At 52.7% G+C, this 225,585-nt stretch overlaps 17 protein-coding genes and 1 long non-coding RNA gene across 61 annotated transcripts; 9 read left to right on the top strand and 9 right to left on the bottom strand.

Moving 5' to 3' along the window:
• Positions 1-1,564: 1,564 nt before the first annotated feature.
• On the bottom strand, positions 1,565-8,253 carry HERPUD1 (homocysteine inducible ER protein with ubiquitin like domain 1). Of its 2 annotated transcripts, XM_072872359.1 has the most exons (9): positions 8,080-8,219; positions 7,158-7,300; positions 6,762-6,839; positions 6,608-6,682; positions 5,383-5,504; positions 4,900-5,022; positions 3,932-4,279; positions 2,512-2,617; positions 1,565-1,878 (listed from the first exon to the last, which is right to left on the bottom strand). In XM_072872359.1, exons 2-9 carry the CDS (start codon positions 7,158-7,160, stop codon positions 1,711-1,713), a joined length of 1,023 nt encoding a protein of 340 aa, XP_072728460.1. In that variant the 5' UTR covers positions 7,161-7,300; positions 8,080-8,219; the 3' UTR covers positions 1,565-1,710. The 2 variants fall into 2 exon arrangements, with proteins under 2 accessions (XP_072728460.1, XP_072728459.1); XM_072872358.1 differs by lacking the exon at positions 7,158-7,300 and having other exon boundaries at positions 8,080-8,253.
• Positions 8,254-12,545: 4,292 nt separating this feature from the next.
• On the top strand, positions 12,546-17,920 carry PARD6A (par-6 family cell polarity regulator alpha). 2 transcript variants are annotated; one of them, XM_072872362.1, is made up of 3 exons: positions 12,546-12,667; positions 13,799-14,021; positions 16,845-17,920. In XM_072872362.1, the coding sequence occupies exons 1-3, from the start codon at positions 12,605-12,607 to the stop codon at positions 17,627-17,629; spliced, it is 1,071 nt and encodes a 356-aa protein (XP_072728463.1). In that variant the 5' UTR covers positions 12,546-12,604; the 3' UTR covers positions 17,630-17,920. The 2 variants fall into 2 exon arrangements, with proteins under 2 accessions (XP_072728463.1, XP_072728461.1); XM_072872360.1 differs by having other exon boundaries at positions 16,842-17,920.
• Positions 17,867-35,589, bottom strand: ENKD1 (enkurin domain containing 1). Of its 17 annotated transcripts, XM_072872342.1 has the most exons (14): positions 35,325-35,585; positions 34,696-34,826; positions 33,453-33,638; positions 32,875-32,968; positions 32,688-32,726; positions 32,309-32,420; positions 31,311-31,417; positions 30,534-30,658; positions 30,012-30,236; positions 28,545-28,717; positions 24,300-24,461; positions 22,899-23,068; positions 21,832-21,968; positions 17,867-21,299 (listed from the first exon to the last, which is right to left on the bottom strand). In XM_072872342.1, the coding sequence occupies exons 6-14, from the start codon at positions 32,309-32,311 to the stop codon at positions 21,139-21,141; spliced, it is 1,263 nt and encodes a 420-aa protein (XP_072728443.1). In that variant the 5' UTR covers positions 32,312-32,420; positions 32,688-32,726; positions 32,875-32,968; positions 33,453-33,638; positions 34,696-34,826; positions 35,325-35,585; the 3' UTR covers positions 17,867-21,138. The 17 variants fall into 17 exon arrangements, with proteins under 17 accessions (XP_072728443.1, XP_072728444.1, XP_072728440.1 ...); XM_072872343.1 differs by lacking the exon at positions 34,696-34,826 and having other exon boundaries at positions 28,563-28,717; positions 35,325-35,589; XM_072872339.1 differs by lacking the exon at positions 34,696-34,826.
• An 8,120-nt stretch (positions 35,590-43,709) lies between these two features.
• GFOD2 (Gfo/Idh/MocA-like oxidoreductase domain containing 2) lies at positions 43,710-57,739 on the bottom strand. Of its 4 annotated transcripts, none has more exons than XM_072873151.1 (3): positions 57,619-57,739; positions 53,919-54,262; positions 43,710-45,968 (listed from the first exon to the last, which is right to left on the bottom strand). In XM_072873151.1, exons 2-3 carry the CDS (start codon positions 54,175-54,177, stop codon positions 45,070-45,072), a joined length of 1,158 nt encoding a protein of 385 aa, XP_072729252.1. In that variant the 5' UTR covers positions 54,178-54,262; positions 57,619-57,739; the 3' UTR covers positions 43,710-45,069. The 4 variants fall into 4 exon arrangements, with proteins under 4 accessions (XP_072729252.1, XP_072729253.1, XP_072729255.1 ...); XM_072873152.1 differs by lacking the exon at positions 57,619-57,739 and adding an exon at positions 57,113-57,572; XM_072873154.1 differs by lacking the exon at positions 57,619-57,739 and adding an exon at positions 55,881-55,937.
• Positions 57,740-57,903: 164 nt separating this feature from the next.
• LOC140656661 (uncharacterized) lies at positions 57,904-66,239 on the top strand. Of its 5 annotated transcripts, none has more exons than XM_072872648.1 (7): positions 57,912-58,274; positions 58,868-59,014; positions 59,154-62,742; positions 63,368-63,637; positions 64,473-64,577; positions 65,044-65,090; positions 65,385-66,239. In XM_072872648.1, the coding sequence occupies exons 3-7, from the start codon at positions 62,610-62,612 to the stop codon at positions 65,571-65,573; spliced, it is 744 nt and encodes a 247-aa protein (XP_072728749.1). In that variant the 5' UTR covers positions 57,912-58,274; positions 58,868-59,014; positions 59,154-62,609; the 3' UTR covers positions 65,574-66,239. The 5 variants fall into 5 exon arrangements, with proteins under 5 accessions (XP_072728751.1, XP_072728749.1, XP_072728747.1 ...); XM_072872646.1 differs by having other exon boundaries at positions 58,868-62,049; positions 62,523-62,742; XM_072872647.1 differs by adding an exon at positions 58,461-58,679 and having other exon boundaries at positions 58,868-62,742.
• An 8,338-nt stretch (positions 66,240-74,577) lies between these two features.
• On the bottom strand, positions 74,578-82,970 carry CIAPIN1 (cytokine induced apoptosis inhibitor 1). Of its 6 annotated transcripts, none has more exons than XM_072871912.1 (9): positions 82,822-82,970; positions 80,194-80,369; positions 79,729-79,881; positions 78,276-78,352; positions 77,832-78,000; positions 77,550-77,623; positions 77,104-77,219; positions 76,467-76,533; positions 74,578-75,877 (listed from the first exon to the last, which is right to left on the bottom strand). In XM_072871912.1, the coding sequence occupies exons 2-9, from the start codon at positions 80,348-80,350 to the stop codon at positions 75,767-75,769; spliced, it is 924 nt and encodes a 307-aa protein (XP_072728013.1). In that variant the 5' UTR covers positions 80,351-80,369; positions 82,822-82,970; the 3' UTR covers positions 74,578-75,766. The 6 variants fall into 6 exon arrangements, with proteins under 6 accessions (XP_072728013.1, XP_072728014.1, XP_072728012.1 ...); XM_072871913.1 differs by having other exon boundaries at positions 82,806-82,874; XM_072871911.1 differs by having other exon boundaries at positions 82,726-82,837.
• On the top strand, positions 82,860-91,320 carry COQ9 (coenzyme Q9). The gene is made up of 9 exons (XM_072871910.1): positions 82,860-82,972; positions 84,042-84,213; positions 84,828-84,963; positions 85,322-85,464; positions 85,729-85,813; positions 87,005-87,109; positions 89,042-89,197; positions 89,615-89,668; positions 91,193-91,320. Exons 1-9 carry the CDS (start codon positions 82,909-82,911, stop codon positions 91,226-91,228), a joined length of 951 nt encoding a protein of 316 aa, XP_072728011.1. The 5' UTR covers positions 82,860-82,908; the 3' UTR covers positions 91,229-91,320.
• A 63-nt stretch (positions 91,321-91,383) lies between these two features.
• POLR2C (RNA polymerase II subunit C) lies at positions 91,384-99,276 on the top strand. The gene is made up of 9 exons (XM_072871917.1): positions 91,384-91,542; positions 91,882-91,931; positions 92,187-92,255; positions 92,440-92,492; positions 92,618-92,746; positions 93,775-93,826; positions 94,338-94,506; positions 98,034-98,108; positions 98,766-99,276. Exons 1-9 carry the CDS (start codon positions 91,457-91,459, stop codon positions 98,908-98,910), a joined length of 828 nt encoding a protein of 275 aa, XP_072728018.1. The 5' UTR covers positions 91,384-91,456; the 3' UTR covers positions 98,911-99,276.
• Positions 99,277-100,628: 1,352 nt separating this feature from the next.
• DOK4 (docking protein 4) lies at positions 100,629-106,419 on the bottom strand. 2 transcript variants are annotated; one of them, XM_072872270.1, is made up of 9 exons: positions 106,360-106,419; positions 104,810-105,017; positions 103,828-103,935; positions 103,374-103,488; positions 103,158-103,277; positions 102,880-103,069; positions 102,431-102,569; positions 102,222-102,345; positions 100,629-102,071 (listed from the first exon to the last, which is right to left on the bottom strand). In XM_072872270.1, exons 2-9 carry the CDS (start codon positions 104,873-104,875, stop codon positions 102,058-102,060), a joined length of 876 nt encoding a protein of 291 aa, XP_072728371.1. In that variant the 5' UTR covers positions 104,876-105,017; positions 106,360-106,419; the 3' UTR covers positions 100,629-102,057. The 2 variants fall into 2 exon arrangements, with proteins under 2 accessions (XP_072728371.1, XP_072728370.1); XM_072872269.1 differs by having other exon boundaries at positions 100,630-102,123.
• Positions 106,420-107,419: 1,000 nt separating this feature from the next.
• On the bottom strand, positions 107,420-115,232 carry CCDC102A (coiled-coil domain containing 102A). 3 transcript variants are annotated; one of them, XM_072873034.1, is made up of 9 exons: positions 115,152-115,232; positions 112,733-113,318; positions 110,474-110,676; positions 110,250-110,358; positions 109,893-110,009; positions 109,598-109,807; positions 109,159-109,329; positions 108,966-109,069; positions 107,420-107,933 (listed from the first exon to the last, which is right to left on the bottom strand). In XM_072873034.1, the coding sequence occupies exons 2-9, from the start codon at positions 113,258-113,260 to the stop codon at positions 107,807-107,809; spliced, it is 1,569 nt and encodes a 522-aa protein (XP_072729135.1). In that variant the 5' UTR covers positions 113,261-113,318; positions 115,152-115,232; the 3' UTR covers positions 107,420-107,806. The 3 variants fall into 3 exon arrangements, with proteins under 3 accessions (XP_072729135.1, XP_072729136.1, XP_072729137.1); XM_072873035.1 differs by having other exon boundaries at positions 110,474-110,640; XM_072873036.1 differs by lacking the exon at positions 107,420-107,933 and adding an exon at positions 108,395-108,609.
• Positions 115,233-120,921: 5,689 nt separating this feature from the next.
• On the top strand, positions 120,922-125,907 carry ADGRG5 (adhesion G protein-coupled receptor G5). Its single transcript, XM_072873037.1, is given in 14 exon segments — positions 120,922-121,093; positions 121,206-121,264; positions 121,266-121,318; positions 121,425-121,551; positions 122,478-122,612; positions 122,760-122,876; positions 123,050-123,092; positions 123,242-123,348; positions 123,906-124,024; positions 124,331-124,538; positions 124,540-124,600; positions 124,685-124,784; positions 125,443-125,693; positions 125,831-125,907. Coding segments are annotated over 14 exon segments (1,521 nt in total). The 5' UTR covers positions 120,922-121,029.
• Positions 125,908-131,683: 5,776 nt separating this feature from the next.
• ADGRG1 (adhesion G protein-coupled receptor G1) lies at positions 131,684-144,245 on the top strand. 2 transcript variants are annotated; one of them, XM_072872376.1, is made up of 14 exons: positions 131,684-131,803; positions 137,279-137,366; positions 137,895-138,320; positions 138,849-138,972; positions 139,055-139,202; positions 139,287-139,415; positions 139,658-139,774; positions 140,303-140,348; positions 140,713-140,813; positions 140,897-141,012; positions 141,723-141,889; positions 142,532-142,643; positions 142,910-143,178; positions 143,639-144,245. In XM_072872376.1, exons 2-14 carry the CDS (start codon positions 137,327-137,329, stop codon positions 143,758-143,760), a joined length of 1,917 nt encoding a protein of 638 aa, XP_072728477.1. In that variant the 5' UTR covers positions 131,684-131,803; positions 137,279-137,326; the 3' UTR covers positions 143,761-144,245. The 2 variants fall into 2 exon arrangements, with proteins under 2 accessions (XP_072728477.1, XP_072728476.1); XM_072872375.1 differs by having other exon boundaries at positions 141,615-141,889.
• A 909-nt stretch (positions 144,246-145,154) lies between these two features.
• ADGRG3 (adhesion G protein-coupled receptor G3) lies at positions 145,155-150,184 on the top strand. Its single transcript, XM_072873804.1, is given in 14 exon segments — positions 145,155-145,200; positions 145,686-145,715; positions 145,804-145,960; positions 146,043-146,160; positions 146,712-146,852; positions 146,941-146,970; positions 146,972-147,061; positions 147,145-147,184; positions 147,270-147,370; positions 147,875-147,987; positions 148,137-148,420; positions 148,980-149,077; positions 149,365-149,644; positions 150,069-150,184. Coding segments are annotated over 14 exon segments (1,644 nt in total).
• Positions 150,185-151,414: 1,230 nt separating this feature from the next.
• Positions 151,415-157,675, bottom strand: LOC140656884 (pancreatic secretory granule membrane major glycoprotein GP2-like). The gene is made up of 9 exons (XM_072873117.1): positions 157,658-157,675; positions 156,850-156,916; positions 156,132-156,299; positions 155,140-155,345; positions 154,408-154,568; positions 153,594-153,839; positions 152,764-152,923; positions 152,180-152,324; positions 151,415-151,515 (listed from the first exon to the last, which is right to left on the bottom strand). Exons 1-9 carry the CDS (start codon positions 157,673-157,675, stop codon positions 151,415-151,417), a joined length of 1,272 nt encoding a protein of 423 aa, XP_072729218.1.
• Positions 157,676-160,065: 2,390 nt separating this feature from the next.
• DRC7 (dynein regulatory complex subunit 7) lies at positions 160,066-174,903 on the top strand. Of its 4 annotated transcripts, none has more exons than XM_072873612.1 (17): positions 160,066-160,274; positions 160,705-160,879; positions 161,762-161,887; positions 163,079-163,273; positions 163,609-163,761; positions 164,087-164,305; positions 165,035-165,163; positions 166,085-166,160; positions 166,675-166,803; positions 167,648-167,776; positions 168,439-168,665; positions 169,568-169,783; positions 170,848-170,958; positions 172,069-172,179; positions 173,242-173,436; positions 173,918-174,057; positions 174,203-174,903. In XM_072873612.1, exons 1-17 carry the CDS (start codon positions 160,141-160,143, stop codon positions 174,291-174,293), a joined length of 2,556 nt encoding a protein of 851 aa, XP_072729713.1. In that variant the 5' UTR covers positions 160,066-160,140; the 3' UTR covers positions 174,294-174,903. The 4 variants fall into 4 exon arrangements, with proteins under 4 accessions (XP_072729713.1, XP_072729712.1, XP_072729711.1 ...); XM_072873611.1 differs by having other exon boundaries at positions 163,603-163,761; positions 166,088-166,160; XM_072873610.1 differs by having other exon boundaries at positions 163,603-163,761.
• LOC140657092 (uncharacterized) lies at positions 172,100-177,011 on the bottom strand. The gene is made up of 3 exons (XR_012044213.1): positions 174,888-177,011; positions 174,231-174,353; positions 172,100-172,647 (listed from the first exon to the last, which is right to left on the bottom strand). It is a non-coding gene; the product is annotated as an uncharacterized lncRNA (long non-coding RNA).
• On the top strand, positions 176,967-196,601 carry KATNB1 (katanin regulatory subunit B1). Of its 6 annotated transcripts, none has more exons than XM_072873616.1 (21): positions 176,967-177,079; positions 177,341-177,556; positions 180,227-180,357; positions 182,492-182,609; positions 184,209-184,309; positions 184,845-184,886; positions 185,579-185,662; positions 186,641-186,756; positions 187,281-187,352; positions 187,621-187,771; positions 188,205-188,392; positions 188,517-188,650; positions 189,220-189,237; positions 189,452-189,502; positions 189,672-189,748; positions 190,413-190,532; positions 191,515-191,664; positions 192,017-192,093; positions 192,509-192,583; positions 193,309-193,425; positions 194,007-196,601. In XM_072873616.1, exons 2-21 carry the CDS (start codon positions 177,517-177,519, stop codon positions 194,137-194,139), a joined length of 1,995 nt encoding a protein of 664 aa, XP_072729717.1. In that variant the 5' UTR covers positions 176,967-177,079; positions 177,341-177,516; the 3' UTR covers positions 194,140-196,601. The 6 variants fall into 6 exon arrangements, with proteins under 6 accessions (XP_072729717.1, XP_072729718.1, XP_072729716.1 ...); XM_072873617.1 differs by having other exon boundaries at positions 177,030-177,232; positions 188,520-188,650; XM_072873615.1 differs by having other exon boundaries at positions 177,033-177,232.
• Positions 196,569-213,116, bottom strand: KIFC3 (kinesin family member C3). 2 transcript variants are annotated; one of them, XM_072873609.1, is made up of 22 exons: positions 213,022-213,116; positions 211,991-212,111; positions 210,187-210,332; positions 208,738-208,867; positions 206,374-206,570; positions 203,935-204,000; positions 203,424-203,567; positions 203,098-203,337; positions 202,691-202,864; positions 202,403-202,550; positions 202,185-202,315; positions 201,981-202,092; positions 201,538-201,719; positions 201,339-201,443; positions 200,958-201,088; positions 200,156-200,279; positions 199,576-199,705; positions 199,235-199,464; positions 198,409-198,543; positions 197,947-198,055; positions 197,607-197,635; positions 196,569-197,394 (listed from the first exon to the last, which is right to left on the bottom strand). In XM_072873609.1, exons 2-21 carry the CDS (start codon positions 212,073-212,075, stop codon positions 197,631-197,633), a joined length of 2,724 nt encoding a protein of 907 aa, XP_072729710.1. In that variant the 5' UTR covers positions 212,076-212,111; positions 213,022-213,116; the 3' UTR covers positions 196,569-197,394; positions 197,607-197,630. The 2 variants fall into 2 exon arrangements, with proteins under 2 accessions (XP_072729710.1, XP_072729709.1); XM_072873608.1 differs by lacking the exon at positions 197,607-197,635.
• Positions 213,117-225,585: the final 12,469 nt, after the last annotated feature.

The following is a 225,585-nucleotide window of genomic DNA, read 5'->3' as shown; positions in this document are numbered from 1 at the left end:
TACTAGTGGGACAAGAAAGAGGGGACACTACCTCCAAGAACATCCTCAAAGGCTTATGCAGAATATACCTGAAGTAACAAGACTCACTTGGGAGGAGTCTCAAATTACTTCACTTTAAGTATTTAAAGACTTTATTGCTAAATTTTACCACCTTGTCCTACCCACCCTCCCCAAGTCTCCAGCGAATTGAAGATGTGGCAGAAAAACTACTTGGAAAGATGCTTGGAAAAGAAATAATTGTTCAAAGCCAAAAAACCACACATCAGCAAGATTAAACTTGCTACCACAGATAACACCAACAAACCACATTTAACAGTCTGATGTGAAGTGGCAAGATCAAGCATTACTAGTTAGGCTGTTACAACTGCTTGTACCAACTCATGCATGTTAGCCCTGACAAGACACTCCTAAACAAACAGTTCTGCCAACTGCAGGTAGCACTGAGGAAAAGCATTACAAGTTTCATGAGTGGTAGTTCTCCCTAGACACAGGGCATCTCAAGCCAAGTTAAATCCCTGAGCCAGGATAATGCATTGCAGAGCCACTACGAGTCACACACTGGGCTCAAGGGGTCAACACCAAACTTCCCAAATACCTGCAGAACTACCTGCTTCAAGATGCCCACAGCCTTTGTGCCAGCAGCTTTCAGTGAGCAAACACAAGCTACAAGCTCTGCAAGGCACTTTAAATGCTAAAGATTGCTGAAGAATATAGTTAGGCAAGGAGCTGAGTCTAAGGCTCTGCAAGCATCTTTTCTCCTCATATCTCAACTCATTTGTCATGATTTTTCAATAAAAACAAGTTGACAGCACATCCTGTGGTTTGCACATGTAGTCTTCTGATTGCTGTACAGTGTATACAAGTATGGATATAAATGCCTGCAAATTTTATTAGAACCAAAGCCCTTAACCATATCAGAAATTAAAGGGGACACAATTAAGTAATACAAGAGAGTTGATGCATTCTCACTCCAGAGCAAAGTTGAATACAGGCATTAGACTGCTTTAACTTTGCAATCCAAAAGCAGTGAAGAAGCTTACATCTTGCATAAATTCTTGCTAGACAGAGCTGAACACACTCTTCTCCCATGATTTGGCAGGGGGGAAATTAAGCCTTGAGTTTAAAGTATCTGAATTTGGCAACATGAAATTTAGCCTGCAATTTCACTGAGATAATTGCTTATCAAGAGGTCATTGTCTTAGTCCTTCACTTTGTCCAACAAGGAAATTGCACCATACATCCTTCATAAGAGAATATTTACACAGAAAATTTATACTGTTGAAGCAATTTAGCAATAGATCTTTCCTAAAAGCTTGCTAATGCATATCTAGCAATTTGAGATCCTACACTCAGTGTAATTTAAATAGCATTTGAAACATTCCAACAGGAATCACATTGTTAGAGAAGCAAATTGCTGCTTCTGTGCATTTTTGCACACCTGCTTAGAGCCTGTGCATTTAGTGCACAAGTTTACAATGCCAAGCCTCTACATAGGTACCTAATAAATGCTACGGAAGAGTTCTTTGGAATGAGGGCAAGCATCTTAGTCTCTAGGCTGTAATGACTTAAGGCTTCTTGCAGCTTTGTTTGTTTGGTCAGTGAAAGCCAGATAAATGCAATCCACTTTCACTCCTGGTTTGGAGTTGGTATCCAATTTGTTCAGGTAGACTAAATCCCATTGCAGTTTCAGACAAGTAGACTGGTGACAAGTCAGTTGCGGGTCACTCCAGGCCCTTCTGGAAGGAGGGATGCAAAGAAAGTCTTGAAAAAAACCCATGCTGTGCTCATAAGTGAAGGACTGGCCTGCTGCAGTTCTTGTAAAACTTGTTCCTCATCAGGAGATGCCTCAGATTCATCTGCTCTGCCTGCATTTCCCCCCTGCCAAAATAAAGGATATTTGGTAAATGAGATCATTGCAGAAATGAAAAGAATCAGGTATCAAACAGCATTTTTGTTACCCAGATGTCACTGTCAGAATATATAAAGCTTGCAAGTATCCCCAGACAACCACAAAGTCAAAAAAACAAGCTGCACACTAGCATTATGGTTAAATCATGCTGTGTGTCCAAGAACACTGTCTAGGACAGACATGAAGCACCAGATCAGGTGAACTATGTATGCATTTACAACTAATTAATTTTCACTGACATCAACCAGAAGAGTCAGCTTGAAATGCAACACTAAGATTGCTTATATACTCAAATCTGATCACTGAGGTATAGTCTAAACCCTGTCTTCAGTTAAGATGCTGTTCAGCCTGTGACAGGCTGCTCTCTCCATTACAACATCCTAAAGGACAGAAACAACTAAAAGAAGTCAGCTTGAAATATTTTGTAGAACAGAGGAATTGGCTGCACCAAAGGAGGACTTAAGCTGGCAATTATTCCACCATGGAAGATAGTTTCTGACAAAAGTTGAGAGAAAAGTTTTTCTACTACATGTAATTAGTAAACTGAAAGTAAGACTTCACAGGGTTTCATGCTCATGGTTTAAAAAATACCAAGACAATACCTGTAAGTTATTGTTCTGGTCCTGGTTTATAGCAGCTTGAGGAAGAACATTGCCTGGGAAGGGCTGAAGTGGTCTTTGTCTAAATGGAAGCCATCCAACATGGTGCCTGGCAAAGTCAATAGATTTTTTTATTCATAGTGGTAATTGAAACATTACTCCTTCCTGTTACACCAACACAGTTCAAGTAACACCTGACTGCTCAGAGCTGCAGACAGCAACTTCAGCACATTAAGGTCTCTTTCTGCCCTGACCCATTAAGTACTTTCAAAGCCTCCTGTTAGCAGCAAACCATGAGGTAGGAGGGGAAGTCCGAGCATCTGCTCACATTCAAAATAAGCAGCACTATATCCAGGTTTCCATCTACTTGATCAGGGCTGAGCCTGCTGGAACATGCTGCTAGAGGTACAAAGAGCCTGCTTGTTTACCATGTTATGTACACCCCTGGGTAACTCTGTATTCATCCTAAAAAAAGGGGCACAAAGAACATGCAAAACAGCACTATCTTACCAAAACATAAGAGGCCATATAGACCTTCTTAGGTCTGTATCTCTACAGCACCTGCACCTTGTAACCCACAATAAGCTGTTCAAAGTTACACTTGAGAATTATCAATAGTAAAATTTAAGGACTTTTAATGAAGCAATTAACCTTCACTCTCCAAATCTGCATAGAGGTTAGAGATGATCATTTGAGATGCTCCAGTTTCAACTCCTAGACCCACCAACAGGAATGCAGAGGCCTACATCACTTGTTTCACTGGTGATCAAAGAATTTGAGGGGACAGATTATCTTTCTCAGCCAAAACATCCCAAGCATGTCAACTGAGGGCCCATTATCTTTATTGTGGTTCTAAGAGATTTATCCCAAGTCTCCCCCCCCCCCCCCCCCCGCTAAAGAGACTCAAAGGCAACTCAGGACACCACATTGTTTAGCTTTGTCTGCTAAACTGCTGAACTTTGTCAGAGAGACAACACACAGCAGAAACCCACATGGGTATATGAGTTAGATAGCAGGTGTGATACCCTCTTCCCAAGACAGAGTTCAAACACTTGTTTTTCCTACAAGGGCCTGTCATTTACTACATTGAACCTACACATCCACTCTACACTGCTGAGCTGCTGGGGCTTTACACTGAAAGCTACCTATTAGGTTTCAAGTAGTTTTCAAAAAAGAAAGCCAGCCATACCAGAAGTGTTAGTACAGAAACCACTATCACCCATTCTTCATTTAATCCAGGCATAGGCTATACTTATATTTTTACTATATACCAAGTTATAGCAGGATAGAGGAGTGGTCCACCCTTTCCAGGTACAAGAGTCATATGAAGCTCAAATGCCACAAAGCTGACCACAGTACAGAGCTCAGTACTTCAGTGAAACATCTCTGAATACAGTAGTAAATATTAATACTATACACTTACAGATACATCAGCACAGTGCCACCCATAACCAGAAGGAACCTGCTGACACTGGAGTAGAAATAGATAATGTTGACAAAAACATAGAACAGTGTTGCTGAGTAGAGCCAATCCAACCAATCTCGATTGCCACCCTCCTCCTCTTCCTCCATGAGGGGACCCCCTTGGGCATTCATCCGCAAGTTCTGGTTGGCTGCTGCATTAACCTGGGCAGCAGCATTCTGGTTTCCAGGCTGATTTTGTGCAGGAAATGGGTCTGGGAGAGGAGCTGGGGGTGTCACTGGTGCCACTGGTATCTCCTGAGAATGTTGTGTATGGGATGGGTCAGCAGATGCAGCAGTAGAAGCCAAGCTGAAACCAGAGAACACAATACAGAGTAAGGCTTAGTCAAATCCTTTTGCATTTAACACAGACACTAAAAATTTGTCCACCTTTAAGTATAGAGTCAGATCACATGCAAGTAGAAAGCATCAAGTTTAGAGGCTACAGAAGGGTTAGACACAAGTTTTAGTTCTACCCATGACAGTTGCATAGTGACTTCAGCAAGTCAAATCAGGCACCTTCTACTTTATGAACAATAATTTCAATACTTTGCAAAAAATCTTTAGAGCAATCTAAAGGTAGTATAGAAGGCTGCTGCAAATCTCAGCTTTACCTTTGTCAGTGCTGTGTGTGCTATTTTAAGCAGTCAAAAAATGACCTGAGGCTCATCAGCAGGATTACATTTACTCTACAGACACCTGCCCTCCCAAAAGAGTCTGAGATCCACAATTTGGAAAATTTAAAAGCACTGGCCTAAGCAGTAAACCAAGCACCACATGACAGTTAAGAGGTACATTCCCACACCATTCAGCACAAGTTACAACAAAGGGTCTTCCAATCACACTATATCAGAAGAACTGCCAGAAGCTTTCTATTTCTTTGTATTACAGTTTCTACTTTCTACTGGTAGCTTTGAACAGAAAACTTACTATTGCATGTAGTATTGTCTTACATAAATCTGCCGAAACCAGGACATCTGAAGCATGCTGTAGGTTGTATAGGCAGAGAAGCCAGGAGCCACGCTTTGGAAGGGATGCAGAGTTGTTTCAAGCCTTGGTCAAAATTTGAACACATTCATTAGCAAATACTGGACAAACTGTAAGAGTCATTTATTACAAGACAATGTAAATAACTTCTGCCATTTTGTACATCCAAATGCAAAATTAATTCTCCCTTCTACAGTATTAAAGACATCTCTTTACCCACACGAATAAAGGGAAGATTTTCAACTAACAGAGCAGTGCATTTTCCTTCAGCTTCTTTCATGTCCACTAAAGCTTTTATATAAATCCTCATCATCTTTGGTCCACATTCTATGGACTTAAGACAGCATGTGTGACATAAGGGGCTGACATCCAACACAAAGCCAACATTTTAAAAGTCTTAGTGATGTATGTAAAAATTGTATTTACCTGTTACTGGCTTCTGCTGAAGATTGGCCACCAGAAGAGCATCTCAGTCTTTCACCAGTTGAGGAAGATACAGATGGTGCTTGACTAGCTTCCAACAAAAGCTTTGGCTGATCAGCTTTAACCTAGGGACAGCAATGCAGTTAGTAAGGTTATCCAGGACACTACACAAGCCTTACGCAAAAAGGTTACACCACGCTGAATATGCTTTTATTTTATAACTGCTACACAGTTCACGCACTGTCCCACATGGTACCTCTAGGCACTGCCACAGTACTGACACTGCTCTTGGGCACCATGCCACAAGCACCTCCATCAGTATTTTAAAGCTCCTTTAAAAGTGACTGGCATGTAAAACTGACTTGATGTTAGTCTTCACTTTCACTAGATCTACACCTGTATTTATTAATTTTTATGCATGCAGACAGGTCCCATCCTGTTATAAAAATGTAACTGGAAGAAACAGAGGGAACTGCACTCAAGACAGTTTGACTTTTTAGCTACAATAAGTTTGTGTATGCAAGTGCAAACTGCTGTACACAGAATTCAAGAGTAGTTTTGTGGTGATACATCTGTATAATATCCAGACCAAAGCTGGCTCACAGCTAGGATAAGCTCAAATTGCCTATAAAGGGCAATATAAACACACCTCTTGACACATTAGCACATCCACTTGAAAGTAAAAATTGGTTTTGGCCATTTGCACTGAAGACCAGCAAGGACTCAGTTCAAGCACTAAGGCTCATCTTTGGCTTCCTCTCTACAGGCTGAGTCACTAATGAGAGCAGTTAAAACATCTTCAGCTAACAGCCTTCTTCCTTCCTCACACCCCAATTACAGATGAGAACAGCTTCCACTAACTACTGTATCTGCTGTCCACAAGCACAGCCTCTATCCAAAAGAGCCTGGGACATGACAGGTCATATTCTATTTAATAAAACTGAATTCACCAGAAAGCATTTCTCCAAGCAGTGTGTTAGAACTAGATTACAGTTTTGATATTTCTTAACAGATGCCATAAGAATCTTTACTGATGAACCATAGAGTCATTTTACTCATCTTAATCCAAATACCGTCACATTCCTAACCAAGTAATCACAAAGTAATATTGCCATTGCACTAGTAGGAAAAAGCTGCAGTATCACTGCACTTTAAAATAGCCATTCAATACTTCCCATCTTTAGTCACAACCCCAAGACTGAATAGTATGTTAACTTAGTATGAGTACCTCTGCATTGGTTTCTTGCACATTTGCAGGAGTCTTGAAGTCGTATACCAAATGAAGAGCATGCAACTCCCTGTGCTAAAATGTAATGGAAGACATGTTAAAAATATAACTTTTATTGATATATTTCAGCACAGCATAAAAGATTTTTTTATACCTTTGGCAACAACTCTCTCAGATAATGATGATCAAGCAGCAGCTTCCCAGAATAAATCAGCTTTTGGTCCTCTTCAGGCTTTGAAGAAAGAAAAAGAATAGGATGACTTGCTCTGCCAAGAACATGCAAGCATTAACTGACACAACGTGCAGCCAGATGGACAGAGGCATGCAGCAAAAGCACCCCACACATTAAGGTGCATAGGGAATTGTGCATATCTAAATTCAGCTAATGACATGAGAATAACTGAATACTTAAGTGCAAGATTACTAACACTGAAGTCTAAATCACCAGGAGGATATAAAGCACTCCTTTGGCAAAGAACTTTGTTACATACTGTCTCTTTTGGTCTGGATAAAAAGATTTGTGTTTCTTAGAAACAAAGGTTTGGAGTACCATCTAATCTGCTCAGCACTGGAGGTGGTGTCAAATAAATCTGTTGTACCCCATCAGATGAATCCCAGCAGCTGTTCACCTAGAGCCTTCCTACTGCAATACAGCAGCCAGTGGAAGCATACTGATCTTGTTTCTCTTCACTCCTAGGGAAAGCAAGGCAAAAAGCATATTCTCTTGCTGAAACACTGTCTGTCAGGTGCCACAGAGCACAGCAGTGCAACACCCACTGAGCTAAGCTTTCATGATGTCAGCTCACAAGACCCATGGCTTGAAAGGAAGTCAAACTTCTGCATTTTCACCATCAGACATCTCTACAAACCCAGTTACCTTGCTATGCACAGACTGGGCTACCTCTCATTCAACATGGAAAGAGCTTTCAAAAAAACCCAGGTGCCTCAGCCCACTCGCTACCCCCGCAGTAGGTGTGATGTCCCAGGTGTGATGTCCCAGATGTGCCCACCTGCACATCCCACACACAACCTGCCCCTCTGGGCTCAGCTGCCAGACCTCACCCGCAGCTGGTGCGAGCAGGCTCCCCGACAGCGGCTGACATTTCCAAACACCCCGCAGGACACACAGTCCCGGGGAGTTAATATTTAACAGCGGCCGAATCCGAAACCAAGTCCCAAAATAGCCCCCAGCGCGGCCCGAGCAGGCCCCACGCCCGTACCGACCAGCCAGCAGCGGGCAGCTGATGCAATCAGGCACGGGACGGGGGGGCAGGTGCCGGCAGGCCTCGACCAAGCGAGCCGCCGGCGGCCCCCGGAGCCCCGCCGAGGCCCCGCGGCAGCTCCCGACGCTGCCCCGCGGGGATGCGTCGTTCCTCCTCTCTTCCCCGCCCCAACGGCCGCGACCGGAAGGGGCTCGTGCAGCGGGCGGAGGACACTGAGGGGGAATGGGGAGGAGGGGAGCGCGCACTCACCGGTGCCTCGGGTACGAGGCGGCGCAGCTCGGCCTTGAGCCGGCGCACGGTCCAGGCAGGCGCGGCGCGGAGACGCAGGTCGGGGTGTCGCTGCGTAGGGCTCCGGACGAGCAGCGCCAGCGGCTCCCCCATGTCGAGCGCAGGACCGGTACCAGGGACAGCCCCCCGCCGCTGCCCGACATTTTATAGGCGCCCGCCGCGCCCCGCCCTGCTGCAGGGCCGTGGTGGCTGCAGCTGATTGGCCGCGGCGGGAGCGCGGGAGGGGGCTGCTACGTAGGCCAATGGGACGGAACCCCGCGTGCGGCGCCGCGAGAGGGCGGTGGCGGGAGGCGGAGGGGCTGATTGGGCGGTGCCGGGTGAGGGGGGCTCCAGCGCCCGGCGCAACGTCACCATGGCGACGGTGACCCCCCCCCCCCCCCCCCGGCCGGGAGGGGCTGGCGGCCATTGCGGGGGCGGCGCGGCCCGGTCTCGTTGTGCGCGCCGGCGCCAGGCCCCTGCCCTCCCTTCCTCCCTCTCTCTCTTCCCTCCCGCCCGGTGGCGGTCCGGCGTGCTCAGCCCGCGGGTCCCGCAGGCAGCGGGGCGGCCTCACCGGGCCGCCACGGCCGCCCGACCCCTCCGGGACGCGCTGGGTCTGAGGGAGCCGAGCCCGCCCCGCCTGCCAGGCCGCAGCCTCACCGGGCCCGGCCCAGCCACCCCTTCGGCACCGAGCAGAGAGCGGGGACGCATAACGGGTGCTCTGCCGCGTCGGTCCTTCAGACACCCATCCCACGTCCCGCCTGCCCGTTCCTGCCTGCTTCGGCCTCGCTGCCGCACCGCGGCGGGGCTGTTCACTGAGGTCTCTTGGTCACCTGCTCAGGCCAAAGCTCCACCGCACATCAGCGTCGGCAGCAACGCCGGTTTTAGGGGTTCCTGGCTTCACTCTTCCCTTTCCCCTTTGCTCACAGAAGCAGCACAGCTCTCCGTGGGGCCCTGCACATGCTGGATCCACAGCCTGATCCAGGTGGAACATCGCCTTTTTTTCCTATGATTATTTTACCAGATGTGCATAGCTACCTCATCAGGTTTGTTGCTGACTTCATGGGGACAGGACACAACATGTGTGGGGCCAAAAGGAGTGTGCAGGGGTGTTGGGGAAAGGTGATAACCAAAAAATAAAAAAAAAAAAAGTAGAACAGCAGCTTCTGAGTCCTCTTCCCCATACCCATCTTCCTTTGAGATGTGATCTGGCACTGGGAAAACCAGTGGTAATGATCCTGATGCATCAGGAGGGGGTTTTAGCGTACTTTAAAACAGTATCATAGGAATGTGAGAAGTCAGTTTTATCTGTCAGCACCACATATTTACTCTGCATGTTTCATTAGCTGCTCAGTATTCCTTGGCAGTCAGACCTGTTGCCCAAAGGTATGGATGAGTTTGCAGCCAGATTTTGCAACCAGAAGAGACACTCTGCCACGGGGATGCATCACCTCACAGCTTCCTGGGGAAGAGCTGTATCACGGGGCAGCGCTGCCTTGGGAGCCGACAAAATAAAATCACAAAGAAATGAACTGAGCCTACATCTGGTCTGATGAACCCTCCGTGGCTGCCAGGATACATCCTTGGTGAGGATGGAGAACGCTGGCAGAGCCCATTCCTTTGTTGCGTCCCTCCCCACAATGAGCACTGTGGCAGCAGGAGTCACTTCAGAGCTGAGGCTGCGCTCCCCGCCTGCTCTGCCCTCGGCTGTCCCTGGACAGGCTCAGTGTTCAGGTGGGCTTTACCTCCCCAACCTCAGCTCCGTGTCCCCACCAAGCCAAGGAGACATCAGAGCTATCTGCCGCTCTTGCTCTGCTGGCAGGGACCGTGATCTGTGTTCCCCAGCACCTGACAGTGGTAGAAAAGGGAAAGACTAATGCAGTGTCCAAGGCCTCCCTTGCCAATGTCCCTGGTTAAGGTCAAGGTGACTTTGCTGCTCTCGTTTGCAGCGTTTGCTCAGAGTGCCCAGAGGGCTCCCGTGGGTGGCAGGGACAGGGTAAAGCTGTGGAGGTATCGGTATCAAGCCGGGTTCTCAGGCTCTACCTGTGTGTTTTGCTGGGAGTCCCTGTGCCGTTGCTGGCCTGTGGACCAGGTGAGCAGCTGTAGTTGCAGCGCCAATCCTGCCTCGAGCTTTAACTTCTGTGTTTCTCCCCCCTGCCATGGACAAGGAGGGCAGAGCTCACCTGAGCCACCCGCTGCCCATCTCGTGTCCCAGCCATTGCTGGGAAAACCTCCCGCTCACAGGAACGTGCTGGACAACCTTATCTGAACCCAGTGCTGACCTGGTTTTGAGCAGGGGGTGGAGGAGCAACCTCCCAAGATGCCCACCAACCTGAATGTTGCTTTGATGCTAAACCTCAGCAGCCCTCCTCCAAGTCAGGGGGTGCTGAGACCCCCGGAGAGCCAGGCCCTCGCTGCCCTCACCTGAAGCAGCCAAGAACTGTTGGATCTGAAGGCAGTGGACACGTCCGGACAGTTGGTAGCACGTGCTCCAGTCCCAGAGGCTGATTCAGAGCTCCTGATACTAAAGCAAAACAAATACCTGCCTCGATACTGTCTGCTTAGCTTAGGTCTCACTCTGTAGCCACAGATTCGGGGACATGGCGCAAAACAGAAGGTGTGACCAGCATGTTACCCCCACCGTCCTGCTGAACAGTTAACTCCGATTTACCAAATTTGAGATGAAGGGCTGCAAGCTTCTTTTGTCACTGATGCCTGCGTAAACATTAACCCTGGTGTAAATCAGGATTATCTCTCTGACCTCAACACAATTACTCTGTTTAAAAAAAAAACTGAGGGGGGGGGGAAATTGCTGACGAGTTTACAGCTCTGTGTGTGGTCAGGCTTGTTTTTACCACGTAGCAATCTTTCGGTGCAGCAGGAGCAGCCGGGGGAGAACTTGCCAGTACGCAAGGAGGTGTCCCGCAGACTCGCAGCCTGGCGCACTCCCTTTGCTCGCCTAGGTGCGGTGACGCAGGGGAAGAGCCTGCCAGGAGCCGCAGTCCGGCTTACGTGGGCCCGGTGCTGTGGTGATGCTGGGGTCTGATGCAATTTTGTGCTGTCCAAAGGTTGCTCTGTGGGCCAGGATAGGGCAAGGACCAGAGGATGGCATGATCCAGACAAGCTGGGCTGATTCTCAGGATTTGGTTCAATGTGTTTATTCAGTAGGAAGCACGTTTCATGGCACTGTTGTCACAGCCCCTTTGGCCGGTGTGGCAGCTTCTTTCCAGCCCATAAACAAGATTTCAATCTTGTTTAGGCACTGGGGTTGGTGACCCTGGGGTAGGCAGCCCGCGAGCAGGCAGGGAGCATGCAGTGTGCTCCAGCATCATGCAGGCAGAGCTGCACTGTGGCAGGGTCTGTGGGGAAGGGGCTGCCTGTGTGTCTCTGAGCATTTCTGTGCCCGAACAGAGCCAGTTCTGCTGGAGATGCATCCTGAGGGCATCACCCGCGGACACAACCCAGCAGCACCCGAGGAGATGTGCTCTGGCAGAACATCCTGGCAGCCTAGCGTGGGACAGGCACAGCGACGTGAGCACTTTACCGTACACCCAGCAAACTCGAGCAGCTCCCCTCCTTTCACTCGGGTGTTCCACCGCTTGGTAAAGCAATTCATCGCAGGACTGAATAACCTTCCCTGGCCCACGCTGCTCCGGAGCAATAACAAACTTTCGTGCCGGACGGGGAAAAAAAACAGGGGGAACATATAACCAGGAGGCTGGAAACAAGCGGCACGGCAGCGTGTCACACGGCGAGGCTGAAAATCGTCCCCTGCTGCCAGGGATGTGCCGGCGGCCGGCCAGCCCAGAGGCCACCAAACCCGTGGCAGCGGGGAGCAGGCAGTCCCAGGTCAGCGGGAGAGGCAGGAGCTTCTGCCGGCACGGGGTCGAGACACGCTGAAATATCCCCGGGGGGACCCAGGGCTCCCACCAGTGACACTCGTGGGGATGAAGTGGGGATGCCAGCCACGTGTCAGAGCCCAGTGTCCCCGAAGAGGGGCAGGCCCCCCCCAATTGATTTTAATTGTGCCACTAATGAGGTTCCTGATAGCGATGGGATGGCCGGGATTACCGGCGCGGTGCGGGGCGGTGCTCCCGGGTCAGGCTGCGCCCGGTGCCATCCCCTTCAGCCCGCCCGCAGACGGCGCGGCCGGCGGCGGGGGCAGGCGGTCAGCGCGGCGGCGTCCCGCCGGGGGAGAGAAGCCGTGCCCGGGCGGGGCGGGGCGGGGCGGCAGCAGCCGGCCGCAGGCGGAGCGGAGCCGACCCCGGCCCGGGCAGAGGGAGCGGCGGCGCCGGGGCGGAGGGGGCGGGTCCTGCTGCTCGCCCGGCCCCGCCCCCGTTGCCACAGCGACGTTGTCAGCAACCCTCCGGCCACGCCCCCCGCCCCGCCTGGGCCAATGGCGCGGCGGCGCCCGGCCTGGTCGCCGGTGACGTCATGGCCGGTGAAAATCCCCCGTGGCCGCGGGAGCGGCGGTGGCGGTGGCGTGGCCCCGTGCGGCCCGGCCCGCAGCATGGCCAAGCACCACCGCACGCCGGCGCGCTCCGCCGAGCCCGTCATCGAGGTCAAGAGCAAGGTAAGCGCCCGCCGGTGCCTGTTCCGCCGGGTTACGGCCGGGCGCGCCGCCGCCGCGCCGGGCAGCACACGTGGGGCGGCACCGCGCACCGGGGAGCTGCGCGGGAGCCAGGCCGTGCGGGCGCTCCGCTCCGCTCCCCTGCGCTGCGGCGGCGCTGCCCGGGGCCTCCCCGAGCCCGGCACGGCGGCCTCGGCGTCCCGGCCACCTTGGGCTCTGCCGAAGGTGCGTCCTCGCCGGTGCGCAGTGCTGGCAGGCCCGGTGTGCGGCATGGCCCCACCGGCGTGGGTGTGCTGGGTGCGTGGTCACCGCGGGTGCACACCTTGCCCAGATGTGCTCTTGCCCAGATGTGTGTGCTGACCAGGGCACGCACATCCCTGGCTATGCCATCACCCAGTTGTGCACCCCCAGCAAGGGATGAACTCCCTGCTGTGTGCCCAGATGTGCACACTTGCATGGCTGTGTGCTCACACAGATGCGTGTGCTCATCCAGATGTGTGCTCACCTGGTGCACTCTTGCCCAGATGTGTGCCCTCACCCAGCCTTGTGCTCACCCACCCAGCCCTGTGCTCACCCATATGCGTGCACTCCCCTGCTGCACCCTTGTCCAGCTGTGTGCTCGTCCAGCTGTGCCCTTGCCTGCCCAGCGGGGCACACGGTGCCCCCTTCCCGGGGTGCACTGGCCTCCACTTGCCCCGGGATCAGTGCAATCCCCCTTGGGCAGCGCAACCCTTTCAGCGTTCCTCAGCCTGTTCTTAATTGGCTTCCCCTTCGTCGTGACTGAAAGAGGCAATAATTAACACTGTTGCTCATCAGGTGCTATGGCAGCAGGGAAGGGCCTCCTAGTGCCACGGTGCCTGCTGTGGCTGGCGGTATGGCCAGAGGGTACTTCCTCCGCCATGTGGGCACTTTTCTGCCTCATCACTTCAGTGTTTGGGCAGGAAAATGGCTCCACTCCCTTTATTTTGCTTTTGGGATGGGCTCTGGCCAATGGGTGCTGCCGGGGCTCTGGAGCTGGCAGTGCCCGGCTCTGCCTGCCCCGGGGCAGCTCTGTGCAGTGCCCTGTCGGTCCTGCTGGCTGGAGACAGTCCTGCCCAGCCTCACCCTCTTCCTCCTCCTCTTCCTCCTCCGTAGTTTGATGCCGAATTTCGCCGCTTCGCCATGAAGCGCTCCGGCGCAGGCAGCTTCCAGGACTTCTACCGCCTGCTGCAGACGGTGCACCAGATCCCACGGGTGGATGTGCTCCTGGGCTACACGGACATCCATGGTGACCTCCTGCCCATCAACAACGATGACAACTACCACAAAGCCCTGTCCTCTGCCAACCCCCTCCTCAGGGTCATCATCCAGAAGAAGGGTAAGCAGGAGCCGGAGAAAGGCACTGGATCTGGAGAAGGACGCCCGATCCATCCTTCTCAAGGGAGATGAGCCACATCCCGTGGTACCACTGGTTCCACATTTGGGCTGTGCTGGTGGTGGCAGCCAGTCACGTACCTGCCAGCCACCACTATGGTGGACAGATCTGGAGGTGGCAGCACCAGGAGGCTCTCAGAGCCCTGCCGGGGCCGTGGCACCCATGCAGGCTCTCCCCGGAAGCCCTTCCCCGTGGCAAAGGCACCCACACCAGTCCAGCCCCATGTGCCCTGGTGAGCAAAGGCAAATCCTTGTGATTCACCCCTTTGAAGTCATGTTTTCCAGCAGGGCTTGTGTGGGCTCCTGGAAAATACCATGTTACTCTGGTGAGCACTGCACCAGGACCCCCATCTGGTTCCCTGCCCTAAGGTGGAGGCAGCTGTCATTTTGGCAGAGCTCTCAGGGTGCTGGGTGCCACTGAGTTTTTGGTGGTGGGAGGAGGCTCATCTCCTCCCTGGCAGCCCAGGGGCTCCCCCTGACCTTAGTGGCGTGTTCCCGAAGAGCAGCTTCCTAGCACAGAAGCATGAAATCGCCATGATAGCAGCATCCCAGAGAGGGTGAAAGCCTCCCAGTGACAAACAACCCTGGTACGTCTCCCCTTTGCCAGGGATACCAGCCTGTCCCCTTCCACTCAGTTTAGTAGCACTGAGGCTTTCTCTATAGTAGCACCATCAAGCAACAGTGTGCAAAGCCAGAGCCTGATCTAAAAGCCCCAGTTTCCCCAGCACGGTGCCCAGAGCGACTCCATGTTTCCAGCTCATGTTAGTGGTACAGAGTCCTGGGTGAGGAGTGATGCCGGTGGCCGGTCCTGACTGCTGTGCCAGTTTTCCTGGGCTCTTGCATCAGGGTGGTGCAGGATGCCCTGGACACACGTTTCCTCTGGGACCATGTGGTGTGGGGGCCAGCAGCAGCGATCCAGGCTGCTGGCAGGAGGGAGTTGGAGCCCACAGTGTGCTCCGGGGCTGCTGCTGCCAGCACTGAATCATCCCCCTGTTCCTGGACCAACAGCTGGACCTAGGCTTTGGCGTGGGGAGCCAGTGTGGGGCTGGGTGTGCCAGGGCTGCCACAGGAGCATTGCTCCTGCTCCCGGAGGCACCTCGTCTGCTGCTGGGAAAAGCCTGTGGGTTACCACGTCGAGCCGGCATGGTGCAGAGAGCGAGCAGCTGTGCCCTGGCACTGTGGTCAGCGCAATAAAGAGGGTGAGGAGGCAGCGCTAGCAAGCCCCGGCACCCAGCTGTGCCTGTGGGAGAGGGGCCATGGGGCTGGCAGCACCACAGGAGGCATGTGGAGAGGCCAGGAGTGAGCCCTGGGTGAGTCACAGCTGATTTAAAATGGATCCAGGTCATCCCGGGGCTGGGCTGTTGTCGAACCAGTCCAGGTCAGCAAGGGATGCGGCTGCAGAGCCTCTCACACATCAGGCACAGGGAGCCATGCACATGGATGTGTATGTAGGTGTGCACCCGTCAGTGGGCTCTGCGGCAGCCAGTCCTGCTGCAGGGGGTCAAAAAGCACAGGCTGCAGCTTGGTTCCTCTCTGTGCTGTCACCCCATCAGGTGAAGCCATCCCTGCGGGGCAGCCCTGCCAGGAATGGCGGTGCTAGCCCTGCTTAGCTGGGCTTGGCTCACAGGAAGGGCAGGGGAAAGCCTGGCACACTGCCGGAGCCGCCAGCAGGCTTGTTCATGGGGTGCTGGACCTGCCTGGCCCAGCCGCTCTGCACCCCTTGGAGAAGAGCAGTGCGCTGAAATAGCTGTGGGAAAGCCTCCACCGCCCTTCTCTGAGCTAAAAATATGCCAGGCTGTGTATGCAGGGAGATATTTATAACCCAGGATCCTGGCAGGCTGGCTTGGCTAGGGAGAAACCCTGCCTCCCCTGGGCTTGGGGGCATCCCCAGTGCCCCGTGGCTGGAGCAGGGTCCAGATGGGGAGGGGAGCTGGTGGGGAGCACTGTGGGGAGTGCACTGGCAATGCAGCGTCCAGATCTGGGCTCCCCCATGGAAAGGGATGGAGAGAAACCAGAGAGGGCCCAGGGGATGCTCCCCAGCAGCTGGTGGATGCGACCAAGGAGGGGACATGGCGGAGCTGGGCCCCATGGAGCAGCCCCCGGGCAGGGTCAAGGAGGATGGAGTCAAACCCTGTGTGGTGGTGCCAGATGGTGGAATAAGAGACAGTGGCACAAATCACAGTTTGGGATGTTCAGGGTCCCAGGGCTGCTGCAGCCCTGGGATGGGTCTCCAGGAGGTGGGGAGTCTCTGTCCTTGGGGATGGCAGGGCTCTGCAGGACACAGCTGCAGCCATCCCCATCCCATGCCAGTGACAGCCCTGCTCCAGCAGGGACAAGGGACTCTGGTGCTGTCTCATGGATCTGGACTTGCCCTTGGGGAGCTGGCTGCTGCTACATCTCCCCCTCGTGCGGGGGGGGTCCCTCTCCCCAAACCCAAACTGGCGCACAGCCGTGGCTCCTGGGCCGTCAGGGCTGGCAGCTCTAGTGTTAAGCTGCAGAGTTTGGCTTAAAGTGTGATTAAGGCTGAATCACCGCCTCGATCCCACTAATCCTGGCCTTGTATGCTGGGTAATCCCAGGAGATGGGCCCAGCGGAGACACGCTGCAGGAAAAGCTGGGGTGATGCTCCAGGGAGGAAAAGCCAGTGAGACCCATGAGCAGGGCACTTCTCCCACCAGCTCCCCTAACACCTGGGGCCAAGGGCACGCAGTTGCATCCCTGGGTGGCTGTGGTGCCTGACCTGTGTCCTCCCTTGCTCCCTACAGCAGAGTCCGACACTGGTGTCTTTGCCTCAAACTCCTTGCAGCGGAAGAAGAAGGGGCTGCTGCGCCCCACGCACTACCGGGCCAAGTCTCACCTCCTCATTGGCATGCCCCAGGACTTCCGCCAGATCTCCTCCATCATCGACGTGGACATCCTGCCTGAGACCCACCGCCGCGTGCGGCTCCACAAGCACGGCTCTGACAAGCCTCTGGGCTTCTACATCCGCGACGGCGTCAGCATGCGCGTGGCCCCGCAGGGCGTTGAGAAGGTGCCTGGCATCTTCATCTCCCGCCTGGTGAAGGGCGGTTTGGCTGAGAGCACAGGGCTGCTGGCGGTGAGTGACGAGATCCTGGAAGTCAACGGCATCGATGTGGCCGGCAAGTCCCTGGACCAGGTGACGGACATGATGGTGGCCAATAGCCACAACCTCATCATCACCGTCAAGCCAGCCAACCAGCGCAACAACATCATCCGCAGCAGCAAGGCCTCAGGCAGCTCAGGCATGTCGACAGACAGCACCCCCAGCCAGCAGACCCCCAGCCCAGCCTCGCAGTACCTGAGCAACTACAGCACAGCTGACAGCGACGAGGAGGGCGACCTGGTCATTGAGAGCGACAGCGCGCCCCACTACATCCCTGGGGGCTGCCCCAATGGGGGCCCCATGGATGGACCCCTCCAGCGGAGCCTGTCCCCACACAGCTCGCGGGGCTCCCTGCAGTCCCTCGGCAGCCATGATGGCAGCCCCGGCCGGGGCAGTGGGCAGGAGGATGGCACCCTCCTCACCCTATAGCTGCGGGGTCCTGTGCCACCCTTGGTGGCCAGCTGGGTTTCCATACAGCCAGGCTGGTCATGAGCACCGGGGCAGTGACGGGGCCGGCAGGCAGGGGCGGAGCAGGGCTGCCTGCTGCCCTGTCCCACCACCCACGTCCCCAGGAGCCCTGCTGTGGCACCCGCTCTCACCACGCACTGCCCCTCCAAGCACCCTCGCCTCCCACCCCCCTCCTTCCAAGCAAGTGGGTTTTTTAAATTGTTTTATTGAAATATACATCATCAATTAATATATTGCAAGGGACAGTAAAACCTTTTCTAGAAACCACCCACTTGTCCCTGGTTCGCATCACCACAGGGGCCAGACCCCAATAGCCACAGGGCACAGCCCCCTCCAGGACAGCAAACAGCCCCGGTGCCATGGGACAGGGCAGGCATGTCCCCCACCAGCCCCATCACCCCATCCCATGTGCCGTCGTGGGCCAGCATGAACCCCATGACCAGCTCTGCAGGTCCCCTGGGAGGAGGGGGACAGCGGGTGGGGACCCCAGCTCTGCATGTGCAAGGCAGTGCCTGGGAGCAGCACCCTTGACCATGGTGCACGTTGTGGTTTTGCTGCTGCGCTGGGCGACCCCAGCAAGGCCCATTGTGGGGAGGAGGTGGGGGTTTGGAGGAACGCTGGGGCACATCCCTCTCCCTGCACATCCCTGTCCCACAACACATGTCCAGGCTGTTTTGGGCAGTGAGCCTGGCATGGTAGCCTGATACAAAGAGCCTTTCCTGGGCCCCCAGATCCCACCTTGTCCTTGCTGTGGTGCCCTTACTATGCAGGGGACACCCGGGTGACATCTACAGGGAGCTGGGTGGCACCTGGGCTGGCAGCAGCACCCTGGCTGTCAGTCAGCCCCAGTAAACGCTGCTGGGGGTGGTGCAGCTCCATCTTCCTCCTCCAGCCCTGAGCTCAGGGGGGGCCATACCCACCCCTCCTGCTCACCTGGGGCTCCTAGCACCCTTGGCCCCTCTCCCAGCACTGAAATGCTGGGCTGATGGTGCCTTTGGCCTTTGCTTTGCTGTTGGCCTGGCCCAGCCCCGGACCAGCACCTTCCTGCCCGCAGGGAGGACAGAGCAACACCCTAGCAGGAAGGTGCTGCTGGGCCCCACTGGACCCACAGTGGTGACAGCTTCTCCTCTTCCTGTCCTGGCTGGGAACGGGCCTGGCCAGATAGTGGCTGGCTGTCCCCATGGGCCTTCATCCCCTCTCGCTACACCTCCTGCAGGATCAACCTTCGGCACCAGCGCCAACACCTCTGCCTCAACCCACCGCAGCCACCGGCAATGTTTGCTGGGAAAGCAGCCCAGGCACAAGGTTTAGCAGGTAGGGTGCACCTGAGGGTGGTGCTTTTCCAGCCCGTTTGCCCAAGCTGGACATGGGTGCTCAGGGGGAGCAAGGGCACTGGCATGGTGCCAGACCCTTCATGGGGGACCATGAAGGGCCCGGGGGGACCCTTCAAGGGCTCTCCCCGGGCCCTCGGATTAAACCCCATGGGAAGCGAGAGCAGATGGTGCTGCGTGCCCTGGCCTGGCTCCCGTGGGGTGATGCTGGGTGCCCTGGGCTGGGTGCAGGCACAAAGGCGCATCTCAGCCGGCAGCAGAGCAGGTCACCTCCCCAACACCTCCCCAAGGAAGGGGGTGGGGGGAGGGGCTGCATTCCAGCCCCGCTGGGGGCAGGCAGGGAGAGCAGCAAGGGCTGAGGCCCTGGGGCTCCTGAGTGGGGTGGCACTCATGGCACACAGCCGGGGCCCAGACAGGCAAGAGAGCAAAGTAGACAGCAGGGCTGGTTATTCCAGACTTGTTTAGGGCAGGGAGGTGCACAGGGGCTGGTGCCCACAGCCCCCAGCTGCTCTGAGCACCCTTCTCATTCAGCCGGCTCAGCCTGGCTGTGGCGTTTGCCCCGAGAGTGGCCTCAGGGGAGCATAGGGTGATTTTCTGGTTGACATCTCACCTCCTCCAGCCCTCAAGTGCTAAAAGCTTCCCTGGCCCTTGGCAGCAGTGTTGGCCCCTGACATCCCAGGGCACTGCAGAGTGCCAAGTGCTGTGGGCAGGGCTGGACCACTCTGCAATACCCCTACCCCACAAAATCCTGCCTGGGATGGAGTAACCCTGTGCAACAAGGCACCTGCCTGGGGCAACCATGTGCAGCATCACCACCCTGTGTGGTGAAAGGAGACAGGGCAACAGGCACAAGCTGCAACAAGGGAAATTTTGATGGGACTTCAGGGGAAAAAGTGTTCCCCCTGAGGGTGGCACAGCTCGGGGACAGAGCCCCAGTGAGGTGGTGGTGGCAAGTCCATCCTTGAAGATTTTCCTAACTCAGCTGGACAAGGCCCTAAGCTGTGGAGCTGGTCCTGCACTGAGCAGGAGATAGACCAAGCCCTCCAGCGATCCCTTCCAGCTTAAATCTTTCTATGCTTCACACAGCAGGATCCCTGCAAAGGTCTGCACAGGTCCCTATGTGGCATCTGAAGGTAAGGAGGCAGCGAGCTCACCTCCATGATGGCATCTGCCCAGCCTTGTCCTGCCGGCCTGCGGACTGAGATCTGGCAGGACTTCGCACATTCTCCACTCCGAGTCCACCACCACATCCCAGCACCCGAGCACTGTCAAACCTAACCTCCGTGGCCACTTTGGGCTTCTGCAGAAAGTGGGACCAGGACCCACGGCTCTCCCCCTGCCTGCATTACGTCAATGCTGCTGGTTTCTGCTGCCCACTACCACTCCTTGGGCCCTGCTGAGCCCACCGGGAGCTGCACACACACTGGAAGAGGGAAACAATGCTTTACTGGAGCATGTCCTGCCCCACAGACAACAAAGGCTTCTCCAGACATCCTGCTAGATCCCCCTGAAGCCAGCCCAGCTCTTCCCTGGGCAGGAAGGACTGAAGCTCTGTGCCTCTTCATTGTCCCCAAGCTGTCCCCAGGCCACTGAGCCCAGCCAGCAGGTTGGAGGGCGCACAGGCACCGGCTGCGCGAGCAGGATGGGTCAGTGCTCAGGACTGGGCACGCATGGCAGACGTACAGCACGAGGTTTTTGTGCAGACAAGTACCCAAAATGAGCCATGACCATGGCCCAGCTCAGGAGAAAGAGGGGGACAAGGAACACCACAGGCAGCAGCACGGGAGACCTCCTACCAGTTTCTAGAAGTGGGAAAAAATGGGAAAATAAGAGGTGATGCCATGGATCCAGAGCAGAGAGCTCATCGCTGAGAAGTCAAGCAGCACAGAGACAACTGTTCTCCAGACCACAGAGTGGAGAGTATATTAGGGCATCTCCCTCCCTTTTCCATGGACAAGACACAGCACTGGAGGGTAAGCAAGAGATGCCGGCTGCACGTTGGATACTGTATTGGCATCTTGCATGGGCCCAGGGTCCTGAACTTGCCTTCCTCTCCTTCCCTCCCAAAGTGCTGATCGTCCCTTCCCAGTGATGAAGGATATTCACACAGAGCAGCATGACACACCCAGCCCCACTGGCTCAGGAGTCCAGCTTGATGAAGACCTTGGGCCTCGAGAAAATTTTGATGGCCTCTTCTATCTGGGAGAGCTTCCTCTCCAGCTCTACCTGCCTCTTCTGCATGCTGAGGGTGTCTGCACACACTGGCAACATCACCAGGTCCTTTATCAGCTGCTCCTGGCCTGTAAAAAGAAAAAAAAAAACAAACCAAAAAACCCCAAACAACAAGTTGTGTAAATGGAAGAGCAAAGAAATCCATCCTTTTCCTAATGCTATGACCTCATCCTCAGTCATGAAAATGGTGGCAGCACTTAGAACTGCAGCATAATGACTTAGAATATCCATCCTTCTATTCAAAACTCAGCTGGATGAGGACCTGAGTGACCTGCTCCAGCTTTGAAGAACCAAGGGTTGGACTAGAGACCTCTGAAGGTCCCTTCCAACTAAAATCGTCCTATCATTTTAAGAGCAACAGTAACCCTAACATCAGGTCCACTGGACAAGCCTGCTCCAGAGAGCTAGTCCTGTAACCTGCAGGTCCCACCAAACTGAAGGCAATTGCTCTTTCCACACGCACAGCTCACATCCCAGCTACATGCCTCATTCCAGGCAACTCTCCAAGTGGCAGGAATCTGTGCCCCAGAACTCTCTTCTTAATCCTGGCTAGGATCACCTGTTTTTCTGAGCTGGAATCCCCGTTTCTTTTCCTCTTACTCTGCTTCAGATTGCCAAGGATCTCCAGCCGCTGGCCCTCCGGCATCATGGTATGACCAGGTGGCATGTCAGGATCTGGCAGGTTTCGCAGCCGTTCCTCCATCTGTCTGCGCCATAGCTCCTTCCTCGCCAGCAGGCTGGCAAGGCAAACGAAGGCACGTGTCAGCACGTCTGGCAGGAGGGGTTTCCCCGGGATGCACACAGAGGCCAGGAATCGAGCCCTTCAAACCCCCCTAGTCTCCATGTCACTGCCTAATGACCAGAGACACCCACCCTGCCGGCACACACCCTTGCCATGGAGGGATACACCCAGGTTTAGCCTGCATGCATGGACTAGCAAACATGTTCCACATGCACTGAAGGGCTGCTGGAAGAGACACACTGAGGCCAACATGAGCTCCTCGGAGACAAGGGCTTCTGCTCCTTGCTTCTGGCCCAGGTCACTGAGTCCTCTCAAAACCATTTCTGGGTCAGTGACAGAATGAAGTTGGAAAAAGCAGCTCACAGCCAGGCATGCTGGCAGAGAACAGCAGGCACAGCAGAGAGCCAAAGGACTGACACAATGGTCAGTCCTAGGACAGGATCACCCAGGAACTGTTTTCCACTCAGAACCCCAAAGTGCAAGTCGCTAGTTGGATGTTCCTCAGACACCGGGTCCAAGGCAGGATGAATGCTTGCGAGGCAGATCAAGTTATCTGCTTCTCCAAAACCAGACTTTTTAATACTGAAGCTATGTCATGTGGAGCATGGCTTACAAAGGGGCAGGAGCACGTTTCTCAGAGCACACAGAACGTCCCCATGTCAGCATCGTTGTACGACAGCAAGCAAGGGAGGAGGAGATAAAATTCTTTCCAAACCCAGTTACACTGGCCATGGGATGCTTGTTAAGTCAAGAAACCAGGAGGGATTGCATTTATTCCCCAGGCCACAGTAAATCGCACTGTTTGCATATGGCAAGAGAGCCTCTGTCCCCAGCCCCCGTCTTTCTACACAGAAGCTGGGGGATGTGGTGAAGGGAAGTGGGCTTGTTACACAAAGTCTCATGGACCAGACAGGGGCATACATACTACTGGGGGACGTGGCCCTTTTGATTGGCGTTGTACTTCTCCTGCTCCTGGTGTTTCTGTTCCAGCAGCTCAGCCAGCGCCTGCAGGGACTGGGAGCGCCGCAGTGGGGCCCACTTGGCATTGCGGGCGTTGTGCTTAATGAAGTCAATGCTCTTGCCCTCCACCTGGATCTGGAAGAAGAGAGAGGGAGGCAGCAGAGGCTGTCTGGGCACATGCACACAGGCAGCTGCCCTTGTCCCCACAAGGGACAAAGCAAAGAGGCACCCACACAAGATACAGAATTGCAGGGGTACTAAAATAGGATGGGCATACCCTCAGTCCATCCCATCCCAGGAGTCAGAGACACAGGCAGGAGCTATGGCCAATATTTTGAGAAGAAACCAGTGACAGAATAAGTGCTAGAAACCCCTGGGGTGCCATGGTTTGCCTGATACCAAAAGCCAGGCAAAACCTAAACCCCATCTTGTTGAGGTCCCCCAAGCTGACCGCATGCCCTCAAAGCCAGAAGGACAGGAAGAACCAGGCTTGGCATAGTCCATGTAGCTTCTACTGCTGTGTTTTGAGCCCATCAGAGCAGGTAGAAGGTTGGGGGAAAAACCGTTCGGGCCCTCACCAGACCAGTAAATGCAAAAGAACCCCTGGCAGAGCAGGAACTTAGCTAGTCCTTGGGGGCATTTCCCCAGAGACAGCACCCTCTTATCACAGCTCCTCTGATGGTCAAGACAGGGGAGAATGTTGCTGGGTTTGAGTTTAAATTTTTCTTTTCTTGGTTTTCCTTCTTAGGGATTTATGTCCTGTTTAAATTAAGTCGCTCCATGGCATTTGGGAACCAACAAACTGACAACCCCATGCTAGCCAAGGAAAGAAGACATGAGTCACGGAACAGTTTAGGACCTCCCAGACAAGACTACCTGAAAGGTTTAATTGTTAATACTGATTTAACTCTCCTTACTAAAAAGCACACCCATTTCCCAAATTTTCATCTAATGTCCAGAAGCAACAGTTCCTTTGATTAAGGTGGGAGCAGTCTCCAAATCCCAAAGACCACCTGCAAAGCCCTAGGAAGAGCAGATTTAAGATCACTGGCACTTCTACAGCAAGGAGGTGGGATTTTCAAAGGGAACTTCACAATCTCTTTAACTATGAGCAAGGATGAAGCCAGAGGGTAGTACTAGCAATCCTTGAATGCCCATCTCACCACCCCAGTGACCAAGGCCCTGTTCCTTCCCTTCAGCCAGGAACAGTATTTATAGATCTCCCTGTTCACATAGCACATCTGACCCAACGCCTTAGAAGAACACATGAAGAGTTCAAAGCCGGAGCAATGGATAAGTGCCAGAAACCCCTGGGATGGATGAGTGCCAGAAACCCCTGGGAGCATGCAGTTAGCGTGCAACTCACCTTGGTTTCAGCACCCAGTGCCTCTGGAGCCTCTGTGTCTGCCCCTGCTTTTGTTCTGGCAGGCCTTGGGGAGAGTGGTCTGCACATCTTGATCCCATGGCCACAGCGAGAATATGCCCTCAGGAATTTCAGAGCCTCTGGATTTGGAGGTGGGGAGCTCTCCTGGGAAAGGCAAGAAAACACACACTAGTAGAGGGAAGCTGGAGCAAAGAGAAACCCACCCAACAAAGTTTGGGTGGTCAACCACAAGCTCAACCACGAGTTTCCAGCAGGCAGATGACACCACGCTCTTTCTGCCATGTCTTAGCAGAAGTTCTTGGAGGAAGGCAATCTGTACACAGCCAGCAAAGGCCAAACAGACTGCCTACAGCAACAAATCCAGACCTGGCAACTGAACTTTGTAAAGAAACACATTTAAAAAAAGGGAAAAAATCTACAGAAACACGCATTTGGATCAAATGCATGCGTAGCATTGACTGGAGAGTCCCTCTTTACTGACTAATCTGGCAGGCATTAAAGGAGAGAAACACTAGATAACCCAACAGAGATACCTACCAGACCTAGGGACAATTTAAATGGATGGACAGTCCAAACTGACAATGATCATGACTCCTTAAAAAGCAGAAATCTTCCTGTGAAAAGGGCAAATGGCAGCATGGAGTAAGTGTGCTGAAAGTTGAGACACACATGCCAGTCTCCCTTGTTGGCACACTAGAGAACTTGAACTCCCAGAAGAAGCCACCCCACCTCCATAAATCCAGAGCATGCTGCAGAGCCCTGCTACAGCAAGCTTTAATGAAATGGCACGGGTAGGTATGAAGCTGACACAAATTAGATGCTGTTCTCAAGTGCTGTTCTGTTCAGCACTCCAAATCTGTGGTTATCCTATTCTAGACAGAAAGAGGAGCGGAGAGTGAGGGAGTCTGGTAGTTTTGGGAGGGTGGAATTGCATCTGGGAGGCATCTTCAAAGGCCATGGTTAGCACTGGCCCAAGGCGACACTGCTTGATGCCTAACAGGCGGTCTGCAACAGGCTGTCTCAGGCAGTCCCCAAACAAACCCCGAAAATTGGAAGGACACTGTGGCAAGCGGGTGACCTTACAATAAATACAACCAGTGCACTGCTCTGCTCTTGGGAGTAACAGGGACCGTACAGGGCAGCCTCCAGATCTTTACAGGTACCCAAGCTCTTGGCTGCTCTCTCAGCTGAACTGCAGTCCCCTTGAGGTAGATTCCTTGTTGCCTGGCCCATTTAGTTTGGCAGACCTGAAGGCGGGATAGGACAGTAACGTCAGTAATTTTGGTGTAAGGACCAGGGTATGCGATGCCCTCAGCACTGCCTAGATTGATCATGCTCCAAAGATGATCAGTCTTTTTTCAACAGGAGCCAGGAGACCTAAATCTCTCCAGTAAGTTAATGAGAAGTACCTTCACCTAGTGCATTTGTGGTTAGAAGTCAAGTAAGTCTGTGATCTTAGGAGCATGCTAGCAGAGTGCAGCGTGCCCCATCTTCCTCCACAACAGCACTGAGACTGTCAGAGCCCTTTTCAAGGCAGCTGCTACAATTAACAACCTTGGGGACAGATGAGAGAAAAGAAACTCTGCGTTAGACATCAAGACCTAACAGAATCAACTTAAAACTCTGAGCAGCAGCTCCACACAAGACGGAGATCCTTCATAGGGAACACCCCAGCTCTAGGAGAGCCATAGCAACTGTTAAAGCAACTGAGTCAGCACCAGGGCCTCCTGCCACCTCTCTCTGGAAGAATCCACAGAGCACAAGTAACACACCGTGCAGAAACTGCCTACACAGAGACCACCCCTTTTCCCCAAAACAAAAGAAGAAATGATCTAAATCTTCCTCTAACCCAGAGGATGTGTCAAACAAGAGCGTAAGCTTGTGTTCCTAAAGCACACGTGGGTTTGCTCCTGTGTGTGAAAGGGTCACGGACGTCAGAGAGGTTGGTGGCACACCAGGAAGAAGGGACATAGCATTTGGAACCACTGGCTTGGAAATCATCTTGCTAATTTTTGCAGTTGTTATCTACACACATAATTTTAGTGTCAAAAGTTGGCCCGAGGGCCACAGACCAGAAGGAAGCAATGCAGAGATCAGGAGGAACTTGAAGGCTCCAACTCAGGAAAGGAGCACCAAGGGAAGGCTTGTGTAAGTGGCAGTGCTCAAGGCATCACCCAGCTTTCACCCACCGTCTGCACAAGCAGCAGTTCGCTGTGTCGCTCCTGTCCACACAGCCTGATTGGCTGTGAAGACAGAACAGAGATGGAGACCATGAAGACTACCAGGGACTCGCAGAAGGACAAAGCCCTCTCCTGGCAGCCGACAATCTTGAGGCCGATGGGAATGCAGGATCCAACAGTTCAAGGCTACTCCGGAGAGCCAGCGGCTTACTGGCCAAGGCAGCAGCCCTGCAATTCTGCTTCCTCAGGGAGCTTCTCCCACACGAGGCTGAGCTGGAATGGAGCACCAGGGCCTCTCCTCCAGGAGGTCACTATGATGAGACTGGGTACAACTCGCCACGTCGTGGGAACCTACCCCATCCATAGGAGTTGCAGTGCCTACTTCTGGATGAAGGAAGAGGCCAACTGAACACAGAGGTGACCTGGATGACAGGGGTCTCCCAGATCCAGACTGATGACAGTGGATCCACTCAAAGATAGTGACGGAGCTCTCTTTCCCTCTCCCAGTGAGCGTTAACTTTACTTTCTGCACAAATAGGTACATTTACACCAAGGCAACAGCTTTGGTGCATTTTGCAAAGCCCTCCAACAGAGGCACCATTTAAACATGAGGAACCCACTGGACAAGAAAAAATTATCCAGAGAAAGAAAAAGAAAGAAGCCAAAAGTGAACCAAAACCTTCACAAAGCCAGACACCCGCTCGTTTCAGTAGTGAGAAAACAGTAAGGAAACAAGGCATGGCCCTGCATTCCTTCTCCTACAAGCAGGTGTACAGAAGACAGGAGGTACATACACCCTTGCAGGTTGTGCTGGAGCTACAAGGCCTCCACCCTGATTGCCTGGAGATGTCTGTATGCCTCTACTGTGCAGTGGTTATTCACCAGGACAATCACTCAGAGAAGAGGCTGGAGATATATTCTGCCACTCTGCTCTGGTGAGACCTCACCTGGAGTACCGTGTCCAGCTCTGGAGCCCTCAGCACAAGAAGGACATGGAGCTGTTGGAGCGGGTCCAGAGGAGGACCATGAAAATGATCCAAGGGCTGGAGCACCTCTCCTACGAGGACAGGCTGAGAGAGCTGGGGTTGTTCAGCCTGGAGAAGAGAAGGCTGCGGGGAGACCTTATAGCAGCCTTCCAGTACTTAAAGGGGGCCTATAGGGAACACGGGGACAGACTTTAGCAAGGCCTGTTGTGACAGGACAAGGAGGAATGGTTTTAAACTAAGGGAGGGCAGATTTAGACTGGATTTAAGAAAGAAGTTTTTTACAATGAGAGCGGTGAGGCACAGGAACAGGTTGCCCAGAGAGGCAGTGGAGGCCCCATCCCTGGAAACATTCAAGGTCAGGTTGGATGGGGCTCTGAACAACCTGATCTAGTTAAAGATGTCCCTGCTCTTGCAGGGGGGTTGGACTAGATGACCTGTAAAGGTCCCTTCCAATCCAAAGCATTCTATGATTCTATGATATATGGCCCACTGTGGGTCCACAGGGTGGTAAGAGTTGGACCAACGTTTGACACAGCCTGAAGATCTACCTCTGAGGACCATGATCCATGGGGCAGAATACCCCAGACTATTATATTATACTAATACCCAGAATACATTTTGGCACAAACCCCAGACTAGCATTGCCCCAAACACTGGGGAACTGCAAAGCCAGCTGGATGCACCTCTAGACAGGTAATATGGCTGAAAGGGCTGCTCTGCACCCCCAAGGAACTGCCTTTAGATCCCTAACAACTGAAGGGCCAAGCAGGAGCCTCCAGGCAGAAGGTGTGATGAGATTTTCCTCTTCTCAGCTTCCCCTGCATGTGGGGTCTACATGGCCAGACAGGATGGGGATTATTACAGCAATCACTCTCCAGACCCAAGCCAAACATTCTCGCTCGGCACACAGTGCCATTGTCATATCTGCCCACTGTGCTTCAGCACCAAGTTTCCCCCACACTTGTAGGTTCTGGGACTCCCCCATCTCCACTGTCCCACAGAGCCTCATGGCTGAACTGCATCCCAGGCCAGGAGAGTTCAAGAGCTCAGTGGGTACCAACCTGCAGTTTGGCCTTCACCTTTGACTCCACGTTTTCATATTTCTGGGATTTCCACAGAGCTTTCACAGGCTTGGGCTGGCTGTGCTCTTGGGCTCGCTCCTTCTCTTTGCACTTCTTCTGAATCTCCTTTATTCGCCTCACATTTTCCTTCTCGTGGTCCTTGGACTCTTTCCCTGCACAGCAAGGGGAGACACAGCCTTCACCCCTCAGACACTGCCAGGGGTGGGGATGCAGGCTCTTGGAGCACTGGCACCAGAGCCCACAGCTCTGTCTCCAAAGCTGGCCCAACCATCCATAGAAATAGCAAGCTCTCCCCTCTCCTGCAGACTAGGCAATCTGTGGATTTCTCCCATGTTAGATGCACACTCCCGGACTGACCCTTTTCTGCCAGAGGATCCCACGGTACCCAGATGACCATCAGCACAGGTCTGTGCACATTACCAGTGTTCACAGGCTCCCTTGCTCTGAGGGAGTGTGGCTTATTTGTCCCATTATGGGCTATGCTAGACAAGCCATGCCAGCATCTTCTTGAGAGCAAGGTCAATTCCCAGTTCAGCATCCCATGGTGTTTCTGAAGTGAAGAGTGGGATGGTTAATGGCAGCTGCAGAGCTTTCAACCTGCACTGTTCCTGGTTTCAGGCTCAGGGTCAGCCATTGTCCCACATTCAAGCGGACATAATCAAGACTGTGGAGTGTATTTCTTGTTTTCAAATAAAAAATGATCCTTCCTTGGGCTCCCCAAGACAGGGAAGATCTCAGCTGACGCAGCCAGACCCCCTTCCATTCCCCTCCTGCTTTGGCACAGCAGTTGTGGCAGCCACCAGCTGGCATCCACCACGGTGGCACCAGGCAGGGCTAAGGGCAATGCCAGCACATGAAGCCAATCAAGTGACACCCAGTGCTCAGCCTTATCTCCTTCCTGGATCTCTGAATGTACTCTGGGTGACCTCCCTGGAGGAGGGAACATCTTTCACAAATATGTTCTCAGTATCTACAGACAGTCTTCCCAAATCCTGCCTGGCTTCTGTAACAAGGATTTCCCCAGCTTAAATGACCTTTATACATTAAGATTTCACTTGATCCATCTTTAAGTTCAACTATAAAGATACTGGTTATATTCACAGGTAGCAAACTAGAAGGGCTTGATTTATTTCCAGCATCTCTCAATAGTCTCTCATCCATGACTAGTTCCTCAAGTCCAAATTAAACAGCATCTTTTTTACAGTCCTTCTTCCCACTGCAGACCTGGGCCAGAGTGGAGTCAGGGAGGCTGCAGCAGCACCTGCTCCAGCACGGGTGACGGCCCAGGAACACCACTGCCAAGCCAAACAGAGGAGATGGGGCAACCGGCCCTGCAAAACTCAAGCTCTTCTCAGGCAGCAGAGCCAAGGAATCCACCCAAATCCCTGATGCTTCATCCCTGGCCCCAAACGCAACTCAGGCCAGTGGTGACTCAGCTGTACTTACTCTTGACTGGCAGTCCCCCATCAAGGGAGATCCCTTCAAGCTGCAGTAGGAGACTGAGCGTCCCCTTCTGCCCATTCTCCAGAAAGTCCTTTCCACTGGGGCGAATGCGAGGGGCTGGCTGGATCTGGCAGGTGCTGCCCAAAGTGGGGTATGGGTTGGGAACAGGGTCCAGGGGGGCAGAAGTAAAATCCAGCTTCTGAGCATTCCCTTCCAGCCTCCCTCGAGCTACAGAGAAAGAAAGATAAGGAGATTATCAGGACACAATCTTACCTCGTGGTTTTCTTCACCCACAGCCTACAAGCAACGCTGAAGACCTCCTCTCCACCTCTACCTTATGCTTTCCCATCTTTCAACCAGCTGTACAGACCACGTTTAGGATCACCATCTCTGAGGCAGCAGAAGCACCTGCACCAGTGTGAGTGGAGACTGTTGAGGATGCCAAAGAATAAGGACATCAAATGGGCAAGCTGCATCATGCCAAAGTACAAAACTGCACATCTGTAACAAGCATCAAGGACTCACCTGAGAATGGGCATTTGTAATAGTTTGGAAAGAGCATAGGGTCTGGAGGAATGGGTCCAGAAATCCTGGATGGCCCTTCACACATCGTGCCGTCGCTTTGCCTATGCCACAGAAACAAGCCACCACTGAGAACAGAAAAGAACAGGGCTCACTGAGCCACTGAAAAGCTACATTTCATATATATATATATATATATATATATATATATATATATATAATGAAGGTCAGCAGTTCATAGAGTGCTCGCACCCAGCTACAGAGATGACCTGCAGGTAGGAAACCACTCCAAATTGGACTCCATGCAGGTGAGGCAAGGGATCAAGCAGCACTATCCCTATTTTGGGGCTAATCAGTGTTTTTAACAGCATTGAACCTGAAATGTCCGCAGTTGCTCTAATACCAGTATCTTCAGTACAGAAAATCCTTCCTGGCTTTGCTCTCCCATATGGCAACATTTAATACAGACATGCAAGCAAGAGCTGAGCTGCTATAACCATGCTGTGTGCCTTTAGCAAGTAGGAAACGCAAGGTAGCTGGACATCATCTGACACATTTTAGCCTTAGATCTGTATTATCTTGCATCTTGGGCTCTTTCTAAATAGCTCCTGTGGTTGAAACACCACCTACCCAAAGCAAGCTGAAGCCCCACACAGGTTTACCTGCCTGACACAGGTAAACCCCTCTGCTCTATCCTCTGCAAGAGACACACGAGTGGAGTCCCCACCCTTGAGCAGGCTGGGGCTGAACCTCAAAAGGACCCAAGACAAAAGGACCCACTTCACTCCAGGACAACGTAGGGGCAGACGCTTCATTTCTGGGGAAGAGTTCTGAGATGAAAAGAGCCCAGCTGGTCTTCTTGGGTCTCGGGGAGAACAGAGAGTTACCTGTTTAGAAAAACATGTTTTTCATTTCTAAAGAACTTTTCAACGCGGACTGACAGGGATCAGCACAGATCTGCAAATCCCTGCCCTGGCCCACACCGGTCCCTGCTGCCTCTCTCCTCCCCACAACAGGATGAGCACAGATCCTTCCAGGAGCAGCCAGCATCTATCTCCCTGCTATGCTCACCAAGATCTTGTGGACAGCATTTTCTTGTAGGACATGCCTACAAGAAACTTGAGGGACTTGCTCCCCACTCAGAAAATGAGGATGCAGGATGCTGCACCAACAGTCACAGACTGAGGGTGAGCTTTTGGCAGATGCCGTAAGAGCCTTGAGCATGACACCAGAGTCACGCCATGATTTTGACAGGTGCCAGGGCAGCTTGGCTGGCATCATTGCTGTAAGAGCTGGGGCTACAACCTGCATGCCCTGACTTCCAAGGCAATAATTTAAAGATTTCTGAGACAACTCTATGGGAAGAACCCCTTTCAGGATCCTCGGCGTGCCAGCACTGACGGGACGCAGCATCTGCAGTTTAATTTATAAACCAATAAATGATCAGTTTAGGCTGAGTGAGTCTGAGTCATAGCAACTAATGCACTGCAGCCTTCCGGGCTAAATCAACCCTGTTGACATGAGACCCATTAGCAAAAAGCTGTTATTCATCTCCCAGACAAAACTACAGAGGCAATGTAAGCAATGCTGACTATTGCACACCAGCATGCATGTACAGTCTGTACCCAGCTACTCTGGAAAAGCTGTTTCTGAAGAGCAGACACAGACTCCCAGCCTGAGATAAAAGGATGGTGTCTTGGTATTATTTAATCTCCTTGATAATGAATCCAACTAAGCCAGAACAGGCTGTCTTATTCTAGAAAAAAAAGAAGTTTCACCATGAGATCACTCCAGAACAGCTACTGGCCTTGAAATTCACATCTGATCTTGATCTGAACTTGCCTTCAAACCCAGTAATTTACATGCAAAATGACAGGCTGAAATCAAGACCTGTAACAGAGCAGATAATTAGCGTGGTGGATTGAAGGAGGAAAGGTAAGTTGATGGGAGGCGGGGGATGGAAGGCTCATTTTCTACCTTCACACAAGTCACATTTTGCCTCCCAACAGCACCCTGCCCTGCTGCAGGGAATTTGCAAATGACACCCACTCCCTGATTTGCAAGTCACATTGCCTCTGGATTGGGATCTTGCAAGATCAGACAACCTTATTACAGTAGTAAGCATCTTGCCTATGTAGGTACCTCCAGCAAACTCACCTACGTGAGACACAAGCCCCTAGCATCAGTGTCCCAGCCCTGAAAAGAAGCAGCCAAGCCTCAGTTACCAATGATCAGTACAGACTTCCTTAAGCTGCTGCTCTGCTCCTGCTGACCATGAGGGTATTCGGGGGACAGAAGTGAGGGAACCTCATGGCTCACTTCTGCCAAAAGGGGATGTGCAGACCTTCTCTGCTGCCATTCCCATCCTTGTGCTTCATCTCTTGTGACAGCTCTGTAGTGCAAACAGTCCTGTGCTCAGCCGATTCAACTCACTATCCCTGCATGAAACAAGTCATTTATTTTGCTGGGTTAGTTTTCTGCCTGTTTAACCTCCACAGGGGAGTCAGAGAAGCACTGGAGCAAGCACAAGGGAAACACAGCAGGAGCACATGCTTATGAATGCAGAGGAGGGAGGAAGAGGGAACAGGGCCAGCCCTTTTCAGCAGTGACCCGATCGCTGGCTCAGCCACACTGCCTAATTTGCATGCAGGAAAGTATCTTCTCTATCACAGTGTTAGAAACCTAAATGTCGAGAACACAGTATCCAACCTGTTGCCACCACAAAGACACTATTTAGAGCATTCACAGGCTATGAGATGCAGGCAGACTCTGCAAACGCAGACCGGTTAAGTCCAGGTAAACAGATATATATGCGTGCAACTTCTCTCTCTTCTTAACCCCCTGCCAGACTGCAGAACCCACTAGGGAGGCAGCGACGCTGCTCCTAGCTACAGGGCTGCACCAACCCTGTTCTCTGCTCACCTGAAATCAGCACAGCTACAAAGAGGAGCAAGGCAGTTGCCAGAGTAACGCAATGACTTTAGCATTGCTTACTTATCCTGTCTGAGCCTGGCTGGCTGCTCACTTCCCCACCGGGACCACAGCTTAATCCTGACCTGGCACTCCAGCAATGCAGGCTCCAACCATACCTCTCCCAGAAGAGCGTCCCTGCAATTTTAAGAACCATTAATTCAACTCATTGTGCCCTTTGCTCCAGCTTACCAATTGGTAAAAATGCTACTTATCCCCCTGGTAAGCTGAGATCTTTCAGAGCCCGCATGAACCATGGCTTCCTTTCGTGGCTTGTTTTCGGCATCACAGTTAAGGAAACTACAAAACATGGGAACAGACAAGGCTTTGGCAGGTGTTTTTCACAGCCCTGAACCTGCTGTGTCTGACTCTGAAGCACTCCCTCTTCTTCACATTTTCACTGTGCCTGAGTCCCTAGCCAAGAAGCCACTACCACACACAGAGCTAAAGCAAGACCAGCTTCATGCCTTTATGAGCCAACCTCTGCAAAAAGCATGGGAAAAAAAAAATCCCACAGCTGTGATAAGCTGTGATAAACAGAGCAAGTCATCTGCAGCAAATCAAAGGGCTAATCTCTGTTCACCTGGTCTTGGCTGTTTGCTTCCTCACTCAGTAGTTTTAGCTGAAATGGAAAGTAGCACCAGGATAACCTCCATGCCCCAGGGCTGCACATGGATCTGGGGCCATACCTCCTGAAGAATCAGGGGTCAGGAAATGAGGTCAATGTGCTGTGAACCTACCCAGTGATGTTAGTCCATGCCTATGCTTTCCCCTTGCTACCCTCTGCAGACTGCAATGGGAGAGATTAATATCCTCCTTTTAATACTATTCCCCATGCAGGTTCCCTCAGGTACCACCAGCTCTTCCCTACCTGCCAGTCTCCATGACCCATTTTCTCTTTTGTCTCTCTGAAAACAAAGGGGGCCAGGTATGGTAGTACTGTTGTTTGCATGTGGGACATCTGTTCTCTAGGAGCTGGGCACATGTCCACCAACAGCCCTTTAGGAACAAAGTCAGCTGGTACAGTCTGCCCAAGGAGTCAAACACATGTCCTGCAGCAGCAGCCTCGAGCAGGAGGTGAATAAGGGCCGTGCTCGGCACTGGAAAGTGGGCAGAGACTGATGTGGGTAATGCAGAGCTACAGCCAAGTCCTCTCTCAGGAGAGCAAGGAAGGACGACACAAGAGAGGCCCCACCTTAACACGTGGATTCCTTTCTGATGCAAGGACGAGCCATGTCCTGAGTTTACAGGACCTGACGTGCAACACTGGGTCCCACGATGGAGACTGGAGCTGTACGTCACAGTCTACAGTCTCCCCTGGCTGTGCTGTCATGGAAAATCAATACAAAGCCTGTTCTGGGACACATGCTGAGATCCAAGACCCCACTGAACAACACCGGATACCTGTGAAAAACCCTTCTTGGCTCCTTTCATCCCCACGTCTCTGGGGAGGGGGTGAGCGGGAAAGGTGCAGCCAGAAACGCAGACCTGGGGGTGTCAGAGCCGGACTGCCTGCAAAGCCTGAAGCAGCCGGCAGCAGATGGGCAGGAGCCCCCGAGCGCTTCACCCAGGCGGGTGCAATGACCCTTTCCCAGGGGCTGCAGGCTGTCGCCAAGGCTGTGCTTTGCCCGTGCTGCCCTGCTCGGAGGGGGCATGGCGGCCCTCCAGCCCCCTGTTCTGGCATTTCCCAGCCCGGCCCCCCCACAGTCCCCAGCCTCTGCCGTCCCGGTGCCCTGCTGCCCGGCGGACACCCCAGGGACAACCCCCGGGCGGGGGCACTGGGGCCCGCGAGGGATCTCTCCGGCTCCCCCCGAGAGGACTCACCGAGGGAGGCCGCAGGGAAGCTCTCCCGGCTGCGGCGAGGGGCAGGGGCAGGGGCCTGGGCCGGGGCCGGGCCGCGGAGGCCGCGGCCTGGGCCTGTACTGGGTCCGCCCGCCGTGAGCCGAAGGCGAGCCTCAACCCGGCCCCGCCGCGCTCCCCAGCAACCGCCGCTTCCGCCGGGAGGGGCGCGAGGTCAGGGCGGGCCCCGCCCGGGGCGCCGGCCGGGCCGGGGAGCGGGGCCGGGGAGCGGGGCCGGGGCGCTCCCGCAACTCAGCCGCAGCGTTCGCTGGTTCTCTCCGCTGGCAGCTGTGGCCTGGGCGGCGGCAGGACAACAGGGCGATCCCCAGCAGATGGGCAGAGCACCGAACCCGCCCGTGAGCCGTCCCCAGGACAGGACAGCCCTGTCTCGGGCTCGCTCTACAGCGACGGTTCATCTCCCGCCCGTGCCCTCAGCCTCCTCTTTCCCGGAGGTTTTTGGGGAGGATCCCGCCGGACATCACTGCCTGGCTTACACCCGCCGCCCGCAGAACGGCACGAGCCTTCAGGGCCTGGGGAAGGAGGGAGCTGGGGGCCAGAGGACTCCCAAATGTACCCCAGCCTTCATAGGACCGAGAAAGTCTGCCTCTAGAGCCTGTCTCTATGTGCTTACCCTACAGCTTAGAACAAGGCTGGTAAAGTGGATCAAACCACCTATACCAAGCCAAAAATGTGGGAATGGGCTCCCCAGTATCCAGACTTCAATGCATGTCTCGGAAGAAAACCCTGAAAGGCAGTTACAGAACGAGTCTTGAGGTATATTTTGCTGAAATTCTTACTTCTCCTTTCTGTGATTTTCTTTCCAAGTCAAGCAGCTGAACTCTTTATTTTCCAGGATAAATCTGACTTAGAGCATGCTCAGCATCAAGCTGAAAGGCCATCATTTGCTGGGCGAGCCCAGAAGACTCCCTTGGCTTGGTCGAACCAAAAGCAGCAGAATGACCACACTAGCCAGGTTTGCTGCACCAGGAAACCACGATGTGTGTGGATGTGTTTGCCCATAACCACACTTTTCCCTTATAATGATACATCTCAGTGCCATTGCTCTGGACTTGGGTGGTTAAACAAATTTCAGAGCATTTATTGCTGAGCCGAGGAGGCATGGGTGCTGGGGTCAGCCTTCTCCTGCTGAAGCACCCCTTTGATTGCCACATCACTCTCTCCAGGCTATAAAATGCCATTGTGTTTATAAAGGAGCTGTGTAAGAGCCTGTTTCTCCTGCCATGGTATGATGAAGACAGAGACCACTTCTCTGCTCACAGTTAGCCTTTCCTGAACACTCCAGGGTGCAAAAGTTTAACAAAATCCCAGCATTTTCCAGGCTGAGGGATGGGACTTGGTGCTGGTCTTCATAGACCCTGCAGCAGTGTTCATGGGAGGGGGCCACCCGGGTCCCTTATCCACATCGGAGCAGGGCTGTCACCAGTGCCAGATCAGGATGGCCACAGCCATGTCCTGTGAAGCCCTGCCGTCCCTGAGGATGGAGACTCCCCACCTCCTGGTGACCTTTCCCAGGGCTGCAGTGTCCCCAGGACCCCATAACCTCTGTCACCACTGTGGCCAGCCCCATCGGCCCAGCTCCACTGCATCCCCCAGGTGCCAGGGAGCATCCCCTGGGCCCTCTCCGGTTTCTCCACCTCCCTTCTCACACAGGAGCCCAGACCTGCGCGACCTATTGCTGGCACATCCCCCGCAACCCCCCGCAGGGGTTAACAGTTTTCTGAAATCTCCTGCCCAAATGGCGCCTTCAAAACGTCCCCAGAGCCAAGCCTGGGGCATGGGGGAGGCTCAAAGGGGAGAGGTGGAGAGGTCAGGCTTGAAGTGACACCGTTCATCCCATTACCGTGGCTTAGAACACTTGCAGTTGGCTTTTGTGACTCTCAGTGGCCTGTGTCAGTCCTCCTCGTGCTGCCTTCTGGGCATGGGGCCATTTTGCCAGAGGTTTTGTGGCTGGACAGGGAAGCCAGCGTGTGCGGAGCCTGGCGGTGAGATGCTCGGGGCAGGTAATTGGTGCCTGCAGCCTCTCAGGGTTGCAGTTGGTCAGTGGAAATGCTGAAATGGTGTTCGGGTGTCCGTTTAACTGGCAAAGAGGGAATGAATTCAGGAAGGACGTTGGATCAGAAAGGGATAGTCCCTAATAGATCAGAATATATTGTTCCTTATTAGATGCTAAACCTGCGTAGGGGCTGCCCCACCTCATTCCCCCCACCTTCCTCCCGGAAGGGGAGGCAATGCCAAGGCTTTGGCCAGGGACTGGGTGCTGATGATCGACCTGAAGGAGGTACAAGGCAGAGGTGCAAGGTGTGCTGGGGCTGTTGGGGTCTTCTGGCAGCTCAGGACGGGGTGGGGAGGGGGTTGGTTACAGGTTTACTGAACAAGCGGGGTGAGAGGCTAACGGCTGAGCTCAGCACTGGGAGGTTTTCACCTCCTTGCATCCCCCGGTGTATCGGGAGAGCTCCTAGGGATGGTTGCTTTGGAGCAGCTCATGGGGGCCTTGTGCTGGGCGGAGCTGAGCCCCCTCAAAGCCACCACCCAGACCCAAGGCTGGGAGGGGGAATCGCTGCCCCAGCAGCTCAGTAGGGAGAGGTGGCCAGTGCCCACGTCCCTGCGGTGGGGACTCACCACAGCCTGGCAGAGCACTGTGCATTGGGGTGAGCCCCCATGCCAAACCAAACACTCATGGAGATGTTGGTCTGCATGCAGACCCCGCCGGTGGCCTAGAGCATCTGCCATGTCAGCCCCAATGCCGGAGCCTCCTGCCCTGGTGAGGAGCCCTGAGGAGGGGCAGCGTGGCAGCCGTGAGCCTGGGCATGTTCTCGCTCAGCTGTCTGCAGCCCTGGAGAACCCAAATGTCAAAGCTTTGGAGGTGAAGGGTGATGCTGCATTGGATGTGGGAGTTGCAATGAGCACAGGTTTTGTTCCCGGGTGCCATGAGCATGGCACTTGCCCCTGTACGAGCCTTGTGTGCGAACATGGGATGCCAATGTGTGCCAAAATTTGGGGAGGGGGAAGGAATGGGAAAAGCTCCTTTCTGCAGAGGGTAGATGTCCCTGGGGCTGGATCCGTTCCCCAGAAAACAAAAGGCATGATGTTACTCCCAAGATTTTCTCAAACTGAGAGTAAATGACCCCAGATAGTTATCTGTGAGCTTCTACAGAATCACAGAATCGTATAGGTTGGAAAAGACCTTTAAGATCATCGAGTCCAACTGTAAACCTAATGCTACCAAGACCACCACTATACCGTGTCCCTAAGCACCTCATCCAAACGTCTTTTAAATACCTCCAGGGATGGCGACTCAACCACTTCCCTGGGCAGCCTGTTCCAATGCTTGATAACCCTTTCAGTGAAGTAAAATTTCCTAATATCCAGTCTAAACCTCCCCTGGCACAACTGGAGGCCATTTCCTCTTGTCCTATCACTTGTTACCTGGGAGAAGAGACCGACCCCCACCTCTCTACAGCCTCCTTTCAGGTAGTTGTAGAGAGCAATAAGGTCTCCGCTCAGCCTCCTTTTCTCCAGGCTGAACAACCCCAGTTCCCTCAGCCGCTCCTCATAAGACTTCTGCTCTAGACCCTTCATCAGCTTTGTTGCCCTTCTCTGGACACGCTCCAGCACCTCAATGTCTCTCTTGTAGTGGGGGGCCCAACACTGAACACAGTATTCGAGGTGCAGCCTCACCAGTGCTGAGTACAGGGGCACAATCACTTCCCTACTCCTGCTGGCCACGCTATTTTTGATACAAGCCAGGATGCCATTGGCCTTCTTGGCTACCTGGGCACACTGCTGGCTCATATTCAGGCGGCTGTCAACCAACACCCCCAGGTCCTTTTCTGCCTGGCAGCTTTCCAGCCACTCTTCCCCAAGCCTGTAGCGTTGCATGGGGTTGTTGTGGCCCAAGTGCAGGACCTTGCACTTGGCCTTGTTGAACCCGATACAATTGACCTCAGCCCATCGATCCAGCCTGTCCAGGTCCCTCTGTAGAACCTTCCTCCCCTCAAGCAGATCAACACTCCCGCACAACTTGGTGTTGTTAAGTTCTTGGTGGTGTTAAGTTCTAGTTAAGCTGCATGAGATGGCAGCTGAATAATTTCCAGCCAACTCCTTGTAAAGCACTTTTCTGCTCTGGTGGCATGCTTGAAGGTGTCCCCAGCTGCTGCTTGGGGCCTGGCAGTGCTACTGTGGGTGATGGGGGAGGCAAGGTGGCAGCCAGAGCCCTGGGAGGGCCAGCAGGGCTCACGGGGCCACCTAGCCCCATGGTCCCACCCACCATAGACAGCTGCTGCAGCAACATGGGTTGCTCCCACTTACCAGCCAGCCAGGCTCGCCTCCAAGACCTTGGGGCCACATTGGGTGTAAACCCCTAAATCCAGGTGGTTATTAATGGCCAGCAAAAGGTCCAAACCACAGTGGCAGGGTCATCCATGCCAGGGCCTGAGGAAAGCAGGTGCACGGACTGGCAGGATGGGAGCATTGCTCATCAGTGCTGTCCCCCGTGTCCGCCACAGTGGTCCAAGAACAGGCGAGGTGTCCTTGTCCACACCGAGCTGTACAAGGAGGAGATGGGGAAGAACAAAGAGCTCTTCCTGGAGCTGGCAGATCTTGGCTGTGCTGTGATGCTGCAGGCCTGGCTGCTAGCCTACGGTTTCAAACTCAAGGGGGCAAAGTAAGTCACCACGTCTCCTTCACAAGCCAACTTTTTGCTGCAACACAGCCGGGATCAGCAAGGCCTGGGTCTGCCCCAGGTGGGCTGCGTTGTGCAAGGGTGAAACAAGGTTGGGACGAAGGGATGAGCATGGGATGGAAGATATTAGTATCCAGGATTCATGGCTGGACATTGTTCTGTTTTTATTTTGTTGAGAATCGAGGAGCTCAGTTTATAGTAGTTTTGAGAATTGCTTAGAGTTTAAAAGAGTGGATAAATCAGAGAAGTGTGGACAGAGAGAAGCCCAAAGAGTCACAGGGCTCATGGTGGAAAGGGAAATGGCACCTATGGCAATGCAGTAGCCCAGAGCCATCCATCAGCCACAGTCAGCGACCACCAGCCATGTCCAGGTCCAGCCAGGGAGCTGAGCCAGCACAGCTAGGGAAGGAGCAGCAAGGTGCCGGCCAGCCCCAGGCATGGCTGCACCATAGCATGGGCACAAACCAAGGGGGAGGGCTGCACTTGGACACAGCTCCTGTGCCATGGCATGGAGCCCCCCCGAGGTGCCACAGGGCTCCATCTGCCATCTGGCTGTGCCCCACAGCTGGTTTCTGTCCCGCAGGGTCAACTTGCAAGTGCTGCTGTTGCAGCACCCTGATTTCCAGAGGGTGCATCCCACCGCTGAGGAGCCGGCTGCCCTTGGAGGTGATGCTGATCTGTCTGCCAAGCAGCAGAAGAAAAGGAAGAAAGAGACGTGTGAGCAGCCTGCACCCCCTCAGAGGGTCCACATCCCAGGACATGCTGGGTGAGCAAAGCTGCTGGCTGCAGCCACACAAGCTGGGCTGGGGTGGCACAGCATGTGCTGTAACTGACTTGTCACAGGAATGATGCTGGTCTACGGCTGGATCCACAGTACAACAGGGAGGTCTCCAGCCTTTCTGCTTCTCCCCAAAGTGGCAGCATCCCTGTGGGTCGGGTGATGACAGGGGTTCTGCCACTGGTGAGATTTCAGCTGGGCACCGTGATGCCCAGGAAGGCTCGCCATGGCTCTTCCCTCCAGCTGCTGTTTTGCCTCTGGGATGCGGCCATGTATACCTGGCTTTTATCCCATCAGGCAGGCTCAGCTCAAGGGCATCTGCCTCCCCCTTCCTGGTTCCTCTCCTGGCAGGAATAATATTCTTCCTCTCCTCCCAGGGCTGCTGCAGCCTGTGAGCTACAGCACAGCCCTGGCAGGGAAGGGGTTGTCAGTGTTGGTCTCTTCTTGAACCTCTCCAGGACAACTGCCGCACCTGCGACCCTTGTACCAGTACATCAACTTCGACATGCCAGAGCTGATGCACCCATCAGCAGATGAAAATGAAGTCCCAGGGCTGGCACAGCCAAACCAGGTCCCTGCAGCCCCTGGGAGGGCAGCTGCTCTACAGCTGGAGGGTAAGCTCCAACAAGGTTTACCCAGCTCCTGTATTCCCCAGGGAGCTGGCCTTGTCCTGCCAGCGACCAAAGAGAGACCTGCTGGTCCCCATATCTCATCCCCCCACAAATGGAGGCTTTGTCCTTGCCTGTGCAGGTTTTGTCACCTTATCCTGTTTCTTCTACCCTTGCTGCTAGCTTTTAGAGAAGCAGCTTGGGTGTATCTGGGTCACCACTTGCAGCAGCTCTGCCCTTAGGTTTTCTCTTGAAGCTCTGAGGTGGCCCAGCCAAACAGAGCAGGACCCTTTCCCCTAGGAACAGCACTCTTCAGTTGACTCCACAGTCTCCACGTTCCAGAGTTGTTTTCCAAGACTTGGTGGGACAAAGCCATGGCCAGCCTGAGCTGGAGCTAGTAACAGGCTGGCTCCAAGCAGGACATCAGGCTGGAGACCCAGAGTGGCTGTCCCACCCACGCTGCTGGGACCTGGCATCCTGCTGGTGCAAATACCTCAGCCTGTCCCCAAGGAAGTTGCTGGGCTGTTGATGCACTCACTCCTCTTGCAGATACCTGGGCCAGAAGCGCTCCAGAGATCCCAGCCCCAGGAGCGGGTGACAAATCCATGCAGCTTGATATTGATAGGATGCTCAGATATGCAGCTCACCTGGTGCCACAGCTCTTTCCTCAGTATAAATAGCCACATGCAGCCTTCTGCCTCCTGTTTGGCTACTACAGCCTGACCTGCAGGGTAGTGATCATCACCTGGCCCATACAAACAGCTGTGGGTTTATTGGGGTTTCTTTCCTGGTTGCAGAGAACCTGATTTGCCTGGAAAAAAAGCAATTTTTCATTATAAAATATACCTGCACGTCACATGGCCTTAGGATGCATGTGCTGTGATTCCTTCCTCATGTAAAAAGCAGGAGTCTGGGGACCAGCCTTGAGCCTTGCTGCTGGAGATCACCCCACGCAGGGGACACAGAAGGGGATGGTGTGGTGCTGCCTTTCTGTGGCACACAGCAGAGCATGGCCTTGTCCGTCTCTGTGAGCAGCGCTAACCAGCAGGTGCTTCCACTACATCTGCATTAGATGAACAGGGATTGCACAGGGGAATCTAGACTTCATGACAAGGATCCACCTCATCCAAAGGAGTGCTCCTTTGGCCACCATCCCACTCTGCCTGTGCAGGGCAGCTGGAGGCTGCAGCCAGCCTACAAGAAGCCCATTTCACCTCTCTGTATGCTTCTGTGGTAAGGTCTCCTGCTCACCCAGGAGTCTTGGCACCCTCCTTCCTCCGCTGGGATCACCTGGGTCTATCTGGAAGATGTTTTGTGCTTCCTTCTACTCCTGGTAGAAGGAGTTGTACTTTAGGATTTTCTGCCCAGTACAAACATACTGACAAAGGCACAAAGGAAGGTTCTCAGTTCAAGGAGGACAGCTTCAAAACAGATTGAAAACTGGCATGAAATAAGCCAGAGCTGTTCTGTCTGAATGAAGGCGGTGACTTCTGGGTGAGCTCAGGAGACATTATCTCACCTGCTTTACATAGCACATAGACATCACAGACATTAGATGCTCAGAGCTATGGCAGGCTCTACCTTTTACCTGTCCTCTACCTGTAAAGGAAGGTTTTCAGAGATGCAGCTTTCACTGCTCCACCTGCTATAGCTGAGAACAGTGAGTAAATTTCAACCATTTGCTTTCTTCATCCATGTCATAGTAGAGATGAGATTGCGCAGAGCACAGGAGCAGCTACGCTCCTACCCTTTAAAGCAGCATGTCAGTAGACTTGTTTCTGTAAGTAAATAAATACCCAAAAGGTAAAGTAAATACCCGATTTACACACTGAGCAAAGAAAGTGGTCCCATCAATGCTATGGGGATTTTGCTTCTTAGTTGGTGTCTTCCAGCAATTTCTATGATGAGTCAGGCAGAAAAATAAAGATCCTGTTAATTACAAAAGTTGACATGGTAAGTCCAAGATAGGCAAGAGGATCTCCCAAACCAGCTACTCAACAGCTGTAGACTGAAGGAAACAGCAAAGAGGTGGGAAATAGATCTTCTGGTGGGACTTACTTTCCCTCGGTGATAAATGGACAACACTTGCTAGGATAGCACAGAGCTGTCTCCTACTTTTTCCACACCCAAGCTGCCTAGCTGGTAGCAAAAGAGCACAGAAGTAGGGAAGGACTCAACAGGTACTGAGTCCCAGCTGTAAGTCTCCTGTTCACATTTATAGGGATGGTTTCAGCTTGACCAAATCAAACACAAGCACTCAGCTGCATAAAGAATGCCCTCAACAAACACAATTTTTTATTTCTGTAGAAAAGAAGATACTTTTCAGGAAGGACCAGCTTATGAAACAGCAGTTTGCATGTTAATATACATAAATACACAGGGTTAGAATTTAGTGGGAAGTACATTAAAAAAAAGCTTTCAAGTACATAAAATAAATGTAGTAAAATTGGACTATCCCTTCCACATACCTGCCTCAGAGAGAAACATTTCTCAAATGGAATGAACTTTCACCCATGATCTGCCAACAGATCCTCCACTGCACACAAGCTGCAGGAGGGCGTGAGGATGTGCAGGGCCAGAGGATTAATATCCAGTGTTGGAGATTAAGAGCAGACTTACCCATGACAGGACAGTCCCCATTCTCTCAACTATCAGGATGTGTGTAGTGTGACAATTACCCAGCCAGCACGTTAAGAGAGCTGCAAGAGGTAGGAAATACCTCCTTACTTCCATCTTCAGGCCCCGGGAAGGTTAATGCTGTACAACTTCACTACCCATTACACCAGGGAAATCCTGTGACCCCGGGAGGCACTTAGTCACAAAAATTAGAATGTGGCCCCGCAGTCACGGCACCAGTGCTGCCAGGCAGTAAACACAACTGATGGACACAGAGCTTATGGAAAAAAGCTGCTGGATGCAGGCAGCCTCTTGAGTAGAAGGAATAATGTCTACAGATATGGAAGAATAGCACAAATCATCACAGACTTCCTGAAGATTTTCCTGCCAAGACACCATCAACAGAGAATTTATAGCATCATTTAAATAAAATACCAGTTCAAATGAATTTTAAAGACATTTGCCACATGCAGGAACCCAAAAGGCTGATCCTTATATTACAAACTTTAATCTGTTCCTTCTACTTTTTGCCCTATAGGAGTTTAGAGACCTGTTACATCACTAAATTATTTTATAAAATATTACAGAGGAGTAAAACTTAATCAGTCTCCATGAGAGAAGGAAAAGGCATCTGAACAACAGATATTCCCTGATGTTGCTCTACATGCTCTCATGTTAAAATTGTTAAAATAAGCAACCTGTGCAACAGGGGTTGTGTCCCATTTCCAAGCCATGCAATGGCAGAGATCCCATGTTTCGCTTCAGCTACTGCAAGTGCAAAGGGCAATTCAAGTTTTCCTACCAGTCTCCAAGACAAAAATTAAAAGTTTGCAAAAACAGAAACATTTAAAACTCTTTAAACACTTTAAATCAGAACAGTTTCTATCAGAATATGACATATTTTATGTGTTTAAAAAAACAAGGAACTCAGGTTATTAAATAAGAATCTACATATCTTAAAAATTGAGAGCTTTTTTACATTACAGCCAGAAGTGTTAATTGTCCTATCTTCCAAAGCAGGAACGTTCATAAGTTATTTCTTTGAAGCACCTCACAGAGGTTTTGATTGGCATCTGATTCCTCGGTCATCACCTCCACAGCCTCCCATTCCCCTGACCTGCTGGATTTCTTGATGGCCTCTACTACACTCTGCATGTACAAACCATCTTCAAAAGAGGCTGCCATAGAGACAGGTTTATGATCCCATGTCCGACGGTCTTCCTGGTCCTGGAAAGACTGCCGCAGCGCTTGCACCATGTACACCATTCCTTTTAGGTAAAGCAGCGGGATATCTTTAAACCCCTTATCCAAAAGGCCCTTGTTGACAGTCAGAGAGTCTGTAAACAGTAGTTCTTCCTGGAGTGCGGTGTTTTTCTGCCCATACAAGTCCATCCCGCGAGCTATGAGGCGACCCATAGACCCAACAATCATAACTTCATGGATGAATGATCCAGGCATGTTGAAGTTGAGAGTCACAGTGCAACAGACACCCTCGCTCATTACCATCTGGAAAAAGCAGAAGTCATCACTAGTGACATGGCGGATCCCGCTTATAGCTGTGTTCTGCTTCACAAAAGTCTTGAGCAAACCGTGAACCTTCTCTGCTCTCCTGCTGATGAGGTGAGTTAAGAGGTCAATAATGTAGGTTCCCATTGTATGCAGACCACCTCCTCCCATCAGCTCATCACAGATCCAGTTGTACTTGTGGCTGAGCAGGCTTCCCCCATAAACTCGTACGTCACAGATCATCACGTTGCCCACATAGTGTTCTTCTATCAACTGCTTCATCTTCACAAAGGCGGGCAAGAAACGGAGAACATTGCCAACGATGCTCATCAGCTTGGGGTAATACCTGGCAGCTGTGACCATCCTGAAGGCATCCACAGAGGTAGTAGCTTTCTCACAGATCACATTCTTCCCTATTCCTGCAGCACAAATGGGGAAAAAAAAAAAAAATAGCACACACAAGCAAAACATGCTCAGATTGCCCCAAAGGTTGTCAAGAAATGGTGTTTTTAAGAGCCAGGCTTTCTTGCTGCAATTTCAAAGGCAAAGGTCTGGGAACTAAAATAGGAATGCCAAGTACAGCAAGACTCAAAGCTGCTTCCAAGATGCTCCGGCTGCAGAGCTGACAAACTCCCACAGAGAGAGGCTCCAAATAAAGAGAGGATTTTTACATCGTAAAAGATAAATGGCCAAATGTTATCACACAGCATCAAAACAAGACACAATTTGTGTGTTGTAGCTATAAAATTATTTGAATGCCTGTACAGCCAGAGGAAAAAAACCATCACGTACCCTGCAGGGAAGAGGTGAGCAAAGGGGAGATTTGATTTTCACTTTGTATTTCACCATCACTATTAATTTATTATTTTAAATAGATTAATAGAAATGGGACATACAAGATACTTAGTGGCCTGCATACAGAATACAAGAATTAGAAATAATGTTTTGGTAGGTGGATTGTTTTAAAAGCATTGCTAATTGGAAAGCAAAACAGTTTGGTCTGCACATACAGCCTACTCGTACAATTAGACTGCAAGGGTGACTGTGTGAGTTACACAGATGAGAGCTGCACTCGCAAGCTGACCCACTGCATTTTTATTCCTACTCATGCACTTTATCTTGTGGTCAGCCTGAATCAATGTGGGCAGTCAATAATTCATTTTTTTAACTTTAAAGCAGAAATAAAGCAATACAAAAGACCATCCCAGCACAAGCTTAAACCAAATTCCTACATTCGGTGCTCTGCTGGTATTCCCTCTTCCTCCCCCATCTTCACCCTTTTCTCATGGCATGGCTTTACTTTTCCATATACTTCTGTTCTGATAAAATACTTATCTAATAATTTTTCAATGTAACAACCAGGGGTATACCTAGAAGTCTCCAGACATTAACTGGTGAGGTCAGCCCTGAAGGTCAGTCATGTCATACCACAGTTTCTGCTTAAGAATTGCAGGAATCACCGCACAAGGTGGTAGGCACCTCTCAAAGAGCTTCTCCTTACCCAGGAGCAGACTGCACTCCCTGCTCAGAACAGCTTTTAATCAACTCCCCGATGACAAGATACCAGCACAAGTGCTTCAGTCGGTCTCTTGCACACGAGGGGAAGCCAGATCCCACATTGCAGCTCCCGCTCTCAGCACTCCACCTCCTGGCTACACTGAGCAAGCCTTTCGGGAACCATCTGAGTGGTCCAGGGCCCAGTGAGCTTCCGTGACACATCACTGTGCCCAACTCAGCCAGGGGACAACTACAGCTAGAGAAAACTCAGAATCTATATTTCTAATAGATACCAGAAAAATCCAGTCAGAAAATGACAAGACTACAATTTTTAGTGGTCTCATCCAAAGAAATCCCCTAAATAGATGTGAGTCAACAGAAGCTTTAATGAACAAAGAGTAAGGTCAAACTCCCTGGGGACACCCTGGCTGCCCACTGGTAACCCTCTATGTCAGAGACCATTTCCAACTCTCCTGCCCCCAATCCTGCTGCCAAGACGAGGCACAACACTCTGTTCAATATTCTGCAGGGCTAGCTGAAGCATCTTGAGATGCTTCAGTGCCTCGTTTACCTGCCTTCTTGTTTAAATGGCACTTATCTCAAGCCAGGTTACAGTAAAATACAAGCAAAAAGAAAAAGTAAAAGGATCTTCACAGCATCCTAAGCAGACCACAGTTCTCAAAGTTCACAGAAAATAAAAGCAACTCTCAATCCGCATACACACGGGGTACAGTTCTGCAGTCAGTGCTCTGCTGGTGTGGCTCTCCCCGTTGCACAACCCCACTGCCCTCCACCATGTATCTGGCGGTACAGAAGCCAGCTCAGGGTACAAACCCAGCATGGAAATATTCACTCATCTTGGCTCTTTTTCTGGCAGGTTATTGGCCCGAGTTGACTCTTCAAGGACCCTGACAGTGTCCACACAAAAGGGGGTGGGTCCCTGCAGTGGGGGACCGGGAGCAGAAAGGACCAGGCCAAAGGAGACCACCCCAACTGCCTGGGGACAGCTGTTTCACACCAGCTGGTTTATCACACTAGGCTCCCCTTGTCCTGCCACCCACCCACCCACTCTCATCCTTGCGTCAGCACTGTGCTCTTTTTGCCATCATAGGCCGAGCCACTTGAGGAGCTGAAACTGACCGATGCCTTGTTTTGGGATGGCAGTCAGCACAGCTCACTGACAGCTCAGCGCAGCCCATCGAGCGCTGCCAGAATGCCAGGACAGAGACCTGGGTACACCATAGCATCTCTGGGATAATCCTGCAGTTCACCTCAGTGGGACATCCACCCGGCTGTCCCCAGGCTCACAAAGATGGCCATGCAGCAAGGAGAAGGGCCAAGTCAGAGATGGCTATGAGGTCCCTTACCAAGGTAATGTCCATGCCTTCTGTTTTCCGAGGCAGAGCAACTTATAACCCTTCTCTTGTTACTATTATTTTGATAATTAATAATCTGAACTTTGTACCATATTGTTTTCTTAAATCACCACTGCAAAATTTTCTGTTGAAGTCCCCACCAGCTAGGAGACATGAGAGCCACCACAGGGTCCTCTGTGAGCCAGTTGAGCTCACCAACTGAGCCCAGTTTAGAAAAGGAAGCTTCCTCTTTCCAAGCAGGCAGGTTAAATCAGCTCACAGGTGGGTCTAAGCCCACAGAAGGGGTTGCATGCCTGGAAGGAAGGAGGTGGAGCTGTGGAGTTGGGTTTCCCCACCTCAGAGGCAGCAAGCAAGGACAGCAACAGCTCCACTGCCTTTGATGAAGCTCATGGCAGGCTGTCCTAACAACATGCCTCAGGGTCTTCTCTTGTGCATATCTCTGAGCGAACCCTGTCTGCAGGGAGCACATCAGCTTCTGCAGACCATTGCTGCACTGAAGTCCTTCTAAGATGCTAGAGAGAGAAAGAGTCAATCTTCCTCCCTAGAAATTATTTCATTTTGTCCTTATCCAGGAAATAGGCTGTCCACCCTGCCTCATGACAGCCAGTGCTGCTTCACGTCCTGGAAGATGGACATTTCTCTGCCAGCCCACCCCGCAGTTACCAGCTCTGAGCCCCCACGTGCTCTGTAACCTGCCATGACGGTTCCTTGGGAAGTGCTTCTTGCTCTCAGTGCTGTGTTCGTTATTGCCGAATGTGAAACAATTTACCTAATGCAACCAGCTAAGCAGTGTGAAGGTATGTAGCTCTCTACTGGCTCCTACACTGCTCATGACTGCAATTAACCCTGAATGGCTTCAGGCTGCAGCATCCCCCAGAAAGGCAGCGCTGAGCACTGCCCTGGAGAGGGTATAAGGAGAGGCTGTACAGCCCTGCGTGCAGAACAGACGCACAGGCTGACTGACACACCCCCAGCCAGAGCACCCAACAAGCGATCAGACCTCACCCTGAACAAACTGATACTCTGCTCCTGGTGCACAAGAAATCACCTCTCCACAAGTGCATTTCCAGGCAGGTGCACCCTTCACAACAGTCATTACTAGCTCTGCACAAAGGAGAAACTTCTTATTTATGGCTTTTGAACTGGTTGTTGTAGTAAGAGTGAGGGAAAAGACAATAAAAGGTCACCATTGCCAGGAGTCCTTAAACAAACCATCTACTCCCATGGTCAGGGGCAAAAGCACCTGCTAGATTCCAATAATTTTCAAACCAATTCCTGATTTAGTAAATAAACTAAACATTTAAAAAGAGGTCTCTTAACTCTCATTAATGTAATACAGCCAAGTCATGGCTTCACTCAGTGAAATACCAGATTTAAAGTGTGTTCACATCCTATGGAAGCAATCAAAAAATAATAGGCAAGTCAAGACTTATCGGACAGCAGAATAAACTAGACTATTTTCTCCTAAAGGAATCTTACGTCTCTAGTCAGATCCGCACTGTCCATCAGCAACTTCTCCTGCAGCTGGTTAGCCACACCACATCCAAAACTTGCCATATGTGAAGTATTTTACAGTCCTGGTTAATAAAATGCAAGCACAGAAAACTTGCTTTCTCATGCTACCTGGTGGACACTATCCAGAGCCATGACAGGAGCTGGGGATGGAAACAAGTTGCAGCAATTGCCAAAACTCCCCAGCCCACTCCCTCCTCCTGGTAGGGAGGGTGCCAGCATGGGCAGGAGGAAGGGGAAGAGACCCTTCAGCCTGGTGGGGCCTTGGGAGGGGGAGCATTCATGGAAAGATGGGAGTAGTGCAGCCCAAACCTTAAAGAGTCAGCCCTCTCCTCAATCAACATGCATGTGAGCCAAGGTCTCCTCTCTGCCTCAGGCCAGGTCTGTATCAGCAGGCCACAAGAAGGACACTGAGACCACACCTGGCCCACTGCTCATCGAGGAGGTCCTTCACGTCCCAGGGGGGCCCGCTGACTAGCCTGGAATAGGAGGTAGCTCACCAGGGCTCCTGACAGCGAGAGGTCCTGCTGTCCTGTGTCTGGGTGGGACAAGCAGGGGCACCCATGCACAGAGGTGTCGCTACAGTGCAGTCAGGAGGGGACCGGCTGCGTGCCACACAGCCTGCCCAGGCAGTGCAAGGAGAGGGCTGGCCTGGGACAGCCTTCTCACCATGGCAGCTACCACTTTAACTCTTTGGTTGTTTATTTGCCTGGCTATCATAGCCACGGCTGCCCATCCAACACTTTCCATAAGCAGCTAAAGTCCCTAGCCTTGCCCCTCTCTGCACAAGTTATAAATAGATTAAGTAGTTTGAGTCAACTTTATTCCATGTGAATATGTCCATTGAACTGAAGCCCCAGTTCTTTACTCCTCTGAATAACGTCAGATACCTGAGGTTGCACCTAGGAAGATGTACAACTGGCTGCTGTTGAAGTACACCGGACCATTGCTTTGTCTACCATAAGAAGTTGGGAGTGTCTGAGGAGTCTTTCCAAATAACCAGCTGTTTCAGATGTACTTGCTTTGGGAGCCTCCCAATGAATGAACAAATGAATGAATGAATTCCAAAACACACTGCTTCATTTCATTTGTTTGCCTATGGTTTGAAAAGACCTCCATGCTACTTGTTACAGAGACGGGAAGCACAAGCCAGCACTCATAGCATGCTTGTTCATCCTGTTTCAAGAACAGGAAATCTGGATTTGTCACAACACAAAGCAGTGATAGAGCCCTTTCTGACTCTTTCCTTCTAATTAACACATAGATGCTATAATTTGTAGGGACCCCACAAAATCGGGGGGTCAAACAGTCTATGTTGCAAAGATGTCTAAGATGATGTAGTCAACCAAGAGAGACAAGTAAAAGGTTCCTCTGTAGCCACTCCACAAACCATCCGTTTGACGGCTGGGCTCAGTACATGCAGCAGCATTAACTTTAGCATCCTGAAGAAATTTTACTCTGAGGACTTCTCATGTTCTGCCTCCCTGAACTTCTCCTCACACGCAAACATCCCATGTTTTACATTCCACTCCAGCCGGTAACTCTACTCTGTGCTCACCTAATGCAAAGATGGGTGCATTTTAACTGTGGGACATGAACCACAACACAGACATTTTGTGAAATTAATTTAGTTCCTCTGAGATCAAAAGAAGCACAAATTTTAGGATAGCTTCTTGCTTTGCCTGTTGTGGAGATAAACCATAAGATCACACTGATCTTAATTTGAATTATCCTCTGGGCTTTGATCTGTTCTGCCTGGTTCATGAACTCAATCCAGTGTTACTGCTTTGTCCCCGTCATGCCAAAGTTGTACTTAGGCTTGTTTATGGATTTCTGTCAGTAAGAAACTTACGCAAGCAAATTGCATGGCCTGGAAAAACAGTGTCTCTCTCTACTCTCTGCCATATATAAAAATTTAAGCACATTAAAAAAAAAAAAAAAAAAAGAAAGTAGAAAGTATAAGAAAGTATACAAATAAGTAATAAAAGTGTAAGCACTTTAAAAAAAAAAAAAAAACAAACACACCCACCCCAACAAAACAAAACACACAAGACCATTAGTACTGCACCACATCTGATCTCTCCTAAAGCCCAGTCTCTCGGCTAGTAAACACCAATCTATTATACACAATTCACAGCCAATAATTCTCCAATTATAAACATCATTGTATCAATTGGAACTTTCAGAGAAAATGTACTTGCCATCTTTGGCCCTACCCTGATTTTGTGTTCCTTCAGAATGCTCAATCATAGCAAGCCATCCAACACTGGCTTAAAATATGTCATGACATACTCGGTAGCGGATCTATAAATACCATTGTGACGAACCTAGAAAGCTGAAAGACAAAGTCAGCATCATATTGGGTCCAAGATGCCTGCATCAGTTTGCAGATCACAATGTTTCAAGACAGACAGAAGTGAAGAATAAACCACCCTTTACTACTTCATCCATTGATTTTCCCTAGCTTTTTCAGCTTTCCACTTGTCTATACTTCCAGTCAAGCATACATATCACCTCTGTACTTCTGCACCAGCTTTATCCCCCTTTCCTCCTCTGGATAATGCCATCTTATGGGTTCCCAGCCTTCGAAAAAAGAATCTCAATTCATTTTAGTTATAATTCACCAGAGAAGGTTCAATCCTCTCCTTTAAGCCCACTTGACCATCAAGAGTCATGAGAACTAGTGAAACACTTACTACCTAACAAGTGTTTCAAAGAACTTTTAGCATATTTAAAGAGATAAATTCTAAGTTATAGTTCAAATATTCAAAAATCAGAATACCTTAAATTCAAAGGACAGTAGTCTAACAAGGTAAACAAACAAATCTAACAATGTAAAAAAGAAGAAAAAAAAAAAAAAAAGCCTGAAATGTCCCTCTGCATATCTAAGTGGCATTGCAAATGTTTGTGCAGGGAGTTGTTTAATTCCAAAACAAATTACTGTAGAGCAAAGAGGCTAAGAACAACAAACCACCGTGGCTCACATGGTTTGAGATATTACCCATCCTAAAATTAACTCATGTGGATCTCCTGTAAACACAGTAAAAATATCACACTTGTTATTTACAGAATTATACGCATACTCACACCCACGCTGTACTACGTGAGAGGATATTAACACTACAGTGTCACACGCTGGAGAATTAAGAAATGTCAGGGTGCCCGGACAGTTGGCTCCCACCTCCCTGCCCAACCAGTTTGGGGTGTCATCCCTCCTCTCCCAGACACCTTAACCCAGCCCATCTTGCTGGATTCCTCCTGCTGTCCCCAACATCTCCTCCTCCCCCAGCATATGCCCTCCTGCATCAGATGGAAGGATTCCTCCAGCAAGTCTGCAACCGGGACCGTATCAGCCTGCTACAGACATGGGTGTCCAAAGAGAGCTCCAGGTGGTGGCCAGAGTCAAAGCACACTGGCTGAAAGCAGCATCTGCAGAGAATTTAAGTCCTAACTCACAAGATTCTACTGAGTGCATGCAAACATTTTTTCAAAGGCTTTTAACTTTCAAGTTTGGTTTTATTTGTGAGGAAAACAGAAAGCAGAGCTGAACAACCCCCCACCCCAGGCAAATCTTGGTTTCCTATTGCAGGGAAGACCTGAAATTAATTAAGCAACTTGTTTGGGTTTTTTGTTTTTGTTTTTTAAATGGGCATAAAAACATTTTACCCCCTCATCATCATCATCACCTCTGAAACTGCTCATTTTTATTAAAACCTCCCCACAATCAGTTAAGTCTGAAGAAAACATGGGATATTTTAGCGCAATTAGTTCAAGATTTGCAAAGCTATAAGCAATTATAAATAGTATTTTTACAAAAAATTCTAGGTAATCTTTCTTGTAGATGGCACTACCAATTCCACACAAAACCTTTAGCACTGCATTTGCATGTTGGTGCAACCAGAATCGTGCTGGGATAACAGCTTCAAATTTCAATCTGCCAACAAGCTATGGATTTTTGGTCCAACTCCAAAGATAAAAAGGTACCTAGAGCCTTCACAGCAATTTGCCGAGTTAGTGGTGGAGGGATATTGATGCAAACCAAATCTACGTCCTGGTGCAGCAAGACATCATCAGTCCGACTCGTGTAGAAGGATATGTTCATTTCCTCTGCCAGCTGTTTGGCTTCCTCTTCAGTCTTCCCCCAAAGCGCTTCAACGGAGAAGCCTTCTGCTCTCAGCAAGGGTACCAGTACCCGGGCGGTGCTGCCAGTTCCAAACACACCCACTCCAGGAAGCATTTTCATTCTGCATTCATTCAAGCATCAGGGTCTACACGTAGGCCTTCAATAAAGTGTTCAGCTCCTCAGCTTTCTGTTCCACCCACAGGTCCTAAAACGTGAAAAGTTACAAGTCAGTACCAACAAAAGGCATATTTTGGCATCAAATGCATCTAGCCTGAACGCTAGCTTCTACCCTTCATAAGGCATTCAAAATTTTCAAAGATCCTAATGAAAAAAAAGCCAGAAAATCCATAGAGAATAGTATTAAGGGACAAGTCAAACAATCCTACTGCAGAAGAATGGTAGAAGGAAAGCAGCTTTACAAGTCACGAACATCTCCTGCGTTTCAAAACTCAGGACACATGTACAGAAACACACATGAGCATGCCGGGACAAACCAGACACGGCGAGGCACAGACTGGGAGCAACAGGAAGCATCAAGGGGACAGGACATAAGAACCTATCGCAACAGCAGTAAAAGCAGTACTGCTGTAGTTGTGATGACCTAAGTCTCTAAATGAGATAAAGGTTTGTAAGATGACGTAATATCTTTTATTAGACCGACTGAGATAGCTGGAAGTAATAGGCAAGCTTCTGGGCACATAAATCCTTCTTCCAAATTAAATACACAAACTGAAAACAACTACTTGGAGCTTAACAATTTTATGGCAAATAGTTAAGCCACTCCAGAGAACATCTAGAAAATATGTCCTGTGGGAAAAGCCTGGATTCACTGAGCTTGTTTAGTCAGGGGAGGAGAAGACTACAAGGAGAGGTAATGACAGTATTAAAATACATAGAAAACTGCTTTCAGAAAGGAAAAGGGCGCTCCTCTATGTCCATTGTGGGTAGTTAAAAGTTTTACTTAACTCGGGACAGTTAAAAATATCTCCTTCTGCCTGTGCCATTTAACCTCCAGGAATGCAGGGTTTTGCACACAATTATTATATTCCCTACACACAAACATTTGGTTAAGTCACACTTCTTTTCTTCTTTTAAGTATTTCTTGGTAAATTAATCCCTTTGGATCCCTACTTGCCAGTTTGGCTTAGAACTGCTTCTGGCCACAACTGGCTGAACTGCCTTTAGCATTCACTTGAGCGCTAACTTCGAGGAGAGATGTCAGAAGTCTCCTCAATCTGTGACACCACAGCTACCTATGATCTGGCTTTTGTTCTGTGCCTTTTGAATTCTTATCTGCTACACCCACTGTTGATGTTTTCTGAATGATTTTTTTTTTTAGAAAGAAAAAGTTTTCTTCATTTTATAAACATGACAAATTCAGTTTTCTTTAGAAGCTGATTATGAAAAAGCAAAGACCATGTTGCAAAGAGAACTGGTACCAACACCAGATCAACACCTTTGGAAAAAATCCCCACAAGCAACAAGAATCACAATCTGTTTTGGAAAGAGGCACACATCTCCCCATCCTAAAATACTCGCACTAAGTTACAACGCGTGAAAGCAAATCCCGACACAGCACCAGGAAGTACCAGCATGCAAGTCAAACTACCCACAATGCAAACACTTTGTATGCTATCAGCATTTTGTTAGTCTGGGGGGGTACCTACACAGACCAGCATAACAAAACTGCAACCCTGACTGAATTTCTAGGTATTTTTGTAGTATAAACTAGGAAACAGCAACAGCAGCACTTATGAATATTTATTTTGCAAAACACAAACAAATATTTACAGATGCAATAAAACACCTTATGAAATGTTTACCGAATTAATTCAGTATGTTTTTTGCTTGTTCTGTGCGATGTTAGGTTTGCAGTGATACAGTCATGATCTGTCTTTATAAACAAAATTAAGATTCAAATGAATTTTGTTCAACTCATTTTTATCCGACATTTAGCAGAACACTCAAATAAGGATGGTATCAAAATGATCTTGAAAATATTTACTATTCTACGTAAAAGGGTAATTTACTGGCAAGAAAGACAGCTTGTATTCAGGCCTGTTTTCTATAAATGACACAAAAATAAAGTCTTGCGGCTGCATGGATGGTTAAGTATAACTGTTGAAGTCCCCACACATATATATTTGGTAGTTTACAGACTGGAAGAAGAGAAACTGCTTGCAGTAAAAAGAGCATAATCTTCTTTTGAACAGACACAAACTAAGTAAGGTGGAATAGAGACAAGGTCAGTGTGTGCCTGCTTGCACCAGATCGCACAGACATGCTCAGCAATGTCAAAATCACACAACAAGACAAAAGTTTAGAAAAGGTTGAATTCTTTGAAAATGCTATTAAGAGCAAACTGTAGCACTTAACGTGCGCAACAGGAGACTCCTGATATTCAGATAAGCTGATTTCTGTAACACTCGCTCATTTTAAGTTCTACTTTTTTCTGTTTCCCATCCAACTGTCTCTTAAAAATCTCAGTCAGGTGGAATTCATTTTAAACAAGTAATATTTATTACAAGTAATAAAATTGTTACTGTTTGTGACATTCTCATGGGTCTTAAGCTTGCATGAGAATCTTTGACAAAATCTACGCAGGAACTACTCAGATTTTCACTTTGCACTAGGAATCTTGCACCAGTGACATTAATACACTGCAGAAACCTTCTGTGAAAACAGATGCTACCTCAGAACTGTCAGTTCTGCAAGGACCCCAGCAGAGGTGACCAAAATACTGGTAGAGACCCCGGGCATCACTCTGGAAGCCAGCAAGGTCTCTACAGGAATAGAGCTGGGGAACTTCACTGGTCCACCTGAGAAGCTGGAGGCCACCTCATACATGAAGCCATTTTTTCCTGTCAAACTGTTCATCCAGCCTTCTGGCACGCATATACCTGAAGCTCTGTATGTAATGGCTGATGTGCATGTGGTTCATGAGTCAATCTCAAAGAGATCAACATGCTTTCTTTACTAAACATGCTTTTAATTCAGTGCAAGTGGGATGTGCGATAACCCACGAGTCCAAAGCCTCGAGCAACCCCCACCACACCTCAAGACAAGGCCGGTGCAACGCTCTGTCCTTCCTGGCCCAGATGTGCAACGACAAAGGCCCATTTCTGGCACACTGCTTCCTGCAGGTACCGCCAGAGGTCAAAGGCAACGGTGAGGACTGTGCCAGAGACAGCAGCATCTGGAAAAATGTGGAAACCAAAACGGCCCTCACGCTATCATTGTGCTGCAAATGTCGGGGGAGGGCCACAGCAGCCCCGGGGATGCCTCTGGCATGGCTCACGGCGCTCTCTGCTGACTGGGGATGCAGGGCTTGGGCAGCTGCTCTTTGTGCGTGGGTCCCTCACGGGACTGGACGGGGCAGGCCCCCACCTCACCCCAAGGCACCGGCCCACACCGAGGAAATCCCGCTGATACCACCCGGGGCCCTCGCCGGCCGCGCCCAGCCCAGCGCCCTCGGACAGGGCCGCGCCCCCCGAGCCGCCAAGCGGCTCCGAACCGGGGAAAGAGGGGTCCAGAGGGGGGGGTGCCCCGAGCTGCCCTTACCTGCCGCTGGCCGGCGGAAGGGGCTGCCGGCACCGCCCGCACCCCCACCCCCCCCCCATCCTCCTGTCGGGCGCGCTCCCGCGGCGGCTGCTCGCTCCCGGCGTGGCGCGCGGCGACGCCCCCGCCCTGCTCGGCCTGCGCAGACGCAGGCGCGGCGGCCCCGCCCCTTCGCCGGGCAGCGGCTCCGAAAATGGCGGCGTCCGAGGCGGCTTCCCCCACGGCGTGGAGGGCGGCCTATCCCTCGGTCGGGCAGGGGCGGGGGGGGGGGGGTCGGGCCTTCGGCCGACGGACAGCGCCGGCAGCCAGTAGGAGGTCGGCGTGGCGCGTCGTCATCTCATTGATTAGCTTCCGCCGCGCTTTTCCTAGGAGGGTTGCTGCGGTCCCTCCTGTATCGCCCCGCGCTGATCTCCGCAGTACAGGGGAGACGGGGATGTACTGGGGAGCCTAGCACTCCAGGGGCGGCCCCGCCAGTGGCAGGACCCGTCCCCCTCCACCGCCTGGCAATGCTCTGCCTAAGGCAGCCCTGGACACCACGAGTCTTCTTTGCAGCTCATGTTCGGCTTGGTGTCCACCAGCACTCCCAGGGACTTTTGCACTTGTGCTTCTGCTGATGGCTTCACCGAGATGTACTGCAGGCTGGTACTTGCCCGGCCCAGGTCAGTGAGGGCTCTGGGTGGGAGGTCCTGAGACTGGGATTTCAGATCAATGTGCCTCTGAGCCCTGTCAGCTCCTCCATCTGCCTCGGGAACTCATGCAGTGAGATTTCCTGGGTGTAGTCTTTGGCTCAGGGGATCCATGTCTCACTGCAAGTCTCCGTTGCTCAGAGAAGTTCCTTGTTACAGGCAGGCTGAGAGCAGGATTCTGCTCAGCAACTGAAGCCGTAGTTTTGGAGACCCTGGAGAGGGCAGAGCAGCATGATGCCCAAAGAGCCCCTGTACAGCCATCATGCTTCATCTAAGGACAGCCTTGCTCCTCATCCCCTCCCAGCATTGCACAGGAGGCTCCTCACCTGCTCCCAACAGGCTGCACAGGAGAGGAAGACCTCGGTGGCAGGACATGAGGCAGGCGCTCCTGAGCACCTTTTGTATTTCCCTGGTTCACTGCAAAGGAGCAGGGAGCTGCTGAGAAACTCTGCAGCCTCTGTCTTGCTTTATATACTGTGTAAAGCATGGTGTAGCTGCCTGACAATACGGGGCACCTCGTGTTATTAACAGCATTGTAATTTCCTGCTCTCTTTTCTCCTTTGCAGACAGCATCATGAAATGTTGCCATGGAGCTGGAAGGGGCTCTGGTAGGAGAGGAGCTCTGTGGAGTCGGCAGTAGGCAAGACTTAATCCTCAGTTCCATTGGCACCGCAGTTGGGAAGGCTGGGAAGGCACTGCCCTAGCTGGAGAAGGTCATGCTGAGCCCTGGTCCCTGGGGATATGCATGCAGGTCCATGAGGGAGGAGGAGGCTGTGCATGGAAAGGGAAGAGTTCACAGTTCTTGTTATCACTGATGTGTTCTTACTGAGCTCTTGCACCTTCTCGCTGCAGATCTGTGACTTTTTGGGGTGCTGAGGCCACTGACCCAGTGAGGCTCTGCACCTCACTGGGTGCAATGGGGCAATGAAGAGGGCGATGGATATACCTAGAAGAAAGAGCTGAAACCTTTGTTCTACCATCTACAGATAGCCCCCCACAGCTGATGTGCTCAGGTTACAGTTAAAATTGACTCATTCTCATTTCCCCAGGCCAGGAAACCCAACCTGGGCTCTGGAGTTAGATGAGGCTTGTGTTAACAATCTTCCTGTTTCTCCTGCTCTCCTAATTGGGATATAGAAAATTATCCTAATCGACTGGAGAATCCAACTTGCCAAGGGCAGCCCATAATACTGAGGCTTGTACATTACAGTACAGTACTGAGGCTTGGGTACTCTTTGGGCGTCATGCTGCTCTGCCCTCTCCAGTACTGAGTACAGTACTCAGACTGTACTGAGGCTTGTACAGTACAAAGGCTTGTACTTATGTGCAGTACTCATGGAGCAGGATGGACAGTCACGCTCAGTTGCCTTGGTGTTTGCACTTGGGTCGCAGCATCTTGGTAGAAGCTTTTGCAGCAGGTCTTGGACAGGAGAATGTGGGCACCCACCTCTTCTGCTGCTTTCCTGCCATGGTTTCCAGCTGGTGTCCATGCCTGGAGATGGGGCAGGGCAAGGCTGGGGGCATGTAGCATCCTTCCCCACTGTGCTGATCGTCCATGGCTCAGTGGTCCTGCCTGCCTCACCTGTGGCAAGAGATATACTGCCAGCTTTGCCTGCTCCAGGATCCTCGGTGCTGACGTCTCTGAGATGGGGGAGAGCATGAAGGAGTTCACCTTGTGTTTGATTGGCTTCATCAGTGCTAGCGAATGTGAGAAGTAGAATAGAAATGAAAGGGAAGGAAGCAACAAGTACACGTTGTCGCTCAGTCATGAGGTGAGACGAGAGGAAGACTCGAGTGCAGAGAGGAACTGAACATCAAAATGAGCATGGGAAGAGATGAAGAAGTCCAGAGAGGAGAGCAAGACAGACACAGAGCCTCTTGCTTGTCATTCTTGTGAATCGTGTACCACAAGAATTTTGTTTATGACCCTCCAATCAGCAAATATCCTGCTGATGTTGCTGTTTCCCCATGTGGGTCGGTTTCCAGATGAGACCTCAGCTGTGCTTCAGCCAGGAGGTTCCACTGGCTGGTGGAGAAAAGCTCCAGCAAAGACCCTTTCCTCCAAGAGACACATGTGGCTGGGCTGTGCATGCCGGGCACGGGGAGTCCAGGGGAGACCCATGGTGCAGAGAGCTGCAGCCAAAGCCATGTGTCTAGGACTCTGCCGTCTCCCTGGCAGAGATGCCCATGGGGCTTTGGGAGCACACCCACCATGTGGAGAGGTGCAGGATCAGCCCAGGGGCACACCAGTGTTCCCAAATTCTCAGCATCCCTTGCTTTCTGCAACCGTCCTTCAGTCTTCGACCCGGGAGCATCCCTGCGGGACAGGCTCTGCTGTCCTCTTTTCCTCCCCGTGCTGTGGTGAAGGTGGTGTTGGGACCATGCTCACTGGTGATAGAAGATGGTCCCAGTAGGATACTGCTCCCCAGACTCTTTTTTGGGGAGGGCTGTGGTGGTGGGCCCCCATCCCGCATGCTCAATTTGGGCTTCATCATCTCGGAAAACGGAGAGAAAACAGGGATGGGAGGAAGGGGGCAGAGAAAATGGGAGGAGGTCAGTGGTGAGGTGGGGTCATGTAATGTGGGGATGTGGGGGATGCTGCCTTTGGAGAAGGGAGGATGTCGGGTCCGGCTTCAAAATGGGGCAGGGGTGATTACTGGAAATGCTGACAGGAAACTAAAGGGGAGGAAATGGCAGGTGGGAGTAGGTTTTGCTGTGAGCACAAAAGAGGAAGAGCAGTGACAGGCAGCGGAAAGCCTGTGGGGAGCAGCAGAGATTGCACCCATGGAGGCTGGGGACACAGAGGGGCCTGCACCCACTGCCTGTGCTTCCCACATCCCTCCAGTGTCTGGCCTGGTTGATGCAGCTCAGGGGAGGAAAGGACATGTCTTCAGCCGGAGGGGGCAGGGGGATGTGGGGGACTGCCTGGAGCACCCCATCCCTGCAGGGCAGGAGCCAGGACCTGGGTGCTTATGGCCAGAGCTGGGTTGGTGGGCCTGGTCCCAGCCTGGCTGCGGCTTGTACATCCCACGTGTGAGCAACCAGAAAGCTCCAACCAAGCCCATCCCCACATCAAACCACAGCGGTCCTTGGTGTTTGGGGGCCGGCAGGGTGTGTAGATCCTAACCCAGCCTCAGCTAGCACGCCAGACAGGGCAGACATCACCCTGTCACCCCGCTGTGACAGCAGCATCACTTTCTCCCAGGAGTCCGTTCTCTGGTGTAAAACAAAAAGGACTCGGGTGACGCAGGGAGGCAGCACTGTAGGAAACTGGGGAAGCCCTTTCCCCTGCGCCTGCCCTTGCTGGGGACAGGGAGCTACTGGGCTGCAACCTACTGGGAAATGGCCAACCTACAATACTGGGAGATGGCCATCAGCGGTGCTCGGCTGCGTTATTTGGGTCCATCTCAGGGCCAAGAGCACGTGGCCTGGATGAAACTGCAGAAGGAATCAAACAGCGAAGAGAGGAGATAAAAATCAGGCTGAAGCAAGAGAAGGGGAAGAGAGGGGAAGCCTGCAAGCGCAGAGGGAACTGCCTGGCTGAGTGGTGAGGAGGCGAGCTCCCAGCAGGGCTGCAGCTTGCCCCAGCTGAGCAGTGACCCTCGTGCTGCAGTGAGAGACGGGAACTTCCCAGCCGATCCTGCTGGACGCCCAGCATCATCGCCACGAGGCTGTCAGATAGACAGCATGGAGGTCCAGCTAGCCAGTGGCTTTCTGCCCCTGCTGCTCCTTGCCTGGCTGCCCACTGGTGAGTCCCCCTGTGCCCTCGCCTCTGCTCTGAACTCTTCTGTCTTTGCATATGCCTGCAGGAGGTTTGGGACATGGCTGCTGCTGCTTTTCCCTCTCCTCTTGCAGCATTTAACCCCCCCTTCTGCACCAGCACCTCGCCATGTGCCTTGCGGAGGGGGTCCCCTCTGCAATTGCCTGTGCCCAGGCTGCGGGCTCTGCCCACGGGGACACAATTTCAGGCTCTGGGCTTTGAACCAGCATCACCTTCAGCAGCAGGGAGAGAAAACAGTTGGAGGGGGGGAAGGAAACAGAGATACTTATAAGCCTGATGACTGCAAAGGGGGTCAGCTTCACATGGAGGATGCAGATATTCCTTAACACAAACGCAACCCTCCGTGGTTGGGGTTTTTTTTGGCCGGACTTGCTCACCAGGTTTCAGCCACAATCAATGCATCAGTGGAGTTAGATCTCATCTTGCAGTGTCTGCTCCAGACAGGCTCGAGCAGCATTGCTGGGGAGGTGAAGTGGTGTAATACCACCCGAAACAATGGAGAAAAGCAGAACGAAGGTGGTGTGGAGATGAGAAAGGGTAAGGGTTCTGCCCAGCTCATTGTCACCAATGTGAAAAAAGCACATACAAGAACATACACATGCAGGATGGAGAACACGAGGAACATCTCTGAGAACAGACATTCCAAACCGAACAACCAAGGTAAGACACACAAGCCCACCAACACTCACGGGAGCGGAGAGAAAGGACTGAGGAAGGGAGAGAAGAGAGGGAGGACTCTGCTGAGGTGTAAAGTGACTTCAGCTCAGAGGTTCAGGAGTGATTCTGAAGTACTCCAGAGTGAGCATTAGGGGATGCAATGAAGCCAGAGAGGCTGCAGGGGGTCTACTACATTTTATTTGCTTCTCTAGGGCTGACCATTTCCCCACAGCTAGCCCCCCAGTCCCACCTCACACTCCATGAAATGGTGGAGCCTGAGCCTGTGGCCTCAGTGGCATGTCCTGCTCGGGTGCCAGAAGGCCCTTCTGTCTAGGCTGCAGGAGGAGGTGTCTTGCCCCAATCCTCCCATTTTCAGTCCTTTCTGAGACAGAGAAATGCTTGTGCGCTGCACAGCATTGGGTGGCACTAATCAATGTGCAACATTTCAACGTTCAGCGTTGAGGAATGTTTAGCAGCCAGATTTGGAAAAGAGCATCAGCTGCTGGAGAAAAGGACAGTTACTTCACTGTGTCTTGCATGAGCGACACGTGCCAGTGGGATATGACCCCTGCAAGGTCATATATATGACTCATATTTCACTTATCACTTACATTTTTGTTTCTTCCAGGGACAGTCAGCCAGCCAGAAGAGTCAGTCATCACCATGGAGTGCAGGTTCAAGATTTGGTCAGAGGATCTCATGGTACATGTGAAGTGGTACAAACCTGCAGGTCTGGAGGAGAGGAATCAAACCAACACCATGGCTCTGGGAGAAAACTGTACCAATCTTACCAGCCCCGGCGTGCGTGCAGCCAACATGGGAATCTGTGGGTGTAGGGTGTTCATCACAGGAACAAACTTGACGGACACTGGAAACAGCATGCAAGGGACAGTTCCCAGTAAGTGGCACTGCTTCTGTTTTCATGGGGGTGATGAGAGGGCACTGAAGGATGCTATGATGAACACTCCCCCCGGTACCCCTGTGCACCATTTCCCCCAAAAGCATCCCGGGCACTGGAGGAGCTGACTCAGCATGGCCCTTTTGGCAGATGCATCCTACCATGGAGCTGCTTGGCCATTGGGTCCTTGAAATAGGATGTGCCACATCCTCCAGGTGCAGCATGTCAGCTGAAAGCTGAGCTGGCTGGAGCTGCGGTGGCAGGAGTGGAACAGCCAGGGGTGTGGGGTCCAGGTCCCTGCCCCAAAGCAGAGCAGGGAGCAGTGTCCTCTGCCTCTGGGCAGTCTCTCGCTTGTGTTTCTGTCTTCCAGGCTGTGGCCCTGGGGCACCTCAGACCAATGTCACCGAGAAGGAGACCTGGACAGCTGAGTCCCCACAGCCCTGTGGCTGCAAGAGTTAGGGGCAGGAGGGGTCCTCAGGGAGAAAGAGGAGCAGCAAGGGGGGAAACACATCCTGCTGTTTTCCCATGAGTGGGTGGGAGCCACTGGCAAATGGGAGTAGGCACCAGTGGATTAGAGGCTGTGATGCTGGGAAGGCGCTCTGATGCTCCGACCACCCCCCTGGCTGAGTTTGGATGAGTTTGGGTGACTTTTTGGAGACTGTTCCCCACAGGATTTTGTCAGCATCTGGGGGCTGTGGGGGCTGCAGGTTGTTCAGGGTCTGGAAGCCCAAGTTTGGACAAGAATGGCCCCGCCTTGAAAGAGGCAATGACAGCACGCATCCCTGCACAGTGGGATGGCGGCTCACGGATGCCTCTGTGATGGTTGTGTGTGCAGGACTCAACTTCCTCCTGTGTATCATCTTCGGCTTAGTGATTGGGACGCTTCTTTACATGCCGATAATTGGCCTTCTGCTGTGGCAGTGCAGAAGGAACAGAAAAGGTAAGGCTAAGCCCGTGCCGAGCCTCCATCTCCTGTGGGAGCCGGTAGCATCTCTTCCTCACCTGCTGGTCTGGACAAGCCCAGGCTTTGGAGGTGTCCATCTTCGATATCCAAGTGAGCTCCTGCTCACTTGGTGTTCCCTGCACGAGTCTGTCCTCCTGGACAAGCTGTCCTAGGGTGGGGAGAAGATTCACCCCCTCCCTTCCCTCTGGCCAGTTGCTGGTGAGACCTGGTTATGGCATAAGCCGTGGTGCAAGTGAAACAGGTCTTGCACATTTCCAGAAGTGTCCAGCTCAGAGCTCTTCTCCAGCCCCTCCTGCCCCTTAGCCATCTTCAGAGCCAGCCAGCCGCAGAGCCCCATCCTCTCCTGCAACAAAAGCAGGACCAATGCAGATGTTTTCTTCATTTAAAATAATGATCGTTATCATTATTTTAACTACTATTTAAACTATGTTTCCTTTTTCAGGAAAGCTCACAAGCAGGCAAGTGGTGGAGGGGAACCAGCTCAGCATGGTAAGCCAGGGAGGGCTTTGCACGTATCGTTTCCTTCTTCCTGTAAAAAAAAAGCACTGGCTGTTGAATACCCATTTAAAGGATTTCAGAGTAAAATCATCTTTGCTTTCTGAAAACGTGGTCCTAAACACATTAATTCCTATTAAATAGGGGCTTACGAGCTTCTGTGTAGGTGGCACCTCTGAGCAAGCTGGATAATGCGTGGGCAATGCAAATAGTGCCAGTGGAAAAATATTAGCAGGGGAGATGTAGAAGGGAAAGCCAGGGCTCTACTCATTGCTCTTTCCCCTGCAGGCAGCCCCAGTGATAGGGACCGAGGACCTTACCTATGCCAACCTGAAGTTTGAAAAGAATGGGACAAAACCCACCTCCTCTGACATCATTTACACCAAGATCAAACCATCACAACAAAAGCAGAGCGGTGGGGATGCCAGTGCTGCCAACACAGGGGTGGATGTCTCCCCGGAGGGAGAGGGCAAATGAGGGATGAGCAGCTTGTTGTATGCCTGTCAGGGTCATCATCCCCGAAAACTAGGAGTTAGCTCGTACAGAAGTGCAATCTTGGCAATCAAAGCCACCTATTTACACCCAAATGGCTGCACCACTGTGCTTTATGTTCCCCTGGAAGAAGCCATCTCTCGTGGTGAGGACAGGGCTCTTCCAGCTGTTTTTCCCCTTGCCTTCCTGCAGTCCCAAGCACTGCCAAGCCTCATCAACTCCTTTCACAGTCTCCTGTCACTGACGGGCTCCTCTAGCAACTTGCTCCGTGTTTCAGCAATGTCACCGTGCACCGTGTGGCCACCATGGTCCAGGAAGCACTTGGTTTCCCCTTGGTGCTGGACATGCTGGGTGGGGTGGCCATGAGAAGCTCCTCTCAGCACTGGAAAAGTCCTGGAGCGATTTTCTGGATTTTCTCCGGAGCAGGTACCTGCTGTTATGTGGGTTGACCTTGCTCTGGTTCACTCGCTCGAAACACAAGGAGCAAAGATGGAAAGGCATCATTTGCTTCGCAGAGGTGCAACACTGGTTCTGCTGCAGTGATCTACATGGATTTGCTTCATACCATGAGTGGACAGGTATACTCATGCATGTGGAGCTTTCCTGTAATTTGGACAAAAAAAAAAAAAAAAGAAAATAAAAGGTGATGTTTTTGCCCTCAGTGTTTCCAGTTCTGTACTGCTGATGGAGACTCAGCTGAAGTCCGGCAGGAATATTCACCAAGCCCTGGAGACTTTCTGGTTTCCCCACTCAGTCCAGTTTCAGAGCAGCTACCCATGGGGGACATCCCCAAAGCAGTGGTGGTGGAGCTCTGCCCCCGGTGTCCTGGGGGCAGAGCTCAGGTCACACGTGGCCAGGAAGACACAGGCAAGGGCTACAGAAAGGGAAAAATAGGGGAAAAAAATCCCAAATATTTGGGGGGAGCATCCAGCCTGACCTCAGTACCGGGGAAAATTATGGAGCCGTTCATCTTGAGTGTGCTCAACAGGCAGGCCAACCAGGGGATCAGGCCCAGCCAGCATGGGTTCATGAAAGGCAGGTCCTGCTTGACCAACCTGATCTCCTTCTATGACCAGGTGACCCGCCTAGTGGATGAGGGAAAGGCTGTAGATGTTATCTACCTGGACTTTAGTAAAACCTTTGACACTGTCTCCCACAGCATTCTCCTAGAGAAGCTGGCAGCTCATGGCTTAGGCAGGTGTACTCTTCGCTGGGTAAAAAACTGTCTGGATGGCCGAGCCCAGAGAGTTGTGGTAAATAGAGTTAAATCCAGTTGGTGGCTGGTCACAAGTGGTGTTCCCCAGAGCTCAGTTTTGGGGCCGGTCTTGTTTAATATCTTTATCAATGATCTGGACGAGGGGATCGAGTGCACCCTCAGTAAGTTTGCAGATGACACCAAATTGGGCGGGAGTGTTGATCTGCTTGAGGGTAGGAAGGCTCTACAGAGGGATCTGGACAGGCTGGATCGATGGGCCAAGGTCAATTGTATGAGGTTTAAAAAGGCCAAGTGCTGGTTCCTGCACTTGGGCCGCAGCAACCCCATGCAACGCTACAGGCTTGGGGAAGAGTGGCTGGAAAGCTGTCCAGCAGAAAAGGACCTGGCGGTGCTGGTTGATGGCCAGCTGAACATGAGCCAGCAGTGTGCCCAGGTGGCCAAGAACGCCAACAGCATCTTGGCTTGTATCAGGAATAGTGTGGCCAGCAGGAGTAGGGAAGTGATCGTGCCCCTGTGCTCAGCACTGGTGGGGCCGCACCTCGAATACTGTGTTCAGTTTTGGGCCCCTCACTACAAAAAGGACATTGAGGTGCTGGAGCGTGTCCAGAGAAGGGCAACGAAGCTGGTGAAGGGTCTGGAGAACAAGTCTTATGAGGAGCGGCTGAGGGAACTGGGATTGTTTAGTCTGGAAAAGTGGAGGCTGAGGGGAGACCTTATCGCTCTCTACAACTACCTGAAAGGAGGTTGTAGTGAGGTGGGTGTCTCTTCTCCCAAGTAACAAGTGATAGGACGAGAGGAAATGGCCTCAAGTTGCGTCAGAAGAGGTTTAGATTGGATATTAGGAAAAATTTGTTTACTGAAAGGGTGGTTAAGCATTGGAACAGGCTGCCCAGAGAGGTGGTGGAGTCACCATCCCTGGAGGAGTTCAAAAAACGTGTAGATGTGGCACTTTCAGGACATGGTTTAGTAGGCATGGAGGTGTTTGGCTGACGGTTGGACTAGATGATCTTAGAGGTCTTTTCCAACCTTAATGATTCTATGATTCAGTGGAAAAGGGGGTGGGATGTGAGGGTCAAAGTATTGAACCGGGGAGGCTCATAGAGGTATCAAGGTTGCTGGGGGATGCTGTCCAGGGATGCAGAGCAGAACCAGGCTCCACCAAACTGGAGGACATCCTTGCCAGCCTCCTCCTGAGTACCTGCAACCATGGAGGAGGAGGAGGAGGAGGAGGATCCCTAGGGGTGCCCCAGCTTAGAAAGGGAAGGCCTAAATGAAGTGGGCAGGTACGAAATGCAGCCAAAACCTGAGCAGCAGCTCCTGAAGGAGCTGGAGGAGGAACTGGGGTTTGAAGGAGATGTGCCAGCTCTCCTCCTGGCTGCAGAAAGGAAGCAAGATGGAGGATCTCCAGAACATCTCACTGCCCATCGCTCCCTGGGGGCTGTTTCCAACCTACATGCCATGGGGTCCATGGGATTTGGCTTAGAGCAGACACCACTCAGCCATGGCTCCCATCCCATCCCTATGGCAAGGAGCCCCATTGCTTGCACTCAGGTGGGACACGAGGGCAGCCATCCCGCACCCTCCTGATGAGGCGCTGAGGCAGCCAAGGAGGCTGGGGTGGGGCAGAAGTCCAACAAGGGATCAGCTGGGCGTCTGCTGGCCACCTTTTGGTCAACAGCCGGCTGAATATGAGCCAGCAGTGTGCCCAGGTGGCCAAGAAGGCCAATGGCATCCTGGCTTGTATCAGAAATAGTGTGGCCAGCAGGAGTAGGGAAGTGATCATGCCCCTGTACTCAGCACTGGTGAGGCCGCACCTCGAATACTGTGTTCAGTTTTGGGCCCCTCACTACAAGAAAGACATTGAGGTGCTGGAGCACATCCAAAGAGCAGTGAAGCTGGTGAAGTGTCTGGAGAACAAGTCTTACAAGGAGCGGCTGAGGGAACTGGGGTTGTTCAGTCTGGAGAAAAGGAGGCTGAGTGGAGACCTTATTGCTCTCTACAACTACCTGAAAGGAGGTTGTAGTGAGGTGGGTGTCAGTCTCTTCTCCTAACTAACAAGCGATAGGACAAGAGGAAATGACCTCAAGTTGTGCCAGGGGAGGTTTAGATTGGATATTAGGAAAAATTTCTTCACCAAAAGGGTTGTCAAGCACTGGGACAGGCTGCCCAGAGAAGTGGTTGAGTCACCATCCCTGGAGGTATTTAAAAGATGTTTGGATGAGGTGCTTAGGGACATGGTGTAGTGGTGGTCTTGGTAGTGTTAGGTTTACAGTTGGACTCGATGATCTTAAAGGTCTTTTCCAACCTAAATGATTCTATGATTCTATATAGCCAGGCTGGGTAGCCCTTGGGCTGGCCCAACACAGCCCTTCTCATGTCCCTACAGCATGAAATGACCGATGTTGTTATTTTAAGGAGAAAAGAGTTTTAAAAAAGCTAACTTCAACAAAGAGGGACTGCTTGTGTCTCCAAGAAGAGCTGAGCAGGACACCTGAGACTTGTATTAAAAGCCTTGGCAGCCGGTTATCCTTTGCAGAGGCAAGAGGGGAAGCTTCAGAGGAGGCAAATACAGCTGCAGAGAAGTTCTTCAGCATCCCACTGGTCAAAAAAGAAGGCCATGAGGAAAGGAAAAACACAAAGGACATGAGCAGAATGACAAAAATCTGCAATTTTGCTAAAAAGCTAAGGTACAAAATGAGTTAAGACTAACAAGGGCTGCAAAAGGCTCTGCATTTGCTTAACTGCCTTAAAAAAAAGAGGAAGGAAAAGGAAAAGTTTGGCCCATTGCTTCACCAAGAAAGAGTCATTAACTGACGAGGTAGAGAAAGCTGGGACGTTTGTAGTCCTGCTTTTGCATCCTCCCTTACGCCCAAGGTTAGTGGGGATCAAATCTGGGATAGTGTTTTTAACGAGGAACCAGGAAAGAAGCCATGAAATAGCCTTGGAGCAGTTACACAAGGGAGCAAGAGGTGAAGAAACACAGCCAGAGCTGCTTAAGGAGCTAGCTGAAACAATCTCTCAAGATGTCGGGGTCTTTTGCAAGTGCAGACAGGAAGGGTGGGGGCAGTGTCTTTGTCCATTGGCTATTTTTAAAAAGGTGAAGTGACTATGTCCAGAGCTGAGCCTCCGAATTTCAGTTCTCAGAAAGATGCTATCACAAGCAGTTAAGCAAGTGTGTGAAGATAAAGTGATAATAAATGCAATGCCCTCCTTGCCCCAAAAGCATACATGCGTACAGATGGAGGTCCTCGTTGTCCCCGTGTGTGCTCAAGGCAGGTGGGCAAGACGTTCATGATGGGTTTCCATGCCAGGTGCACGGAGGGTGCCCTTGCTGCCCTGCAAGCTCTGCTTGCCGCACAGAGGAAGCCTGAGTCAGGCAGGGAAACAGAAGTAAAAGTGCTGCTTCTCCCACTTTGGTGTTTTGGTTTTTTTAAGCGCAGAATCATAGCAGCAGGCACCTGGGAGAGTGCAGAGGAGCCACTCAACCTCTGGAGAAGAAGGGTACCAGGGGGTGCAGCCGGGAGGTCTCTGCAGCTCCCCAGGAGCTGCTGCCTGATGCAGTCCCCAAGCTTCATGCTCACTGTGATGGTGCTTTTGGGCACTGGTGGACAAGTCCTCAGTACCGCAGTCACTGCCAGCCTGGTTCCTACATGGTCCTCAGCTGAACCTCCCACAGAAAGGGCTCAGCAGAACACAAGGTCTTGAGCAAAGCTGCAGCCATGCTGCAGCACACAGGAGAGGCTTGGCCTCCACCACACTCCCTGCCCAGTGGAAGAGCAGCAGGAATCCACATGGGAAAGAACAGGTATGTGACCCGGGTCACAGTGAGAAAACCCAGAAAGAGCAAAGGGAAAAAGAAAAAACAAGCCAAGGAGCAGAAGAGGAGGAACGGAAAAAGGATGGGGATGGGTGAGGGTGGCAGTGGGGAGGGCTGTAGTATACTTTGATGGTGTGAAAGAGAGAAGGAGAGAGGCCAGCAAAGAGAAGAGAGAAAGCAGAAGAGAATTAGAGAAAGAAGAACAGAAAGAAAGAGGTGGAAGGAAGTGGAGCAGAGAAAGAGAAGGACAGGAGAGACCAGAAGAGTCAGAAAAAGGGGAAGACCTGGGGGAGGAAAACGGCTCAGGATGAGGAAAAAGAGCAGTTAATTCGTTGGGTCATTAATTGTATTTCTGCTGGCAAGTTCACTAGACTTTAATACCTTTGAAGCTCTCAGAGATGTCTGGGCCAGGCACAAGGAGAGGTTTATTTCCTGCCCTGCAGAGGGCAAACATCCCTCCCCGTCTTGCAGAGCATCTCCTTCTCATCCAGCAGACCCAATTTCTCAAGCAAGGAAGGTTACTAGCAGGCATCGCATTTATTTAAGAGCAAAATAGCGCATGTAAAGCAAGCTGCAAAGATGCAGAGAAAAGCTTCCTGGTCTTTGCACCAATGGGCCTCTGAAGGCCACCAATGCAGCCATGCTTTTCCCAGCTGCTCTAATTCAAGGGGAGGAAGGCAGGCATGCATGCAGAGCCAGTGCTGAACTCCACAGTTCTTCATGCCTCCCCAGGTCAAAGCCATGCAAAGGGGCATCCCAGGACACAAGCATGGAGGCAGAGGTAGATGCATTGGGGTGTTTCTCCATTAACAGCTCCATAAAGCATCTCCTGAACAGGCTCCAGGGTAAAAAGGGACATTCAAAGGACGCTAAGAAAGGCAGGAGGAGAAGGGCGAAAAATTCTGCTGATCTCGTCTGTCAAGAGGAACAAGAGGAATGGATGGTCAGCTCCGTGACGCAGTGCTTGGCCTGGCACTTGGCCTGCAGCACAAAGGGCTGCGCGCAGCCCCCTGGAAAACTGGGGCAATTTACTCTTTCAGTTTTATTGCTGGGGAGGATTGGAGGAGCCTCCCTGATTATTTCAATCCCCCCTTTTTGTAAATTAGACTATTTCTAAGTCCCCATGACAAAGCTCACCAGGACTGGTTCCAGTGGTACTGGGAGGAGAAGCTGACAGTGAAGGGATTTGCTGGGGTCTGCAGAGCTGGCAGGATCACGACCAGGCAATCCTGAGCAGGCACAGCTGCTGGAGGGAGGCAGTGGAGCAGAAAAGCTGGCAAAAAAAGCTTTGGACATGGCTGGAAACAGCCTATCCAGAGCAAACTGGGTAGGAGAGGCACATCCACCCCCTTGTACCAAGACCTCTCCCGGTGCCCTGTAACTCCTCCCGCTTATGACCCAGTTGCACTCAGGACCCGCATTCATCATGTTGGATAGCTTTCTGTGCTTCTGCAGCTGGAAAAAAAACCACGTGTCTTCTTTGTGCTGCACAAGTGGAAACAGGAAGAGGTGAGGTGAGGGAATTCCTATGGTGACAGTCCTGGACCGAATCCCATGCTCTTGGCCCCTCTTGTCTAGATGTCGCAGCCCCAAATCCTGTCCTGATGTGGGTGGGATTCCCCAGGCTGCCCCAGCCCCTGGCTTGGGGGAGGAACAAGGGGGAGGGTGAGGCTGCCAATGAGCCACTGAGGGAAGATGGATGTGACTTACAGGCACCAAGAAGGGGATGAGCAGATGCTCGTCTTTGCAGTGCCCAGCCCTTGCACGCCCTGTTTGCTTGCAGTGCCGTAAAACACTCCCTGAGGCAGTGGTGCAGAGGGGATGCTTTCAGAGGGCGATGGATTATTCGATCCCCCAAAAGAAATAAAACCACCTCAACTATGCTTCAAAACCATCACACAAAGAGTAAAAGATCTCACAAGAAAAAGTGCGTGGCAGGAGACATAGGAGCAAGTCCACAACTAGAACGATGGAAGAGAAGCAATGGCCAGATCCAGTAAGGTCTCGGGTCTGGCCTAAGGCAGCAGGCACTCAGAGGCCCCGTTCCAGCGCACACATGGCTGCACAGCTCACTCTGCCACAGAGCAGTGTGATTTTTAGTCCTTTCTGCTCTCAGCAGCCTTGTTTGAGATGCGAGCATGCAGGTCAGTCCTGAACTCCCCATGGGCCATACCTGGCGCTGTGTGTCCAACCCAGGTCACTTGGAGAGAGGGTGGCTTCAGCTGCCTAGAACAAGGAGTTCAGAGGAACACAGGAACAGGTCAGCTACTGGGAGAAAAATCAGAGAAGCTTTACTGAAAATGGCTGAAGTTACAGTGACTTAACTCTGCTGCAGGGCATGTTTAAAATGTCTGCTGGAGACTCCTGTAGAATTGCCTTGTCACAGAACTGGCTCAACAGCACATGAGGACCTGAACCACATCTGATGAGTTCAGTTGATCCTCCTTCAGTTTGTCCTTTTAGCCCTGTTCCCACCATCCCAGCTGCAAGGAAGGGAGGTGCTGATCTCTTCTCCCTGGGATCCAGTGATAGGACGCACAGGAATGGTTCAAAGCTGCACCAGGGGAGGTTTAGACTGGACTTCAGGAAGCATTTCTTTACTGAGAGGGTGGTCAAACACTGGAACAGGCTTCCTGGAGAGGTGGATCGATGCCCCAAGCCTGTCAGTGTTAAAGAGGCACTTGGACAATGCCTTTAATAACATGCTTTAACTTTTGGTCAGCCTGAGTTGGTCAGGCAGTTGGACCAGATGATCACTGTAGGTCCCTTCCAACTGAAATATTCTACTCTATTCTAGGCACAGCCTCAGCTTGCTCATCTCCTAGGGACAAGTGCAGCCCTCCCAGGTGCAGGGTGGATGGCCAGACATAAGGACTGGGGGTGGAAGGAGGAGGAGGAGGCAGGCAGGGTGGCTGGAGGCTGTAGCAGACAAGGAAAGGGGGCTAAAAGGATAAATACTCCTCACAAGCAGTCTGTTAGGAGCATATTCCCACCCAGCTGATGCTCCACTGCCAAAACTGTCACCCTTTGAGGGCCTCTCACAGCAAGAGTGAGTAACACTATTTAAAGAGAATGAGATTATACAGCCTTAACCATCATTAACTGAACTCAGCAGTATTTGAAAGTGTTTCCAGCTTGTTTAAATGCCAGTTCAGTGAATCACTGTAAAACAAAAGCTTCTGCTGCTACCTCCTCCCTCTCTTCTCTTATTTACTCCTGAAAGGAAAGCAGAGTTCAGGTTAAGGGCTGCCTTTATTAGGGACTTTTCACATGGAGACATGCAGAGATCTGATCTTCCGCTACCAGTTAGGCTGAAAAAAAGGCAATAAAACCCCAAAAGGTCATAGATGTGCAGAGGCTTTTACCCATTTCTTTAGATCACAAGATGGGAGTGCTAACAGGTTTGTTGGACAGGAGGTTTATCACAAGATTTGTGTCTCCTTGGGAGTTGTTCTTGCTGATGATGGAGGCAGGGACTCTGTATCAGATCAGAGGAGGAGCTTGAGGAAGGGGTCTGCGAAAGCCTTGCTGGAGGGCAGCTGTCCCTCTACATACAAGCTCTTGGAGGTCTCTGTTGCCGCCAGTCCCTCATATTCCCCTCTGGCTACCAGGTAAGTACTGAGTACTACACAGCTCACACCACAGCACCTGCCCCTTGATCCACAGAGGGTGCTTTGGACACCTCAAGGACTCCCTCCCTTCTCTCCCTGCAAGCTGCCTTGGTCAACCAGGAGAAAGCCTCTTTCTGAAATCTAGACTGAATAAAAAGAGTTAATCTAGGCAGCTTGATTCTGTCCTTTCCAGTGGGCATCACGTATTCGAGTCATGTTTTCAGTGGAACAATTTATGAAGGACTCCAAGATGCAACCCAACATTTAAATGGTTCCAGAAATCACTGAGAGGCTGAGTAAAAGGAGCGACATGCTTAGAACGGCACTAATACCAGTCTTAAAACAAACGTTTTACTATTGGTCACTTTATTTCAAGAACAGAACAGCCTTTCATCCCAGCTCTCTCCGTGAGTTTACTGTGTAACTCGGGTAGCACAACAACAAGCAGTCACATCCTGTAGAGCAAGAGCTCTAAACAAAGCAATCCCCATTGAGGCACTGGCTTTGGGTTTTCCTCCTCTCCCTCCGTAGGTGAGAAGCAACCCTGGCACAGAACATGAACAGCTCCCTCATCCCGCATCTGTGCGGATGCTTCACTAGCAGTAATTACGCAAATAAACAAAGAGTAGTCAGTATCTCGTGGAGCGGAAGCAGACGGTGACCACAAATCATCTAGAAATTAAGTTATTGTTATGTTCTTACTTATTGGACACTGCAGGTAACTCACTTGGTAACCACCAAGAGAGGCAACGGTCTCAGATTCCCCTTGTGTTATCAGTTCATAATGGACAGAAAGGTGTGGAAGGACAAGACAGATCTTGTTTAATTTGCTCCCTGCCTTAAGGGCAGAATTTTTCTCAGTGGGACTGAATCTTTGTCATTTTGATGAAAATAGGTCAGGGATATCATCAGCAGGTTCCCAAAACACTTGGAAATTCATCATGCCTGCCAGTTCCACTACCACGGAGTTCACGTATGCTGCTAAGAGTACATACTGCTAAGTGTACTCACTGCTCCTGACTTGCAACAGGAGCTGCTGAGCCACCTTCACGTGATAAGGAACTGCAGGTTCAAATTTCAGAGACAGCAGGAGCCCAGTGTCACCTTGAGAACTCAGCCAGAGCTGCTGATTCATCAGGGAAAATCAGGGCAAATTAGAGCTGTACGACATGGACATGGGGAAGTACAGGTCCTGCCACAAGCACGTGAGGTCAACCTGACACTTGATTCTACTTCCCTCTCCTGGTGGGACATGCTGTGATGGCCAGCATCCTAGTATCAAGTCAAGCCAGCTAAAACAAGGCATAACATCAAGTCTAATACACAAGACCACTTGTCACCAAAGATTATCAGGTAGCCCAAGGTTGATTACAAGTGATGAGCTCACAGCAGTGTCAGTGCCCACAGTGTCCCTCCCCACAAGGAGCACTGGCTGGAGAGCATGAGTTTGAGAGGCTGAGGAAGACTGCAGGAAGAACCTCATACTGATGGAAAAGCAGAGGAGTCCTTCGCAGGATATCCAGAGATGTCTTTGTTAGGCATCATGCAGCTGGTTCTCTTTCAGGAGAATCTTCTCCCCGGGCTTGAAGGCAGGCATCCCCAGGTAAGGGCAGCTAGCACACCGGAACGCATCCCCCAGGTAGCACTGGCAAGAGAAAGAAAAGCACCTTCTGTAATCAGGGGCAACTTTCAGTTCTCTCCCCCTGTGACACATTTTTTCCAGCTTAAGAGATTACATGCTCCTCAGCATGTATCAGCACAGAAACCGCTTCCCTTCTACCCCCTCTCAACACATGTCTCGTTAGCGTGGTTAGTAGAGGTGTGCAGGGCACTGTGCTCACATGGAAGAAATGAGTTTCCAGCTCAGCCAGTGTGCTTGGGCATGGCTGCATGCTGGGCTTGGGTAGCCCCCTAACCACAACCAGGTCCCCCTGTGCTTCCACACAAGGTGATCTTCCGTGAGCAGATCACTAGTTAGCACATAAGCAGGGAGGTAAGGGTTTGCTGTTCACTCTGACTCCTACAGGGGCGGCAGATACTCCTACTTGCGCTGGAATAGACAGCACGCACTGGTACGGAGCATGTGGGCACAGGGCAACAGGATGAAGCTCTGCAGAAGCTGCACAAGCACTGTTTGGAAGCAGTAAGTCAGGGAGCATTCACGAGAGAACACAGTTCTTAGATACAAATAATGTATTGCAAACCACAGTATAGAAACAAAAATAGCTATTTACATTTCCACAGGCAGATTTGGGCTGTGAGGTCTTCTCCTGTTCCAGCTCTTCAGCCAGACCACATGTGCTGTAGAAAAATAAAGAAGTCACCTGCATCCTTCTGCTTAAAGGTTGTGAGTCACCAACACTTGTTCCAGCCCTACTCACACACAACAGCCCTCGCTCTGTCACACAACACAGCTGACTCTGGGACTCTCACACTCTTAACTTTTTTCTTCAATACCATGGTTTGTGTAACAAGTGTTGAAACACACTCCTCAAGTTTAAACTGAGTGGGAAATGACGCTACATCACTTGCTATGTGTGCTATTTCTCCTTGAAATCTGAGAAACCAGGGTTTTAGCCAAGGCTGGACAAACTGTAGCCACCTTCAAGAAGACTGTTGATTGTATCAACAGTTTTGTGGTTTGTGTGGTTTTATTGTATTGTGGTAATTTGTAGCAGTTTTGGTGTGCCTAGTCAATTCTCATTGTATTTGGATTTACACTCAAATAGTTAAGATAAGAAAGGACATGAACCAAGAGAACTATGCTCTGAAGAACAGCAAAGTGTCTACAATCTTTTTAAAATCCATCCAACTCTAAGGGTTTAAAGTTACAGTTAAAAGGTTCACCGACATGCTAACCCCAGCACTGACCAGTTCTTGCAGGCTTTCTTTTTGCCCATTTCTTTGCAGGATGGAGCTCTGAGGAATGATGGATCTGGCTTTCTCAAATCCTCTGAATCCAACAGCTCATCAGAGTCCAAAAGATCCTGAAAACATACCATGGAAAATAAGATGCAGGAAACTGATTTGTCAGTAGGGAATGACATTGCTGTGTTTGTTCAAATAAATGGTGCTATCTGTAGCACTAGCATTAAAGTGCTGCAGCTAGGCCCTCTAATCCATGTCTCCTCTCCACCCTCACCACACCTCTGGGCTCTCAAGACCTCACATAGCAGATGAGATATTTTGCCCTGGGGATACTTTTCTACCTCTTAAGTTGTAAAGCTTCCCAAGAGGCATGACTGAAACTATTTACAATAGGAAAGAAGAGGAGAGAGAAGGAACAACAGCAAAGCCCCACAAACAAGACCAGATACCATCTCTTCATCATTCATATCATTGGCAGAGAGTGTCCACAGCTTGGCAGTGGCTGGGTCCACAGAGGGTTTTCCTGGAGCCAGAACAAAGGAAGAAATAGTAGTTACTCCAGCCTTTGCCCCATCTACTCCCAACAAACAGAGTTCAAACAGCTTTGGAAAGCCCCACTTCACAGGTTTTTACTGTAGTACTCCCTACCCCGGAGCTGTTGCCCTATTCGAAGGGATGCTTGTCACCCAAGAGGCAGGGAATCCAGACATTTAGCACACACCACTCCTTACCTGAAGGACCGGGTTTCTTGGCAAAGGAAAGTTTGAGCTGACTTGAGGATCCCACTTCGAAACTGGGCTTCCTGCCTTCCATCTGAACAATGAGAAGGTCATTGCCTTGGTAACCCAAATGCTCTCGGACAGACTGGGCCTCCTCTGGGGTCAATGCTTCCTTTTGCAGCTGCAATGTAAGATATTAGGTTAACCTCATGCAGAGCCCCTTATTTCAGCACCCAGTCCAGCTTTCCAGTGAACACAGACAATCAGTATTTTCAATCCTACAGAAAAACACTACCTTTGCAGTAACTACAGTTTGTGGCAGGCAGTGTCCATGCACATTTACAGTAAACCAGAGTAGCTAAACACCTTGTCACCCAGCAAGTCCCCAGGAATCGCCATCTACATTTCAAGGTAACTGCACGAGGGAGTTTCTGGAAGCGGTTAGTACATACATACCTCCTTCACTTCCACCAACCCAGAGAGAGTCAGAGCTGTCAGGAGTTTCACTGCTGTCTTGATTGTGCTGTTCTTTCCTGGAAGACACAAAAGCAGGAAGTAGGAGGAGGGAAGAGCAAGAAGAGAGGTCACTGAGAAACCTGGAAGAGCAAGAGCTTTAGAAGGAAGTACTCAAGCCAAAGCTCTGCTTTAAAATTAGGCCCTTTCTAGTTGACAGCAGGAACAAACCAGAAAGAGTATAAGCAGCTTGTTCATTAAAATAACAGTCTGGGGTCACAAAACTGTTCTAGTTCCAGATCTTTTCTATATATGCCAAAATCTTCCTCAACCCAAATTACACCCACCAAAAAAAGGGAAAAAAAAACCACCCCAAAACCCAAACAACAAAATCCCCCAAAACATTTTCACATATGAAAGTGAACAACTCATGAAGTTTTCAAAACATGGACTCCTAAATGAAAATTACATTCAGAAACATAACAATCAAGAGCCTTGTTCTCGTAGGCAAAAGCTATTACAATCACTGTTTAATCAAAAACTCATTACAGGCTTCTTCACTTGGGCACAGGATTGTGCTGAACAGAATCCACTCACGCTCTCTCACTAGTCCCACTTGAACTTTATTCCAAGTCCACCGAATTCCAGCCTGTCAGATGTGACTTTGGAAAAAAAAAACAAAACCCTCATCTACTCCGGACTTTACATGTTCTTTCTTCTGTCTCAGAAGTGTTCCCTCCTGCACCACAGAGCCACTGCCAGCTTCAAAGCATTGGCAAATCTTCCGAACGTGAAGAAGGCATTTCTGCTGTCACTTACATCACCATTTTCAGCACTGTAGATTGTGCCAACAGAAACACCATCAGCATAGATACTTCTGTTCTTATCAGATGGTGTATTATTTCACAATTCCATCCTGAACCAGCTCCCTATGCCAGCAAGGTTTGAATGTAGGTCAAGTATAAGACAGAGAAATAATCTTGTGTTCACCTCCTTGTGTGTTCTGCCAGCTGTACCATGGCAGGTGCTCTGGCTTTACTCTTAAAACTTAGTCCAAACACTTCTACCTTTTCTGGATAACTGTTTCTCAGCTGGCTTCTGGGACAGCTTCTCTTGGCATTTGTCACCTGTTTTTAAAATCACTTCAGAAGCTCCTCAGAAACACAACATCTGCAACTATTTAACATTACATGCCCTAGAAGAGCAGTGTCCACTGAGCTTTTCAACGTAGTTTAGGAACAAGCCTATCCAGCACTTTTGATAGGAGAGTGATTGCAAACATCTCTGATGGCTACCAGCTGAAACACAGGATAAAAACCTTGCTATTGAGGTTACTGTGTCAGGAGAATGAAAATCTCTGAATGTCAGTCAGGGTTCCTGTCTTTTCCATTTCAGCCTAATCCTCACAAGAATTGCTACGTTGCCATGAAAGCAAGGCTGATGCAGATTCTCTCACCTGATTCTGTAACCACTGGTTCTTTCAGGAGGACACGGGCCCCTGGCTTAAGTATCCGAGCTATTTCTGCCAGTACCTCCGCACTGTGCTGTGCTGTACTGCCTGGTACCACACCAGAGAGAATTACATCAAAACTGGACTCCCTGTGAGCCGCTGAAAAGAAAGAGGAAGATGGTACAATTTTACACATATATACACACACAGCTTTGCTTAATACATCAGTTCCACCTCCCTCCTCATCTCTCATGCTTGTGTACAACAGCAATAACTGATTAAAGACACCAGTCATAGGAAACACGACCAGAGTATATAATTTTCTTTGCTCTACTACCAGTGGTAAGAGTTAGCAGTAGGTGCTATTGTTGTTCTGAATGCCGACTTACAAACCAAGGAAGATGTCAGCTCACACAACAGAAGCACCCTCTCCCTTTAAACAAAACAGTGAAAAATTAAGCTCATTCTTACAGTGAGACAGTTGGTTAATGTTTTCCACAGAGACACAATTACCAGCTCCCACCAGCGCCTGAATTCTATCCACCAAATCCTTCAGAGCTTCAACCGGTGAGGAGCTGTCCCAGACAATGGCCACACGCTGGCCTGGCGTGACTCCATACTCCCCCATTTCAGCAGCAGCAGCAAACCTGAGAGCAGCAGAGAGAGGAATGGGTTGAGGAGGGGGGAGACAGAGAAGAAGGGTAAGTGCCTAGCACAGCATGAACCTCTGTGGACTGTGACTTAATCACAGAGCATCATCTTGTTTTAATAAATGGGGATTATTTTCTGGAAACAGGCTGTACGGAGTTCCCACAAGCTAGGCGTTGACATGAAATTAAGAAATAGCTACACTTAAGGGTATAATTCAGTTTCTCTCCAGTTCAGAAACTAGTTTTGCAGGGAGGCTGCAAGCCATGCTTAAGAAAAAAAAAAAAGAAAACAAAACAAACTTACCTGCTTTCCCTAAAGATTTGAATAAAGACATACACAGGATTTCCAGACTAATGACAACTATTTGACATTAAACACTGCCTTGTCTCTCCTACTAAGGACATGACCTAGCGGAGTTTGCTTCCACAGTACGTGGGGGGGGGGGGGGGGGGGGGCAGGGAGGGAAGGTAACTTTCAGCATTCCCAGCATTCCAGATTGAGGCTCTTTCAACTCTTGTCATTGGTGGTGCTGGGTAAGCAATTACACAGAGGGAGAAAGGGAACAGAATGTGCAGTGATGTGACAGCTTTGAGAAACCTGTCTGCACTAATATTTTATAAAAGATTGCATTCCTGACAGAGTCCGAAGAAAATCTGCACTACAGAAGCATCATAATAGTATCATATTATCATCTGTACTCATAGCAGCACCAGCTACTGAAACAAATTACCTAGCCTTTTTCACTCTACTCATCTAACGCAAACCTATTTTCTTTCTAATTTAACATGACCACAGAGAACAGAGAGCACTGGTGACTCAGCACACTAGCTGCCCAGTGTATCTTCAATTAGCTACAAGCCACACACTTGCTTCGGAAGAGCTTGTTGTAAGCAGGGTCTTTACCAGAAATCATTACATTATGCATCCTGGATAATGCCTTATTGCCACCATGTTGTCATGAAAACATAGCTTACGGATATGCTGTACCAAATTTAACTCAGTGGCCTGCAGTCAGGTGTGGAGTGGATTTTGACCTGCTGTTCCTCTGGCTCTACGTGCCCTGGACCTCTCTCTCCTGGAAACTACAAACAAGTTCAGAACAGGACAACTCAGCGCCTTGTCTGAGCTACTCTGGTAGGAATTAGTGCTAACGCAGCCCACAATGCCAACCAGGTAAGGAGTGGAAGATCTTGGAAGTACACTACAGGTTATAGCACCTCACAGTTGGCCTTGAATGCATATGCCATGCAAGCTAAGCAACTACAACAGATAGCAACAGTAGTAAACACATTTGTTAACCCCATTAAAAAGTGACCTTTCCGAGGAAGAAGGCTGAAAACCTCAAAAGATACATAAGCTGTTAGGCTAATGTGGAAAAAAAATAGAGCCAAAGTCACATCTTCCTCTCAGATTAGCAGGCTGTGACCTTTCAAGATCAGTCAGAGCCCAAACTACATCAACAGCAACAGCAGCCTGCATCAATCCCTTGAGATGCAACCTAAAAAAAGTAGGAAGCTACTGTAGTCCTCAAAAACATGACATTACATCTGCCTTCAGTCAGTGTAAAGGCTAGGAATTACCATCAAAGCATGCACAGTCAAGTTGTTGATGGGACAATGGGAGGCATATTTTCCTCCCTCTATATTTTCCAGTAGGAGGTGGAATTTATTTAAAATTAAAGTTTTGGCGTACCAGCCATCTTCCTTTTAAATACCTTCAGCTCTAGACTACAATGACCTGGCTTGCTCAACCACCTGAGCGCTTGGCTGGCCAGGGCTCGGTGAAGACAGCGAGCAGGCACTCTCCTCTATCACACCAAGGAGGATTCCCACCGGTTGGGATCAGGCTGCTTTGTGCCGTGCCAGGGAGGAGGCCCAAGGGCTGGGTCCGGGAGTAGACACCGGGCTGGGGAGGCGACCTTATCTTAATTTCACACACATTTAACAGTCCTTGAGGAACAGGACTGCGCAAAACAGCACAAGAAAGGAGCTTTAAACAATACTGGAGGTTTCCAGCTTCAATAGATTAAAAAGCTACCGCATATAGCACGTCAAAACTTTAAACTAGAGCCCTCTGAGCGCTCCGTACCTTGTGATCACAGCAGGCAGCTTCCAGCGGCCCAGGACGCAATCCAAGGCTGCAGGCAACAACTAGACTGGCCCTACAGCAGGTTAGTACTTTAAATACATCCCCTCATATAGAACGGGCAGAATAAACCTCTAAATCGCAGAGCCAAGAACGGCTTACAGGGACGAAGAACAAGATACGTGAAGGAATTTCACACAGCAATTCCCACCCCCCGCCTCAGACGGTGCCTCGAGAGAGCCTTTTTAAAGGAAAAAAACAGAGTACCGGCCAACGCGGGAGGCGCTCCTCACCCTCTGCCTCCCCCCGCCACTGAGGAGAGACACCTCAGCCTCGAGCTCGCTCACCTCCGGACGTGCCTACCTTGGCTCAGTTCTCGTCGTCTCCGTCTGACGCCGTCACCGCCGCGTCCCGCCCCTGAGACGTCATCGCGCTCTGCCCGCTTCTAAGATGGCGGCGGCGGCGGCGGGCAGCCTACGTCGGGCGGGTTGGCGGCTGTGGCGGGGCCGCGCGGGTGAGGGGGCGGGGGACGCAGTTGGGGGGGGGTGCGTGCCCGTGCCCGTGCCCGTGCCCGTGCCCGTGCCCGTGCCCGTGCCCGTGCCCGTGCCCGTGCCCGTGGGCGGGGTGGGCGGGGTGGGGCAGGGGAAGGTGAGGTGAAGTGAAGGGCAGAGGCGGGCTGCCGCTAGGGGGCGGCACGGGGCTGCGGGACCGCTCCAGGCCCCGGCCCCGGCCCCGGCCCCGGCCCCGAAGCCGGGTCGAGGCCTGCCTGACGGCGGTGGCTGCGGGCTCCGGGCAGGCTGGGAGGCTGGAGGGGCGCAGCATGGCCCACGAGGGTGTCTGGGGAGCGCAGTGCCTGGGTGAAGGAGGCTGTGCAGGACCTGGTGTGAGGAGACTCCGTCAGCGGGCCTGGTGCCCGACCAACCCCTCACACCTCCCTGGCCCTGAAACTGCCCCATGCGGCACCTGAGGGAACCAGAGGGGGACTGGGTTTGGGGGGGATGCGTTTGGTGGTGTCTTTTTTTAAAGTGTGGGCCATGCAACCCCAGCTTATTAAAAAAAAATTAAACTGCAGTTAATTTAAAAATTCTCACAGAGTAGCCGTAATTGAAAGCTGTGTTGCCTGTCAGTCATCTGAGAAATATACATCGTGATCAGCGTGTTGTATCTGTTAAGACTGCTTGCTCTCCGGAGTATTACTTGCCTCTTGCCCCAAGCTCAGGGGTCAGTGCCTCCCTCTAACTCCTCTCCTTCCATCAGGGACTGAAAAGGAGAGAGGGCATGCTACAGGGGACTGAGTGCACGTTTGTGTACCTGGTTTCCAGTGCAAGACTGGGAAACTCCTTTCTATTTGCAGTACATGCCATCTGCACAGTTCTTTTCCTCACAAAACATTTTCACTTTATTTTCATCAAGTAAATGTGAGCTTGGCTGAGAGGGGCACTTCTGGGGAGTGTAAAAAAAGACTGTCTCTACAAATTTCTGTTCTTTTCAGCTGTGTTTACCGCAACTCTCTGCTTCACCTTAATTTTCTGTGCTTCCTCTTGTTGGAAGGAGACATCTGACCCTCTTGGTTTCCCTTTTAGTGGTCAGGTGCCAGCTCTCCCCACCACAGCGTCCTCTCCAGGCCTCGGCTGTGCTGAGGAGAGTCTCCAATGAGCAGAAGAAGGAGCCGTTGGCATCTTCCTCTCAGCAACAGTTCAATTCCCATCCAACCGATCACCAGCCTGAACAGGAACCTCAGGGCCCTCGCCCCAGGTAACTCACTAGCTACTTCTAGTGCTGTCCTGCTGACAGTGGGATCAGAAGGCTTTGCTTTCCTGAAACTCTGATCTGAAACTTGGAGACAATGAGATCTAGAGTTAGTGGAGCCTCAAACTGCAGCAGCTGAAGAGCTGTTTTGCTGTGACAATGCAAATTCCACTGTCTGCCGTGGAGACAGGATGGGACTTGCTTTCAAGACCACCTCTGTGGTCTGCAAAGTGCAAGCCTTCGCTTCTGGATTTTTGTGTAAATCTACACAAAATATGGACAATATGCTGTCCGTATGCCTATAACTAGAAAGCTCCCATTGGAAAAGCTTATAGTTCAGCTTTTTTTTAAAGGAGGGGGAATCTGAGGCTGATTGGCCTCCAGGTGGACACCTAGATTAAGCCCTCCCTTATTTTTCTTTTCTTCTCTCATGGCAAAGGTTCGTTAAGAATCCTTTTTCTGGAAAGGGAAGGATTTTACAGGAGGAGGTGAGATTTAAACTAAGTAAGCAGATCTCAAAGCGTGCCTGCACGCAGTGGTGGCAGTGAGTGAGTGGCAGAGTCCAGGTTGCTGATGTTTGATGGTGGCATTCCCCTCACTCTAACAATACCTTCTCATAGTTACACTGGCCAGGGTGGCCAGGAGTCTGAGGACTATGAGAGCGAGGAGCAGCTGCAGCATCGAATCCTCACAGCAGCGCTGGAGTTTGTGCCTGAACATGGCTGGACTGCAGAAGCCATTGCAGAGGGAGCCAAGGTATGTGGGGAGAGAAGCAAAGAATCAGTTAAAACTGGATGGAGCTGAAGTCCAAAGACAGCCAGGCCTGCATGCTTCCCCCACATACTCTTGGGTGATCCACCCTAGTCAGCAAATGGTACCAGGCAGGAATGCGTCCCAGCTACTCCAGGATAGCCCTGTCAGAGTTAAACTAAGGCACGATGTAGAGTAGTGATCCTAAAGAGGGAAAAACATGTACAGGAAGAGCTTTTTAATGCAGCGTTGCTTTGTTTAAATCCATATAACTTTGTTCACAAAATAAATACAACGTATTTTCTAGCTGGATCCTGCTTAGCAGTGTATGACCCAGTCTGTGCTTCTCCCCTCTTCCCTACAGACCCTGGGTCTCTCTGTTGCTGCCGCAGGGATGTTTCACAGTGATGGCAGTGAACTGATCCTGCACTTTGTGTCTCAGTGCAACACCAAGCTGTCTGAGCTGCTGGAGCAGGAACAAAAATTAGTGCAGCTGGGCGAAGCAGAGTGAGTATTGGGTATGAAAAGACATTTTCCTTGGCAGGCTTTGGGGACTGGATAGACAGACAGGCCACCTGGGACACAGATGCTCTAAGGAAAAAAAGTAATTTACCCAAATAAAACCACCTTCCCAGATACAGAGCTGGACCAGAGGCATGAAGGATACATAATACTTTGCATATCTATTGCTGAGGCAGGCAAGAGATCGACCTTTCAAGTTCAGAATTGAGTTTAACTGGATGTTCTTCATATTTTGTTTTCCTCACCCAGGAAGAAGCCTACAGATCAATTCCTGAGAGATGCTGTGGAAGCCAGACTGAGGATGCTGATTCCATATATTGAGAAATGGCCCCAGGTATAAAATGAATATCAAGATTGTCTTTTTTTGTGTGTATTTTAAACACTCTGTGGCCTTCAACATAGTCTCTCCGCCAGAGTAGTTCAAGGTTGTAAGTGAAACCCTTGCTGGTTTCAAATGATTCATACCCTTCAACAGGAGAGCACCCTTGGAAGAAGGCAGTTAAAGGTGTCCTTAGAACAACTATTTCTTGCAGTTCCAGAAAGGCAAACCTCTCCATCATTCACTCCACCCATCTGGGATCCCCAGGGTATAACCTGTGTCTCTGCTCAGTCCTATTTGCAGTGTCACTGCAAGTCAGGCTCCTTGCAGCATTGTTCTGGTTGCACCGGTATCATCTGATGCCTGGAAATGCAGAACTACCGCTTTGTTGCAAGAAACTGCCTGCCTAGTGTGCGAATGACAAACCCTTGGCAACCTGAGGATAGATCTGTGAACTGAGAGGGCTCTGTGCTTCAAAATTCAGATTTAAGTCTCAAACCTTTCTTCCCAGGGTGAGAAGGGAATTGAATTATGGCCTCAGTAACAAGCAAAGAGTTCCCAACCTTGGGCTGCAAAGACTGCTGCAAAGTCAGCCTCTGTTGTCCAGAATCACTGCTGGCCTCTGGGCAGCTGAATCCAGTGCTCCTTGCAGAGAGAGAAGAAAGGATTCGTGTTTTTGTTCCAGATTAGCATAACTTGTGAAGGATGTGGGTGGTTTGTGACTCCTCTGGCATTGTGTTATTATGTTCAAAGGCTGCAGGGTCCCAGTAGGGCCATTATGGCTGGCTGTTCTGCCCTTGGTAGCTGCTTTGAGTTCAAAGTCAAATTCAAAGAAATGAGAGATTTGACTCCCTGCCCATAGGGGCACAGCACGAGTGTGACTCAGCTCAGCCTGTGCTGTGTTTCCGTGCCTGGAGAGGCAGCTAGGGAGAGACAACACAGTGGTATTTGAGCTGAGCGGGGAGCTTTGGGCTCCAGTACAGGCCGAGGCCTGAGTGCGGCTGCCACACTGTACATTCCCTGCAAATCCTGCCGCTTGGAAAGACTGATGCTAGCTGAAAAGATCTGGGAGGACTTGTCACTGGGAGCTGGAGGCAAGTCAACAGCAACAGGGAAAAGGTAACAGAGCAGAGCATTGTTGGTCTGCTTTAATGCTATGTCCTTCTCTCTTCAACTCTCCCATTTATCTGTGTATTTCCTTCGTAGGCTCTGAGCATCCTGTTGCTCCCGCATAACATCCCTTCCAGCCTCAACCTCCTCACCAGCATGATCGATGATATATGGCACTATGCTGGAGACCAGTCCACAGATGTAAGTCTTTGTGCTTTGCAGACTGGCTCGTTCTACCCCTTGGCACTTCAGCAAAATGATGGGTTGAAGTAGGTGTCAGGCCACATATCTCTTGAAATGATCCATTTGTTGAATGAGGAAGACATTTTGAGAAGCACCCAAGGGTCCTTATAAACTATAGTCTAGTTTCCAAAGAGACTTAGGAGCCAATGGGACTATATACAAATTAGTGCCAATGGGATTAGTGCAAATTAAAAGGACCTACTTTCCTAGACTTTAAGTGCTCTTTTTTTTGAAAACACAGACAAAATTGTTGAGATTTTGAGACTAAGTAGTTGATCCAGTATTCAGTGAGTGAGCAGCGTCTGTGTCGAAGCAGCTGTCTCTTCCACCAGCAGTAGCATTTACAGATTTGACTTGAAAACCTTTGAAGAACCTACCTAAAAATACCAGTAGCTTATTAAAGCTTTCATCTTCCTGTCAGGAAATAAAATAAAATTATAACCTTAATTAAAGCTATTAATAAATTACTTTCATTCATATAGATGTAGGGAGAGATGAGAAAAGCTAAATGAACCATTTTAACAAACTACTTTAATAAGCTTCTTTTATCTGAGTATAAAAGAGAAGCTACTGCAGTGAAAAATAAATAAGATGACAGAAAAATTAAAGGAATAAATCAGAATAGAACTGAAAGACTGTAATTGCATCAGGAACTGCAAGTCCCTTACGGGTTATGAAAGTCAAATCAACATGTTGGATTCAATGTCTGCACTAAAGTCTCCTCACCGACACAGAGCAGGAGAGGTTCTGAAGTTTGTCTTTTGTTTGCACCTTCTGACCGGTTACAAGAGTTTTCTCGGGAAGCTGTGATGCTGAGCTCCCTCCCTCTTTCCTAGTAAAGGGGTTTAAGGTCACTTGCAGTGGAGCCCTCCTCACAATGCGAGGAGCTAGGTAGAGTATGCCCATGCCTCAGAGACCCTTCAGGTGGGTTTTTTTTGAGCAGGAGGAGAATCAACATAAACAGTTTGGTCTCAGGCACCTGAGAGATCCAGCTGCAAGTGGCAACATCCCTCATGTTTCTCCCCTCCTCAAAGTTGGCAGACAGTAGAGCTTTCGAGCCAAAATCAAGGCCAGTGTTTTCATTTCTCTGTTGCTTTGTAATTGTGAATGAAACAACCAGTATTTTTTCCAGGTACCCAAATAGTTTAATCACTGTAATAGCAGCAAATGACTCATTTTTAAAAATGTTTATATGTTTTGTCTGCCAGTGGTGCAAGTGCAACTGGAAAAACTGAAGAGTTTGAGTTATTTGTGCATCTTTGTATTGTGTAAGCTATTGTAACGCATCCTACAGCATTGCTGCCAGCAGTGTACTGATGCATTTAGTGATTCAGCAGGCAGTACTGGTATTTCAATTATAGGATTTGGGAAAGGTGTATCTCTGTGTGCTGTCTTGCACAGTTCTGTCCTCTGTTAGTTCCCTTTCTTCGTGCTCGTATCTGGTGCGAACTGCAGCTCAAGTTCAGTACTAAATGTAGCCGTTTCTCATCTAATCAGATCTAGAATCAGAGCTTTGCATTGCCTGTTAGCAGTCTGTAAAGCAAAGATGAACTCTTGCACCATGCACGCAGGCTAGCTGGGCAAGAGATAATTCCTTGCTGTCTGCTGCAGGTGCCTGCTTGCAACCAGAAGCAGGTGGTGAGGATTTTGTTCAGCAGTTTTAGACACCGTACTTGTGACCTCTGTCTGGTGCCACAGGAGCAGCTGTGCTGTCAGATGTCAGTGTTGGCTAGTGGCCCACTGCATCACAGAGACGAGTTACTTTAAGTGGGGAAGGAATGTGCTGTCGGTATGCAATTTTCCTTTGCCGTTCTCCGGTCTGCTTTCGTGAGCTGCATTCTTGATCTGCATTCAGGCCACATCTTTCTCTCTCATTTCATGCCCTTGCAGTTTAACTGGTACACTCGTCGAGCTGTGCTCACTGGCATCTACAACACCACTGAACTGGTGATGATGCAGGATTCATCCCCTGACTTCGAGGAGACTTGGCGATTCCTGGAAAACAGAGTAGCTGATGCCATGAACGTGGGCAATACAGCTAATCAGGTAACGTTACAGGCAAGGTATACATGCAGCATCCCCCTTCTCCCCAAATATATATACAGACAGATCTGGCTTTTTGGTCATGCAGACCACATATCTGCTGAGAGACCACCTTGTACTGGTGGGTGATTGCATAAATGCTGTTAGTTCAACATCAATAAATGCTTATCTATGCTCTAGTAAAACGGCATGTAGGCACCCTCTTTGTCAGACTGGCCTGATGGTTAGGAGACATATATTCCCAGGAAATCTCTTCTGTGTTTCTTATCTCTGGCTATCATTCGTCTGTAGTGCTTGGCTTCTGTCAGCACCTTTCTGTAGCAAATACATGTTTGTTGGGCATTACGTCTCTGTGTTTGGGTGGCCACAAGTGTAACTGCAGAAGAAAGCAAAAGGTCATGTTCTCCTTGTGTCTCCTAGGTACAGTCCACTGGAGAAGCAGTTGTCCAGGGCCTGATGGGAGCTGCAGTTACTGTAAGTAATGCTGAAACCAGCAGGGCTGTAAGGGCAGAATTGTTTCTGTTCCTTTCCATGCAGAATTCCAGCATGTTTTTCCTCCCAAATCTAGAGGACAACATGAAAAAGAATTGTCTTTCATAACTTAACTATATATAAGGATGATTTTCTGGGAAGTTTGGGGTTAGTTCACTGTTTTGTGGTGAAAGAACTTGTAATAGAGCATAAAAAATTAAGTCTGAAGCTGCAGGGTGAGCTTTAGGGGTGAGAGACAGGCAATCGGAATAAATACAACTGTTCTGCATCGCTTGTCACAAGATCTCTTCCTCTGCCAGTCCCTGCGCTGGAGATCTTGACGGAAGGTCCATGCCCCCGTGGACACACAGAAGGTGGCACCTGTCCCTGAGCCACAGCAGGGTGACTTCCTCAAGCTGTTTCAGTTGACTGCAGTGTCCTTCCAAGAATTCATTCACTTCTTGGTAGCATCCTGGACTGCTTTGTGTCCATGCAGGGGGAGCTGCACTTCCTCTGGGATAGGAAACAATCCTTTGTGTATGCAGGAATTATTTTTGAAGGGCTTCAGGGCTTCCCTGTGATTCTATTTTTGGACAACTCCCATTGCACTTAGCAGCAAAGTTATTTCCTTGTTATGAGAAATAAATTTTCCTTGTGCTTACCAGTACAAGACAAACAGGCTGGAACATAAATTAGAAATAATTTTTACTGTATGAAGCAGTTCTCGAGAATTTCTCCCACCTCCTTCCCCCTGCAGTTATGGTGGAATAATTTTATATCTTTACCATTTCTCAGCCTCTCTCTGCTTTCACACCTGCATATGCCAAGAGGATCCTCCACTAGAGAAATCCTCGTGCTCTGTGCTCTTGTATGTCAACATGATGCTCTCCTGCAGACTGTATCCCTGCAGTTTGGGTCCGAGATGTCTCCTATTACTGGATGTTTAGTCTGTCCATGCAGCAGATCCACTGCGCATATGAACAGGAGGAACTAGGCTGCTTCTGAAGGGGGGTGGGTTGCAGCCATCTGGTTTTAGGGCAAAATCATCCCAGTACATTAACTATTAGGGGCAACCAGTCCAGACCTCCCACATCTGAGGGTGCTGTACAGGTGTGTTGAGCTCTCCAGGTCTCTGCAAAACAGACAAGCAAGCTGAATGCCTCAAAGGCTTAAATTCAGTTGGGGTCTGTGCAGCCGCAGAAATAAAACCAAGCTGAAACCTACTGACCTAGAGAGCAGGTTCAGGTCAGAGGGACACCTGTGGCTGGATCTAGGGCGATCTTTCTCTACCCCTTTTGCCCTCACCCCGTCCTCTGACCACGAATGGTGCCTTTCACCCCCGCCTCTCAGCTCCTAAGCACACAGGCCTCCCCTCCACCCCTGCTGCCGTGGCCTCTTCTGGGGCAAGACTGGCTGCCCAGCGACGCTGAAACCCCCAGGGCTGGGCAAAGGCCGTTGTGCCTCGGGGACCGCGGCCTCTCCCCCCGGAGCAGCGGTACTTAACCCCCTTCTCCCTCTGCCCCACAGATAAGGAACCTGGCGGGGCTGAACCAGCGCCGATGAGGAGGGAGCCGCGGGCGCTGCCGACAGCGCAGTAGCGAGAACGGACCGCGCCCGACCCTTCCCCGGCACCAATAAAACCGCACCGCAACGTAGCACGGACTCTTTTTGGGGGCGCACCGGCGACGGATCCTCCGGGAGGATCGGGCGGGTCCGGGCGGGTCTTCCGGAAGGTGGCGGCTGCCGCCAGGGGGCGGGCGCGGGCGGCGGCGGGCCGGGAGCGGGGCGGCCATGCCGTACGCCAACCAGCCTACGGTTCGCATCACCGAGCTGACGGACGAGAACGTCAAGTTCATCATTGAGAACACCGACCTGGCGTGAGCGCCGCCGTGGGGCCGGGCCGGCGGGGAGGGCGGGCCGGCCTGGGGACAAACCAGGCCGCGGTCGGCCGCGGTGGCGGAGCTCGGGGGCGGCCCCCACAGGCCCTGCCTCCCCGCGGGTGCCGGGGGAAGGGGGACGGGCCACGGGGATTGCCCTCCTCGGGTCTCAGCCTCCTGCCAGCGCGCACCCCTGGTGCGGGCCCTGTCAGGGCCTCCGAGGCAAAGCCCGGGCCTCAGCCCCGACTAGCGTCCCCTCACGCGTCTCTGCGGGCAGGCTGGTGCGTCACAAAGCTCCACATTCCCTCATACCTAAGCACGGGTGTTTCTCTCCCTCAGGGTGGCAAATTCCATTCGAAGAGTGTTCATCGCAGAAGTCCCCATTATAGGTACCGCCTTTCGCTTACCTGTGGTCATGGTCCCTTGGGCTGCTGTCCCCACTACTCTCATCAATGCCCCTCCATTTTCTCCTCCATTTTGAAGCTGCCTTCAGCTCACCTTACCCATGTTTAGCCAGTACTATGTATTACGAGATGCTGTCTCAGCTTCACTGTAGTCTCCCTAACATTTTCTGTGCCCTCGTGATCTGCTCGGCTTTTCCTCACAGAAATACTTCTCAGCTTATGACTTTTTCCTCTCTGCAGCCATTGACTGGGTCCAGATAGACGCCAACTCCTCCGTGCTCCATGATGAATTCATTGCACACAGGCTGGGTGAGTGCCAGGCATGGGGAGGAAGACGAAGATGTGCGGCAAGGCAGGGGTCGTGGGCGAAATCAGTCTGGAGATGCTGAAGTACCTTTGTCAGGAGGCTGCTGTTCCTCTGCCCCTGTCAGCAGGAGGGTTAGTGCTCCCATGGTCTCACTCAGACATTCCCCCAATTTTCTTCTTCCCACAGGTCTCATCCCGCTCACCAGTGATGACATTGTGGATAAGATGCAATATTCCAGAGTGAGTCAAGCAAAATGTCATGGGTGCTTATTTTGATGGTGGTGGGTGTCTGATCTGATGGGAAGTGCTACTGCTTCTTGCTGGGAGAGGTTTGGCGTAAAGGTCTTGACCTGTGTCTGTCCCAGGACTGCACGTGCGATGAGTTCTGTCCGGAGTGCTCTGTGGAGTTCACCCTTGATGTCCGGTGCAATGAAGACCAGACTCGTCACGTCACATCCCGCGACCTCATCTCCAACAACCCCCGGGTCATACCGGTCAGTGCAATCCCTCTGCTTGTCAGCGAGTCCCCTCTCTACGTTCCCATTGAGGCCAGGGTAGCAAATACATGGGATGTAGACAAAACAAGGCCTTCAGCACGTTTCACGTTGCCTAAAGCCCCACTTAAAACGTAGTGGGAGAGCAAAGCAGGAATATCTGCAGAAACAGCAGTGTGTGCCAATGCCCTCCTCTTCTTCAACTTGTTGTCCTTCACTTGCTGTCTGATAGTGTGTCAAAGCGGTACGGTCTTGTTAAAGCCTCATCCGGCATCCCTCATCTCAAACTCTTGGGAGGCTTTAGTGCAGCCCCTCCATCTCGCCTCGAACACTCAGAGCATGTGTGCTTGTGTCCTGCTGCTGTGTCACTGCGTTTTCCTGTGTGCTTGCTGCTGGGGCTCAGGCAAGGTCAGCCTCTTTGAAGGCTTGGTAGCAACCCAGAGGCCTCTGGTTTTCTGGTTCTTGGATATCTAGCGCAGCAAGGTGTGAGGAGCCTGGGCCAAATGGCTCTTGCCCAGTTGCCTTGGGGAGGGCTGGCTGAGCCAAAGCAGAACAGACGCAAAGGGACTTAAAGGAGAATGTTTTAAAATGCCATTGAGGCTGCATCTAGATGTCACCACAACCTGGGGCTGCTTCTGGTAGCTGGTGACAGTGTCTGCCTGGTTAAAGCCTAGCTGTAGCCTGCTGTTTCTTGCTTGCTTTGGCTGAGGTGCTGCAAGTGCTGTGTGTCGTGGGAATGACTTTGGGCTGCATCGCTGAACCACGCAGTGGTACTGCACTGGGCTGGAGCCTTCTCTGTCCTGTGGGGGAGAGCAGCTCGGGAGGCGAGCAGGCTGGTGGAGTGGGATATTGCGTACCTAGCTGCCTGAATTGTCCCGATTTCTGTTAGGGTTGGTTGGATTTGTTGCTGTAAGTCATGCTAGAGTGTCTCTCTGCAGTCTCTAATATTTGTAGGCAACTGCTATTTGATATGGGGAAAAAAAGTTGATCTTGCCATTAATTTGCTTGCTTTTGTTCTTCTTCTGCAGGTAACATCTCGGAGCAGGGACAATGACCCCAATGACTATGTGGAGCAGGACGGTAAGCGGAGTTCCCTGGGAATAAGATCTGGAGGAGGAGACAAATTTTTCTTTCAGGTTCTTTGAACTCATTCTTCCTTTACTAGCTGTGTAACTGTAAGGCAGCTGTAAAGCTGGCAGTTGAAGGACACCGGCATCACTGCATAAGTGGGGTTAGCATTTTGTCATAATGCCACTTAAAGGTTATCCCCAGAACTAAAGTCCTGTGTCAGAGGTTGCTTCTCTCTCCTTGTGAGAGCTTAGAGACTGCAAAGATGCAAAATGCTGTGCTGTCCACTGTTGCCTGGAGGCCTGAACTGTGCCTCTGGGCATATGTGCAACTCCTTTTTACTTAGCAAGATGTTTCCCAGCTTCTCTGGGGACACAGATGAGCCCCTCTAAGAATCCAAGCAAGCTCTGGCTTCTGTTGACATCTTCCTGGGCACTAAAAATTCCTGCTTTTGCCCTTGTGTGATCTGCACACTCATTTCTCCTCTGCGACCTTCTCAAACGGGTGTGTGCTTTTTCTGCAGACATCCTCATTGTGAAGCTGCGGAAGGGCCAGGAGCTGAGACTGCGAGCCTATGCCAAGAAGGGCTTTGGCAAGGAGCACGCCAAGTGGAACCCCACAGCAGGCGTAGCCTTCGAGTACGACCCGGACAATGCGCTGAGGCACACCGTGTACCCCAAACCGGAGGAGTGGTATGTCCTAATGTCTGTCTGGAGGGACTGGAAAAGGTTTTCCAGAAGGCACCTACATTTCAGCCCTGGGGGTAATTTGGGTCAGTAAGTGACTGGGAGTGTGCCCGTTGCTTCCCCTTGCACAGGCTCTGCTCCTGTGTTAGGGTACCAAAGCCAGTCACTTGGTTCCAGCTGCATGCAAGGTGGACTGGTTTCTGGCCACCTCTTGTCCTCTCCTCATGTACTGTCACTGCTGTTTTACGTCGCTTGCTTTCATGTTCTTTCCCACAACTCATTTGTGTTTCTTCTTCCCTACACAAGTGGTGTGTAGATCAGGGTAAGGTCTGAGGAGGGAACAGATCCATGCGAGCAAAGAGCGGAAGGCTAGGTTGCAAGGCTGATTTTGCAGCCCTCTTCGTTTGAGGAAGCCCAGTGTGTGGCTCTGATTTCACCCATCCGTCTCCTCACTCCTGGAGCGTGAGCTCCGGCAGCGGAGTTTTCCTCTCTGTCCCTTTCATCTGCTGTGACATATCAGTCTGCACTGGTAGCACACTGTGTCTCATCTAAAAGTGACATGATTTTGCTTTTGGAAAGCTGCTGCCCTGCTTCGGTCAGGGCAAGGACTTTACCTAGCAGCACTTTTCCATGAATAGATACCTGAGCTGCTCCTAGCTCTGCATCCCAGTGGCCACCTACTAGACATCCTGTCATCGAGCATGCTGGAGCCAGTGGCAGAGGGAGGAACCAGGTGCTTTAGCCAAGGCAGGCTGAGGGTAGGGACTAGAGGGTGGAGTGGATATGCTGCCGTAACGGAGGGCAGCAGCCAGAGCTGCACTCAAGGTTGGGAAGACCTCAGTACAGGAGCAGGATTTGGTGCAGGGACCGCAGAAGCCAGGGCTGAGCAAGCGGGAACAAAAGCCTGAGCAGAGCTGCAGCTGGAGAGGAGGCTGAGCAGCAAAAGGGGCTCAGCGGGTTTTCCTCCTGTTGCCACCAGGCCCTGTGCTGCCAAATTTGACTCTGCAAATGGCTGCAAGCAGTAGCAGGCAGGTAGTGGGCTGTTGTACCTCCACAATGTCCACTTTGAGCCTGGGTGCTCGTACCCATCACAGAATGTGGCCTTAAGCTGTCCCTTGCTAAGTTAGCTATCAGTAAACGAGCTTCCTGGAGGTGCAGTTAGTCTAGATTCCACACCTCAGCCAGACTACCAGGGGCTTTCTACTGAGGAACTGTCACAGAGATCCTGTGTGGCTAGGTTTGCGCTTGGGAGACTTGAGAAGCCTTTTGTTGCTGAGGGTGGAGTTACAGGTGAATATGTAACATGCATGAATTGGGCTGGGATCTGCCTGCAGCCATTCCAGCCCTGTTTTACGGATGGAAGGAGCGAACCCTGCTTGGCTTTGTTGGGCTCTGTAGGGCATATTCGTGGGTCCGGTTCAGTCAGTCTGGGTGAGAACGGGACGTGCCAGGCATTCGGCTCCTTCAGCACTTTGTTAGGGTGGTGCTCTGGGATCTGTAGTAGGAACCAAGCTGGTTGGTAGTGCCGGAAATCTGGAAATGGGCATTTTCCTTAGCGTTGTTGATCCGTAAATGTGGACTGAAGCTTGACTTTGGGAACTGTCAGCTACAGACCAGGCTGTCGGGGGGGAAAGTCCATGAGAGGCAGGTTGTGGTGAGGTGGTGCAGAGCCGAGGAGGATGCTGCTCGGCAGTTTTGTGGTCAGTAGCATGTCACAAGAGTTGATGTGCTGGCCTGTCCTTTGTCACCAGCAGTTTTGGGGGCGGAACTGGATAGTTTTGAGGTTTCCAAATGATTTGTGGCAGGTGAATTGCCCCAAAGTTTAGTTGATTGTCTGAGTGATAGATTGGATTCTTGAGAAACAAGAATGTCTCTGTGATGCGGAATTTCAAATCAGGATTTGAAATAATTTTAGGCTTCATTTTGGTGCTGTAAAAATTCTCTGGTTTAATTTCTGTGATGCTAGATAGTAAGCCTTTGACACTGATGACGTGATGGGCTTGGAATACTGCTTTGAGTTGGACAGATAGATGCCAGGCAAGCTGAGGTATCATTGGGTTTGCCTTCTTTTTGGACAGGGAACATCACAGTGTGAATTTAGGAGAGTTTGAGGTTTTGGAGATGCCGGTGTCATGGAGAAGAGCCCCAGGTGCATGGCTGAGCACGTGTACCTTGGCAATGAGGTGCTGACCTGGCTGGGTGGCCCAAGGCTAATGTGGATTCTTTTGTTCAATGGCAGAGTCGGCTGCGTCTTCAAGAACCTGGTGTGTTATACAACAAGCTGGGTAACTGGAAACAGTTTTTGAGAAGTTCTTGACAAAATATATGTAAAAGTTGGAAAAATCCCAAAGGAAGATTGCCACTGAAGCTGCCTGTTCCCTGATGATACGTCTGTCTTTCCAAGTTCATCTGATTCCCCATGAAGACAACAGAGAGACAAAGGCCTCTGCTATTATTTTTGGTTTGGTTTTGCATGCTAGTTGTTTTTTTGAGGCTGTTGGCAGAGCACTGGCATGCAGCTGGACTCTCAAAGCAGCTGTCGTGGTGGTGGAAACCTCTGCCCTGTTTTTGGTCATTAGTGATTTTGCAAGTAATGTGAAGACCCAGCTCCATTAATGCTTTATCTCTCTCAGTGGTTTGTTAACAGTCTGAGGATTTGTTTGGGAAGTGCAGTTTTATTTAAGGCAGCTGATGATAGGGTGCTAGGATCAGCCTTTCTTGACATCACTGGGGCAGAGGAAGGCCAGCAGGAGACGTTGGTGGGCATGGGGTTTTCTGTGCTGGCTTCTCAGACAGCTCAAGGCTTTGGCTTTTCTTACATGGATTAAGTGCTTCTAAACAGTCTCTCTGGTATGACACCCTATGAGCCAAGGGATGCAACGGGTAGAAAGATGTGTTGGCCTAGCTGATACATGGGTATTGCAGTGATTTTGGTAGTTATGTGTGTAGAGGAGTGGAGGTGCAGAACATCAGGACAGGGCTCACTGATGCAGCTGTTGTCTGAAGTACAGGAGATTGTTTCCTGCCGGGCACAAGCCAACTGGGTCTTCCCATCTCAGCTGTGCTGCACAGACTGAGTGCTGGAGTGCTCTAGTGTTTTCCTGGCCCAGGGAAAAGTAGAAAGAAAAGATAACACAAGGTCCATTGCTCCATAAACGGCATCTAGGGTCCATAAACACAGTCCCTTCAGGCATCGGCATCCCTTCGCTGTAAGCACCTGCAGGATTGTGCCAGTGTAGGTGGATGGAGCCACGGTACCCCGCACAGGGCTCTCTTGAGTTTGGGCAGACCGGGGCTGATCCTCTTCCTCCAGCACTGCTGGGTGACTGTGTGGCATTAATGAGGAGCTAGAAAGGGCAATGTGGGACTGAGCTTTTTTCTGTGACTTCATGTTTGGACTGCTCTTTTGCCTGCTGGATGTGAGCCCCAGTGCTCACTCTCTGGGGCCAAACAGTGCCATAGAGTGCCTGGGCATTGTGGGGCCAGGCTAGAGCGTGGGCTCCGTGCTAACCTTTCCTGCTCTTTGATTCCAGGCCCAAGAGTGAGTACTCAGAGATTGATGAGGAGGATGCTCAGGCTCCCTATGACCCCAACGGGAAGCCAGAGAGGTAGGAAGCTGAATGCACTGCTGCAGCTGGAAAATGGGAGGACCGGCTGGGTGCATCTTGTCGGCTTAATATAAGAGTTAATACAAGAGTATCTACTCTGCGCTGAAGTTTGCCAGCCCAGGAAGCTGGTGTTCCCTGAGAAGCAGGGCAGACCCAGGCCTGGCAGGTTTTCCCCTCTGGGAGATACTAGACGGCTCTCCTGAGTTCATGTTATCAAGTAGGGCAGTGCAGCACTTGGTGAAGAGCGAGGCCTGCGGGGGAAAATGGCTTAGGATATTTATTCACTTGTGTGGGTGTCTCATGCTCTGATTGCTGGTGGTACCCCCTCTCCTGGGTTATTTGCACTGCAGAAGTGCCCGCAGCCAGTCTAACTTCCTGGCCCAGGGCTCTGTGCTGGCTTGCAGGTCACAGTGCTGAATGGAGAACATCTTAGATGTGCTCTTGCAGCCTGTGGAGTCACAGTGTTGGTGAGATGGTTGTAGAGGGGCAGTGCTGGCTGTTGCCTAGTTGGGAGGTGAATGATGCTGACGGTTGGGATTCTCAGCAGATCTCCGTGCGGTGGGTCAGGACGGGCTGGAGCTGCTCTCTGGGTGCTCTCTGTTTTTTTACCTCCTTGCAGAGCAGATGGTGACTTATCCCCCTGACTTGTACCCTCAGGTTTTATTACAATGTGGAGTCCTGTGGTTCTCTGCGCCCGGAGACCATCGTTCTCTCCGCACTGTCTGGCCTGAAGAAGAAACTGAGCGACCTCCAGACCCAGCTGAGCCATGAGATTCAGAGTGATGTCCTCACTATAAACTGAGGTGGCCCCTTGCATGGGAGTGCTCAGGCGTGAGTGATACAGAAGGTTCCAGTGCTCTGTACCAAGGCTTTCGCTTCCCCATCTGCCTCTGCCTTTCCTGGCCCAGCTCTGCTGGTCAGTGACACCTCTTCCTTGGCCCCCCTTCACAGGGAAAGCCATCATGATGTGTAGGGTAAAGCAGGAAGGCAACTGGTGAGCATCTTCGCTGGGACAGGCTTTGTCTCCAAGTGATCCCAGAGTTTTAGGCCAGAGTTTTGGATTCTGGCCACGTGGCCTTTGGGATGGGGAAGCACGTACTTCGGTTACACAACCCTACCTTATTTGCATGTCCATTCCTTACTGTGCTGAATAAAGCCTTACCCCCCATGTTCTGTCATCCCTGAAAGCTTGTCCAGGGCTGCAGGAGGAGACGTCTCATCATTTACTTCTCTCCAGTAGACATTAACTTAATGAGATCTGCTTTGGAGGGAGCATTGCTCTTTACTGCTGATTGCTGCTCTTGACATTATCTCCTAAGGAGACCAGAACCCCATCCAGCAGGTAGCCTGTCATTTACTGATCCAGCACTACATTTAAAGCAGATGTTTGAAGCTGGGCTGGTAAGTGAGATGCTGCAGAAGGCAGTGCTGCAGGGGAGCCCAGATGGGCCAGGCAGGCTTAGCTGTATTTAAAGACTCCTTTGGAGCAGACTCTACCCATGCGCTATATAATCTTTATGTTAGGAGCTGGGATGGCAGGTAGTCTGTCATTAATAACCCCTGGCTGACAGCTTCCAGTGCGCCTATAGCCCCAAGGTGGGTTGTGTGCTGGGCTGGAGCTTGGTGCAGGTCCCAAACTGTGACCACCATGGCAGCGGCTGAAGGACTCCAGCAATTTCCCGGGTCCTCCCTTCTGTCAGCACCCAGCAGGACTTGGGATGAGCTTCTCAGTGACGCTTTCCTGGAGAGATCTGCCTCTTCCTGTGGTGTCTGGGAGGGAAGGGAAGGTGTGTGTGCCACTGCGTTTGTCCCAGTGCGGACGTGGAGCATGGGAACAGCTTGGGGAGCGGGGATGAGTGCTCACGCTGAGCCGGAGAGAGGAGCCTGAGTCAGTGCTGCCTTTCCCTCCACGAAAAAGCTGCTGCAGCCGGGCTGCTGCTTCCATGTCCTTGCCGTGGCACAGCCAGCTGCGGAACGGCTCCCCAGGAGCTGTCCCTGTCCCTGTCGGGAGTGCTGGCCCAGCTGGCATGGCTCTCTCCTTGAGGCCAGCACTCTGCCAGACAGTCATGGCATGGATAACCGAACTGGCACAGTTCTGGAAGAGCTGGGAGATGGAGCGACTTGAAACTCTTTCACCCAGGGATTTGGAGCCACCAGTGCCCTGGCATGTCCCCGAAGCTGTGGGTGGCTGGAGGTGAGGGGTGACAGTGGGGTGCTGGCATCCTGTTTCACTTGGGCTGTTGGATGGAGGGTAGCAACTTGCTCTACCCTTCTCCCCTCCCCAGCAGTTTTAGGGCTTCACTTGAAATGTCCTGGCTGTGGCTGGAGGCAGAACAAAGCTTTGAGCCAAGCACACTGCCAGCATTAGGAAATCTCCCCCCATCAGCATTTTTCTCTCTGGCAGGCGCTACTCCCACTTGCACTTCCTGAGCGCATTTGGATGGAACAAACAGGAAGGGTGGATAAGGGTTGTTTATTCATTGAGCAACTCCTTAAAAAAAAAAGAAAATGCAAACATTTTTTTGTAATAAATGTTAAATCTTTTCCAGCTGAGGTGTGTAGCCAGGAAAAGAGAGATGGTTACACCTCTCACCTGGGGAAGGACGTGCTACTGGGTGGTGCTGGGGTGCTGATGAGCCCCTCTGCACCCAGCTGTGCTGCAGGGAGCAGCCCTTCTCCATCCCCAGCAGCTCCCCAGCCTCAGCCACAAGCTACACAAACCCCAGACAGTATTTACAGACCACAGGTTCCCACATCACGACAATCCCCGTCCCCAAAGCATAGATGTGGAGCTTTAAGGGTGGAAATAAAACCACCAACCACCCAACCCAGACCGAGAGAAGACTCCAAAGAAACACCAAAGTTTGCATGGCAATAAAAACATAGCCCTTCTAAAGGAGGTCAATAAATAGGAGAACTAGAAAAAATGAATTGCTTTCAAGTTCAGCACATGAAGCCCAGCTTCCCACCCAGGTGAGGGCTTTCAGCCAGCTGCACCAGTGGGCAAGGAGGGAGTGAGGACGATAGGAATGGGGGTGCACAGAGAAACGTGGCTCTTCCCCCATCAGCATGGACTTCTCTGCCCAGGGACTTTTTATATCTGCAAAGCTGCCCCTCAAGGGACAGATGCTACTGGCCAAAACTGGTCCCTAGGTTGCCCACCAGCAGATAAACTGGGGGAGCAGTTGCGGACAGAGGAGTGAGAGGTGCTGGGGTGGGGGCAGCCCAGGAAAGCCAGGGGGCTTGGCTCTGCCCAGCTGCTCACCCCAGCTGACCCCCCTAGAAGGAAAACCAGTTTCTCCTGGGATGTCTCAGTTCTACAGCGAGTGTTTAAATAGCTTCGAGAAGTGCAAAAATCAGCTCGGGGTGGCGAGGTGTCCCCAGGAGCACCCCGCTCTTCACAGGGGGGGTGAGATGCTGGTGCCCTGTGCCTTCAGCCTGGCACAGCCACATCCTCCAGCGGTGCTCCATCCCCACAGCAGGGTGATGCTCCAGCCTTCCCCCCACTCCCCCCTAAGAAAACACACTGAATTTCTTGACATACACACCCCTGTTTTCCACCTCCCAGCTGAATCCCCAAGAGTCAAAAACCTTTGAGCATCTCTGCCCGAGGGCTCTTCAGCAGCCATGAAGTTTGCGTTCATGTGAAAAGGAAAAATCACTTATAATATGGATATTCAATATATATTTCAAGTCAGTCGAGGCTGAGCCAGCCATCACCTCCCATGACATCAGGCCAGGGCGTGAGTCAGCACCTGCTCCCCCAAGGTCTTGGCGCAGAGGATGCCCCAGCTCAGTCTCTCTGGGGACTCGGAGGGGCAGCTGCCCATGTCCTTGCCACCCCCTGGGGAAGAAAACAGGGACCCGTGCCATGGTCCCCCGCCTCTGGCTCACGGGTACGATGTGGGCTCCCTGCTTTCAGGCTTGTCGCTTTTGGAGGACTTTGGCTTCAGCAAGATGAACCTGTTGAGGAGGTCGGTGTCCAAGCTGGCCTGGGCGCCTGCATATGCCTCCTCTGGGGACAAAGCAGAGGGTGGGCTCACATGGGGAGGGGGATGCCCTGGGAGCCGGAGGAGCGGTGGCTCCTCAGTGGGGGACGGGGGGGACACTCACCGGCATAGCTGGAGGACTCGGCCATGTTCTGGGAGCCGGTGATGTGGTGCCAGTAGGCACTGCGGGGCAGCATGGTGGTGGGCGTGCAAGGGTAGGAGAAGTGCTCAGTGCCCTTGTTCAGCAGCTGTGGAGGATGAGAAGGGGGTGAGGGTGACATGGGGTGCCCTGAGCCCCTGCCCAGCTGTGTCCCCAGGGTGGGCTGGACTCACCCTGACGTTCTTCTCCATTTCCAGCACGACCCTCTTGTGCTGCTCGGCAATGGCCAACGTGGCACTGTGCACACGCTGGTAGATCTGCTCACCCTCCTGTGTCTGGAAGGTGTAGAGACCTTCCCCCGCGTCACACATCCTGCAGGGACAGGGGACGGGGTGTCACTGGTGTCCCCAAGCCGAGAGATGATAAAAAAATACCCCCAGGTGGCACCTGGCCCAGCTTCCCATGCTTTAAGTGCTGTCCCCATGTCCCCTCCATGGTGCTGAGCTGGGACCAGCTCCAGCACCAAACCTCCCCGGCCGTGCGGCACCCTAGGCGGGCTGTGGCCATCACCCCGGTGTCAGGCCTGCCCTGGGGTGATGGCCAGCAGTGCCACCTCCTGGTGTGCCCAGCAGGATGAAGGGACCCAGTGGTGGTCCCCGTCCCAGTGAGGGTGACATCTCACCGTCCAGCCTCAAAGGTGAAGCGGGTGGCATCGCGTCCATAGCGGCGCAGGGAGCAGAGGGGCCAGGAGACCAGCTTCACCCGGGGATTGCGCGTGTCCCAGAGGTAGATGTTTTCATGGGTGATCTGCAGCTTGCACTCGCCGTAAACGTCCAGGTTGGGGCAGGGGAGGAGGAACACGTTGAACCGGTCTGGAGAGGGGAAAAAAAAAAAAAAAAAAATTCAGGGGGGCGTAGTGAGGCCGAGCCCCAAGCAAGCGCCCCACCGCCACATGCTTACCTGTCTGCTCATACTGCACGCCGGGCGCCAGCAGGTCGGGCTCCCCCAGGCTGATGTCATTCAGGCGAGCGCCCAGGCACTCCACCGACAGCATCTTGTACCACTCCTCTGCCTCCAGCTCTGCAAGGCACCACAGCAGCCCCTGGGCAACCCTGGCCAAACCGGGATGGTCCACCTGGCACCCCCAGCCCAGCTCCCCCAGGCGCTGCTCCGTACCCGAATCGCAGGTGAAGGTCCGGGCGGAGTCGTCGGTGAAAACGATGGCCACGGCCTGTCTCTTGGTCTCATTTGGCAACCGGGTGATGCACTTGACGTTGCTGATCTCGGTGACCTACAGAGGAGGTGGGGGAGGGGGGTCACTAAGGGCTGCACCTAAACCCAGCCCCACTGCACCCAGACCCCAGCTGCTGCACCCAGAGACTGGCCGCCACTGCACGCAGAGCCCAGTGGCACCCAGACCCCAGCTGCCATTGCACCCAGCCCTCATCCCCTACTGCACCCAGACCCCGGCCCCTGCTGCACCCAGACCCAGCTGCATCCCCCACCGGAGTGCACAGGGCAACAGCTACCCAGCACCAGCCCAGCACGTTTAGGTGAGGAGGGACCCACTCTGGCATGGGGCCCCAAGCAGCAGACAGCACCCCAGCACCCCTCCACCGCACCCCCTCACCTTGGGGCACCCGTGCAGGCATGCCGACTTCTCATCTGGGTACTTCTCCAGGCGCTGGGGCCCTTTGCTGGAGGATTTCCGGAAGACCAGCCAGCACCGCCGGTAGATCTGCCATACAGAGAGTGCCGGTGGCTGCTGCGGTGCGGGTGGGGGTCCCGGTCCCCACCCTGTCCCCATGTTCCCATCCCCTTCCCCAGGACCTCTGCCTGGTCCTGCTGACCTTGCTGGACTGGGGATGGGGATATCCCGCGGCTGCCATCAGAGCCCCCCACATCTGCCAGTGCTAATTACAGAGCTTAATTAACGAACATGGGCAAGGCTCCCAAGGGGACCCCCATCCCAGCATCTCCCTCCCCCCTCTCCTGAAGCCCCAGCCTCCAGGGGTAGTGGGTCCATCGTCCCCAAGCATATGTGTGTGTGTGTGTGTGTGTCCCGCAAGCCCGCTCCCTCTTTGTTCTCCCTAATTAGCGTGAAATTACCCAGCATGCTTGTTGCTGCTGGCTCCGAGTGATGGAGGTGAGCAACCAACCCTCCTGATCCCCCACCTATGGGTGCTGCCCTCCAGCACCCCCCTAATTTGCATCCAGCAGCCCCTCCACCAGCGTGGGGCAACCCTGGTGCCAAAACTGGGTGTGGAGAAAAACTGAGAAATCGGGGGGGAGGGCTCAGGGACACCTCCCAAATCCCTGTGGTGACCTGTGTCCCGTGAGTGGGTACCACCCGGTGCAGGATCCAGCCAGTGCAGGATTTGGGCCCCTGAGGCTGCTGGATGACTTGGGTACCAACAAGTGGCCTGACCCTGCCCCCACCACCACCACAGCCCCCAAAATGCTGCTTATTCAACCCAAAATGAGGGGTGCCGGTTGCTGTGAGAAGTGACATGGCCCAGAGACCTGGCCACGTTGCCTCTCGTGGCAACTGGCACCCCAAATTCAGGGGTGCCACCCCCCTGCCCCCCCCATTCCCCAAGATCCTCACTCACTCCCAGCTTCTTGCTCTTCATCCTCACGTAGCCTTGCTTGATGATGTCATTAAAATTTGTCGCCATGGCGATGGCCCGATGGGGTGGGGGATACTTTGGGAGGGGGGGGCTGCCTTCACCTTCACCCCCCCCCCTCCATCCTCTTCCTCCGTACCCCCACTGCCTCACCGCTGGCCCAGTTTGATGCTAGCAGCATCCCCCATCCTGGCTGAAAAGAGAAATGACAGATCGACGGGTGACATCTTCCTCCTCCTCCTCCTCCTCCTCCTCCTCCCTTCGCTGCCTGAACCATCTGAGTGGAACAGTCCAGTGTTAACCCCTGCCAGCACGGTGGTGCCAGGCTGGCACCCACAAGTGGTCCCCCGCCCCCAGCAGCTCCAACATGTGTCCCAGAGCACACCCACGCTGGCCCTTGCCCATGGCTCTCCATCACCTCTTGCACTGCCCCTCCTTCCTCCCACGCTGCTTGCTTGGGCAGCAACATGGCCCCAGCCACTGGGCATCAGTAGGGTTCAGTGTTAATGACCTCCTGCCCAGTCAGGCCAGCTCTGCCATGAGTTGTTTTGGCTGTGGCACTGGGTGCCAAAGGGACCCCGTCTCCCAGCCTTGCACCCCCAGCACAACCCAGCCTCCCTCCAGCCCCGCCGCTAGCTTGGCCTCACTCCGCCTGGTCCCCGCCTGGTCCCGCTGCCCAGGTGGCTGGACCAGGCAGGGAACCAGGTTCTTTTCCCAGCTGGAAAAATCCCCTATAGAAGGCAGTAACCTAGGAAATGGGATGGGGCCATCCCCAGGCATGCTCCAGACCCAGACTGCTCTGTGCAGGTGACGCCCTGGCCGCCCTGGTCCCCAGAGCCCCAGCATCCAGGGGGATCCAGCCCCATCCATCCCATCAGGGACAGCCTAGAGGGCCATCCCGCAGCGACTATGCCCCAGCATCTCCCTCCAGCCACCGCAACCACCGCCATGGCCTCTCTGGGTGCCACTGGGATGGCTTGTGTCCCCCCCAAAAGCCAGGCTGGCCCTGCTGCCTGAGACCCCACACCTGGTCCTGTGGAACTAGGGTCTGCTCTGGGGTAGCCCGTGGCCCATTGGGACTGGGGAGTGGGCGTGATGGGAGCTGGGACAGCACCCTAGAGACCCTCTGCTGTCCCGAGAGGGACTGGGCCAGCGCTCGCCTCTGAGGGGAACATCCCCCCATCCCACCCCATCAAGCCCACCCCATCAAGCCCACCCCATCACCCCCACCCCACCCCATGCACATGAGCACCCCAAGGGAATTCAGAGATGCTGGGGAGGCACGTCCTGCCCCCCCCCCGACCCAGCCCACCCCCCGATCTGTCATCTCGGACACCCCCAAACCCAGACACCCGTGACACCTCCATCACCCCCAGGTCTCCGCTGCTCCCACCAGCATCTTCCCTTCCCGTGCTGTCAGGCCCCAGCTGGGCCCCCCGACACTTACCACCCCGGACCTCGGCCAAGCCCCGTCCTGTGTTACACCCCCACCCCTCCCGCAGCCGGTCTCCTGCCGTGTCCGCCCCCGGCCTTACCCGGGCCCCCCCCTGCAGGCGGCGGCCCCGGCGTCCGGCCCCGCGTCGCTGAGAGCCCTGGAGCCCCGCCCCGCCCCTCCAGGCCCCGCCCCCGCGTCGTCACCGCCCCCCGGGCTGCCTCCTCTGTCCCTCCGGGCCCGGCCTCGCCCGGCCCAGCCCAGCCAGAGCCACAACCGGCCGTCCTGGAAAAGGCTTCCCGCCTGCACATCATTAGGCTTCAGAGTGAATGCCTCGCAGCGACCGACGGGCAGTTGCAGCCTCTGGCCGAGCTGCTGTCCCGGGCTGTCCCTAGGCTCAGGCAGACGCCTCCTGGTCCCTGTCCCCCCTTCCGTGCCCCGCAAAAGTTTGCTTTTCGGGGCCCCCACTGAAACCGCCTGCAGGCATCTCCACCACCGCAGCCTCATTTGTTGGGCCATAAAAAATGAATAATTGCTGCAAATAAAAGGGCCTTAAAAAAACCCCGCGAGCAGCAAAGAGCCATGCTTTTAGCCAATCAATTAAAAGGCAGAGCAAGGGGATTAGCTCACTGAAATATTAATTTTTCATAAGGTTGTGTCTGAGCTCCTCTAAAGCCCCGCAAGGCCCCAGTCTGTGGGCCAGCCATGGGGGCTGGGCCGCAGGGGCCTGGGCTGGGGGATCAGAACCCATGGGTGAGCACCCCTGCATATCCCCAGGGCGAACACCCTGCACCCACAGATAAGCACCATGCACCCATGGGTGAGCACCTCTGCACCCACAGGTGAGCACCCACAGGTGCGCACCTCCGCCTGCCCAGCCACAGCCCTGCAGACACAGGCACCTCTATGGCCATGAGCTGCTCCGCAGACCCCGCTTCTCACTTCACGGACCCAGGGACAGACTTTACTCATGAGCCGGGCTTGTCCCCAGGCGTGGGGACAGTAATGGCAGTAGGGTGACGCCAGCAGCCATGCATCCAGCCCCGTGTGCGGCTTGCAGAGAAACGCTGTGTCTCCCCGATGCTGTCCTCCCCGTCCCCTCCATCCTCACTCCTGTGTGGGGACAGAGCAGCAGCCCAAGCCACTAGCAGAGCCTGGGCCCCTCTGGGCTCTGTATTTATAATTAAAAAATCATATAAAAATACATACATATGTATAATATATATATATAAATGAGGGCAGGAGAGCGTGGCTGGCTGCAGGGCTTGGTGCCCCTCTCTGCCCTGCGCTTCCTCCTCCTGGGCTGCTCAGTGATGCTGGCTTTGGTGGCCACATCTGTGTCCCAGGAAATGTCGGTGGCCAAGGGGCATCAGAGGTCCGAGAGGCAGCAGGCTTGGAGCATCCCTGGCAAATTCCTCCCCGCTGCTCCATGCCTCAGTTTCCCCATCTATACGAGGGTCACTGCACGGCCGGGCCCTGCGGCGACAGGTACTTGTGGGCAGAGGACCGCCATGGGACGTCCCCGCGGCAGTGGCACTTGGCCCTGGGCTCTAGGGCACCTGAATCTGCAGGTCCTCGTCCTCATCAGGGTCACTGGTGCCGTCCCCAGCATCGTTGGGGCTGAAGCGGGCGCTGCGCATCTTGCCGAAAAGCGGGGTGCTCTGCTGCCGCCGCAGCCTGCCGAAGGAGAGCTGCTGGGGTGGGGGGCAGTGGGGCGCAGCCCCAGGGGGATGCCAAAGCCAAGCCCATCCCTCCACACTCCTACAGCATGGCTGCACCCTGGTGGCACCCCATCTCTATGGCTCCCACCAAGCTCCAGGTGCAGGATCAGCCCCCCCATTCCAAGGCCAACCCTCCAGTGTGGGGCCAGGGAGCCCTGGATGATGCTCGGCACAAGAGGGGCACCAACTAAAATGCTCTGGGGCCGGACACTGCCACACCAAGCATCTCAGACCCAGCCGAGTGCAGAGCAGGGAGGAGTCATCCCCCTAAAATGGGGATCCCCCCAAAAAAACACAAAAGTCCCCATTCCCGGCAGCCCGCCGTAGTTTTAGCTCCTCGCTCGCCCTCATGTGAAAATTAATCAGTGAAAATTTATGAAGCAAATTTGAAACCAAAAGGCCCAGGACCCGGTCAGATCCAACCAGTTTGCTGAGTTTTACTGGAAAACATGAATTATTTAAGGACAAGCGTATGGCGAGGCTGGAGCGGGGGGGAAGATGAAGCCTCCATTATTCCTCCATGATTTAATGAAGATGTCCCAATAAAATAAGGTAAGATTATAAACACAACCCCCCCAGTGCCTCCTGAAGATGCAGCATCGATCTCTCATGGCCATTTCAGCTCTTTACTGCTGGGGAGGCGAAGCAAGGCCAGGGAAAGTTAAGGGCAATAAAACCCACCTCCCACCTCCCCAAACCAGCGTGGGATGCTCAGAGCCTGCCCTGGCCCTGGGTACCAGCAGGTGAAACCTCAAGCGGTGTGAAACTGGGCTGTACTGGTCTGTGGCCAGCTTTGTGCTGGTTTAACTGGAAGGTGAATGCCATCCAGCTTGCAGCAGGGTGAAGGCTGCTCCAAGGATGGTTGCACACCCTCCAAGGATGGTTCAACTAGGGAGATGCTGGTTGAGGGATGGTGGCAAGGAGAACGTCATCCCACCCTTGGGTCCTTGCTGGTCCCCACCATGGCCCGCCCTGGTCCCCTGCTCACCGGGACTGCAGATGCTCCAACTGCACCTGGAAGCTCTCACTTTGCTCCGTCTGCTCATCCAGCGACCGCTGCAGCTTCCGTGTCTGGTTGTGGGCCTCATCCAGCTGCAGGATGGGATAGGATGGGGCTGTTGGCAGCTGCAGTGGGAGTGGAGCTGCCCACCCTGACCTCCTACCAGCACGAGCTTCCCCACCTCATCCTCGGCTTGGGCCAGCTCCTTCTTCAGCTCCTCTACCCTCAGGCGCAGCTTCTTCACCTCGCCCTCATGCTGCTCCACGCGGCGGTTGGCATGGGCCAGCTCGGCCATCTTCTCCTGGTACTGCTTCTTCAGCTTGGTGTGGATGTGCTTCAGGTCGGCCAGCTCCTGTGGCGGGCACGGGGTGGGGGGCTGAGCAGGTGAGAGCCACACCCAGTGCCGTCTGCACCCCTCTCCCTCCCCAGGGACCTCTCCCACCACCCCACCCCATGATGGAGGAGCTGATGGAGCAAGGACAGGGTCACCACCATCCCCTAGATGAAGGGTGGTGGCAGAGTTTGAGCTTGAGGAGGTCCTGGGGGATGCTAAGCCACTGCTGAAGTGACAGGGTCACTGAGGGAGGGGGTGGTGGGGGATGGGACCACCCCCATGGCACCTTGTTCTTCTCGAAGAGCTCGGCCTGGATGGTTTTGAGGTCGGTGTCCAGGGCACTGGCCGTCTGGCGCCGCTTGCGAGCCAGCACCTCCTCCAGGTCCTCGATCTGTGCCCGCAGCTTCTTGTTCTCCCGCTCCAGGTTGAGCTTCTCTGTCTCCAGCCGCTCCCGCCGCCCCCACTCAGCTGCGTTCTCTGCCTGCAGCCGCTCCATCTGGGACAGGACATGGGGTGGCTGGGGGGCAGCGGGGACACCCCTCGCCACTCCCTTTGCCCCTTGCACTGGGGTTTGCCCTCACCTCCGCACGCAGCTCGGCCAGCTTCTTGTCCATGCTGGAGCGAGCACCCAGCTCATCCTCCAGGTCCTCAGAGATGCGGCCCAGCTCATCCTGGTGGATCTCCTTCAGGATGTTGAGCTGTGGGGGGGACACAGCACCCAAGGCGGGCAGCGAGCACCCACCTTATGCCACCTGAGCCCTGCCCACACCCATCCACCCAACCTCTGTGGACAGACCAACTGGCTCAATAGCACTAATTAAGACCCTTAATGAGCACCCTGGAGTTGGGGAGGTGGCTGTGGGTCACCATGTCCAACCATCAGTACATGCCACCTGCTGGGGGACAGGCCACCCCTGGTCCCCAGGCACATCGCTCACCTGCTTCATCACCTCCTGCTTGTTCTTGTTGAGCTCCTCGTACTTGATCTTCCACTGGCTGAGCTCGCCCTCCAGCTTCTCGATGCTCTTGCTGAGCGCCAGCTTGTCCCTGGGGAGAGGCAACACAGGTGACAGCTGGCAGGACCCCATAGGACGTCCCATCCCGGTGGGGACCGGGCTGGGCTCAGCTGACACCCCATGACGATGATGCCCTGAGCACTCACTCCCGCTCCTTGAGTAGCACTTTTTGGGACTCATCCAGCCTCAGCTTCAGGGCAGTGACTTTGGTGGCATCCTCCTCCATGATGCTGACATCCTCCCAGAGCAGGCGGCTCCGTTCCTGGCGGGTGAAGGAGGCCCGGGGGCCCCGCTGCTCCCAGCTCTCGTCCTGCTTGCTTGTCAAGATGTTTTCCGTCAGCTCCAGCTCCTGTGGTGCCGTGGGTGGCCCAGCACAGGCAACAGGGAGTCACCCGTGGGTGAGGTGGCAGCCCTGGCTTCCCACCCCCTACAGCACCCAGCCTTCACCCCATAACCTAGAGCATCCCTCCAACCCAACCCAGCAGCATCCCTCCCTCTGGTCCCCAGGGACCCCCTGAAGCTGATGGAGAGTGACCTGTCCTCCCAGGGGAGCTCCCATACACTGCCATGCTCTGCTGCCAGCTCCCTGCCTCGCTGGAAATTTTGGATGAGGTAATACCAATTTATTACACCGACCTTGCTGCGACCGCCTGTTGTAGTAGTCACTTTCTAGCCCAAACAGAATGCAATACATAGCATTAGTATAAAGGCTTGTTGAAGCCTTAGGCCACAAGCTTGTGAACTTTCACCCAGATTCACCCACCGTACACCGAACTTTTACTTGGCTACAGAAGGAAGGCCCCCGAAACCGGTGCAAACCAGAAAGATAAGGAAGCTTCAACCTTAGCAGAAGTTACAGCCTTAGAGATAAGAGAAGAATTGGCCCGCCTAAAGACAATGAAAGGGCCCAATGAAGAACGGAAAGACCCCAGACCCAAATACTACTATTGGTCCGAACTGTCTCCTGAGGGGAGGGGAAATTAATTTGTAAGGGTATAATTGCCCAAGGATTTCTTTGTTCTGGGTCCCTCTCTGGAGGCACCCAGCTTGAGCTGTTTTCACTGCTGTACCAATCAATAAATTCGTCTGGCGTACGTCGTATCAGAGACTCTGCTTCGGGAAACCTAGGGTTGAGCCAGAGGGGAGAGAAAGTGCCCGAGAGTGAGTGTGTGTGTGAGCAAGGAGTTGAAAAGGGGCACCTGTCAGCTCAGGGGAGCTGCCCGCTGTGAAGGGACTCTGGTCCTAGCAGTTAAAGTCTTGGGTGGTGTGTGTGCGACTATGTGAATGGTGTGTGAATGCTTGGGCAGCGGCTTCTCCTTTAACACACCACGCGGGTGATCTTCTACCAGGCTCTGCAAAGTGCGTGGTAAATGAGCTGCAGAGGTTTTCTGGGGATGGGACGTCCCCAGGGACCAAGCAGGGAGCCCGCGGGGGATGCTCAGATTATGTTCAGATTTGCCACTCAGCAGCCATGCAGTCAGATGGACTGAACCGGCACAGCACAGCACCCCGAGCTGTGACTTCTGCATCGTGACAGAGCCAATGGCAGCAGAGAGGGGATGGCCAGAAGAGGTGTGAGCATCCCTGGGGTGGCTCTGGTGTCCCCTCCTTCCTCCTCCTCCTCCCTTCAGCACAGACCTCTACCAGAAGCCCGTATGGACACCCTGGCATTCAAGATGTCACTGGGAGATGGCACCAGCACTGCCGAAGCCACTGTCCCCTGTATCAACACACCGACTTTTGCCTAATGCCTCCAAAGGGAAAGCCCCAAAAAAGGAACCAGAGCCAGTGCCAAGGTGATCTCACTGCACGGGGCTATAGGGGTCCTGGACCCCCTCATGACACTGTTCTGAGAGGGGTCTGACCCCTCCATGCTGCTCCAAGAGGTCTGACCCCCAAGGCTGCTTCGAGAGGGGGCTGTCCCTCCCACACTGCTCTGAGAGGGGTCTGACCCCATGACATTACTCTGAGAGGGGTCTGACCCCCAAGGCTGCTCCAAGGGGTCTGACTCCATCATGCTGCTCCGAGAGGGGTCTAAGCCCAAAATGTTGCTCTAAGAAGGGACTGACCCCCCCTCATTGCTCCAAGAGGGGTCTGACCCCATGACACTGCTCTGAGAGGGGTCTGAGCCCCCCATGCTGCTCTGAGGGCGCTAACCCTCCCCATGCTAATCCAAGAGGGGTCTGACCCCCCTGTACAGCTCTGAGAGGGGCCTGTGCCCCCCATGCTGCTCCAAGAGGGGTCTGTCCCCCCACACTGCCCACCTTTGGGGGGCAGGGAGTGACCCCGCAGGCACCTGCACGCAGTGGTGGTTTGAGGGTGCACACGGGCAGCTGTCAGGGGTGAGGAGCCCCCCACGGCACCCCGTCAGCCCTGTCTGCCCCGGGCAGCCCCCACACCCTCACCTTGGCTTTTTGGGGTGCCTCAGCCCCCACATCCCGCACAGGCTCGTGCTCAGCGTCGGCCTCTCCCTCTGCCCCATCGGCATCGAGTGGGCTGCCGGTGCTGGGCCGGCTGTGAAAATGTGCTGGCAGTTGGGCGGGCGGCAGGCGCTCCTCCAGCCGGTCACGGCGCAGGCCGGCCAGCTCCTTGGTGAGGGCCTCCAGGCGATGCCGCAGCTGCCGCACCTCCTCACGGGCCCGGTTGCGCTCGGCCCGCACCTTGCTCCATTTCTCCCGCCAGTTGGCCGTGCAGTCCGACCACCATCGCATCGTCTTCTCCATCTGGGCCGCCCGCGCCCGCGCCTCCTCCAGCTCCCGCAGCCGCAGCTCCTCCCGCCCTTCCCAGTCCCCTTCCAGCAGTGCCGGCGGGGGGCCAGGTGAGGGCGTCCCGCTGGGGGGAGACGGGGAGGGCTCGGGGGCCAGCAGGGCCAGCAGTGAGCCCCTCGGCAGTGGCGGGGAGCCGGCCAGGTGCGTGGCCCCGCTTTGGCTCATGGTGGGTCTCCCCTAGGGCATGGCCGTCTCCGTCAGGGCAGTGCCTCCACCCAGGGACCTGCGGGAAAGAGGAGGGATCAGGGGGTCCCAGGAGGCTGCAGGAGGTGGCTGGAGGGGCCTGGAGGAAAGAGGGACACAGCCCTTGGTTTTGGGGGCGGCACACTGAGTGACAAGGTCCCTGGCATGGACCCTGGTCAGGTTCCTGGTGAGGACTCTGGTGATGTCCTCAGCTGGGACCCTAATGATGACCCCAGCAAGGTCCCCAAGTGATGAGCCCACCAAGAAGCCAAGTGATGGCCCCAGCCAGGTCCCCAACAAAGACCCCAGTGAGGTCCTCAGCAAGGACTCTGGCAGGGTCCTCGCTGAGGACCCCAGCAAGGTCCTTGTTGATGGCCCCAGCAGGGTCCCCAGGGAAGACCCCAGTGAGGTCCCCTGAGAGGACTGCAGCCCACTGCCCAGCCACTGGCACCTTGTCCCAGCTTGGCAGTGCAGCAGGCACCAGCCTGGCCTGGGGCACCTCTGCCAGAGGACTGGAGGCAACAACATCTACATGTCATCTGGATGATGTAATCCACATAAGGTCATCTGGATGACATAATCTGTGGGCCTCCAAAACAGTCCCTGGTGCTGTGGCGGGGGGACCCAGCTGCACCCTGACAGCTCCAGTGAGGGTTAAAGCCCAGATCCGGCACCAGCGAGGCACGAACAGCCCCGGAAGAAGAGCCAGAGCTGCTGAACCACCGTGACGGCAGGATGCGTGCTGAGGTGGCCGGACATGCTTTCCGGTGACGCCGCAACAAAGGGCTGGAGCTGACCACCTACGTCCCGGCACGGACCTCACATCCCGGCTCAGCCAGGCGGGTAAACCGCCCCAGGAAACCTTAATGGGAGGCTGCTGCACGCCCTAATGGGATAAGTACAGGGTCCGTCCACAGCCAGCCCCCAGCCTCCTGGCAGGTTTTTGGGATGGTGCAGCCCGGACCTGCTGCCAAATCTGGCAAGGTTGTGAGAGCCAGTGCCGGAGCAGCGGCATCATTGGCCAATGGCAATTATGTGCTTTGCACGGGGGAAAACAATAATTTCTCTGATGATATTTCCTGAAACAGTGAAGTTTTGGTAAAACTCAGAGGCAAGCCCTGGCCTGCGGTCTCCTGCTGCCTGCATGGGCTGCCGCCCCAGGGAGGAAATCCAGGCCTCGGCAGGATGCAGCACCGGCAGACCCCCAGCTGCTGTTGCAATACCTATGGGAGCACCAGCATCCCTGCAGTGCCCTGAGGAGCACTGGCACCCATGTAGCGCCCACGGGAGCACACGTGGAGCACAAGCGCCCATGCAGCACACACAGGGAGCATGCCTGGATCACGGCCACCCCTGGAACACCCACGAGGAGCACGCGTGGTGCACCGGCACCCGTGCAGACCCGTAGGAGCGCGCGTGGATCGCCGCACCCCACGAACGTCGCGGGGCGCAAGCCCCCCTCCCGCCCCCAACCCTGGCGCGCGGCCACCGCCGGCCGCCCTGGGCTCCCGGCGGGGGCGGAACCGCCCGCCCCCCGCGCCTCTCCATTGGCCGCGGGCGCTGCCACTCCGCCGCCGGCGGTGACGCGCTTCGACCCGCGGGAGCCGCCGCATTCCTCCGCGCCCGCCCCACCCTGCCCCGTCTCGTCCTGTCCCGCACGGCCCGGTGCAGCCGGTACCGCCCGGCCCGGCTCGGCCCGGTCCGGTACCGCCTGGTACCGGCCGGCCCGGCCCGTCCCGGCTCGGCTCGGCCCGTCCCGGCGCGGCTGCGGCCCCCGCCAAAGTTTCCCGCAAGTTTCCCGTTGTGTCGGTGCCGCGTCCCGCCCGCCGGCCCGGCCCGGCCCGGCCCGGCCCGGCCCGCTCCGCTCCCTCACCGGTGTCGGCGCGGCGGCGGTGCGGGCAGCCCGCGCAGGCCGGGGCGCTGCCGGCCGAGTCTCCTCCTCCTCCCCCTCCTACTCTTCCTCCTCCCCCCGCCGCTCCCGCCCGGGGGGGCCGGTCCTGCTGCCCGAGCCCAGCCCGTAGCCGTGGGTGCGTGTCCTGCCTCCGCGGGGGCTTCCACGCTGCTTTTGGTACGGGGGGGTGGAGAGGTTTGCTCGTGCGCGCGTGCTTGCACGCGTGGGTTTCTAAGCGGTTATGCTCGTGGGGGCTTCACACGGGTATTTGCACGTGGGAGACCGTGCACAGCGATGCACACACGTGTTGCACCTGGGTGCACGCTGGCATGCTTCCGCACGCGTGCGGGTAGGTGTTTGCCCACGGGGGAGCTTGCTCACAGGTGTTTCTGCAGGCGCTTTTACGTGCAGGTGGGTTGCATGCGAGTGTCAGCATCAAGGAGCGCGTGCACAGTGATGCCTGCACACAAACGTGTTGCAAGTGTTTGCACAAAGCTGTGCACAGGCGTGCTTGTGCACAAGCGTGTTGCATGTGTTTGCATGCGAGAGGTTACACGCTGCTGTTTGCATGTGGTTGCGGTTGCTCATGGGTGCTTGTGGACATGCATAGGAGCATGCTAGCTTGGGGGTGTTTGCCCACGAGTGTGTTGCATAGAGGGCTTGCACAGGCGCATGGCTCACACACATTTGCATGGGTAGTTGCACACAGGCATGCTGGTGTACAAGTGTGATGCACATGGGGCTGCGGCTGCCAGACTTCAGCTTGGCCGCTGGTTTCTTTCCAGCCTGGGCCTATTCAGCTCACTCCTGGAGCTGCTGGCATCGTGGCTGCAGTGCCGGGGGGCCGGTACTGGCTGCCAGAGCAGGCATGACCCTTCTTCCCTGTGGTTCTGGCTGCTCCTGCAGGATTGGAATCACTCTGTTCCAAATCCATGAGTTGGAGGCTGGGGCTTGGGAGTGGACCTGGAGGGGGGGGGTGGGCGGGGTGGGACCATCCCCACCCGAGGGTCCCAATGGGTGAGCGGGTCCTAGACAGCCATGCAAGCACTGCCCCTGCATCCCTGCACATCGTGCTGCTGGCTCGATCCTGCTCCTAACCAAGCAGCAAAGCCCCAAGCCACCATTTTCTCCCAATATTTTTCCCTTTGCTAGATGCTTTTCAGCCAAAAAATTGGGAAATACAAGCGGCCAAGAGGATTTGTTTCCCACAGGATGAGGAAATGATGCCACAGGACACCGACACCCTTTTCTCCCCCAGCATCAAGCAAAGCAAGGAAAAATAAATCAAAGCAAAACTGAAAATGCCCGTGCATGTTCTCTCCAAGCCCTGTATTTTTCCACTGGAAACAACCCCAAAAAGCTGGAGGCGGGGGATGCTTTGCTCTCCCACGCCCCTATCCCTGCCTTTTGCGCTGGAGAAGCCTGAACCAGCGGCTTCACTTGCAGCCGGTAAATCGGTTTTGCAGGTGGTTTGGCAAGAGCTGCTGGTGCGTGCTGGCGGGTTGGGGTTTTAACCCACTTCCGGCATTAAAACCGAGCTTTGAAAGCCAGTGAAGTTTTTTCCAAGTGTGTCTTTATTGTTTGCTTGGACATGAGCATCTTGGTGACACCAGCAGGTTCAAGGATGTGTTGCAGCATCCTGGGATCTGTGGTTTTTGCCCTTGCAAAAATCAAACCTCCTTCGCCCAGGGCATGCCACCTAAGGATGTGGACAGTGACCCATCTCTGTGATCCATGGACCATCTTCCTGGCACCCTCCTCCTTCAGCTCTCTGTTTCCAGCCTGACCTAGGGTGCCTGGCCATGCCCAGCAGACCCTCTTAAATGCATTCCCAAAGGGTTCCCATCTTCGAGATGGGTCAGATGGAGACAGGTCATTGCCCCACGCCATGAGCTGAGACCTGGAGGCTCATTGCATGAGTGGCTGCAGGTGCTGGGCAAGCACAGGGCAGCATCGCTGCCCCGCAGTGAGCACTGGTGTGGCTGAGCTGTCCCCCTTCCCCATGCCTCTGCACATGGCCACGTCCCTGCAGCTGGACCCAGCAGCCCCTGGAGCACAAGGTGAAGCCTTTTGGGGCAAAACTAACCATTGTGGGGGAAAAAAAAAAAGATCTTTTTTCCTTCGGCTGGGCTGGCTGGCATTGCTGGGGAGCTGTGCTGTCATGGCTGGGCATGGTGTGGAGGATGCTCGCTCTGTCCTGGCGGTAGCATCAAACTGTAGTGTCATGGAATCACAGAATATCTCGAGTTGGAAGGGACCCATAAGGATCATCGAGTCCAACTCTCTGCTCCTTGCAGGACTGCCTAAAAACAAACCGTATGACAAAGAGTGTCATCCAGACTCTCCCTGAACTCTGACAAGCTTGGTGCCATGACCACTTCCCTAGGGAGCCTGTTCCAGTGACCGACCACCCTCTCAGTGAAGAACCTTTTCCTAATGTCCGATCTGAACTTCCCCTGATGCAGCTTCATTCCATTTCCTTGTGTCCTGTCACTGGTCACCAGAGAGAGAACATCAGCACCTCCCCCTCCGCTGCCCCCCTTGAGGAAGTTGTAGACTGCAATGAGGTCAGCCCCCAGTGATGAGGTCACCTGTCAGCAATGAGGTCACCCCTCAGCCTTCTCATCTCCAAGCTGAACAAGCCAAGTGACCTCAGCCACTCCTCGTAAGTCTTGCCCTCGAGATCCTTCACCATCTTGGTCGCCCTCCTCTGGACACACTAGTAGTTTGATGTCCTTCTTATATTGAGGCGCCCAAAACTGCACATAGTACTCGATGTGGGGTCACACCAGTGCAGTGTAGAGTGGGACGGTGACCTCCCTCGACCGGCTAGCGATGCTGTGCTTGATGCACCCCAGGACATTGTTGGCCCTTCTGGCTGCCAGGGCACACTCATATTCATACTTGACTCATATTCAACTTGCCATCAACCCAAACCCCCAGATCTCTTTCCATGGGGCTGCTTTCCAGCCTCTCATCCCCCAGTTTGTACATATAACCAGGATTACCCTGTCCCAGGTGGAGAATCTGGCACTTGCTCCTGATAAATTTCATACGGTTGGTCATTGCCCAGCTCTCTAGCCTATCCAGATCTCTCTGTAAGGCCTCTCTACCATTGAGGGAGTCCACAGCTCCTCCTAGTTTAGTATCATTGGCAAGCTTACTTAATGTACATTTGACTTCTGCGTCCAGATAATTTATAAAAACATTAAAGAGCACTGGCCCTAAAATTGAGCCCTAGGGAACCCCACTGCTAACTGGCTGCCAGCCTGGTGCGTCCCCATTTACTATAACTCTTTGAGCCCAACCTGTCAGCCGTTTGCTTGCCCAACGTATTGTGGACTTGTCTAGCTGTGTGCTGAACATTTTGTCCACAAGGATACCGTAAGAGACAGTATCAAAAACTTTGCTAAAATCCAAAACTACCATGTTACTGGCTTCCCTTGGTCAACTAGATGGGTGACCTTGTCGTAAAAGGAAATTAAGCTGGTTAAGCAGGACTTTCCCCTGTGAACCTGTGCTAGCTATGACTAATGACTGTGTTGTCTCTCAAGTGCTTTTCAATAACTCCCAGAATAACCTTCTCCATAATTTTATCAGCACTAAAGTGAGACTGACAGGCCTGTAATTACCAGGGTCTTCCTTCTTACCCTTCTTGAAAATGGGGACAACATTCGCCAGCTTCCAGTCAACTAGGACCTCTCCAGACTCTCAAGACCATTGCAAAATAATGGAGAGAGGTTGCATGATGACATTGGCCAGCTTTTTCCATACCCTGAGGTGACTCCCATTGGGCCCCATAGCCTTATGCGCATCCAGCTGGAGCAGCAAGTCTCAAACATGTTCAGGGTTGGCTGGGAGTTTATTATCCCCCTAGGTCTTCCAACACAGGACTCCGGGGGTCCTAGGGCCCATCATCGGTGTTGAAGACAGAGGCGAAGAAGGCATTAAACGTCTCTGCTTTGTCTATGTCCCTATTTGTGAGGTGACTGACCTCATTGAGCAACAAACCAGTGTTATCTCCGATCCTCCTTTTGTTATTAACATATTTAGAAAAGCCCTTTTTGTTGTCCTTCACAGTGCTGGCTGGCTTGAACGCTAATTGCGCTTTGGCCACGTGAATTTTCTGCCCTGGCAAAGAGCACCTCCGTGGTCCTCCCGCATCGCCTGTACTTGCTCCCAATGTCCGTATGCTTTCCTTTTCCACCAGAGTCCTAGCAGCAGATCCCTGCTCAGCCACACTGCCTTCTGCCCTGCTAGCTTGACTTCCCACACTTATCAAACCGTGCTGTGTGGATGCTCTGCTTGGAGCCTGGCTCCTGCCCTGGTGGGACCATTGTGGTGCCAGTGCTGCTGCAGCAGCTGGCCACGCTCCTCAGCATGGGAGAGCAGGGGTTGCTGATGAGCTGGTGGTGGGGAGAAGCTTATTAGAAGCAGAAGGTTAATTATATCAGACATGCCTGGGGAGCAGGTTGTCTTTGGGCCATGCTGAATCGCAGCCATCTGCTGTGTCCTTCGAGTTTGGCAGTGCTGGGGATGCTCCCCCCAGCCGCAGTCCCTCACTGGGCTGCGAAAAAAAGTAAGCAAAAGGAAATTTAAAAGCTCTCTTGATTTAATTTGCTCATCTGCATACGAACAGTTCCTTTTCTGCTGCCGCAACTGCTGCGCAGGCAGAGCTGGAGCGTCCACTGTGCCCAAGGTAGGGGCTTCGCCGGAGTGAGGGGAGGATGCAGGGGACTAGCACAGCACTGGGGGTTCGCCAGGGTGCCAAGCTGCTCCCCACAAAGGCAAAACCCACCCAAAGTGACACCCACGCCCTGCCATTTCCAGAGGGTGCAGCAAGGGAACGAGGCCCTCTCCAGCTTGGCAGCGGTGGGGATGGCGTTTGGCGTTGCTGGGCTGTGCTGGGCAGCAGGGGAGGTTGGGGCAAGCACCTGCATCGGGTGCCCTGGGGATCCAAGGGTTACGTCGGTGAGAAGTAAAAGCGTTATTTATTGCAAAACATCCTAAAGGGGATGTGGTAGCTGTCCTTCATTGGGGGTCAGAGGGCAGCCTGTGCAGGCAGCTGCAGTGCTGCCCACTGCATTGCTGCTCCTACCCTGGGAGGTGCACTGCTGCTCCTGCCCTGGGAGGCTCTGGCTGCACTGGCCATTGCTAGGCTCAGTGCCTTGAAGCATCAATACCATCGCTACATCCATAGTAAAAACCATTTGTGCATCAGGGTTGCACTCCAGCACTGCTGGACTTGCAGTCTCTCTCCCCTGCTGCTTTCGGTGCCAGCGGTGTTACTGCAGTAGGCATTGCTGTGAGTGGCACTGGCTGTGGTGTTGCAATGGATGCAAATCTTGGTGCCAGCCACCTTCCCCCCACCCTGCACTGGGGATGCTTCCTCGTCCCCAGCTCAGCGCAAGCTCCAGCACTGCGGCAGAGCATGCTGGCAACCCTTCTGGCTTGCAGGCTGCTTGCCAGAGATTTGCAACCATGGGCTGGGATGGCAGTGAGGTCCAAGTCCTGGTTGTGGTGGGGGGAAGCAGAAGCCTTGCCCCCACGGTTTTACAACCTTGATGGTAAAACGGATGCGAAGGGCATCCTGCACCCTGGTTGCTGTGGCAAACACCCTCCTCCTCACCCCGCACTCACATCCGCTGCCAGGGCAGCCACTTGGTGCTTCCGGGCTGGGGCTTTGCTGCTGTGATGGCTTTGGTGGGGCTTGGCTGCTGGGGGTGGGGGGAAGTCTCTGGGACCCCATCCTTGTCCTGCACCCAGCACATGGGAAAGGGCTGAGGTCCTGGAGGATGTGGGTGGGGCTCTGGAGAGCTGGCCAGGTCCCTGGTGCCTTTTGCAGGAGAGGACCACAGCGATGCCCACCCCACTGCTCATCGCCCTTGTCCTCTGCCTCACCACCTCCGTCCTGCGGGCTCAAGGTAGGGAGGTCTCCCTCTTCCATCGTGGTGTTGGGCTGGATGCTTTCAGGGCTGTTTGGGGCTCCCCAGGCTGGGGCGGGATGGGAAGCGAGGCAGGGTGCCGTATGCTGAGGCTCAGCTCCTGAAATGGCTCTGTCAGAGCTGGGGGAGATGGAGAGCGACATGGACACCCTTGGAGAAGGACGTGCAGCAGGGCTGTGGCGGTGCCCTCCGCGCCAGGGAGAGGTGAGCGCTGGCTCCTGCCCCACTGTCCCCCAGATCCCCCATATCCCCCCAGACCCACAAGGGCTGAATCCTGCTGCACCCTGCCCCAAACACCTTCCCTGTGCAGGTTAAACCAGCTGGAAGAGAAGCTGGCCCGCTGGGACAAATACCACTTCACAGGCAGCATGATGGATACCTACATGTTCACGTTCATGACTGAGCACTTCAGAGGGTTAAACCTCAGCAGCAGGATGGTTGGTTCCCCCAGTGCTGCTGGTGATATTCCCAGGGGATGGCAGTACCCCCCTGGCCCCCTCTGTTCCTCCATCCCCGGTGGGAGGTGCTGGGGGGATGCTGGGGTGGCTGACGCTTGCCCACACTGGCTTTCCATCATCCTCCAAGGATGCTTTATGCCAGCAAAGCCTCCTGACATGCAGCTCTGCCAGGGTGCTGCAGGCAGATGGGGCTGCAGGTCCCCAGCAATGTTGCTGGGATAAATCCAGGGGCTTCTAAAGCTGAGGGGTGTTCTGCAGCCGAGAGCCAGGATATCCATCCTGAAGCTCTTCTGATTTACGAAAAGGGAAGTCCTGGCTCCCACCTCCCTGCAGTGGGCAGGGAGAGGGAAACCGCGGCAGGGAGTGCGCAGAGCAACTTCCCCATCCCAGTGCAAGGGAGTCGCATGGCGGCACCATGGCATTTCCCCTGGCCATGGAGCTGCCCTGCCGGGGAGGCCCAACCACTCTGGCTTGAGGTTCCTTCCTGCAGGACAAGGGAGGTTTTGCAGGCAGGGGTACCTGCCTGCCAGCTAGGACCCCCAGCTCAGGACCTGGGGGAGCCCATGAAGCTGTGAAATCCCGCTGGGAAAGCATCCTGGTGCATTACCATCAGCTCCATGCTTGCCCAGTGGCGAGGCTGGTGGGGACCCCCCCACCCACAGCACTCCCGTGGGCTACAGGCTGGGAGGGCTCTGATGTCGAGATGGGAGTGGCTGCCATATCTGCGTGTTCGCAAGCACTATGGCAGTGCTGGAGCTGCTGCCAGGGTGGGGAGATGCCGTGGGGCCATGCTGGTAACTGGGGTGGCTGTGCAAGGGGGGGTGGCCGGGGAAGCACCCTGACCTCCCCCAAGCCAGCTGAGCACGGGCTGGCCAAACCCATCTCTCCCCTGCCCGCTGGTGCAGGATGTGAAGCCAGGTGGTGGCAGAAGGCTCAGGCACGCAATGAACTTCCCGGCAGAGCTCATGGAGGGTGTCCAGGTGTAGGGGGTGGAGCAGGAGCTCATCTGCATCTACATCCCCAGCCCCTGCATCTTCCAGGTGAGCTGCAGGTCCTCACACGGACCCCCGAGCATCCTCGGCCAGCAGCACACCCAACCCCTCACCCACCCCCTGCTGAGATGCTTGGGGCGGGTGGGATGTCCTGGGGACCTGGGAGTCTCCCCACAGGCACCCCAACTCTTGCAGGATGCCCACAACAGCTCCATGCTGAACAACAATGTGCTGGGAGCCTTCCTGCAGAGTGGGCATGTGGCTGGGCTCAGCTGTCCCATGGAGATCCAGTTCTGGCATGACACAGTACTGGTGAACAGTGCTCCACCGCAGGCACGAGCCAGGGGCGTCCCCACCACCAGCATTTCCCCTTGAGTTGAGGAAAGAGAAAGTTTCCCCTCTTTGCATTGGGACCAGAAGGTTTTTGGGGTCCCCAGGGAGCAGAGAAGGTCCCCAGCTCTCCCCCTCAGTCCCCTTTCCACCAGGATGCCTCCAATGCCACCTGCGTCTTCTGGCAGCCCGGAGCCGGTAAGTGTGGCTGGGGGCAATGCCAGCTTGGTGCCACCCTGAAGGCATCTCCCATCTGCGTCCTGGGCAGCTCTGGCAGGGCTTGGCGTCCCCTCGATGTCTCTGTTCCCTGGCCACTGTGCCACTCTCCGATGGTGGCTCTCCGGCAGGTGCAGGCAGCACAGGCAGCTGGAGCAGGGAGGGCTGTGAGACCACGCACAGGGAGGGCACCATTATCTTCTACTGCGACCACCTCACCTACTTCGCTGTCCTGCTGGTCCACAGCCCTCCTTCCTCCTTCCCCCTTCCTCCTTCCCTCTTCTTCCTTCCTTCTTCCTCCTTCCCTCTTCCACCTTCCCTCCTTCCTTCTTGTTTCTTTCTTCCTGCTACCACCATGCTCCTTCCTCCTCCTTCCTTCCCTCCTTCCTTCTTCCTCCTTCCCTTGTTTCCTCTTTGCCTCTTCCTCGTTCCCTCTTCCTCCTTTCTCCTTCCTCCTTCCCTATCTCCCTCCTTCCCGCTTCCTTCTTCCCTCCTTCCTCCTTCCCTACTTCCATCTTTCTCCATCCTCCATCCTCCTTTCTCCTTCCCTCCTTCCCTCCTTCCTCCTTCCCTCCTTCCATCTTCCTCTTTTCCCCTTCCCTCCATCCTTCTTCCTTCTCCCCTCCATCCTTCTTCCTCCTCCCTGGAGGTGTGGGTGTAGGTTGTATGTGGGGGTACAGGGTGTATGGGGGATGTCCAGGGGGGTGGTTTTGCAAGGGAGCCCCCCTTTCCCAGTGGGCGGGTGCTGCCGTGGGACCTGCCCCGGCTCACTCCCTCCCTACCCACTCCTGGCAGCTCCCAGTGGGTGCCCTGAGCCCAGCCCAGCTGGCATCGCTCACCCACATAAGCACCATTGGCTGTTCCCTCTCGGCTGCTGCCACCCTCTGCACCCTCCTGCTCTGCTGCTTCTTCACGTAGAGCCGTGCCATGCCATGCCGTGCCATGCATGCCACATTGAGCTGTGCCATGCCATGCCAGGCCATACATACCACGTTGGGCTGTGTCATGCCATGCCATGCCGTGCCACGCCATGCATGCCATGTTGGGCTGTGTGATACCATGCCCTGCTATGCCATACCATGTATACCACGTTGGGCTGTGCCATGCCATGTCGTGCCATGCCATGCCATGCTTCACCACGCTGTGCCACACCGTGCCATGCAGTGCTGTGCCATCCAGCAGGCACCCGCCAGCACCCCCTGCCCTCCCCCCTCTTGCAGGCAGCAGCTGAGGGACAACACGACCAGGATCCACGTGCACATCCTGGCCGCGCTGCTCCTGCTCAACTGCAGCTTCCTGCTGAGCATGCCACTGGCCGCTGGCACCAAGAGGCTCTGCTGGGTCACTGCCACCCTGCTGCACACTAGCCTTCTCTGCGCCCTGGCATGGATGGCCGCTGAGGCCTTCTACTTCCTCCTCCTCCTCCTCCATCAAGGTCTACAATGTCTACATCCAGCACTACCTCCTTGAGCTCTGCCTCTTTGCTTGGGGTGAGTGGGCCCCCATCCAGCCCTGCCTGCCCATGGCACGGCTGCCCCGGCACAGCCCCACACAGCCTGTCCCCAGGCCTGCAGGTCTGCCCATGCTGGCCGTGGCAGCTGTTTTTGTCTTCAAGACAGATATGTATGGGTACCACGCCATCAGCACCTCTGAAGGCTACAGGAATGCAACTATGTGAATGAAGCGGGCTGACAGCTCCCCGGGCACCCTGGGCACACCGGGCACTCCGTGGACCTTGGGCACCCTGGAGAGCCCAGGCACCCCTGGCACACCATGCACCCCTGGCACACCATACACCCCAGGCACCCCAGGCACAGCATGTACCCCGGGCACCCCGCACACCCTGGCACCCTGGGCACAGCATGGACTGCAGGCACAGCATGCAGCCCAGGCACAGCATGAACCCTGAACACCCTGGGCACAGCATGGACCCTGGGCATGCCAGGCACCCCAGGCGTTCCAGGCACCCCGGGCACACCAGGCACCCTGGGCACTCCAAGCATACCATGCCCCTTGGGCACACCAGGCACCCTGGACATGCCAGGCACCCCAGGCACATGGGGCACACTGGGCACCCTAGGAACCCCATACAGCCTGGGCACCCTGGGCACGTCAGGCACCCTGGGCATGCCAGGCACGTGGGGCTAACCCCGGGCTGGGGCCAGCAGGAGCCAGCCATAGCTCTGCCAGGTGCCACTTTTTGGTAAGCCCAGCTCTGCCGGCTGCCTGCTTCCATCTTGCCGCACCTGGGGGCACCTGCTGCCATGCCTCTCCTGTGCCCAGCTCCATCTCGGGGGTACTGGCTCTTGTCCCCAAGAGTCCCCTCCGCCAGGTGCTGGCTCACCAGCCCGCTGGCCCATTATGCCACCCTCTGCTACACCAGCCTCATCCTGCTCTTCAACACGCTGGTGCTGGGGAGGGTGGTGATGATACTGTGGAGCATATGGCAGGCAAGGAAGGACTGGGTGATGGTGCTGGAGCTCACCTGCCTGCTGAGCACCACTTGGGGCCTGGCTTTCTTCAGCTTCAGCGTGTTCCGCATCCCCCAGCTCTACCTCTTCACCATCCTCAACTCCCTGCAAGGTCTGTGGGGAGCACCACGGGTGTTTTGGGGGACAAGCACCCCATGGGTTGGGAGCAGCAGGGTCCTCGTCACCTTCCTGCTCCTTGCAGGAACTTGGTGCACCCATGGCAGTGACCGCGTTGCCACCCACCCCCAGGTCTCTTTGTCTGCCTCTGGTACATCACCGTGCACTGCCAGAGCAAGCTGGGCTCCATCAGCAACACCTCCAGATAACGCACGCCAATGGTGGGGTGCGGGGGTGTGAGGGAGCTTGGGGGCTGCTCCCTGAGGATGTGGCATGACAGCATCCCCCAGGCTTGACAGCCGGTGCTGTGGACACCGTATGTTTCTTCAGGGGAAGCATTTGGGTTGCAAAGCTGGATTTCTGGGCGGCGGGAGCTGCCTGCTACTGCGGGGCTGTGGCTTGGGGCCCTACGGGCGCTCTGCTCCCCTGGGGAGCAGGGCAGCCCTGCCGGCTCGCAGCCCCTCCGTTAGTAACAAACATTGACTTCTTCTTTAAAAGCACTGTTTAATTGCTGATGCAGGTCTCCTCCACTGCTGGAGGAGCCGGTGCGGCTCTGGCCAGGGTCCCGCAGCCGTCCACTGCCACCTCGTCACCCCCAGCCCCGTGGCGGGCAGAGGCGGCAGAGCCAGTAGCCATGCTCTGCCTTGTTGTTAGTGAAGGTCCCACTAGATGGCACGAGGATTTTGAAGATGGTCCCAGCTCTGGACTGTGCACACGGCAGGGCTGGTGGGCCTCCGGTGGTGCTGGTTAGCAGTACTGGTTAGCAGTGCAGAAGAGCCCCCTGACAGCCAGGAGGGGACGTCCGAGCCCCCTTGGGGACCTGCCACGGGATCATCTTACATGGGACAAGCAGAAGCAAGATCTCCCCAGCTAGGTGCCCCCCAACCCATTTGGTGCTGGCACAGCTGGGGGCTGGTGAGTGTGGCTGTAAGGCTGTGGCACCCCCAAACCCCCCCTGACCCCGGATTTTCACCCACAACAGCACCCCACCAAAAGCCCTCCTGCTCGCCCCAAAGCCAGCATGGGGATGGAGGCCACCCACAACCTCTGGTTGGCAGGCAAACAGGTGAGCAGGGTTTTGGCTTGGCATTGGGTGGATGTGCTGGGGCAGAGGAGATGGTGGGAAGTGAGTAAGTGAACGGATAATTCAGCTTTCCTCCTGCTCTCACTTAGGAAGGCAGACCCCAAGCAGAGCTCTTCAATGCAATCAAATGCTTCATCAGGGTTTAAGCAGTCCAGCCTGCAGGAAATAAACAGAGAGGACAAATTGCAGGGACTAAAACCATCGGTTGGAGGCAACGAGTCAGCCCTGAGCCCCGTGCATCCCCATACACTGGGCTTAACCCAGAACTGCACCCATGGTTTTGCCTTTCCTGGTGCCTGAGATTTTGGAGCTGGGCATCCCGCTCTGCCTGCTGGGATGCAGCACAGCATCACAATGCAGTGATGCTGGCATGGCTGCACCGCCTGTGGTGGCAGCGGGGTTCTCATCACCCCCATGCTTGCAGCTTGCAGGGTGCGCCAGCGAGGTGCCATGTGCTGGTGCTGCCTTCTTCTGGTCTGGTGCCAGGGAACCAGGCATCACTGGGCTGCCTCATGGGCAGCCTGATGGGATCACTGCCCATCTCTGCCTTCCTGTGCTGCTCTGCCAAAAGGCATTTCACTTTCTGGCTGCTTCCCAGGGCCTGGTTCTGGGCAGTGAAGGAAGCTGCTGGCTCTTGTTCTTTGTTCCGTGCACAAAGGGCTGCCAGTGCCACTGAGTTTCCATCCCTCCCGCTGGTGGCCAGGACAAAAGCCCGTCCTGCCGGGGCCATGTGCCTCTGCCTTCCAGCCCGCCAGGCACCGCAGTGCTCCCTGCTTGTGGGTGCACTCCCGCCATGTGGCAATGAGCTGTGCATGTCTCACCGCTCTGGCGGCTGACTTCAGCTATTAAATAAGAAGCCTGGGGGTTTGGTGAGGTGCCAAGCACCCAGCTTGTCCCCCATGAGCCCCACCACAGGAGAGTCGCATCCCGGCTGCAGTGGCTCCATCCCCCCAGTTTCTCTCGGGATGTGCTTTCCCGTGCCCCTTCCTCCCCATCTCAAGATTTCAGGGCTTGCGGCGTGAGTCACGCCAGCTGCTGGTGCCTGCGTACACACCAACACCAGCACATGAGTAAACCTTGTTCCGGTATGCAGTGGTGCTTGGAAAACAATTGATTGGTGGTTGCCTCCCGGCAGCGGGAACACGGCACCCAAGGGGCACAGTGGTCCCCAGGGAGCTGAGCCTGTTATTGGGGACCAGGGGCAGAAAAGCCACTTTTTCCACCCAGCTGTGCCAGAAGCAGGGTCAAAAAACTCCGCAAGGTCTCCCGAGAGCGCAGGGTGGGCTCCCACCTCCCACCACCCCCAGTGCCCCTCAGTGCCGGAGCCGGCTCACCCCAGCCCCGGGGCACTGCGGCCAGGAGAAGGGGGAGTCCATCTAACCTTCCCAAGGAGAAAGAATCCTGTTTACCTTCCCCTGTGCCTTATCAGGCAGGAGGCTGGTGCCGGGCTGCCAGAGGGGGTTGTGCCATCCTTTTTTTCCCCAGGAAAGGTGGCTTGGCGTCACCATGGTGCCTTCAGGCTCTGGTGCCAGCCCTAACTCCAGGGGTCAATATTGCAAATCCTCCAAATTTTGGGAAACAAGCAGCCAGGGGAGACAATAAATCCATCTGGAAATGGTGGAGGGGGCAGACCTTGGCTCTGTTTTGGTATTCAACTTTTGGACTTGGCTGCTAGGGAGCAGATGAGCCCAGTTCCCACATCCCATGGGAGCAACCTCACCCACTGCTTGTGCAAATACCCCCCGGGGACCAGTTTTCCCCCAGACTTCCCTGACATCATTGCGGGTTTATTTGCAAAACTGAGCCTAAACAATTAAGTCAGGTTTATTGCTCTCTCTACAGTTGGGTTTTACAGCCCTGGCACCTGGTGAGTCACTGGTATTGTTGCTGCCCGACAGAGAAACCCGGATGTGGGGTGGGGGGCACCCACCTGCCCATTTGATGTATTTTCAGGAGCAAGGCTGAGGGAGGTGGAGTAGCGGCAATGGAGCAGCGGGAGCACCCACAGCCGCTCAAGGCAGCTCCGGAGCTTCCTTGGGCTCCCCTGGAATCACCATCCTCTGAGGTTCCCAAGGCTGCCCTGGCATGACTCACCAGATTTGGATGGGGGACCTCTGCACATCCCCTCCCACCAGCACTCATCTGCTTCATCATCCTCATCCTCACCCTCCTCCTCCACCCACCGGAGCTGGGCTGAGCCCCGCTTGCAGTTGCACCTCCCCTGGGAGCACCATGATCTCCCAAGGGGCTTTTAGGGGGGTCTCAGCACCCTAGGCTGGGGCTGTCACTGCTTGGCAGCAGGGCTGGCACTCGCTGGCTCACCCTCGGCTTCAGATGGCACTGGGGCACCCCTGCTCATACTTGCCTTGCTTTGGCCGGCAGCAGCCTGGCAGGATGTGCCCTTGCCTGCCAGAGCCTGCCCGTCTCATGGCTGTGCCACCATGCTCCCCTGGCATACTCCCACTCACCTGATGCCAGCACCAGGGCCTTGAGGAGCTTTTAGGATCTTTTAGGGCTTTTAGGAACTTTTAGGGTTTTCAGGAACTATTAGGGCTTTAGGAGCATTTAGGGCTTTTAGTAACTTTTAAGGCTTTTAGGAACTTTAAGGGTATTAGGAACTTTTAGGGCTTTAGGAGCTTTTAGGGCTTTTAGGAACTTTTAGGGCTTTTAGGAATTTTTAGGGCTTTTAGGAGCTTTTAGGAACTTCTAAGGCTTTTAGGACTTTTCAGGGCTTTTAGGAACTTCTAAGGCTTTTAGGACTTTTTAGGGCTTTTAGGATCTTCTAAGGCTTTTAGGACTTTTTAGGGCTTTTAGGATCTTCTAGCGCTTTTAGGAGCTTTCAGGGCTTTTAGGAACTTTGAGGTTTTTTTGGAACTTTTAGGGATTTTAGGACCTTTTATTGCTTTAGGAGATTTTTGGGTTTTTAGGAACTATTAGGGCTTTAGGAACTTTAAGAGTATTTAGGAACTTTTAGGGCTTTAGCAGCTTTCAGGGCTTTTAGGAACTTTAAGGGCTTTTAGGATCTTTTAGGTGTTTTAGGAGCTTTTAGGGCTTTTAGGAACTTTTAGGGTTTTGAGGAGCTTTTAGGGGTTTTAGGAACTTTTACAGCTTTGAGGAATTTTTAGAGTTTTCAGGAACTTTTAGGGCTTTGAGGAACTCCCCAGCTTGAGCAATAAACCTTTATCAGGCTGAGTGAGTCCTGCTGGCCTGAGCCCAAGGGCAAATGTCCCTTGCAAGGGACAACACAAGGATTTCCTCCCTCGCCACATTCAGCCAGCGTCTTTGAAAACAGCAGCACAGCCTGCCGACTTACAGATAATCCCGATAAGATCACCAAGTGCAGACATCGACCTAAAAATAACGCCTGATAATGTCAAGTGCGGACAAAGGCTCTTTGTTCCATAAACAGCAGCAAAAAGATGGCCTAAAATGTCCTTTCCTCACTGGGACATGGGGTCCACACCTGATCCCCCCCTCCAGGAGGGCCTCATCCTGCAGGAGCTGCCACTGGGTTTAGCAGCATTATTCCTGGGAGGCAGATTTACAGCATTTCCCTAAGGAGCTGGTCGGGATGACCCACAGTGGGAGGCTTGGCTTGCTGCGATGCTCTCCTGGCTCCAGCGGCCATGAGAGTGCATTTCAGAGCCAGCCCCGCTCCCTGCGGTGTGGTGACGGTTGGGCTTCAAAGGCGGCCTCATTAGCCATGGTCCGGCCGCGTGAGGCCACGTGAGCCGCTTCCTGTGGGAGCCGGGAACATTTGGGGCTTGGAGCTGGAAACTAAACCAAGGTGGGGGGTGATGCAAGTGTGCAGGATGTCCCTTGCTCTGCGGGTCCCAGTGCAGCCATGGCACCCCTGGTGCCGTGGCCACCTTTTATCTTCATCGCCTTCCCTGCCAGAGTGGGAGGTTGTTTCCACCCTTCCCCCAGCAGAAAGAAAAGTCTCATTCAAGCCATTGAAAATATCTGCAAGAGCAACTATTTACCCAGGGCACTTCCCAGAGCCCTCCCTGCCTGCTCTCCTTCCTCCGACTCCTGCCAGCCCCAGTTTTCTCCCACCCAGCTGTTTTTCAGGGTGCACAAAGGGCTGCTTGGCAGCAGCTTTGTCTGCTCCTGCAGTGCCCATCGCTGCCACGATGCTTCCAGCCTCAGCTCCCACCACCGGCACGGGGTCCCAAGGGTGAGGGGCAGGGTGCCCATCTCCAGCCTTGGGATGGGTGGTGGGAGCCGCGTGCCCTGGCCAGGGGCTTGCATCCAGGCTCTGCACCCCACATCCCAGTCCACCTCCTCCAGGGATGTGCCATGGGGGGCATGGAGCACCCCCTACCCAGCTCCCTCTGGTTTGGGGCCTGGGCTCCTTGCCCTGCTTCTCGCCTCCCTTGTTTCTTGCGGGGAGTGGGACGGTTCACAGGGACACTCCGTCTGGGCTGCTTTCCCATTGATGTTATTTTTTAATCCCATTCGCAGCCAGGCGTGCAGCCGCTCAGCTCCTTCCCTCCTCTGGATGCCCGCCAGTCTGGAACTGAAGGGCGGCAGGATGGGGCACCCTCAGCTCCCGGCTGTCCCCAGCCCTGGTCCCCCAGCCTATCCCGGTCCCGGTCCCGGTCCTGAGCCCGGTCCTGGCCCCGGTGCCGGTGCCGGTCCTGGTCCCGATCCCTGTCCCGGCCGGGCGGGGTGATGCAGCCCGGTGCTCCCAGCCCGGTGCTCCCAGGCAGACCCAGGCTGAGCCAAGCCGAGCCGGGCTGGGCTGGACAGAGCCGAGCAGGTGCCGTGACCGAAGGTTGATGGCCCCGCGGCCCAAGCAGCGATCCCGGAGGGTCTCGGAGGGGTCGGTGCGGCGCGACCCGTCCCGGTCCCGCCCCGCTGAGTCACCGCCTGCCCGGGGGGACGGGGCGGGGCGGGCCCGTTTGTCCCGCTGCACGGCGCCGAGCCCAGCCGAGCCGAGCCGGGCTGAGCTGCAAGGTGCGGAGTCGAGCCGAGCCGAGCCGAGCCGCGGCAGCGCGCCCAGCCCGACCCGGGCACAGGTATTGGGGGCGAGGGGGAGCGACTGAGCCGGGCGGGGCAGGGAGGAGGAGAGGGGGGGTCCGGTGTTTGCTTTCGGGGTCCCAAAGGCAACGGTAAGGGGCACTGCCTGGCACGCAGGAGGGGATGCTGGAGGGGATGCTGCGGTGCGGGCGGGGAGGCGGTGGGGGCCGGAGGCACCCTGCTCCGGTAGGTACGGACACATTTTGCCTCCCCGCGCCTGAGCGGTGGGTGCGACGCCTCCACCGGGCAGGGACCGGGGGTCTCTGTTCGTGGCCAAGGTGCGAGTTGTCTGGTGAAGCCTCCATCCCTGCTAAATGGGGCTCGCCCTTGCCTGCCCCGCCACCCCTTGCCCCTGCCCCAGAGCCAGGCTGAACTCCCGGGCAGAGCCACAAAGCTCCCTGAGATGCCTGGGACCAGCTGGTCCCGGCTGCTACCGGCGGCACAGCTGGGCCCCGCGAAGCCTCCGCCGCCCACCCGGGCCCTGCGTGTGGCAGCCGATTCCCTCCCCGGGGGAACCACCAGCGCGCCCCATTCCTCCTCCTCCCTCCTGGCAGAGGGCGCAGCATCCCCGTGGGACCGCCGGCATGTCTCGACAGGGTGATCTCCCTCCCCTAAAATGCCTGTTGGGGGGATTCCTCCTGCAACATCTCAGCTTGCTGCTGCTGGTCCTGGCACGCTGCTGCGGGATGCGGGATGCTCTGGGTGCTCCCTGCCCACAAGCTGCCTGAACTACCCCTCCAGAGGGACCAGCAAAACCCAGCGAGGACAGCTGGAGAATTGAAATGAAGTCTCCTGGAATAACCTCCTGGCAGCAAGTCTGAATGGCTGTTGAGGAGGGAAGGCAGCCAAAGCTCATCTGAGGGCTGCAATAACCCCCTTCCAAGCTCCACTGCCAGTGGGGAGCCAGGAGTGTTTCAGAGATTTGGGGGGGCAAATCCTTTAAGTGCAGGACTGCAGCCTTGGTGGGTTTTGCTGTGCCCCTTGCTGGGTTTGCAGGTCCCATGTGAATTAAGCCAAGGCCTAAAAATGCTGCATATTTGGTTGCAGTCCAGCTCTTAATCCCGCGGCCTGGGGGCTGCTATTCGCAGAACAACAGGTTTGCAAGCAACTGCATGCTGCTGGGATGGGGAACCCCAGGGCTGGCCATCCCCGCACCTTGCAGTGGCACCCATGGGTGTTGGAGGGACGTGGTGCAGATAGCAGGCCGGGTGGTTCCCAGCGTGCCAGCGCCTGCATGGTACCAGCTGGGCAGCAGCCTGCTGGCGCCTGTTTTTTGAGAGGGCTCTGATCCACCAACTCCTTTCCCATCAGCTCACCAACAGCTGGGGTTTGGCAGGGATCCAGGAGGGGCCCATTGCCTCTTACCTGGCTCCTCGGGTGCCGCAGCCTTTGCCCTGCCTGTGCTTGGCTTTTCTGCAGCCAGACAAGTCTGCTGGGACCGGGTTCACCCTTGCCAGGCTCCAGGTTGGCTGCTTCCCATGCCAAACCCCAAACACCTGGGAGCCTGATTTGCGGTGGTCCTGGGCTGTCCTGTGCTGCCCCATACCTCCCTTCCCTGGCACCCACGGCACAGGCAGGTGATGGGGACCTTGCTCATGCAGAAGTGGACCAGACCTGAGAGGGGACAGGGTGTTTTGGAAGCCATTTGAAACCCGGGGGGAGTTGGGTGGAGGGAAGGTACAAGCAGACCCGCAGGAGGAGGCCAAGGGGTTTCTCCCCAAGAAGGCTGAGCAGCAGGAGTTCTGTCTTTACCCCCTGAGGCCAGTGATGTGGCACGGGGTGCTGAGGGAGGACAACCTGCACTGAATGCTTCGTTCCCATTTCACAGCAGCCCTGAATTTGCCGCAGGCATACCTGGTCCTTCGCAGACCATTTGCAGCCCCTGCTGAAGCTGCAGGCTTTGCATGCCACCGAGCCGGGTGCCATGTTGCCCAGGTGCTGGAGGAAAAGCTGGTTTAGTTTGCTGAGATATTTCTGTCTGTGGTGTTTTTTAGGAAATGGAAATTTTTAAAAATTTTGAACATTACAACCAAGCTTTAAGCAAAACCTCCATCTCAAAAGCCTCAGACAGTGGCGGTTTGCCTGTGCCAGCCTCCCCTCAAGTCTCCCCACGCCTGCTCAGGAAGGGATGGTTGCCAGCGACTGGTGAAGGACGGATCTGGCAGGGAGCTGTGCTGCTCCTGTGGGAATCTTTATCGGGTCTGGTTTTGTTCTGTCGGCAAAACTCAGCTCGTGGGTGCTGGGTGTTATGTGCAACTCCATGGCCCAGGAAAAGCTGATCCCATGGCACAGGCTTGGCACAGCCAGTCTGCCGGTGCAGCTGCCACTCAGCTCCTCGGGCATTAACAAACGTGCCAGGTTGGACCCTGCTGCCCACTGGTGACAGGAAAGGCTCGCATGCCGATGCTGTGAATAACATGTGGGCTGGCCCCTGTGGGCATGGGCCACTGGCCAAGGACAAGGGCACTTTGTGAAGCACCCAGGTGATTGACGCTGGAGCATATCCTCTGCGGGGGGGTCCCCACCAGGGTACCTGCCTCCTCAGGCAGCTCCAGCCCTAGGGCACATCATCTGCAGTCCCTACAATAGAGGCCGGTCGTGCAAAGCTGTTCTGCATCTTGGGGAGACCGTCCTGGCTTGCCTCTCCATGCCTCAGTTTCCCCATCTGGTTCCTGAGTCCTTGCCTGGGTAGCAGGCTGTGGGTGATGAGCTGCAGGCTCGTTAGCATCTTGAGGAACAGAGCGTCAGTGTATTTTTCTAACGGACCTGGAAGGAAAACAGATAAAAGCCCCTGGATTTCCCCGTTTCTGGTGTTTGTTTGAGGTGTCAGAGCATCTTCCTTTCTCCTCGGGAAAAAAGTAACGTCCAAAAGCCATGTGCCACCTCCAAAAGCTTAAATAGCTGCTGCCAAGTCATCCAGAGAGCAGTAAGGTGGTAAACACAAGGCTTTTTTTTTTGTGGATTTTTAAAGTTTTTTTTTTCCCATTTGCTTCCAGATTTAGAGGCTGGAATATTATTCCTTGGCTTTTTTTTCAGAGATCAGCATGTTCTTTTAATGGGAGGATATAATGTGATGCCCAGGGCTGAGCTGCCCTCTGTGCCGGTGGTGAGGGAGCCTGGTCCAGACTGCGTAGCCCCAGCAGTGTCCCTGCCACCTCTTTTTACATCATCTGGCTGATTTTGGGGCCAAAGCAGGAGTTTTTCTATGCGTTATTGTTCTTGGAGGAGCTCAGCCCCCAGGCTTCAGCTGGGGCAGTGGGCAAAGCCAGCCTGCTTTGGGGATGATGGTAGGGTTGGTGCTGAAGGGGGTCTCTGCTTGGTCACCATGATAACATAGGGCTTTTGAAGATGGTGACACTGGGGAGATGCCCTATGGCAGTGGGGACACGCGGCATTGCCACGGGTACCCAGGGCTGGTGATGCCGCGCGTCCCCGTCGCTGCCTAAGGATGGGAAGACGACGGGGCAGGATCCAGCCCCGGCGTGGGCTTGGTGCATCTGGCTCCCTCTGGCACTGCTTATTGCTAGCATGGATGGGAACCGTGTTTTCCCACTGTGAAACCATTTCTGGGGGATTTTCTCTTGCTATTGTTCAGCTCAGGAAACAGCAATCGGCATCAGGGCGAGCGGGACCATATAGGGCTTGGAGGGGAAATACCAGCTCCCCCACCCACATCCCCACAGGGATTTCTGGTTCCAGTTGAGTAACGGCTGAAAGGGGCTGATCCTGTCCTGTGACCACTCCAATAAAATCCCAATGGAGCCAGCGCAGCGGGATGGGCTGAAGCCTTGTTGGGATTCATCATTCCCCATCCGGAGGGAATGCTTTCTTGGCACACCGGCTCTATGCCATCATGCCATGGTTGGCATTCATGTGCCAATCTGTTGCTTTTAAGTGATTCAGATGTTTCCCATCACCACTGGCATTTTGCCTCCCTGGATCCACGCTTTTTGGATACACATGCGTGATTCCCAAGTGTGCAGCAAGGCACCGGGATGCCAGCCCCATCCACATCCAGCTACTGCTGCCAAGTTGTGCCTGTGCTATATCCTCCCAGCCCATGCCAGGGAACCTCGTTAGTGCCACACTCAATTATACACATGGCAGCAGGTTAATTAACTACCCAAAGCCTCTGTCTTCCAGTGATAAACTGCTGCAAGAAGCAGATGGGGAGGGATGGCAAGTGGGCTGTGCTGGTGCAGGATGTGCCCTGGATCCATGCTGGCCAGAGAAACCTCTGGGAGAAACCTGTGCTGGTGGAAGAAACCTGCAACAGGGATGCCAAGTTTTCAAGTAAGCGGTTTTGCCCCAGCCTTCCCATCTGATGACCCTTGGGTGCCTGGAGAGCTCACGAGCCTTTGCAGGTGATGCTGGTGGGTGTTCTGGAACCTGCTTGCAGCACACAAAACAGGATTTGGCCACTCGGTGGGTTTCAAGGAGGGTGCTTTGAGAGTGGCAGAGGAGTGGGATGCAGCAGTGGCAAACCAGATGCTGCCTTGGCTTTCAGTATTGGCAAGTGTTTGGCTCTGCTGGCCAGTCTGGCAGCCCCCACCAATGCTGCCCTGCCCTGGGGGGGGGCTCCCACCGGTTGCCAGACCCTGGCAGGATGGGTCCCACCAGCCTCGACCCATTGCTGTAGTGACAGCAGGGCGAGGAGGAGGTGAAGCTCAGTGCATCCCAGCAGTGCTGGAGACGCAGTTCACAGTGTGGGGAAGGCGGAAAGCACGATGGGAAGTGCTGCGGATGCAAAGGCTGCAGCCAGGGGGAGCATGTGGGTGTGACAGCATCTAGGGTGCTTGGCGCTGGCCTGAGTGCAGGTTACAGGAGCCCTGGCTGCAGATAAAGACAAAGAAAAGGGTGGTGGAGCAGAGTGCAGGATGAAGGGATGGGAAGGGGGATGTGGAAGACGTTGCCTGGGTGGTCACAAGGGGCAGAAAGGGTTTTGGCGGCCATGGTTGCTGCATCGGCATCGCTGGGGTGAACCCAGAGAGCCCATTTCTGCTGAAATGACAGAGTGGTTTGCAACGTGCCTGGCTCCTCGGCTAATCTGCAGGAGCTGAAAGCACCCGAGAAAATAATTTTAGGGCTGGTGAATTAGGAAACCACCATTTCCTTCTGTTCCTATCGCTCATGATAAGAAGCCAAGGCCTGAACCGAGAAGTGAAGCAGGGAGCGGAAGAGGGGACCCCTCCTGTGCTGAATGGTTGGCAGTTGGTGCCTGTGCTGGGGTGGTGGGGCACCCTCCCAGTGCCCCACTGCCCAGGGACCCGGCTGATGGCCTCCCCCATCCTTCCAGCCTGCAACTGGGCGGGATGCCCAGTGCTTGTGGCTCCTCCTCGTGGCAGAGGCACGGGGGAGCCGGCCGTGAAACCAGCCAGTGTCCCACTGGCACAGCCTTTACTCTCCATCCCTGACACCATGGTATGGGTGATACCTAAATACTCACATGGCCCCTTTTCTTTGCACCCTTCCAGGCTCTGCTTTCTCCTCAGAGGCCAAGCCAAAGCCGAGAGCTGGCCGGGATGAAGGTCCTCCTTCTGCTCCTTCTCTCCCCCCTCCAAGGTAGGCTGTCCCCAGCCATATCCTGCCCCGGGCTGGTGGGCCAGGTTTGGGCTGCTGGATATAATTGGCAGCCCCAAAAATTGGCTGGGGGGCACCAAGGGGTGTTTGCAGCCATGGCTTCCACAGAAGTGAAATGTCTCATGGGCTGATGTGCCTCTGGTGGGGTCTCTGGGGCAGTATGGGTCTTTTCCAGAGTAAGGAGATGGTCTCCATCCATCCCTTATGGAGATGGAGAGCTCTTCTGTCTGTCTCTGCTGATGCGGGTGGTGGGACCTGGGAGAGGGTAGCACCAAGACATGGTAAGTCCTGCTGTCCCAGGAGACTTGGTTCCCTGGCAAACCCTCCTAGCATGGCCATGGGGACGTCAGGGAGGTGGCTGATATCAAGCAGCCCATCCAGGATGGCGTTGGGATCTCTGGGGCAGAGCCTGGAGTGCCATGCGCTATGGCTGCCATGGGGGTGCAGTGTTTGCTGGGGGTGGCTGCCCCTCCAGCTGAACCGGTGTCTCTGTGTGCTTGAGCAACGCAGGGGTGGGAGCCAGCGGCTGCCAGGAAGAGGACTTCCGCTTCTGTGGTGACCGAAACCAGACCCAAAACAGCTCCATCATCTACGAGCACGGCCCTGCCACCATCTCCATCGAGAACACTGACCAGGCACTGATAATAAAAAGGCCCTTTTTGCCAAACAGGAGAAACTCTTACTACAAGTATAGTTTGCCCCCTGCTTTGGGCAGGTACCGCTTCTGTGTCTACTGGTTCAAGGCCAACGGGACCCTGAGGCTTGCGTATGGGAAGCAGATCTTCCTCCTGGGTGGGGACCCATTCAGCAGCATCACCCAGGGGAAGGAGAGTCAGAAGACTAAAAGAACCAGCACCTCCATCTTCAATGTGTCCTACATCTCAAAGGGTGGGAAGAACACCTCCCTTGACAGTGCATCTGAATACTTCTTCCCCGGTAAAGGCAATTCAACATTATTTTAATGAAATAAAGGGTTTGTTTCATCCCCAGTCCATTCTCTAGCCATTGGCCAAGCATTGGTGGTGTCCCAGTATCTGCTACAGCATGATGATGTGAAGACACAGCTGAAGGGTAATGGAAGGGGACATAGGTTTGCTTGAAGCAGCCCAGAGGCAGCCCCCGGTACCCAGGCTCCTAAAGATGAAGATGGAGATTTTCAAGTCTTTTTCCCCCTAAAATCCTGGGAAATCGTGGGCTTTGCAGAAGTCTCCGAGGGTCCTGTCTGCACTGGTAGGCACCTAGCTAGCCTCAGCCAGACTAGTTCCAATGGCCTTGGTGGGAGACGAGCTCCGGGTGGCAGGAGAAGCCCTCTGGGTTAGGGTCTCCATCAGCTCCCCGGGCTTGGGGTCACCTTGAAGCCCTCTGCTTTCTGCTCCCACCAGGGCTGTGCCTGGTTGGTTTGGGGCACAGGGAAGCCGTCTCTGCCTGTGCATCTCATGGCATTTCCTTTCATGTGCCTATCAGCCTCTCCAGAGAGCATGCCCATCTGGGAGAGAGACGTGGAGGAGCAGCTCACTGCTTTGGACAGCCTCATTGCCCAGCCCCTGGCGCTGGCTGCAGGAGTCACGGAGCAGCAGATGCTTCGGCGGTCAGTTCCCGGCTTGTGCTGTTCCCACTGCCACTAGTGCAGTGCCCGCTGCATCCTGCTCATGGCACCCCTTCCCTGACAGCAAACTCGGGGAGCTGGAGAAGATGCTGGCCAAGGTGGAGCTTGAAGGGCAGAACCAGACCTTTGGGAAGGCCACCGTGCATGCAACTGTCCTGAGGGTCCAGCCCACTCAGTCTCCTCGGCACCTGGCCTTTGCTTCCCAAAGAGAGGTGGGTCCTGGGCAGCCTGCCCTGGCGGTCTTGGTCCACCAGCATCCTCTCCCAACCTCTCTCCTGACAAGTCTCTCCTTGCAGGAGGGTGGAGAGGTCCATGGGTTTGCAGTGGACCTGCCGAGCAGCCTGTTCGTGACAGCGAAGGAGAGGGAGGAGGTGGTGGAGCACAGGGTGCTCCTCATGGACATCAACAGCCAGACCATGTTCCAGGTAACGCCCACGCTCATGGCACGATGGGGTGTCCCCGCTGTGCTGGCGGCTCCAGTGGTACAGGGCAGCAGGGATGCCGCCCAGACCAGGGTGCCAGTGCTTGCTCAGAGAAGATGCTTCAAAGATGAGCTAGAAGCTTGACAGGGAAGGAGGCATGGGACCTCCTTCTTGGGGAGTCTCACCTGCTTCATGCCCAGCAGCAATCCCTTCCCGTGCTGCCATTGCCTCCTCTTCTCCCACAGGATGAAAACAGCAGTCACGTCCTGGGTGACAAGGTGATTGGCATCTCCCTGGTGGACACAGTGGTGGCCAACCTCTCTGATCCATTGGTCCTCACTTTCTTCCATGACCAGCTGCCGGTAGGTGGGGAAACAGCCTCATCGAACCTGGTCCCACCAGGAATGGAGGGCTCAGGCCCTGCCAGCTTAGTGGTCACAATCCAGCAAGTCCATGCCCTTGGCCTGCCTGTACAGGGTCTGCTGCATCTTCTGGGGCTGTATCATGATCATGGCTTCACCATGTGCACTGGAGGTGGCACTGCCTGCTCCTGTCCAGGAGATGCCGCTTTGCAGATGTATCGCCTCCAGCACAATCTCCAGGGCTGGGGGACACTTTGAGTTAACAATCCTTTGGCTCATTCGTGGCCCTGTCAAGCGCCTGCTCAAAGCTGAACACTTTGTTTGAAAAAGGGGACCTGGGAGGAAGTATCTGCTCCGCAAGCTGCCAAGAGAATGGTCTCTGCCTGGAGTCTGCTCCCCTGATACGGGACAGTTTGTCTCCTGAGACCGTCTTGCCTCCTGCCCCATGTTCTTCCCTATCGAATGTGCTGGCTGGGCAACAAACCCACAGCTGCATCCTGATCAGGGCCTGTGGCTTTGTCATTGCAGAGGAACGTGACCACATTGTGCGTCTTCTGGCAGGAGGACACCACCGGTGAGTGCTCCTGCACTTGGGTGTGAAGCTGGCGCTGCCTTTGCTCCTTTTGCAGGGTACCACAGACCTGCTGGTAGGAGTAAAAGTCACTCTGCACCTCCCTTCCTTGCTCCAGCTCCATAAACCTTTCTTGTGGAGTTGATTTCAGGTTTTCCCCTCCATAGCTAAACTAAGAGCTTTCTCCCTCCCTAGGGATGGGTTCTGGTGCTGAGGGTGCTATCTGAGTATGTGTGCCTAGCATGGGACAAGCTGGGACTCCCACTTTTGTCCTCCCCCCTGCCATGGACACTTTGCCCTGAAGATCCACAAACACGAAGCATATGTTCCTGCTGCTCACCAGACACTCTCCCTTTCTCTTGCACAGCCAGCTCTGGGAGCTGGGACAGCTATGGTTGTACAACAGTGACAAGGGGCAGCCAGACGGACTGCAGATGCAACCACCTCACCTACTTTGCTGTGCTGATGGTGGGTAGTGCCTTCCCGCAGCTCTCTACATCGTTCTCACTGGCTGTTTTTCCTCACCGTCTCTCGTTCCTCCTTCTTCTCAGGTATCCTCCCCAGAGATCGCCCACATGCACAGGGATTACCTGAATATCATAACCTACATTGGCTGCCTGAGCTCAGCTTTGGCATCCATTTGCACCATCTTCTTCCTCTACTTCAGGTATGGTCTGACAGGTCACCCCATGCTCCCAATCTGCATCCTGTCCATTGCCACTACACCTGGGTGGGTGCAAGCTCTCCAGACACAGTTGGTAGCCTGGGTAGAAGCATGATGAAGGAGCCATGCTTGAAGAAAGCAGAATTCTCCTCTCCAGAAACCACCCCCTTGGACAGGTCTCCTGCAGGGCGCTTGAAAACATCAGCTGTTATCAATGATTTTGGAAAATCAGCTTGGTTGTTGTTATGAATCTGGCAAGCAGAACCCTGCAAAGATCTTTTCAAGGGCCCAATGGAGAACATGAGTGTCTTCTCCTGAGTCATGTCACTGATCCTATGTGGATGATTCAGAGCTGAAATGACGTCGTCCCCTACCCCCCAAGGCCTAGACCTGAAATGCAGGGTCAGCTGCAGGGACCTGAATTTGCACAGGTAACGGGTGGTCCCACCTGTGGGGTTAGGCTCTCAGCCCCTGACACCACCAGAGGGTCTCCTGGCTCTTCTGATGGGGGTGAGTTGCCCCATGTGGAGCTGTGGGGTGTTGTGAGACACCAAGGATGCTGGCCAGGCACGGTGGTGAGGTGTCCCCCCTCCTCGCTTCTCCAGAAGCAAGCAGCGAGACCAGGTCATGAGCATGCATATCCACATGAACCTGCTGGGTGCCATCTTCCTCCTGGATGTCACCTTCCTCATCTCCGAGCACTTGGCTTCCAGCAGCAGCGAGGCAGTCTGCAGAGCCGGGGGGCTCTTCCTGCACTTCTCCCTCCTGAGCTGCCTCACCTGGATGGGCATTGAGGGCTACAACCTCTACCGGCTTGTGATCGAAGTCTTCAATGCCTACCATGACCACTTCCTCCTCAAGCTCTGCCTGGTGGGCTGGGGTGAGCATGGGGGAGGTGGAGACGCCCTGAGGGCATGAGCCATGGGGGTGGAGGGGCACCCGGATAGGTCTTTCCCACCATCTACGGTGCCTGGATGGGGATGGAGATGTGGGGGAGCAAATGTCTGAGAGCAGAGGGGTCTCTCTGTCGAGAGACTCGGTGGAGAAGGAGGCTTGGTGGCCGAGAGCAGAGGCTGGGTGCTAGAGCAAGGGTGGGTCACCCTGGGGGTCACCCAGCAAGGGAGGCATGTGAGAGCCACTGCTTGGGGTCTTTAGTAATGGGATCCTGTCTTTCTGAAAGAAACATCCAGGACAGCCCAGAGAGATGGGCTTGATGCAGGAAGCACCCACACATCTCTGCTGTGCTTTGGGCAGGAGGCCGCGGTAGGAAGATCTCATGATCTTTTGTGGCCTAAAATTCCACAGCCCTGGGAGACCCTCAGCTGGGGTCGGTGCAGCATAGCTCGCTGCCGGGACGGAGCTTACGCAAGGCATCCTTGGTGCGTGCTCCATCCTCAGTTCCCCCCTGCGAGGGAGGACATTGGTTTGTACTCTATATGGGGAGAAAGGGGCAATAAATCCTTCCAGAAGGACCGAGGGCGGGGGATTAGGGCAGCCACTTCACTCTGTTCTTGCCGCCCAGGACTCCCCTTCTTCTGCGTGACGCTGATCTTCCTGGCTAGCTGGACGAACTACGGCCCCTTCTCCATTCCCATCTATGAATCTGTTGGTGGCAAATCCACCAACGCAACCCTGTAAGTCATGGGAAATGGGTTGCCTGGTCCCTGGTCTTAGATAAAGTCAACTGGCTAAACCTTCACCATGTCCTACAGGCTTTCTTTAGCCCATCTGTGGCTTTTCTAGGGCTTTGTGCAGGGTGGTGGTGGGGGATCCCTGCCTCCCTGTTTAACTAAGCTGGGTGCTGGGTGTACACCACACCTTTGTGCTTCTCCCAACCCTTCCAACTCATGTCCCTGTGGGACGACACAGCATAACCCTCTGCCCTTTCTCCTCCCTCCAGATGCTGGATCACGAGCACCCTGATCCATAACATTGTGAACCTGGGTTTATTCAGCCTGGTGTTCCTCTTTAACTCGGTCATGCTGGGGGCCATGGTCCGGGAGATCCTCCGGCAGAACAAGAAAGGCCACAAGCTCAAGCATGTCCTAGCCCTCTTTGGGCTGAGCATCCTGCTGGGCATCCCCTGGGCGCTGGTCTTCTTCTCCTTCTCCTCCGGTGTCTTCCGCCTCATTTCCCTCTATATCTTCACCATCATCAACTCCCTCCAAGGTAAGCCTGGGATGCCAGGCACTGGGGCTTTCATGGGGTATTGGTGGGGTGGTGATGGGGTACGAGAGGACCCGTCCCTGTCAGGCTGGCTGGCTCGTTCTTGCCTGCTGTTGGTCCTTAGAGGGGGTTCCCCCATGCTTTCTTCCCTTTGGGTGTCAGTCTCTTTTCCCAAGTAACAAGTGATAGGATGAGAGGAAACGGCCTCACGTTGCGCCAGGGGAGGTTTAGATTGTATATTAGGAAAAATTTCTTCACTGAAAGGGTTATCAAGCATTGGAACAGGCTGCCCAGGGAAGCAGTTGAGTCACCATCCCTGGAGTATTTAAAAGATGTGTAGATGTGGTGCTTAGGGACATGGTTTAGTGGTGGACTTGGTAAAGTTAGGTTTACGGTCAGACTTGATGATCTTAAAGGTCTTTTCCAACCTAAATGATTCTATGATTCCTCCTTCCTGTGCCAGGTTTCCTCATCTTCCTCTGGTACTGGACCATGGTGCTGCAGGCGAGAAAGGCCCATGACTCGCAGAGCAGCTCCGACAGCGTCAAACTGCAGCCCAACAGCAGCCAGAGCCACCTCAGCTGAGCCCCGTGATGGCTGGCATGCTGCACGCCATGCCGGGGCTCCCCGCACAGAGGACTGCCGTGGGAAGCACTGATGCTGTCTGCTTTGCTACCACACCTGCCTTGTAGGGCTGCTAGGAGCCAGGGACCCATAGCAGGGCCAGCCACTCCCGAGCCCCTTGCCTCTGCTGGCCCCCTCCCCAGTTTTCCCACCCACTGCATCACACTGGGCAGCAGCGCATCCTTCAGCTTGGCATCCTTGGGGCAGGAGGGAGGGATGCTAGGCTGGGCAGTGAGGGCTGCAGAAAGCAGAAGGGGCAGGGACAGGGTCCCTGGTGCCTCCGGATGTCCCCTCCCGTGCCCTGAGGCCCTTCAGCCCTTGCTGGTGGTCCTTCCCCAGTGAAGACAGAATAACTCTGCCCCCATGACAACCTCTAGCAGCTGAAATAATCTATTTTTGTTATTTTGTTGAATGTATATTTTTGGATGGTGTAGAAGTTTAACAAACATGCCCGCACACCAGACTTGTGCCCATTAAAGTTGTTTCTGCTTGGAGTGCGGTTTGCTGGGGCCTCTCTGCTGGGCACGTTTGTGGGCTCTCCAATGGGATCCATCCCTCAGCTGGAGCTGTCCCATCCCTGGGGCAGGATCCGGCATTTCACCCTGTAGGATCCTGCTGAGCTGGGACCAGTAACGGTGCTCCTGGCAGAGCACCGGCAGCCTGGTGCCGTAGGGGTTGGGGTGACGGAGGGGGATGCCACGGCTCAGGAAGCTGCTGCAGTCTCCAGGGACCATTACTACCCAGTGAAGAGGGAGGCTTCGCAGGATGGGAATCACCTCCCTTGGAGGCCATGGGGCCTCCTGGCTGCAGGGCCATGGAGAGTGTGGCTCTCCTGGCTGTGCCACTTGCAAACGCAGTACTGTGTCTCCCGACCCACCAGTTTGCCTTCTGGATGATGTTCTGCTTGTGGCTCATCCCCCTCTGCCTGGTTCCCAGCTCCTGGCTGGGGCAGAAGGACCTTCCCAGGAAGGGGATGTTTCATCCCTGGCGGCTTGAGGTGATGCCTGGCAGCGTACCCAGTTTGGGAGAGGGATGCCCCAACATGTTGCTGGGCTGGTGGGAGGCATTGGCCAAGGATTTGGCAGGATGGGGGGGGAGAAGGGGAAGGAAAAAAGCCCTGAGTCAGCTGGGGGAAGCAGCCAAGGGGGAAACAATGCGGCTCTGACGGTTATTGCCGTTGCTGCAAGCAGGGGCAGGAGGTCGCTTGCCAACCCACAGGAAAGTGCAAGGGTTCGTAGAAGGGAGATGAGGACACGGCCGTTGCCTCAGGAGCAGCTATGAGCCTCAGGGGAGCCCAGGGAGGAGCAGAGCATTGTGGGATGGCCAGGAGTGGCCAGGACACCCCACAAAGCAGCATGATCCTGCTCCTGGGCACCGTCCTGCTGCTTCTGGTGCTGCCTCGTGAGTGGTGGGTGAGGGGGATGCAGGCACCCCCAGCTTGGGGTGTACATGGGCTCGCGGGGTACATTTTCCTGTGGGAAAGTGTTGACCCCAAGACTGTGGTGAGGTTTCACCCTGAAATGTGGCTGAGCCAGAAGGGAGTGTCCTCCCTGGGATGTGCAGAGAGCTGGCAGAGGCGAGTGGAGCAGGGGGGTTTGCTGCTGGGGGCTATTTTAAAACCTGGGACCAGCAGCCCAGGGTCCCTTCTGTGAGCCACACTGGGGGGCTGGACACGGTGATGTGTCAATGCAGGCATGGTGGCTTTGCCTTCACCAGGCCCGATGGCTGTCCAGTTGCTTTTTGAAGTCCATGTAACTCTAGGGCTGCTCCTTTCAAACCTGGCAGCTGCCAGATTCTCCTGCCTCCCTCTTCCCCTGTGGGCAGGGGGAGGACTGACTCTAGATTTTGGGGTTTTGCTCCCATTTCCCCACACGCTCTTCTTCCAGACACTGCTGGGGGACAGGAGAGCTGTGCTGGTGAGTGGTCCCTCCCATCCCTGCCCTCGCCCTGGTGCCTGCCCAGTGCCACAGCACCCACTGGTCACCCTGCTCCCCTCCTCCCCAGCCCTGAGGCGGGGTGACAGGCACCACCGGTGCTGCAACATGGTGGAGTCAGAGGAGCAAGGAGACAGGACCCCCAACCCTGACTTGCCCTGGCACTGCCCGGAGCTGGGGTGCTCTGGCAGCCCTGCTTGCGCCTGCCTGCGGGAGCGCTGGCTCAGGTAGTGGGCAGGGGTGGCCATGGCAGGGTTTGGGGGCTCAGCACCCCATGTCCACCAGTCCCATAGCCCTCCTGCCCTGCAGGCTGCTGCAGTTGGTGGGGCCAGCGCTGCACAGTGGGCTGGCCGGGCTGAAGGTTCTGCTCCTGAACGTCAGCAGGGCTGTCACCTGTGATGTCCTCATCACCTTTTCCCCCACAGAGGTGAGATGTGCCCTTCTCCCTCACTCAGGAGGCCCCACGCCTTCCAAGCATCCCTCAGCCCCTGCTTGACGTGCCATGGTGTGCTCTTCCTCCAGCCTGCTCCAGGGCTGCATCATGGACCCACGTCAGCTTTATCATCCCTTGGCAAGGAGTCACATGAAATGATGCTTGGGAGGGAAGAGCCCTCCCCGAGGAGTCATCCCAGCAGCAGGCAGGTAGTTAGGGGGAGGGGGAGGAAGAGGAGGAACTTGTGGGACCTTGCATCTGCTGCCCACCCCCAGGCTCTCCCACTCTCTGGATGTCCTAGGGGACCATGTCCCATGGGGTGATGGTGGGTTGGGGCTCTCCTGGGAGCTGCTCCCAGCTCTGCCCCTTTGCTGCTGGGTGCTGAGGAGAAGGGTCTCCCCTTCTGCCCTCAGGGCTCCTGCTGATGTTGCTGAGCAAAACCCACTCGGGCAGGGCTGAATTTGTGTCTGGGCAAGGTTGGCGGGTCTTGAGCTGAGAGGTGATGCTGCCAGCAAGCAACCCCCCACCGCTGTTCTCTGCCGCAGGGCCCTAGGATGCTGAACAAGATGGAGAAGGGGAGGGTGGGCAAAATCCAGCTCCCCAGGGAGATATTCCAGTCCTTGAGCAGCCACACAGCGCACGTGGTGGTGACGGTCCTCAACATCCAGCAGCTTGGCATGTTCGAGGTACAAGCTGGCACTGCCAGCATGCCTCTGGCTGCTGGCCCTCACTACCTGCCGGCTCGGCTCAGGCAGTGTTGCTCCCACGCATGAGGTTAACCAGACAGGGCAGGTCCTCGACAACAACCGTGGTGGGCATCATGGTGGAAGAGATGAGCATCTCCGGGCTGCGGGACCCCGTGCAGCTCACCTTCGCCCATGGGAAGCTGCCCCACGTAAGTCAGCTGTGCCCTCTCTCCATCTCTCCTCCACTGCCCTTCACAGTGGCGTCAGCTGATGCTGCTCTCCCTCCTTGCAGGGCGTCACCCCACAATGTGTTTTCTGGGATCCCAGCAAAGGTATGGTCCTCGACGGGGCCAGGTGCGGGGCTGGGCATGGGTGCTGTGCCCAGTGCTCATGGCCATCATGCTGTGCCTGTTGCAGGGCAGGCAGGAGGCTGGAGAAGCAGTGGATGTGCCAAGCACCCCAGGGACAAGGGGACAGTCTGCTCCTGCGACCATCTCACCTTCTTCACCCTCCTCCTGGTGACAATCACAGTCCCCGCAGCTCCTGCTCGTACCCTGGCTGTGCTGCCTGCCCCACCTTGGTGGCCCTTCGAGTGTCATGAGTAGCTGCACAGGGACAGTTGTAGCTGCTCCCAGGCAAGCCCAGGTCCCAAAATCAAGCCCAGCCCCAGCTCAGGAGGGCAGCAGCAGCTCAGCTGAGCAGGTACAGGGTGGAAATGGCCCCCAGCCTAGTGCAGGCTCTGGAGCAGCAAGGCTTGGGGTCCCGTCTCCTGGTGGAGGCTCCCAGGAGGGTGCTCATGGTGGTCCACCATAGCCTTCACTCATCCCTCACCCCACCCCAGGGAGCATCTCCTCTGAGCCACCACTGCCCCCCTCCACCCGAAGACCTTCTGGGGTGACAGACTGGGGGCTTGCGTGGGGTCCCTACAGCAGCTCACCAAGGTTATCAGCCCTGTGGCTCTGGTAGCTGCAGTCGGGTTTTCTAGGTTGGCCTGTTTAACCCAACATGTGCATGTTTGGCAGAATCCAGCTCTGGACGGGTCCATGGCACAAGCCTTGATGGCTGTTGCCACTGCTGGCTGTGGGTTAGCCATGGCTTTCTCCATCTTCACAATCTCCTTCTGCATCTTCTTACGGCAGGATGTGCCAGCAGCTCCCTGGAGACTCATCAGGCTGGGAGAGATGTGCAGCAATTCCATGCCTCTGCATGAACCTGCTGTGATACAGCATGGGGCCCTGCTCAGCTGTGACCCCTGCCTTTTCTACTCCCTCTGGGGATGCTCAGGTGCAGATTCAAGTCCAAGGAGACCCTCTGCATCAATCTGGGGCTGCACGTGAACCTTGTGGGCAGCCTGCTCCTCCTCAACCTGGCCTTCCTGCTCAACAGTGGGGTCTCTGGTGGGACCCAGCTGGGGACCTGCAAGGTCCTAGGGGGGCTCACCCACTACTGCTTGCTCTGCTGCTTCACCTGGATGGCACTGGAGGGCTGTCACCTCTACCTCCTCTTCGTCAAGGTCCTCTGCACCTACATCCACCACTACCTGACGAAGCTGTGCCTGGTCAGCTGGGGTGAGCACCACCAGCCTGGGTGAGACCTCGGGGGAGAGGGGGGCAGTGGGTTACAACTGGAGGGGGAACAGGGTGGTGCAGTGATGGGCAGAGAGCAAGCAAGTCCCCATCCTGCCTGCAGCTCTTCCAAATGGTGTGGTCAGAGCCAGGAAGTCTCTTATATGGGCTCAGTGCACCAAATTCAGGGCAACACCCGCAGGCACCTTCTGTCCTGCTGAGGAGCAACCTCCTGCTCATTGAGCAGGTGGTGTCCTTGGGGGTCTTCATTCCCCCGTTGCCAGCCCTCCATGGCACCTTGAGGGGCACCGGAGCAGATGATCCTGCAGAGAGGTTAGGGGACACCTCGAGCCCTGCCACCCAGCGCTGTCCTTCCCTCTCCACATCATGTCCCAGCAGCAACCGTTGTGCCCCTGGCACTTGTGCAACCTCAGCGGGTCCCTAAGCCCCATCTTCCCTGAGGTCAGCACATCCAGGGACATGCAGAGACCCCAAGCCAACCACCTTGCCTGCCACTTGCCTTTCTGGCCTTCTCCACTTGTCTCCCTTGTCTCCCTTCCAGGCTTCCCCATTCTCATGGTGGGGGTGGAAGGAGTCATCGGCAGCTATGGAGAATACAGCGTCCGGACTGCAGACCACCAGGTCATAGCCTACCTGTGCGTGTGCCACTGCCCACAGGGCTTAGGTGGTCCTTTGGCACGGGGAGCGGTAACCCAGTCCTGCCAGGAGTGTGGCGGTGGGGGGTTGCGCCCATCTTGCTCGGCTTTACACTGTGCTTCTGCTTCCCTAATTGTGATTACAACACCACAGCTACAGCCGTGGTAACTACCACCACCACCTCTTGTGCTGAGCCTCCTTGGTCATGCCTGCAGGCCTCCAGGTCATGGAGGGACATCCAAGGTCCACCTGGAGCTTCCCCAGGCTCCCTCCCAGCTGAGCAACACGAGGGCAGTGGATCTGCACCACTGTCTCCCCTGCTTCACCCTGGCCTTGGAAAACCCCTCATCTTCCTCTTCAACATGGCTGTCTTCAGGGTGGTGACCCAGAAAAGCTGCTGCCTGCAGGGCAGGGGGGTTGTGCAGGAAGACCACAAGGCCTGGTAGGTAGCCCTGGTGGCAGTGGGGCTCTTCTGCCTGCTGGGAGCCACCTGGGTCCTGGCGTTCCTCACCCATGGTACCTCCTCTGTGCCCATGCTCTACCTCTTCACCGTTCTCAACTCTCTCCAAGGTCAGGGCTGGCTCCGAGCTGGGATCCCTGGGCTCGGGTGGGGAAGATGGAGGAGGTAGGAGCCAGCCTGGCAGTGGTTGACCAGGGGTACCAAGGCACCAGCATCTTCCTAGCACTATAATGCCCTTCCCTTTGGCAGGGAATGTCAAGCAGCAGGTCCCAGCCACCAGCATGGAGCTGGTCATGGCTCCCAACCACGTCCACTCCACCGGGGGTGGTTTTCCTCCAAGCAAGCCATTCCTTAGCAGAGGGCATGTCCCAGCCAAATGACTCACCTGAAGCAGGGGGAGACCCTCCTGCAGAAGCAGGAGCAAGCTGGGGGAACCCCCTGGAAGTGGCAGGGAAGTGCCGGCAGCATCCCAGCAGGATGCTTCCCACCATCTCCTGCTGCTGCTGCTGATTGTCTGCCTTCCTTTCCCTGCAGGAATCTTCATATTCATCTGACTTGTCGTCCTCTACTACCTGAAGATGAAGGAGACCACTGGCTCCCTCTCCCACATCATCAGACACGACAGAACCATCACAGTCTCCCAGGATTAGCTGCTGGCTAGACCTCCCTCCCTGCCTGCACATGCACCCACTGAGAGCAAGCTTCGATCCTGACAGATGCAGCTTCCCCACAGAGGATGAGGGCTCAGTTTACTGTGCCTTAGTTTACCCTTCAGTGGGCATGATCCACCTTAGCAGGGCTCTTTGCTTCGGCCCTTTCATTCCTAGTGGCCTGCCTTGGGCAAGGAGCTCCAGAGACATCCCTTCTGGCAAAGTCCCTCCAGGCTGCAGTTCCCCCATGGTCTGAAGTGCCCCTGATCTCATTCCCCAGGGGCTTTTGCGGGGGTGAGGAGGGAGCCCACGAACCACCTGCCTTCAGCCAGGATGGAGCCATCTCCCTCTTCACTAAAGATGGCCTTTGGTGCTGGACCAGCCCGGTGGTGGGTTTTCATGCTGTTGGAGGTGGGAGGATTGACTCGCTCCAGCCCAGACTCAGGAGGTTCAGGTCTGAGAATTAGCAAAAAAAGAGAAATCTCACAAGCTTCTTTCCAATATGTCCTCTCCAAATGGGCCGGGGCTGAGCTTTTCAGGCAAGGATCTACTGTACGTCCCTCCTGCAAAACACCCTCTGGGGCCAGCAACAATTTCTCCGAGGACACTGTGCTTCAGCCGAATGTACACACACAGTCCCCTCGTAGGGAAAGGGGACTTCTCCTTACCTGTGTTTTAGTATTAGATCTCTGCTGGCTGTCTGAGCACTATGGATTTACTCTTTGATGCTTACAATATTGTTTGTTATTTGCTTTATATTAAGGATGTATTGATGGGCAAAAATCTTGCTGGCAATTTGTCATCATTCAGAAAGAAGAAATCTGTATGGATAGGTGTATATACACACGCATGCACATGCACACACAGAGCAGCCCTTTCTCTGCTAATGCTGCATTTGCATCATACAGAACCATGCAAAGTCCAGCTTTGGTGGGCAAGTATTTAGTGTGGGTACCTCCATCTCCCCACGTGCCTGGGTGACTCTCTGGGGAGGAGGAAAGCAGGAGGAAGGAACTTTCCATCCCTGGGTACGTGTTTCGAGTCTAGAGAGCATGGATCAGGAGGGAATGAGAAGGTCCTAGGGATGCTACAGGGAACAGAAACACTCTGATGTGGCTCATCCTTCAAGCATCGTTTGCATCCAACTATTGCCTCCTTCCCAAAAAACCCTGTGAAGACACAGGCAAGACCTCTCTGCTACTGTCACATTTATTTGGAAACAGCTGTTTTCTACAGTGTTCGCCACCTCACGCTGACGGCCGCAGCAGCCACAGTGAGCACACCAAGCGCACACAGAAGGATGAGGGCCCTCGGGAGCCATGGGTTGGGTCCTGCTGAAGAGGAGAAAGGTTGGTTACACATCTGGGTCCCCTGAGTCAGCGCTGAGCCCTGGCATGGCATCTCCTGGCTGGGGGCAGATGCGGGGGAGGTCATCTCCTGTGAAGGGTAAGAGCCACTGGAGCTGGGGGTACTTCAGGGCCCTGAGGGCACTAACAGGACTTGGTCAACTGGCCTCACCTGGGGCCTCCACCCACAACCACTACCCAGGGGCTCCATTTAGCTCAGCATTCACGCCTGGTCTGAGCTATGCTGTAGGTGGGCTTGCCCCCAGCCCTGGTCCTGACCGCTGCTTGGATCTTCTGGATTGACCTCAGTGCTCAGAAGGAGCCTGCCTTGCTGGGTTGATGCGGAGGTCCAGCATGAAAACCCACCCTTCCTCGCCTGGGGTGCTGCACCGACAGCCTTCTGGCTCCTGGTCCCTTCCCGCCCAGCTCCCTTGCTTAGCCCAACCTGTGCCTGGTACAGAGCTGCTCACGCAGAGCTAACCTTTGGTTTGGCTTCTGGAGCACACCGTGCATGGCCACGACACCTGAAAGACTCCACGCTTCTGTGCAGGGCAGTGATTTTAGCAGCCCTTTTTAATAACCTGGCATTGCCTAGACAGTTGCAAGGGTCTGTGAGCTGCTCCTGCCCTCCCTGGAGGGACATACGTACCCTCCAGGTCCTGTTGGTCAGTCCTGGAATGGTGGGACTCTGCTTCCAAGGAAGGAGCAGCCAGCAGGTGGATGGGCCCATAGGAGACAATCTTATTGTAGTCATCTGCCAGCGCCCGCTTCCTCCTCCAGTGCCTGGGGCATTGCTGTCAACAAAGCCAAGGGAAGGGTGATAGGACCAGGGGGACAGGGGAAAAGCCTGCTCCGGGGGCCAAGAGCTGTCCTGGTGGTCTCCCCCTGGCAGAGGCACAGTTGGGGCTGCAGCCTGAGAGCAGTCAAGACCTCAGAGCATGAGAGGACCTGGTTCCTGAAGGACCTTCGCCTGCTCCTCCCCAAGTCCTAGCATAAGTCTCTCCTCCTACAAATACCCAACAGACAGAGGGAAGAGGGAAAGGAGCCCTCTGGTGGGTTCAAGCCCTCGTACCTTTAGTTCAGGGCACTGGGGTGAGCTCCTGCTGCTGGGAGGTGTTTATTGTGCTGAGGCACCTGAAACCAGAGCAGAGCCCCTTCTCCAAACAGCAGGACAAGGGAAGGGAGGTCTCCCTGCCTGGCCAGGGCATGGTGCAGACCACTGGGAGAGCTCACCTTGGCACAGGGTTCTGGGCCGTCGGGGAGACAGAGCCGGACATGGCAGTACAGGAACACCTCGGGGTAACCAACAAACTGAAACATCTGGAAGCTGAACTTGGCGGTAGTGCTCTCTCCAATGGCATTCAGGTATGTCACTGTCTCATCGTGGGGACACCTGGGACACAATGGCTGAGTCAGCAGGTGGCAAACGAGGGGGAGCATCCCAGCCTGGGACACCAGAGCACACAAGGACTGGGTGCAGGTCCCAAGCTTTGCTGAACAGGACTATTTCTGTCTCGGTGCTGGTGGGTATGCCTTTCCCTGGCACCCTGCTTTGTGCCCAGCACAGGGAGGAGCTGCCACCAGCACGGGAGCTGGCTTGTGTCTTGCTCTGTGGGGCCACAGCTGCTCTGCAGAGCTGGAATGAGCCTGACTGTGGCTCCCACTTCCCAGATATCCATGTTACTGGCTTTAGCTTGGCTGCAGCCACCTCTAATGCAAGCTCTTCAGCAGATACCTCTAAGCACATCCCAGCAAGGTCTCCCCTCTCCCCTCCTTGCCCTTTGCCTCCCCAGCTGGCCAGGAGTGATGCTAGACGGAAGGCAGCACTATTGGCAGCAGAGCAGGGTCAGGACAGGGGGCTCAGTTCAGGGCAGTTAGAAGGTTCATCTATGGGGCTGTTCCACCTATTCAATGATGATGTCCACCATAGGTTCCACCTATAAGCAATGATGGTGTCATTGCTCATTACTGCCTCACAGCAACCTGTCCTTAGCACCCAGCAAAGAGATGTGACTGTCCTCATTGTGCAAGGAGACAAGATGCACAAGGGGCACTCCACTCACCCCTTCTCAATGAGCTTGTGCTGCACGTCCTGGTAGGGATCTGTGCTTGGTGTGGCCCAGCAGTCCTCAACACTCAGCAGGAAGTATTTGAGCTGGTGCTGTCCTTCTATCTTCAACAGGACATAGAGTGTGTCCATGACAAGGACAGCTGCAGTTGGCAGGTGATAGGGCTGGAGGTAGGACGAAGTCTTGTACAGTCTCATGCTGACATTGAAGTGTCCTTCTCTGACCACAAACTGCATCAGTCTGAGAGGAGAGGAGGAGAGCTCATGAGCAGAATGAGAAGGCAGGAAGGACATAGCACAAGTCAGGCCACTGGTGCAGGTGCACTGACTCTGGACGTGCTTCTGCTCCTGGGTGAAGCCTCGTGAAAGCTGAGCCCTGAGCTGCCTCCCAGCTGGTACGTCCACACTGTGTGCGGACAGAGGCAAGAAGCTCCAGGAGCTGCCACTGACCTGCTTGCCACTGAGGGCTATGAGAAAGGCAACCCAGAGGGTCCTAACCTGCACCTCCACAGGGGCCTGGTGGGGGCATCTTCCAGTTCCCACCCTTTATTTTTTGGCTAGTTGGTTTCAAGCAGTGAGGATAGGAGAAAGGTAGATTGTGCGTGCCCCAATTTGGCTCTGTCCCAGGCCCAAACTTTGTGTTGAAAAACTATGTTGGTAAGAGAAAGGTAGGCACCCTGATGTGGCATTGCTCTCAGAGCTCTCCAGTGGCTCCCTACGGCCTTTGCAGATCACCTCACTGAAGGCATCTATTATTCTGCAAGGTCATAGATACCATGCCAGCAGCAAGGTGAAGAGGGACCACTCACTTGTCAACAGCAGTGAGAGCGAAGGGTAGTTTCACCATCTGCTCATAAGCGTAGATGCAGGAGAAATGCACCTCCAGCTGAAAACTCCGGGAGATCACACCCCTGTGTGCTTCCTGCTCTGACTCAATGATGTTGAAGTACGACACGTGGGAGCTGTTTTGCTGGAACGACACAGAAATCAAGTCCAGACCACGTGTAAGTCCATACACAGAGCTCCAAGCTCCAGTTCAGATGGTGCAACTCAGCTATAGCTGCTCCAGGCCTCCTGGATATCTGCTGGGGTTTTTGCTCAAGCCCCGTGTCCAGGGGCTACTGGCAACCATCACCAGAGTAGGCAGGAGTCAGCATACTGACCACAGGTGAGGGCAATGCAGAGCTGGAGCACCGGTTCCTCTGCACCCTCCCTGACCCATGAATCAAGTGAGGGACCAAGGGGCTATAGCCAGGGCTGCAGAGCTCAGAGAAAGCTAAGGGCTGTTATCAGCTAGTAAAGAGCATACTGAGACTTCCATGCTCTGCTGAATAAGACAAGAAGTGCTGCCAGCAGGGGTTTGGTGGAGGCAGAAGAGCTTTCTGACAGCCCCCAGGGAAGCCTTCCAAGGGAAATGAGAACATTACAGCACCCATATAAAAAAGGAAATCCTCTGGGGCTTCCCCTTGCTGTCCCCACTCAGCATGTCTGCTCCTCTCATGGCTTCAGAGCTATGCAGAGAGGCTCAGCTGGATCCTCACCTGAATTACTGATCCACAGGCAGTGTGGTTTTCACCTGTAAGAGTGGCTGCAAAAAACATCTCGCCCTCTTCTTCCCTTTCTGAGACCTTGCATGCCTTGTTCTTCAAGTGGACAAGCTCCCGGGGGATTTTCAAGAGTTCAAACACCTCCTTCCTCACCATCATCTTCATGTGCTCTTCCTCGCAGGCTAACTTCAGTACCACATCTGGGGGAAAAAGCCATCTGCAATAGCAATAAGGAAGAGGCCTGAAGGAGCCCTACGTCAGCTATGGGATGGCACAGTCCCGCTGAGCTCAACAGACCCTCATCCCAGCCATGTTGGAGGCTACAGGTAGGGCTCTTCAGAGACACTGGGCAAAAGACAAACCTTTGGGAATGCGCAGAAGTTAATGTGGGTCTGTAATTTTCTACTGGTTGCCTAAGACCTGCACAAGTCCATGGCTGCCACTACTCTGAAGACACACAGCCCTTAAGCTCAAGACATCAAAGGCAGATGTCGTGGGACTGGCCCCTTTTGAGGGCTGTCTACAGAATCACTGTAGTCTGCCAAGGGCACCAGACAGGGACAGTGATCCTCTCTTTCAGATGGAGAACAAACAGTTTTTGGCCAGTGTCTGGAAGAAGCCTTCACTGTAGCCGTGCTGGAGTCCATGTGGTTGTGCCGAGACTGTGAGGCAGCTGTACTCAGCAGCATGCCCTGCTGCCCTGACATGGCTACACCACAGGCACAACTTCTTGACAGCCAAGGTTTCCTTCTTACAGGAATTAAGACTTTTGGGGAGGAAGGAAATGGCCTGTGACTGGGTCTTGTACAAACATGTAGTCAGGACATGGTGGTGGTGGTGGGGAATGCACCTGAATCAGGAGCTGGGACATGCTCCTGGAGCCTGCAGTGGAAAGCAGTGGTAACACCAGTGCACTGTGCCTATCAGTCTTCCCTCTGGTGCCCATGGACAGACTGGGGAGGACTCACCAACATTGCCAGCCCTACCTTGGCAGAACGCCCCTGTGAAGCCCGGTTCACAGCTGCAAACTGGTCTGTCCTCCATCACCTGGCAGTCCCCCTGGTGCTGGCACGGGTTTGGCAGGCAGGCGTTCGGGCTCCTCTTGAGACGGAGGGCAATCCCTCGCCTCAGGCCATGCGGGCCCGCCAGCTCACCTGCAGCAAAGGAAAGGCGAGTAAGATGAAATGAAGCAAGAACATCTCCCCTACAAGAGATGCAAGAGTGAACTCACCCCATGGCATGAAGCCCTGCGTAGCTTGCAAGGGCTGCGATCCTTGCCTAGAGCCAGAGCAGGCATATCTAAGGAAGTATCTGCCACCTCAGCTTGCCTGCGAGGATGTGACTGAGAGTCTGGGAGACCTCCTCAGCATGGTTATAATCTGGATTAGAGCTATGGAGCCTGCCACCAGCTAGCAAGGAGAGTGGTGGCACGTCACAGCACCTGTGCCCATCTCCAAGGGTTATATACCGTATGTGGCTGGGATGGAGAGCCTGAGGTTTCTGCCTGTTTTGCTGGCTCTTGCACCCCAGTTCCTGTCCCATCCCCCCCCCAGGGGGGGACAGGCCTGCTCTGTTGTCCCCCCTTAGCAGCCTTCAGCAGTACCCTGAATGAGGAACCTACACACGGATCAGGTGAGGGTTTGACCTCTCCTTTCCATACCACCTGTCTGTGACCCAGCAGGTACAGCGTACAGGGAGACTCACTCTTGTTGCCTTTGCAGCCAGCCAGGCAGAGGGCAGAGATCAGCAGCAAACATCTCACAGACCTTTCCTGTAAAAACAAGCAGGCTCTGGGTAACTTGGGTTTTCAGCATGCTCGCTGGACATGTTTGCAGTCATTCGTAAAGAGCCAACCCTCAAGCATGAGTGCGTAATTTCCTCCAAAAACTCTAGGTTCAATGGCACAAAGTCATTTCCTATCCCAAAGGGGCAGATCAGCAATGCCTCCCCCCTCCCCACCAGGCTAACACAAGGGTCAAATACTGTCCTGAATTTAGGTAGCTGTTCCAGAAAGAGGGGGTGGGAGAAACCAGACCTCAGACCTGCAGGGATGTGCTGGCAGTGATAAAGCCACATTTCAGTAAGAACAGGCACTTTGAGTAAAACTGCACAGCTGAGGCATCAGTCCAGGCTCCCCGAAGAAGAAAGGAGTTTCCCTCTTCCCACTACAGCTCTTTTGAAGAGTTAGGATTTGCAAAAGGATCCTTGCTTTTCCAGTAACTCATACCCATAACAAGGAGACAACGGGATAAAAAAAACCCCAAAGCCTTGAACACAACTAAAATCAATGCTACAAAGCCACAGATTAAGTCGATCTCCCCTGTTGGTACAGATAATGGATTTCTTTAGGGAAATTAATGGCACGGTGCTGGATGAGCACTTGACATTGGAGTCTCCTTATCAGAGACATGGATATGAGTCAGCTGGGGCCGGTGGCTGGAGCGATGCTCTGCCACCTCTCTGCCCTGCAGGTGCACTGAGAGCAGGGCAAAGCCAATGCCAAAAGCCCCACTCTGGTCTGGCAGTACATCGCGTACCCCCTCCTTCACTCGACCCCGGGCAGCTGTGACCACCTGACCTCCAGGTGAGGAGGGTTTATTCCCCACTCTGCTCCTTGCTCACTGCAGCAGTCCTGAGAGGTCCCACCAGCATCAAGATCCCACCTTGTTCTCATCCCACTTACCATCACCAGGCTACTATATGCTCCTTCACCCACCTCTGCCCTGGGCTGCTCTTGCACTCCCTGCCGCATGCCTTATATTGCCTTCCAGAAGCTCATCCTTCTCCCCCACGCAAACATGCTGCCTCTGCGATTGCACAAGAGCCAGCTTAGCATCCTTCGGTGGCGGCCAGGGAGGAAAGGACTCTGTGAAAGTCCATCCTCCGGCACAGACAGCCCTTCCGATTAGCCAACGGCTCATGAATGCTGACCCAATTCACGGCCCTGATGGGATCCCAAACAGGGGGACTATCTGCAAAATCCATGGAAACCTGGGGTTTTGTGCATCCAGCTGGTTTTGTGATACCTGCTTTTGATGCAGCAATAACAACAGATACCACAGCGGCACACACGAAGGCCAGATAACTGTGTGTACTGAATACGCACAGTTTCGCAACCACAACATATGATTGCTTTGGCTGTTTTCTTAATGACTTCTGACATCTTTCTTGATTATACTCTGTGCATCCTCAGAGCTTTAATTGCAGCAAATGTGAACATCCATCCATACAGGTTTTTTCCTAACCACAACAAAAGCCAGAAAACAAAAGTGTTTAGCACCTGACCCTGCTTACAGCCTAATGAACTACCAATTAAAAAAAAAAGAAAAAAACTAAACCAAAAGGCCTCCTGCTGTCCCCTGCCGCTAGCTTTTGAGTGAGAATCTCTGCTTTCCTTTAGGTATTTTACAAAGCAATTAACTGGGACAGAAGCTTGGACAGACTTGCTTAGAGGTGCAAAGGCATTGCAGCCCGCAGGCTTAGAAAGCAACAAAAGAAAAGCATGAGGAAGGGGGGGGGCATTTTTTGGTTTGCGGTTTTCTTTTTTTTTAAAGAGTGAAATTCGTGAGCCCTGTGGTCTCCGAAGTGCTGGTGGCAATGTCATCCTGGTGGGCAGGGTTTGGCCGCTTCCCCCTCGTTTCACCCAAAAATATTCGGGACAGAGGGGGCTGTCACCAGAAACGCACCTTCTCCCCGGGTGACACCGGGGCAGGTGTCAGGAGCTTTCAGCCAGAGAGACGCTCGTCCCAGTGGTGGGGAGGGCTGGGGCAGCCGAGGGTATGCGGGATGGGCATCTGAGGAGCCCCGGGGAGCATGGGGGCAGCCTGTGGCGGGTCTGAGGCCTGCTCGGGGTGGTGGGAGGCCGGGGGGGGCCCTGAGGGTAAGCCAGGGGGAGGCTCTGGGAGAGGCCGGGGTACGCCGGGAGAGGCCCTAGAGAGGAGGCAGCAGTAGGCCCTGGGGTAGGCTGTGGGAGAGGCTGGGGGGACGCCCTAGGGAGAGGCTGAGGTAGAGGGAAGGTGAGGTGAGGTAGGCCCCGGGGGGGAAGCAGCGGTAGGCCCCAGGGTAGGCCGGGGAGAGGCCCGAAGAGGCCGCAAGCCCCTGCCACGGCCCCACGCCGCCTCTGCAGCGGGCGTTGCCATGGTGCGCGAGCCCGGCAGCCGCGGTGAGGCGGAGGTGGTGAGGCCGGGGGAGGCGGCGGGAGGGCAGTGGAGGAATAGCTGCACCCTGGCTGTCCTTGAGAGCCGTGCGGCTGAAAGGGCGGCGGGGGGGCGGGAGACTGTCGGGGTGGTGCAGAGGCCGCGGAGCAGTGCTGGGCCCCGGGATGCCCCCCGTCCCACCGCCCCCTGCCCCCCCCAGTGCAAGGTCTGTGCCTCCCTCTCGCTGTCTGCTCCTCACGGGGTCAGCCTGACCGCAGGGAGGGGGACGCAAACAGCCTCCGAGCTCCCTGAGATGTAAATAAATAATATAAATGGCCTTCTGTCCTTGAAGGCTGCTGACTTCGCTGCAAAACGTCCCCCTCCCCTCAAGGCCCCTGAGCGGCCAGCCAGGCTCAGTGCAGCCTGCAGACTCTAGCATGGGCCATCAGCAGGTGACCAGCAGATTTCTGGAGCCACTTTCCAGCCAGCAGCACTCCAGGCAAGATGGAGGATGCAGGATTTACATGGGCACGGGAAACAGGGGACACACCATGATCTGAGACTGAACATGGGGACATGCTGTGCCCTACCAAGCCAGGCTCCCCTTGTTCTGCTGTCTCCCCCGCGCTCGGGGTGCCCAGGAACATGCAGCCACTTATTTGCCAAGCCCAGCTCAAACTCAAATTCAGTGTTTACCTTTTACTGCAGAAATGAGAATCACACTTCTGGCTGCCTCAGCCGTGCTCACTACTAAATTACTGTGGCCAGAGTGCGAGTGTTTCTGTGTTGCTGTGTATCTGGGTCCCACCCTTGAATGCACCTGGTGCGTGCATTTCTGTAGTGCCCAGGAGGAGGCAGAATGGAGGTCCTGGAGGAGAAGGAGGAAGAGGAGCAAAGAGATGAAGACCTGAAGACTTTGGAGGTTGGTGCTAAACTCCAGGACTTGGAGACGAAGGTGTCCATGGAGCAAGTCTGTGTCCCAAGTGATGTACTGTAAGTCACCTGTGTCTGTCAGTTACTGGGATGAGCAGTAGATGGTCCCTTTGGGATCCATGGGGAGACTGCATACGTGTGGATGGCATGTGTGGTCCCCTTGCACAGGGAGGGGAGTGAGCTAGTTTCACGTGCCTGGCGTGTTTGTCCAAGAGTGGGCACGTGTGAGTAAGATGATAACTCACTTCATTGTAGATTCATTCACTGCTGTATCATGACACTATATAAAGATCCTCTTAGCCTCTGGGCATATGTCAGCTTGCCGTCACTCCAGAGAAGCTTGGCAATGTCAAAATCATGTCCTTGGATATGATCCCCATTTTTCCCCTGGGAAACAAGGAGCCCCTGCCATGTTTTGATAGCAGGTGATCTTGCGCAAATTGCTCCCGGCTTACTACCTGTGTGTCTCTGCCTCCTCCTTCCCTGGAAGTGATTTTGACTGGAGCTCCATTGACACATCCCACTTACCGTCCTCATACAAGACAAATTCCCTGAAGGAAAAGAAGCTGCTGTACATCGCTGACCATTTCCTCCAGCAGTACACTCACCTCTGCCCTGACCGCAAGCCACTCTTCCTCCACCCGGTCAACGAGTGTGGCGTGGAGGTATGGGGTGGTGTGGGGCTGGGGGCACACAGCACAGGGGGCACTTGGCATCCATAGTGACAAATGCTGGGGAAGGACAGCAGCCCTTCCTGCCCTCCCTCGTGGCCAAAGGGAATGGGAACCTGCTTGCTGTGCCCACAGCACCCTGAGCAGGCACACATCACCCCAGGAATACCCCAGCTGTCCAAATCCACAAGCGCATTGTACCACGCACACGGTGGTGGTGCCATGTAGGCTGCAGGCAGCTCGCAGCCCTGTAGCCTGATGCTTAGGAAACAGGAAAGACCACAGAAACAGAAAGGAAAGTAAAAGAAACACATGAAATAGATAAGGCTCAGGCTCAGTCACAGATATGGAGTCTGGATCCAGAGTTAGGTCTTATTCCAAACTTCACAGAAGTTACAGGGAAGGAAGTAAATGTGGAAGTTTGTGGTCTGGTTTTATTTAGGACTGGGCCCAAGGTGCACCACTGTTTTCTAGTTCGGGACCTGATGCTCCTCCAGGCATCTGGAATTGCTACTTTGGACCAGCTTTCCCCAACATTTATTATATCATTAACATACAAGGCAAAACATGCTGGAGGACATAAAAGCTGGGAAGGGCAGTAGCTATTTGTCATGCTTGAAAACTAAGAGAAGAGCTGGCTCACATCTGTAATGTGTCTGAGATGAGCTTGAAGTTCTAGCCACAGACAAGCAGATGGCCTCTCAACCCCATCCAATTTCCATCTTGGAACAGGTGAGGAGGGTTACTGATGCTGTTGATATGCAGGGAGGTCCTGAATGTGAGCTGCAACATCCAGGCGTGGTCTGAGGATGGCTTTGGACAGGAGACTCTGCCAGGCATCTGTTGGCTAACCAAAGTCCTCTTGTTGCCCTATAGAAGTTTGTGAGCACAACGGTGAGGCCAACCCTGCTGCCTTATACAGAGCTGTACCACTGGGATGGCTGCGCCAGCTTTGTCTCTGATTACCTCACCATGGAGCCCCTCAAGTCCCCTATCACACAGGTAAGAAAGGGGCTGCAGTCCCATCAGAAACAGCCCCATAACGGAGGTGACAGAAGGGCCTCTCAGCAGGACACAATGTGGAAACCCCAGTGGCTGGGATTACAAAGGTCTTTGACCCCTCCATCATCCCCTCATTACTTAGCCCCCCCCTCGATTTTCCCAGGCCCTGTGTGCTCTGTTTGGACCCATTATCCCAGTACATGTACAGTGTTGTACCTGTCAAGCAATTAAGCACCATTTCTAAAGACTGGTCCTTACCCTGCTCTCAGTCACCCCAGATGACCAGCTGGTCTGCTGTGGGTTGCAATGGCTGACAAGCTTCCCCTCCAAAGACCAAGATGCCTTGGAACAAAGGAGCATATAAAGCCATGGGGATGATGCTTGACCTCACTGACCTGTTCTTAGGGCCTTAAGACATTTCTGTCACAATTTTGGGGATATTTTGGGGTGGCTGAAGGGAGACTTGTAGACTGGCAAGAAGGGATGATGCCAGACTTGGGGCAAGTTCTTGGCTGGTGTGAATCAGCTAAGGCAAAGGGAGCACATCCTTGCTAGCAAGGACTGCTGATGCCCTGCAGTGTGCCCCAAACAATCTACACCAGCTCTGTGCTGGCCAAATGGGTCCCAGGGTCTCAAGAGGAACTCTGGCACTTTGCGGCCATAGAGAATGTTTCTCCATTTAGCAGACGGAATTTCCTTGATCACCTAAGGTGATGTCTGAGATCTGGGAGTAGACTATGTAGAACCTCACTATATGCAGTATGCGCATATTGATCCCCTTTGCTTGCTCACCGGTGAGGGCCAGAAGGGAATGTATTCCCTCCTTTGAACTATAATTTAGCTTATGGGTCTTTTGGTTTGAAACGCTGCAGACAGACCAGCTAGAGATGGAGGTAAGCCCCACTGCAGAGTTGTGGTTAGCATTAGGTTTTCAGCAGTTTGATGAGGTTGTCCTGCCCATCTCTCCCTATGGTTAAATTTTTCACCAGATTTGGGGTCAGAATTTCTCTGGATCACTTTGGAGGGGACTTTTGGGGTCTGTGGTTTATATAGGAACTTTATATAACAGATTCCCTATGGGTGCAGAGCCCAGGGATATGGGCAATGCTCTCTCTCTCTCCTGCTCTCTGCCTGGTGTGTGTTTCAGCTTCACAAGACAAGCACTGTGAACATGCATCTCTCTCTTTCAAGCCCAGTTCACTCTACTCCCCGACCACCATCCTGAAATACCAGCGAGGGAACTGCTTTGACTTCAGTGTGCTGCTGTGCTCCATGCTGATTGGGGCCGGGTATGATGCCTACTGCGTGCATGGGTATGCCACCCGCGAGATATGCACCCTGGACGAGACTCTGGAGCTGTGCCCACTGCTCAGGAAGCCACAGGAGGTGAGACCTGCAGTGAGCGGGCAGGGAAGAGCCCAGCATGCATGTTGAGCCTGTTCATTTCCAGTGAGCTCCAGAATTGAGCTAGGGGGAACAGCTTCAGGTCCACACTGGGTTTCAGTCTGTGCTAAGCAGGGACCTCACCAAAGGAATCTCTTGAGTGATTTTCCACAGTTCCTTAAGAGGCCTCTTTGGCTTTGCTGAATTCCTGCTCACCAGGTCCAATACTGCAAACTGCCGAGGGTTGGGAACTAGGAGGTACCTGTAAGCTATGTATTTTCTCCCTTCTCTTGATCTCTGGTGGGTTTCACAGCAATACCCTGCTTTTGCAGAGGCAGGTACCAAAAGAGGAGATTAAGAAGTCCAACAAGTATAGAGTTAAGCCCCCACCAGACCTGCAGAGCAAGTTTGAGCTTCAGCAGGAGGCCAAGAAGAAAGCAGAAACTGAAGCTGCTCACAAGAACAAGGAAAGAGAAGGGGAGAAGGTCATGGTGAGTTAGCGAGGTTCACCTCACTGTAAACTCCAGGAGCAAGAGCTGAGACACAGGTAATGGCTGACCAAAGAAAGGAGCTCACCACCCTCCACCATGAAGTATGACACAACCGTGATCATGGCCATGAGCACTTGGCCTCTGGGAACACTGTGTGTGCTGGCATAGGAGTATGTACTTGATATGTACTACCTCACTCTTCTGAAGGGTGTTAAGGGCCTGGAGATCTTTAGAAGTGGATGGAGGAGAGAATAAGGTTGCCATTGGGTTGGACTAAAGTGGCAATAAAATGGCAATAATTACTGCTCTGTCCTCTGCACTACAGGAAGTGGAAAAGCCCAAGTCTGACCCTTTGTATGGCTTACGGGTGCATGCATGGGTTTTGGTTCTGCCTGGGAAGAGGGAGGTCCCCGAGACCTTCTTCATCAACCCCTTCACGGGAAACAGCCACAGCACCATGGATGAGCACTTCCTTGGGATCGAGAGCATCTGGAACCACAGGAACTACTGGGTGAACATGCAGGACTGCTGGAACGGCTGCAAGGTAACGAGCCCTTAAGCACCTCAGTGCCTGGGAGGGACAGTTGGGCTAACCTGAGTCCTGGGGAAGTCTAAGATTGCTGGTGATCCCAGTTTCCACTTACCATTCCCTGTGTTGGCTCTGGTCATGTTGTTCTGATTACATAGACCCTGGAACTACTCCAGGACATCCCAGACCCTGAGCTAGCAAATACGGATCACACTATTAAACCCCTACAGTGCTAGAACATCAGCTTTTAAGGCTGGCTGGATGCTCATTCTCTCAAACAACAGCTTTTAAGGCAGAGGATGTTTTGAGCCTGTCAGGCATGGCTCAAGGCAGGAAAGATCTTAATTAGGCTCTTCCCACACCTCAGCTACTCCCCAGCTGATATAAAGTCTGGGAGGTGGGGGTCTGAATTAGAGCAACTTTAGGCCTGTGTGAATGACCTTGGGGCCATGCATGCCGCAAGGAAGGAGGCAGAAGCATTTCCAGTAACTTCCTCTCATCTGTGGCAGAGGCACCATGAGGAAAGGGGTCTGCAGCCCTCTAGGCACAGGGGCAGTCTTTGGGGTCCCACCAGCCAGCCAAGGGTCAAACCCTCACTGAGATCCAGGATCTGTCTAGAATCCTTTAACTCTCTGACACCCAGCCAGGTCCAGAGCACCGCAGATTTGCAGGAGCAGCATTCAGTTTAATGTCAGGCCCTTCAGACTGCCCCGTAGTTAAGTGGGTTTCTTCTGTATGGCCTAGGATCTCATCTTTGACTTGGGTGACACTATCCGTTGGGAAATTATGCTTTCAAGGAGCAACAAGCCTCTTCAGCTGCTCCCAGGTGCTGAGGAAGAAAAGGAGTTATCTCACAGGGATATGGATGATAAGGTGAGTGACCCAAATGATGGCTGTCGTGCAGCGGGGACACTGTATCAAACTGGTGTGTTCCTAGGCCTGCATATGTCTGCCTGCCTGATGCCCCCTCCAGGTCAGATCACTATTGCTCTAGCTAGGTTTTGGTTGGCACTTTAGATTCCTTCTCAATCTTGAATAGCTCTGATGGTTTTTGAAGCAGGACCCCAAGTGGTACTTCTGGTGTTGGGATATCTGTAGGCCCCCAGTGCATTGACCTTTGGGATGAAATAATTTAAAAAAAAAACTGAAATTTTTCTGGACACTCTTTCTCTGCTGGTCAGCACCCTGTTCTCCTGGCTGCTAGGTGGAGTTGCTAACCAAATGTAGAAATAATGTATATACTCTAATATAGCAAAAAATGCTGTGTACTGGAAGCAAAAAATGTTATGTTGTCCTGGTGGGAGAACACAGCATGATAAAGTAGGCATTGCACCAGCACAGCAGGACAGATTAATGTCAGTAACAGTATGTTCCCTCCCGTTATCTACTCTTCTCAGCCTGTGCCCATAACCAGGGAGCAAAGCACCTTCCATGGTCTACATAAAATAAGCTGGTCATTAGTTTGAATGACGATTGTCACATTCATCCCCTATCCAGCATGAGTGTTAGCCAGAAGAAGATCATTTCATTAGGCTTGAGTAGGGATGTGCTATTGAGAGTGTGGGGATGCAAAAAAGCTCTCCTCCCACGTAAACTGCAGTGTGCTTCTTGCCTCTGTCCTCAGGCTGTGTGTGACCGACACAGCTCTCGTAACTGTGCCACCATGTTCCCCAGGACCAGCACAGCCTCACACGAGCTGAGCTCTGATTGCTGCACTACATTCCCTAGAACCACAATGTCTCCTGGCACAGTAAGAGAAGCTGCCAAAAATGCAAATCTCTGCTTCTGTTTCAGCAGGAAAAGGAGGAGGAAGACATGAGTTTTGACATGCCACCATCGTGGGTAGCCCCAATTCAGATATCTCCCAGAGGTATGTATTCTTCCTTTGCCTTTTGCTTGCCCCCCAGCTAACCTTTTAGTGGATTTGGGGCATTTGTTTACCTCACTCAAGAGTTCTCCCTTCAGGATGAACAAGGTATAGCAGTGAAGTGCAGTAGATGAAGGCAACAATAGCTATTGGTTTGAATATCTGCTCAGTGCACTGTCTCATCCTGGGTGGGAACCCTCCTGCAGACACACACACACACACACTGTGTTTTCCTGCTAGCTGAATGATTTTGCCTGGGATGGACTTTCTGTTACCGAGGCAGCACAAGGGGCTGCCCCTGCATTATCAAATATCTGCTTTGTGAGAGAAAAGACTTAGTATAATATTATAACTTTAAAGCACAACAGGCAGGGTCTGAACAGCTTTACTGGCAGCTGAACACAGTCAATAAATGTGTGGTTTCCCTTAGACCATGGTTTTCTCTCTCTTGACTTCTTTTTTCTGGGGCTGAGTACAAGGGAGTAAATTTTTCTGACACTTCTCTTGCCCACTGCAGAGTTTGAGACCCGCTGTTCCCAGGGGAGGAAGGTGATCCTATACAAGAAAGCAAAACTGGAGAAATGGGCACCGTACCTGAATGGAAATGGGCTGGTGAAACGCCTCACCATCTACGCAGACTTAGACTGTAAGAGGGATGAGTGAACACACTCGCAGCCTGCGGTGTGCTGATGGGAAAGGGAAGGCGGTCCCCTTTCTGCCAGAGTCTGTCTTGTGCTTTCTCATCCTCCTTTCACATTTGTGGGGGACTCATTTACCACATCTTCAAACACTTCATCACGCTCACTGTCTGTCAAGCCCCAGAACTTTCCAGCACTGCTAGGGGTTCCTGCGAGAGTTTGAATCTGTTTACACCTCAATGGTGAGGCTGTTCAGTGTCGCAGGTCAGCTGCTTGGATTTTCAGCCTTCAGAGAAATGGAAGGCTGGTTTGATTTGATCCAATAGTATCACTATTCCCATTGGTGTTGACAGGAGCCATAGAAAGGGGCAGCTACGGACTGTGGATATTTCTGTACTCCAAAGCATTGTTCTTCAACAGCTGGTCCAAGAAACTCTGCAGATTCCTAATTGGACATACAGTGTCCTGTCCTCAGCCCTCTTGGATACTGTAATGCCCCCATCTCATTCCCTTCACTCCTGACACTACCATTAAGTATTTGGGATGGAATTTCTCTTGCCTAACTGTAGCCATCTGCTGTGCCATCTTCTCCCCCTGAGCTGGCTACTTTAGTTCTTGTTGATAGAGAGGAATAAACTCTCTTAAGGTGTAATTCATCTACTCAAGCGTAGATTAGGATTCATCTATACAAAAAGCCCCTGTGCACAGGGCCAGTTCCAGGGGCTATATGATGTCTGCTTTGGCTGTATCAGGACCACAGGTTGCTTGAACAGACACTGAGAGCTCATCAGATGATTCTTGCCACCTCCAACAGAGTGGCATAAGGTTGTGAAACAGTTTGTCTCCTGCCAGGTACTGAAGTAGTGGAGGTGAGGGAATGGTTCAAAAACCGAGAAGACATGTTGGATATGAGAGAAGTGAATAAACAAACACAGCTGACCACAGAGTATTTCAGCCCAGGACACCTCCTCGGTCTTAAAGGTATTCCAGCTCATCTGGGTAGCCACTGCAGCTGATGGGACTTCATGTGAATCTCATCTAGCAGTGGCAAAAGCCCAAAGTTGGGGGGCGGCAAACTTCTGGGATGAATTGCCTAGATAAATAATGGTCTCCAGTGGAGAGCAGAGAATTGGGTTGTTGGCTTCCAGTCCTGGACAGTAGTCTCCCCCCCCCACCCAGCATAACAGAACAAAAATACATATCTATCACATACATCGGGTGATATAATTTACTTTTACCAGTAGAGGTGATAGAAATAGAAACTTTCTCCTTAGGATTATATTCGGTGTCTCAGTGTTGTGCAGCTGGGGGAGAGAAAGTCCTGCATCAGATCTGTTGCTAAAGCAGCATTTCACCCCAAGAGGCTGCGCCCATTCCTGGTTTGGGAAGAGCAGGATCCAGGCTCCACTCACTACTGCCTTACTGTATAAGGAAGGCAGTGGCCCTGCAAAGCTATCCTGCTGTCCGTAGGCTGTGGCATATTGGTACACAGCAGTGAGGAGATAACATCCCCTTCTTACACTCTTATGTGCATTTGAATTATTGGCTGCTGAAGAAAATGAGGCTTCCTCTGGACACACTTGTGTTCACCATATTATGGTTGCTAATTCTGAAAACGTATGCAATCTCTCTTATGTCCTTAGCTCACGCCTATACGTTGCTGGAACCAGAGACTGAACATACAATGGTGTTTTACAATGAAGCGCGAGTCGATGGCCTCCAGAAACGTGTTGAAAATGCTAACGAGATGACAGAGTACTTCGTGGGGCGGGATGACTTCCTGCACATCCGGCACATGGAGTTTGGCAAAAGAGGAAAGAAAATACAATTGTCTGGCTCCAGAACTGACCTTAACTCCCGGCCTATAGTGGTATGGCCAAGGCAGGAACAGAAAAGTATCTGTCACTGTGATATTTATACTATACAAAACATACTGCCTAGGGCTTTAGGTTCATTTTCAGTGGGCACAGCCAAGGCAAAACTCCAGATGAGACGTTCAAGCCTTGTTCAGCTGCTGTGTCTCACAGTTGCTTGCCTGAAAGAGAGCTACAGTGTTACCAGTTGTCAGGAACTGCATTGAGCAGCTAGAATGAAACTAGGAAGCTAAAACTTGGAAAATGTGTGTCAGAGGAAACAAGAAAAGCTTGGCTATGATTTTGGAATGAAATTTTCACAAGACTCAAAACTAGTAAAATGATTTCGTGTTCTGACCCCAAACTAATAACATTTTAGGTTCCTGATCTGTTACTCCTGATCCTCATCACTCTGATCTGTTACAAGCAGGTAATCTACCTCTTCCTCTATTCAGGTCTGATTTGGAGAACAGAAGAGGGAGGAAATCCGACATCTGGCAGTATGGCTCAGACACTTCACCTGCCAAGGCAGAGCCATGCAGTGGCCTGCCTTTGGACCAGCACCCAACATTCTCCTTTTTCCTTCCCTATGTTGGGAAATGTGGGAAACTTTGTTGTGCTCCAAAATACCTTGCTTCCTGCAGTTCCCTCAGGCAGGGGATGCATCCCAAGCTAACTTTGAGCTTGGAGAGCATACTCAGCTCCACAAATAGGAGACTTTTGTATTGCTTTAAGCAGCTTTGTGCTTCTTTTTCTCAGGCACAGGAAAGAACAGTAGGACTATGGGCCAAGAGATGCCATCATAGTCCAGGCAGAAAAGCCCAATCTTTACCTTGGGTTTTTACCCAGCTCTGCAAATCTTGCTAGTTTTCTGTGTCGTCTAACCTGCTTCCATCTCTTTCTTTTCATCCCTCATTAGCAAATCAAGGAGTGTTTCCACAGAAACCTAGAAAAGCCTGCTGATGAAGATGTAGCAGAACGTATCTTTCTGATCACAGAGGAGACGATCCATCTGACATATCACCTCAAGGATAAATACATTACTGCCTCAAGGAAGGATTTCTTCAAAGCGGCAGAGAGGGATAGGAAAGGAAATGAAATCATCATGACCCCAGAAATGTGCATCACTTACCAGGTATGGAGAAAAACTACTTGTATCTTGAAGTTTTTCTAGATCTCAAGTCACAAAGGGAAGGTGAAATGTCAGTGGAAGAACTACAAGCATGACATCTTCCATGCTGCCCCTCTGCTCCATCTGCACGCCTCCCTCACAGACAGCCTCGAGGCTGACAACACGAATGCCCCTGGAGATTCACTACCATGCTGGAAGTGACTGGGCACGCAGGACGTAGTGTAGCATGAAAGGCTTGCTCTAGCCATGCCTGAGGTCACCTTCCCAGACTTGGTCATCAGGCAGTGTAGACACAGCCCCTGGGATCTTCCAAGATGCTGGTTCAGCAGCTGTTGGGCTCAGTCCTGCAGACTCATGGCAGGGAAGCTGAAATTTCCTCTGCTGTTCTCTCTTGAAGAAGAGACTACAGCAGAGAAGCAGCAGCAGACATCTGGGGTTCTAGCTCCAATTCTCCCATGGACTTCTTGGGTCACATCCTTGCTTAAATCTCCCAGAGTTTACCCTGCAGATGCAGAGCAAGATGCTGAGGCTTAATGCATTGCTGATAGATAGCCTTAAATAAAAGATAGGCCAAAAAAAGTGGAGTGTTGTCATTAAGCCAAATTCTCTCATTCGGGGTGGGGGTCACTCCACTAACATCATTGATGTGAGTCTGTAACCAGGGGCAGAAGTCTGCCAGTAAATTCTGCAGTGATGCTGCACAACTACATTGAGGAAAATCAATGTTATGCAAGCTTTTTAAAAGTTTCTATTTCCCATTGGGTAGAATACACAGAACACAATTGCTGGAGTGCCATCCTTTCATCTCTAGCCCTGCAAAACCAGTACCAACCAAATAACAACAGCATTAGCAAAGTGCCAGACGTGCCATCTGGCTCATGTTACTGATGGATTCAAAATTGAAATGAAGTCTAATAGACTGCTGACCATGGGTTAGGTGTTTCAATGGTGGAAATCGGTGTCACTATATTGACTATAGCAGAATTGTGCCAATTTCTGTTAGCAGAGTACCTGGTCCTGTGCACCCAGAGAGTGCTACTATCTTTCACTAGTTTATCTGCTCCTAGGCGGGGTCCTCTGAGAAAGACAAGAAGCTGCTCCATCTGTACAAATTGTTGCAGGAGCTAACAGAGGAAGAGAAACAGCTGAAGCAACAAGTCCAGCAATCTGAAGCAGAGGTAACAGGGAGGTGTCCACACTGTTGTCGAAGTTGGTCAGGCATGGAAACAGTTTCAGCTGACTGGTTGCCAAAGCATCCTCAGCATAAACTGTGATAAAAATAAAACTCTGGTGTCACAAAGCTGGTCTCCATGATGAATTATCAAGCTTGCAACCCAGTCATTGTTCAGTAAAGATATAGCTTTAATGTATTTATGGAGAGTCAGGCACTTTCCAGGTCCTGCTCTTACTCTTCATTCTCTGGGAGGAGGACAGTTTCAGAGAGCAAATGAGAGCATATGAATTGGACCATCTAAAACATATCTGACTTTTGCCTGGGAATGGGACCAAAAAGAAAGGATATTGTATGTAATGCATCTAGTTGCTAGGCATTTCCAGGAAGTCCTGTGCAAAATATTGAAGTGACTATTTGTGGGAGCAACTGTAGAGAAATACTTCATAAAATACATTGCTTGTACTGCTAATCACAGTGACCGGTGTAACAAATCCATGTTCTTAGAAGTCTTTGTAATTAATTCATGATAAATATAACAATTCTAGCAGATGAAGGCAATGCTATTGCATTTTTTTTTTAATGTTTTTGTGAGGAAGAGGAACCCCTGAAGGAGCTGGAGAGGGAATGCTCAACTATATTAGTACAGAATACTAGGAATAATTAACAAGATTGCAAAAGTCCATTTTTTTCAGAAATTTGAAGCTAGTTCACTGTGACCTCATGAACTACCTTGCCAAATTTCTTAGTCTTGATGTATCAACAGACAAAATATTCACATTGCTTGTGCTGTATATCCTGCTAAGACAAAGAAATAAGCCAAAGCTATCAGTGCAATTTCAAAAGTAGTGGCAAGACTATGACTCCAGAAGAGCTTTCTTAACAGATAATACCAATAATTGTGCTCAAGAATTTCATACAGAGCAGCAATCTAAAAGTAAGACCAGTATCGGCTTGATCTATCAGCAGGATATGAACATATTTGTATAGATCTTCTATATTTAACCTTATGCTACAGTTCTTGTATGCAGCATCTGCTCTGTTAGCAGGTCAAGCATGTAAAAGTACTGTCATTTTGTGGGAAAGCTGAGGGGTCTTTCTTCTGATTTTTTGGAAGATATTAAATATTTTGAAGATCCGTGAGAATGAAGAAACCACTGTTAAATTGTCAGTTTCAATTTATAATACAGAAAGGAATAAAAAGAGAAGACAACAGTATGAAGCCATGGTAGGTAGACTTCATTAACCCCAGTATTTATTACATGTACACAAAGAAATCCAGAGTAAGCTTTTTCTGTCTGAGGAATTATCTCTGAAGAGCTTTTAGTATCATTAAAGTATACTGGGCCAAATCCCTAGCAGGTGTAAGTCAGCACAGCTTCAATTGACTTCCCATGAAAATATAACATGATCATGCTATGACCTTCTGACTTTCTGGAAAAACTCACATCACCAAGAAAGATTATTGTTTTATTCTAAAGAAAATAATTAACAAGGATTAGTTGATAATAGGGATTATGGGGGAAGTATGATAATGGAATCCAAGCTGCATCTTTCTAGCCAGGGCTCATTTTGTTAGGCAAATATGCACTTCTTTGTGTGATATGAATCAGTTGTTTTCTTGGTTTTCATTATTACTTGCAAAGCCAATTTTGTTCCAGGATCTCTGTTGAGGCATTAATACCTTACGAATGTTCTGGACAAATACAAAAAGATTCAAGAATAATTACTTGCAATTTTTCCAAGATCTCCAAGATGCTTCTTGTGAATGGTTTTTAGACTGAACTTTCCTGAATAGACAGGTTATAAAAGGTGATACTAGGTTTTACATGCCAAACTTCCGGTGTGAAACACAAGCAGGGGCAAAGATACAAGAACCAGCTATTTGCCAGCCTACAAGCTGGTATCGCTCAAAATACCCTGTCCTAATCTCTTTCTGTCCAAATACAAATGTTTTTTGTAGAGCCCTTCTTGCACCTCAGTGGATAACACGTTTTGTGTAAGAGATGTCTCTATAATCAAGGATATTAGGAGAAATGTTAAAAAGAATGACAGAAAATAAACTACAGAATAAAAACCACATTGGGAAAGGGTTGGTATGCAAAGCTAATGCAAATAATGCAAAGCAGTAGTTTTGATCAAACTATTGGAAAAAGAAACATTATTTCTTCCCAGGGCGGGGGGGAGGAGGGAGGAGGAGTTTTGGTCTTCCTTTTGTTTTGCCTTATCACAGGGTGTTTGGGGAAACAGGTAAATGGGACCATGACTCTTTTTGTCCTTTCCCCTCCAGATGAACACAATGGAGGATGAGCTCCCAGGACAAGAGGAACAGTATCTGGATTACCTGGCACCTTTTCTTATTCAAATTGGCCACAGAGAGAAAATGACCAAGGGGCAGGCCCTGTGTGTCAGAGATGACTGCATGACAGATTTTAAGCATCGTGTCATTGATAAAGCTAACATCATCCAGGCTCGCTTTGAAAAGGTATTCCCAGCCTTGCTCTAGGATGTGTTGTTACTGGAGTCTCTTCTGTACTGGCAGGGGGGTAACACACATCTCATTGTGACAGCAGGCAAGAAACAAACCTCCTTTAAGAGAGCCATAAATGTGCCTGTATTTTTTTTTTTTTTGTCGTTAGTATGTGAGATCAAAGAACAAAATAGCTCCAGGGTGAAATTTAGTCCCTGTCTCAGAGCTGATTTGGTTCTCCAGTGCTTCTTGACTCTAGTGAGGCAACACATTCAGGTTTTGCTGCCTCTCACTGTTCCACATGTTTTGATTCCACTTGTTTGCTTGTTCTGTGAGACCTCATCTCAAACTTACTGCCTCCCATGAAAATAAATCAGCTCCGATTTGTGGTTCCCTTCATCTCAGCTCCCTGAACTTTTAGTTGCACTTTTGTGTGCCTTTGCTCCTCGCTCTCCTCTCTATTACTCTGACTTCTGGTTGCTTGCTCCCCCAACAGGCGGTGGAAGAGCTGCAGAAGAAGGACCAGTGGTTTCAGGAGAACCAGAATAAACTCAGCCCAGAGGAGGAGGACGACTTCCTCACCCGTTACTCTGAAACCACATTCCATATCCACATTCTAGCGCTGAGGCTCAACAGGTATTGGGAATGACTGCCTAAGTACAGTGCCCAGGGGAGGCCTACAAGTCAGTCCCCCAGGAACTCAGCACTGAAGCTATTCTGTAAAATATTCTACTCTATGCCCTGCTACAGCTTTCCTCTGATCTCCCCCTTCTTGTTCTAGGGAAAAGCAGACGGCACCACAGAAATACCTTGCTCTTGAAGAGAAGCTGTGCAAGGATCCTCGCCTAGCTGAGCACCTTGGTCATGCCTGATTTCTTTGTTCCTTCACACCAGACGCGGGAAATCAGTTGCTGAAGCCTGTTAGAAGCAGCCTGAAAAAGATGTGGAAACGTTTTCCTACTTGCCTGCAGTAAATCTTTCATTATCATCAGATTCACGGAGCTTTGAATGAACTTGTAGCATTCCAGTCTTTTTCTTTTCCCTCTTTTAAGGCCTATCTACAATTACATCAATTGTTTTCTCATGCCTTTCCATCACGTTAGAGACTGAAGTCTGAATGAGACCTTAGCTTTAAGGTCTGCTTCAGAAGTTGCTACAAATTACACATGCTGTATTGCAGGGCTTTTCTTCCCCAAACCTGCTCCCTAGCTGGTGACATCAGGAGCAGGATTATTTGGGAATACTGGTTCTTTTCCAACATAACAATATTCTAACAAATTTATAATTTGTTTTTATAAGTAGCACAAGCAAAGATTTTGAACTCGTGAGTTCACAACAAATATAAAAATTCTTTGACCTCATTTAGAGCTATCTATTAACTACAAAACCCAGCAAAGACTAGTACTCAAACTGACAAACTTTGGATTTTAACATCTTTATTTTTCTCTTTGAATGTCTCCACTCACCATTCACAAATATTGGCAGATAGGGTAAAAAGTCAAGAGGAATCAAAAAAGTATTCCAAATCCAAGAAATTTTAGGTAATCAAGTATTTGGGTTAATAATCATTCCCTGATATCCACAAATGGAAGTCACTATGTGTGTGCCATATATTGGTATTTATGTAAGTCCCTGAACCTGCTAGGAAACAATTTCTGATGTCACCTATAGTACATTAGGAACTGTGGACACCTATAGTGGTTCTACCTATAGTTCCCAACAGCTACAGTCTTCAAGGAACAACCTCTTATGATCACCTTCAGCAAACACTATACTGATTGCAGCTGGAGGCAGGCAGAAACTTAATCTGCTGTGATACAGCAGAATAAGGGACATTACACCTGAAATACAACATGAACCAGAGCACATTAAACTGTTTGTTTTATGGTAGCTGTCCATTTTAAGTGTGATACACTAAAGGGCTTTTACAGAGAAGCACCCCCACCCGGCTGCCTATTTTATTGCAACAGAGTCATTTTCTCTTGCATTGTTTTTTTAACATTTTAAGACATGAACACAGTGTTAAAACCAAAAGCCACCACTAGCTCATTATGCCTAATCTGAATATCCTAGGTCATTAAAATATACCAAATTACCCATATAGAGAGCCTAAATTAATATTTAGGTGTCGCTTGAAGGATACACTCAATTTTGGGCTCAGAAAGGGAGAGCAGAGAATTCAGCATCTCCCATGGGAGACAGTTGCAGTGTTTGACACCCACCACAGCAAATCCCCAGGCCTCCCAGCTTCCAGTTTGGGAGCTCTGAGATGTTTCACGCCAGTACATTGTGTTCCAAGCCATTCAACAATAGCAGTAGCCTGTTTCACACCAAGACACTGTTTCTGACAGCTCTGCATCCCTCTATCAATGCTTGGCTAACATGGTGACCTAGCACAGATAGAAACAGGCCAGAGAAAGCCCAGAACAGCTCACTCTGAGATAGAGGTATTCCAATAAGAACACACTACTAAAAAGGAACATCAGGAATTTCAGGAACTAGCCAAAACCATTTCCAAATCACAAGGACTGTGAACTGCTGAAGGACTGAGGGACCTCAGGGAACTGGGGAGAAAGGAAACCCTAAGGTCTCTAAACGGAAATAAAGAAAAAAAAGGAGCAAGCAAGCCTGTGGTTATGAACTCATCAGTGTTAGTTCAATACCAGAGAAGACACCAGAACAAATTTTAAAATCCTTTTACAGGCACTAGGGACATAGCAGCTGCCAAAAAATCAGCTAATACATATTATCAAGGACTAGCATTAAACTAATTTGATTTCCTCTTTTGATGGAGTAATTGGCTTCAGAGACAGGGAGGAAAGAGTAGAAGCTGTGTGACTCCATCTCAGCCAGTCTGTGAGAGCGCCTAGCAAGGCTCTGCCGGGAGAAAAAACGACCCAAGACCCCGGTGGGCCTGACTCGCCGGTGGTAGCAAGAGTAAGAGGAGCTGGTGCCAGCGTTGCCTGGCAAAAAGACACAGAAAAGGGAAACCCCGGGAGCCCCGCTCCCGCCAGGGGTGCGCCCGTGACACCCGGCGAGCGAATCGCCTCCTGGAGACACACCGGCCACAGCCCAGGGGCACAACCGCCTCGCCCGCCGGCGGGCCCTGAGGTAAAAGGCAAGAGAAGAACCTCTCGGCCGCCCCTACGGAAGCTCCAGGCTAACGGGCCGCTGCAGCCTCCTCGCCGGCTGAGAAGCAGCAGCGCCCAGCTCCGCTCCCCAACACCACCCCTGAGGGCAGCCCAGCTCCGCCCCGCCGCAAAATGGCGGCCCCGCAGCTCTGACGCGCCGCCCTCCTTATTGGCTGTGCTTGAAAGGCTCAGCCAAGAAGCTGCGTTACGAATGGTCGGCCGCTCTGCGATCGCTACGGCAACCGCCCCTCCCCTCAGCTTCTATTGGCCGAGCGGCGTGCGGAGAGCGGGCAACCGCCCGGCCCGGCTCGGCGCGGCGGGGCTCAGCGGCGCCGGGGATTGGCCGGGGGGCGGCGGCTCTGATTGGCGGCGGCCGGGCGGAGGCGGGGCGCGGCCGAGGTTTGTTGTGAGGGGCCGGTTGTCAGGCGGCAGCGGCGCCGGGGGGGGGGGGGGGACGACGACGACGACGACACGACGTCCGGTGCCACCGTCGGTAGAGCTGGGGCGGGCCCCACCGCCAGCCAACGGTCAAGTGTCCCTCCTCGGCAGCTCCGGGCGCTGCCCGCTGCTCCTCATCGTCCGGCGAGGCTGTGGCGGTCCGAGGAGCGCTTCCCGCCCGCACCCCGGCACCTCCCGCGGGGCTCCCCGCTGGTCCGTCGCTGCCGTGATGGTCGTCAGCGGTGAGGCCTCGCCCCGCGCTGGTGCCGGGCCGGGTGGCGGGCTGGGCTCCCCGGCCCAGCGTGACGGGGGCGTCGCCGTAACCCCGGCCGGTGTTTTTTTGTCTCCAGGGCGGCGCCGCGGGAACGCGGCTGAGGAGTAGGTCCTGAGGAAGCCCGGGTGGATGGCCCGGCGGCGGTAGGACGCGCCGGCGGAGAGGCGGCCCAGGCAGGGCCGGGCGGCGGAGCCTCGCTTGGAGGAAGAAGGCGCTTTTGCCCTGCCCGTCGGAGAGGCGCCGCGCTGAGACATGGCTGTGGCCGTCAGCACTAAGACGGCGTGGAAGCTGCGTGAGTGTCGCCGGGCTGCTCTCCCGAGGGAGGGCAGAGGAGTTTCCCAGCTGGAAGGGGGGTGGAAGAGGCGGTTTGTGGTTGGAACCAGCTAATCCCTGCCTTGGGTGTGGGTGCTCCAGCCCTCTTTCCAAGCTGCTGACTGGAATGTTTAACTCCTAGAAATCCTTTTTGAAAACATAGCAGCATAGAGGAATAGTGTAAGGCCTTGTCATTGCTATTTTCAAAGGGTCATGGCCTGTATTTTTTCTGATTCCTTGCTGTAATGCTATCCTAAATTTCTAGCTAACTCCCCATGACTCTCATGTAGTACAAGAACAACTAAGGGAGTGATGGAAACCCCCTTCAGAGCCCAGGCTGCAGCAGGGAGTTTCCTCGGTGTCAGGTTAGCCTGTTTGGGGTTGTCCTTCATTGCTGCTCACTTGTTACAGAACGTGCACTGAGCTCTTTGCTGCGGGAAGGATGAGGTGATCTTTGTTAGGGCCTGTATGTCTCATTCTCTTGAAATTGCTTTGCAAGAGACAGTAAAAATCTGCTGCTTTTCCATCCATTATTTTTCCCTCAGAAGGAGCAGTAAACAGTTGCTGACTATCCATTTCTAGCTGCTTCGCTGGTCACTGATGAGTAATTTCATAGTGGCTGTTGAGGAACGCTTAGAAGCAATGGGAAGTGATTGGTTTTTCAGAAGTGAGAGCTTTAGACCAGTGACTTGAGGTCTAGAAACTGGCTAGCAGAAATATGATATCCTTGACTCATAACATATTAAGGGAGCTGAGATAATCGACTTAGTAATTTCATATCTTTTTGAGCAGAAAGCCACTTTGCTATGTTATCTTCCCATCCCTGAAACTCCAGTTATAGGAAAAGGTGGAAGTTGATCAATCTCCATTCTCTTTGTGGGCAGAAGTTCTTGATCTTCATTTTTGCTAGGCTCTGCCCTATCTTAGCATCCTCTTTGGAGCAAGAAGCATTCAGAATGTTAGAAATCTTTCAGCAATGCTAATTAGGAGCTTAGTATTACTGAGCTGGTGGGTGATATCTGGTGATGAATACTCCATTAAAAAAAAAAAAGTTTGTGGGTTTAAGGAAATTGGCACTTCACCAAGGGAGAGGATGATGCTATCTGGCCAAGGCTGGCATCAGGTTATAACCTGGCTTTTAGGAACAGAGGGTTGAATGCTTCAGCTATTACTTTTAAACTTACAATATATTATTAAGAATGAAATCAAGAGGAGGGGAAAAGTGGAGCTGCTGACGCACTCATTCAGCAGTGATGCTCAGCGTCTCTAATCCTTTCAATTTTAACTAGTGAGTTGGTCTATTAATACTAATTGTACTGTTTGTTACCTTCAAGTCTATGTATACATACATACTTTACTTTAGCATTGTCATATGGAAGATTGGTCTTTCAACACAATAAAAGCATATTTTCAGATTTGCCCTTCTCATGTAATTTACGGTCCAGTTACCTTTGTAATTTGAAAGGTGTTTCTCCAGCTAAAGTGAAAGTTGCACAGCTTTCCTTTCAAAAAAGCACTCTGAGAGCTTGAGATCAAAGTACCTGTAATAATTATTGCAGTTGTCTAATATCCTTTTGGATTAGCGTTGTGTGTAAAATGATCAAATTGCTCCTCCCACCAAAACAATCCAAATGAAAGCTGAATTGATTGCTACCTAACCTTTTTACAAACAAGTTTCATAACTATTAGGCATGCAAATCCTGTGAACTTTCAAAGAAGAGAACTGCAAGGGGAAGAAATTGTGAAATACATCTCCTAAAAGCCCCTGTCAAAAATTTGAGTGGATTTTAAAATCCCCTGTGAAAATTAGATATCTAAGCAAAGATGCTCATTTGGCTTCTCTTTTGCCCCAAACTTGTTTCTTTGTGATGAGGCTTCCTTGCAGTTCTGTCATTGCAAAGCCCTCTCAGTGTCAGAGCTTCCCCTCAGCCCCGTTTTTTAAGTCTTTTAGTATCAAACGCATTTGTTCTTCTGTGCACTTTGGATATATATTCATCCTTCCTTTGTCACAGTTTCACACTTTGCCTTGTGAAGTTTCACCTGTGTTACATAGTGGGAACGTAGCAAAGTTTCTGCCAAAGCTCAGAGAAGGGAACTCCACCTATCCCTGCTGCTGAGTCTGACTTTTTTGCTGTGTAAGGCAACAAACTGTACTGCTGCTAATCTGCCAGTTGCTCTCAGGTTGGACAGTCTGTTGCTGCTGCTTTCTAGAACAGGATTACGGGGCCTTTCACTAGATGACTCTGGCTGCTGCATATTATTGCAGCTTCTCAGACAGCTCGGCTTACTGAGACCCACCCGGGTACCAAAGGTAAAGCAGCTTCTGTGAGCAGGTTGCCACGGTTGAGCAAATCTTTAAAAGCTACCGAGCTGCTGCTGGTGAGAGAAGATGCTTTTTGTAAGCCACATGAGTGCTGGAGTTGTGAAGCTTGTTCAGCAAATGTCTTAAGTATAGCAGGCAGAGCCAAGAAGGACTGTTTCAGGCAAGATAATAGTGTGACTTCTTATCTGAACTGTGGGCTGCTACAGCTTGTCCAGTGGAAACTGGAAAGTTTTTGTGGAAGAAGAATAATTTTTTAGTCCTTTGGGAGGGATGGCATGGAAAATTGTTATACTAGTCTATAATAACTGTTTGCTTTGTTTTGTGCAGAAGAGATCACCGCTCACAGCAGCAATGTATCCTCACTAGTCCTGGGGAAGAGTTCAGGCCGGCTGCTGGCAACTGGAGGAGATGACTGTCGGGTCAACATATGGTCAGTTAACAAGCCCCACTGCATCATGGTAAGAACAGGCCTGTTTTCAACTTTTGGGGGATGGGAATATTAACTCTGAGGTATGGAGGGTGGGGAATGAGGGAAAAGATTGAGTTGTAGCCTGTGGGACTTGTGAATAGATTTTACCAACACAAGGCTGGGTGACTGGATTCTAGCTAAAGATAGGGACAGAATTCGGTAGCTGGTGAGACCACTGCTCCAGAGAGGATTTGGGATGACTGGCTGCTTCAGCTGGGCCAGGGCTTTCTCAGATAATGAATATTGTGCCTTTTGTTACCAGGCTACAGATAATTAAATGCAGAGTTTTGTATGAGATCAGCTAGTTTTATAGTGGAAGCTACAGGGGCCAGTTTTATACCCTGGAGTTTGCCATCATAGCAGGAAACATCCCCAGCAGGATGCGTTCCCACCTGTCCCACAGTCACTAATTGTCAGCACAAAGTTTTTCAGAATAGTTTGCTAACTTGCCTGTAGGCTGGGGAAGAGTAATGCTGGGTGCAATGTGTTAGAAAGAGGAGGGTTACCCCAGTAGTGATAACTAAAGCGCACCATAAATATATTTAACAGATGACTGTCCTGCATCACTTTTGCTTTGAGTGGGTGTTGTGGAAAACCATCTTTAGCAAGTGTCCCTTGTCACTTGTTTAATTAACAACACAATAATGTTGTGTTATGGAAGGCATTTCTTCAGCCAGTGTGAACCTTGTGAGGAAGAAATCAAGAAAGTACGGTCAAAAAGGCTAAAAGGAGAATGTGTCTACTTTATTTTTCTATTAATTTACTGAGGTCAAGTATAAAGAGGTTGAAATGGGTGCAAAAGGAGTTGCTCACCTGTGGCGGTGCTGTGCTTCTTGCATAGCGTAGTTAAGCTGTATCTTTCCAGGCCCTTGGTGGTGGCATGACAGTAGTTTGAAACCAGAGTATTGCCTTCCACAAGAAGGAAGCTTGAAGGACTAAATATCTCTGTACCCTTTCTGTGGGAGCAGAGAGCTGTAGCTCTCCTGGGAACCACAGATGTTATAAGCTGGCGTTTCTGAGAGGCAGGGACTGACTGGAGCTGCTGAGGACTTGTGCCATTCTTGTATATGAAAAGAATCTTGATTTTGGGGGTTGTGCTGTATATTTTGTCCTCTGAAATTAATCTTTAGTGTTTATATTGTTAGGATTCCAGATGTTTACGTGTTGGGGAAGAGGGAGAAGAGGAACTTTTCATGTAGCATTATGACTTGGTTCAAATTTGAGCTGTTTCTCACTAAGCAGTGACAGTTGTAGTTGTTAGAGTATGTAGAGGATTTCAGTTGCATGTGAAATCCTAAGAAAGCCTCATCAGAACAGGCAGTTTTCAACTGGTGTTCCCAGCCTCTGTACATGTGTGGGAGGCACAGAGCTAGCTTAGCTATTTAAAAAGACCTGTTTGAGGATGGAGTAAAGCATAGAATATTGCTTTTAATTGACAAGCAAAAAGTCTGCAATAGTGGTATTGGTTTTCTAGAGCTAGTTTTAAATATTCTTGTGTTTTAATTAAATACTGGCCTTTTCAAAATACTTATGTAATTTGTAAGCTTTTATATGCTCAAGGATGAAAGGAACTGCATACATGTGAATTACTACCTTATGCCTCAAGTTAATACTTCAATAATAGCACCACGTTATCACTGTGACACCCATTGCTGGCAGCAACATAATGGTTCCTTGTTTATGTGAAGGTTTCGAAGTAGCCTTGCTTTTGCTCTTGCTTTGATTTTGTAACCGGTTCATGACACTTACATGACCCATTTAGAGCAAACACGGTGCCATTGCGCTTGCACAGCATAATTTTTATAACATAAGCATGTGTCAACCTTGTCTGGGCATCCACACCTAATGTTTAACTACCCATGTCTCTGTTGATGCATCCTTTAAAAATTAGTCAGTGTGCCCCAGAAAGTGGGATAATGTGGAAGATACGTGCATGGTGTTATATGCAGTGATGGTCTTTAGGGTGCTCTACCATATTGGTAGCTGATGAGGAAAAAGGATCAGTGGCACAACCAGGTGGCCCCAACTCATGGCTAAGTACTTCAGATACCAATCGAGTATGAACAATGCCATTGTGGACAGGGATGTGTCAGTAGCTGTTGATTGTGACTCTTTCTTTGCAGAGCTTGACAGGCCATACAACGCCCATTGAGAGCCTACAGATCAATACAAATGAGGAACTTATTGTTGCAGGGTCCCAGTCAGGGTCCATTCGAGTCTGGGACCTGGAAGCTGCCAAAAGTATGTTTCCATGAGTTTTCACTTCTGTTAATGCACGCTTTTTGGAATATCCTTATGTTTAATATCTATGCTGACCCAGAAGGTTCCCAACTTAAGAAGGAACAGGAGCCTGGCATTGCTTTCATCTTAATTTCCATCCCTCTTAGAGGGCTTTTATGCACTTCCTACTGAGACTGGAGAGCTGTGTATCCACACTTGAGCAGAAATTTGTACGTGTATTGTGGAGACTGATTGGAGGAACTAGTTTCTAGGTTTTGACCTGAGTGTGTTGAAATCTATATTCCAGGTCAGGTTCCATGCATGTACAGAGTAACTAGGTATATAGAATTTGTATTCAGAGTCTCAGGTTAAAATTGTCAACCTTAACAAAAGGTTCTAAAATCAGACTGGAAGTTTTAAGTATATTAGGTTCTGCATAAGTCTGGGAATCCCTTGCTTGCTGACCTCTTGTTCTTAGGTTGTAACTTTTCTTTTTTTCCTCAAGTGATTTTTCTCCTCTTCTGCTCTTGCATGGCCATATAACTAGACAAAGACCTAATTTTTAATAAATCATAAAAGCTAGGAACTCATCGAGCTCTCATCCTTTAAAGGCCAACCGTTGAGAAAAATGCAATAAATAAAGCATGACTCAAGTCCTACAACAAGTTTGCAAAGGTATGAATCACTTGAGTGCATTCCAGCAGGAATATTCAGTCATAAATGACTGAATATTTCTTACAGGTTGCTACTTGTTCATAGAAAGAATGTGTAATGAAAACAGACTTACACTGGCTGAGCTAAGGCGGCAAACAGGAGGTGGCATAAATAATAAAAAGCACTTTTGTCATTCAGTTAGAATCAGTTCAGTTATAAAATAGTTTGGCTCTGCCCGTGGAGAGTAGCTGATCTGGCTGAATTTATTAGGAGACCTATGAGCCAGTGTCTGTGCAAATGGCCACTCCAGCTCTGGCTCAAGAGCTAATTTCTGCTGGGGGAATCATCAGACTGTTCCGGATGATGGACGATGGAGAGAGATTGCCCTTGTTAGTATCTGAGCAATTTTTCTTCCTCGAAGTTGAGTTCTGCATTCGTCTCAGAAGTCTAGACTTGTGCCTGGATAGGGGTGCAGAGTCCTGGGAAAGGGTCTGTCTAATAGCTGCAAGGTGAACGATGCGGGCAATCAAATGTCCCTTTCACTTCCATGGCTAAAAATGTTCATTTGTTCCCATCCCCCTCCCCGCTTTTGCTGTCTTTGTAACAAGTGGAAAGATACACTGCCTGTGTATCAAAGTGTGGCTTTTTAGTTTTATTTTCAGAATTGAGACCTTTGGAGTTTTATTCCTAGTTTCCACACCTAAGGACAGGACTTTCATTAGGATCATTGAACATGGGCCCTCTACTGCTGTTTCTTTGCATTGCAAGGGTAAAGTCAGAAACGTTTCCATAAAATAATGTATACAGATGAATAAACAATATGTAGCATGTCTAATGTGCGTTGTATTAGCATGTGCTTAATGGTGAGGATAGTACGGCTAAACTTCTGCATGGTGTCTGGGGGAAATGAACTACTAAATATTTGCTCCCTATTCCTTCTCCCTGCTCTGCTGCTCCTTTTCCCAGTTCTTCGTACCTTACTCGGTCACAAAGCGAATATCTGCAGTCTTGATTTCCATCCTTTTGGAAGCTTTGTGGCATCTGGCTCTTTGGACACAAACATTAAGGTAAAACCCAGCTTCCCCTAGAGATTGCCCTCTTTACTTGCAGTATCTTTGTTTTGAAGAGTGCCAGAACGTGTTTTGTGCCAAGTTGTTGGTAGATGCTGTACATCATTATTTCCTTGTGTGTGGGCAGGTGTGTTTGTGAGTGCTTGTGAAATTCGTGCATGTATTTTCACAGTGGTAGCTCATGAGTGTGACAACTCTGTGGAATGTAGCTCCGAGTAAGGTGCTAGCCAACACCTGGTGTCAGCAGGTGCAGATGTCCTGATTGCTGTGGACTGCATCTGCTTCATCAGGCTGGTATTTGACTGTAGCAACTGAGCTTCTGTAGTAAGAAATACCTTATAGAAGTGATTCTCACTTGGGGAATTAGGTTAGGAAATGCCCCTGAAGCAAACGGGTTCAACAGACACTTCAGTGTTTTCATTCTGCAGTGTCTATCAGCTTGGTGACAGGGAGAGCTCTTGTTCTGATGGGACTCTTGGGGTCCTCACATACTGCTCTAAGCATATCTTTTGTTTGCTTTTCTTCCCTGTAGCTCTGGGATGTAAGAAGAAAAGGCTGTGTCTTCAGGTACAAGGTAAAATGCTTCATTAGTTTTCAGGTGAAGAGGGGAAAAAGATTTCTGTCGAGGACTTGTGAGCAAACCTTAAAGTGATTATGTACAATTAACTTCCTAGTTTTCCAGTATGAAAATAAGATCTGCACAATTTGTGAACTGGCCTGGCAAACCTCTGCAGGCCTCTGTGAACTGTATGGGAGTATGAAATGGATATCAGAGGAATTAATGTACTATAGTCTGGTTGGCTTCAGTGGGGGAGGGAGAGCATCCATGAGTGTTTCTTTATACTGTGACTGATATTACCATGCAATTCCCCACTGCACTGAGATAGTTCTATTCTTGGGGCCTTTTTCTACCCAAAGAACTTGCTGTACTTTAATTTCATTTAGAAACCAACTTAATGGCACAGCACTTCTATTTGACCACCCATGAATCTGTCATTTAAATTTGATTCTTATTGATTAAGCCAGATCTGTGTTTACCATACTTAAACTGATGCCAGAAATGTCTAGATGAGAGAGATTACATGCATTTAGTGTGGATGGGTGTAGCTCTTGAGTGTAGTGTTTAGTGTTCTGCGAGCTGTGGACTCTGAAACAGTTACTTGATTTTATTTTATTATATTGTATAGGATTGAAAGACAAAAGCCAGAATTCCCTCTAAAGGAAGAAAAAAAAAAAAGAAAATACTATTTGTTTTTCTCATTTCAGGGCCACACAGAAGCAGTTCGATGTCTCCGCTTTAGTCCTGATGGGAAATGGTTAGCCTCTGCTGCTGATGATCACACTGTAAAGGTAATTTATTGTGACACTCTCCTTATGTGCTCATGGCACGTAGGAATGCTGGGATTGTCTTTTTACCAGGTATTACTAGCACTCGCTTATAAACACCTGTAGTTCATTAGGGAGCTGGCTGAGTCCTGTGGCTTTGCAGGGACCAGTCTGTTTATGAGGATCATGTCCAGTGGCCCACAACATCCAGAAAAGAGCTGCATGTGTTGAAATGCACTTATCCAACAGACACGTTGGCACTATGCACATGAAAGTTCAAGTTTTGATGGTGGTAGAGTTGTGATACCTGAACATTGGCCTTGGTTGTCTGAGTAGATGTTACAGAATGAGTTGTCTACAGCATGTTGCTTCACCATACCAATTTCTGGCTCTGCTCAGTTAATTCAGTAGGAGTGTGTTATACACATTGCACATGATTATCAGTCTGAAAATTGCTGTCAGGACTGAGCAGAGCAAGAGAAGGAATTCAGAAAAGTATTGACTGAAGCAGTTAGTTCATTTGTTTCAGATGTGGTATGGAGGAATGTGGGTGAAGGACTGATTGTTGTTTTCAGGTTCACATGAAATAAACTAATCAGTCATTTCACTCTGGATTTTTCAGTGGAGACTAGAGCACAGGAAGAATGAATTGTGTAAGGGATTCAGAGCTTTTGGATTTTTGTTTGTTTGCTTTTGAGATCTGTGGGGACAGGTGGAACTGCTATATTTTATCCCAGTCTCTAAATATAAACCAGAAGCTTCTAGGGGACAAATTAAATGGAAAATTTAAAAGAGAATGCCAAAACAAAAAGAAGAAAAAAAAAATGCAGCCTTAAATGACTAGGGTGGTACTCCTTCCCTGGTCATTGCTTTCTTTGACAAACTTGAGTCTGTTCTTGGAGTGGGGAGAAGCTTTAGAAGGGTACAAGGAAATCCGAAGGTTATTGGAATTCTCTAACATTAAATCTTTTCAAGAGTCTCTCTGTTCTGTTCTTCTTCCAGCTATGGGATCTGGCTGCTGGGAAGATAATGTTTGAGTTTACAGGACATACCGGCCCAGTAAATGTTGTTGAATTCCATCCCAATGAATACCTTTTGGCTTCTGGCAGCTCTGACAGGTACAGAAGGGAAGGGAGAAAGAAGGGAATTGTATATGTTGGTTCCCTTTCCCAATGCCCTTCCTTTTAGGAACATGGAAAATAGGAATATCACACAACTCAAACTTGCTGTCGCAAGAGCCTGACATCTAGCCAGCAGTATGTCACATCTGTGATGCACAGAACATGGAGATCTTGCCTTCTCATCCAAAATTGATGGCACCTTCTACTACAGTAGAAAACAATGTAATAGCCTCAAGCATCTCACTAATCCAGCTGACATCGTATCTGAACAGAAAGCAGTCCTGCTCAGCTAGCAGGGTGTCCTCTTAGCTCTGTGTCAGCTCTAAATACCTATCTGTATCTAGAGTCTCTGGGCATCTATGGCTGGATTAATGGATCTTAGCTAGACTAGCCTTCTGTGTAGGTTGCACATATGTGCACAACAGCGAAAGTCATTCTAGCTATTAACATATTTCAATACTGGATCCTACAGCAGATTTCTAGAGGGATGAGCGATGATTTTTGTTCTGTTGTGTGTACAGGACTGTTCGGTTCTGGGACTTGGAGAAGTTTCAAATTGTGAGCTGTATTGAAGAGGAGGCTACTCCTATCAGGTATATTAAATTCCTACTGCAGTGTACTAGGCAGAGACTAAAGTGGGGGTAAAGGGAGTATTTCCTCTTTTCAGGAAATCCCCAGACTTTGCTGGGGAGAAGTTTGGGCTGCTGGAGATGTTGCACAAGTAAACACCAGATCGGTAGGCTCATTGTTAGAAACAGGGCTGGAGGTGTTCAGTGAAGTTAGGGACACAGCCCTGGGGTCCTTGTGGGACTGAGCAAGGTTGGGAAGCTGTGCCTAATTCTCCACCTGCCTTCCTCCCAGGTGTGTACTCTTCAACCCAGATGGCTGCTGCTTGTATAGTGGCTTCCAGGATTCGCTGCATGTGTACGGTTGGGAGCCAGAGCGCTGTTTTGATGTGGTCTTGGTGAACTGGGGAAAAGTAGCTGACTTATCTATCTGCAACAACCAGCTGGTAAGCCACTGCTCTTGAGGACTGGGGGAGGCAGCTGCAAAACATGAGATAAAATCCTTCTGCCTCCTTGCAGGCTTTCTGATCTTTAAGCTTATGTCCAACTATAAGTGGCCAGGGCTTGCGATGTGCCCAGCACTTAGACAGAGCTTATGTGCTTTTGCTTTCAGCAGCCTTGTGCTCCACTTCATCTCTCTTTGGCTTCTGGAGCAAAGAACTGCGGCTTGGTTTGACCAGTATTTAGAAACTATACTTGGCAAAAGTTTTATCATAGCCTTTCATAAAACATTGGCAGCTTCAAATTGAAAAAAACAAAGCACTGAACTGAGAAATTATCAAGCACAGTTGCTCAGGGTCATTCCATCATGCCTGTTCTCAAAAAGGCTGGCATGCACCCTGCTCCCTGATGAGCTACCTTGATCTTTTGCTTCTGCAGATAGGAGTTTCCTTTGCGCAAAGCACAGTCTCTTCCTTCGTTGTGGATCTCAGCAGAGTCACAAAGTCGGGTTCCATTCCTCATGGGCTGATAAGGGATGACGAGCCTCTTGTGCTGCCTACTGCCATGGGGTCCTCCCTTCGCCGTATCTATGACAGGCCCTCAACTAGCTGCAGCAAGCCACAAAGGTAAGGGAATCTGCTGGCTTGTTGAATTTCAAGATTTTAAGGAAATGTACAAGGAGTTTAGTGCTCTCGCTCTCTCTGACAGAGTCCATATGACTTGCCCTTGACAGCATCTCTTTTTCCACAGCAGGGTGAAGCTCAACTCAGAGAGTGAGAGGCGCAGTCCCAGCAGTGAAGATGACCGGGATGAGAAGGAATCAAAGGCTGAGATCCAGAACCCGGAGGATTACAAAGAGATCTTCCAGCCCAAGAATGCTATCTGTCAGTACCAGGGTTTATTGTGCTTTTGAGTGTTGTTTGGATTAGAGCTGTAGGCGCTAAACTGGTTCCGTAGAGGTGAGCTTTGGCTTACTATAATAGAGGCTTTGCCCATGACTGGGAGAGTTTAGAAAACTTATTTAATATTCTGTGCTTGGACTCTGAACCACAGATCATGTTGGTAAACTGCTGGAAGGTGGCACCTTTACTAGGGTGCAGTGATGTCTGGTCAAAGCCTGGCTCAAAATCCAGATCTCCACTGTAAGCATGTTGCCTTCCTGTCCTGATTAGAAAGGACTACTGTTATTAACTTAGAATTTTGATATGTATAAAATCAGCAGCCTCCATTAAAGAACGAAAGGCAAGATGTTTTTTTAAAGTAGAGATTGTTGTTTAGGAGGCATAGTGCAATGCCTGTATCTTATTTATGTACGTGAGAAAAATGAGATACCCTAAGGAATTAATGGTCATTATTTTGATTTACTTATATAAATCAATTTAGTGGGAGGTGAGTTTTTTTCTAATATAATTTGTTGTGACAGTGCCTTTTCTTGTGCTTCACACCTCTACAGCAGCAGTGAACTACACAGGTCAGTTTTGTCCCTCACATCCATGAAGGCTGAAAGTCTTTGGCTAAACTCAACAATAGCATCAAGGTCTGAAGGAGATAACTCTACTTGCTGTATTACTGATTGCCCTAATCTGTGGAGTTGTTGGAGATCTCCCAGCTCTAATGTTGACCTATCACTAATCTGTAGCCTTGGATGCTCCTTCATTTATTTATTTTTTTCTCTCTTTCTGTAGGTCGAACTCCTCCTCAAAACAATGAGCCCTTTCCAGCCCCTCCTGAGGATGGTATGAAAATGACTCTTGGTGGGAATGGGGTTAATGGCCCTCAAAAGAGGGAGAGCTGCATGTGTGCAGAAATGACTACTTGTAGACTAGCTGTACAGGACCTTTGCTCACAGCGTCTCTTGAAATGAATAATCAGTTTCTGCTTTCCCACTTCTTTCTATCTTGGTAGAGCCCATAACTGCAAAGGAAGCAGTGGAGTCCAGCCAAGCTGCAGATGTCCAGACCCCATTGCCAAAGCAAGAACTTGTACGTACTGTATGATCTGTTAATAGCTGTTCACATTCCCGCTGTGAAAGATATGGGAGTGCTGGAGACTTTATGATTTCTAATCAAGCTGATTTCTTTACTGAAGAGCAGTAAAAGTGCAGCTCCAGTCTTTGTCCTGCCATGTGTCTTGCCTGAGCAGTAGAATCGAAGGCCAAGCCTCCAACAGGTGATGGCTCTATTGCTTTTGTTTGTTTCTTGCACTTGCAGTGGTGTTTCTCCTTGCATCTCAAAATTGGGGCACTCTGAAGAGAACCAAGTGCCAGATTTCTGCAAGTGCTTGAACTGAGGCTATTTTGTAGCCAAAATCACAAGCAGCCGATGGGCCAGGATACATTATACTGGCTTCTTTAGAATTCTTCTCTTCTCCTTCAGGCTGGCCGTGGCCCGCTTGCCGTAATTTTAGATGCTGATAACAACAGCACTTGGCACTTCTGCTGGGGCATCTCCATGTTCTTCGCAAACCTTACTTGCATCTTGGTGTTTACCTGAGAGATACTTTATTGTCTCTTAAACTATGCTAGCAAACTGTAGACTGCTTCTGCATTAAGACCCTGCTGTGAGAGGAAAGTGGGTCAGGAAAAAAGGACATCAGACTACGGCCAGATTGTTGCTGCTAGAGCTTTTATCCCAATTTCTCCTGCAGCCTGATCCGGTTCAGAGGCCACCTGTTGCCTCCTCAACTCCTTTGACCAGAACAGAGCCGTCGGTGATTCCTGCAGCCAGGAATGAGCCCATTGGCCTGAAGGCCTCTGACTTTCTACCAGTAAGTGTCTCTGGACAAAAGTTTTCAGCCAGTGTCTGTGTTGGGTGGCATCAGAAAGGGGGTTCTCTGAGGTGCAGAAGAGTGTCTTAGGTGCTTTCTGCAGCCTGCAGTCCTCAGTACTGAATGAGAACATGTTGCCTCCTCCTTTTCCTCTGCTCACTTGGTGCTTCTCCTGCCTCCCAACTGCTTTGACTTGCAGTTCCTGTGGAATTAGCACCTTGGGGTTGCTGGACCCAGTCCCCATTGCAATTGACAGCAGGCTGATGCGAACACAGCAACGTTGATCCATGCTCACAAAGAATGTGTTATGAAAGCAGAGAGCAGGGGATGAGACAAAGGCACTGAACAATTCCACATGCTAGACAGTGATTAATTTAGAAAATTGGTGTCTTCCATTACACATACATAATTATTTCAAGAGTCTTTCCCTCTTGTGTCTTGGAGGCCTCTTGGCCTCGCTCAGGAAGGTATTCCCTGTCCCAAAAAGGGAGAAGGACCAGAGCATACTCATGATCCCAAACTCTAAATATGAGCAGAAGAGAGATTCCAGCATGGTGTGGGTGGGAATCAAATTGAGAGTCTAATAAATTGTGGAAGATTTATGCCTTGTAATAAAATTTGTTGATTTGAGATGAACGTTTCACGTAAAAAAACCAGGGTTTGCATGGAAACATTTCTTCATCAAAACATACTGGTTTTGAAAGCTTACTTTTTAATTAACTTTTTTCAATTTTGAGAGTTTTTCCAAAGCTTCAAATGTGTTTGTGGTTGATGCAGTAGAAGAGGCTGAGATGCGAACAAATTGAGCATTTCCATTTCAAAATGTTTATAAAACAATCTGCAAGGAAGTCAGTATTTCCTGTCCCTCTGTACACCAAAATTGGCTCTCACCTAGGCCAGAAATTAGCTGTCACCTAAAACTCCTGCCCTTCTGTGCTATCCTGCTCTGTTACCACTCCTCCATTGGTGTCTGTACTTTCAGGCTGTGAAAAACCAAAGCCAGACTGAGCTTGTGGATGAGGAAGCCATGTCGCAGATCAGGAAAGGCCATGAGACCATGTGTGTTGTACTCGCCAGCCGCCACAAGAATCTGGACACTGTGCGGGCTGTGTGGAGCACCGGTGACATCAAGGCAAGGATGTGGAGATACCTGAGGCTCATGCGGGGAGCAGCTGAGCAGCTCTTTTGCCTTGTCTGGGGCCAATTCTGCCTCTTACATAAAATGCAGGGTCTCACAGCTTTTGTGAGGGGTGGCACCCCTTTCCCAGGGGTGCACCGCAGAGTGCTGCTGTGTCCCACCTGCTCTTGAACCGTCACAAAGAAACATGGAGAAAACTTTCTCATGCGAGAGTTATCTTCTCTTCCCTAGCCAACTCCACATTTCCTCTACCTTGTTTTTGAAAAGCGGCACTTGATATTAATTGCTTTAGTCTAGCCAGTTTGAGCTTTGCAAGAGACGACTTCTTCTTCCCCTTCTTTCTCAGAACTCTGTGGACTCTGCAGTGGCGATCAATGATCTGTCTGTTGTTGTGGACCTCTTGAATATTGTCAACCAAAAAGCGTGAGTCCTGGGTGGGGGCAGCCCCTGGGATACTTGAGAGCCATCTGGCTGGGCGTCAGGAGTGCTGCATTATACCTGCCTCGTGTCCAGTGGGCCATGGCAGTGTGAAATACATGTGCTTGTAGTCAGATCTTCAAAGTCTGCAGTGCCAGTAACTGCTGGAGTTGTATGGGGCCTTTTCTGTAGGCAAGTGATGTCTCGCAAGGAAAATCAAGGTCTTAGGGCTTCATAAAGCGATTCTGCTGAGTCAATAAAATATGTCAGAACCTGCCACTTTCTATCACAAGGGGAAGTCGGTGAGCTTGCTCAGTAAACTTGAGTGTTGCTGCCTGGGCTTTTTTGCTAGGAAGCATTACTTGTGTCGACTCAGCCTTGTAAAGCTTCAGTCTCCAGTCTCAGAATATGTCCTTTTCAGGTCTCTCTGGAAGCTGGATTTGTGTACTATAGTCCTGCCGCAGATAGAGAAACTACTCCAAAGTAAATATGAAAGGTGAGGCCCCAAGAACATGGTGTGCTTGGGGGGCAAGGGGTGGATATTCATAGGAGAGCTCCACTGGATATTTTGCAGCTTAAAGAAAATCCTGAAAAATCACAGCAGATACAGTATAATGCTGATACGATGCCTGGAAAAGAGCGATGGAGTTGCCAAGTGTGTGTGGGAAATAATATGGAAAGTATGCATGGGCAAGAAGAGCAGGATACTGAGATTTGGCGTAGGTGTGTTGGATTGAAGGCAGATCTGGCAGCCAGGAGGGGTCAAATCAATGTAGAACAAGTGGACTCTGTGGACTGGTGGGAATGAAACTGTCCACTTGGGACAAGGGGAATGAATTCCCGCAACAACCTTGGGGTCACTTGGAAGATTTCTTTGAACCTCATCATTGGGTGGCAAAAAAATGCAGCCCCTCTCTTAAGATGGAGTTTCTGCCTTTCCTTCATACCAGAAGAGAGGGTCTGGCCAACTTGGGCTCTTGAGCAGAAAGGTCCCACTTAGCAGGGTATATGCCAGGACCTTTTGAAAGGGCTCACTTTGTCAGTCTTGACTCAAACCAAGGCTGTGTTGGTACTTGGCTGTTGTTCTTCTTACCAGATTACAGGTGGTGGATGGGGTGTCATTTGAGTAGATTATCCCCAGTGACTGGATGTGAGTGAGGGCTTTATGCTGGGAGGAAAGGAATGAAATCCAAGTGGGACCTGATTCTGTTTGTCTTTCAGTTATGTGCAGACTGGCTGCACCTCCCTGAAACTCATTCTCCAGAGGTTCCTGCCACTGATCACAGACATCCTCGCTGCACCACCTTCTGTCGGAGTGGACATCACCAGAGAGGAACGGTGAGGCACTTACCTCCACTTGCTTCATTTTTGAACCCATCTTTCTCTTGGGTGAGCTCTGCTCCTTGCCATCGAGGCTTTGATACTAGACTGGGCTTGCCTTCCCTTTTGTCTGCAAACACCAAACCTGCTCAGAGAAAAAGACGAAGGACTTCTTTTCCCCTCTGTCACTGTGTATTGAGTCATACCTAAACAAAGTGTGAGTATGTCAGGAGTAAAACTACCCTGTGGCTTCACCCTCTATCTCACAAGACACATGAGTTGTCAGCTGGGCCCTGGATAGCTCTGCTCTGAGAATTGGCCCTCCAAAAACCAGCACCTTCTTCCTCCCTGGACTTTACTGCCAAAGGGGAAAGGAGGAGTGAAAGAGCCCTTATGTGGATGCCATTCTCCTGTGTCATCAGGATGTGGGCTGAATACATGGTGTTTCTGCAGAGCCATGCTCACATTTCAGCTTCTTCCAGGCCATTTGCAGGGCTTGTGTTTTCTCTCCTGCTTGAGTTGCATCTTTGGCACTACAGGAACAAGCACATCTCTTAAGCAGCTGAGGATTCATGCTGGGTCTGCTGTCTTTTTTGCAGGCTCCATAAATGCAAGCTATGCTACAAGCAGCTGAAAAACATCAGCAACATTGTCAAGAACAAGTCTGGGCTCAGTGGCCGCCATGGTAGTGCCTTTCGGGAACTGCATCTCCTCATGGCTGTCCTGGAGTGACAGCCACCACCTCCTCATGTGCAAACACAGGTGGCCAAGCTCCCCTCTGCTCTTGGTGTGGCTGGATTTCACCTCTCTCCATGTGTCCATCTTCCCCCAACAGCACGGTAGGGAAGTGGAATCTCGCTGGCTGGTTGCCTGCCCAGCCCCAGTGCCTTACGGGCTGGATGGAGGACCTGAGTGGAGAGATGCCTGTGCTGTGTGAGGGGACCTGGCTGATAGAGGGCCCTGCAAAGCCTCTGTAGGGAAGCAGCTTCATTTCAGCTCTTCATCTCAGCATCAGGCTCTCTGCTGCTCTGTCTCTGTGTGCTGGCCTTTCCCTGACGGGAGTGCTCCAAACCTGCTGTCACCCCTGCTTCACCCGTGTGTGCTGCTGGTTCTTGTTGCTTGGCTCTGTGGGCTGGGGCCAGCTGGCCCTGCTGTCTTTGTGCAGTGTGCTGAGGATTGCAGCGTCCACCCCACAAAAGCCTGCTGTGGGGTAGAGTGCCCTTTCCCTGCAGAAGGGACTACTTCAACTGCTGTATGGGCCCTTTGGCTTGCTGCTTCAAACATGAGCCAGGACACTGTGCTACTGTGCCTGGTGTAGTTTCAAGGACCTGTATTGAGAGGAGGCTGTCTCTTTGCTTAAAAATCCCTGCTGGCACCCTGGGCCACAGAAGATTAATATCTTCAGACTGTTGCTGGGAACTGAGGTCTACCTGGATCTGTTAAAATATGTGACTTAAACAGGACTTGTTGTATGTGTTTGCCTTTGGGGGTATGTGGGAGGGTGGAGGAGCAGAGGGACATGGACTAATGTCTTCCTACATCCACTGGACCACTCTAAAGAGGTTTGGGTTTTTTTTTTCCCCAATAAATGTCTGTCAGAACCTTTCTGTCCTCTTTTTTCTTTCCTGTGGGGAAAGAGGTTCCTGTTGGTGCTTCCCCTGCTCTGCCCAGCCTGTCTCCCATTTTATACACTGGAGCCTGTTCTCTGGGAAACTGTAACTTATAATGAATTTTATTAAAAGATTTGTAACTTTTTTTAAAAGTTGTGTTAAATGCTTGAATCTCTTGAAGTACTGTTCACCTAGGCACAGCTCCTAGCTTGGAGCGTCCAGTGAAAGCAGGGCTCTGTTCCCTGTGTGTCCCACAGAGAAGCTGGCTGTTCTCACCCTTCCTGCTGGGAGGCTGTGGTAAGGGGATGTGGTGAGCAAGTTGGAGAGATGGTGAGCAAGTCAGAGAAACTGCACTTGCCAGGTGGCTTGCTGAAACCCTGGGGGAGGTTTCACCCTGATGGGTAGTTCCCAGCCCAAAGAGCAATGTCATTATTTGTGGCTTGTCCTTTCCCTGGTCTGATGCTGATCTCTTCTTCCCCCACCTGATGTAGTGGCACACAGGTGTGCAGTGCTTTGTCTACGTGATTTTCTGTGAGCTCTTGAGCCAGGTGCTGCTGTTTGGGAATGTAGGAGACTGTAGGGCCAGGAGGAAATCTAAAGCCACTCCCTACCTCCCTGATACTTCATCCAAACAGGGTCATGTTTTAGGAACAAAGGGGAGTGTCCTGCTCTGCTCCATGGCTCTGGAGGAGGTGCCTCTGATGGTGGCTCACATAGGAAGAGGCCCTGGCAATGTGCCATTGCAGGACAGCATGATCAGGGCTGAGGATACTGCCTGCTTCGAGCACCAGGGAACTCATGGTGCATGTCCTGCCTGCACTGCAGCCACTTGCTGCCTCACCTGGGGCCTCTCTGGTGATAATGTTGTGCCTGGACCTGACTGAGGTGTGAAAAGGCTCTGCCTGTGTCCAGCCCCGAACAGCCCACAGCTGGGAGAAGCATGAGATGGAGCAAGACACTACAGTGCTGAGGCTTACTTATGGTTTAACAACTCAATCCCCTGCTAATTAAGGGATGCCCATAGCTGCGATCTGGGGGCCTGCCCTGCCCGGCTTGCCCACAGACAGCTGCAAGAGGAGAGATTTAATGGGCTTTTCCAGCCCTGGGGGAGACAATGTGCAAGTGGTGCAGGAGGGAGCACCTGCCCTGAGCGGGGCTCAAACCTGCTGCAGGGAAATAACAGCAGTGCAGGAGGACTGGCTTTAACAGTTTATTTAAAATAAGTTTTTTTACAAAACAGGATTTTTTTAATTATTAAAATACGTAGAAACATCTAATCTTACAAAAGGCTAAATTTATTTTTCCCCTTTTTTTTTTTTCTTAAATAGAATATGCTGTGGAAGAGTGAGAGGGCTGCGGTGGGAAGGAGCAATCAGTGCATCCAATTGGTTATTTGCAGCAGGAGGAAGTGTACCCACAGGTGGGTGCTCAGAGGTGCAGGGGGGAGTGCTGTCTCCTCCGACCCCCTGCCAGCCACTGTCCCAACACATAAGCCAACAGGTGTTTGGGCTGCAGGTTTGGTTTTTTTGTTTGTTTTCCATTCCAAGACCATGTAAACAGGGTATAAATATTTCAAACACTTTATCTTGACCACACTGTGATATCTCTTGACAAGACAACTGGTAAATAACTTTAGAATAGCTTCATTTGATACTGCTAAATCCACCGTGGTGCTGTGTAAAACAGGCGGCACCGCAACCACTCTCCCTCTGTGCTGGGGTGGCCAGCGTGGGGCCCTGGCAGCACTGGCACCATGATGAAACAGCAGCTTGGCTCATGCACGGCACCGGGATGCCTTTATGCAACAACAGGGCTTGAGAAACCTACGGGAAAAGGAGCTGCTGGGATTTTTTCTAGCTTAAAATGGAGGAAGTGCTGCTCCAAAAGACATAGGGCAGCTGCCTGGATGCAATCTTGGGGGAGCTGGGGCCAGGCTGCTCCCGTGGGAGTAGCAGAGACAGGTCCACGGTCTCTCTTGGCTCCACCCCCCCCTCCAGCCAGGTACCTCTACTGTTGTAAAAACAAAGCTGGAGAGACAGAGGGAGCACCTAGCAGCTCCCCGCGCTGGCTAAAAACATCCGTCCAGCAAAAATAAAAAGTCACAGAGCTGAGTGTCTGACGGGGCAGATCCCTGCCCAGCACCACTGTCCCCCACCCTGAGATGGGGGTCTGGCTGCTGGGAGACCCCGGCCCCATGCTGCTCATGGTGAGAGGTGCTGTCACCCTCTGGTCACGGGTCCTGGTGGGAGAGGGAATGGCACCGAAGCCTTTGTGTCTTCCAGCAGTCAGCTCTCTGTAGCACCGTGAGGGGCTGCGTCCTGCAATGGGTTTGGTGCCAGAGCTGGCACTTGTCACATGGGGACTGCCCTCAGCTTCCCTGCAGGGGGAGACATGTGTGGGTCACACTGGGCAGGGGGCATGGCCATCACTGCTTCAGCTGCATCCAGTGGCATTTCAGCAGGTGCTGTGTTGAGCTGGCACTGCAAGCATCCCCATGAGCATCCTCTTTAGCAGCACAGCCTGGCACCCCTGCCCAGGAAGCAGGGCCAAAGCAGACCCCTCCACCGGCTCCCGGCTGCAGACACTCACCTGGCAGCCATGGCTGCCCCTAATTCAGGCTGAAATCGAAAGGGAGAGAGGTTCAGCCTGGGGGCACAGCTGCTGCCCTGCAGCATCACTCCCCCTGTGCACCCCAAGCTGACCACAGCGGCTTTGCACTAGGGTGCTCTTGGGGAAGTGCTAACCAGGCTCCTGATGGCTAATTAGCCATTAGCTAATGAGCTGATTACAAATCAGCTAGCTCCCCCATGCAGGCTTTGCCTGCCAGCATCTGGCTGGCACGAGGCTGGTGGCAGGAGCCTCCTCTGAGGTAGAGACCCCAGCCGGGCACCTGGGGTGTGGAGTAGGGCTGCAGTGCCCCACCACCCACCTGAGGTCTGGAGCTTCCTGCGGATGGAGGCGGCGCGGCCAGAGAGCTGCCCCGGGCTGGCGGATGTGTGGCCCCGGCCAGAGGGTGCTGCGGTCCCCGGCGAGTCACCCTGGGGGGAGATGGGGCACAGCCCCAGGGTGAGGCCACACCAGTCCCCAGAGGGAAGGGACAGGGACAGGCTCGTGGGCGGATCGTGCCTCCCTGGGTTGCAGTGTCCAAATATGCTCTGGGGGTACCACAGGGCTGCTGCAAAACAGGGCTTGGAAGAGCCAAGGTGTCAGCATTGGTGGGATGCCGCTGCTTGGGGACAGCCTGCACCCCACTGGGTGATGCTCCCCAACGGCGGCAGCTCCAGGGGGACACCCAACAGCAAACAGCCCTGGGGACCATGTGTGGGGGCAAAACAGGGGACCCCCCTGGGGTGAGGGGGAAGAGGAAGGGCACCAGTGGCCCCTCAGTTACCTCCAGCTGCTCCTGGCTGGGCCAGGAGGCCAGCTCAGCCTTCCGGGAAACAGGACCCAGCTCCACGGAGCGAACCCTCTCAGCAAACTTCAGGGAGCACAGTGTCTCGCTGGTGTTTTTCTCAGCAGGGGAGACCTGTGGTCAGGTAGGAGAGGGCAGAAAGTCACCCTGCTGGCTGCATGCACACCCCCAGGGCTCCCCCCGCCCCAGCAAACATGCTGGTGCCAGGCCGGTGAGATGCTATTATTAACCTGCCACTCCCAGGATAGCCCCATCCATCCGCACCCGGGCCAGTGTCTGAGCCAGCCGGATCCCCCGTCACTAACTGCCTCGGCACAAGAACAGCTGGGAAAAGCTGCAACAAGTGGCAGGGGCTTGGGCACCCCCCCCGAGGGGACTCGGTGCAGGCACAGGCAGTGGGGGGGGGTGGGGTGTGTCACAGAGCAGGGATGGAAGAGCTGCCAGAGGATAAGATCGTCCCAGCAAGAGAGAGGATGGGAAGATGCCAACATGCAAGGACATAGCGCCCATAGGGATGGCATCCATGATGCAGGGAGGGGAGGATCACAGACCTCCGAGTTCATCCCCCATCCCTCATCCTCGTCTGGGGCACACAGATGGGGACAGAGCTGCCCCTGGCACTGCGGTTGCAGACCAGATGATGTCCCCACATGCAAGCCCAGCCCCCTGGTCCCAGCCCAGCTCCTGCCTCCAGCATCCCCCTGCTGCCTGCCCCAGCACCAGAGTGTGCAGGGACCAAACCCATCCCAAAAACCACATGACTGGCCACAGGGATGCTGACAGGCACCAGGTGCTCAGCCCCTACCTGCACCATCATGAGGGTCTTGCTGTCACCACTGAGTGAGTCCTGCAGCAGGTAGGTCAGCTTGGAGTTGCGGAAGGGCACGTGGCCCTGCCGAGAGCGCAGGGCGTAAATGACGTCACCCAGTGCCGACAGGGACTTGTTGATGTGTTGCGCCTCGCGGAGCCGTCTGCCCTCCGCGCCCGACCGCCCGACCCGCTCCGATCCTGCCAGGTCCACCAGGTTCAGCTTCCCTGGGGACATACAGCCAAATTCCCCCGGTTGGCATCAGTGCCCAGCCCTGCACACCCTGGGCATGCCGCCGCCCAGATGACCTGGTGAGGGGCTTGCCATGTGATACCCACCTGTGGTGCGGAGCCCTGTGCTGCGGTCAAGGCCACGGACGGTGACGATGAGGAGGGCGTGGGAGCGGGAGCTGTGCTCATTCAGGTTGGTGCACTCTGTCGCCCGGTTGACATGGCCAATCTCAAAGACCTGGGGGAGCCCGGGCAGGTGGGGGGGTGAGGCCAGCATGCCCCCAACCCACCACAAACCCCACATGATCCGGGGACCCCCGGGGATGTCACCCAAGTGACAGTCCCCCACGAGGTGCCTGGTCCATCAGGGTGATGGCCACTGTCAAGTCTCAGCCTGGGTGACGCACTGAAGGCAGAGGGTGACAGGCAGGGCACTGCGGTGACAGCTGGCACCCTGCTAATCCCCTGGAAGCCACTCAGACCCCATGCTTTTATTTTTAACCTCCTGCGGCTCACCCCATGGGACAGTGACCGTCACATCGCACCTGGGGACCTGTTTTGGTCTCTGTCTTCTGAGCTTCTTCAGCAATACTCCCGAATCCAGGGGTCATGCATCAGAGACCCCTCCCTAATTCATTGCGCCCCCAGTGCTACCCTCCTGCTCCTGCCGCCCCCCATCTCCTCGCACCTTGTTGATGTCCTCCACGCTCTGCACCCTGAACTCGGTCAGCCCGGGCACGTAGAGCTGCCCGCTGCCGTCGGGGCACAGCTTGATCTCCAGCTTCTCCTGTGGCTCCTTCCCCAGCAAGTCCCTGGGCAAAGGGGTACCCGTCACCATCCCACCCAACAGGGAGATGACGGGCGCCAGCTCCCCTCTGGCACGGCATCACTGCTGTGGCTCAGGGCTGCGTGCCAAGGCTGCCAGAGCAGCCCTCTCCTCCTGGGGATGCTGCATATCCTTTGTATAGACCTCAGCTCTCTGTCTCCCGCCGGATCCCCACATGCTCACTCCCACCCAACCCGGACCACGGTCCCACCCCTGCTCTTTATTGCCATTCCCAGCCCCCATTTATCCATGTGCCCAGTCTCCTCCTGGCCGCTCCTGCCTGTGGCTGGGCAGGGGAGGAAAATATTTTTCATGCTCTCAGCTCCCAGTTAGTAATTTCTAAATATAACGTCCAGGGAGGCAGGGGCAGGGAGGAGAGGGGAGACACCCTGGCCGCTGCATCAGGGCTGAGGGAGCGGGATCGATGGCAGGGCTGGGAGCCTGTGTAAGTAACAGAACTCAAGGGACAGTGCTTTGAAAGGGCAGCATGCACCGAAAAAAAATTTAAAATAAATCCTTGCATGGACAAATCCAGCACCCAAGGCCCTGGAAGCAAGATGTGTGGCCAAGGCAGGAGGAGAGCTGCGTGGGGTGATGCTCACTGATGCTGGCTCCCCAGCAGTTCTGCTCACCCCACCAGAAAGCTTTTCCCCCCTTCCTGTACCTGAGCGCCTCATTGTAAATCTCGGCAGCACTGACGCTGATGGCGTAGTCCCAGTCGGCCACCTTGCCCTGCACCTCCGAGAAGAGAAGCTGCAGGGCTCGCTGGTTGATCCCTGGGTTTGCTGCTGTTCCCTGATGGATTAGGGTGAGAAGGGGGGGGGAACACTCTCTTGCATTTTATTCTGCATTTTTTTCTGAGCAGGAGCAAAGTCCCAGGTGTGTCACAGAGGGCTGCACAAACCCCTTGGCAGCAGCAGTGACCATCACTGGTGCATCCCAGGTCTGAGCTGGCCACCAGCCTGGTTTACGGACGGTGCCAAGACTGGGCACCACGGCATGGGAAGCCAAGGAAGAAGAGGGAAGGAAAGCCAGGCAAATTCACCTCCATCGTGTAGGTCTTTCCTGCCCCTGTCTGCCCATAGGCAAAGATGCAGACGTTGTAGCCGTCGATGCAGGAGGTGACCAGGGCTTGAACCTCCTGAAACACCTGGGAGGGACCAGGGAGCGTCAGGAGAAGTTGGCTGTGTGTCCCCCCCTCACGCCAGCAGCGCTTCCGTCCCAGTGGGGGGAGCAGCACCCACCTCCTCCTGGGCTGCTTGCGGGGGGAAGACCTTATCCAGCTCGAAGGACACCTGCTTCCCTTTGTGCAGGAGGTGCAGGACGGCATCATCATCGGCATCGAAGGTCACCACATTGGCTGCCTCTGGGCCCTCACCATCTTCCTTTGTGATGGGGCGGACTCGCCCGAAAACACGGATGTTTCCTTGGGCAGGGAGGGGGATGCAGAGATGGTGTCAGCCATGGTGCATCCTGCTGTTACCCCCAGTCACTGTCAAACACCGGGCGGACTAAACGCTGTACCCCGCTGCTGACCGAAGCATCCCATCACTGACCTCAACATCTTATGGGGATGTGAAGCACCCAAGCCATGATGCTGGGGTGCAGTGGGGTGATGCTCCCCTGTCTGTCCTGGCCCCCCTCAGGGACACTCTCCTGTGATGGGACCTGTCACCCCCCCGCACACCTTTCAGCCGCACCAGCTCGTTGTGACACTTCTTGCGGAGCTGTAGCTCCCGCCGGTACTTGCGCAGCAGCTCCCGGTTGGTGCTGTGCACATCCTCGATGGCCTGGTCGATCTGGGGGGGGTGGAGAGCAGCAGCTCAGTGACGCCCCCAGCATCCCCACCCCACATGGGGAAGAGCTGGGGTGGTGGTCCCAGGGGGCTCACCTCGGCCCTGGTGCTCCGCAGTGCCTCCTGGAGGAGCAGGGGGAAGTCGCGCACCTGACGCTTCAGGCTGTTGTAGTCGTGGGTGAGGGTACGCAGCGCCGGCTGCAGCGTCAGCAGGTTGGTCCGGACACCTGCAGGCACAAGATGGGGTGAGGGCCAGGTGGCACAAGCCCCCAACACCAGCTGGGTGACCCTGCGAGCCCCCGCCACCTCCTCACCCGCCAGGTTTTCATGCACTGCCTTCATCTCCACTTGGGCACGGGAAAACGCCTCTTCGATGGCGCGGTTCTTCTCCTCCTCCATGGCCTGCACCTCCTCCAGCATCTGCCCGTGGGCTCGCTCCAGCTCAGCCTCGTACATCATGATCTGGGAGAGGAGTGGGGGGGGTAACGCTGAGCCCGTGACCACCTGCTGCCACACTGCATCACCCGGCGAGCGCCATGCAGGCAGGAACCGTGGTGGAGTCGGGCGGGGTGATTTCTGATTTACACCCATTGCACTCAGACCTGAGCTTGGAGCTGAGCCACCGTCTTGTGGGAGCTCTGCAGCTGCTGCTCCATCTCCTTCAGCACCTGCCTCTGCATCCCCACCTGCTCCTGCAGGTACTGGTTTCGGGACTGGCTCTCGCACAGGGCTTGCTTCACCTTGGCTGACTCCACCTCCACTGTCTTGATGATGTACTGGGAGGAAAAGCACCCAGAGATGGGGTGTACTGGGGAAGCAGCACCCGAGGGGCCCAGGATGGAGCCAGCATTGGCCCGGGGGGGCTAATTTATGAAATCATGGTGCTGCGCTGATGTGCTCAGGGCAGAGGGATGGGTGGCACTTGCAGGGAACCCACTGGGCACCATTAGGCACCTAGACCAGCTCTCCTTGCCCGGCTAGGAGAGATGGAGAGCCCCGTGGTGCTCACCTTTATCTGCTGGGGCTGGGACTTGAGGCTGGCGATGGTCTCCTGGCTGTCCCGCAGCCGCCGGCTGAGCCGCTCCTCCTCCTCGGCTCTCTCGGCCAGGGAGTCCTTGAGCCGCAGCTCCACCTCGGCCAAGCGGTTTGTCTTCTGCTGCACCTCCAGGTCCAGCTCCACCAGCTTGGCCCGTGTCTCCTCTGCCTCCTGCTGCATCTGGGACAGTCGCTCCTGCAGCCCAGCATTCTCCTGGCCCCAAAACAGCACAGCCGAGGCCACATCACCCATGGGTGCCCACCACCCTGTCACCACCACTGCCACCATCGCTGACTCACCTGGAGGTGGGTGCAGTCCTGGCATGGCACCTGCTGCTGCCGCCGCAGCTCCTGCAGCTCCCCCTCGCATGCCTTCATCTCCTGCCGCAAGCGCTCGTTCTCGGCCACCAGCAGGTCCCGGTGCTTCTCCACATCCGTGCCACCCTGCCGATGGGAGAGGACAGAAGCCTGATGCACCCCAAGGACCCCCAGCCTGCTGTCCCCAGGGGAGCTCCAGCCCCCAGAAGGGCTTTCGCTTCCCCGCCCAGGGCGATGGTGCCAGGGAGCCTTTGCCTGCTGCACCCCAGGGCCACCAATCATGACATCGTGTTGGACACAAAAGCCCACAAACTTTCATCCCTCAATGTCTCTCTCTCGGCTTGCGGGGTCCAAACTGCAGCCCCGGGGAGGTTTTAATCCTCCCACTTGCACTTCTATGCTCTCCTCATGTTCCCCCTTCCTCCTTGGGGACCCACAGCTCCAGCATCCCTCAGGGCAAGGGTGGCTCAGCCCAACCCCAGTGGCAGCTCACCAGCTCTGAGCGCAGCCGGCCAATCTCCTGTGCCTGCTCCAGGAGCTTCGCCTTCAGAGTTTCAACCTGTTAACACAGGCAAGGTTAACCAGGAGGCATCTCAGCACCTTTTCAGAGGAGACCCCGTGGTGCCACCCCGGCCACCAAAGTCCAGTCTGGCTTGCACCTTCATTATGCCTTAATTTTCTACCTTGCTCTGAGCGCCTGATTCACATGAGCTGATTAAAACGAGTGTTAATGAAAGGCCTGCTTCGACCTTGTTCGACCATGGGTATAATTTGCCCATGTTGAGCACTAGCAGAAACCATTATTAAAAAAAAAACATAGCATCATCTTTGGAGAAGGAAAAAAACAAACGTATCCATAATTGTGTTTAAAGAGCCAGAAGTGCCTCGTCCTGCCCTTGCAACACAGCTTCGCTTTGCCTTCTCTATTTTTCTTTCTAGGAAAGTTATCTTGGGAGAAAGAGGGAGCAGGAGCTCTTCAAGAAGTCCATGTGTCTGAGGGCTGGCTCTCCAGCCACACCTATCCGGGCATCTGCCCATCTCATGGGGACCAGGCTGCCCTCCTCCCAAACCAGGCAGATTTCAGAAATCCTCGATTTTTTGGGGCAGGGGCCATCAGTTCCTGTCTCTCCTTTCCTCCCCACTTTCCTCCCCCAGTGAGGGTCCCAAAAATATATGTCTGTGTTTATTCAAGTTAACATTGGCAACGCCGCTTGCCAATATTATGGAGGTTGCCTGCCTGCCTGCTCTGTGCTTTGTCCCTGTGCCCAAAAACTGATGGCTGCTGGGCAAGCATTGCCGTCCCCCCAAAACTTACCCCAGAGAGAGCCAGACCTGGCTGTGTGCTTCACCGCTGTCCCCTAGATCCTGGCCCAGCTCCCAGTTTCCCTGTGCTGAGAAGCCGCCGCACCGCTAAACCCCTTGCCTGGATGTGGCAGGCTATTGCCCCATCCCAATAACCGGCTTTTGCTAAGCGACCGGGCCTCCATGGACCACAATTTAGGAACTGCTGATTAATAACAAATGCAGATATGCTGACATGGTGCTGTAATTAATTATGGTAAGTTATTAAGCCACGCCCTTGCAGGGATGGCAGCACAGCAGGTGAGCACCTCCTGTGTGGGCCCCGCACGCTTAGCAGGGCACAGCCAGCGGTTCCATGGGCAAGCTCCGCGCGCTTGCAGCCATGAGCTGGGGAAGGCAGCTGCTCCCTGCCAGAGTCAGGAACCCCCCTCCCTCCACAGCAGGGCTCCTCTGCTCTGGCTGGGGGGCTGAGTGTGAGCCAAGTGCACCAGCCTCATGCCTGAGTGGGAAAGTCCCACTTCCATATTCAGTAAGGTAGATTATTAAGAGATTTTTTAAAAGTATTTTTAAAACAGAGGAGGGACTGAGAAGACAGAGACACAGCTTGTTACAGGGAAGCTGCCACCCCGGCTGGCTAACACACATGCCAGAGCCTGCCCACCGCTCCCTGTGTCAGCAGTGCCCAAAAATGACGATGCATCTCCATCCCCTACCTGCTCAGGCATCTCCAGCTGCATGCTGCTCTCCAGAGGTGACAGGGACTCCTTGGCAGCCGGATCCGGCTCAAGCCATGGCCTGGCCATCCCCGAGCTTTGGAAGTTTAGGTCAGTGCTTCACTCTGGCCAGCATCAGCTGTGCTTGCTGCTGAACTGGCCAGTGCAGGGTCGGATCCTGCCGGCGCTCATGCTTGTGTCAGGCAGAGTATGCCAACCAAATGCAGGACAATTACCTCCGCCTTTTTGACACCCGTGAAACAAGCAGAACCTGACTGTAACAGCTCCACAACAGCCACATGCAAATCCCTTTACGAGCAGCTGGAACTTCAATCTCTCTGGGACAACCCAGGTCCTCACACCGAGGATGCAGCCGTACTGGCGCAGGAGATGGCTTTTGGGTGTTTCTGGTTATAGTAGCCAAAACGCTCTCCCCTTCAGCAGACAACTCTGTGCCTTCACGTTCACTTTACACCTCCTGACTCTCGAAAGTCACTAAAATGAATCTGCTGGGTCGGTCTAACGAGCTTATCCTGTGGCAGCATTCCTGTGCTGGGAGGATGGACGATTTGCTGCAGGGCTCCGACCCCGATGCCCAAGCCTCCTGGCCACATCACATCCAAGGAGCTGCACACCCTCACCTGTGTTATCGCAGTGTCACCGTAACGTCAACAGGGGGCTGCAAGCATCCCGAGGGAGGCGCAGCTGAAGCCGGTGGGACGGCCGCAGTGCTCAGCAGCACCCGGCTCCCAGATCATCCCTATGCACCCAAGCAGAGAAGATGCTCCATGATCGAGGTCCTACGCTCCTTCCAAGCGTGCCTGTCACTAACTGCAAGCCACGGAGATCCGGCCAAGCCACAGCCTGAAGCTGGAGACCCCAATGGACCCCTTGGTGTCCCCCTGTCCCCACCATACCTGGCCTTGCAGCTGGAGAGAGCAAGAGAGCTCGTCATTGTCCCGGGCAGCGAGCTTCTCCTGCAGCCCCAGCAGCTCCTCCTGCAGCTGCAGCTTCTCCTCCTGCAAATGCGCCATGGAGGCCATCACCTTTTTGATCACTGGGAAGGGCTGGGCCACTGGCAGGATGGTACGTTTCCCACCGCAGAGCCTCCCTCCTGCAGTGGGAGCAAAGATGAAGCCAGTCAGGATCCGGCCACCTCGCTGGGGAGCGGGATGCCGGCTATGGGAAGAATCCCCAGGAGCTGCAGTGGAGATGGGATGGAGGGAAGTGGAACTTGCAGAAGTTCCACAGAGAGCAGTGACATGCCAGGAGGTACATCCTGAGCATCACGGTGCTGACCATGGCCAGCCAGGCTAACAGTGGAGGTCCAGCCAGGTGAGCCCCTGTGGGGGGGTGGGAGCCAAAGGGATCTGCTGATGCCAGCAGAGCATCCCAGGCCGTAACACAGAGCACCTGCCCATGCCACTGCACTGTGACCCGGCCCCATCACACACCGAGATGCTGCTGCCTCACTCAGAAAACAACCACCTTCACCACGGTGCTCTGATTCATCTCGGCATCCTTTTTGTGAATGAGCAGGTGCCGGGGGAAAACCAGTATGTGATCATGTTATTAAAGACTGCATAATTACACACAAATATAATGGAAGCCGAATTAAAATTATATGTGTCCCCTGAATGGCTGTATGGCCTAATCCTTGTGCGGTCAGCTTTCTAACCTTCCTAGTATTATTTTCAACATTGTTTTCTTTATGCTAATAGAACCACTGGTGCTGACAGAAGCCAACCTGGCTGTACATCAAAGCCTACCAAATGAATCCGTAAATGACTTGGTAGTTCCCAAGAAGCAATGAGCTGGCCTGACTCATTCCCAATGCGGGGATGAGGCACTGCAGCGGGCGAACCAGTGACCAGGATCCCGGCTGCCTGGTGCCCTTCCCTGACTGCCATAGATTTCATCCACTGCCACCAGAAACCTGAAGGTTTTAAAGGCAGGAGGTGATGCTGGGAATTGCTTCACTGCCTGTGGGCAGATGCTGCCTGCTTTATGGGAAATGTCCTGAATACAAGAAGCAAGACTTTTTTTGTCTGTGAATCCGACTTTCTACCTTTAAAAGGAGTTAAAGAGCCAGCAGAGTGGGCAAAAAATTAAATGCTGGGACCAAACCATGGCTCTGCTGTTGACTGCGTGCCATGGGACTTATCCGGCAATATCTGCAGAAGTGATCACTGGATTTTGTCTTCCTGCTTTGGGCTGGATACCCTGAAACAGCGCCGACGGTGCTGGCTTTTCTTTCTTTCTGTGCCAAAAGCTCAGCCCAGCTCAGGCAGGGGACCGTGAGGTTCCCTTTAAACCCAACACACACAAAACCCACCCCAAAACTCCTAAAGTTAACAGGAATGCCAGCTCTCGCCCCTTGGGGAGCGTGCAGAGATAAGACAAGATTACAGGAGGCACCAGGGCTCCTGTGGAAACACCGCATGTCTGCACGCATCATCCACGCTAATCCCAGGCTGGGACCAAAAGCAGAGCCGGGTTCAAAGCCACAACACCCGCCTGCAAGTCAAACTGCCGGGCAGGGGTGATCCCGCTCAGATACCACGCACCTCCTTGCTCCAACACCTTCCTCCTGCAAGAGCATCCTTGGGAGAGGAGGTGCCAGCCAGACCTGTGTTACATCTACCACCGGGCAGACGCGCTGGTGATGACACGGGGTCTGAGCATGGCAGGTGCAGCATGCTGACCCTCCTGTTTTCCAAAATGCTTTGAAACCTGTTTGGAAAGGCAGCCATTTCCATGGCTCTGCTCCATTACCATTGCCACACAGACTTCCTTCCTCCTGCATCCCTGCCCCATCCCACCAGCCACCCCGCACCAGGAGTTGCTCAGGGATGCAGCTGGGGACCAGGCTGGGAGCAGCTCCCAGGATGCTCTCTGACAAGCCTGGACAATTTGGTACTGACGGAGAAAGAGGGGAAACCACGGGGATTCACCTGCTCCGGTGCAGCCATGCAGACTGCAAGCGTTGCCACAAACATTACGTTTTCCTTAAGAGGGAGGAAAGAGAGGTGGGTTTGCTGGTGCTCACCTGCTCTGTTCACCCAGTTAAATAATTCATCAGTCGCCTGGTGTCACACTACAGCTGGCTGGTGTTTGATCTCTACCAAGACCCAATCCCCCCCCAGTGAGTGCAGCCACATGTCTATGTGCACCCCGAAAGAGGAGAGGTGCCCCCAGTACCCCCTGGCAGGTAACGGCCACTCGTCCCATCATAGCCCTCCTCCCGAGCGCCTGCTGCTGCATCCTGGCTTCCCCCTTACCTGCTTTCTCCAGGTTCATGGTGGAGGCTGCCTGCACCAGTGTGGCAGCTGCTGGCTCATGGGGGGATGCCGGCGGCTCCTCCGTGGCTGGTGTTGGGGCCCAGAGCTCGCCCACCGTTTCCTGCAGGGCCTGTGTCCACGAGAAGAAACAGGACAGAGAGCTGAGATGCAGCGACGACATACATCGTGGTGGACACAGTGCTGGCAGCCAGCATTTCACCGGGCTGGCCAGGAAGAGCGAGTGAGGAAGAGGTCACAGACGACAGGACAGCAGGACCTGGGGAAACCCTCCCTCCAAGGGATTTCAGTGTTGGGAAGCTGCCGTGATGAATTTATAGTGTTGCTTTTAGTTCTCCCCATACATAACTCCTTCCCTCAGCTTGGTCATGCAGTTATACTGAATATCACATATTTTTCTCTTTATGGCCTTAAAAAAAAAAGACCCTGGCTTGCAGGCAGGGTTGAATGTGAAGTTGCTCACTGGTAGTCGTGGCTCAGGTGATACCATGCCCCGTGGGATGGAGCACAGCTCCGAAAAAAACAGAGAAGAAATCTGGAAGGAGAGAAAGGAATATAGAGAAGGTCCCAAATTTCTGTATCCATGTATCTATCACTGGCTTGCAGGGAAAAAAAATAAATCTGTTGTAAAAAAAAACACTACAGCATGGATGCTTTCGGAAAGCTGAGCTGCCGATCAACCGAGCTCGCAGAATTGCTCCCTGCCCTGCTCAAAAGTGCCTTTTCTTACTTATCTCTATCTTATCTCAGAGCCCATGGCATTGCCCTGCAGGCCAGTGATGCCAGGGAAACCCGTCTCATCCCAGGAGAGGGGTGAATACTCGGTACATGCCAAATATTTCTGAGAGTAATTTGGAAGGAGGCGGCAGCAGCATCCTCCTGGAGAAGCTGCGTGTCTACAGTGCCTCTACATTTGAGACTCCTGGAGGGTTTTGCTGGAGGGAATTCACCAAGGCTGGTGTGAGATAAGAAGGTGTTTTCCTTCTTTTCAAAGAAGGGGAATTTAAATTATTTGCCCAAAGCCCGGAATGAACTGGTGGCAGCAACACCGGTACATGGCGTCCTGACACTGTCCCTGGCCACAGTAGCCTTCCTCCTCCTCCATCCTGCTGGCAAACACCATCTCACAGCGCTGCATTTTCTTATCACCCTTCTGCCTTGAGCTCTCCTGCCTACATGACCCAGAAGTGAGCCAGAAAATGTTATTCTGGGCTGTTCCCTGGCATTTTTTGATGCCTTCCAACTTTCTGGAGATGGCAGGAGCTCTGCTCAAGGTATGCGGCGCCAGGGTCAAGGAGAAAACCTGCTACAGTGATGGGGGGGACCAGCCAGCTCCCACTGAGGGATGGCCCAGCAGAGTGCAGGGTATGCTTCCCACCACCCCAAAAACACCCTCCCCAACCGAGCTGTGGCCAGATCAGCGCTCCTCACCTGGAGAGCCAGGTAGAGCTTGTGGGGGTTTGCAGTGTCCGGACAGCTCACACTGATGATTTTATGGTGAGCCAGTGCAGGCTGCAGAAGAGCCTGGGGAGAGGTGTCCACTCTCCTCCCAGTGATGAGCGTGTCCTGCCCACGGCCTGAGACAGAGTGAAAAGCATCACTGTATCAACCTGAGAGCCCAGGATGGACACAGCCTTTGGTCTCGCTCAGCAAACCCACCTCCTCCTCCCCCCTGCTGCTGCCACCACACCAGTGCAGCGGAGACAGTGCATGAGTTTTATTAAAAATGTTAATTACGTTAATTAGAAAAGTTATCCCTTCGGGGGCAGAGACTGGTTGCCAACAACTAGCAATGAGAATTCAGGGTGTAGCATCTGCCTGTCCTCTGCAGGACCAGATCTGTCCCCCCAGTGGGGACATTCCAACCCTGCCCCTTGCCAAGCCACTCCGCTTCCTGTGATCCTATATTGGAAAAGCTGCCAAAGCCAGCTTGCATCACCAAAACCAGACGGACAGACTGTGCCAGTGTCACCTCCCTCCACTGCCCTCAAATACTTCCTTTATTTGTCACGCAGCCAAAGCCGAAAGCAGACAGGGCAGCAGTTTCCTGCCCTTCTGAGCTGCACAGAAGGAAAACAGCATCTTGAGGAGCTTTTTCCCACGGCTGCATCCTCCTCTGCCACAGGAAAAGCGGCTGGCAAGGGCTATGTCCCAATGGGACCTGCTTGGGGACTCTGGGCCCCCTTCCCATTTGCCTGCCACAAGCGCAGCCACCACCACGGGCAGCCAAATGGCTTCTCTGGCAGGCAGGAAAAAAATCAACAACCCACAAATAAAACCCCACTAATGCAGTTTTTTCCCTAAAATCATCTGGAGGTGCTTGGGACAGAGGCAGAAGCAGCATCTGGAGGGAGATGTGCCCCGATGAAGTCAGTCCATCATTCTGGACTTCCTCCCAGCCTGTAATTAGCCATAAAATTTCACGCACGCCATCAAAATCGAGCATTTCCAAAGTGCTGGCAAATGCCCAGATAAAAGGTGATGAGTTCCCCATCCTGGCATTGGCAGCAGCAGGCACTGGGCAGAGGAAGCTTTGAAAAACACCATTTTTGGAGGCTTTGGTGCCAACCAGCGTTTGGCTGGGCTGGCCCAAATGCCAGTGAAGAAGCAGTGCCCAGATAAGCGACTGCCAGCACCTAAGGATGGCAAACACCGAAGCCAACAGTAAACAAAGCCCAAATAGGGGGGGTTCAGCCTCCCCCTTTGCCGAAACCTATCCAGCACCACCAGCGAGAGAGGTGGGAAGGGCTGTTTCCTGACAAGCTGCTGCAGGTTGAGGCAAGCAGCCGCCTGTCCACCTGCAAAACAGCTCAGATGCTGCAGACAAAAGCCCTCAACTAAACTCACCTACAGGGTCTGTGCACCGGGAAGAGATAGGGAGCCCTTCCAAGGAGCCGAGGCCAGGGAAAAGCAAGAGCCCTGCATCTTCCCTTCCATGCGTATCGCTCTGTTTTCTTTCTTACATGTTAAATTTTACCCTTTCTCCCTAAGCTTCCCACTCGGAAGGACGAGGAGGGAGATGGAGGCAGCCCTCTCTGCCCACCCCCCTGTCTGCCTACCGCTTTGTGCCTGCTTCTAAGTCTCTGTTTCTCAAATCTCGAGCTTCATCCGGAAAGAAATGTGAAAAATGCAGGCTGGCCTGTTCCTGGCCTCTCCTTCCCCAAGAGTGAGCAAGGGCGTGAGCGCAGCAGGCTGAGCCCCAAGGGAAAAGGACAAGCCACCGTGCCGTACTCACCATCCGGGGGAAGGTCCTTCGTCCTCCAGGCGGTTCTCGTGGAGGGCACAGATCCCAGATCCCAGGTTTTGTGGGACGCTATCATGGTACGGGGGTCCCGAGCACAGCGACACCTCTGCAGCTAAGCGCAAGGAAAAACATCTCAGCCTGCCTCGGTTTCCAGCCGTGAAAGCCCAGGGGCAAACCAAGACGGCAACACCGTCCCCGACTCCGGAATCCCGCGGAAAGTTGCATCAATCCCGATTTCACTCCCGGGACCGGGGCGCTGAAAGCCCCGGGCTCCCTCCGTGCTCCCGGCGGATGTGACATAAACCATGACTGTAATTAATTTACTCATTGCTAAAGCCTTTCCAGGCTCCTCCTAACTGCGAGTTCGGGTTATTTATTTGTTAACTCCAGGACAGCGGGCAGCACAGGGCAGCACCGTCCCCGGGCCGGGAAGCCCCCGCAGCACCCCGCCTGCAGCCGGGCAGGCACCACAGCGCAGCGCCGGGAACCGGGGGTGCCTCGGCGGGGGAAGGGGGCGCGGAGCCCCGGGTGCCGCCCCGCCCGCCGCGGGCGTCCCTTGTTCTCCCAGCCGGCGGCCGCGGTGGCGCCGGCGGCCCCGGGGCGGGGCGCGGCTCCTGGCGCGGGGGCGCGGTCCCGGTCCCGATCCCATGTCCCGATCCCATGTCCCGGTCCCGGCGCGCAGGAAGCGCAGCGCAGCGCCGCCCCGCCCCGCGTCACCCCGATGCCGATGCCGGTCCCGGTGCGCAGAGGCCCGGCAACGCCCTGCCCCGCTCTGCGCCCCGCCGGTGCGAGTGCCAGTGCCGGTACAGACGCCGATCCCGATCCCTATCGCGGTGCCGGTCCCGGCGGCGCCGCCCGCTGCAGGCTAACGGGGAACCGTGCTCTCGCCGCCGCCCCAGGTGCTCCGTGCCGGGCGCCCCCCAGCCCCCTCAGACAAAGAGACCCCCGTTCCGGTCCGGTCCAGCCGGGCTCGCCCCTCTCAGTGGTGCCGGTGCCGGTGGCGCCCCCGCGGGGCCACTCACCGGGCGCGGGGCGGTGGCAGCGGCGGGGCAGCCGGCGCCGGCGCCAGCCCCGACCCCATCCCCGTCCTCGGCCCCATCGCCGTCCCCGTCCCCGCCCTCCCGGGCACTTCGGTAATGGAAACGCTGAGCTCCGCCCCCTCCTGTTGCCGTGGAAACCCTCGAAACCCCCCACGGGCGGCGGAGGCGGGGCTTCCCTCCCACCCCGCAACCCCCCACCCGCACCGGGCCGCGGCGGCCCCGGCGGGCACGGGCCTCCGGGGGGACGGCCCCGGCCCGGCCCCGGGGAGCTCCCGGTGCGTCCCCGGTGCATCCCCAGTCCCTCTTGCCGGAGGCCTGGGGAGCTCACGGGAGCCCCCGTGTGCCCTCCGCCCTTCCCAGGGCGTCCCAGTCCCCCCGTGCTCCCCTGACTCCTCCTTGTCAGAGCCCTGGGGGGCTCCCGGTGTGTCGCTGGTACCCCCGGTGTGTCCCTGGCCCTTCCCACCCCAGTCCTGGTGCTCTTCAGGGAGCCCTAGTGTACCCCCATCCTGCCCGCACACAGCTCCCGGCATAGCTCATTGGGGTGCTCCTGCCTCTCTCCTCCAGCACCAAACCCTGGCACGGCTGTGGCTGTGGCGTTCTTCCCCAGGGAATAATGGGGACAGAGCCACCAGCACCACTAAGAAGGTGACCATGGTGCTGGTGGCCCACATGCCAAGGACCAGAGGTGACAAACCGTGCCCTCACCCTCCACCATGTCCCCGCTGCTCTCAAATGCCGGTGCACCAGCTGGCACTGATGCCAACCAGCACCCTAGGCTCACCGGGGCCCGGGGACCCAGATTTCACCAGGAAAACAACCTGTTTCTAACCCGCGGGCATGAAGAAAACAGCACAATGTGCCCCGAGACCTCTCCAAAGGCCCTAGTGTCAGAAAGGCAATAAAATGTTCTGCTTTAAATATAATTTATACGCATTTTTAGGGTGTGATTTGTATCTACCTGTCTGTACTGCACATACAATCATTATGTTAATGGCTGGTTTGGGTGACACAAGTTACTCATGACTTGTTCATGGTAATTAACTGGCAGTACCGGATATTTCCCACAACAAAACTTAACTTGGCAGACGTGGTGGTGGCGGCAGGTGCCCCGTGCTGATGGCTCACACCCGCATGCCTGATGTCGGGCTGACCCACGGGTGCACAGGTCCTGCGTGGGTTCAGGGATGCAGGGGTGGCGGTCCCTTGGGAGATGCAGGTTTGGTGCCAGCCCTGCAGCCAGGAGTCCTCCACCTCCCACCCTGCTGCGCTCAGTCACAGCCTTTTGCTCACTCCTGGCCGGGTTTCGAGCAGAATTCAGCCTTGTCCTTTCATCCCAGCATCTCCCTCTTGGGCATCCTCGGAGACTTTCCAAGGACATGCCCCTCCATCCCTTGCTACGAGCCAGCCCCATGGATGGGGGCTGATGGGGAGCCACCGGGTGGGGGCGGGACACAAGCCACTTGCCCCAGGGAAAGGGGGGTGGGAAGGGTCACCTCCCTGTCCCCGTGCCATCCGACCCTGGCGCAGCGCCTCATCCCTGACAAGCAAATGCCATCCTAGCCCGGCAGCTGCCTTCACCTCTGCGCTGCGGCTCCCTTCCCGCTGCAGCCAGCGCAGCAGAAAAAACCCCAGCGAAAACATCCCAGCCTCTGCAAAGTGGCGCCTCCCCTTTGCTTCAGCTGAGGTTTATTGGCGTTCCCAGCGCAGAGCCCTCGGCGTGGTTGGGTGTGTGGGCCTACACACGCACGTATATACGTACATATATGTACCTGTAGAGGCCCTAAGCAGTTGTGTTGATTTGCATAAATATCCTATTATCTGTGCAGCTCCTTCGGCTGCTTTGGTGATAATATTGACACACATAAAACTACTTTCTACTTTCCAATAGCTACTGTAATGCCATATCATCACTGACTTCATGTATGAGCTGTAAGGGTAAAAGAAATGTTTATGTAAATGACTTTAACAGGTAAGTAATTTCCTGGCTTTTGAATGCTTCGGGTTTTTAATGGTATTGCAATTATGCAATCCACATAAGTTGTATCAATTACATCAAATAAGTCTAAATTAACCAGGCGTATGTGTGAATTCCCCAGTTTAGAAAAATAACTTAATGAATAAGCATAGAGCAAAATTTGAGATGCGGAAGGGGTTTTGTACCAACAGCCATATTCAAATAGTCATGTGTGAGCATTGAAAAACCCACCCCTCCGAGCTGCGGGGCTCATTTTTGGTGAGGACAGTGTGGCTTTCCAGCAGCCCCAGCACACCAGGGACAGGATCCCCAGGGATCCAAAAGTGGGGTTATTTAGGGTTGGATGCACGCCAGTGGCCAGATATCAGCTGCATTTCCCTTGGCCGCAATGCTATTTAGCTCAAGGGAGTGCTGTAAATCCCAGGGAATGCCCACTTGCTGCCAGATGGGCTGGGGGGCTGCAGGCAGAGGAGCAGCATGGGAGCCCATGCAGGCAGCGGGTACCCTGCATATACTCCCCTCTCTGCAGGGATTCACCAATGCTGGCTGGGATAATAGCCTGGTCCCCCAGCAGTGCTCTGGTCCTTCTTTTCTTGGATGTCACATCTCCATGACCTGAGCAAGCACTGGCTGATGATATCACTGAAGATATTTTTAGAAACGCTGCTTTGCAGGCAGGCAGAGAAAAGGCAGCAACTAGCAGGGCTCATGCCAGCAGCACCCTCCTGAGAGTGCCCAGCAGGTAGTGGGAAGGCTCAATATATCGATAACCATCAGTGCTAAAACACAGCTGCCCTCCGCTGACAGCACTGGCAGCACCAGCCTGCCATGGGGCACGCTGCCGGGGGACAGTGACCCTGGCACGGGTTTAGCAATTTGCTTTTAGCCCAGCCTTTTCTGTCGCTGTTGTGATGCTATTAAGTCAGGCAGGTTAATTCGCCTTTTACTTGGGTGAAGGGAAGCTCCAGCAATCGAAACATATTGCTGAGCGGGGCCTTTTGCATTAGACATTTGTTCTGCCCTGAGCAAATATTTAACCTACATCTGTAAGATGGCTAAAAAATCCCCCAAATCCCAGCAAAAATTTAACTCCCCCTCCTATCTCTTCGAGCAACCCAATAACCTAGTTCAGGAATGCAGGCAGGAGCATACCTGAAGCCTCTCATATATTGGGATGCTCCCTGTAGAAAATTCCCACCAGAAGCACCAGACATCGTGAGAACATGTCCCCAGAGCACAATTAATTATAACCCAGCTCATTATTCTAATTTTGCTCCTCCTTGAGGAGGTGAGGGGATTTCTTGGCATTGCTGAGGCACAGTTTGCCAAGCCGACATGAAACACTTACCAAAGCGGGAACGAACCCCCTGCATTCCTACGTTGCTGTTTCATGCAAAGATAGTAGTTCTAATTTAGCCTTAGCATGCTCCTGGGAAATTTAATACTCATTTTAAAAGTTCACCAACTGAATTTATTCAACCCAAAGGCTCCGATCCTACAGACAGGGTTGAGTTGAGCTGGGTGGAAAGCAGGAGCTGGGGAGGGGTGTTGCAAGAATTGCTGCCTAAATCTGACACATTGGGATGCGGCTGGCCTTGGCAGCAGCTTCGGATGGTAGAGGGGGCTCCGCAGCTGCTTGGCTCAGCCACCCCTGGCCAAACCCCGTGAGCTGGTTAGGCCGGGGTTTAGGGAGGGAGCAGCCCAGGGCAGCATGGAGCTGGTCCAAAGCCAAGAAGCAGGCCAGTCCGGCTGGGAGCTGCTGCACGTCACAGCTCAGCTCTGCCTGTGTACCCCCATGCAAATCTCCTTTACATCAAGCAAATGACAAAAGCAACATCTTTTTCAACCTGCTGTATTCAGGTAGAGAAAAACTCTACTCTGCACGCAGTCAGGGGACTTCAGTGCAAGATGTAGCAGCCATCAGATGAGCGGATCTTCCACTCCTCCAAATTTCCTACCTCGGACTTCATTGCAGAGCCATCTAACCAAAATCTCAGGCTCTGCATCTCCTTTTTACCTACCTTTTTTCTTTGTCATATTTTTCAGCTGGCTTCAGGTACGACTTGAATTTGGCTTTAACACTTGTGCCTCCCCTAAGCAAAGCACCACCAGGCTTATCCTGTGCCATGCTGGCTGCTGGGGAGCTGTGAGCTGCTCTGCAGGAGGACCGCAGCTCATCTGCTAAGTCATTAATGTTTCATGGCATTAACCAATATGGGCTCCTGCTTATAAAGCACTGCTTAGAAACAAGGCTAAGAACAAGCGTGAGGTGTTGCTTGTTGCTAAAACTGCTCCGTTGGCTGGGAGATGCCCATGCTGGTTTGAGCGGACCCAGCAAGGGGGCAGCTTGATACCAAGTAAATTCCATCCAGGCCATTTTATCCCACAAATAAAAATTAAGGCTATACTGAAAAGATTGCTGCATCCCAAGAAGGAGGTCTTGGAGCTCCTGGTCTGGCAGGAGCCCACTGGCAGCCCCCAGCCAGTGCTTACAAGGCATCCTTGGGACCCTCTGCTCAGGACCTTGGGTGCTTTCTGGAATTTTTTTTAAATAAAAAAATATATGAAGACAGAAGCTGCACATGGGCAATTGGGATTTTTTTCAGAATTTTGCTACTTCTGCTGCTCATTTTCTCCTTGAAGCCAAGCCCCCGTGGTGCCACCAAGCCCCTTACCCTGGCTGGGTGACACCAGTAACAGGGTGTGCAAAGACAGGGTTAGGCTTTCCTCTGCACAGGCAAAAGTGATGGGAGCCATCTCCTTTAAAGCATACATTCAGTTCTCAGCAAAACTATTTATTTTTAGTGCCCTCTGAAGTGTGCTTGACTTCAGAGAAGAAATGAAGCAAAAGCAGTAATTCTGAATAATTTAGGGAATAGAGTTTTGGGGCTGATGTAAGTAGCTGTGCCATGCTGGGGGGCTGGAGGAATGCAGGGCTCACTGATAATATCCAGTTAGTTTAGGCATGGGCACAGGTAAATCAGTAAGAGCCTCTACAGTGAAGAGGGAAATACCCCTGTGGTCATAAAGTAAATGCACCTGTGTAAAGGAAAATATTGTGATGGCAGGTAATCCACAAGATGCTCTCAGCTGCCTCACAACTGCAACGCAAAAGGTGCACCCGACAAAGAGATGAATACACAAACAAGGTGGGATATTCTCCAATGGAATTAAATAGCCTTCCTGCTAATGAGCTTTGACTGCTCACTATCCAGCTGGCTGCAAAATCCCACTGTTGAGTCCATCCTGGCATGGGTACAGCTGCGCTGGCACACTCTGGGTCACCTATAGATTTTAATGTGCCCTAGGGATGTTCAGTGGGCACAGTCCAGTCACTCCACTTGTCCCACCATGTCTCAGTGCCAGTGTGGGCGGGATGCTGTATCCACCACCGCTCAGCAGCTTTGACACCAGAAGTCCTCCAGCAGGACAGAAACATTATCCTCCCATGTATTATTGACACCCATTATATATAATGGATGTCCCTATGGTTGCACCGGCAACACAGCTTGGAGCCCCGCAGCAGTGGTGCCTGCACCAGCTCCCAGGTGGGCATCAGCAGAGCCCCTTGGCCACAGCTTGGGGATGCACCAGCTCAGCCATGCCCAGGCACCCCTTTGCAACCAAGCCCCCTGTTTCCCTGGTGCCACGGGGATGCTCCCAGTGCCCACCTGTGTGCTGTTGGGTGATGTCTTCCCTGCTGTTAACTTCCCTGAGCCGGAGCATGCCATCCCACCTTGTATTATTGCAGCTTCCCACTTAACAAGGAAAAAGGTTGGGGTCTTTCTGGTTTAACTTACTGAAACGTATTTCATGGTGATTTAAGTATTGTGGACCCAAGTGGGACCATATTCTCATTTTTTTCTTCTAAGGTGTAATTGAGATGGTGAAGAAAACTGCACTAAATTAATAGGAAGAGTTGCCAAAGAGATCCATGAATCTACCTGCCAAAATTTTACAGGGAAAACTATTTTTTCCTCTTAAAACTCATCACACAAATAGACGCACAAGTACCACAGAAACGCATCCTGTTTCAAAACAAAAGCAAAATTTCTTGTTCCCGTGTTGGTGCTTCAAAGACATAATTCTGTCGCAGCAGACTACAGAATTGAAAACTGCAAATAATGTGCCAGGATCTGTCCTCAAAGCAGGTTTTACACACAACGAGGGTCTTCTACTTCTTAGCTAAGCCAGTGGAAGTTGGGGAGATAATCAAAGGAAATATTAAATTCCAGCCTCCCGCTAAGGTTTAGGGAAAACGGAGCAGCATTGCGCTGTGCAAGGCTATTTTAGAAAAGAAAACTTTTACATCTATGCCCAATGAATATTAAACAGCCACATGCTTTGGCTCTGCCACCTGTGGCTGGTGCTGTGTGAGCAAATTCAATTAAATTTAATTTATGAAGAGGAGTTTTATGAAGAGGAGCAGACCCGCACCCATACTTTTATACATATGCCTTAGAGATGAGCATGATGATGAGCCAGGAGATCTCTTGAGCAATCACTCACAACTGGAAAAACGAGGAGACATTAAGGAAAATCTGGCAGCACAGGCAGGAGAAGCAGGCAGGAGTGTTTATGCAGACTGACGTGGAGCAACTGCCAGTTCACTGCTTTTTTTCATGCAAATCTTCCTAGGTGTTCAGGTCTATTTGGGAATCCTAGAGAGGTGTAGGGTGCAAAAATAAGGATGAGATGGAGAAAGAAACAGTATATGAGGTGGGACCAAGGCATGGCCGGGGCACTCAGCATCCCAGGCAAGGTGGGACCAGGGCTCTCCAGGGCTCACATGTCTCTCTTCAGCTGTCTTCATCTTCAGCCCACCAGACAAAAAGTGCTGCTTAATTAACACCTTGGGAAACGCGGCAGAAGAAATACAGAGCCTGTGTGCAAACATCCAGGCATGTTTCATGAAAATTACTCCAATCCAGGGGCATTTTGCTGGTTTTCATCCCCAGCCTTTGCTTTTGACAAAGACTCTGTCCTGCTCGCCCCTCAGCCCCACCCCGCTGCTCTCACCTGCCGGCCCATCCAGGCCAACCCTGCTCCCGAGCACATTTTTTTGAAGCATCCTCCTCCACAGGCCAGTCTCCGCATGGCGCCCACAGGTTGGCAGAAATACCCTCCAAGGCCACGGCGCTTGTGCTCCTTGCCGTGGGCTTGGATGCTCTCCACAGCCTGCATCCTGCTCCTCTTGCTGCTCCCCTTGCTCCAGGCCTGCACTGACAGTCCTGCCAGCACACATAGTGTGTGCATGGCTCCACACAGCCTGGGAAGGGGTGCCGAGCTCCTGATACGGCCTGTGTGGACCCCCGCCACAAGCCCCCCCGGGACCCTGAGAGCAAGCTGGGCTGGTGCAGCCATGCTGGTGTGGCCAATGCTGGCAGCAGCTCTCTGGGATGTTTCACCATGCTTTTCCACACATGGTGCTATGCAGCTGGCATGCCAGCACTGAAAAATCGTTGCCTTTTCATCAGGGGCTTTGTCAACTCCGTCCCAATCTCAGAAGTCCCTGGGTGAAGCCCCCTGGCAGTTCTCCTCTTCCCTTGTTAAGGACCAGTAAATGCTTTTATAAAGATGATCAGTAATGGTGTCTGGTCTCAGAAGGGCCCCAGTGGCTGACACAGAGCCGGGGTGGCAGGGATGCTCCACTCGCTGCCAGCCTCCCCAGCAAGCAAAGGCAGAGGATGGCTTCCTGCACCCAGCGTCACCTTCACTGTTGAATTTCTCAGCCTGCGCAAACTTGTGGCAGCTCTGCCCCATCCGTGACCAGAGACGGAGAAAGCAATGTTCCCTCCGCTCTCATCTGCCAGTGCATTAAGAAAATGAGAGACAAAGTCCATCCCCTCCTGAGCACCATTGGTCCTGGGCAAATTGCTGACATAACCTACTTAGGAACATCGACAGACAGGTGGACTTTCCTCCCTCCACAGACATCCAGATTTAGATGGGTTTGGGCTTGCTCAGGTCTGCTGCTCTGAGCATTGGCTATAGTCAAAAGAAGTGGTTTAATTGCACAGAATGAGTGTGTTAATCGGATTTTTTTTTCATCACCTGTTAAAAGGTTGGCTCAGGCAGTGCCTTTCCTTGCAGACCTGCTCTTCCACTGCACACTGCGCGAGGATGCTGGGATGGGATGGGATGGAGCTCAGAGGAAAGCGCTCCTGTGTGCCCACACCACCCCATCAACCCGCATCGGCTGGAAGGCCCCCACAGTGCCAAAAACTCTCCTGTTTCTTGAGGCAGGCAAGCTGGAAAGCCCCATTTCCCTCCCATTAACCTCCACTTGTGAGCACTTTCTAGAAGGCAACCAAGAACAGTAAAACTGGGACATTTGCAAAATAAACAGTGATCAAATGCAAAGACCTTGGTTCCTGCTCCAGAGGGCATCTGCCAAGATACATAGATTGTATCAGGCTAATTTACAAAAGGAAAACTGCCCTAATTAGTGTTCAGGAAAGCACTTTAATGAGAAGTGGGTTAGTGTAAAAAGCAAGAGCGCCAACAGGTCAAGTTATTCCTAAATGCCAGAAAAACAGGAAATGGGGCAAAGCCAATCTCTGCCTGCCCAGGCTTCAGCACCATTTTCTCACTTTTTAAAATAATATTTCAAGTTATTAGTGAGGAATTTATAAAACCCAGAGCCTAACGCCCAGTGGCAGGGCAGAGACACTGTACACAACAAGCTCTGAGCATCGTAATGCCAGATGTGGCCAGCTCACCCTGCGGAGGGTTAGGCAGCCCTCACAGACATCTTCCCTCCTTTTAAGGGCATAGCGTAGGTTTTAGGGCTGGAGTTTCCCCTTGTGAAGCGGAGACCAGAAGCCCTGTCAATACTACGAGTCCCACAGCGCTAGCGGCTGTGACAGCGGCTAGTAACCATGGCAGCGGAGAGATTTTCACGTGATATTGGTATTTCTGCAGCACAAAAGAGCCTCTTATCTATAATGAGTAACTAGTCTGGCTGGTCTTCATTCCTCCGGTCATTGCTAAGACAGAGCAGCACAGCACGGCCCACGTGATGCTCACCCTGGGGCGAATTCGGACCATCCACGGGGAGACCCATGGGCTGGGACGTATGTGAGGTTCCAGAATGCAAAAGGATGCTCACACGGGCACTGCGGCAACGGTCCTGCTGTGTGGAGGCAGACTCAGGCCACCACTTCTGAACAGTTAAAGCTGGAAAGGGAGCAGTGGTCATCCCAGTGAGCTCAAGCTCGCAAAGCGAGTACCTGCAAAAAGTATGAAGCACACTAGGCCATGCTGTCCCCTGGATGTCACAGCCCAGAGCTGGCAGGGATGTCCCCCGGCAGCCCTGTAGCATCCCCACAACCTGATCTATCTCACTTCTCCAGTTGTTTACATTTCTCCCCCCAAATTCCTTCCAACGTATCCAACAAAACAGTTTTTAGACTTCAACAGTTTGACTTCCAGCTCTTCTCATGCATCAAGTGACTTCTAAAAGCAGTAAAAAATGCATGAAAAAACATACGTATCTAGTCTTTACTTCTTCAGATGACTCAAACCTAACTTGTTGGACATGCTCAGATCTCCCTAAGACATTCACCCTAGGGCATGAACCAAAGTTGGAAAGTTTCATCCCAAAATAAGAATGGGTAAATGAGGAAAGAATGAGAAAAAGAAAAATGTCATCCAGCCCGAGCTAAGCCTAAGCTGCTGTTAATAAACACTGGCGTGGGCACCCATTGGCTTGTGTACCTCTGTGTGACCCCTTCCCAAATGGTGGTCTGGCTTTTTTTTCAGGATGTTAACTCCAGTGGGACCATTACTGCACTTAAAAGGAGCTATGTGCTCAGGGCAGAGAAAACCAGACTCATTAGCTCCATTTAGAGGAAGGTAAAAGGGATTCAGGGGGATTTAATTGCAACCATAACTCAAAGCAGATCTACACAACGGAAAATATATATATAGGCAGAAAAAGTGGTTTACAGACTGTTCCCAGAATTAGGAGCATGTCCTGCTGGTTAAGGTCTCCAGGTTTCAAGGTTAAAGTGCTTAATTTTATTTCAAGCTTTCTAATTAAACACCATTTAACTGGGCTTTCCATTTATCCTGCAATTTCTTTCTAGACCCAAGTCTAATCCCCAAACCTGCTTATTTGTTTTTACTTTTGTTATAAAGTTTATCAGTGATTAACCTGCAATTGCACTTAATCTTTTTAAAAGATTACTCCGACTATAAATACAGAGAAGCTACCTGCCCTGTTTCTACCCAGAAGAAAACAACTTCCTCCACAATCAGATGTCTATGGTGGGTTATATTATTCCTTTTGTAAGTTGATTTTTTTTAATTGGAGACATTTGTCTTCTCTAACTTCATACAGAACATTAAATCAGTATCACTTTTCTGAAAGACATAACAGCACAGGCCACAGGGAATATGAATACCCCTCCAGTACAAAAAGTGTATATATATATATATATATATATATATATCTTAAAAGTTATCTATATCTATATAAAAGTATATATATATTAAAACAGTGTATAAAAAGCCTCCAGTAAAGATGCTACTTATGATAGTGAGGCAAAACCTAACACTTTCATACAGATCCAACAACAGCAAGCTCTGCTTCTTCCTTCGGTAGTTATCTGTTCCACTTATTTTGCTCAAAAGCAGCAATAGCTAAAATATCGTTGCAAGAAAACCTGATTTCTATGGCTATGAACCTCTGAGAAATCCATTAATCAGAAATAGAAGTCAGGAGGAAGACTGCAATGTAGAATTTCCAGGGTGCTGGACTGGCAATAAGCAACTGCCCAGCAAGATCCCCCAAATACTGCGTTAATATTATTAGAGGATCTCATGTCGGATCAATCCAACACTTAAGGACATCAAAGCGGAATGAGCAAAAGCTAATAAGAAATGCAGTAAAGGTACGTGGAGCATTACCAAATCCATCAGGAACTTTACAAGGGCAGTGGAAGGAACAGACCTGTGATAAGTGCATGCTGCAAGATATTTTATATGAACCAATGCAAAAGGAGACCATTGCAAATACAGCAAAACTGGTAAATTAATGGAATTACAAAATTCAGCAGAAAGCCAATTTATGGCAACCCCCAAAATAAGAGGAACTAAATGAGCGGCCCATCTCCTAGCCTACCTGTCATTTCTAGATAGTCCTTCACAGCAAATAGATCTGAGCTCAACTCTCCAACCCAGCCTGTAAGCCTAACCTTACCTTGACCTTAATTATTATCTGGAAAATAATCTCTCTAAAGAACTAAAGCCATAAACAGATTGCAGAGGAGGAGAAGTTCAAATCTCCCCACAGTTCCACAATAACCAGTTATGTATCTCATCACCATCTAATGCTGCATGTTGAAAACCAAGATCTTCATGCAAGTATTTGCCATTTAAGAAAGCTTTTTCCCCTGTTCTGGTGATTAAAAACATACTACAATTCTACTACTAGTATTACATGACCTCCGAGCCTCTAAAAAGTTTATTGGAAAATCTGTGAACTGCACATGGGGACTTTACTGGCTCCATCTGTGCATCAGTGAGCAAAAAGATGGAAAACAACCAGAATTTTGAAGTAAATCCACAGCAAATGAACGGTAATCTACGTGGTGTTTATTGTAGATATAGTGAATTATGAAAGCCATTACAGCCCACTATTTATTTAAATGCTTTTTCTAAACTATATCAAATCCTAGCAGCAAATCAGAACACCAGTTTGACTTTTGCACATTTCCTGGTTTGATTATATAAATATTTATACAGTGAAAAAAAATACTTTGCACTCCCCACCAAAACCTTCTACCCAGCAGGAAACCACTTGCAAATGACTGAGGATGAGAAATATTTAGGGAGGTTTCGGTGAGTCCAGGTTTTCCCCTGCAATGTTAAGGGCAGTGGTGTCTTCAGACCCTCCTGCGGTATATTGGAGCTCATTAAATTTGTTTAAAAAAAGAGCAAGCCATTGTTAATTAACACTAACATATATTCTGGCTTTTTCCACCACAGAAACCCATCTATTTTGCAGGAGAGGGAAAAAATGCAACAAAATAAGAAGACCCTGTAGGAGGTGAAGATCAACCCCAGGCTGCTGATTGGAAGAGGGATCACCCACGTACAGAGGCAATGCCAGTGCTGACACACTTCATGAACGTGACCCTTCGGCCGTCTCATGGCCAGACCTGTGAAACCTGCAGCACTGCTCACAGTATTTGCTGAACACCTGAAAAGTCCCTTGGCCATGGTTCCAGGGCTGCTCCCTGCAGCAAAGAGTGCCCTAGCTTTTCCTCCAGAGGATGGAAACCGGCTCCTCTCGATGGAGCCAGTGATGCCATGGTGACCTGGCCAGCCGTAGCCTTAAGGAGGGTCTGCATCATCTCACCTGGCACTGTCTCACCCACCACTTCTCACCACCTCTCAGCTCACCAGCAGCTCGCTCCAGTTGGCGCTGGGTTTGAGGAAGACGAGAAACTGGTGGTCTTGGAGGAAGATGGACACCTTGAGCCATCACCTGGGCGTGCTGGCTGCTGACCAGGCGTTTGCCTTCCCACTCAGAGCCCAGTCCCAGCACAGTTGGGAAAGTGCCT

Source organism: Ciconia boyciana, chromosome 9 (assembly GCF_034638445.1).
Source record: "Ciconia boyciana chromosome 9, ASM3463844v1, whole genome shotgun sequence".
Classification (NCBI taxonomy): Eukaryota; Metazoa; Chordata; class Aves; order Ciconiiformes; family Ciconiidae; genus Ciconia; species Ciconia boyciana.
Note: the sequence above shows the minus strand (reverse complement) of the source record. Positions and strands in the feature narration are given on the sequence as shown.

Excerpts from the sequence above, each read along its gene's own strand:
- HERPUD1 (XM_072872358.1), bottom strand. The coding sequence starts at position 8,211 with ATGGGGGAGCCGCTGGCGCTGCTCGTCCGGAGCCCTACGCAGCGACAC. Across the intron at positions 6,840-8,079 it reads GCCTCGTACCCGAGGCACCG|CCTGAAGAGGACCAAAAGCT; the intron begins GTGAGTGCGCGC and ends CTTTCTTCAAAG. Across the intron at positions 1,879-2,511 it reads ACCAGAACAATAACTTACAG|GGGGGAAATGCAGGCAGAGC; the intron begins GTATTGTCTTGG and ends TTATTTTGGCAG.
- PARD6A (XM_072872360.1), top strand. The coding sequence starts at position 12,605 with ATGGCCAAGCACCACCGCACGCCGGCGCGCTCCGCCGAGCCCGTCATC. Across the intron at positions 12,668-13,798 it reads TCATCGAGGTCAAGAGCAAG|TTTGATGCCGAATTTCGCCG; the intron begins GTAAGCGCCCGC and ends CCTCCTCCGTAG. Across the intron at positions 14,022-16,841 it reads GGTCATCATCCAGAAGAAGG|CAGAGTCCGACACTGGTGTC; the intron begins GTAAGCAGGAGC and ends TGCTCCCTACAG.
- ENKD1 (XM_072872342.1), bottom strand. Across the intron at positions 30,237-30,533 it reads TTACAAATGCCCATTCTCAG|CTCGAGGGAGGCTGGAAGGG; the intron begins GTGAGTCCTTGA and ends CTTTCTCTGTAG. Across the intron at positions 24,462-28,544 it reads AGGTGAAGGCCAAACTGCAG|GAGAGCTCCCCACCTCCAAA; the intron begins GTTGGTACCCAC and ends TGCCTTTCCCAG.
- GFOD2 (XM_072873151.1), bottom strand. The coding sequence starts at position 54,177 with ATGAAAATGCTTCCTGGAGTGGGTGTGTTTGGAACTGGCAGCACCGCC. Across the intron at positions 45,969-53,918 it reads AATTGCTGTGAAGGCTCTAG|GAATAGGGAAGAATGTGATC; the intron begins GTACCTTTTTAT and ends TTTGTGCTGCAG.
- LOC140656661 (XM_072872648.1), top strand. The coding sequence starts at position 62,610 with ATGAGAAAGGGTAAGGGTTCTGCCCAGCTCATTGTCACCAATGTGAAA. Across the intron at positions 63,638-64,472 it reads CATGCAAGGGACAGTTCCCA|GACTCAACTTCCTCCTGTGT; the intron begins GTAAGTGGCACT and ends TTGTGTGTGCAG. Across the intron at positions 64,578-65,043 it reads GTGCAGAAGGAACAGAAAAG|GAAAGCTCACAAGCAGGCAA; the intron begins GTAAGGCTAAGC and ends TTCCTTTTTCAG.
- CIAPIN1 (XM_072871912.1), bottom strand. The coding sequence starts at position 80,350 with ATGGGGGAGTATGGAGTCACGCCAGGCCAGCGTGTGGCCATTGTCTGG. Across the intron at positions 78,353-79,728 it reads ACCAGTGGTTACAGAATCAG|GAAAGAACAGCACAATCAAG; the intron begins GTGAGAGAATCT and ends TGTGTCTTCCAG. Across the intron at positions 75,878-76,466 it reads CCAAATCTGCCTGTGGAAAT|TGCTACCTGGGGGATGCGTT; the intron begins GTAAATAGCTAT and ends TTCTCTTGCCAG.
- COQ9 (XM_072871910.1), top strand. The coding sequence starts at position 82,909 with ATGGCGGCGGCGGCGGCGGGCAGCCTACGTCGGGCGGGTTGGCGGCTG. Across the intron at positions 82,973-84,041 it reads GCTGTGGCGGGGCCGCGCGG|TGGTCAGGTGCCAGCTCTCC; the intron begins GTGAGGGGGCGG and ends TTTCCCTTTTAG. Across the intron at positions 84,964-85,321 it reads CCATTGCAGAGGGAGCCAAG|ACCCTGGGTCTCTCTGTTGC; the intron begins GTATGTGGGGAG and ends TCTTCCCTACAG.
- POLR2C (XM_072871917.1), top strand. The coding sequence starts at position 91,457 with ATGCCGTACGCCAACCAGCCTACGGTTCGCATCACCGAGCTGACGGAC. Across the intron at positions 91,932-92,186 it reads CGCAGAAGTCCCCATTATAG|CCATTGACTGGGTCCAGATA; the intron begins GTACCGCCTTTC and ends TCCTCTCTGCAG. Across the intron at positions 92,747-93,774 it reads ACAACCCCCGGGTCATACCG|GTAACATCTCGGAGCAGGGA; the intron begins GTCAGTGCAATC and ends CTTCTTCTGCAG.
- DOK4 (XM_072872269.1), bottom strand. The coding sequence starts at position 104,875 with ATGGCGACAAATTTTAATGACATCATCAAGCAAGGCTACGTGAGGATG. Across the intron at positions 103,489-103,827 it reads GCCTGCACGGGTGCCCCAAG|GTCACCGAGATCAGCAACGT; the intron begins GTGAGGGGGTGC and ends CCTCCTCTGTAG. Across the intron at positions 103,070-103,157 it reads CGTGCAGTATGAGCAGACAG|ACCGGTTCAACGTGTTCCTC; the intron begins GTAAGCATGTGG and ends TCCCCTCTCCAG.
- CCDC102A (XM_072873034.1), bottom strand. The coding sequence starts at position 113,260 with ATGAGCCAAAGCGGGGCCACGCACCTGGCCGGCTCCCCGCCACTGCCG. Across the intron at positions 109,070-109,158 it reads TGGCCCAAGCCGAGGATGAG|CTGGATGAGGCCCACAACCA; the intron begins GTGGGGAAGCTC and ends CCCATCCTGCAG. Across the intron at positions 107,934-108,965 it reads TTGGAGCATCTGCAGTCCCG|GCTGCGGCGGCAGCAGAGCA; the intron begins GTGAGCAGGGGA and ends CTCCTTCGGCAG.
- ADGRG1 (XM_072872375.1), top strand. The coding sequence starts at position 137,327 with ATGAAGGTCCTCCTTCTGCTCCTTCTCTCCCCCCTCCAAG. Across the intron at positions 139,203-139,286 it reads CCTTTGCTTCCCAAAGAGAG|GAGGGTGGAGAGGTCCATGG; the intron begins GTGGGTCCTGGG and ends CTCTCCTTGCAG. Across the intron at positions 139,775-140,302 it reads TCTTCCATGACCAGCTGCCG|AGGAACGTGACCACATTGTG; the intron begins GTAGGTGGGGAA and ends TTGTCATTGCAG.
- LOC140656884 (XM_072873117.1), bottom strand. Across the intron at positions 154,569-155,139 it reads CCTGTGGATCAGTAATTCAG|CAAAACAGCTCCCACGTGTC; the intron begins GTGAGGATCCAG and ends GTGTCGTTCCAG. Across the intron at positions 153,840-154,407 it reads GCTCTCACTGCTGTTGACAA|ACTGATGCAGTTTGTGGTCA; the intron begins GTGAGTGGTCCC and ends CTCTCCTCTCAG.
- DRC7 (XM_072873610.1), top strand. The coding sequence starts at position 160,141 with ATGGAGGTCCTGGAGGAGAAGGAGGAAGAGGAGCAAAGAGATGAAGAC. Across the intron at positions 164,306-165,034 it reads ACTGCTGGAACGGCTGCAAG|GATCTCATCTTTGACTTGGG; the intron begins GTAACGAGCCCT and ends TGTATGGCCTAG. Across the intron at positions 165,164-166,084 it reads ACAGGGATATGGATGATAAG|CAGGAAAAGGAGGAGGAAGA; the intron begins GTGAGTGACCCA and ends CTTCTGTTTCAG.
- KATNB1 (XM_072873616.1), top strand. The coding sequence starts at position 177,517 with ATGGCTGTGGCCGTCAGCACTAAGACGGCGTGGAAGCTGC. Across the intron at positions 187,353-187,620 it reads GAGGAGGCTACTCCTATCAG|GTGTGTACTCTTCAACCCAG; the intron begins GTATATTAAATT and ends CCTTCCTCCCAG. Across the intron at positions 189,749-190,412 it reads CATTGCCAAAGCAAGAACTT|CCTGATCCGGTTCAGAGGCC; the intron begins GTACGTACTGTA and ends TTTCTCCTGCAG.
- KIFC3 (XM_072873608.1), bottom strand. The coding sequence starts at position 212,075 with ATGATAGCGTCCCACAAAACCTGGGATCTGGGATCTGTGCCCTCCACG. Across the intron at positions 201,089-201,338 it reads GAAAGACCTACACGATGGAG|GGAACAGCAGCAAACCCAGG; the intron begins GTGAATTTGCCT and ends CTAATCCATCAG. Across the intron at positions 198,056-198,408 it reads CCAGCCAGGAGCAGCTGGAG|GGTGACTCGCCGGGGACCGC; the intron begins GTAACTGAGGGG and ends ATCTCCCCCCAG.